The 275,911-nt window shown below is 42.1% G+C and overlaps 4 protein-coding genes across 11 annotated transcripts; 1 reads left to right on the forward strand and 3 right to left on the reverse strand.

The window, feature by feature from the left end:
• Nucleotides 1–83,124: 83,124 nt before the first annotated feature.
• Nucleotides 83,125–183,810, forward strand: LOC102946981 (SPHK1 interactor, AKAP domain containing). 5 transcript variants are annotated; one of them, XM_027817364.3, is made up of 13 exons: nucleotides 83,125–83,263; nucleotides 112,246–112,348; nucleotides 125,856–125,966; nucleotides 153,934–153,993; nucleotides 157,468–157,602; nucleotides 161,680–161,935; nucleotides 162,231–166,038; nucleotides 171,710–171,889; nucleotides 174,822–174,908; nucleotides 176,939–176,991; nucleotides 177,086–177,270; nucleotides 179,755–182,743; nucleotides 183,121–183,810. In XM_027817364.3, exons 1-12 carry the CDS (start codon nucleotides 83,232–83,234, stop codon nucleotides 179,896–179,898), a joined length of 5,154 nt encoding a protein of 1,717 aa, XP_027673165.2. In that variant the 5' UTR covers nucleotides 83,125–83,231; the 3' UTR covers nucleotides 179,899–182,743; nucleotides 183,121–183,810. The 5 variants fall into 5 exon arrangements, with proteins under 5 accessions (XP_027673165.2, XP_043378231.1, XP_043378229.1 ...); XM_043522294.1 differs by having other exon boundaries at nucleotides 83,130–83,263; nucleotides 177,071–177,270; XM_043522296.1 differs by lacking the exon at nucleotides 174,822–174,908.
• A 1,538-nt stretch (nucleotides 183,811–185,348) lies between these two features.
• Nucleotides 185,349–218,162, reverse strand: DAW1 (dynein assembly factor with WD repeats 1). 3 transcript variants are annotated; one of them, XM_037908230.2, is made up of 14 exons: nucleotides 217,887–218,092; nucleotides 215,582–215,654; nucleotides 212,337–212,481; nucleotides 205,941–205,999; nucleotides 204,860–204,982; nucleotides 202,750–202,849; nucleotides 198,532–198,639; nucleotides 197,222–197,328; nucleotides 191,835–191,937; nucleotides 190,050–190,164; nucleotides 188,489–188,565; nucleotides 186,435–186,597; nucleotides 185,724–185,769; nucleotides 185,349–185,621 (listed from the first exon to the last, which is right to left on the reverse strand). In XM_037908230.2, the coding sequence occupies exons 1-13, from the start codon at nucleotides 217,924–217,926 to the stop codon at nucleotides 185,735–185,737; spliced, it is 1,248 nt and encodes a 415-aa protein (XP_037764158.1). In that variant the 5' UTR covers nucleotides 217,927–218,092; the 3' UTR covers nucleotides 185,349–185,621; nucleotides 185,724–185,734. The 3 variants fall into 3 exon arrangements, with proteins under 3 accessions (XP_037764158.1, XP_007055049.2, XP_043378232.1); XM_007054987.4 differs by having other exon boundaries at nucleotides 185,349–185,769; nucleotides 217,887–218,162; XM_043522297.1 differs by having other exon boundaries at nucleotides 185,349–185,769; nucleotides 212,337–212,485; nucleotides 215,586–215,654; nucleotides 217,887–218,091.
• Nucleotides 218,163–228,464: 10,302 nt separating this feature from the next.
• Nucleotides 228,465–230,826, reverse strand: LOC102934459 (C-C motif chemokine 20). Its single transcript, XM_007054986.4, has 4 exons — nucleotides 230,566–230,826; nucleotides 229,911–230,025; nucleotides 229,286–229,363; nucleotides 228,465–228,835 (listed from the first exon to the last, which is right to left on the reverse strand). The coding sequence occupies exons 1-4, from the start codon at nucleotides 230,639–230,641 to the stop codon at nucleotides 228,808–228,810; spliced, it is 297 nt and encodes a 98-aa protein (XP_007055048.1). The 5' UTR covers nucleotides 230,642–230,826; the 3' UTR covers nucleotides 228,465–228,807.
• A 3,879-nt stretch (nucleotides 230,827–234,705) lies between these two features.
• Nucleotides 234,706–246,141, reverse strand: CCL20 (C-C motif chemokine ligand 20). 2 transcript variants are annotated; one of them, XM_027817363.3, is made up of 6 exons: nucleotides 246,046–246,141; nucleotides 242,207–242,314; nucleotides 236,900–236,961; nucleotides 236,509–236,623; nucleotides 235,562–235,639; nucleotides 234,706–235,204 (listed from the first exon to the last, which is right to left on the reverse strand). In XM_027817363.3, the coding sequence occupies exons 3-6, from the start codon at nucleotides 236,937–236,939 to the stop codon at nucleotides 235,177–235,179; spliced, it is 261 nt and encodes an 86-aa protein (XP_027673164.1). In that variant the 5' UTR covers nucleotides 236,940–236,961; nucleotides 242,207–242,314; nucleotides 246,046–246,141; the 3' UTR covers nucleotides 234,706–235,176. The 2 variants fall into 2 exon arrangements, with proteins under 2 accessions (XP_027673164.1, XP_007055047.1); XM_007054985.4 differs by lacking the exons at nucleotides 242,207–242,314; nucleotides 246,046–246,141 and having other exon boundaries at nucleotides 236,900–237,826.
• Between the last annotated feature and the right edge of the window lie 29,770 nt (nucleotides 246,142–275,911).

Below are 275,911 nucleotides of genomic sequence, written 5' to 3' on the forward strand. Positions count from 1 at the left end.
TGCCTGCATTTTCAAGTATCAAGCAAACTTACTCCAGGTTTATCATACACTTAAGTCTTGACCTCTCATTGGTTGAGCCTAACCAATGTTAACCATTATAATTAGCCATTGGAACAATTTATGAAGAGGATTGGTGGATTCTCCATCACTGGCATTTTTTTAACTCAAGCAGAGGATTCCTTTTAGCTAGAAAAACATGTCTGTTTTTATGTTGAATGACAAGTGATTAAAGTATTGCACATTCACACTGCAGGTAGCTTTGCAAATCCAAACAGTTTGAGTGACTTGCAGTATGCTGACTCAATGCAGCTTAATGAAACCATATAGTTCCCGTGAGAGGTAGGTTAGTATTACTCTTATCCCATTACCGATGGGGAAACTGAGACAGATTACACGACAAAGAACCCAGGAATTTCTCACTCACTCCTAGTCCTGTGATCTGCCTAATAGAGCGTACTGCCATTCTTCTGGTGATTGCAATATAAGAAATACGGTACTTTCATTTGTTAAGTCATGAAAATAGGCATTCCTATCTATGTATCTGTTTATTCCCACCAGGCACTCATCAGAAAGTCATACGTGAACTGAAAAAAACTTGTCAGATCATATTCTCCTGATTAGAATTTTCCTCTTGAGAGAATTTATTTTTCAAAAAGGAGTATGGACAAAGCAGAAGTTTCCCCCTCTATCTGTTTTTTTAAACATTGTTCTGAAACCATAATCCAATTTTCATGCTTATAACATCACAAAAATAGAGTTTCTGATGTACAAATGAGATTCAATTTGCATGTTGGGGGTGGGGGGCGGGAAGAGGCATTCTGAAGTAGTAGCTCTACTTTCTAACAAGTATAATCTAGGGATTATTTTGGGGGGAAATGCTATGGCCTGTGTCAGGATGCTGGAATGGGGGGAGCCAGGAGGCCATGCACTTTTTACCAGCCATACGGGTAAGCGAAGGCAGGGAGGGGGCAGAGAGGAGCAAGCAGGGGGCAGAGTCTTAGGGGGAAAAGGCAGTGCAAGGGCGGGGCCTCAGGGAGAAGGGGCAGCATGAGGGATGGGGCCATGGCTCTGGCGCTGGTGGCCCCCCCCCCCCCACTTTTAGGAAGCTTCCATCAATCCTGAAGTGTGACATACAGGGGGTCAGACTAGATGATCACTATGGTCCATTCTGGCCTAGAATCAATGAATGTGCTCAGGAGGCTCAACAGAAACCTTTGGGGACTCCTTCTCTCAGCGGGAGAACATTCTGTCTTTGCAGTATTCAGAGAAAAAACATGGAATTCATTTGCTGCCCTTATTTACTTGGGGATTGTGATTCCCATGCCACTTGCACCTTCATAAATGTGGGCACATTTGGGATTCTAGCATGTTATTTTCTCCATATTAGAGATACTAAATAAACTTCACACTTATCAGTAAACACCATTTAACTCGGGAGAAACTTCAGAGTACTCCAATGTTGCAGCTCGAAAGGTATTCCTCACAAGAAGAGTTCCCGGGGCACTGGGAGCAGGAGGTGCTGTTCTACATTCCCAAAAGAAAAGTGTATTGCTCTTAAAGAGGCCCCATTATCAAGTGGCCTTAACTAGTCATTAGGAAGAGGCGTGTGGGAAGCAGGCCTTGGAGTGACAGAATAGCTCTCTCATTTTTGACCTACCTCCCCAGACAATTCTTAGCAACTGGCTAACTACAACATTTAAGTCTGATATATCTGGGAGACGCAAGCAACTGACAAGGTACTTATCCAAATTAGGGCCAGGGAGGCAGACAGATTGCTGCTGATGTCAGTAAATTTGGAGAGAAGGAATCTTATGATGTGTCAATTCAAGTGGAGGTATAGCTGACAGGCTACCATGGAGCTTGAGTGATAATGGTGAGACAAGGAGCGGGAGAGTAAAGGTGAGGTGTGATAACACAGTGTGGCCAGGAGTTGTTTGTGTGCGCGAGGGGAACCCGCTATACCCCATTGTACGATGACAGGGCATTGGCAGGGACAGGTCAGATTCAGACTGATACAGTATGATTTTGTGTGGGAACAAAGGCTGGAGTCTGTGTGCGCAACTGCGCGTAGACATTCTCTTCTAAACTCTGCCTGCTCTTTGGGCACTGCTGCTAGTGGTGTTTGCTGCAGACTGTGCTGTTGATCTGTGTCCTGCCTGCCTGCCATGAATTCCAGCGTATCTAAGCTCACAACCCTCTTGGTTAATGCCACGTTGGCAAGAAAGGTGGCATACAATGGTCCCTTTGGACTTTTGGGAGGTTTGGGTGGGGATTTCTTGTAGTCATGGCAGACACAAGGACTAGTTAGACCGCTGACATTACGTGAGTGCCCACCCAGCAGATGGCAAATGTTTGTCAGGAATAGGGGAGGTGGCACCAAGCTGCAGAAGCAGCCTGCAGGCGGATGCCACATTCTACCTGGATAGTCTCAAAAATACATATATATTTTTACACATACTAAGAGAGGACAGTCAATAGATGAGTAGGTGACCAGCTTCCCCCTGGTCCCAGGTTAATGGCCAATGTAACATATACCACTAGCTTTCTTTAGCACAGCTAAATAAAGGCAGCCTGGGGGCCTCGGCACACTGTGACTCCCCCTCACCACCCTGCACTGTGACCCTGCTTCCATTTACAGTGAGGTCCACCCTCCACTCCCCAAGCAGCAGGGTAATGAAACAGGCCTCCTCCTCCATCTCAGGAGTGGTAGCGGGGCCCCCTTCCCCTTGCCTCCAGAGAGGCAGGGTGCAATACTTGGCAGAACCACTGTGCTCTTCCCTGCCTGCCACAGATGTCTGTTGGAATGGTATTCACAGGGCAAAGGGCTCTTGGAGTTAACTCCCATTGAGATGCAGAGGAGTTTACACCCCCAAAATCTATCGTTTCAGGCTCTCTTTAGACTTAGGCAGACACCACTGCACTGGGAACACTCTGGTCTCAAGCTTTTTCTGCAAGCCCAAGGTCTAGGAATTTTCATTTAGGGCTTGTCTACATGGAAAAGTCATACTGATATCAGCTGAGTGTGAATTTAAACTGTTATAGTTACAGCCTGTTTAGACAAGTCCTTGGGGTGTTGGGGGGATGGGACGAGTAAGCAGTTATTTGGATATAACCAAAATGGCTCCAGCAGCTGGGCTATGAGCATGGGCCTGCTGTATCTATACCTGAATCCAGCCCTGCAGCGTACTCAGTTTTGTACTGCGGTGAACTCAGTCACTCTTACCTCATCAGAAATTCCACTGAACAACAGAAATCACTCCCATGTGCAATGAGTTGAAGTGGCTTGTTACATTTTCCCACGTTTCAATGCACAAACAACCAGAGTTCCAAAATTAGGTTAAGTGAAAATCGGCCACATAAACATTACTTGGGACAAACAGCATGAGAGTTTGCATGAAAAAAATAATCACCAGCAGGATTTGGCTCTCTATGACGAGGGAACAGCCCCACAAGTTATCTGCCTTAGAGCTGGTAAGAGGGGAGGGGGCTGTTTACTTGGGAATAGTTTCAAGAGGATGGGGCAGCTGCAATGTAAAGTTGTGGATTGTTAGGCAGCTTGTGTAGTGAGTATGGAATAACTGTCAAACTAGAAGTGGGGAAGATCAGAGAATATTTGGAAACTAGGTGAGTTTGTTGACATATTTGTCTGCAGTACCACACAGTAGCAGTGTCCCAAACACAAATTCTGCCGCTGCTGAAGTCTGGTGGCTTTAGAGAAGACAGATGCTCAGTATTGGACTTGGAAGCTCACATTACAAAACCTGCAGTCCTAGGAAGAGCCTGTGTGCACCAGTCAACTTCCATTAAAACATGCACAGTTAAGGTAACTTGACCCACCAACCAAGTAAACAGCCTAGCCCTCTTCCAGCAGAGCCCATCACTGAAGCCTGAAGCTCAAATTCATGTGTACAAGATTTAGCGAAGAGGAAGATAAGTGTGTTAGACATTTCAGGAGGTGGGAACAGAGGCCCCAAGACTTCTCTGAATATTTCAGTTTATAAATACCTGAAGCAGACTCCAGAGTGTGTAATTTGCACTACTGATCCTAGGAATTACAAGAAAAGGTAGTGTGTATTGTAAGTAAATTACAAAATAGAACATAAAGGAGTGCCTGTTTTTAAATTTTTCATCTTGACCTGGTATGAGATTTACATCAGGGAAGAAGGGGCTGCTTCCCATCTTACACCACACTCTCCCCTCTCTTCTCCTCTCCTTGACTCAGTCTATTTTTAAAGTGCACTTTAAAGTGCACCTTCCAGAACTGAGCTGTCCTACTCCCAGTTCTTTTACCTCTCCTGCACGACCATGTACCATAACCTTCTGGGGGCAGCTATTCTTTTCAGTAACTAACAAGAAGTCATGCTTCTAACAAAACCACTTTAGCATGGTGAGGGATTAAAGCACTGTGACAGATAAGATGACCTGCTGGGACTGGAACACGAGACAGAACATTGGAAGAGAATCAGGAGAACTGGACATTTGCTGCTTAGTTAGAAATAGCAGACAGTTCACTAAAAAAATTGAATTGAAAAACAAAAACAGGTGGATGCCCTAGGAGCATATTAATTCATGTTGGCTTGAAAGATAACTGCATTTTCATTACAATCATGCCTGCCCAAATGGCTCCTTACTCCAATAATAAAGGGGTTTACAATGACTTTCAGCCCAAAGCCCCCTGACCATGTGCCTCTTACAACTCTTCCTCTTTGCTGATAAAATCCACAGTAACATTAAGGCTCTGAGAAGACTCAGGTATTGCAGTGATGGGGGGCATAAATTATGTAGTTCTGCAATACTCTCTACCTTAACATTCAGAGCTTAAGACAAACATGTAAACAAAATTATATTCTAAGTTATTTCCCACACTGAAGTCGTTGAGGCTGCATAATAGCTAGAATGTTTCTGAGTATATGCAGATATTACCTTTCCTTTTAAATAATAGATCTCCTGATGAAAGGGGTGTATGGATTTTTAATATAAGTTTATCTTTTGGACATTTTAAAACAAGCTGGTCATTTTGGGAGTCACTAGTTTCAACAAGAATATTTTGCCATTTGGTACGGCTATAGGTGCATAACAGATGTAGAGAATGAGGACAGTCTCCCCCACCCTACCCTCCAATAAATATGTGTACTTCAGTTTTCCTACTTGATGTTACCCAGCCTGACTGCCCAGAGTTAAGTGAAAGGAGGCTGTTGGGAGAAACCAACAGGAAACAAAACAATGGTAAAGATAAGAAAGTCAAGGGTCCCGTAAGGAAACAGGGAAGCTATTACATTGGGGAATGTCCCCTAGCCCCTGCCTAGCTCCAGGTAGGCTAGCAGTGTTTATTCTTCCCAGACCCAAATCCTAGGATCAAAAGTGAAAACTTTTGAGAGACTGGCTAAGGCAGGAAAGGTTTGTGAGGGCAGTAGTGGCTAGAGAGGAATCTCTGACCAAGAAACACAAAAGATATTGTAGGAGTCTGTCATTCTTAGCCCAGAGAAGGGACATCAGGGCTCAGTGGACTTACCCAACACTGGCAAGGAAAGAACAAAATAGAACAAAGGCATATAGGCCTTTATTGTCTTAAACACCTGCCTGATTACTATGTACCTTTGGTGACAGGTTTCAGAGTGGTAGTCGTGTAAGTCTGTATCAGCAAAAACAACTAGGAGTCCTTGTGGCACCTTAGAGACTAACAAATTTATTTGGGCAAAAGCTTTCGTGGGCTAGAACCCACTTCATCAGATGCATGGAGTGGAAAATACAGGAGCAGGTATAAATACATGAATACTCCCATCTTTTCATGGATTTATACCTGCTCCTGTAGATTTTTTTAAGGCCAGAATGAACCATTTTATCATCATCTGATCTGACCTCCTGTATATCACAGGCCTTAAAATTTTAATTAGAGCTGATTGGAGGACAACAATTCAATTTCACAGCAACTTTTGAGGTTTCTACATTTGTTTTCATTTTTCATGAGAGCAAAAACAAAACCTTTCAAATGTTTTTATTGAAACAGAGTTGTCAAAATATCCTTTTTCAGATCAAAAACTGAGCTTTGAGAGTGAGTGGAAATACATCCATGTTTAGTGGTTAGCGAACTCCCCTAGGATGTGGGAGATCCAGGTTCTAGTCCCTGCTCTACCTAATCAGAGCCAAGTTTATCATCCCAACACTAACAATACTTTTGACAAAATTTAAATTTCATGTAAAACATTCTGACCAGCTGTAATTTTAACTCATTCACCTTCTCTATAACACCACCCATTGAGGACAGATGCCCTCAGACCATGAAGCCAGGGTTCTTCTGGATTCCTCATTGTTCCTGACTGCCCAAACAGCTATGAGGGTGGAAAATATCCTCTTCAATAGGAATGCTCACACGCTTAGATTTAAGCAAGTGCGCAAGTCTTTGCAGGTTGGTGGCTTTAGCTTATTACAAGGCTACAGTCTCTGTTTGGAGTTTGTTTTTTCCATAAACCAGGATACCCAATATAATCTAGAAAAATGAGGGACCATCTCTAGTGCAGAAATGCAGGAAGCTGAATACTGAAGTGAAGTGATTATGACAATACCAACAGCACCTTAAATTCAACAGCTTTAATGCTACTTTGTAAATCACACTCCACAATGTTAACACAGCCCTTGACTTGACTATTGAGAAAGGACTTCTTATGCAAAAAGGAAAGTTGAGAATAGCTGACAGTGTCAATATGCAGCACAGTAATAATATTTAGCACTTTATATCTTCAGAGTGCGTTACAGACATTAATCCCCACAACATTTCTGTGTGGTCTTACAATATATGTTATTGCCATTCGTCAACTGGGAAACAGAGGGTTTAAGGGACTGTCCCACAGAAAGTCATTGACAGGGGGGTTCCTGGTACTCAATCTAATCAATCATGCTGATTCTGTTACAATAGAGGATACTAGTCTTTAATGCATCTCGTCAGAAAAAAGAACTTGCCCAAAGTATTTGCTGCATGTTATCTAATGGGGGTGTGGAAATTGTTGGAAAGTTTCCCACATATTGTAGCTTAAGCTGATGTGGCAATTAGAAATGGGTTAACATCAGAAGATCCTCAGATTCACATATCCTCCCACCCTTGTAACTTTTATCTCGTCTTGTGGGTTAAAACCATAAGTGCTGAGTCTGTTTGGATTTCCGGAACACCGAAATTCAGCAACCCTTAGATCAGGGGGATCACTTCAAGTATAGTATCAGAAGTAGATGAGTTTTATTGTCTTTACTCTGACTCTCTTTCCTCTATTCCTAAACCCTTAGGTCAGTTCTTGAAAACCCACCGAGCTGCCGTGCCCAAATTTAAATCTTTCTAGTAATAGTTACCTAGTTAATCTTCTTGCCACCCTTGTTGCTGCACTACTCCACTCTAAGATCTTTCCTCCCCCATACTTGGAGAGTCCAACAGTCATGTCTTATGATCCTTTTCCAGGAGAAATTTTTGAGGTGTTCTGGAAAGAAAAAGTATCAATACTATGATATGGTTAGATTTCAGCTCCAGGCTGTCACTATAGTATCTGCCTTTGTCCTCTGCATTGCTATCCACACTCTGGAGTCAGGTCCTGTGCCCACTGAAATCACTGGCAAAAATCCCATTGACTTCACTGGGAGCAGAATGTGCCTTTCTGACTCAGCAGTACCTAAAATGTATCGCATGATCTGGGGAAGCACTGCTGAGGGATATAAAACGTACTATAGGGGCACAGGGCAGGGAGCGACCGATTAAGAATGGAACAAATAGCACAAGGTAAGGATTCAGGAAAATAAGGGCTACTGTATCCTGTGCAATAGAAGGTTAGGACTCAAGTTTAAAGTTGCCATGCTTCCTGTTGCCTCACAGAGAAAGCGAGAGACCATCTGCAGAGGCAGAGAAAGACAGACTATCCAAGCCAGTCTAGACAGCAGCAGCACTGTGTTTACTTAATAAATTATTTATTTGTAACTTAAAATAGATTACTCTGAATCTTACCTCAGTCATCACTAGACTATGACAGATTCCCTCTGTACCACTGTTTAACAGAATATTTATTGTTGGTTTTTTGTTTTTTTTTTACTGAAATGAGTTTTGTTGCTTTCAACAGGTAACGTGTTCTGGATTGGATTTTAGTGTCCGATTCAGCCCTAAATGTACTCATGGGAACCATCAGGTGAGCACAAAAGTTGCAAGGAATCCACAGGAGAATCCATCTTCTAGTGAACCAGCAGCAGCATTAGACACTACCATACAGGAAACCCTGGTTTAAGGAAACGCTGGTAGTTCTGACCCTCAATTTCCCCCAGGGACAGACCTATGAAGACCCAGGCGCTCTTACACAGGCTAAATTCAAGAGAGTGCATCTGAATAAAGCATCAATCCCCAAGGTCTATACTCTGGCCAAATATTGACAGCTGTGGAAGAGTTGCTCTAGATGTCTGAATTAGTAAGAAAACAAAAATATTCCTTTCAGCGCTCTCTCCCACCCCCTCACTCGCACCCTTCCTCTGTATTTGGGGGTGGGGGGAAGTGTTTTTGAACCTGTTGTCTGTTTGTGTTTATTGCTCTTTTATTTTCCATCTCTGTTAGTAACTGTTCCAAAATACTGGCTTTTTTCCATATTAGATTGTTGATGGTTAGCTGGGTGCATTTGGGGCAAAATAAAAGAGCATGAAAGGAAGCCAAGGAGTTCTTGTCTCACCAAATACAGAATATACACAAAATGACATGAAAAGAGCCAGGGTTGTTTAAGACCCATTGCTTTACAATAGTTGGACTTTGTGTTGTCCATGGAATATATATTTAATCCCCTCTCATAGTAGCAATGGATTGATGCACTGGACATTCTTAGGATTCATTATTAGACTTTATTGAGCACTGATAGTATGCTCCATGGCGTTGTGCAAAGCAAAGAAAAGTTAGGGTGTCCGTAGCAATAGAGGTAGGCTATGCTGGGGAATAGATGCGGCTGTTAAACCAATTGAGAACCAAATGTTTTTTAGACCTATAGAAAGCAATTCTCAGAATTCATAAAGACTGTATGAATTACTTGTGTGGAAATGTGTGGTGTTTTATAACCCTTCTAAGGGAACCAAATGGGTCCTACTAAAATAAGTCTCTTTAGCATAGACAAGGCCAGAGAGGTCAAATCCTACACTCAGTTACATCCAGGCAAAGCCACTGACATCAGTAGTTCTACTGGTGTAAAAAGAAATTTTGAGCCTTGGGGTTTTTGTTTGTGGTTTCTTTTTTTAAATAATGGCAAAGTTTGTAGTGGGCTGTATTTTATTTTACTCTTAATTGGGACTGTAAATTCTGTAAATTGATCCAAAACGAGCATCACAATTATAATGACAGCTGGTGGTGCTGATAGAAGTATTTGTATGGTAGTTTCTCCCTGTAAAGTTTCCATCTGGTGTGACATCTCCACTTCGAGTTCATATAGTTAAAATACGCTGCTTTATAAAAACAGAAACTGAACATTAATTCCTTCATATATTTCTCTGGAGTATCCAAATATTTTCATATGAGAATAATTACACTAGCCAGCCTAACCTATTTCTGTTGAACACATCGGTTAGAATAGTTTGTCATGATCCACAGTCATTTTCCCAATATTTTATCGTTTTGAAACACAGTTTTCATTGGCAAAAACTGCAGTACATGTCACAGACTGGGGGGGGTGGGGTTGTGTGAAAGTGAACCTGTGAAAAGGGAGGTTTTAAAAATTGCTGTTCTGCAAACGCTAACAAAAAAAATCTGCTTCACAGGACAACGTTTTCACTCCGATATTGGTATGCAGCCGCAGTTGTGCTCTTACAGCAGGAACCACAATACCTGAGAAGTTAAATTGAGAGGAAGATGGTCCTTGGTTAAAACACAGGCCTGAGATTCAAAGATGTGGATTCCTTTCCCAGCTCTGTTCCACATTTCCTGCGTGACATCAGGAAAATTACTTAACCTTTGTGTTTGCATTCTCCTATCTGTAAAATGGGACTAGTAGTACTTCCTCTCCTCCACATTTTGTCTTGTTTATTTATTTTGTAAGTCTGTCAGGGCTTGAATTGTTTCTTATTAGATAGATGTACGGCTCCTAGCACAGTGGGTCTCCAATCTCGGTCGGGGACTCTAGGCACTATGGTAATACAAATATTATAGTGCTTAGTTATCTTCTTGATTTTGTACATTATCGAACAGAAACAGCGAAGAATCATCATCCTGCAGGGGGACAAAGGCCACCCTTTGATGGAAACAACGTAGATATCAATGAACCACTGGTACATGGAGCCAAAAACGGTTGCTGCAACCGCCTTGCCAGACGTGTGTCAGTGTCAGAAAGCAGCACTTTAAAATAAAGGTTGCATGAGAAGTGCGTACACCACATAAAAATACATCATACAGGTAAGAGAGGACAACGTAATGCACAGCTTGCGGAGTACAGCTATGTTTGTTGGTGTTCTATTCACATAAGCATCCTGAAGCTCATTCGCATTATCCAAACCTTATATAACACCCACCCCACCCGAAACAGACACCTCAGATTTCATAACATTCCTCCTCTTCCCAAATAATCCCACTCCCTTACAACAGGCTCCAGCTCCCTCGGCATTTAGAATATTTTTGTGGGTGTTATCCAACACATTACTACTCACATCCAGCTGTCAGAGTCTAGCAAACACACACAGAAAACACACACCTGGTAAAGGAGCGAGCTGAGCCCTGATTCTACAGCACTAAAATAGAGGATGTGGTAATTGTACCATTAAAGCTATAAAGAAAAACTTAGTTGAGCATCTTGCTTCAATTAACTAAAACCCTTGAAATTCATCAAAAAAAAAATCCAAAATAGTAATCCTCTTTAGCCATCCATGTGAAAACACAACCCAAGGGTCCCACAAGGTGGGAGTGCTTCCAACTCCTATTGATCTTCCATTGCTTAGCATCTCATAGGGTCAGGTTCTATGAAAGCAAACCAGGAGAGATTCTTTCCCGTGAGGCATTGACACACACAATCAACCTAGGAAACTCACTGCCATGTGGTGATTCACAGACAACAGTAGGATTCAAAAAATATTTAGAAATGTATATGAATAAGAATGTTTGCAGTTATACTAGCTAAGAGAAAGCTGTATGAAGCACATCAACCCTCATCAGATCAGAGACAATCACTGTTTGCCTGCCATTAGTAAGAAACTCACCAAATTTCCCATCTTGTGGGGTTTTAGTGTCTGGTAATGGCCACTGTCAGAGACAGGACACTTGACTAGATTAACTAATGGTCTATCTGATATGACAATCTTTTTATCAGTAGTAGTCTCAGAGTTCATTTTCTAATCTTGCCTATACCAGCTCAAATGAGATCAAAATGTGGCCTGAGCAGATATTAATAGTACCACAGAAGCTTTTATTTTTTGCACTTAGAGTTCCCGTGTCCCTTTAATATTTTTTGCCTGTTATATCACCTTTCATTGGTAAAAGTATTTTTAAAAACACAGATTGGCAGTTATGTTAATTTCAAATTTACAAATAACTACACAGCATAGGATAATCCAAGATTAAAAGCGGAATGAACCTTTAGTAACAGACTACAGAAGAATGGAATACCTATTTTTGTCATTCTGGCCTAGCAAATCTGTTACCCTCCCAATTATTTCAGCATCTGTGCAGCATTTCGCCCTTCAAGCCTTAGAATACATAAAGCGCCCCTCCTATTTCAGGGCCTTAAAATGATGGAATCAAATATGACAATGGAGGACAGTTCTGATGCAAGTGTGGAGGTGAATTTGTCATTCCAGTTTGTGCTCTGCAAGGAGGTTGGAGAACAGACTGTGACAGGTCATTGCGTAAGAAAAGCACCACCTGACCCTGGTTTAAAGGGACAGCAGTGTACACCACTGCTTTATAATTGCAGGTCCAGGTCTCCCAAACAGGCTCTGTGCTGACTGAGCAGACTGGCTCCAAGTCAACAAGGGGGAAACAAACAATTGAAAAGGCATTTCATCATCTGTGCTCCTCAAAATAGGAAGCATCTTTACACGCTAAAGAAAGGCTTAGTAGGTCTTTTCATCAGATGTCAAACTGAATTACTTTTTTACTGAATTACAATTACTGAATTACAAATAGCTTTGAAAAGTCTATGTTATTGACACTGCTGGAAACTACTCTGATCACAACAGATTTCTCATAGCAACTCAGAACCTTTCAGAACACAAGCATTTTAAACTAATTTTTGTCTGATTTTTTTTTAAAGGAACACATATCCATTGATGTATCTGAAGTCAGCACAGTCCTCTGCAGTAGAGATTACTTATGCTATTTATATTGCAGTAGTGTTTAGAGGCCTCAGTCAGGGCTTGGGGCATTATTGTGTGAGGCATGCATCATGAAAACACCAACAAAATTACAATCTAAGCATGTGACATGATACCCATATCTTGTATTTGTCATGACTTTTTCTACGTACTTCATGATTAAATGCAGAGAAGTCCACCTCCCTCTTGGCTGCAGGCAGCCGCTATTTTGTGTGCACTGCAGCCTAACAGAGGCGAGACGCATACTGTGTACTCCCTCATGGAGACTTTACTTTGGTTCTTTCTTGTTTTGTTGTTTACTTAAAGTAAAGGTCATTCTGACTGGAAGTATATAGTTGCTCTTTATGTATGGAAAAACAAAAGAGATTGATAACACTTGAAAAGACTCTGCCATGGCAAAAGGGACTATGTTCTCTATTATGATGTCCTGGTTTTATTGTGGAATTTGCCCGAGCTATGGTACCATGTAAGCTACCCAAGGCTGAGACTGGGTGGCTCAATTTAGAGGCCCACAGATACATTGGTTATTTTGCTAACCCAAGCTATCTTAAACTAAGTAAGACACATTGCCTTCTGAGTGAGTCGAGTATTGGCATAGAAAGTGCCATTCAGAGGAGGGTCAATGTTAAGGTTCTGATGCTATTTAGAGAGTAAATCTACTTCAAAACACTTCTTATTTGAATAGCCCAAAATCTATAGCTAGAAAGTCCTTAATCAAAGAATCTCATTCTAACTAGTTTTTTAAAAAGTCTCTAACCCAGAACACTGACCAACTTGACCTTTCTCAGGAACTAGAGGCCAGGTATTTGTAGCTTATCAGCAAGTATTGTTGTTCAGAATTTAAGACCTGTATTATGACCTCAGAAGGAAGACAAATGTTATCAATTTCCTGGGCCCATCCCCAAAGTTCACACAGAGTGCAAGTCACTTCACCTGCATAAAGTGTGCATAACCAGGCTTTCTGTGGGGGGAAAGGTAAGAAGGTGCCAGGGAAAAATCCATCCCCCAACTTATAGTTTAGATACTCTTATTACAGGTGGATTGTATATCAAACTTTTGCGTAGCCCAGTAGGCTAACTTACCTCTATTACATTCTGTGCTTTGCATTATATTCTGCCTTATTGTATTCAGCAGTAATGCAAGGAACCTACCGGCTTGTATCCTGTAAAACACTGGCTTCAGCAGTTAGCATGAGGCTTGAGGCCTACAAATTTTGGCATAGATAAACTTAGGTAACCCATAAGTTTTGAGGAACTGGAAGTAGAATGTAAGGGGGAATTTTGTCCATAATGACATCAGCCAACCACAGAAACATGAACACATGCCAGCTTCTGGAAGGTTTTGGATGGAACATCCAACCACAAGAGTACCATGGCAATGAATTGATATATATGATAATGGGGTAAAATCATAAATATACTAACCTAGCGAAAAAGGATATCTTAACATTAGTAAGGGGAGGAAATACAAATAAGGAAGAGGGGAGAAACCCTTACTGAATATGCATTAGACATGGTAACGTCAGCATAACATATTATAAAAGGGGCCTCCGAGCCTGTGGGCAGTAGGAGAGAGAGATGTAGCCCTTGGCAGGGACTAGAATGATGAGGCAGGTGACGGTGATGAGGAAGATAATGGCTAACATTTCAGGTTGTTCTGCAAGGGATGGTGAAAGTATGAATGTTCAGATATACTTTCTATATTATTTCTATCTACCTTACTGTGTTAGAGTGTGTGCGACATTGATAAATGTATTAATAAATTATTTATTTGTAAATATAAAAGAGTTCCCATAGTGTGAATGTGGGCACCTGTGCACATCGGGGTTCCCAACTATATAATAATTTTCATAAAACTGGGCCTGATTTTGGGACAAGAACCTGTCTACCCTCAAAGGGTTAACTGGGAATTCTTATTCATAAGCTATAGATCACATTACATTTGCTATGAGCAGCAGACGTGTGTAGGATAGAGGCTTCAACTGGAGATATAACCTCTCATTCTACAAGAGCATTTATTTATTGTGCTCCCTGTGATATGAGAAAAGTGACACACAGCTGAGACAATAGCAGAACATAAAACTTCCTTTTATATCTGATCGTATTTCAGGTTCAAGCCTCAGGTGTAAGAACACTGAAGATGCATATACTGTATGTCATGACTGAATGGGGATTTTTATGAAGCTTTCTCTAGGGGAGAGCTGGTTAAAAAATGTTGACAACATTTTTAATTTCAATAAAAGAAATGGATACATTTTGACCCATTTCTTGATCATTTCAGTGCTGGAAGGTTTTGAATATTTTGCTCCTGATCCAGTAAAGCATATAAGCATGTGTTCAACATTTAAAGCACATATCTAGTACCACTAAAGTCAGTATCAAAACCTAGTTGTGTAGGTTAGCAAGTGACTAGACAATTGAGTTCCACTAAAAGGTTCTCTTGTGGTCATATAGAATATTTAATTTGGGGAAAGGTCAGTTTCAGCACTGATTTGCAGACAGCTCCTTATTTCTGACCCGACTAATTCTTCTCCAGTAGATCTTATTTCCTGCATTAGAATAATTGCTAACAGAAAATCTCAATGAAAATTAGACCTAAACGAACACTGTAAAATATTTTATAAGTGTTTATACACATTTCTAGGAGTATTTGCTTTGTGTGCTCACACCTTGCATGTTTAAGTCCCACTAATATTCTGGCCCTTCAGGTGTTATTGGCAAAAAAAAATTGATGGGAAGTACATTTCAAAGTTGCATGCAAGAGACTGTGGAAATCCATTTTAAAAAATGTGCATTCACAAGTATCTGCACCAGAAGTGTTTAATGAGAGAGGAGAAACAATACCATGTGACTTGTCTGACCAGTCAAATATTAGTTAGTTCCTAGAGTAAAAGGGAGGCGTGGTGGGGGGGGGGGAAGAACTATTAATTGACTAAATTTGAATAATGACCAGTCCTTTTCAACATATTCATAAATGATCTGGAAAAAGGGGTAAACAGTGAGGTGGCAAAATCTGCAGATGATACAAAATTACTAAAGATAGTTAAGACCCAGGCAGACTGCAAAGAGCTACAAACGGATCTCTCAGAACTGGGTGACTGGGCAACAAAATGGCAAATGAAACTTAATGTGGATAAATGCAAAATAATGCACATTGGAAAGTATAATCCCAACAATGCATATAAAATGATAGGGTCTAAATTAGCTGTTACCACTCAAGAAAGAGATCTTGGAGTCATTGTGAATAGTTCTCTGAAAACACCCACTCAATGTGCAGTGGCAGTCAAAAAAGCTAACAAAATGCTGGGAATAATTAAGAAAAGGATAGATAATAGGACAGAAAATATCATGTTGCCTCTATATAAATCCATGGTATGCCCATATCTTGAATACTGTGTGCAGGGGTGGTCACCCCATCTCAAAAAAGATATATTGGAATTGGAAAAGGTTCAGAAAAGGGCAACAAAAATTATTAGGGGTATGGAACGGCTTCTGCATGCGGAGAGATTAATAAGACTGGGACTTTTCAGCTTGGAAAAGAGATGGCTAAGGGGAGATATGATTGAGGTCTATAAAATCATGACTGGTGTAGAGAAAGTAGATAAGGAAGTGTTATTTACTACTTCTCATAATACAAGAACTAGGGGTCACCAAATGAAATTAATAGGCAGCAGGTTTAAAAGAAATGAAAGGACGTATTTCTTCACACAACGCACAGTCGACCTGTGGAATTCCTTGCCAGAGGATGTTGTGAAGGCCAAGACTATAGCAGGGTTCAAAAAAGAACTAGATAAGTTCACAGATGGAGGATAGGTCCATGAATGGCTATTAGCCAGGATGGGCAGAGATAGTGTCCCTAGCCTCTGTTTGTCAGAAGCTGGGAATGAGCGACAGGGGGTGGATCTCTTGATGATTACCTGTTCTGTTTATTCCCTCTGGGGCACCTGGCACTGACCACTGTTGGAAGACAGGATACTGGGCTAGATGGATCTTTGGTCTGACCCAGTAGGGCCATTCTTATGTTATGTTCTTATGTAGCAAATACAATCTACTTGCAAATATCTGAGAGAAAAAGGGGCTTTAAACTAATGAATTATTTGCTGAGCTATAATTAAAAATATATTTATAGAAATAATAGCTATCAAAACGTGTGTGTGGTCCCTTTTTTCTGCTCTTTTTTACTCCCTGTGCAACTCAGTGCAGAATGGGTAGATGATAATTTGGGGAATCTATATACAAATAATGAATTCTGGCCCATGTTATGAAATTCTTATATCAAGAAATGCCTCTATGTGCCTGTGGAATCCACTATTTGCTGACAGGGCCTGAAGCATATACATACCATGTAAAAGACAGAGGAGAATTAAGCTTAACAACTGTAATCCGCCTGAAAAATGGATATAATAAGGAGGTTGGCTGCAGCTGGGAGAACCTACTTTCTCCAGCTTGTCTGCTGGGAGGGGGAAGCGAAGAGTAGAAAATTCCCAGACAGGAAACAGAACCAGGAGACAGAGGTGACAAAGCAGGGGTTTTAAAAGGACTCACAGGAGAAAGAAAGGGGAAGGGTTATGGAAGGACAGGAAGCTTTGGACAAGGGAGTGAAATAAACAAGTATGCTTCCATAGCCCAGAGGTGTGTGCCTGGTTTGATTGTAGGGTCATCCAAGGTCAGAGCAAGATAGCTCAGCTAGAAAGGCTCCATGATTCTGAAGCGTAATCATGAGCTGAAAGGGGAAGGATCCTTGATACCCTCCTACGGGCTCTTCCCAAGCCCAGAGAACTCTCCAGAGGCTTTAGGAACTGAGGCAGCAAAATGCATATAGGTGCATTTATTATTTTGTATCAATCTGTGCATTTTTCATGATACTAAGTAAAGCATAATGTTTTAAAATCCTGTGTAGTCTGTGTCTCTTTTGGCTCTCACTGTCATGTACCCCGAAGAGGTCAATCTAAGCCAGGAGACACTCGCTTTCAGTGGGATTCTGGGAATGTGTAAGAGCTGCTAGAGAGTCTTGGGGGAGATTGTAATAGTCTCAGGACCGGGGTGAGGAGGGGGAAGGTGTGTGTCATAGAATCATAGACATGTAGGGCTGGATGTGATCGAGAGCTCATCAACTCTGAGGCAGGACCAAGTAAATCTAGACCATCCCTGATAGATGTTTGTCCAACCTGTTCTAAAAAACCTCCAGTGATGGTGATTCGACTACTACCCTCAGAAGCCTATTCCAGGGCTTAAAGTATCCCTATCTTTAGAAAGTTCCTCATAATATCTTATCTAAATCACCCGTGTAGCAGACGTGAGGTCTGCATCTGAAATGCGTGCCTAGAGGCTTAGGCTTAGGAAGGTGCCTAAACTCTTTGCAGCTCCAGAAAGCTAAGGGCATGTGAGATTCAGCATTCAGATCTTCCTCATAGTAGTCTGGTGAGAGTCTGACAGGGGAAGCTAGACTACATCTATGACAGTCCATAGCTATGGCTGCCCCTGGGTAGCCAGCTGGTGCACAGGAAGTTGTGCACAAGCAAAGTGTTACAGAAGATACCCAAAGAATATCCCTAACTATACCCCCACAGGTTTGGATCCTTTACGTATACACTCTTATATCATAGTTCAGTCTACAATGGGAAGTAGATAATGTATGTGCTTTGAAGGTAAAAGGCACTATATGTAGTATACTTAAGACAAATAACTCCAAACAGCATAGACACCACCACCATACACCCAGGAACTAAATTCTAACAGTTCCCTATTCAGGAAGACACTTCAGCAGATGAATAGGCCCATTGCAATCAAAGCAACTACTCATGCACTTAAATTTATCTAGGTGCTTAACTATATTCCAGGAAAATCATTAATGGGAGTTTTCCTGAACAGACACTTCAGGACCAGGCTACAAATTTGCAAATAAGCAAACAGCATATTTTGAACAAAGTAGATAGAAAATTCTACTAGGGGATTTATACGGCCACATCTAAATAAGTTAAGTAAATTTTGGCAGAATGTAAACATGTGAACAAAGACTAACATTTATTTCGTTATTTTAAAATAATGGCTGTGTGACATGTTCATTCTCATCAGACTAGGTTCATTGAACAAAACTGTTAGCAATCACTTTGATGTCCACTCTCCGGAAACATGAATTTTGATTTGCATTCATTAAATAGTCTAATATTCTTTGGTTCAAAGTGAACTTTTGCCCACTTAAACACTGAAAGCCAGCTCAGCCAGGGACCTCTAAGCCACTTTATTTATACAAAACATTATAACAGCATTCTATCAGAACAGATTGTCAAATGTGCTCTTGAATATGTTTTAATCCACCAATTTGTTTCTTTACTGGTGGAAAAAATACCCTCCTCTTACAGGTTCTGAAATTTATTTAAATGCCAACATCCACATGCACTTTATTCATAAAATCTTGATAGTGAAAATTATTTCCTTGACAACGTATCCTGCTGTTCCACATAGAGCGTAGGTCAATTAATAGCATGGAAAAAAGATTTCATTTGAACAAGGCTCAGGTAACTCTCTCTCCCCTCCTCCCTCACCTCAAATACTTCATTAATTTGTCTCCTTTTTTAAAAAATGCACCTACTTCCCCATTGCAACAAGTGCAACATTTCTTCCAGCTTAAGATGAATGTTCACAGGTCAGTAACCAAAATTTATTTAGAAAAAAAAATCACAGCAATCACGTCACACCTGCGATAAATCATTCATTATAACAAGTTTAGCATGATTGGATTACTCACAGTAGAAACACAAACTACAGAGATGAGGTGGGTTGCCAAGGCCAGTGTTGAAAGTCTGAGTATTAAGAACATGGAGTATTCCTTATGGAGATGTCAATGCGGTATTCTCTTTGCATTTTTATTACGTTGATATGAATCATTCATAAGTAAAGGATACTTAAAATTGGTTGTATAGTACCACTCAATTCAGAAAGATGGGGTAAGTCTAGAGTCATAGATTTTACAAGCCTGCAAGTGTCTATGCGTGTAGGTGCTGGCACATTTTAAATTGTATGCTCACAAAGGGTATCTTGATGGCAGTTATCACAAGTCACTGAAATGGAAAAACCTAGTTTTAAATTATGCTTTCACATAAAAAGTTATAGAATAGGTTTTGTCTGTCTTCTTGTTGCTCCAGTTAACCTAATCCACTCTACATGCTATACAATTTAGAGTGCAATAACAAAAATCTTACTACCAGCTCAGTTACCTGTGAAAATCAATATAAAAAACAAGACTCAAACACGGTGAAGAAGAGTGCCACCCAAAAAAGGCAACACTAAAGAATGCACTGATGAGCCAAAGGGACGTTGCATAAACCCCTTATTAACAGAGCTGGCCAGGCCCCACAGAGGAGAATCTCAGCTTTCATTTGTTTTAAAATGAAGTTTCTGGTGCTTTTCATTGTGAAGATCAGCTTGAAAACAAACATGTGGGTAGGGCTGAAAAGAATAAGTAGCTGGGCTCCACTTGTGCAGCAGGAGGCTGAGGAATACCTAGGATCACCTCCCACATACACATTGTTCATCCAGTACCCAACAGCCATGGGGCAGCTATTTCACATCAACCCTCCACCAACCAAGGGATACCGTCTTACCCACAACTCCCCACACCAGCTGGGATAAGTCTTGAAGGGAGTGGTTTGGAACCAATACATTTTTGAAGGACATTAATAGTTTTTTGGAAGAGAGGGAAAGCATGGAATTCGGGTTTGAGGGGAAAGAAAGGAATAGCACTTTACCAAAGAATTGTTGCAAAATTGGAATTTTCCAAGTTGGAAAATTTGAGGTAACCCCTTGTTAAAATGTTAGAACACACTGTGGCACAATAGTGTAAGTTGTTCTCTCTGGGGACAGAATGTTTCATCCTCCGTGTTTCCTCCACCATCCCAGGACCTGACTCTAAAACTAGACCCACATATATTCTATAATGGCAACTTAACATACTCCCAACAGAATTTCTTTCAAACAGAATTTGGACTCCAACAGAATTTCTTTCAAAAGTCTTATTTTTCCTACAAGAAAAAGAGATAGACCTTAGGACTGTGGTGGATTAGAGTTAGTGGGGCCCTGTGCACAGCTTCATTTTCGAGCCCCCTCCTCTTGACCCAGCCAAGAAAAAGAACATTCTCTCTTATCTCCTCCCCATTTTTTATTCTTTTTTTTCTTCATCCTCCTCTTGTAAGTAATGGGAAGTAAGTGAAAATAAAGTGAGGTACCTTGATTCAGGCAGGGGTGCAAGAGGGGGTGCGGAGGGTGGACACTTGGAGGAAGTTTGGGTGCTGGGTGTGGGCTCTGGGCTGGGGCAGGAGGTTGGGGTGTGGGAGGAGGGGTGAGGGCTCTGGGAGGGAGTTTGGGTGCTGGTTCTGGGCTGGGGTAGGGGGTTGGGGTGTGGGAGGTGTGCGGGCTCTGGGAGGAAGTTTGGGTGCAGGGTGCAGGCTCTGGGCTGAGGCAAGAGGTTGGGGTGCAGGAGGGGAATAGGGGGGCGGGGCTTACCTCAGGCAGCGCAGCTCCCAAAGCACACACACCCCTCCGGCAGCGGCTCCTAGGTGGGGGGGGGGAAGGCATCTCTGAGCACCTCTGCCCACAGGCACCGCCCCTATAGCTCCCATTGGCCACAGTTTCCAGCCAATGGGAGCTGCAGAGTCAGCACTTGGGGCAGGAACAGTGTGCAGAGACACACACACACACACACCCAGGGGCGGCAGGGACATGCCAGCCGCTTCCGGGAGCGAAGCAAGGGAGGCAGAGCAGGCAGGGAGCTGCCTTAGCCCTGCTGCAGGCACATCTCTGCACACCCCTTGGGGAGAGGGGGGCAGTGAGTCTCTGTTCACTGCGGGGGCAGAGCACAGAGCTGCCTGCCCCCCCACAGAGATGTGCCAGCAGCCAGCTGCTTCCGGGAGCGGCGTGGGTCCACTGGCCATGGCATGCAGGTAGCCTGCCTGCCTGAGCCCTGCTGCGCCACCGGCCAGGACTCAGGGGCAGGTTGTCAGATATTTGTCCTGCATTTTGGGGGGCCCCCTGCTTTATGGTCCAAATTCTGCTGTCTGCTGCACTCTTCTCTGACAATCACTGTTCAGGAGCCAGAAGAGAGATTCGTAAATTTTGCTCGTGGATTTAAAGTTCTATTTGCCATTCTCTTGTTCGAATTTGAACAAACAATATCTGTTTTCTTTTCTATCAATCTGGGAGCAACTTGGGATGAATCAATTCTATATTGAGACTCAAGAGAATGAAAGGGCATTAAAGACAATACAAACTCTGGGAGCACAAACAATGTGGGTATGAAGCTGGAAGTACATTATTAAAATAAAGGTCAAGAATACTAGGTAAAGGAAAATCGACATGGACAAGACGTCTACATTGTAAAACATTAATTGGGGTGGGGAGATTAACACTTCAGCTCATACTTATCAGAATTTAGGGATTGTAGCAGGGTGGGCACCCACTCCAGCCCTGAAGGGCTGAAAAGCCAGCCCTTGGAGAGGGCTTGGGGCTGTGGGCTAGAAGCTGGGCTGATTGTGGAAGTAGCCACATCTGGGCCATGCCCCAGTCAGGGCCCAGCTGGCCTGTATAAGAAGGCCAGGGCAGCCAGGAGTACACTCTCTCTCTGCCTTTAGAGGGAGAAGGGCCTGGCTGCTGGGGAGCTTGAGAGAGTACCTGAGGTGAAGCAGGGCTGGGGGAAGGCCAGAGTGGCTGGGGAGCTCTGGCCTAGAAACCCCCCAGGCTGCAAGCCTAGAGTAAGGCCAAATAGGTCCTGGGGTTGCAGGGGGCAGCCCACGGGTAGGCAGAGGCAGCAGGTCCAAACCCCTTTGCCTGTGATGAGTGGCTGATACACTGCAGTCTGCCCAGGGAGCGGGGCTAAGCGAGGACTGACAGTAGCCAAGATTGAGATGAAGTGGGGATAGTGGGTGGGGGGTTCCCCTGGGTGGGGAGACCCTGAGACTGAGGGGTTACTGCCAGAGGGGCAGCACCCCAGACAAAGGGGCACCGGGTCCGGGAGGGACATGGGGGCCAGTGACAGGCGGATCACCAGAAGGCAGAGGGCGCTCTGGAAGCTGGTGAGCTAATTCCCAAGGACGACCAGCAGGAGGTGCCAGCAGATAAATCTGCACCCGGTTACAGGGATTTAAGTTCAATTACGATATTTATGAAGCAGTCTTATTTATTGGATATTAAAAGCCAGTGGTGCAAGTGGAATCCATTTCTTAACAGTATGAGGTTTTGATGGGAATATCTGAGGGCAGCATTTGGTCCTAAATCAAGATCTGCCCCCATTCTACTACCCATTTCAGTACAGTGTAAGAAAGCAGTACTGTACTATATCTAAAGATGGATTTGCTTGATTTATTTCTCCTGCCTAGTGTCTCTCAATGTAAATCTATGCTGTTGAAAACTGTCACATTAGTTTGCCCTTTCCCAAAGTCTTTCCATTTATGCTCGTCTCTTTCTTTTGTTCCTGCTAATGAAGTGCTCTATAGCTATTCCCTATTACAGACATACACTCTTTATTGCTTCTAATGTTGAGCAATGACTTAGTTCCACTCACACTATGCAGTCTCTCCAAGGTCTCATCTGTGTTATGATCAAACCTACCAGTACGTGTCTGGTTCTTAGCTCTGACTAAAAAGCCAGGAGTTTACAAATTTAAGGGGGGAAAAAATAGAAATATGGAAGACATTCAGACATGAAAACAACAAGGAGTCTGGTGCCACCTTAAAAACTAACAGATTTATTTGGGCATGAGCTTTTGTGGGTAAAAAATCCACTTCAGATGCGTGGAGTGAAAATTACAGACGCAGGCATAAATATACTGACACATGAAGAGAAGGGAGTTACCTTACAAGTGGAGAACCAGCGTTGACAGGACCAATTCAGTCAGGGTGGATGTGGTCTACTCCCAATAATTGATGAGGAGGTCTCAATACCAAGAGAGGGAAAATTGCTTTTGTAGTGAGCCAGCCACTCCCAGTCCCTATTCAAGTCCAAATTAACGGTGTTAAGTTTGCAAATGAATTGAAGTGCTACAGTTTCTCTTTGAAATCTGTTTTTGAAGTTGTTTTTTTTTTGTTATAGAATGTCCAGGGAGACTGAAGTGTTCTCCTACAAAAAGCCAGTATGTTACCATTCCTGATGTCTGATTTGTGTCCATTTATTCTTTTACGTAGAGACTTTCCGGTTTGGCCAATGTACATGGCAGAGCGGCGTTGCTGGCACATGATGGCATATATCACATTAGTAGATGTGCAGGTGAATGAGCCCCTGATGGTGTGGCTCATGTGGTTGGGTCCTTTGATGGTGTTGCTTGAGTAGATATGGGGACAGAGTAGGCAACGGGGTTTGATCTGGCTTGTAGGTAGGATCTTGTAGGTACCCAGAAGTCACCTACTACAGGACAGTGGTCCTTTACAGACAGCCCCCCAACCTGAAGGAAATACTCACCAGCAACTACACACCACACCACAGTCTGGGCACCTATAAGCTCTTACCTACAAGATCTAGGCACCTACAAGATCTTTATCAAGCATTCTTAAAACTACAATGCCCACCTGGGGAAGTGAGGAAACAGATTGACAGAGCAAGACGGGTACCCAGAAGTCACCTACTCCAGGACAGGCCCAAGGAGGAAAATAACAGAACACTACTGGCCATCACGTACAGCCCCCAACTAAAACCTCTCCAGCACATTATCAATGATCTACAACCTATCCTGGAAAACAATCCCTCACTCTCCCAGACCTTGGGAGAAAGGCCAGTCTTCACTTACAGACGGCTCCCCAACCTGAAGCAAATACTCACCAGCAACTACACACCATACCACAGAAACACTTACCCAGGAACCAATCCCTGTAACAAACCCCGTTGCCTACTCTGTCCCCATATCTACTCTAGCATCTCCATGCATCTGAAGAAGCTTATGCCCAAATAAATCTGTTAGTCTTCAAGATGCCACCGGACTCCTTATTGTTATTGTGGATACAGACTAACACGGCTACCCCTCTGATTCAGACATGACCCATTCTTACATACACTAAGTGGTGACAGAAAGGCCACCACCACTGTAGCCCATATTGGTGCAGCAGAGGGTGGGAGAACATAAAAGCCTGCTATGGATCACCATTCACATAGTAGATCTTAACCACTCGCAGCCCCAGCATAGGTTAGAGCAGTCTGGGAGTGACACTAATCTATACAAGTTGGCAACTGACCTAAAGGGACCGTTTGCCTATTCAGCCATGACCCCTTTCTCCCTTAGGGCTGGGTAGAAAAGGGGAAAGCGATACATGATGCAGCTATGTTGGCTCTGCACCAGCTGAGGGACCCCCCTTTTGCCAAGGAAAATCTGGAGAAGGACCCAACTATTTGCCAGCTTTGTTAGTGCCATCAGAGCAGTGCAGAGGGGCCAGAATGCAGGAGAGTATCTGGCACAATGAATATTTTCAAAGCAACCCACTTCTTTTAAATACAGAGACCCCAGGGAGGGGAAAAATCCACAATGGATGCTTACGCGTGGTATTATTATTGAAATGGCTGTCACTGGATTTCTCCCAAAGGAATATTTCAGAACAGGCTAGTAAGAGGTATATCTGTAGTGATGTTTCACTGCCATCATCTTCACTACTAGCTAATTGCCGACTTGGAGAAACACATTCTTCCACTGTCATTCCTAACGCTGGTGCCAGGGTCAGTGCAAAGCCACAGAGTTCTCCTTGTCAACCCAAGGTACAAAACACTGCAGAAGCTCAGAACTGCTGAACAATAAACAAATCTTTATAAGCTGCATCTGCAATTTTCCATTAAGAAAATTGTGACCACCTTGCTTAACAGTCCTTCAAAAGGTTATTTATTACATTAAGTAAAAGAATTTTTTAAAGGATTTCTGAGAGAGAAACCTACCTGCGGTGCTATAGGAGGGCAGCAGAGTTTCCATTGTAATTCCATTGTGCAGGAATGGTTGGAAGTTTTATATAAGGGTTCAGCCCAGACTGGGAGGTTCTCTGGCAAATGATAAGAATCAGATTAGCCATATTAAGTAGGAAAAGGGTTAAGGAATACAGTGGCATACCCACTCATCTCCTCCTTGATCTTTTGGCTCCCCTACCTCCTCCGAATGACTCCTCCTCACTGTGAGGGGACATTTTTGTCCAAGGCCCTTTGACGGGGACTGAGTTGGGGGGAGGGGGATGTGGACTGGAGAAACTTTACCCTTCAGCACCTCTCTTTAGAAGTTGTGATTCTGCTTTCTTTGGGCTTTCTGCCAAGAAAATACTAATCAGCAACAAATATTAAAAAGAGCAAATGGAATTTAAAAAAGAACTAGAAGGCTCTGCAGATCTAGAGTTACACTTCATGTAAGCTAAACTAGATAAGCCTTTTCAGCTTAGTTAGAGAGACAAAGCACCAAGATAACTTTAATAGCCTTGTGCAGATGCAATCCTTACTTCACAAATGCTGGTGAAAGCTGCTGTACTGACAGCACTTGATAACAGAGCAGGGCAAGATTCTTCACACAAAGATGGGGGAGGTTGGGTTGGGGAGGAGGGTTTGCTGAAAAATGCAGATGCAGGTCAACCAAAACGTATTGCAAATTTGCCTAATCATTTTCGCCCACCCCCGCCCAAAATTGTAGAAGTTGAAACAAAATATTTTGACTGATTTGAAATGACTCATTCAAATTTTACTTCTGTTTTATTAAATTTTAAGCAGGCAAAAAAACCAACACTTTGGGTTAAACATGATATTTTGTTTGACTCAAATTTGAAATTTTGTAGACGTTTGGTTAGGCCACTAAACTGAAAAAACCGGCTGTTCACGTGGCTCTACTAGAGAGCATCCTATTTGCCCATCCAGCAAACTTTCTGTGGATAATCTCCATCATTCACAAGTCTTTCAGCTGAGACTTCCAAAGAATGCCAAATGAAGAAACTACAAGATCTGTGTAGGAGGGGAGGGAGAAAGAGGGGACTATTTATCCTTCTCGTCTCCGATGCAAAGCATAGCCCACATGAGATCAGCACTCAACAATATGGGTTGGGGTGTAGCTGCAGTAGCTGTTCATTGGGCCTGATTCACCACTGTGTTACTCCAAACCAGTGTAAAATTGGAGTAAGTCTGAAGTAATGCAGAGCCCTGATTAGTTTTTCTTTAGGACTGTAACAATGGAGGAGCTCCATTGCACTAGGCACTAGAGAAATGCATAGTGAGAGACAGTCCCTTCTAAAGGGCCTGCCTTCTAAATAGAAAAGAGAGGGCAGGGAAACAGGGGCACAAAGATAAAGTGACGTCCCCAAGGTCACAGATCAGCAGCAGAGTAAGGTACAGAACCCAGGTCTCAAGTCCCACTTAGTGCCCTACCCACTGGGCCAGGATTCCTCTATCACGTTTTCTATCAGTGCTTCATCAGATCTTTGTTTAAATCTTTTCATTCGTTCTCTCTATTGACTAAATCTGGATTTATGCCAGTGTAAATGAACAGAATTTTCCTTCTTTCCCCAGCCTTCCTTTAAACGTCACTGAAGTCATAGGTTGCAGTGCAGGCAAGTGAGATGTTTCAGTGGCAGAGGCGGGTCATCTTTCAGTGATTTTTTTTAAAATAAATTAACAGGAGAAAATTTGCTCAGATTGAACTTTATGTAAAAACACCCCTTCCCCCACCTTTCTTCAGTGGTGGAGCAAGGGAGGAATGAGGGCAAAGCATTTTAAGTGATTTGACTAGGGTTATACTGCAGTATAGCACATACTGTAAAATCCTAAAGGACTAGAAGCTGAGAAACTAACACAGACTGTTGTGGCTTCTTTATTCAACTGGAAGTTATTTTTAAAACAAGAGTCAGCCAGGAGTCTCTACCCCAGTAATGTAAAACTGGAGTTTTACAGCTGACATAGCTTACCCAATCATTTGTAAGAATAATTTAGAGATCTTGCAGTTTCCAAAGATCCTCTGGTTTACCAGAAACAAAGAACCAGAACTTCAGCTGATGTGAATCTGTAACTCCACTGACTTCTGGTCCAAAATATGTATCGCAATGCAGTATTACAGTTTTCCCTCTTGGTTTAATTTAGACTAACAACATCAACTTCAGTGTGATGCTATTTTCTGGATTCCCATATACATGACTAGTCTGTGTTCAAGTCATCTGGCTAAGCAACATCACACGATGTCAGAATGAAAGGCAAAAGTGAGAGAAGTTTTCAAAGACTTGCTAGATAAAGTTCATTAGCTGGTAAGTTATTTTTTCCTTTTTATCATTTGATACTAGTACCCACTTACATTTCTGGCCAGTTTGTCTCTCTCCTGGTATAATGGTGCTTTCAATTAGCAGAGATGGAAAGTAGGTTATGAAATAAAATTCTATTTCAAATAGAAAACTCAATCAGCAGGAAGTTAACAGCTGCATGTGCCCCTTTATGCCCAACCTTTGGAATAGTACCACTGGCAATGTGTAAAGGAGACAAGCTCCCAAACATAAAAATACATCAGGAATGTAATGAGCAGGGCAATTTAGATGCAAGTTCAGAACAAATCTGTATTCAATAATTATCAGAGACTCAGGGAACCGAACCAACTTTAACTAAATAACTAATATTAACTAATATTAAGTTAATAACCAACTTAATAACTAAATAACTAGCATTTAGTTATTAAGGACCAGATCCTGAGCCCAATTTGCACAGCTGGTTGGGATACACTAACCCCAATTGACCACGTAAACTGGCTGAGCTAAGAGACAGTCAGCCTACTGCTTGGGATAGGGATGGAGGGAACACCACCTACTCTACAAGATAAGAGCAAGATAACTTCCCACACACTTTCTGCCCCAGCTGGAGGGAAAGGGGTGATGATTGCTCTAGAGATGGACAAAATTGAGCCTCTCCAGCATGGAGCTGTGGGGACAGAAATGGGCTGAGCCAAGTTCCCAAGAAACACAAATTCATTGCGAAGGCTTTGGGATTCATGGCGGGGGGGTCAACAGGCTTGCCTAAAAAAAAAAAAAGTAAGATGACCAGTTGTTATCAACAGAAAAGGTGGACGTGTTCTCCCCCTATAGTAACAAACACTACTTGATGTAATAAAATAAAAAATAATCTGCATATGCAAAGTCCTTTTGGCAGGCTTTTAAATGTACAAATGTTTCCACTGTAAAAAACACAATGTGCAGTACTTCTACCTCTCCTTTCCTATGAAAGATGCCTGTATGCCCCTCCCATAGGCTACCCTTGCCCACCTGTAGGCCCCTGCATTCCAAGGCATTTAGCACATTCTCAGCCTCCCTGTGCTCAAGTGGGGCATACACAAGTTACTCCTAAAGCTCTGTGTTATATTCTGTAATTAGACCAGAGCAACAGAACCATTGGCTTGTACCTAATCTAATGGTTAAGGCATAGGAATAGAGCCATTGTTTTTCTATGACTGACTCCTCCACTGGCTTCTGGTATTAATTTGAACAAAGTTTTCAAGCTTGGGTGCCTAACTCTACACCTGGGTGTCTAAGTGAAGCCAGTGGAAAGCAGTGGTTCCTCCACAACTGTGGAAAAAATCAGGTCATTTATTATTTATTTCCAGCAGCACTCACCCCTTGCTAGATGTTTCCCACATATAAAAGATGACTCTGCAGAGCTTAAAATTGTTAGTATATAGGCTTGTTTGTCAGCCTGAGAGAGAATTTTGGGTTTGACTTTTTGATACATATTAGTATAAGATATAAGAGTATGAACAAAGGACAAGGACACTGTGTGTTGCTTCTGCCTGGCAAGATGGGTTTGTTAGTATAATGGGAAGAGATAAGGAATAAAGCAGTTAAAGCATTACGGGAGTGTAATATATGAGCATACACTGAAAGGCTGCCTGAAGTCCTATCTCAAGGCAAGGTCAAGCAACCAGTCAGGAAAGGCAAGGAGGACTTGGGGGCAGGGAGGAAAGGTAAAACACTAAAAGGCCAGAGAAATGCCTGCCCCTGACCATAACACAACCTCACTTCTCACCCCTCCCATGGGGTACAAAAGAGGTGGGACGAAGACCCCAGATCCACGACACCCAAAAACGGAACATGACCATAAGTTAAGGCGTGGGCCTGTGAGTGTGCATTGCAGGTACAATTATGCCTGCTGAAGGGGTGGAGGGAGGGGATAGGACATTGGGAAACAAGGTTCTGCGGCATCTTAGTTACAGTATACATGCTTGCTGAAAACTAACCCCAATAAACATTGCTTTGCCTGCACTTCAGACTTCTGGTCTTCTGCTTTCTGTCTGCATAACAAGAACCAGGGGAGAGGGTGAAGGGAAAGGCCTCTAACAACAATCTAAATACAGATTTGGGTGCGTACATTTAAACACTTATGTTTAAAAATTGCAGACTTAATCTTTCTGATGCCTTGCTACAAGTGTTTTTTGAACAGTACAAGAGACATCAGTGAGAGACAGATAATGTGTGAACAGAGTCACTTCGGAATATCTGCTCCCTACTGCACATTTGAGGTTCAATAACAGTATTTCACAGATTCTAAGGCCAGAAGGGACCTCCCGTGGTCATTTAGTTTGACTGCCCCCTCCTCCCCGCTAGAACATAGGCCACAGAACTTCCCCAAAATATTTCCTACAGCATATCTCAGAAAAACATCCAATCTTGACTTAAAAATTGTCAGGGATGGAGAATCCACTACAACCGTTGGTAAATTGTTCCACAGTTAATTACTCCCACTACTGAAAATGTACACCTTCTTTCCAGCCTGGATTCATCTAGCTTCAACTTGCAGCAAACTGTGTTGTTTGAACTCAGTCAGGAGGAGTTTGATGCATCTAAACAAGATGAGAACTTGGGTCTTAACATTCGATAGAAAAGGAACTTTAAACAGTTGAGGAAGAGCCTTCTTGAAATGGAGGGAATATGTAATCTTTGAGTTGACCTTATGGAGCTGTACCTAAGTCCCCCTACAGCTGACAGAGGTAGATATAATATGTGTTGCATTTTGGCCTAACACAAGCCAATTATTCTAATTATTCTTGTTAGAAATTGTATAGTGCCATTCAGTAGAATTTGATAATATTAAAATGCCAGAGTAGTGATTTGATATTAAAGGTGTCACACATTACATTACTTGTTGCACTCTGGCAAAAATTAAACACCCTGTGGACTTGTTGCTTTACAAGGAAATATCTAAAGCTGACACACAAAGTCACATACAGACTAATTTCCAAGTAATAATCAGAAGAAACATGATTCATATTGAAAGCCAAGTATTATAATCTGAGAATTATTGGGTGTGCTGATTAGCTAAGAGAGTTTATCTGTGTTTAAAAAAAAATAAATCTAAGGAAGATTCTTGCCTGGCGTAACTATGCTGAAGACAGGGGAGTGACAACAGGGCCTAATTTGGCCCATTCTAATTTTTATTTGCAAAACCAGAACAAAACAATTTGAGACATTAAGGAAAATTTGTTTTCCTTATGATTCACCTAACAGCAGCTGTGGGCTGTAAATCAGATAATATTGAAGTGAAATCAGTAGTTCAGTCCTGATCCATGATTTTCACAGCTTCACTTGAGAAAGTGATTCTCAAAAATAAATAAATAGCAGGTACAGAAAGCTTAACGCTCCATGCTATATTATTGGAGAAGAAAGATGGAGAGAAGCTTAATAAAAATATAGTCATTCATCCTTAAACCATGGCCTGATTTCCACCTGAGGAGTTTACGTGCATCTTCCTCTAGTGAGAGGCACCAAGGACTTCTTTATGGTTTCCTCTGTTTGCAAGTTCTTTCCAAGCAAAGAGTGCAAGTCTGAGTGTACCCCTTACAAGACCGCCTGTCAAATCTCTTCAAAATACCATGCTGATTTAGCATCAAAAGCTGCTTTATGTGCTTGGGAAAATTACCTCCCCAGCAGTCCTCCCGTTGCTGCTAGAGAGTCTACAGTCCAAACTCATGCGAAAATTCAGGGGGTGCCAGACATTTTTGAGGGAGTGCCATTCTCACATGAATATTTCCTGTTGGATAACCAGAGACCTGATCACACCACTCACTAAAAGTTCATGCTGAAACCTTTTGCCCTACTCAGTTTTCTTTATGGGACAGATAATTTAACAATGTATCTCTACAGTGCATTCTTCAACCTGAATATTTCAGTCTGTTCATTCATACAGGATAAAGAAATGAAATTGCTGGGAAATACATTATGATCTTACCATGCATTTCATAAAGAGTGAAAATTATTAGTTTTTACTGAGGTCTAGCCTCTTCCTCCTCTGAATTAGCAGTTTCATCATCTTCCCTTCACGTATCAATTGTTGTTTAACTTCTAGTTTAAGAAGCATTCACAGTAGTTGCTCCACTTACTGAAAGAGCCTCACAACAGCACTTCAGCATTTTGGATACCAGTAAAAGTCCCTCTAAGCCACCTCCTTTCTAAATAAATATAGATGACCCAGGGCTTGGCCAGGCTTTGCAAATATGTTCAATCCCTCTTGTTTTGGTTGCATTAGGTTGCTGCTGTCTCTCCTTACCTAGCAAGTCTATTTTCTAGAAAGGTGACCAGAACTGCACACACAAGTCCAATAACATTTTCTGAGATATATCCTTAATACAATTTCTTCCAACATGCAGTTTGATTATTTCATTTAAGCATTCTGGAATACAATTAGCTTGTTTCATTCGCAGTGGGGCTCCAGCAGTAATACAGATACAGTGTCTATCTGTGGCAAGGAAAGAGATTTTCATCTCAGCAACGGGCTGGAAGCATTCTAGCTAGAATGCAATAGTACAGAGACAGATCTACAGTTTACAGTAAAGATAAGACATGAATGTTACTACTAAAGAGGGATCCATTCTGCAGTCAGAGGGGTTCACTGGACTTTCTAGCTGAACAGAATAATAGTAGTGAACAATATGATTTGAGTTATGCAGCATAACAGAAACTAAATAGGGATTTCAGATGCAACCTGCTACCTTATGCTAGTGCCCCAGAATAAGACTAAGAAGTGTCCTGGTCAACTGGTCTCCAATACACCTACTTTTTATAGAATAAGTTATTACTCACTGTGAGTAAGGGTATCCCATAAAAATCCTTAATTTTACATCCTATAAAAAGTCTTAATAAAACATTTAATATAATATGTCCATGCGCATCTGAGTGCAGTATTTCCAAAAAGTTGTTTGCAAAACAGAACACAACTATCAGAAGAAGAAGAAAAAACAAGTTTTATATTTTATTTTAAATCACATACAAAATACAGTCAGAATAAAATTGTAACGTTTCTATTTTAAAAGGGTTGTAGGGAAGGTAACATTTTAATGAGCTACTCCCCTCCTGTAAAGTAAGGAAGGTCTATGGAGTGAATCCACCTACAATTAATTGAGTGCTCAAGAGGTCATTCAATAGGTGGCATTGTTATTACAACTGTATTCTTAAAAGACAGGAAAAAACCTTCGGCATTTAAAAAAAAAAAAGAGCAAGTGCACTACCCTGAAAGAATAATGCTTCTCTGTTCATTGTTTTTTCGCCCCATAAAGAATTTGGTTTAAAATATTAAAGGAATTTAAAGAGTAGTGAGCAAATGGGGGTAGAAAATAACTAGGTATGAATTTGTCAGAAGAGGAAGGAGAGATTACTAAGAGATCTGGGTTGCTAATAAATGAGACGTTAGGCCAAGGAATTAAGTGACTTAAAAAAAAAAAGTATGAAAAGCCACAATAAAAAAGTTATTAAAATGGTTACTTTGTGAGAATTGAGAACAGATGGTGAATATCTGTGATAGATTGATGTTTATAGAATGGCTACATAAGCGTGGCAGTGATAAGCAGGCTCCAGGCTCCTGATCAGCACCCAGGTTTACTTGAACAGCTTGCATGGAGCACACGCAGAACCAAGGAGCTGGTGCAAGTGACCCTTGCTCGAATGCAGAAACCAAACTGGAAAATGAAGGTCTAGGAGTTCCTACTTGTCATTAGGGGAAGTGATCCTGCTTCTATACTCTACTAAATAACAGCACCTTCTACTGCATGGTATCAGTAAAGCCTGCAATAACAGAAAACGATTTTATCTTTAACGTTATTCTTGTATAGGCCTCTCCTGCCTTCAGAAATGCGGTCCTCATGCTAATAATAATTTACAAAAGTGTGTAAGCTTGAAATGTAGTCAACATTCCACACCTGCAAATATAACCATACGTTATGAGTAGCTCACCAGTTTACTGATGATTCTGCAGGTCACTGAACCTGTAAATACAACTCCATAGGGCCTAATCTTCAAGGTGAGAAATGCTTCCTACAATGCACCATGCACCCACAATTCCCATGGGGACTTAAGGATGCAAGTGACTTGGCAGGATCACATCCTTAGTCTCTGAGGCTGATTTATCAGCCAACTCAATTATTCCTGTGTTTCTGGACATGTGCTGCCCTGCTGTAAAGCTGGGTGGATAGTCAAGGGCCCCCCAGAGCCAGTTGAAAGGCATAAGATTCAATGTGGACAGCTCTTCCTACCTGTGATCATAAGGGCACAACTATGGCTCATTTTGGGAGATGGAGATCGAGCCCCCAACTCCTAGCAATGGTTTGAGAGAAATTCCACACTGATCTGCAGAGATTTCCTTCCCATAGGCACTCTCAGGTAGGTATTCCTGTGATACGGGATATGCTGGGCCATAGCTAATTGCTAAATGAATGTCTTCATTTTTCCTACTGTGTATTATCAGCTGCTGAGTAACCTACCATAGTTGTTTTCTTGCTATTACTTAATTATACTGCTATTTTCAAGTTCATTGTACCAGAGAAGAGTAGCATATTAAAATCTGCTTATTGACATCCATTTTAATGCATTTATTTTCATCTATGTTCCTTAAGATGGTAAAGCCCTACAGACTTTAAACCAGTCCTTATAATGCAGCGTTACACATAAGCAAAGACTATTTACAAAACACCCACATGGCTTTTAGCCTTGTAATTAACAGAGCTAATCATTATTTCTAAAAGCTCTTCTGTAAAGGAAGGCTTTCACCTACACACCGAACACATTTGTGACCCACTAGAGTGTGAGCAGATTTCATTCCAAGTTTCTAAGGGAAATTGGTAGGCAAGTCACACAGGTGACTTTAAAACCAAACACAGACATTTTCAAAGAAACAAAGCAAGGATACTCTTGAAATAAAAGAAGAGTTTGTAGATATTCTCAGAATCAAAAGCTATGAATAGTAAGATACTTTATAAATATAGCCCAGACTAGTATAAACAATACATTTTTTAAAGATAAAGAAAGAATATATCCCTTTTGTTATGTATTTATAAGTGTCTGATCTCATTTTTGTGAAATCAGAGAGTACAGAACTGCTCACTGTCCTACCAATCCACTTTTGTCTCCTGAACTATCTCAAAGCAACTGTAAGACCCACATGTAGGAGGACAATCAATTCTTAACTTTTAAAATGCACCCATGACCACGGAGTCCCTGGGTGCAGATACATAGGACAATATGAAAGTTAAATGGTAGGATCACCTACAAAACCATAAAGAAATGCAAATAAACCCTTCTCCATCCTCAAGACAAACCCGAGCTTAAGCAGATGGGCTTTGCATCATACCACGAACACTATCACTGTTCTGCTGAACTGGTGAAGGAAGTGAGCTCCAGAGTGAAGGACCCTCCACCAAGAATGCCCTGCGATAAGCACCAAGAATTTCAGTACCAGGCCCTGCTAAGGAGAGGTCACTAGCTGACCTCACGCTCTGTGGCTCTCGGTGGGAGAGGTAGTTGCTCCCATAGGCACAATTCAAGTTACATATACAGACAAGAATATAGCTGGTCAAAGATTATCATCATCTACGTGAAAACTTTTGAAAGTGAAATTTTGTTTTATTTGAAACTTCAGTAATTTTGTCATAGAAAACATTCATGATAAAATTAAGATTTGTTTTGTTTTGAATTTCAGGGGTTTTTCCCTCCCTGTTCTCTCTGTTTTTTGCTCTTCCCTCAAACCCCTTCCCCCTCCAGACACTGTATTCCAGTAGCAGTTGCACCAATGACAAATACATGGGTAATAGAACGTAGAGGGCTAATCTTAAAGCCCAATGGGACACAAGCCTGACCCCAGCACAGCTGACCTGAACCTGACCTGAGTCAACTTGTTTTCAGACCTGACCTAATACTCGACTCCTCTCCTCCCCTCCCTCCCCCCCCCCCCCCCCCCCCCCCCCCCCACAACTCAGCTGTCTCCACCTCACCCTTGAGTCTCAGCTTGGTGGGGGCTTCTCATTCCTCCATGCCTGCAAACCATCTCCAGCCACCTCCTGCCTGTGGGGTTGGCATAGCAGCAGCTACATGCCGCCCTCCTGCTGGCTGCCACCTCCTCATTCTACTGTGTGCACTATGAAATGCCATGACTCATTTGCACACTCACTCCTCATTAAACACACAGCGTCATGAGATGGCGGCAGCATGACAGCAGGCCACGCAGCCGCCACCGAGCCAACCCCACAGCAGGAGAAGGTGATCAGAGATGGCCCAACCCCAGGAGAGTCAGGTTATTTTCAGACCTGACCCAAAACCAACATTTGTAGTTGCATCCCAGCTGGTTGCAAGGCTCAAATAGAACCTCCTTTTCCATGGAGGAGGTTGGGGGGTGAGGGTTGGGCAAACATAAAAGAAAGGAGGAAAAACTACAACATTTTACCAAAAAAATGTAGAAAAAAAGGTTTTATTTTGTTTTTGTTAAAAAGATTTTCTTCATTGACTCTCAATCAGCTATATGCAAGATCCCATGCTGCTCATTGGCAAAACTCCCACTGAGTTCAATACGAGTAAGATCCAGCTTCTAAAGAATAATAAGACAGCCTTTAGTTTCACATGGGAGCATCACTACAGACTATGGGGCCCCTGTGTGATGTGGGTTTCAACAGCCAATCTCCCCAAGCAGCCAGGCTCCAGCTGAGGTTTCCATGTACTCTCTACAGGTAGCTGACTGCAGAGCACACCACAGTAATCCAATACAGAGGTTGGAGACCTCAACGAGGTAAGGCCAACAAGCAAAATAAGTGGTCGCAGTCAGGGTGGGAAGTGCAAATGAAAATGGCATTGGGGTGGAGAATCGGGAACTTTTGGCTTGTACCACACTACACAATTCAGCCACTGTAAAAACAAAACCTCCAAATAATCTTCTCTACCCAAATTTTAAATTGCTTTTGCCATTAGTGCCTAAATGGTTGTTAAAGAAGAGAACATATATGATAGTCGGTAAGAGGTACAGGTCAATGCTGTCATTTTTAGCTTAATTCTGTTCCAAATTTCTTAGTCCACTGCTTGACACATTTCTAAATCTCCAGTTGACGTGCTCTGTTTACCTTGATAATGAACAGAAAAGGCTATTTATTTTTCTTCCCTTCTACTGTGAATTCTCCATAGGAGGCTGCTGCCTAGATTATAATCACCTCTTGCAGTTGTTTAAGACTTGGTTTTTACTGGTATTCATACTTCCTATATTACCTCAGCAATTTTTTTCCAAATAATTTGATTATGATTAGAGGTATTGCATGATTTTGCTCCAAAAATATTGTAGTAAGGTACTGTGCTCCATATGCCAGGGTACCTCTACTCTGTGATATACTAGACAGAGACATACCCATAAACCATATCATACTGTGTAGCAGCATACTTAAATCCCATTGACTATATGGAAGAACAGCATTGGTATTTCTCCTTTTAAGATTTCTTAATCTTACCAGTACATATGAAATTCTAGAGGTCACAAAAAATAGCATCTCCATTTCTGTGACACCACTAATTAAATGATGAAGCTTGGATCTGTCTTCTTCAGTGAAAGTTAGAATTCAAGAGCAGATGCAGTTTATGGAGATGCCCAGATATGTATAAGTTAAAAAAAAAATTAGGCTAGATTCTCCTCTCACCTACCTTGGGCTAATTCCTTTCAAGTCAGTAAAGATACACTGGGTAAAGCCAATGTAAATGGGAATAGAATTTATGGCTAAATCCTGTCATTAAACCTTTGGAAATGTTATATAGAAGATCATTGCAAATCCCACAATCTGAGCATGCCAGCCAATACCACAGATGTAAGGCTACAAGATCTATCTGTGAATTTTGTTGATCTCCTCCGTGATGGAAGCACCAGGTATCTGTGCAAAAACCAAAATCTAGAGTACTAGAACTTCATGCACTGAAGTATTGAAGGTAGCCATGTGCAGCAATAACACAACAGAATCATGGGAACTACTGTGTAACTTCAGACGTTTTCTGCTGTCCGCTGCCAGTCTGGGGCTTTGCACCATGCCCATCACCATGGTATCTGATTGTCTTGCAAAAGATAAAGAGTAGTCTACGTAGATGTGTGATTTTTTACATCTCTTCACTTAATCCAAGAATAGGATATTTATGTCCCACATGTACTTTATTCTTGAAATATCTTTTTAAGTCTAATTTTTAAATAAATAAATTCTACTTTAGGGCCCAGTTTTGCTTCCAGTGAAATAAGTGATTAATAACCCCCATTGACATCAGTGAGAGCAGGACCAGCTCCCTCCATTGCTTTAGGATGCTGATGGGGAATACCTGTTCCTGCTTTAAGAAACTTCTGAGGAAAGAGTATGGAAAAAGGAACATGCTTTATGTAGAACACCCAGAACACGACTGCTGGGAGCATTAGTTTTATCCATTAGTGAACCAGTATATTCATTTATTTTAGCAAATATTATCTTTATCATATTGTAATACAGTACTACTCTTTACAGGTCCAGACTATAAGTAGGAACATATGATAAGTTCCCTGCATCAGATCTGGAAATTGTTGTAGTAATTATTTTGTCTTCAGCACCAGAGGGGTCCAACCAGCAGTAGGCCCTGAAATGATCATTTTAATTGAAATCTCTTTGAAAATACATTTCACAGTCCATACTTGCTAAGAAGCACATCTCAGCATGTGAACTGTCAGAGTGCTGGCTTGAGCACTATGTGGGCAGAATGCTTCAAAGACACCTCACTGATAATGGGACAAAGCTGTATTTTTTTTCTTTTTTTAAAAAGAGTATGCATGATGCACACAGCTGCAGCAGTAAAATGTTTCCAACCCCTTTTTCGCTTCTAATTTCTATCTAATCCTAAAGACTGGTCCCCCCTGCAAAGCACAAGTAAACAGGCCTAATTTAGGGGGAAAGCGTGGCTTGTAGTGGTGGAGTGGGAAAGGAAGAATCTTCCAGACCAGTGGTAGAGGTTCAGACATCTACAGCTATGGTCCTGGCACACATGTGGAGCTTTGGACTGATAATCCATATACATTTCACAGACTTCATTGACCACATCTTGATCACGCTGTATGACCATGGTACAAAGGGAAACAACTAGGCTGTTTCATATGTAGTTATACAAGTGCTCCAGTGAGCAGATAAGCAATACAAAGACATATGCCTCATTGTCAACAACAGTCTGTACAGCCTCTTCTAGGACAGTCCTCAGGGGCTAAATCCCCAAGACTTCTGTTTTCCTCCTTACATTGGTGCCTGTTGAATGACTAGGTTAAGTTGTTGCAGCTGAAACTTGCTCAGTTCCCAGGCTTTAGTAGCCCTTGGTAACCGACACCAATTTCCCAGGTGCATGTATTGGCTATGATCACACAGACCTTAAAATGGGCCCTGGGGAAGACGAAGAAGAAACCCAGGCAGCCTCTTAAAGCATTCAGGCAACTTGCCACCAGGATACAAGTTTCCCCAGCACATCCTGCCCCTCCCAGGGCAGACCCATGCTGGTTTCACGTCTTGCCCATCCAGAGGGTTTGGGAGAGTCACATTTGGCCCTAGGTAAATAGAATTGCTTAGTTAACAGACAAATGACAGTTTCTCGCATTCAGCTAAGGGCTGTTTTATCCCATTCTCAGCCCCATGTGGTTTTCAGGAAAGTTACAGCTCTTGCACATATGGACACTTCTAGGGCCTGATTTTGCAGAACTGAGGCTGGTCAATGAAACCTTTGCCATTAGCTTCAATGAGTACCGATATTAATCCTTACAATTCTCAGAAATATTTGCAATAAACGTAAGACCAGGTGAAAAGTTAGGTGGGATCAGGCTCAGCTGAAAGCTCAAGACTCAGACCAGGATCCTAGAAAGATTAACTAGAAATATTTATGGTCATGTGTTGAAATCACATGACATTTCCGGGTTCATGTTACAGACATAAAACTTGATGGTTTCCACTGAGCATCAAATAAGATTTTTCATGACGTTGGAGGATGCTCAAATTCAGCATGAAACTAGAAGAAAAATACTCACACAGATTGAAAATGCTCTGCAAGCCCCTGAAAAGCAGGAGCTCCCAGGTTTGCACTACACAGTCTCTACGCAGGTGGGAATGACTAACCATAAAACCAAGATTAAGTAGCTGAGAAAATACCAAGTACAGCTACTGAATAATATACAGTCTTAACGGGATGCCAATTTTCAAACCTAGAAAAAACATATTCTATTTAATAATAATTCTGCCTGTGTGTATGCATGCCTCGTCATCTCATTCTTCTTATTAAAGAGAGCCGGTGCATGAAAGCAGCATCTTTGTTTCTTAAAAGTTTCTCTATTTCTGCTGTTCCTTCCCCATCTGATTTTGTAATACTGTGTTTGTGGCAGAATTGTTTGAGGCAAATAAGATTTTTGTGACTCGGGGAGAAATATTATGAGCAGATGAACTCTTAAGAAACAAATATCCTGTTTCCATCCAAATGTTCCTAGTAATAAATAATGAGGAAAGGATAATACAACATTTTCCAGACTTTTTCTTGCATCATTAAAGTGTTATCAACTCTCGTGATTTTAATCACAAGTCTCATGATATTGGACATTTTTCTGAAGCTGCAGCTCCTGAAGTCAGGCGTCTTTTTGAGAATCTCAGCCATCATTTAAAAATAAAATAAAATAGAAAAAGAAGTTTCTAGCCCCCATAGTAGTGGAGAAAGCTTGAGTGTGTGAACCCTAAAGACTCTAAAATCAGAGGGCAAATATAAAGAGAACTCCAAATTTTAAAAGTCTCATGATTTTTAAGAGAGCCTCATGAGTTTTATGGGCTGAATCAGGCTTTTTAAACGTTTGGGACAATAATGAACTATGCACCTAAGAATTCTAATGCAGACCTGTTCCAACAAAACTGAAAATAATACAGTTACACATGCTTGGTATAGCTGATGACCATACCTTAGAAGATTCAGAGTTTCATTCAGTTTCAGAAGTTCTAATACTTCGATCATTGCAGATGTCAGACGGACGTCAGCAGTTCCCTCAAAGTGAGTTCATGAGGCAATTTCCTTAACTCGCCAAAAACAACAGCTTGTCATAAAAGACAAACAAAACAAGACTCCACACACAGTCACATATTGGTTATTTTTACCCTAATGTTCATGGGAACATTAAACAAATCTAATTTTCCCTTCACCAAATAAGCTGCCATACAGTGATATACACAAAGAAATTTAATTCCACAGAAATCTAAGATGGAACATGACGATATTCACTGTTACCAAAATTTGTGATTCTAAACACTTAAATCAGGAACAGTCCTCTTAGAAATAGTCTCTTGAGATCCCTATTGACAGTAAGCAAACAGTTCCTAATGAGCATGTATCTAAATAGGATCATATATTTAAATAGATCTTACCAAGCCATGATGAAGTACTGCCCTGCAACATTTATGTTCCAGCAGTGTTCAGCCCATCTCATATGCTGTATGTAAATGCTGACCTCTAGCCTTTCCACTCCAGTACAAGTAGCCTTGTCAATAAGGAACAATGCTGCCAAGTAAAGGATGAAATGGTGTATATTCACAGGGTGGGTTACTTGAGAAATATTCAGGCAAACTTGTAACAGAAATAGATTGGTGGTAAAAACATACACACACTCTATAGGCAGAGCTGTTAGTGCCACTTGCAGTTAAGGTTGCCTGATACTTCCCATTATGAGACCCAGTTTCAGTTGCTTATAACTTTGTTACACTTAAACCATTTGGGCTGCAATTTTCCATGCTAGGCGACTGCTTCAGGCGGATTTTTTTTTTCCATTTAGCAAGTTCAAGCAAAAACAGTTCAGCCATTTCTGGAAATGAGATTAGAGGAAAAATATGTTGCTCTGCCTGTAATCTCATTTTGACCTATATGCATCCCCCTTTTTTTCCAATAGGTTCATATTTTCCTGCTAGTATTCACCTTGTCAAATATGGCTGCCATTCATACTCTTCAGTGAGCACATTACCCATTCCAACTATAACCAAGCTTCACCTACAGAAAGAAACTTTCCTACCGACCATAGAAATATCTATCCTTCAGCAGGTTTTCCCCAAATACAGAGCTCTGTAATTATTGATCTTAAAATGGGTTTGGTGGAGTGCCTAACCTTGTTCTTCGCTAATCTACAAAGCCCTGCATAATTAGTAGCTTCCCTTTCTTCTCTGCTTTAGCCCCTTTTCAGTCCCCTGTCCAAGCAGCACAGAAACCAACTATTACAGAGCACCATACCTGGAATCACTCCGTTCATGCCCTTCACTCATCTCAGTGGGCTAGATTCACAAAGGAACTCAGGTGCGGTGACACTGAGCATTGCCACACCTAACTTTGCCTAGAAAATCACTGGGATTCATAAAGCCTGAGTTTAGTGCCTAAGATCTCTATACAATGAATAGGGAGAGATAGCTGCTTCAAAATGGGACTCACTAGCCATGCCCCACCTAAACTAGCCAATAGGAAATGCCAAGCCCAGAGGTGTGTGCTAATCCCTACCTCTCTTTGAGATAGGTACCTAAGTCTAGGCAGGAGAGAGGTGCCTCCCTCTGTTTGCAATTCTCACCTGCAAAATTCTCTCTTAGCATCAGGGTGCCTGTGCCATTTTGGCAAGATGGGGTGGGTTATAACTTTTAGCCTAGGGGATTAGGTACTCACCCTGCATGTGGGACAAACCCCAATTCAGGTCCCCCCTCTGCCAAAGGGGGAGAAGGGATTTGAACAGGCATCTACTAGCTGTCAAGTGAGAGCCCTAACCACTTGCCTATGGAATATTCTGACACAAGACTCCTTCAGTTTCTCCTGTTGAAGCTGTTCCACTGTGGATGAATAATTTTAAGAATTCATTTCCTTAGTCTCTCAGCTCCCAGGTGAGTGCTCTAACCACCAAGATACAGAGTCATTCTCATGCTTGTGTGCACTCTCTCTCATCCAACGATTCCTTCTTTTTTTTTAATTCAACAGCAGAAACTGAGGGAGCCTCACATTAGAATATCCTAGAGCCCAGTGGTTATGGCCCTCACCTGAGAGAAGACACAGCCCTGTTCAAATCCCTTCTCCCCTTTATGGAGGGGGGTGCATGGAATATCTTGAAGGAGGGGTCTCCCAAATGTTTCCTGAGCACCCTACCCTCTGAGCTAAAAGTTATAAGGGGCATCCTCCTCCCCCCCCCCCAGCAGTTTTGCATAAGCTCACCTATAGAAGGTTGATCCAGCGGGAGACCTCTGAACACGCTTACCAGATCACACTCGCTCAGTTCTGAGCACGCTTACCTGCAGGTGAGTTAGGAGGATGAATGCCTACCTTCCCCTGGTTTGTGCATCATTCTGGGGCTGGCATCAATCCGGATGCCTGATGTGGGGCACCGGAGCATGCATGCTCAGAGGCAGAAACACAGGGGCCTATGGAATTTTTATTGCAAACATTTATGCACCAAGCGAGCTTCGGCACCTAGAGGTTGCAGCTGAGCAGGGGTTTTGTGAATCCCAGTGGGGTCTGACTCTGGAAGGTGAACACCTAAATCCTTTTGTGAACCTAGCCCAATGCCTTTTCCCAACATGGCTTTGGAATTCCCTACCTGATCTTGTGTACTGTGCCTCTCTACCCAGGCCACCTTTAAGGCATCCCTCTTCCAAAATACTTATTAAACAGAGACCTACTGCAGTGGGAGGCATCAACTGTTTGAAGTCCAAAATACAAAGCATGACAAATTAAAAATACCTAAGTAAAGTGTAATCACCTCACCCACCAAGGAAAAAAGCAGCATGAAACTTCTTTTAAAAAATTGTGTGACTCACATTATTCATTCTCAGCTTTACTTGGTCACTGCTTGTCACCTTCTCCCATTCAACTTTGCCTTGTGGTTTTGTCAGGTTTTTGAATTGCTTTCGATAATGGGACAAAGACCATGGATGTAAAACCCGAGTACTTTCTTGGCAATATACAAATAATATGCAACCACTTCACTATGCACTCAGAATTCCTTTGGAAGCTCTCTGTTTACATTAGCAGCAGTACCTCTTGCTTTCTCTGAACTAGTAAATCATCCCCCCCGCAGCAGGCCAATTTAAACCCTTGGGAAATTTCTCTCTCTAATGACTAGCATGGTACAGCTACAAAACACCTACTGCTTTTAAGAAACAGCCTTTTTTCATTAACCCTTACTGCTCCTCTTTTCCTAAGGACAGAGGACATATTTACCTTCTTTAGTTTACATTGGTGTTTTCATTTTATTTTTGGCCCAGCTGACCCAATAAATCAACGTTTTAATTTGAGGGCAGCAACTTGGGTAGGTGGTGTGCTCCAGATATTAAAGTGGGAGACTGGGAATCAGGTCACCTGTTCTTTAACCACAAAGGCCCCAATACTTCAAAGACTTATGCACACACGAACTTTACACACTGTGACTTCAATGGGATTACTCATCATGCGTAAAATTAAGCACGCGTAAATCTTTGTGGGATCAGCGACTATGTCACCCCACCTTGCTAAGAGCAAGTCTAGATGACACAGTGGTTAAAGTACCAATAGCTGTTATCTTATATTAAAACCAGCCCAGAGAGCATAATAGCAGCTAAATACTTTTGCTGTACTTATCACAGTTAAAGCATCAGCTATTCAGCTGTCAACAACTGATATTTCTATCGGTCATTTTGCATACACAACCTCTGCAGGAAGATTTCTGGGCAAAACCCTGTGCGGGAAGCATGTACATTTCAATCACAATATGTAGTAAGATGTGAGTGTATCCATGTACATGAGTTGTACAATCATTGCATTCTGAGATGCGGATGGGAACATTGTTCCACTGAAAGAACTCCACTCTCCTGCAGGCACATCTCTTCATTTTCTGTGGAACACTGTTAGACAGCTTATCATTCTAGGTCATCTTAGCTGGATGAGATGTTAATACTTGCTATAAAAAGCCAATTAGTTGAACAGAGCCATCTTTTTGTCAGTTCCCTGCTCTGGCTTTTAAAAGCCTATAATAGGATTTACTGCTCTACAGCTGTTTCTATAGGACACGTGTAAACTCAGGCCAGTGGACTTTTCTACAGCAAAGTAAGCTCATGTAGGTAGATTGCCTCCTCCAGAAATGAAACCTACTACAGTGGGTTAAGAGAGAAAAGAAAACTCCCTAAGGATTCCCCCAGGGAATGGGGGCAAGGGGTGTCCTATGAAGAATGGGCTGGTCCCTGAGCCCCACAGGTTACATGGGAACCCTCCGTGTGAATAGGCCCCACTGCAGCAAATTTCAAATGTATCAAAAGAATCCAGGTTCAGCTCTAATTTGCATTAGGTCAGATGAGTCTGATATATCATTTAATATTAAAATACAAGTGTGGAATCAAATCCTGACCTGTGAGGCATGCATTTGCTGAAGAGAACTTTCCACCCCCTGCCCACCAAACAAGCCAGGAGCAGAGTGGCACAACCATGCAAGCATGGCCCCATGGAAAAATCGTTGAGCAGATCCTCAAGAAAACCATTTTGAAGCACTTGGAGGAGAGGAAGGTGATCAGGAACAATCAACATGGATTCACCAAGGGCAAGTCATGCCTAACCAACCTGATTGCCTTCTATGATGAGATAACTGGCTCTGTGGATATGGGGAAAGTACAGGACGTGATATATCTTGACTTAGCAAAGCTTTTGATACGGTCTCCCACAGTATTCTTGCCAGCAAGTTAGAAAAGTATGGATTGGATGAATGGACTATAAGGTGGACAGAAAGCTGGCTAGGTTGTTGGGCTCAATGGGTAGAGATCAACGACTCAATGTCTAGTTGGCAGCCGGTATCAAGCGGAGTATCCCAGGGGTCGGTTCTGGGGCCAGTTTTGTTCAACATCTTTATTAATGATCTGGATGATGGGATGGATTGCACCATCAGCAAGTTTGCAGATGACACTAAGCTGGGGGGAGAGGTAGATACACTGGAAGGTAGGGATAGGGTCCAGAATGACCTAGAAAAATTGGAGGATTGGGCCAAAAGAAATCTGGTGAGGTTCAACAACGACAAGTGCAGCATCCTGCACATAGGATGAAAGAATCCCATGCACCGCTACAGGCTGGAGACCGACTGGCTAAGCAGCAGTTCTGCAGAAAAGGACCTGGGGTTACAGTGCATGAGAAGCTGGATATAAGTCAACAGTGTGCTCTTGTTGCCAAGAAGACTAATGAAATATTGGGCTGCATTAGTAGGTGCATTGCCAACAGATTGAGGGAAGTGATTATTCCCCTCTATTCGGCACTGGTGAGGCCACATCTGGAGTACTACATCCAGTTTTGGTCCCCCCACTACAGAAAGGATGTGGACAAATTGGAGAGAGTCCAGCAGAGGGCAACGAAAATGATTAGGGGGCTGGGGCACATGACTTATGAGGAGAGGCTGAGGGAACTGGGCTTGTTTAGTCTACAGAAGAGAAGAGTGAGGGGGGATTTGATAGCAGCCTTCAGCTACCTGAAGGGGGGTTCCAAAGTGGATGGAGCTTGGCTGTTCTCAGTGGTTGCAGATGACAGAACAAGGAGCAATGGTCTCAAGTTGCATTTTGGGAGGTCTAGGTTGGATATTAGGAAACAGTATTTCACTAGGTGGGTGGTGAAGGACTGGAATGGGTTACCTAGGGAGGTGGTGGAATCTCCATCCTTAGAGGTTTTTAAGGCCCAGCTTGACAAAGCCCTGGCTGGGATGATGTAGTTGGGGATTGGTCCTGCTTTGAGCAGGGGGATGGACTAGATGACCTTCTGAGATCTCTTCCAACCCTAATCTTCTGTGATTCTATGACTGCTAGCACAAAAAGACTGCATTTGGTGGCACACATCATGACCTGCAGAGCACGCTGCTCTCTTTCAAGGTAGCAGTAAGGTGCTCCTGGCACTGTGTCTCATCCCGTTGTTGGCTGTGAGCCAGTGGGAAGCCCCTTGGGCCATACACCTAGCCAACAGTGCTGTTCTGGTTTCCACACTCACGTATGGCTCTTGCTAGTATGGAAAGGATTTTGCCCTCTGTTTATTCTGTACTCTAAAAATAAACGGGGTGATAAGGTGTCATAAATATAAAGGGAAGGGTAAACACCTTTAAATCCCTCCTGGCCAGAGGAAAAACCCTTTCACCTGTAAAGGGTTAAGAAGCTTGGATAACCTTGCTGGCACCTGACCAAAATGACCAATGAGGAGACAAGATACTTTCAAAGCTGGAGGTGGGGGGAGAAACAAAGGCTCTCTCTGTCTGTGTGTTGCTTTTGCTGGGACCAGAGCAGGAATGCAGGTTAGAACTCCTGTAAAGGGCTAATAAGCAATCTAGTTAGATATGCGTTAGATTCTGTTTTGTTTAAATGGCTGATAAAATAAGTTGTGCTGAATGGAATGTATATTCCTGTTTTTGTGTCTTTTTGTAACTTAAGGTTTTGCCTAGAGGGACTCTCTATGTTTTGAATCTGATTACCCTGTAAAATATTTACCATCCTGATTTTACAGAGGTGATTCTTTTACTTTTCCTTCAATTAAAATTCTTCTTTTAAGAACCTGATTGCTTTTTCATGGTTCTTAAGATCCAAGGGTTTTTGTCTGTGTTCACCTATGCAAATTGGTGAGGATTTTTATCAAGCCTTCCCCAGGAAAGGGGGTGTAGGGCTTGGAGGATTTTTTGGGGGGAAAGACGTTTCTAAGCGGGCTCTTTCCCTGTTATATATTTGTTAGATGCTTGGTGATGGCAGCAATAAAGTCCAAGGGAAAAAGGGAAAATAGTTTGTACCTTGGGGAAGTTTTAACCTAAGCTGGTAAAAATAATCTTAGGGGGTTTTTCATGCAGGTCCCCACATCTGTACCCTAGAGTTCAGAGTGGGGAAGGGACCTTGACATAAGGGTAAGGAGCTGATTAGAAGAAAAATGCAACAGATTATTCCTCCTTAATGGCTGCTCAGAATTTAAAGATTAGAGAATCCAGTATGATAAGGTATAGGCACAGCAAATAGCTCCACCTATTATTAAGGTTGCCCAACACTTCCCATTACAGGACTCTGTTCTTAGTTGCTTATAACTTTGCCAAACTTTAAACTGTTTGGACTGAAATTTTCCATGGGGTGTGTGTGTGTGTAAGAAAATTTTAGGCAAAACAGTTCTGTCATTTCTGAGAAGGAGGTGTGGGGAAAATACATTATTTTGCCAATATTAAAAGTTTTCTATTAAGAATTTTCTTTGAGGAGTTCTACTGTCACCATGCTCTGGGGCAAGGTCTGAGGGTGGCCTTCATGTCAGGGATGTGCCTTTTTCTGTTACTGTGAAAATCCACCCAAATTTTGCTAAGTTATAAACAGCTGAAAAATCTCATATAGATCATTTCTTCCAGCACTGAAACTTACTGGAGTGGGTTAAAAGAGGAAAACTCCACAAGGATCCCATGATGGAGTTTTGTCCACGTTGTCAGGAGTGGGGGCTGGGTGTGACCTCTGCAGAACGAGCTATAGGACAGGTCCCCAAGCCTCAGCGCTTGCATGGGAGCCCTACAGAAAAGATAATACAGCCCCAATCTGTATTATCTTTCTTTGAGAGAACAGCTAGGGCTGGGAGAAAGAATTGATGTACAACCCCTTGTTCCTGCTCCAAGCCTTCTGCCACCCAGTACTGGTCTGCCCACACCTTGTCACCCTCCCCACGCACAGATCCCACTCCTGTGGAGAGCTCTCATGAGGTTGGGGGAAGAAAGGGCAATAGTGCCATGGACTTAGCTGACCCCTCACTTTAAGGCAGGAGGGGTGATATCTGTGTGCAGAGGACATAGAATCATAGAATATCAGGGTTGGAAGGGACCTCAGGAGGACATCTAGTCCAACCCCCTGCTCAAAGCAGGACCAATCCCCAATTTTTGCCCCAGATCCCTAAACGGCCCCCTCAAGGATTGAACTCACAACCCTGAGTTTAGCAGGCCAATGCTCAAACCACTGAGTGATCCCTCCCCCCACATCTCCTGTGTGTGGATCAGGAGAAATGATCTGACCTAAATAGGAAGTCACGCAGTAAATTATTAGCACTTGCTTCAAGATTTTCCAGGAATGACACCATTTGACCATGTCTCTTCTTACAATAAAGGGACAACAATTGAGTTACAAGTCGCGGTACAAGATGAGCAATTGTTATTCCTTTTATACAGGTACAACGTCAACAGGTGCAAATAGGGGACTTGGTGGATGGGGGATAAGAAAACCCAGGAAAATAGGTGGGACTTGAGGGAAACAACATAACCCAGCAGTGCTGTAAGAAACATAGCAGTGTGTGTATTTTGCCAAGAGTCTCATGCCTGTATCAAGGTCATTACACAAATAATCTTCAGACCGAAGAGGAGTGCTTCTCATACAGTGTTTTGTGCACTGCCCACCTAACAGGGTTTCACTCCACTGTGGAAATGAGAAAGTTTGATTCATTATGATGAAAAATGCTATCCTCTTATAGAACATGCAGGACTTAGCACAGAGTGGAAATAAGGGCACACATTTCTAGGACTTTGCAAAGCTTGTTTGTGGAGGAGGTTAATGTTCTGAACCCTGCAGTTTTATTTGTGATGGTTGAATCAAACCATCTCTTAGCTGGTTCACTTGCAAATTTAAGCTAGACAAATTCAAACCTCCACAGGAATATTCTCCCAGCTTTCCTTCAGTCTAGCAACCCACAGCATAGTCATCTTCTTATCTTAAGTTAGATGCATGTCTGTGTGGAGTTTGCTGGATTCTCAGTTGTATAACTATCTCAGCTCACGGTTACGTAACTGTCACAAGAATGGACTGAGATTTGAACACCACACAGCTGAACCCAAGACTGGGCATTAGGGTGGATGCAAACATTCCATGCAACTCTACACAATTCCCTTTCCTAAAGCACTTGCTTTGATGTATACTTAGACAATTAGAGAAAGAGAATTCATCTAGTTGTTTATCACTCAAGCCTTGTCTATGTTTTTCATTATCCATCAATAAAACTTGATTTAGACAATTCCAGTTGAAACATTCCACCATCTAAATACCAGATCATGACTCATATACAGTATAATGAAAATAGTTCCAACCAAAGTATAAACAACAAAACCTACCTTAAGGTTTTTAGGGAACACAAACAGGATTATTTCTTGTACCTGATAATAAAAGCTATTAAGGATAATTACATTCTGCCTACCTAAATCTCCCCTGTAGTTGCAACTGGATAAACGTATTCTTCACTTAGTCTTGAACTGTTGAGTAGTGCCACTTTGTATTGTTAAACTGCCAATGCCTTTTACCCAAGGGTAACAGCTTTTCAGTGGCAGGTGAAGAGATCTCTCGCTCTCCACACTCAGCATGCACACACACACTTTATACAGTGCTTTGGTATGTTTGGATGTTCTATTAATGTAGTCATTATCAATTTTTTGTGTTATCAATTAATCACCAAGGAAAATCAAAGAATACAAATGACTTCAAATGAATCAGCAGACGATTTATTTCTCAAGACATAATATTGAATTTCATATAAGTAAACCAAAAAAGAAAGACATGTTGGGTCAGATTGACTTTTTGTTCCTCTATTCTCTATGGAAGGTAACTATGCAAAGGTCTGTTAGGATTCTAAACACTGATTTAGCCTATGGCTACAAAAAGATAGGCATACATTTAGTCACACAAACAGTACTTGTCATGTAAGTAGTCCTATTAAAGAAAAGGACTACTGAAGTTGTACTAAGGACTCTTAAAAAGACTACTGAAATTACTTGTTCTGTAGAAGTAACAGCTACCTGCATAAATGTAAGGGGTTGTAGGATCACAGCGTTTGTGACCATGATGGCTTTCCAAGGACCAACTAGAGGATGTTGTAGTTGATCACCAGATCAGCAAACAGGGAAGGATTAAGAATGAGCTCTCAAAACTGGATACTCTCATAAAAAACCAACCTTCCACACAAACTTCCTCATGGCTGGACTTTACTAAAACTAGACAAGCCATTTACAACACACACTTTGCTTCTCTACAAAAGAAAAAGGACACTAAATTATCTAAACTACTACATGCCACAAGGAGCCACAGCAATGGTTCCCTTAACCCACCCAGCAATATTGTTAATCTATCCAACTATATTCTTAATCCAGCAGAAGAATCTGTCCTATCTCGGGGCCTCTCCTTCTGCCCCTCAGCCCCCACGAACATGATACAGTTCTGTGGTGACCTAGAGTCCTATTTTCGACGTCTCCGACTCAAGGAATATTTCCAACACACCTCTGAACAACACTAATCCACAGAGACCTTCCTACCAACACTACAAAAGGAAGGATTCTAGGTGGACTCCTCCTGAAGGTCGAAACAGCAGACTGGACTTCTACATAGGGTGCTTCTGCCGACGTGCACAGGCTGAAATTGTGGAAAAGCAGCATCACTTGCCCCATAACCTCAGCCATGCAGAACACAATGCCATCCACAGCCTCAGAAACAACTCTGACATCATAATCAAAAAGGCTGACAAAGGACATGCTGTTGTCATCATGAATAGGTCGGAATATGAACAAGAGGCTGCTCAGCAGCTCTCCAACACCACTTTCTACAAGCCATTACCCTCTGATCCCACTGAGGGTTACCAAAAGAAACTACAGCATTTGCTCAAGAAAATCCCTGAAAAAGCACAAGAACAAATCCGCAGAGACACACCCTTGAAACCCCAACCTGGGGTATTCTATCTGCTACCCAAGATCCATAAACCTGGAAATCCTGGGCGCCCCATCATCTCAGGCATTGGCACCCTGACAGCAGGATTGTCTGGCTATGTAGACTCGCTCCTCAGGCCCTACACTACCAGCACTCCCAGCTATCTTCGAGACACCACTGACTTCCTGAGGAAACTACAATCCATCGGTGATCTTCCTGAAAACACCATCCTGGCCACTATGGATGTAGAAGCCCTCTACACCAACATTCCACACAAAGATGGACTACAAGCCGTCAGGAACACTATCCCTGATAATGTCACGGCAAACTTGGTGGCTGAACTTTGTGACTTTGTCCTCACCCATAACTATTTCACATTTGGGGACAATGTATACCTTCAAATCAGCGACACTGCTATGGGTACCCGCATGGCCCCACAGTATGCCAACATTTTTATGGCTGACTTAGAACAACGCTTCGTCAGCTCTTGTCCCCTAATGCCCCTACTCTACTTGCGCTATATTGATGACATCTTCATCATCTGGACCCATGGAAAAGAAGCCCTTGAGGAATGCCACCATGGTTTCAACAATTTCCATCCCACCATCAACCTCAGCCTGGACCAGTCCACACAAGAGATCCACTTCCTGGACACTACAGTGCTAAGAAGCGATGGTCACATCAACACCACCCTATACCGGAAACCTACTGACCGCTATTCCTACCTATGTGCCTCCAGCTTTCACCCAGACCACACCACACGATCCATTGTCTACAGCCAAGCTCTACGATACAACCACATTTGCTCCAACCCCTCAGACAGAGACAAACACCTACAAGATCTCTATCAAGCGTTCTTACAACTACAATACCCACCTGCTGAAGTGAAGAAACAGATTGACAGAGCCAGAAGAGTACCCAGAACTCACCTACTACAGGACAGGCCCAACAAAGAAAATAACAGAACGCCACTAGCCATCACCTTCAGCCCCCAACTAAAACTTCTCCAATGCATTATCAAGGATCTACAACCTACCCTGAAGGACGACCCATCACTCTCACAAATCTTGGGAGACAGGCCAGTCATTGCCTACAGACAGCCCCCCAACCTGAAGCAAATACTCACCAGCAACCACACACCACACAACAGAACCACTAACCCAGGAACCTATCCTTGCAACAAAGCCCGTTGCCAATTGTGTTTACATATCTGTTCTGGGGACACCATCATAGGGCCTAATCACATCAGCCACACTATCAGAGGCTCGTTCATCTGCACATCTACCAATGTTATATATGCCATCATGTGCCAGCAATGCCCCTCTGCCATGTGCATTGGGCAAACTGGACAGTCTCTACGTAAAAGAATAAATGGACACAAATCAGATGTCAAGAATTATAACATTCATAAACCAGTCGGAGAACACTTCAATCTCTCTGGTCACTCGATTTCTGATCTCAAAGTGACTATTCTTCAACAAAAAACTTTGAAAACAGACTCCAGCGAGAGACTGCTGAATTGGAATTAATTTGCAAATTGGATACAATTAACTTAGGCTTGAATAGAGACTGGGAGTGGTTGAGTCATTATACTAAGTAAAACTATTTCCCTTGTTTATTCCCCACCCCCACCCCCACCCCCGTTCCTCAGATGTTCTTGTTAACTCCTGGAAATGTGCTGGAAATGGCCCACCTTGATTATCACTTCAAAAGGTTTTCTCTCCCCCCACCCCACTCTCCTGCTGGTAAAGATCATCTTAAGTGATCACTCTCCTTACAATGTGTATTTTTTCATGGTCTGTGTGTATATAAATCTCCTCACTGTATTTTCCACTTTATGCATCCGATGAAGTGAGCTGTAGCTCACGAAAGCTTATGCTCAAATAAATTGGTTAGTCTCTAAGGTGCCACAAGTACTCCTTTTCTTATTAGTAAAACAAATGTTATAATCTGACTGGTATAAAGGAGTGTTTGATAAATGGTGTAATTTACATATACTTATGGTATGTTATAAGCCCACACAGTGTAATTTTTTTCTTGTTGTAGAATGTGCTTCTTAGTAAATGTTTTCTAATGAGAATAACAGCGTTCATGATGTCATAAGAAGCTGAACATTTAGAGTTTGCTTCTGATGACAGGCAAAATGACAATTATGCTAAGAATCCTATTGAAACTGTAATTCTGGTCCAATTTTCTTAAAAGTCTGGGATAAGCTATGTGATGTTTCCAGAGACAAAAGTTGGAGGAAGGCAGTTGCACGCTTCATTTCTGCTCCTTGCTATTATTTTTCCTTTTTAGCTCCTTATGGGTAGATGGGATTTGGAAATACTAAAGAAATTAGGCTGACATGGAAGTGATTAGGGCTGTGCAAACCCTACAAATCCCAGCTGGCTTTGAGCTTTGTTGCCAACCCAAAATTGGCCTAAGTTCAACAATAGGTTCAGAGAGTTTTGAGTGAACCTGACCTGTCTTCATGGATTCTAGGGAGGAAGACATGAGTTCATTCAAAATCATGTGAAACTTGGTAGCTTCTGTGGGTTTTTTGGTAATCTCTCTTTTTCCCAGCCTCCCAAACTCAGAATTGAAACTCAAAAACCGAAATACACCCCAGAGTATCAGATGCCTTTCAAATGGACATTTCAGTTTCCCACAATTCTAAGAAATGATTCTATGCCTAGCAATATACCTAGTTCTGAATCATATGCCATAGAAGAGCATAGGATGCCTGGAGTAAAATACATTTTAATTCCTGGAAGAACAAAATCATGTAAAATTAAAAAAAAATGCCACACATATATTGTGTATACAACATATGATATATATAAAATCTATTGACAGAAAGTTTTAGAGTTTAAAAAAATATTGGAGAAAGTAGCAAACACTTCTGTGGCTGATTAAAAAAAATCAATTAAGAGCAGCTGTTTGAAAGTGCTAAAATGAGTCCCAGTTAAATGGATTACTGGACAGAAATCAGATCCAATATCTCCCCTACCAGAAGTCTGCAAATAATCAAAGTGCTATTACTTCCATATATGAGGGATGTGTGTTAACACATGTCTGTGCATAGACGGAAACACACTTTATTTTATTTTTTTAAGAACCCAGAAATTAGATGCCTCATTGCTTAGCTGAGCATCTTGAACCTACAAAATTGTGCTGGAAAGAATATGAAATATGCTTTTGTGTGTGAGATATTTGACACTTCTGCTTCCAATCTCATTACGAACCAAGAAGTGTAGAAATTCACAAAGTGAAAGATAACTACAGTATTAAAAATATTTGGTTTCCGGTTCTAATTTGGGTTGCAGATTCAAATTTGTTCTTATGCAAACCATTTTCCCCTTCCTAGTTCAATGTACTTGCTTGCAGCCTCTGAAGTAAAAATGGTGTGCATGTCCTTGTCAATTAATAAAGCAGCTGCTTACTAGTTCTTGAATGTAGTGTCTTCTTTCAAAGGGTCTGGTCCTTCTTCCATTAAAGCTAATGGGAGTTCAACTATGACTTCAATCGGAACAGAACTGGGCCCTTACATCCAACAACAGGAAAATAATCCCTGCAAGATTTGCAATTATCCACAAGCAGAGTTCTGTCCTTATAATGTTACCTAGTAGACAGCAGTATAGAGGAATAATAGGAATGACTGCATGCAGGTTAGCTGGGGAGAGAGTTACTTTAACAGGTATTTGAACTGTGTGTATGTATCTCCATAGAGGTTTGTGTATAAATGTATATTTCGTACATTAAAAAAATCATTCAATTAGCTGTGGTAGTACTAAAAGTTTAGACATTCAAATAACCTAAATAAGACATAATTACAGCTAACTTGGCCCCTTCCTTAGTTTCATTAAATTACCCAAGGGAGCTCTGAAATGGGGAGAGAGGATCAGCTGAATCTAATTTTAACTTTGTTTAATTCGACCATTTAAACAGCTGACTGTTTTAACAAGGCTGTTTTTATATGGCTGAATTGGTGTTCCATCTTGGCTTTTTCTTTAAAAATGTGAAGTATTCTGAATATCTATTTTTGTTCTGAGAAGTACCAAATTCATCTAAAATGACATTGATGGAAAAAAGTTAACAGATTTTCATAATTGCTGCTGGTGGGGACCTTTGAAAACCTGCCTGCTTCATTTTAGCTGCCCACCTGGGAGCTCTTGGGTGCTGAGCTTGTTTGACTGGTTAAGTGAAAGCCATGAGTGCATAACTTGCTTTTCTAAACAAACCAATCTTTTTAGTGTTTTTTTTTTTTACTCTTTATCACCAAAAAAATCGGGAAGGGGTAGTTTTAAATTTGTGAACAAGTAGCCTTTACAACTATACTACAACTATGTTGTATATGTGAAGCAGTTTGGGAAGCTAGAAGAGCCTAAAATGGCATTCTAGAGCCATACAATCTCTAGGAGATCTTTCTCTCTCACTATTACTTACAAACAAAATTAACCACACTGGGGAAAAGTCTTCTGAAACTTTGATCAGTTCAGATTTACATTTTATAGATGAGTAATTATAGAGCACTAAAAATGGACTTGAAACACTGGCTGTTCCTTAACTACAGCAGAGGTGGTGGACGATTCTATAATTACAAGAAAATTGTACCTTGCCATTTTGAAAGGTAATCGTGTGTGATTTTTTTTTTTTATAACCCATGACCTAGTCCTTCCACGTTCATCCACTGTAACTGCTTTGAAAGATTTCTTCTTCTACATTTCGTAGTGTCAGACTACAGCATACAGGACAGTCATTTCAGAATGAGATGAAATGGTCTTTGGCGAAAGAATTCTCTGTTTTTGCATATTGTACATAATCAAGAATGCTCTTGGTACTAAACCAATAATAAATAACGATATTAAAAATTGTGGTTCTAGTTGGAAGAATGGGCTGTTTTGCTTTAAAAAAAGAGAGAGAATCAGAAACTCCTGTGCTGCAACTAAAGTTTACTGTCAAGATCACTGTAGCAAAAAAAACCCAAAAAAACAAAAAAAAAACCCAAACAATTATAAAGAAAACAAAAATTTCCCAAAGAAAATCTGTTGGATTTAGAACTGATGGATCAGATGCTCAGCTGTTGTACGTTTGTAACTACACTGAAATCAGTGGAGCTGTGCCAGTTTATACCAAGATCAGTCCCCATCTGCATAAAATTAACTAATAGAAAATAAAATAAAATGCTCATTTTCACTCTGATATGTCAGTATTGCCAAATGGAAACTTCTCTCTTAACTCTAGACCCTATTACTGAATTGTTTGCCTGAGGAACAAAGGCAGCTAACAGCATAGGTTCTGCAAAACCCTGGGAAATAGCAAAGTTGAGAGAGCTGTTTTAATGAAAATTTCTTTCTTTAAAGATAGTCCTAGAAACGTGTAAAATCAAGAATATAACCTCCCATCATCAGAAAGCAGAGGTGCAGTTGGGTTAACCTGCTGAGTACTGGAAAGGAAGTACTAGAATTAAAATTATCCTGCTGCTCAGGGAAAGTAAGACACTGTTGTAGTCAGCATCTCATCACTTGTAGAAGCAGCTGTGATTGGATTTGCAGGAAAATAAACAAAAAAAATCAATGTAAATATTTTCAAATTACTCTGTATTTAAGGCAGAGTAATAATGTTGTCAACATAAACCAGAGTCAGGACATATAAATCCAGGCTCCCCAGAATTCCATTCCATTGTAGCCTCTGTTTGCTTTTAAAAAATCAGATTTATTGCTTAATGCCAGCATGTTTTGAGTTGAGATCACCATGGCCACAGTCTGTCTGTCTCTCCTGGCCTAATCAAATTAGCTGAACAAATTGTGAAAGGGTTACCATATGTATGAGATTAAGCAACTAAGAAATCACTGCAAATGTTGAGGACAGGAGTCCATGAAAGTAATAAAGTCCCATCCCTCCACCCATTACTTGCCAGAAGATAAAAGGATGTGCCAGTCTTTGCTTAATCTGCTTGTCAGCTGAAATGACTTCAGAAATTAGCTTCTGTAGTGTTTGTATTTTAGCAGAGTAAAGAGAACCATTAAGAGGAGTAGGATCTTGATCCCACTTGGCTCTGGAATGAAATCCTTCAGTTTAAATGGAATAGATTCCATTCACCTGTAAGACTTCTTCTGAACAGTTGGAAGAAGAAAACATGGTGGTGGGAGAGCTGCTAAAACAATGATTCATATGAGGACTTACATAACATTTGTTTTATCACTAAGAGATGGTATCAACACACAAAATGCACAAACCCAAAGAAAGACAGCAATGTTGCTATTTGTATGAGTGTTGCAGGATTGGACCTAAATGTCACTTGGTCTGAAGGACAAGGGGCCTGATCCTCCTCTTGTTGAACTCAGCAGCAATACTCCCATTGACTTCAGCGGGTGCAGAAGCAAGCCACTGCGGCTAGTCTTCTGCACCCCAATGCTTGAAGCCAATCCCAAACCTATTTCCCCCTCTAAATGGATTAGAGGTCCCAATCGTGCAAGTCACTAATCCATGGCTTGTGCCCAGCTAAGATCACTTTTATATATCATTCAGGTAAGCTGGCTATTCTGCCATGTGGACATTGGTCAGTCCTCTCCAAATCCTGTTGCTACCATGCAGTGGAGTTATTTTAGTTTGCAAGGGTAAGTGAAATCTGAATCAGGCCCACATGTCTGTTTTAATAATTTAGAATTACCGGTTTAATTTTAAGTATGTGCTTAAATCCTTCCATATTCAGTTGAACACTTAAGCGTGTGCTTAGGTCCCATTGAAGTCAATGGGATACAAGCATATGATTAAAATTAAACACATGATTAAGTAACTTAATGAATTGGGGTCTTAATTCCTGGAAAGGTTTCTGTTAACAGCTCCCAGGTAGGCAGCTAAAATGAAGCAGGCAGATTTTCAAAGCAGCAGTTATGAAAGCACCAGCAGCAGTTATGAAAATCTGTTAACTTTTTTACATCAATGTGACCAATTAATTTAAGTGAATGAAAGGGAGTTGAGTTCTTCTGAAAATCTGGCCTAAATTCTGGGAGCTAAGCACTTTGGAAAATCTGGCCCAGAATTACCGCAAAGGTGCAGGTGCTACAAGATTTAAGAACGTTATTGTAATCTTCAGTACTTTGTCAATAATTCTGAAAGAATTCCAGATAGGCTTTTCCAGGATAAAGGTGAATAACAGAAGGCTTCATATGACACAGCCCATATCAGCCTATGCAAGACCATCAATGATTGTAAATCACATTTTGCTTCAGAAGGTCTCTTGGGATTTACAATTTCAAAATGAAGTTCCATAATTGTCTTTTTATGAATAATTTACATGCACAAAATCCACATTTAAAAAAAACTTTATTAACATTTTATTGCAACTTTGCCTTAACGTATGACATCATATATTACTTATTCAGAAACAGATTAATATTCAAAGAACCTGGCTAAAGATTCTGACTTGGCTGCTAGAGAGCCCTCCTCCGCTGAGAATGCTAAAAAGGGTGACCAATTTTATAAGTACCTATCCTCTTTTTGGCTCTCCTTTTGTGTACATACTTGGTGTGACAGCTTTTTCATTACCAGGGGAATCCATATGTTACTATACCACACTTCATTAGGAGAAGTCAGATTTTGCTAATAATGTGCAACAGAAAGTCTTGCTGCTAACAAAGAAATTAATTTATTGTCCTGTTGAAAAGGTCAGACCCCACATTTATGAGTGTAAATTGGGCCATCTTCCAGCTATTCCTTTGTCACTTTCAAACGCCATTTAAACACAAGCATTTGATTGCACAGGTGCTAATTTTGCAGACATAGAACTGAAGCCATATCTGCACTATGGGTGCTACAGTGGCATAGCTATGGTACTGTAACCCCATAGAGTAGACACATACCACTGTGATGGAAGGGGTTTTTCCATCACTGTAGGAACTCCACCTGAATGAAAGTAGCTAGGTGGACAGAAGCTTTCTTACATCCACCTAGCTGTGTCTACACTGGGTGTTATATATTCCATTTGTTATATATGTAATGGCTGCCTTCGCTTCCCCTCTAAACCAGTTTGGTGTTTTAATCAATACAGACTCCTTCCTCAAGTATGGCTTTTTGGGCATCTAGTAAAGCATTCTTAAACAATCCCCAATTATCATTCAATGTATTGTGACTTTGCCATCAGTAAGAATGAACACATAGGGGATCATCCAGTAGTTGACATTTTAAACGAGTACCTTTCAGAAGAGTTACAATTACTGTCTGAGCTCACTTTGGAACAGGCAGTTCGCAACTGGCATGGCGACTGAGCTAATGAAAAATGCAAGTCATTCAGTAAGCAAGTAGTGGAAGAAGTGGTACAGGAAATCACAAAGAAAAAAATTCCCATGGGGAAAAATTAAACATGTAAAAAAACCTTTTATTGAATTTTCTGGGCAGAAATGTGGCTGGCTGGTTACAAGGAAAACACAAGACTGACAGAGCAAACTTTAGAAAGTTGTTCAGCATTGGCTCAATTATGCCCCTATGGAAGTCAACAGGCTGATTGGTTTTGAAAACCCCCGTTTAGAAGGCCTACCCATCCAGTGCAAAGGCAAGCATATACTGGAAATGTAAGAAAAAGGACATTGGGAGCATGTCTGTCAAACAGAGGTATAAATTAAATAAATTGCCAAAGGAAAGGCAAGTAATGTCTATTTCATGGATCTGTGCCCAAAGACAACTTGAAAAAAAACAGGCTTGGACTGCTCTCAAATTTCAAACTGTTATTTTCTCAAAAGTTATGAGAATAACTTGTCTCAGCTTCAATATGCCAGTGCAGAGAAAACACACATCATTAATGTAATTTGACAGTTGTAAGAGAATAAGAGTTGCCAACTGTCATTTAAAACTAATTTGTATAGAAGCATCAAAAAACCTCTCCACTTTAGGATATTTTAAAATACATATATTTTATTGACAGAGTTAATACATGCAAATAGAATAATATTTACAATCTTGATTCCTGTTCTTGAACTAGAGTCCTGTCCACACACAATACTATTATCATTTCAAGAACAAAAAGGTGAACAGTTACACTTCACGGTTTATTAACAACATGGCAGAGCTATTGCTATTGTTCTTATTCCACAATAAGCAAGAATAAATAATTTGTTTCACCTATCTGGGAAAAAAAGACAAAACCTCACTGAATTTAGTAAAAGTAAATAATATCCTGTTATAGCCACTTTGAAATGTAATCTGTTTAAGAAGCTAATGTCAATACAATTAAGCAATACTTTATGTCAGGTCCAAACTACACAAAACTACATACTTTTAGAAATTAATACACCAGGATGTAACAAGATACTTCTTTAAAATAATCTCTGAATTATCTCTAGTTCTGCTAGCAGAGCTGGACTCCAGCTGTCCAGACTGAAAGCTTATTCCTGACCTCAATGTGCTCTTTTACTGTCACTAAATTATTGTGGGCTGATTAAAGTTTAATGACATGGTTACTCTGGTAGTGAGCCAAAGGCATTAGTTATCCCCAGGGGCTATCAATTACTGACAAACCCATCTAACTTTTAAAGACAACTTAACTGCTAAAGAAATACAGATGACCAGTAGCTGTATAGTTGGAAAGGCTTCTCCCTCCAAAATGAAAACATAGCAGTTTGAGTCTCTGCCAATGATGCTAAACATGCAAACTGCTTGTAAGTCTTCTGGGTCCCACACAGTGCTCTCAAGGAATCCACCACCCTCTGGCCTACTCAAGTCCAATAAAAATTACACTTGTTATATTTTCTTTAGCTTTCAAACCTGAAATTTCTTCAGAAGACTTCTACCATGTTTATATTATATGATCTGTTTCATGAATGCAAATGTCTTCTCTCAGTATCTTTTCCCACTATTCCTTATGAACTGTAGGTTTCCTTATTATTCACTGCAAGATTCTACCTGCTATTGAAATCAGAGTAACTAGTTAATGTTTTTCTTCCTCTCCATTCTGAAGACTTGAAATATTTGTCTTTCTCTAATCCATTTTTCCAAAATAGGAATGTGAAGAAAAACAAAAACAAAAACGATGAACCCAGTTGCGCACAATGCTAGTGCACAAGTGGTCCTCCAGACAGAGGCTGGACACAATGTCAATCCTTGCATTCAATGAGTGCACATGCAATCAGCACTCCCTGGTCCAAGTGTGGAGTCTGAACCCAGAACCTTCAGAGCTAAAAGCATGAGCCCACCTATACTGCTAAAAGACTATGGCTCAGATTCACAAAGGTATTTAGGCTCCAAACTTCCATTGAAATCAATCCTTTGTGCACCTGAGCCTGTATTCTACCTAGAAGCAATAGCAGATTCAAATATTTTAAAGAGACAGATTCACTTTCCTAATGTGGATTACACATGGACTGCTTCAGGATAAGGTACATTGAGGATATGTCTACACTGCAATTAGACACCCGAGGCTGGCCCATGGCAGCTGACTCAGGGTTGAGGGACTCAAGCTAAGGGCTGTTTAATTGCGGTTTCAACATTCGGGCTTGGACTGCAGTCCAAGCTCTGGGACCCTCCCATCTCGCAGTGTCCTAGAGCCTGGGCTCCATCCGGAGCCCAAGTGTCTACATCACAATTAAACAGCCCTTTAGCCCAACCCCGCGAGCCCAATTCAGTGGGCACAGGCTGGCCACTTGTTTTTAATTGCAGCATAGACAGCTCATCTCCAGGCACAGAAAGGAGCAGACAGCTTCCTGTTCCTACACTGCACAATGGCCATGATCTCTATACTTCCTGGAGCTTCTGCTTGGAGGCTGATGAATTCATTGGCACTACTTTGAATTTACATCAGTAAAAATAAAAAGCAGCTTCCTGAATTTGCATGTAAATTAGTCACTTAAACTGATGGCATATAAGTATAACCTCAAAAATTTCACTTACAGATTAGAAGTCATGACCTAGGGAATGATAAATTACAACTGTCTTCAAAGAATTAGCAGTTTTACTACTGACCAATAAGAGATGAATATTGATCTTGTGCAAAAATTTTATATCCTACATCTTCTTTAGAAAATTAACACATTACCGCTACCTCCTTTCAAATGTTTTATTTACCCTGACAGGTTTTTGAAAAGAAGTAACCATGTCAGCACATCTCCAGCAAAGAAAAGCTTTTGCTCTTCTGATTTCAGACAAAAATCATTCCTCCCTGCCCCAGGGTAATGATGCCATTTGTCAACATTGATTTAATTGACAGAAACAGATTAAAATTCTCCTCCCCTATATAGCTGGAGTAACTCCACTGATCAGGTACCAGCATAAGAGTCTACCCCATCATATTTAACAATTGGCTTAGCTAGACAGGGAGTCAGTGGACGGCAAGCTGAGATGTAAAGCTACAGTGCACTAGAGTGCCATGCACTAACCCTGCTGCCACACACTGAAAGCGCCTTAGTGGGCTTTGACCTCCTCCCATTTGAAATGGAAATGTTTAGTACAACAGGGTCCATATGGCCTGACTGCATACAGAATGCTAGTGAGCTGTAGATTTATGCCCCAGCTTGGCACATACTACCTCTCCATCTAGATGAGCATGACACAAACTTTAGAAGAGTTTCACAAATTTACCATAGTTCTCTTTCTCTGGGCAGTGGGTAGCTGGGATTCATGAGAAAGTGTTAGTCAGTGCCTCCTGTGACGCTATCACGTAACCTCTGATATGCAAATTGTTTCTGTGGGTTGTTGAGTAATGAACCAATAAATCTTTAAATCTTTATTTTGAAAAATTAGATAATTGTTTTGAATTTTACAAAAATGTCTTTAAAATTATAAGATATCAGCTAGACATTTTGGGGAGACACTGGAAAAATATCTTCAATTCCTTTGGGCAACAATTCAGAAAAGCATTTAAGCATGTAGAATAGTTTTGCTTTTCTTAATCAGGGCCTGGCTGATGATATTTTCGTAATTCACCATAAGGCTAGTAATGGTTTGCAATAGAAAAAAACTAAATTTATTCTTTAAGTCATAGAGGTTTACATCAGAATGTCATAATCTTAAATTTCAAATACTTGTGATATAATTGGTATAATTTTACAGTCAGTAGAATGCCATCTATTTAGGCAAGGTATGAGTTTCATGCCTTGCGTGCCTCACTGGCTGTGTGTTGTTCAGCTGGTAGCCTGCAAGCTGGATTCATCCGGCCCCCAGGAAGGATGCTGCTATTCTGTGCACAGCGTGAATGGCCTTGCACACACTATGTGTGAGGTCACACCACAGGGAGGATGTCATTTTGCATGATCAAGGCATGCAAGCGAGTTGTTGCGTGCCTTAATAGAACTCTCACGGCATGCCACTGCTTACAGTTTAGTACAGTGGTTTTCAACCTATTTACCATTGTGGGCCGCATATGTGGCCCACAGTGTGTTATGTGAGACGCATCCAATACTATCTGTATGGCCCTGAGGATGTCACCTGGGCCGCAGCTCTGTGCTGCTCGGGCCGCCGGTGGCCCACAGGCACAGCTTGAGAGCCACGGGTTTAGTGGCAGGGATCCTGTTGATTTAATGACACTGCACAGCTGGACCCATTTTTGAATGTCGTCACAGCTAGCACAGGCGCCCACTACTAGGGGGTGCTTGGCCCCTGGCTCTGCCCCAGGCCCCGCCCCCACTCCACCCCTTCCTCCAAGTCTCCACCCCCCCACCCCACCTCTTCCCACCCCCGCTCCACCTCTTCCCCCCACCAGTTCCTCCCCTGACCGCGCCGCATCCCGCTCCTGCCCCCTTCCTCCCAGCCCCCCTGAATGCCGCCAAACAGCTGTTCGTGGCAGGCAGGAGGCATGGGGAGGGAGGGGGAGGCGCTGATCCACGGGACTGCCGGAGGGCGGGAGGAGCAAGGGAGAATCAGTGGGAGCTGAGGGAGGCTGCAGCATTTTTCCCTCATGGGTGCTCCAGCCCCGGAGCACCCATGGAGTCGGTTCCTATGATAGCTAACAACCGAGGGCTGATTTCCCCCTACACCAGTTTTACAATCTCTTAACTCCATTGGCTTCAATGGCATTGCTCATGATTTACACCAGTGTGAGGGGAATCTCTTAAGACTGTTAGTTAAGAGAAGAAACCACATTTTAATAATCTATTATGTGCTATTCTTGGAGTTAACCATTATGCTAATATTTCAAACACGTACAAGATCTATTTATAGATTCTTTGACTTTCAGCCTTCACTGAGGGCCAGATACCATAAGGTGCTGAGCACCCAAAATCCCATTGTCCTCCATTTCAGTGGAAGTTGTGATGGACACAGCACTCCCATGGGAGCATTATCAACCCCCAAGAAGAAAGCCCTTGGGAAATTTTAAGGCTTTTTTTTAAAGAAAAAGCCACACAGACATCAGACTGTTCAAACTATTATGGAAGAATATTTACAATTTCTGGGAATGCCCAGAGGTGGGAGGAATCTTCCCAATAAAAAAGGTCTGATTCTGTCCTTTTTTTTCTGTTCACAAGTTGCCCAGGAACTGATCAAAGTTTTTGAATGTGTTAGTTAATCACCATCATAAGGATGATGGCAAATCCCCAAAGGACTTTTGAAGATCAAGCACCACCTGGCTTGGTCTCTGGGTAGGTCTTTCAGGTGATCTGGCTGGATATTCAGTCTGTGTCCATCTCTAACCATCTTATTGTGCCACCAAATCTTTTGGAGCCCATGTGATTGCTGGCCAGGCCGTGGCATTTCCTGGGAAACACGCGTTGGAATTTGTTGACCTTCCATTCTATGTCCATCCCAAGGAAGCTACTGAAGTTGAACCAGTGGTGATAGAGGCAATTGCTGGGTTCAGCTTCAAACATCCTTATTTCTGATCTTCTCCTGCCACTTATTATGGTGCAGCTGATTAAGAATACTTTTTGGCTCTCATCGTTTCGTCATTCATTAGTTGCAATTGTTTGACAAATTGCATTTTTAACATATCTGAGCCCAGTAGGTTCTGGTGACATACCAAGTGCCAATACAAACTTGAAAAAATCCAACCATGGCCTCCTATTTTTATCTGTGCTCCAGGTATGGTGCCTTACAGTTGGGCCATTCCATCCTCCTTCCTGCCATTTTGCTCTAGGAGTGAGATTCTGGAGTTCACATTTCTCTTGACCATCTATGGGAAAATGGCCAGCCCTGGGGATACTCTGGGGATTAGCTTCAAGAGTACAGACCTTGCCAAATCAAAACTTGCAAGGCTAGCTTCAGTTCAGCAGACTCATCTGAGGTGGGATTGAAAAAACATATAGCATGACTGTGTACCAATGTCATTAAATCTCTAGATCATCACACTATGAAGAAAATAAAAGTGATCATAAGTGCTGTAGCTTATAAGTTACAATAATGTGTCAATAATCATAAAATTCTTTTGAAACTGGCACTGTTATACTTCATGATCTTACTGTTAAGAAACAGTGACTTTCTTTTCCTGTGATGTTCTAGAGAGTAGGTTAATTATGTCCTATCACTCTTGTAATTTTTCTTGGAAGAATTAATTTGTTTTATAACTGTATGCTTTACACTATTCTTATTCACATGAAAAAGCTAACATTGAACTTATTTCCTGATGTATTCTGTCCATTCTCAATATAAAGACAGGCTCCAAAAACTTTTTTTTTTTTTGGTGCAAAACAACTACTATTCAATGTGAAAATTCTAAGAGGAGAATAGTAAAAAGGTAGAATAGATGACAGTGGATTAGGGCACTTGCCTTTCACCTGTTGCGATCTCAGTTCAATTCAGACCTTAGATCCCACTTGAAATGAGTTTATTAACAACAGCTTTAGTCCTTATTGATCTACATCACCATTTGACACAACTAGAGTCCCGTCTCAAAATAGCAGCCAAGCTTTAGAATTTCAGGAGGGATATAAAAGAGCAGAGTTTTTTAAAGAGAAGCTCCCACCTTGGTATTTCTGAAAAAAAGTATACAGTTATAAAGCAATCCCATTTTATGGGGAAAATTAGCTAGTTATCAGTGCCTCACTCTTGTGAACACTAAATTCTATGTATACAAACAGCCCCCGCCCCCAATATTGATACTATCTGAAGTCTACAATTCCATGATCCTCCAGTGCTATGCATAAGCTGTTTTCACATCAGTAAAAGAGCCTTACAGCTCTACTCTTGTTTTGACACTAATCCTGTCTTTGTCCCCTTGATACCTTCACAAGTGAGTCATGTTATTAAAACCATAAATCTGTTTTTGTTTTAAGTTTGCTGTACAGATTATAAACTTTCATTAAGTGTTTAGACTAAATATCTTTTACGATGTTGATTGGGCAAGAACATACAATAAATTCACAGCAACTACAAAATGAATACAGTTGCTTAAACAAAATCTAACTTGTACAGAAATAGATCTATCAGTGATTTATCTAGCTATCTGATTTAAGATTGTGGATGATATTACAGTCTTACAACAGAATAACAGCACTATGGACATTGGTTGCTAGATCCACTGAAGCCCATTATGAGCATCTTTGGAACGGATTCTCCTCTCACACTAGTGTAAATGAAAACTCACTCCACAGAGCTTCCTCACAATGACAGCAGCGTATCAGGCACTTGGTCAATTAACAATAATCACCTTTCTAGACTCCATGCAGTATGTAGTTCTGAGTGGCATGGCTCTTAAAAATGTCAAACTGGATTTTGAAAATGATTTTCTCTAGTGATAAATGTAGCCCCATTGTTCACTGGAATGTTTTAGTATATTCAATTATGATGCAAAAGAGAGAGAGGTGGTGAAAAATTTGAAATAATGTTAATATTAATGGCCTTAATCCTGCAAACTCCAACATGCATGAGTAGGACTTCTTAAGGGAATAAGAGTTTACAGAATTGGAGGCTTGCTTAAATAAATAATCATAATAACTAACAATAACACTTTAAAATATTTTAAAAAGAAAAGCATTTGGCCAATTCCAGCACCAAAATCCCAATGAATTCCTCTGAAACTAATGGAGTAGCACAGAGTGTAAGCAAGCACTGAATTCAGCTCATTGTGGCTTTTACCAAATGGAGTTGCTCAAAAGCAAAGCACCTTGTTTTGTTAAGAAGGCCTGTGGGCCAGAGCCTACCATGGAGTAAGTCAATATAATCTCATGGAAGTCAATGAACCTATGCCAATTTACACATCTATCAAGCCCAGAATTTTTCCAGGTGAAATATGTACAAGGAATACCCTCTTCAAGTGTGAGAAGAGAATATATTTCCAACTCCTTGCTCAGTTTAGTTTTAGGAAACATCTGAACGTTTGCACTGCGATATTGTCTCATGGTCTTCCATCTTTAGGGCCCAGTCTTGTAAGAGCTCCATGCTGTGGAATCCCATTAAAATCAATGGGACTTCCGCATATGAAGCAGTTGCAAGAGGGGGACGGTTGGTTGAATCCAAGCCTGAGTTGGTAGGCACCACAAGTGCTTACTGTCTGATGACTATTGGGTGATTTATTCAATGAATTGTCCTCAGTTTGTTCCCTGCTGGACTCAGTCCATCTCCAATGGACATCACAAAAAGGGATTTTCACAACTGACAACGTTATTGGCATCCTGAGCAGATATAAAGTTCAATATAAAGATACAGAGTTCAGCTACATTAGAGTAGCAGTGTGGCGAAGATTGCATGGCTGCAGACTGGGCTCTACCTGTTAGGTGGAAACATATTTCAATTTAAAAACTGGCTTTTATTATCACACACACACACACACACACACAGCTATGTCCCCATTTCCACAGGTTTCCATTTGTAATTTACCTGCAGAAGGCACCAAAAGTATGTATCAAAACTTCCCAGTTTGTGAAGAGCTTCCTACGGCTACCGAGTTGATGAACTCAGAACAAGAAAGGTAATTGCTTCCACATGCAGTTAAACCCTTTTGACTCGCATACATGTTGCTGGCTTTTCATTGTTTCCTTGACAGTTTAGCAAGATAAATCCAAAATTAGATCAAAGAGCAGGTAGCGTTGTACACTCAAGAAAAGAATTAAAAATGTGAGTAAGTCCTGCCCCTGATCTTTTCACACATCAGGAGTTGATTTTCAGTATATTCGATCATACAAACAGATTTCATTGACAACCCCTTGGTCATCTCATCTCATCTCATGAACACATAATGCACCTGGAAAATAAACACAAAAAATTAAATATGGGCTTGTAATAGTATAAAAAATTAAAGCAATTTCTTTTCAACTTTAATAGTATGTTCTATCTAGGTATTTATAATGTGTGACAAAGCTCTGTCCTTGTCTCTGTGGATCCCACATTTCCTGGCAGATTTCGCTAGCCTCAGAGGCTCACTGTGACCCTCCACATAACCCTTCTCTCTCTAGAGACAAGGGTCACAGTCTACTGAGCCATTTTCATCATAAGCCAGAGAGGGAGGTGAGGAGAAGCTATCCTCCCTTGCACAGTCTCTGTTGTCTCCCAGTCTCAGTGATTAATCAAGGGGGGGATCAAAAGGGGGAGCCCAGGCCCGCCCTCTACTCCAGGCTCCAGCCCAGGGATCCTAATAGTATCAGCTATGGTAGCTGACCTTTTAGAAACATGACACGTACAAATCCCTGGGCTACTTCCCCACAGCAACCCCCACTGCCTCAAGCTCCACTTCACCCTTACCTCAGGGCCTCCTTCTTTGTGTCTTATTTGGTGTGTACTGCTCAGTCTCTCCAACAGCACAACTTCCTCCCTCAGCTCCTGACATCCATGCCCACCTGACTAACCGGGAGGCTTTTAACGAGTTTCAGCCAGTCCCTGATTGGCTTCAGGTGTCCCAATCAACCTAGCGTTCTCCCTGCCTTCTGGAAAGTCCTTAATTGGCCCCAGGTGTCTTAATTGACCTGAAGCAGCTGCCATTTAACTTATCCTGGTACCAGGGATTTGTTTAGCCTATCTCCCATTACTTTTCTATAGCCATCTGACCTTTCCCAGTCACAAATGCCTCAATCACTATTTTAAGAAGGCACAGAATACATGTTTTTAGGACTGCAAAGAAATGGTCCAAACTGGATTCTCCTCTCTGAGCTTCAAATAGCCACTGTTCCTACATTTCCTCATCTACTTTTCGCTCTCCTCCTTCTCTTCTCTTCTTTCTATTTAGTTCTAGAAATGAGGAGGGCTGGGTAGTTGTTCAACTCAGTTAATGTTCACAAATTGATGTATTTTGATACATGCTCTGAACTTGTTAGTGGATGGATTCCATCTGAGCTTTTCTTCTAACAAGCTCCATAATTGAAGTCCTTCTACAGAGAATAATTTGCCTCCAGCATCTAGAGATTTCACCCCAGAGAACAGTCAAAATTACCATCCCTGATGAAGGCAGCTATTTTGGAGGATCATAGACAGATACTAAGGATAAAACTTTCAAGTGCTCCTAAGTAACTTAAGAGCCAAAAAGTCCCAATGTCTTTCAATGAGACTGAGGATTTCAAGTGCCTAAATCCCATTTTCAAAAATGATTGGAGACTACAGATAAAACTTTCCTAATATAGACAGACCAGATCCCCCTTATTGATAAGGCCCAACACTTGAACTAGTTCTAGGGTACATTTACACTGCAATCAGAGATGTGACTGTAACACATATGGACATACCTGAGCTAGATTTTATCTAGCTAGCTTGAACAAGAATAGCAGTGAAGCTCTGGGGGCATCAGTAAACACAAGCTAGCTGCTTGAGTACATAACCAGGGTCCTGGGCAGGCTTGCAGATCCTGCGCCACCACAGCTTCAATGCTATCATCATCTGTGCTAGCTAGATCAAACCTAGCTTAGCTACATCCCTAGAATCATACAGAAGGCAAATGGAGCTTGCAGAGCACCTGTGTGATGTGTTCTCATTGCTCATAAACAGGACCAGATTAAGGCCTAGACAAACTAGGTGTGATATATAGCAAGTTCATGTAATTTCCTTAAAAAACCTTATTGAATTAAGTTTAATTATCTTTGGAGTCCATTGTATTGAATGCAAAGTTTATGTAGTACTGTGAACCCTGAGAAGTGTTGTGAACGTCAAAGGACTATTTTGAACAATGGGCCAGACATGAATGGACTTTTGGAACAAACCATGTTAAGTGGTTTTTCTGGGAATCTCTACGTTCCCCACCTCTGGTTATGCAAAACCCCAGCCTTTTGAAGCTACACCTTGAATCATAGAATCATAGAATATCAGGGTTGGAAGGGACCTCAAGAGGTCATCTAGTCCAACCCCCTGCTCAAAGCAGGACCGATCCCCAATTAAATCATCCCAGCCAGGGCTTTGTCAAGCCTGACATTAAAAACTTCTAAGGAAGGAGATTCCACCACCTCCCTAGGTAACGCATTCCAGTGTTTCACCACCCTCCTAGTGAAAAAGTTTTTCCTAATATCCAACCTAAATCTCCCCCACTGCAACTTGAGACCATTACTCCTTGTTCTGTCATCTGCTACCACTGAGAACAGTCTAGAGCCATCCTCTTTGGAACCCCCTTTCAGGTAGTTGAAAGCAGCTATCAAATCCCCCCTCATTCTTCTCTTCCGTAGACTAAACATCCCCAGTTCCCTCAGCCTCTCCTCATAACTCATGTGTTCCAGTCCCCTAATCATTTTTGTTGCCCTCCGCTGGACTCTTTCCAATTTTTCCACATCCTTCTTGTAGTGTGAGGCCCAAAACTGGACACAGTACTCCAGATGAGGCCTCACCAGTGTCGAATAAAGGGGAACGATCACGTCCCTCGATCTGCTGGCAATGCCCCTACTTATACATCCCAAAATGCCATTGGCCTTCTTGGCAACAAGGGCATACTGTTGACTCATATCCAGCTTCTCGTCCACTGTAACCCCTAGGTCCTTTTCTGCAGAACTGCTGCCTAGCCATTCAGTCCCTAGTCTGTAGCGGTGCATTGGATTCTTCTGCCAACTAGACATGGAGCGATTGACCACTACCCATTGAGCCCGACAATCTAGCCAGCTTTCTATCCACCTTACAGTCCATTCATCCAGCCCATACTTCTTTAACTTGCTGGCAAGAATACTGTGGGAGACAGTGTCAAAAGCTTTGCTAAAGTCAAGGAACAACATGTCCACTGCTTTTCCTTCATCCACAGAGCCAGTTATCTCATCACAGAAAGCAATTAGATTAGTCAGGCATGACTTGCCCTTGGTGAATCCATGCTGACTGTTCCTGATCACTTTCCTCTCCTCTAAGTGCTTCAGAATTGATTCCTTGAGGACCTGCTCCATGATTTTTCCAGGGACTGAGGTGAGGCTGACTGGCCTGTAGTTCCCAGGATCCTCCTTCTTTCCTTTTTTCAAAGATGGGCACTACATTAGCCTTTTTCCAGTCGCCCGTTACCTCCCCCGATCTCCATGAGTTTTCAAAGATAATGGCCAATGGCTCTGCAATCACATCCGCCAACTCCTTTAGCACTCTCGGATGCAACGCATCCGGTCCCATGGACTTGTGCACGTCCAGCTTTTCTAAATAGTCCCAAACCACTTCTTTCTCCACAGAGGGCTGGTCACCTCCTCCCCATGCTGTGCTGCCCAGTGCAGTAGTCTGGGAGCTGACCTTGTTCGTGAAGACAGAGGCAAAAAAAGCATTGAGTACATTAGCTTTTTCCACATCTTCTGTCACTAGGTTGCCTCCCTCATTCAGTAAGGGGCCCACGCTTTCCTTGACTTTCTTCTTGTTGCTAACATACCTGAAGAAACCCTTCTTGTTACTCTTAACATCTCTTGCTAGCTGCAACTCCAGGTGTGATTTGGCCTTCCTAATTTCACTCCTGCATGCCCGAGCAATACTTTTATACTCATCCCTGGTCATTTGTCCAATCTTCCACTTCTTGTAAGCTTCTTTTTTGTATTTAAGATCAGCAAGGATTTCACTGTTAAGCCAAGCTGGTCGCCTGCCATATTTACTATTCTTTCTACACATCGGGATGGTTTGTCCCTGTAACCTCAATAAGGATTCTTTAAAATAGGGACCTTTTTTGAGGAAGGGACCTTTTTCTACTGCCTACCTGTTCTTGAAGTCTCAAGATCAAAGGCCCAAACTGCATAAAGGAAAGACTGAACTATTCATGGTTGTGCTAAGTATGAACTTATAACCACAGAAAAATACCAGTTGAAGGATTGATTCCTACCAGAGCCCTTGCTGGAGTTGGGGGCGATTTTTGGTAAGCTTATTATCATGCATGTAGGTTCTTTATTGTTTTTAATATGTTTTCTCTGTAATGCTTTCATCTTAAGAATAAATGTGCTTGCTTAGAAAGAGCTTTGTGGTAACTTGTTACTGCTGGCAATTATAGGTTTTAGGACTATGAGCAGTGTCCTGAGCAGCAGCAGGCTGAGAAGCTGGTTCAGAAGGATCCATAGCATGGCCATGATGAGTGTACCATACAGCTGTTTGTCATTATTCATAAGAAAGTAGGGGCCCATACATGTATTTTGCCTAGGGCCCTCTAATGCTTAATCTGGCTCTGCTTATAGGGCAAGCAAATACTTGTAAGCTTGGTGGCTCAGAGGACAGTGATAGCCAAAAATGCTTTTCAATCACATATGCTTTGCCGAGAGATTGCGAACTTTTCTTTAAGATGCAGAACTCACCACAACAAATTCATGCCTTTGTCACCTCCCGTCTGGATTACTGCCATATGCTCTACATGGCACCTTACGACCCCTTGGACATTTCAGGTACTGCAGCACGTGCAGCTAATGCAGCTCTTTTGCGTGGCAGCACATTACACCAGCACTGTCTGATCTGCACTGTCTTCCAGTTCAATTCTAGGTGCAATTTAATGTGTTGCTTTTGACCTATAAGATCCTAATAAATGGTTTAATTCTTGTTTACTGAAGAAATACGATCATTATTTGTATTACTCTATCAACTAGGAGCCCCAGTCATGGACCCGAACCGTGTTGTCCTAGGTGCTGTACAAACACAGAACAAAAAGAGAGTCTCTGCCCCAAAAAGCTTTCCATCTAAGAAGTTTTTGTCCCTGTGGAATACTACAGCAGTTGAGATCAGCTGAAAGATTCAATGTAACAGACCCCTATTTAGTCAGGAAGGCCGTGGAGGCAGAACATTTCCAGTGAAGAGTCCTTAACCCTGGAAATGGCTTGGTTGGTCTGCTGGAGTCCAAATATAAGGTCTAGCTGCAAAGTTCATCTTTTTCCCCAGGCCTCTTCTGGGGAATGTGGATAGGCTGAGGGTAGAGTACTAGTGTGGGAGGATTTTTTTCACTGGGCCTAATTTTAAATTGTATACATTCACCCAGAGATTTGGAAGATCTTATTTTAGGAGAAGTTGAAATATCTATCAATATGGGTACAGATGAGTGTAAGAGAGAACAACATATACACCAACACACCATGGACAGAGTAGTGATCCGTATGTATTAAATTATGGAACCATATGATGCATTGCAGACGGATGTGATAAATCATATGGATCTTTCTCCTTTGACTCTACCCATCTGTTTCAGATCACTTTCTTCTGAAGATGCCACTATCAGTGACAAGATACTAGACTAGATGGTTAACTTGTCTTTTCCCACAGGGATTGCCTTACGTAACACTTGCTTCCTTTAGTAATATGAATTTGATGGCACGGTGTAATTCCTATTAATGAATGTACAATGTATACACTATGGACAAAATCCACAACCAAATGAAGTCAAAAGAAAGGCTTCCAGTGATTTCAACTGAATTTTGAATCAGACACCAATAACTGTATGAAATGGGATAAGCACAATTATATATAGTGAGTGTGTGTCTGTCTGTCTGTCTATCTACATCTGGAGTATACTAAACATATCAAAACTAAAACTAACTCTTGCCCTATACACTTAACCTTAACCAGCAGAGTGTAACTTCACTAGTAACATACACTTAAAAGATTAGTAAAATATGCATATCTGTCTATACCATGTCAGAACTCAACAGGTGTAGCATCCAACTAAATAAAGGGAAATTACAAAACCTGATTAATAAATTCTGCAAACATCTGAAGTAATAAATTGTGCCTGGCAATCACTACATATGCAAACACGAAACTACAATATCTGCAGCAGTAATCAAACATTTAATGAATACTGAACAAGACCTGGATGAACTTTGTCCATTTAATTTAAAATAGTTAATTAAAATTAAGTGGGTAAGGTAATATCTTTTATTGGCCCAACTTCTGTTGGTGAAAGAGACAAGCTTTCGAGCTACATGGAACTCTTCTTCAGGTTCATTTTTTAAACGGACTTTTATATTTTAAATTTGTATAGCCCCTCTGGTGCATTTTTTTGCAATTTCATTTGGAAGTTGAATTATTGCTGTTGTGTGGAAATTGCTACATAAGCATCAAGTTAGTAATTTGCATGCACATTTATGGTAATTGCACAAGCAAAATGTAGGCAAAAAACTGCATCTGCAAAAGCGTACACAGATTGATTATTATTTAAATCATGGTAGTGGCCAAAGGCCCTGATCCGCATTGGTGTTTCATTGTGCTAGACACTGCATATTATGTATATAGTTCCTTACCCAAAGATTTTACAAAGTAAGGTCTGCTTCTGGAAACATTATGCACAACCTTGACTTTATACATAGACAGTACTATTAAATACAATGCTAAGCTCGAACTTGTCTAAGCTCTTCCTTTTTTAGCCCCAAGCTTGCAAACACTTACCATGTGCTTAACGTTACACCTTGCAGTAGTCTCATTTAGTAAAATGGTTCTGTAACAGAGCTGCTGTCATAAAAATAAAGGGAAGGGTAACCACCTTTCTGTACACAGTGCTATAAAATCCCTCCTGGCCAGAGGCAAAACCCTTTCACCTGTAAAGGGTTAAGAAGCTAAGATAACCTCACTGGCACCTGACCCAAAATGACCAATGAGGGGACAAGATGCTTTCAAATCTGGAGAGCGGGGAACAAAGGGTTTGTCTGTCTGTGTGATGCTTTTGCCAGGAACAGATCAGGAATGCAGCCTTACAACTCCTGTTAAGTTAGTAAGTAATGTAACTAGAAATGCATTAGATTTCCTTTTGTTTAATGGCTGGTAAAATAAGGTGTGCTGTTTTTGTAACTTAAGGTTTTGCCTAAAAGGATTCTCTGTGTTTTGAATCTGATAACCCTTTAAGGTATTTACCATTCTGATTTTACAGAGGTGATTCTTTTACTTTTTTTTTTAATTAAAATTCTTCTTTTAAGAACCTGATTGATTTTTCATTGTTCTTAAAATCCAAGGGTTTGGGTCTGTGTTCACCTGTACACATTGGTGAGGATTCTTATCAAGCCTTCCTCAGGAAAGTGGGTGTAGGGCTTGGGGGGATATTTTGGGGAAAGATGTCTCCAAGTGGTCTCTTTCCCTGTTCCTTGTTTAAAACGCTTGGTGATGGCAGCATACGGTTCAAGGACAAGGCAAAGTTTGTACCTTGGGGAAGTTTTTAACCTAAGCTGGTAAGAATAAGCTTGGGGGTCTTTCATGCAGGTCCCCACATCTGTACCCTAGAGTTCCGAGTGGGGAAGGAACCTTGACAGCTGCTCAGAAGACAAGCAAGAGGACCTCATTTTGAAAACACCATCCAGTATTGGGACCCACATGGACTAGTCCCCATCTAGATAGGCCTGCCAAGACATGTCTGATTGAACTGGAGTCAGGCTTAAGCACAGCTTTCAAAGATAGTTCTTTGCCTAGAGTGGGCAAGGCTTTGGTATCAAGTCAAGCTCTTGATGTAAGCCTTGCTCCCTCTGCCTTTTCAAGAATCATTGCCACATTTTCTGATATGGCAGCTACCGGGAAAGGGCCAACACATCTTTTGATGCTGTTGTTTCAGTCTTTCTTTGCCAGCTTGAACTGACAGCATTGCAGCAGCTTACTCTATCAAACCTATCTTTCCAACCAGAAGGGCTAGAATTTTTTTTTTAATGAAAGCTTAGATATTGTATAAACTGGCAAAATCCTCAGAATATGCATACATTCTATGTCCATGAATTTCCATTATCCCTAATGATGACTGTGTCCTAGACTGATGTGGTAAATGCAGATGGAGCTGGCTTTCCTGACATAACAATGTTTTTGCTGTTGCCTATTCAGATCTGGAAGCTATGGGGAAGATATGCTATGGATGACATACAGCTCTGAATGAAAAGGCAATGAGTGACAGTAATCAGTTTTGAGCTGTCATGTGGGGACCCGGGAAAGGAAGAGATTTTTAGCTTGCCTATTAACACTCTCAAACTACTGGACAGAAAAAGGCAAAGGGACAAGCCAGGCACTGCTACCTGCTTTAGAATACAGAGTTCAGAGAGTAGTTGATTTGGCTACCTGCACAATAAAAGAATGAGTCAAGAGTAGATTGTGAGGAAGTCAATAATAGATTGAGAGAGAGAGAGAAAAAATAAGTAAATGGTGCTCTAACGGAGGGAATGAGTGAGAGAGAGAGAGAAAGAAAGAGAGATGCTGTTAGGGATGGATGATGGGGAGATGGAACCAGTGATTGTGCCAGTCAGAATCTTGAAGCAGTGTTTTCACAGGGTGACAAAGCCAAATAATAAGAGAATGACAAACTGCTGTCTAATACAATAAGAAAAAGGAGAAGAAAATCAAATTATTGGTTAGGAATGAGAGGGTTTGAAATTGGTTCTTAGGATGTGTTAAAAATCAAATAGTGTAATCTCAAAGCAATCTACCGGAGTAAGAGAGGGATGAGCAGCAGTCTGTGTGATAGAAAGCAGCATTTGAGATAACATCTTCTGGAACAGAGGCTAAAATAGAGGGGAACCTGGGCACAGCAGAGGAAGAATTCTTCCCCCTCTCTCAGATTTAGGGGAGCTTTGCTGCTCCAGAGCTATCACTCCTCCCTGGCTCACCAATGATAACACACCAGGGCAGAGACTCTGAAATGAAAGAAGCAGGAGAAACTGGCTGAGGAACTGCTGGTGCCCCCAGCTTTCAGGTCAGCAGATGAAGCCACAGCAGGCCCACCTGACTGGCAGTAAAAAAGATGGTAATAGGAAGATTTGTCCCTCTGCTGAGTCTCCCTCCCCCTAGGGGGTTAGGCAAAACCTCCCTGCTGATCCATGAAGCCCAGACTCAGGAATGTAGAAGCTGTGGATAAAAATTCATGACTTTTGAGAGGTGAAAAAATGACAGTAGAAAAGGTGAAAGAGTGGGAATGACAGAGGGAGATGCAAGAAGAAGTAAAGAGAGAGGCAAACAAGCACGGTAGAGGTACAAGAACTGAGGAAAGCAATACACATTTATTTATGGAAAGGAGAGCATGATGGATGGACTTAAGGGGAAGACAGTCTGAAATAATCAAACAGATTGAGAATGGCCTTAGGCAAGTTTGAGTCTTATTTCTCACCCACCCCACATCTGTAAAAGGGGGGTGGGGAAGATGTATAAAATATAATTCATATCTCCCTGGGCTTTCAGGGTGCTAAGTGAATGTTTAAGGCATTATTTTAACAAACTCAGAGAGGCTTAAAAGTGATTATTGTACAGAATGTCAAGGAAGTGAATGAGGGACAAATAGAAGGAAGAATACAAGAGTCATAGAAGTATGCGTCTGAGGGAGTGTACCAGGAAGTTAATGCCACTGGAAGTTCAGGAGAGTATTAAGGAGGAGTTTTACAGATGATCACTGTTTGTAAGCAGAGGATTTTGGAAAATAAGAGACAGATGGGGATAATATCAGTGTATGGAAGAGTCAAAGAGTGGAGGACTCAAACTTTGGGATTACAAAGGCGGTCTTGGGGACAGAAGGAAAGCCAGAGTAGAGAGAGAAGGAAGGGAAAGAGTGAGAAAGTTGGAGAGACAGAGGAACAGGAGAGATGCTGAGTGCAGAAGAATGTAGGAAAGGTTAAGGAGTACAGCTGGTGACAGGAGAAGCACAGAGGCAGGGAAGACAGGATTAGGGGAAACTTAAAATACAGAGCAGGATCGCTGATGCAAAGTCAAAAACTAGGAGACTTAAAGAGGAGTTAGAGGGAGGGATGCAGTTGATGGGAGATATGAGATTTGGAGGCAGGGGTTATGGGGGAGATTTGAGGGGTGAGAGTGAATGTTGGAGAATTGAAAAAATACTCAGGCAAGGAGAGATACTAGGGCTGGGAGTCAGCACTGGAAGCAGGGAATGTGTGTGGAGAATCAGGAGGAACATATGAGGGAGGGGCTTGTTTGAAGTGATTTGGGGGAATGAAGTGAGAGAGTGCTGAAGGCGCTCAGAAGAAGAAGACCATGAGATGGTCTTGGGGAAGTGAGAAAGGACTTGTAGGAAAAGGCAGGAGGACATGAAGTGCTGAAGGCAATGGGAGTAAAAGCTGGATCTTGCCAAAAACTATTGGATCCTGCCAAATTTAATTCCAACCCTGCAAATTCCAGCACCTAACTAGAGAACACCAGCTGCACCCACTGCATCAAAGATCCAATGCACTCCAGAACATGAGCACTGCAAACACAGGGTTCCTGCACCTGGATCCTTCTGGGAAGATCAAATCCCTATCTTCTTAATGCCAAAGTACAGACCAAGTCTAGCCATTCCTACTGCACCAAAAAATTCTGGACCCTCATGCATGAGTGCAACAAAACCCTGGATTCAACACATTCAGTATTGTCAAAGCCAGGGCTTTGGAGCGGAGCCCAGAGCTGGAGCACGGAGCAGCTCCGGAGCAGTGGAGCTGCAGGTTTTTGCCTGGAGCTGGAGCAGAGCCAGAGCACAGCTCCAAAGCCCTGGTCAAAGCCAAGCATTCAAAAAAACCAAACAAACAAACAAAAAAACCAACCACTATATAAAAATAACCCCATACTATTGTCTTAAAAAACATGAGATTAAAAAAAGTTGGGTTCTTTTTAAACGTTTTGAATTTTGAGACTGTAGAGTTCACATTTGTAAAAATATCTCCTTATTTGTGAGGACTAGAAACCTTCTTTTTAAAAAAATTCTTATTTCAATCACATAATTCCAGGAGTTGGGACTTCAAGAAGACACACTAAAATATTGTGTGAGTCGCAATAAAATCATGAGCTGGCAACACTACATGGATCCTGTTGGAACCACATAGTGTTTAGTTTCCACCTCCAAATTCTATGGCATGAACACAGAACAAGTATTGCAGCACCTTGTGCACCAAAAATGTGGACCCTGATGTAGTGATCCTTTTACATCAGATAAATCTGCAACCAATACACTGTTTCAGGGAATCCACAGTAATTCTGATCTGATGTCTTGATTTTTTAAATACAGCTAAATTTCATATCATAACACTGAACTTTTGCTGTGGAAGTGGTTTAGTAGATGTGAATGATCACATCCTCCTAGCTGATCAGGAGGAATTGATGCATGATGCACAGAAACAATAACAGAAATATCAAAAACACAAGACATAGTATTAACGGGAGATGTTAACTATCCAGACATCTGTTGGAAAAATAATATGGCAAAACTCAATTTCCAATAAGTTCTTGGAATACATCGGGGACAACTTTTTTTTTTCAGAAATTAGAGGAGGTAACCATGGGGATATGGTTTTAGACTTGATTCTAACTAACAGGCAGGAATTGGTTGTGAATCTGAAGGCTGAAGCCAATTGGGGTGAAAGTGATCATGAAATTATACATTTTATTAGCCCAAGGAAAGGAAGGAGTGATTAATGAGAATGGACATTTAAAAAAGCAGACTTTAAGAAACTCAGAGAACTGGTAAATAAGGTTCCATGGAAAGAAAATCTAAGGGAAACAGAAGTTCAGGGGAGCTGGCAGTTTCTCAAAGAGGCAACACTAAAGGCACAACAGCAAACTATCCTGATGAGTTGCAAAGATAGAAAGAATAGTAAGAGGCCAATAGGGCTCCATCAGGAGCTCTTCAGTTAACTCAAAATCCAAAAGGAATCCTACTAAAAGTGGAAACATGGGCAAATTACTAAGGATGAGTCCAAAAGAATAGCACAGACATGTAGGGACAAAAATCAGAAAGGCTAAGACACAAAAATGAGTTCCACCCAGCTAGGAACATAAAAGAAAATAAAAGAGGGTCTATAAATATATTAGGAGCAAGGGAAAGACAAAGGAAAGTGTAAGTTCTCTGCTTAGCAGGGAAGGAAAGCTAACAACAGATGCCATCAAGAAGGTTAAGGTGTTAAATGTCTATTTTGCTTCAGCCTTCACTAAAAAGATACATTTGACCTGATACCCAAACACAACTAATATTAACAGGGGGAAGGACTGCAAGCCAAAATAGGGAAAGAACAGGTTAAAGAATATTTAGATGAGTTAGATGTACTCAAGTCAGCAGTGCCTAAAGGTATTCACCCTATTGTACTTAAGGAACTACCTGAAGCAATCCAAGAACCAGTAGTAATTGTCTTTGAGAACTCATGGAGGATGGATGAGAGCCCAGCAGACTGGAGATGGGCAAACATAGTACCTGTCTTTAAAATAAAGATAAATTAAGGAAATAAAGAAGACCTGGGGAATTATAGATCAGTCAGCCTAATTTCAATAGCTGAAAAGATAATGGAACAAATTATTAAACAATTGGTAAGCTCCAAGAAGATAACAGAGTTTTAAGGAATAGCAAGCACAGATTTGTTAAGAACAAATCATGCCAAACCAACTTAATTTCCTTCTTTTACAGGGTTACTAGCTTAGTGGATAGAGGTGAAAGAGTCGAGGTGATATATCTTGATTTTAGTAAGGCTTTTGATGAAGCCCCACATGAAATTCTCATAAGCAAACTAGAGAAATGGGGTCTAGATAGTACCATTAGGTGGGTGCACAACTGGTGGAAAGACTGTACTCAAAAAGTAGTCATGGATGGTTTGCTGTTAAACTGGGAGAACGTCCCTGGTCCAGTACTATTCAATATTTTCATTCATGACTTAGATAATGCAGTGGACAGTATGCTTATAACTTTTGCATATGACACCAAGCTCAGAGTGGTTGCTAGCACTTTGAAAGACAGAATTAGAATTCAAAATGACATTGACCAACTGGAGAATTGGTCTGAAATCAACCAGATGAAATTCAACAAAGACAAATACAAAATTCTGCACTTAGGAAGAAAAAAACAAATGCACAACTACAAAATGGGGAATAACTGGCTAGGCAGTAATATTATTGAAAGGGATTTGGGGATTACAGTGGATCACAAATTGAATGGAAGTCAACAACGTGATATGCAGTGCTGCTGTAGCTGTGTCGTTCCCAGGATATTAGAGAGTCAAGGTGGGTGAGGTAATATCTTTTATTGTACTAACTTCTGCTGATGGGAGAGAGAAGCTTTTGAGCTATACAGAGCTCTTCATCAGTTCAGACCTGATGAAGGTCAGGGCAAGTCAGACATGAGGAAGAGCTTTCCAGAGCTCGAAAGCTTGTTTCTCCCACCAACAGAAGTTGGTCCACTAAAAGATATTACCTCATCCACCTTGTCTCTCAAAAATGTGAGACAGTTGAAAAAAGGCTAATATTCTGGGGTGTATTAACAGGAATGTTTTATATGACACAGGAATTGTTCTGTTCCACTTCGCACTGGTGAGGCCTCAGCTGTATCCAGTTCTGGGCACCACACATTAGGAAAGAGGCCGACAAACTGGAATAATCCAGAGGAGAGCACCAAAAATGATAAAAGGTCAGGTTTTCTAAACCTATGAGGAAAGGTTAAAAAAACTGGGCATATTTAGTCCTGAGAAAAGAAGACTAAAGGAAGGATCTGATAGTCTTCAAATAAAAGGGCTGTTAGAAAGAGGACAGTGATCAATTGCTCTATATGTCCATTGAAGATAGGACAAGAAGTAATGAGCTTAATCTGCAGCAAGAGAGATTTAGGTTAGATAGTTGGGAAAACTTTTTAACCATAAGGACAATTAAGCACTGGAACTAGTTTTCAAGGGAGATTATAGAATCCCAGTCATTGGAGGCTTTTAAGAACAGGTTAGACAAACCTTTCAGGAAGGTTTATTTGGTCCCTTCCAGCCCTACATTTCTGATTGACCATCTTTGTCATGAGATCATAGAAAGCAATCTAAGGGATTTATACTTGTATTTGGATAGTGCTCTGTGCCAGGATGCACGAGTGTTCAGATTTTTATAACAGACTAAGAGCAGCCATATTTGGACTCTACACAGGAGAAGACAGGAGTCCCTGGCCCAAAGTTTACGCTGCCAAGATTCAAATGCTCTTGCACTGGACTTGTTGAAGCCTGGATTCTTCTGGTCATGTAGGAGTAGCAGCATCTGTTGTCTATTTTAATTGTACTATTTGAGAAGATAGGGGGCCAAAACGGGGTAGGATCCAGAAGGATCAGTGTTTTTATGGTGTTTACAAGAGGGATGCATTGATGTCCTAAAACTGCAGCATCTGCACTTCCCTTTTACCACGTTTGAGTTTGTGCTCAGAAAAATTAGCTGGATTGCAGAGGATCCTGGTACCAAATACCACTTTTTGCAGTGCCAGCTTACAACAGAGTTTGGATATTATGGTACATCAAGGGCTACTGTTTATTTAGTAGAATTGGGGGAGAACTAGAGTTAAAAATCGGCAAGCTTCAGATGTGTTTTTTCCAGTGCTACTGGCTTGGGATGTATCAGGGGCAGATTTATCCACAGGAGGAGGAACAGCTACTCCTATTTTCACACAGATTGTACAATTTGGGGCTTGGGGCAAGATACGCGTGTCAGAGCCCAGGTTTTGCGGCACTGGCATGCCAGGGTGCATGGAGGTCCGGAATCTTTTGGTGCAGTGAGAGCAACTCCAGGGACTCTCTGACCTTGCCGTGAAGTTGGGGCAGCAGCAGGGCCAAGGAGCAGCCGGGTGCAGGTGCCGGATTCCGGTTTCCGTGGCACCAGGGCTCGGGATTTAGGGGGCAGTCGGGGTGGGATTCAGGGGGCCGCCGGGGCCCGGACTCAGCGGGCGGCGACGGCTCCGGCCTGCGCCCTTCTGCCGGGGGCGGGAGCGGGGGGAGGAGCGAGGCAGAGGGCGGCGCGTAGCCGGGCTGGAGCAGTGCGATGGCAGCGGCGGAGCGCCCTGCGCCCTCGCTCTTCACCTGACACCGCCAGAGCCCGGGGCTCGTCTCCTCGCCATGGCCGGCCATTCTCTGCTGACCGTTCCCAGGTAGGAGCCGGGCTGCCCCCGGGTGGGACCGCGGGCCCCTGGCTCTGCTCGCCGGACACCTGCCAACGCCCCTGGGGCGAGGGGCGAGCCGGCTGCGGAGGGGGAGCTCTGGCCGGCGATTTGGGGCGCAGAGCGCCCCGGGGCAGGCTCCCCTCCTGCCTGCGGACTGTGGAGCGAAGCGCTCCGGGAGCGCCGCTGTAAACGGGCTGCCAGGGGCAAGGGGACCGGGAGCAGGCTAGTGAGACAGTGAACGAGGAGAAGGAGCAGGGAGCTCGGGGCTGCCAGCTGCCCAGTTAAGTACTGCCCAACACTCAGCCCCCTCGGCTTGTGGAGCTTCCTGACCCCTACCTAGCACGAAGGGGGCTAAGCTCATAGGAACCTGCAGCCACCCTCCCTCGGGTGACTTTCTCCAGAGAGCCCAGCGGAACGGCTGGCAGGTGCTTAGTGCCTCGCAAAAACTTTTGCTGTGAAGGGTCCTAGTTAACCTTAATAATAATTAACAGCAAAGCCATGAGGGAACTCTGATTCATGGGGGATTTAAAATCTCTCCCCTCTTTGCCAGAGCAACACTGTCTCTGTAAAAATAGTGATACAGATCTTGAAAATTAACAGCTCTAAAGCAAGGATAGGGTATCAGGATGGCTTTGTAGTAGAGAAAAATCTTGCTGGGCAGTAGAGAAAGTGGGATTTCTGATAAATGAAAAGCGGGACATTAGAAAATTACATTTCATCTCATCCTAAATGTTCAGTGAGATGTAGGATTGTTTAACTAGCAGTTGTTTACTTTTAATATCTGCATCCAGCAAATTCTCTCTCTTAGAACATGATGTTCAGCTCCTTGTAATATAGTGTTGATTTCGCTTTGGCACAATATCATTTCTGTAGCAGTAGTGTAAAACTAAGTGCTATAAAAATGAAATGGCAGATCTTATCATGGCTTTCATGCTGATTAAGAAAATAACAGGTTGGGGCAAAAACAGTAAATAAAAGGTGTAGCATATAGCACTGAATATGAATTGTGCATATGAATGTGCTAAGTGTAACTATGTGAAGCAGCAGTAGTTACATTTGGGGATTTGTTTTTTAAGCTAGTAATATTCTCTCAGATTTGGAGCGATCTGCATTTATTTTACTAGTACACATCAGTCAGAAAGGCACTGCAGAAGAGAAGTATGCTTTTTTGAACAAATAATCATTTCATATATTGTGAAAACTGTTGAAGTAAAACAATGGTGTCTAGAGTTTTAAAGAGGTAGACCGGATAATGCATAATTTAGGAAGAGCAGAATATGGGTAGAAATCACTTTATGCAAAACTGTTATTAAATTGTATTTTAACACTGTACTTAGTATGTGATGGAATGTACTTTTACATTTTTCTGAATACATTTGTGTATACACAAAAATAAAATCTAGAGATCAGCAAGATAAAGGGCTTTTAAAAAAAGCTGTGAATGTGGTAGTTTTGGATTTAAGTCAAAACATTAGAAATAAAAAAACATTTAGGGGGCTTAAACACTGAACAGAAAATAAACATTACAAACCAATCCGAATAAGGTTATTGGGTTTTCAGGAAAGGAATTAAAAAAAAAAAGATATCCTAGAGGCTTTTTCATCCCTTCTCACCGGACAGCCTGTGTGTGTCAACCACACTCATTTTATAGTAATAGAGCAAAATGCAAGTACACCACTTCTTGGCTGTCTCAGTTCTATAGGTTTCAGAGTAGCAGCCTTGTTAGTTGTAGATAAGGCATTTTTGAACAGCTGATCGTGTAAATGAGAGAATTTCCTTTTTAAGAGAAAATTGATGCCAAAAGGAAAATATTAAGGGTTGTTACAACAGGCTTCTCAGAGTAATCTTCAAAATGAAGTTTACTTTTGATTCTTGACAACGGACATTGTTTACTACTAGAGATCAAGACATCTTATGTTTTAGCAGTGGATACAATGGAGTTTTTTTTTTTTGCCTCTAGTAAGGCACTCTAAAGAGAACTAAAATTAATGCTGATGTTAAGCGTGCCTGCAGTTAAAAGAGGGAAAATACATGGTGATAACTGACATGTGGAAGGTGCAGAGTTATCTCAGCTTCCAGTGGCTTTAATGGGAACACTTAGTGAATAGGTTTCAGAGTAACAGCCGTGTTAGTCTGTATTCGCAAAAAGAAAAGGAGAACTTGTGGCACCTTAGAGACTAACTAATTTATTTGAGCATAAGCTTTCGTGAGCTACAGCTCACTTCATCGGACGCATACTGTGGAAAGTGTAGAAGATCTTATTATATACACATAAAGCATGAAAAAATACCTCCTCCCACCCCACTCTCCTGCTGGTAATAGCTTATCTAAAGTGATCACTCTCCTTACAATGTGTATGATAATCAAGGCGGGCCATTTCCAGCACAAATCCAGGGTTTAATAAGAACATCGGGGGGGTGGGGGGTAGGAAAAAACAAGCGGAAATAGGCTACCTTGCATAATGACTAAGCCACTCCCAGTCTCTATTCAAGCCTAAGTTAATTGTATCCAATTTGCAAATGAGTTCCAATTCAGCAGTTTCTCGCTGGAGTCTGGATTTGAAGTTTTTTTGTTGTAAAATAGCGACTTTCATGTCTGTAATCGCGTGACCAGAGAGATTGAAGTGTTCTCCGACTGGTTTATGAATGTTATAATTCTTGACATCTGATTTGTGTCCATTTACTCTTTTACGTAGAGACTGTCCAGTTTGACCAATGTACATGGCAGAGGGGCATTGCTGGCACATGATGGCATATATCACATTGGTGGATGTGCAGGTGAATGAGCCTCTGATAGTGTGGCTGATGTTATTAGGCCCTGTGATGGTGTCCCCTGAATAGATATGTGGGCACAGTTGGCAACGGGCTTTGTTGCAAGGATAGGTTCCTGGGTTAGTGGTTCTGTTGTGTGGTATGTGGTTGCTGGTGAGTATTTGCTTCAGGTTGGGGGGCTGTCTGTAGCCAAAGACTGGCTTGTCTCCCAGGATTTGTGAGAGTGTTGGGTCATCCTTCAGGATAGGTTGTAGATCCTTAATAATGCATTGGAGGGGTTTTAGTTGGAGGCTGAAGTTGACGGCTAGTGGCGTTCTGTTATTTTCTTTGTTAGGCCTGTCCTGTAGTAGGTGACTTCTGGGAACTCTTCTGGCTCTATCAATCTGTTTCTTCACTTCTGCAGGTGGGTATTGTAGTTGTAAGAATGCTTGATAGAGATCTTGTAGGTGTCTGTCTCTGTCTGAGGGGTTGGAGCAAATGCGGTTGTATTGCAGAGCTTGGCTGTAGACGATGGATCGTTTGGTGTGGTCAGGGTGAAAGCTGGAGGCATGTAGGTAGGAATAGTGGTCAGTAGGTTTCCGGTATAGGGTGGTGTTTGTGTGACCATCGTTTATTAGCACTGTAGTGTCCAGGAAGTGGATCTCTTGTGTGGACTGGACCAGGCTGAGGTTGATGGTGGGATGGAAATTGTTGAAATCATGGTGGAATTCCTCAAGGGCTTCTTTTCCATGGGTCCAGATGATGAAGAGGTCATCAATATAGCGCAAGTAGAGTAGGGGCGTTAGGGGGTGAGAGCTGAGGAAGCGTTGTTCTAAATCAGCCATAAAAATGTTGGCATACTGTGGGGCCATGCGGGTACCCATAGCAGTGCCGATGATCTGAACGTATACATTGTCCCCAAATGTAAAATAGTTATGGGTAAGGACAAAGTCACAAAGTTCAGCCACCAGATTAGCCATGACATTATCGGGGATAGTGTTCTTGACGGCTATTACCAGCTAGGAGAGTGAGTTTGGGGGGGGGGGGTGAGAAAACCTGGATTTTTGCTGGAAATGGCCCAACTTGGTTATCATACACATTGTAAGGAGAGTGATCACTTTAGATAAGCTATTACCAGCAGGAGAGTGGGGTTGGAGGAGGTATTTTTTCATGCTTTATGTTTATATAATAAGATCTTCTACACTTTCCACAGTATGCATCGGATGAAGTGAGCTGTAGCTCACTTATGCTCAAATAAATTGGTTAGTCTCTAAGGTGCCACAAGTACTCCTTTTCTTTTTACTTAGTGAATAGTAGTTGCAAGATAAGGGCTTTTGCCTTTATTTTAGTAGAGAAGACTGAAGAAAACTTGCTCATGTGTTTCTTATAAGAAACCCCAAAAGAAGGGTGCTGCTTTGCTTGGCAACATAACATTTCCTGGCAATTATTCAGTCTCCCCTCCCCCAACCTTGTGAGTAGCATCCCTACTGCATGTTTTTAAGCCTGTGACTTGGCTGCCCTGAAGATAGCCCTTCCTCTCCTCCATGAGGATGCAGTTGCAGGATCAGATCCTAAAATACACAAGTGAACTTAAAAAAAAATCTATACGTTTTCAAATATTGACTATGGAGCTGTTTTTACAGTCTACCCTCATAACCAAAATCTGTCTTAAATTGTAAGGGATTCATTCTAATGGCCAGAAGGGACCATTAGATCAGCTACTCTGGCCTCTTGCGTATCAGAGGCCATTACATTTCACCAGTTACCCCTGTATTGAGCCTATTAACTTATGTTTAACTAAAGCATATCTTCCAGAAAGGACTCCAGTTTTGATCTGAAGACTAAGATGTAGAATCTACCACTTACTTCCCTTGGTAGGTTGTTCTAAAGGTTAGTCACCCTCACTATTTAAAAAAAAAAAAAAAAAGTTGTGCTTAATTTCCAATTTGAATTTGTCTGGCTTCAGCTTCCAACCATTGGATCTTGTTATGCCTTTCAGTACCCATTATATTCTGCCTGTGAAGGTATTTATACACCATAAACGAGTCACCTCTTGACATCTTTTTGATGAAGCAGATTGAGCTTTAAGTCTCTCATGCTAAAGAGGTTTTCTCCAGCCCTGAAATCAGTTGTGACTCTTTTCTGCACCCTCTCCAGTTTTTCCAACAACCTTTTTAAAATTTTGACATTGATATTGTAATGCTGCATACAACTCCAGTATCACCAGTCCCATATGCAGAGGTGATTTTCACCACTCTACTCCAGCTCACTACTGCCCTGTTTATACGTACAAGGAGTGCATTATTAGACCTTTTAGCTACAGCCGGCACCACCCAGGGAGCTCATGTTCATTTCCTTTTCTACTATGATCGCTAGATTTTTTTTGAGAATCACTGCTTTCCAGGATGTAGTTCCCCATTCTGTAAGCATTGTGAGCACCCCTTGTTCCTAGAGGTATGACCTTGCATTTGGTTATATTAAAACTCATTGTTTGAATGGGCCCCCCCCATCTTACCAAGTGATCAAAATTGCTTTGTATGGCTGCCTTGTCATTATTTTGCCAAGTTTGTGTCATCCACAAATTTTATATTTACTATCAGGTAATTGATATAAGTGTTGATTAGTATTGGCTTTAGTACTGATCCTTTGGAGCCCTACTAGAAACACCCCCATTCAAAGAGGATTCCACATTAATAACTACTTGAAAACAGTTAGCCACTTCTTAAACCATTTAATGTGTGCTTTGATACTGTACGGTTCTAGCATTTTCAATCAGAACATCATTTGGTACTAAGTCAAAGACCTTACAAAAGTTTAAGTATATTACACCAATGCAGTTATTGTTATTAACCAAAAAGTCAAAATCATAATAATAAAATCATGTTGCCAAACATTAAAGAATGAAGGGGTATGAGATTTAAATTATACTCCTAACAGCTATTCCATTATTTTACCCAATGTTGAGATCAAGCTAGTAACTCTGTGGTTATCTGGGTCATCTCACCTTACCTATCTCAGAACACAACAAACAGTCTTCCAGAATTTCCCCAGTATTCCAAGATTTAATAAATATGAACATCACTATGCCAGCGATCTCCTACACCAGCTCTTTTTGAATTCTTGGATGTGCCTTATCCAGGGCTGCTGATTTAAAAATGCTTATCCCTGGTAGATACTGTTTAACATCATCCTTGTTTACTACTAGACTGGAAGGTACTTCATCATCCTAACGTGACACAAGTCTTTCATCTTGTTTCTTTCCAAATACAGAACAGAAATATGTTGAACACTAGGTCTTTTCTGTATCATTAACAGTTTTACCATCTCCATCTACTATTGGGCCTATACTGTGATAGAATCTCTTTTGTTCCCAACATGGGGGGGAATTCCTTAATTCCTCCCACCCCATAAGGTCTTTAGATTCTCTTATCAATTTCTCATTTCATTTCTAATTTAGATTGCTTACTGTCAGTTTCATTCCCCCCACCCCACCCCACCCCACCCCTTGCAGGTTGCTTCCTCCCCTCCACCCCCACTTACTGCCTTCATTTCACCACTGAACCTGGATGGGCTTTTAGCCAGATTTGTTCTCTTGCTTGATTATGGAATCATGGCTTTTTGGTCATCTAATAAACTCTTCTTAAAGGGATTCTAATTTTCATCCCCCTGTTTCTATCTAATGATTGAAAAAGAATAAAGATTCATCCTTTTAAATGCTTGATAAAACTTCATTTAGATTCAGGAGTTAAGAAATATACTTTAAAAAGAGAAAAACCACACACACACCTTGTGGTAAAGTCATTTAGAACCAGCTGCTGTAGTTCTTAAGCAAGCAAATTCCCAGCTGGTGAAATTCACTACTGTGCAGAGAGACAGCACAAGACCTGTGTATGCTTAAGCTGTCCCACAAGTCTTCAAAATAGGGGTTAAGTAAAGCTTGGGTGTGCCCAAGCCCACTCATTTACACTGGCTAGTAGGGGACTATTCCAACAGTTTTTGTTTAGAGTTATTTTCTACTAGTTTTTATTTATTTAAAAACTTGCAGGACAGTTGAGATCATTGAACTGAGCACACTTTATACTGCATGTACTTGGATGACCACATATCCATGGAGAACAGAAGCACTTAGGTTATAACATGCATCTGTCACAAGGGTGTTGTGGGGATTAGTTAGCTAGTGGGTTCAATCCTTTAACTGCTTCATCAGGGAAATTCTCCATGCAGAGAGTCAGCACAGGGCCTGTGTGCTCCACTTAAGTCTGGAAAATGCAAGTGTAACTGTGCTGGCCCTCTACAGAAGCATGACTTTCACCCCATTCATGGGACTCCCATTGAACTCAAAGAATGTTCCAGGCATTGAGCAGACCCAGAATGTGCACATGCTTTGAAGATGCACTTTTTGAAATTTTTAGTCATAATTATGACTTTAAATGTAAGCCAGCTTCTTTGTTTCATTGGTAGTGTAAAAATAATCTTCATAGGTTATGTACAGAGTAGTTGCACAGAAGATCAGAGGGAAATTTTATATTAGAAGAGACTAAACAGTTCTGCAGTGTATTCAGAATGGTCTTAATCTCTTTCAATTTTACATGGTCTGTGCTATTTCAGTTTCTAGTGGAAAGACATCAGATTAGTGGGGAAATGGTCTAACATGCCTAAAAATCAGCTTGTACATACACCGACAGTTTTATGCTACTATTGTCTTGTAGATGTGCCACCCTCTTAGTGCTAATGTAAGAAAGTTAATTGTACTATCGGTGTTGTTTACCTCTTCTGAATAAATTGTTCTAATGTTTATTAAAGGAAAAGACTGCTCTGCTAGTAACATCTGGATAGAAAGCTTGCAATCTGAAAAGAACTCTGAAATGCAACACAGCCCTCCCCCAGCCCATAAAAAGTGGTATCTTAGATTATCAGGAACTACAAAATTGTAACAATGTATTTGTTAAAGGAGTTAGATTAAAAGGTCATGTAGTCTTTACCTCACATTATATACTGTGGTAATTATGAGCTTTTACACACACAAACACACACACACACACACACACTAACTATAAATCAAGTGAAATTCAATGCAGTGTTGTTCATTTGTTTTCAAAAGCAAGTACCATGTTTGAACTATGCCAGCAGTTTGTGTGAAATTTCAATCTACTTGATGTGAAATTGATTAGCATTTTAGAGTAGTACAGCCATGGTTACAGAAATTAATCAAGCCATCCAGTGTGTTATGGGTTGTTAAATGTTAAACAATACTAAGGCATGGGTTTGCATTCTATCAGCAGCTTGTTTTGGTTTAAAGTAATGGAGATGGAGTCTACATATTATGTAGTCTAAAGATATTTATATTTGTAACTGAATAAAATGGCTGCTTTTCACTCTTGGGAGACATGACCTGTGAGCATCTTAGGATAGGGTGCTTAAAATACAGTATATTTTACATAGGGACTAATTGTAATCTGTACAAGAGTTTGACTATTAAAAAAAAAACAACTTTAAAAAATACATTCTTCTAATGACAAAGAGGCCAGATTCCAATACCCTCCCCCACTGAGTGCCAAGTTAGTCCACAGCTAAAGTCCCACTGAAGTTGGGGGGGTCAGGGAGTGAGGGTTATTCATGGAGTAAGGTAGTACTGGTTGTGAATAAGGATATTGGGATCTGGCGTGAGGAGGACCTTGATAACGGAGGCATTTCTCTCCCTCCCCCGTTCCATTTCATCTAGCTAAAAATTCAAAAAAGAAAGGAAGAAATGTGTTAGTCATTAAGGTCACATCTACATAGCATTTTGAGCCCACCAGAGCGAGCCTCCCAGGCTGGTGGCTAGACTTCTGCTAGCGGGGGCTCATGCTCGTGCTCTGACAATAGCTGTTTACACAAAACTTTGAAGTTGTGACTTAGGCTGGAGATCACCCACAGGCTTCACAGCCCAGGCTGCAACTTCAAAGCACTCGCTACACAGCTAATGTTAGAGCACTAGCACCAGCCCCACTAACCCAAGTCAGTCAACTCAGGCTGGGATGCCTGCTCCCAGGGGCTCCCAAATACTGCACAGAAACCCTAAAAAGGCTGTCAAAATGTTTCAGGCTGATACTCACTATTTGGTATATTAACAGGGCATTGCACAGGTAAGCAGTGAATTATAGTCAGGAGTTCTTGTTATTACTTGGCAATTGAAGAGTGCAATGGGACTACTTGTGTAAGTACCACAGAACAGAAGGAAGAAAGAAAAATTGGGCTCTAGGTTCTGACCCTGTAATTTTTGTGCAGACAAAACTCCCACTTGATTTCCCCATAACCTCTTACTACCTAAGAATTCTGGTTGACATTCGTCTTTTATATATACACAATTTCTCCCTTAGAATATAATAGTGTTCTTTTAATTCACTGAGTAGCTGAGTCATTCCTCTAAGGTATGAGAGCGATCCTTTGCCCAGCAATCAGCCTGAATAGCCAGGCTGGGCTCAGGTATGAGGGGTGACAAAAAGGGCAAATACCCACCAACCAAGCACAAAAAACAGTTTCACAGCTGCTCCATGAAATATACTGCAGCCTAGTGGCTGGAATAACTCTGCAGTTATCAGAACAAGCTCATGCTCTGGCATGAGGAGAGAAAGTGAGGATCTTTAGCTCACCCTTCACCTTGAGCTGCTCCCATTTCATGCTGTGCATACTACCCAGAAAGTTCACTTTCAGCTGGGTTCCATGAAGTAGAGCTCCATGCACACCTCTCATTATGCCACAGAAACGACTTGTTTCTACTGCTACTGGGCCTTTGAGGAGACACTGAATTTTACCCAAAATCTTTATTATGAAAGTCAGGATCTCAGTGATCTGACTATGTACTGTTGGGTTTAGTGATCTGTACAGTTAGGAACAGTGAATTTTAGTGTTTTTAGGAGAGAAACAGAGGATTGCTCTTACCAATGGTTTGTTGGCCCAGTTCCCTACTGCCTCCTGCCCTCTGTAGTCTTGTATATCTGTGCAAAATGAATGTAAGTCACCATCAAATCAGGCTGCTAGTGTTTTCACGCCAACTTTGCTCTGGTATGAAACAAACAGCAAGGCAATAGAGGATCAGTCATTAGAAAAAAAGGAGCCCTGATACAAGCAAAGCACTAGAGAAGGAAAGCCAGGATTGTTGGGCTCTTGCTCTGGATACGTGTGGTCTGGTGTAAACGAAGCTAAGATGATCACATGGCTGAATGATACTATGCTACCAAAGGGATTAATAATACTGAGCTGCCCTAACAGGGGGAATAAAAGTTTTTCAGAAGTGATTTTAGAGCCTTGTTTGCTTTAGAAAGCACCACAGATTTTGATCAATGAATAGTTAACTTCATATTGTCAACAATGAAAATGATTGAATTCGTGTTTCTCTGGGATATCGGAAGGGAAATAGAGCTTCATTCCTACAGAGGAACTGAAAGTACCAGTGTCATGTAAATTTTTAAGAGAGATTTTCTATGAGCAAGTGATGACAGAATATAGTCTTTAGCGTCAAAATGATCACAGATTGTTCCTATACAATTTAGCTAATAGCTTAGTATAGTTTAGGAGCAGATCTGCATGTGGTCATAGAAGCAGTCTCATTACAGCAGTTGGAACTTCTGAATGTAAATTAGATGCAAACGCTCAATTTAGACCATTTTACTTTATCATTCCCTTAGATCTGAAATCATATCAGCTCACGTCAGTTCGTAATCAAATACTATGGAAGGCATCCATCTACTGCTTGAGAGTCAGGTTGTCCTTCCTTAGGGCCAAATGTGCTGTTACCTGTTCAGTGGGAATTGCACCCATGGAATTTGGCTTTTTGTGGAATCAAGATTAGTGGCTATTGCTTAATTAAGTGTAACACAAACAAAATCTTACAGATAATCTTCCACCAGCCTTAGATTTGTAACAGAGTTAGATTCAGTGTGTGTTGGTTGCTGTATGTGCTCAACTTTTAAGGTTGTACCTGATCAGAATAGGTGGTTTTATTTACCATAAGTAACTTGACTTACTGTCTCTTTCCCCCCCTCAAATAGCATCTTCTGTTAAGGATTTGGATCTCTCACCAGTTTTATATTTGTGAGATTCCATTTACTTCAGTAAAGTTATTGCTGACTTTATGCCACTGTAAGAGAAAGGTGATCAAGCCTTGTGTACAGAAATTGGAATGTGTTATCAGTAACTTAATTGATGTAAAATTATTAGTGTATAGGATATTATCTTACCATATACATGCCCTAAAGTTGATTCCAGTGTAACTGGATATAGTGACTGGAGTAGAATTAAAGTGGTTTGCAATTTCAATCACGGTGAACCTCTCTACAGAGGTTACTGTCATTCTGTGACAATGAAGACTTCACTATAAGTGTACTGTGTAAATCAGCTTTTAAAATTTGAAAGCTAGTAAAATTGTGTGTTAAAACCATAGTCAATTCAGGCACTATTTCTGATAACTTAAGAGTCAAAAACATATTTTCTGTCTTTTAATAAAGGGACCAAGATCCAGAACTGGATGGAACAAAGAATAAATTTAGCAGATAACATTTTCTAGAAGAGTGGTTTTCAAACTGCGGGTCACATTGAATGTAAGGCACTGAGTCACGGCGGCTCTGGTCAGCACCACTAACCAGGCTGTAAAAAATCCCGGCGGTGGTGCTGCGTGGCTAAGGCAGACTAGTCCCTACCTGTTCTGACACTGTGCTGCACCCCAGAAGCAGCCAACAGCAGGTCTGGCTCCTAGGCACGGGGGGCTCTGCGTGCTGCCCCCGCGCCAAGCACTAGCTTGAGCTGGGGGGGGGCGGGGGGGGGTTGGGGCAGTGCCTGCAGGCGAGAGACACATGGAGCTGCTTGTGTACCTCCACCTGGGAGCCAGACCTGCTGCTGGCCACTTCTGCGGAGGACACAGCTTGGTCTGCGCTGCCAGGACAGGCAAAAAGCCTGCCTTAGCACCCCCACTGTGCTGCTGCCTGGGAGCCGCCTGGGGTAAGCCCGTGCCCCAATCCCCTGCCCCAGACCCCCCACCAAACCTGGAGTCCCTTCCTGCACCCCAAACCCGTCAACAATTTTCTTCAACTGGGTTGCTAGAAAAGAAGTTTGAAAACCACTGGTCTAGAACAGCCTTCTGTCCCACTGATAAATCACATTGATGCTCTGAGTGTAGCAAATTGCATTACATTATACAGAGAATTTATCAAAACAGGAACTGTGTCAACTTCCATTTTTAATATCAATCGAGTAGATTTGCTATGCAGGAGATCAGCATTAGGTCTTGTAATTAGATAGGAAGTTCAACCAATTGTTTTGTGAAGATTTAAGTGAATTGCCAAAACCAACCCACATAGTGACCTGTGATATAGAGAACTGAATGCTACCGAAGGTTATGAATGAAGTCTCAATAAGCTTGTGAGAGATGTTTTCACACTTAATTTTGCATTGGATAGTACTTATTTCTGGAAAGGAGGGGAAAAAAAGCTTGCTTAAAATCCAGCAGAATTAAAGCCTGATAGAATTCTAAACAACTGGTCATCCGAATTTGTTTTAGTAGCGTGCACCAATCTATGTCAGGAGAAGCCTGCTGATAAAGAGATCTTGGCACCCCAAGTATAAATTGTTGTAGGGATATAAGCCTAGACTATACATTGCAGGGAGATTGGGGTGGGGGAGGGGGAAGAGAGAAGACATGGTTGGGCCAGATCCTGAAGTCCGTATGCATCCATAATACAACAGGAATCTTGCTGACTCCAGATTCATTGAAGTCAAGCCGGGAGGGATTTTGGATGTTCAGCAACTCCAGGAGCAGGCCCAGACGTGTCAGCTACTATTAGCAGTCTAACTGAGGTCAGTGACAGATTGTTCCAGGCACTGTGCAAAGAAGGAAGCACTCTGAAGAGCCTAAAGTCTGCAAAGGCAAGAGAATGGGGAATTAGCTAGATGCATTATGGTTTTAAGTTGCCCCTCAGAATAGACCACTTCAAAAGTGTTAACAAAAAAGGGTTTATAATATGTGCCATTTACCATACGCTATGCCATGCCAGCCAGACACATTCAGGGGCATAAGATTTGATCAGTATTTAAGATGTCTGGGATAATGGGGAGGGACAGGTCAACAAATTATTACCAGGCATTGCTGTTTCATCTGCCTTTTTGTAGCTCTAGTAGCAGTATTAATAGAGTTTCATTTAGGATTTCTGTAAGCAACCTTTGCTCATCATTACATGATTATTTTCGATTCTACATTTTCCATATTTGCTTTTCTATGGTTATTTTATTTAATATTGAGCACAGATCCGCATTTTATATCAATTCCATGCTGTGTGTGAGGTTTTACTATATGAAGGAGGATTTAGGCCCCGATCCTGCAAACATTTGTGCATGTGCTTAACTTTAAGTGTGTGGGTAACCCCACTGATTTCAATTAAACTACTCATGTGAGTACAGTTAAACATGTAACTAAGTGTTTGCAGGATCAGGTCTTACATTTATAATAGAAGTCTGCATAGTCCATCCCTGGCACCATGCCCCCCTATTTTTAACTCTTCCCATCTCTCAGCGACAGCACTGGTGTTTTGTGAAGCCCACGGTTAGACAGGAAAGCTTAAAACAAAGTCACTTCCTGGTAGTGATTGCTCAAGCACTTATTGAATCTGGTCTCCCTTCAACCAGTTTTACACTGGTATAACCCCATTAGGCTCTTGACAGCTGCTTCTGATTTATATCAGAATCAGGCCCTATGTATGTAAACATGGTTATCCTTATTTTAGGAATCATCACCAAATAAAAGATATGAGATTTCCAAGGATACAGCATGTTTTTCAGTGTAACGTGCAGTTAAGTGGGGGTGTTCTCCAGTAATTTTTTTTTTAAATCCTGTTTACAAATAAGGTTGAACATCATTAATGCCCACAATAAAGGCTTCCTGATTTTGAATAGAATTATTGCATTTGAAGAAGTGATGGCATGTGAGATCTGAAAATAAAGCAGGTGCTTAGTGAACTTTGCTTTTTTTTTTTTAAGTGCATAAAACTAGCACTATATCTTTTACTCATTTACTTTATAGATCATATCAGCCTCCAGACCAGATTGAGGGGAGGTGGTCAGCACCCTCAATTCCCAGTGAAATCAATAGAAGTGGAGGGAGCTGCATAGCTTTTGAAGGCCCTTAGCACTGTACAGGTTCAGACCTAGATATTGTCCCATTACATTATGCATGGGTCCCACCTCCATAACCAAAAAACCCACACATTTGTTCAAGGTATTTATAGATTATCTGTTTGACTAGCCATCTGTGCTCTGATTGAAGTACACACGTCAAGACTGATCAAAACGAGTTGTGTTAGAATAGTAATTTCAACAGCATCTAATCTAAAGCTGTCACTGTACAGTGACTATATTGACCCTTTTACATGCAAAGTTAAATTTTAAAACAGGGTACAAAATTCAGCAGATACCAGCAGCATTGGAAGGACAGCAGGAATAGTCTGTTTGTTAAGTTCTGGTTCAGAAAAGATTGATTAAGTGAGGTAGGGCCTTACTTCCTTGGATGGTTGACAGCTGTGACTATCTACCCCTAAACTATGTTCCCGCCATTGAACAGACAGCTACAGGAACTTGAAAATTCCATGTAACTGTTTTTAACTATCCCAGGGATGTTAAAAGCTTTTTACAACTGACAAGTGATTCTTAAATACTGTTTATTGGGATTTTTTGCAAAGCTTAAAGTCTTTAAAAAGGCATTTATTTAATTACTCCTCTTTGTATACGTCGATACTAACATGTTTTAGATAATTTTGATAGTTCGCAACCTTTTGTCAGAGAGATAAAGCTTAAATGAAGCTCTGAGCACAAGATACCATAGTGTGTGGGTTCATTTAAAAAAAACAAAACACATAGATGGGGCCATTATGCATATTGAATGTAGTAGTAGCAATGGGATAGTAAAGGGTGAATGATTGCTCTTGATGATACATTTTGGCTGACTGATGGCAACAGCTCATTTATTCCTCTCTTGGTAGCCCCCATGGGGTACTATTCTCTTCTTGTACATTGCACTTTTATAATGAAACCCAGTAATTTAAGTATGAATATTCTAAAGTTGCAAATAAGCCACTGGCACAAAGCCAGTGGTCTCTGTTGCGATGTTACATTGTGGAGCTGCACCCTCCCACTGGAGGCAAAAGGAAATATTGCATCTCAGAGCTCCTAGGCATACCATGGGAATGCACCCACTGATGCATCTCTTCAGGTGTGTAGCATACACTCATTTGCATGTCCATCCAACTCCTTTGGAGTTTCTGCAAAGTGTCTGCAAAAACACTAGCACGCAGTCTCTGTCCTTAGGAGGATAAAAGAACAAAGACTATGGTCAGCCCCTGCTCTAGGGGTATAAAGTGGCTTAAATCCTTCTCTTGGGTACCTGTGCAGGGTCTAGTCACAGTCTGACCCAAAGAAAATAAAATTAGAATTACTACTAAAAGGATGCTGAAAAACTAAGAAGTGATGTATTATCACAGGAGGCCAAAGGAACTCAGGTCTCTCTGGGTATGTCTGCACTGCAATTAAAAGCCCATGGCTGGCCCATGTCAGCTGATTTGGGCTAACAGGCTGTTTAATTGTGGCGTAGATGTTCAGGTGTGGCTAGTGCCCAGCTCTAGGACCCTGCGAGGTAGTTTCCTTTATTCCCAAAATTTCCTATATTTATTAATGCAATAACTAATTTTTGGGAGGGGCTAAAACCCTCAGTTGTCTACACCCAGGAACATGAGATCTCTGAGAAACACTTAGATGCTGCAAAGGCAGGTTGGCAGTTTAGTAGCTGGCAGTCTTCCCTCTGAATCACTGCTGGCAAATAAATAAGTAAATAAATAAAAACAGTTCTGGGTTAGGGAGGATTGTGCTACTGTAAATGCCATCTTTTACCTGAGACGGGAAACTGAGGTGATAGAATCATAGAAATGACGACTTCTAGAGGTCCCTTCCAGTCCTACAAGTCTAGCCCCTTACGCTGTGGCAGGATCAAGTAAACTTGGACCATCCCTGACAGGTGTTTCTCCAACCTGTTTTTTAAAAACCTCTAGTGATGCAAATACCCCAGCCTCCCTTAGAAGCCTATTAATAAGGCTAACGACCCTTATCATTAGAAGGTTCTTCCTAAAATCTAGGCCATTACTTCTTATCCTATCTTCAGTGGACATGGAAGACAACTGTCCTCTTTATAACAGCACTTAACATAATTGAAGACTGTTATCAGGTCCACCCATCAGTCTTCTTTCCTCAAGATGAAACATGCCCAGTTTTTTTTAAAAAAAATGTTTTCTCCTAGGTCAAGGTAGTGGAGTTCTCTACTCACCCCTGGGGCATCTCCTTGTGGCTGTACCTGGGAAATAGTTCCACCCTGACACCCCCTTCTGTTGCCCATTCATTCTGTAGCCCCCTTCTTATGCTCCTGGAGTTGTAGTTCTTCCTCTTTGTTAGTTAGGATGCTCCTTCTTTGTACTTAGCCCTCTAGCCAGGTTACTATAGTTTTCCCCTTCCGGGGTATAAATCACATCACTGGACTAGTTTACCAGATATTCTGGTAGTCCCCCAGTTTAAAGCTATGCTCCTCTACTATGCCAGTGGCTAGTAGAGGAACCATTCCTTCTGAGCCAGGATCCCAGGTCTTCTACTCATCCTCTGGATCTTCCCTATGGTTTCTCTAAGCCTAGAGAGTAACTACAGGTTTTTATGCTACAAGCCCCTTCTTTTCTCGCTTCCTGGCTTTATACAAGCCCCCACCTATTCCAGCCCAGATGAGCTCCATCTTCAATTAGGGCTTGACAGTGAAGCCTAAATCTACCATGTGCACTCTACCAGGTTAATTATCCCCTTCTGAGCCACTTTAACCCTTTCAGGGGTGATGTGGGGTGAACACCCCATTACAGTCAGGTTTTCTAAATGTTTTGTTATTTTCGTTGCTCTCCTCTGGACTCCAGTTTGTCAACATCTTTCCTAAAGTGTTGGACAGAACTGGACACAGTACTCCAGCTGAAGCCTTACCATTGCCAAGTAAAGCAGGACAATTACCTCACATGTATTACTTATGACAGACTTGTTAATACACCTGAGAATATTAGTCTTTTTCACAGCTGCATCACATCGTTGAGTCATTCAATTTACGATCCACTATAACCTCCAGATCATTTTCAGCAGTACTAGCCCCTATCCAGTTACTCCCCATTTTGTGGTTGTGCATTTGTTTTTCCCCTTCCTTAGTGAAGTACTTCTTTGCACTTGTCTTTATTGAATTCATCTTGTTGAATTCAGACCAATTCTCCAATTGGTCAAGATCATTTTGAAGTCTAAGACTGTCCGTCAAAGCACTTACAACCCCTCTCAGTTTGTATCATATGCAAATTTTGTAAGCAAACTGTTTACTCCATATTGACTAGTACTTGACCTGGGATTGACCCATATGGAACCCCACTAGATACACCCTCCCAGTTTGATAGCAAGCCACTGATGACTCTGAGTACAGTCTTTCAACCACTTGTTCACCCACTTTATAGTTATTTTATCTACATCACATTTTCCTAGCTTGCTTATGAGACTATGGGACTATATCAAAAGCCTTACTAAAATCAAGATATATTACATCTACTCCTCCCCTCCCCCACTCCAGTTCCCAATTTACTAGGCCAGTAACCCTGTCAAAAAGGAAAGTAGGTTGGTCTGGTATGATTTGTTCTTGACAAATCCATCGGGGCTCTTCCTTATAATTCTATTATCTTCTAGGTGCTTACACCTATATTGTTTAAGAATTTGTTCAGTATCTTTTGAGGTATCAAAGTTAGACTTGTTGGTCTAGAATGCCCTAGGACCTTTTTGTTCCTCTTTTTAAAGGCAATTACTATGTTTGCCCTTCTCCATTCCTCTGAAATCTCACTTGTCCTCCATGAGGTTCTCAAAGATAATTGCTAATGGTTCTTAGATTGCTTCAGATAGTTCCTTAAGTAGCATAGGGTGAATTTCATTAGGCCCTACTGACTTGCATATATCTAACTTATCTAAATATTCTTTACCAGTTTTTTCCCTATTTTGGCTTGTGTTCCTTCCCCCTTGTTGTTCATGTTTATTGTGTTGAGTATTTGGTCACCCTTAACCCTTTTAGTGAAAACTGAAGCAAAATATGCCTTAAACTCCTCAGCTTTCAGTCATCAGTTCTTTGATTTTTTTTTTTTAGACCTACACTGGCCTTCTTTCTCTCAGTCCTTATATGTTTAAAGAACCTCTTCTTATTGCCTTTTATAGCCCTTCCTCAATGTAACTCATTTTGTGTCTTAGCCTTTCTTAGTTGATTCCTACACGCTGAGGCTAATTTTTCGTACTCCTCCCTAGCAATTTGTCCATGCTTCCACTTTTTGTAGGATTCAGGTAATTGAAGAGCTCCGTATGGAGCCATATTGGCCTCTTACTATTCTCTCAAGCTTTCCGGAATAGTTTGCAGTTGTGCCTTTAGTGTAGTCTTCTTGAGAAACTGTCGGCTCTCCATTTTCTCTTAGATTTGCTTCCCGTGGGACCTTAAACTCAGAGAGCTAGTAGGTAAAGTCTGCATATCTGAAGCCCCTGGTCTTTATTCTGCTGCTCTCACTCTTTCTTTCTCTTAGAATCTTAAAATCTATCATGTCATGATCACTTTCACCCAAATTGCCTTCCACCTTCAGATTCACTACCCATTACTCCCTGTTAGCCAGACTCAAGTCTAAAATGGCTGTCCCCCCATTACTTCCTCCACTTTCTGGTACAAAAAGTTGACCCAATAAATTCCAAGAACGTAATGGCAGTTTTGTGTTTTGCTGTGTTACTTTTCCAACAGACATCTAGGTAGTTAAAAAGTCCCCTATTAGTACAAGCTCTTGTGTGTTGGATATTTGTTATTTCTTCTGGAACTGCCTCATCTACCTCCTCTTCCTGATTTGGTGGTCTATAATAGATCACCTTCATGACATCAACCCTTTTTATCTTTACCCAGAGACTCACAACAGGTCTGCCGCTCACCTTCTACTGGAGCTCAGAACAAGTGTATATGTTGTGGATGCATAATGCAACACCTCATCCCTTTTTACCCTGTCTGTCCTTCCTGAACAAGCCATACTCCTTTATACCAATATTCCAGTCATGAGACTTAGCCCACCACATCTCTATGGCAATTGTCATAATTTAGCTTAGGTATGAATACTTCCAGCTCTTCCTGTTTTATCACCCCATACTCTTTACTTTTGTTTATAGATATTGAAAACGGTTATCAGATTACCCCACTGATTTCCCTCTTGTTGTTGTTGTGATCCTATTGTGATCCCTGATCTCAACATCTAACCCTCTGTTGAGGTCACCTTTTGTATACCTATCTGTGTGCTTTTGGTATCTGCCCCCTTTGAACCTAGTTTAAGCCCTCCTCACTAGGTTGGATGTTGGTGTGCATAGATGTTCTTTCCTTTCTTGGTCAGATGGTCCCCATCTCGTCCCCGCATCCCTTCTTCTCAGAACAGCCCCTGGGCAAGGAAGTCAAAACCCTCCTGCCCACCTCATTTGAGCAGGCAAGTATTCATCTCCATGATGTGTCTCCTTGCCTGGGTTCTTATGGCTACTTATGTTCATTATAGTTTCTATGGTATTCTTCATAAGTGTAGGTATATTATACAACATGGGTGTCATCGCTAAAGTCCAAGTTGTATTGTATTATGCTTCTCTAAGATCTCCCTGAAGTTTTGATAAGAAGAGATATCTTTCACTTCCTGTGCAAAACTGTTGGCTAGAGTTGCTATATACTACTGAACAGCTACTATATTGCACCCTCGAAGATGGTGGATGAAGTGATCCCTGTCTGTAAAGTGCTTTGGGATCCTTCTGGGTGCAAAGTGAAAGTAAGATCATGATCCTTTGACATCTGGAGCCCCAGAATGAAGTCAGAGGGACAAATTGAGCCAGGGCTTATGTTAACACTAACAGATTTAGTAATGGATTTAAGTTAAATAAACTTGAATCTGTTTGTATTGGGATATTTAAAGTTTTAAATTACTTTCAAAGTGACAAAGTTCCAGGTAGCAATAGGCACACATTGATTAGGGGCATGGGGGGGGGGGGGGAGGGGGTGGGGACAACTAGGTCAAACACTAAATTATGCTCAACTGTTGCTTGGATTTAGGGAAATACCACTCTGACTTCTAATAATGCCTCTCTCTCTGACTACTCTGCCAAATTCAAGAAAGGGTTTAATCAGGTCTGGAAGTCTCTTCTCAATTGCTGGTGGTCTCCATCTCTACCCTAGACTCAGAGGAAGACCATACAAGCTGAGGTTCCTCCTGCCTTGTGAAGGAAGAGCGGTGAGATTTTGAAGACTTACCCAACATGGACTAGAAAAAAAAGTTGAAACCACAGAACATATGCAGCAAATGTTGGCATCAGGAAGGAAAGAGACAGGCATAAGGAAGCATAAAAGGGTAATGGGAGTCATTGGGGTTGAGGGCAGGGGATTGTGTGTGGTTGGTTGGTGGGTGTCCGAGTATGAGAGTGAGAAATGAAGTCAGCCAGAGAGCTGATCAGGAGGCAGCGTTCAGGGGAAGTTTGGGTTAGGAGGAGAGGTGGGATAATGAGTAAAACAGTGGACAAAAAGCTTCTAATGTTTTGATCAATTTTGGATTAAGTGTAGAAATCAGAAATATACGATTGGGAGGGACCTCGATACATCATCTAGTCCAGTCCCCTGCACTAAGGCAGAGCTAAATATTATCTTGACCACATCGGACAGGTGTTTGTCTAACCTGTTCTTCAAACCCCCAATGACAGATTCCACAGCCTCCCTAGGTAATTTGTTCCAGTACTTAACTATCCTTACAATTAGAAAGTTTTTCCTAATATCCAACTTAAATCTCCCTTGCTGCAATTTGAACCAATTACTACTTCCCCTTAGCCACTGAGGACAGGAGAACAGTTATCACCCTCCTCTTTATAACAATCTTTTATGGTCTTCAAGTCTTCTCCAGACTAAACAAACCCAATTTAAAAAAAAAAAGTTCCTTGTAGGTCATGTTTCCTAGACCTTTCATCATTTTTGTTGCTCTCCTCTTGACTTTCTCCAATTTGTCCATGTTTTTTTCATGAAGTGTGGTGCCCAGAAGTGAACACAATACTCCACATGAGGTCTTATCAGTGCTTAATAGAGTGGAAGAATTACTTCTTGTGTCTTGCTTGCAACACTCCTGCTAATACATCCCTGGATGATGTTCACTTCTTTTGCAACAGTATTATATTGTTGACTCTAGTTTCTGATCCACTATAACCCCCAGATCCTTTTCTACAGTACTCCTTCCTATGCAGTTATTTCCTACTTTGTATTTGTGAAATTGATTATTCCTTCCTAAGTATAGTACTTTGCATCTGTCCATATTGAATTTCATCCTGTTTCAGACCATTTCTCCAGTTTGTCAAGATCATTTTGAATTCTAATCCTGACCTCCAAAGCACTTGCAAAACACTATCTAAACTTTGATAGGCATTTCTCAGAACCTTGAGGCTGCTGGCCCTCCAGTGTGGTACAGCTTGGAATTCTAATTCAAGATTCTTTTACTATCCATTTTTGCTAGTTTTCAGTTTCATCATCAACAGAACATTAGGAACATTGTATGCCATAGCTGGAATTTAATTGCACTAAAAAACTTCACTGCATTTATTCAATTCACTTACTTTAACAAAGATTATCTTCTTTCATGGATCAGCATTCTGTATGTTCAAAGTGTTGAGATTAAGGATCATAATGAAAAGATGAAAAGCAGTAGGCTTTTATTGAACTAATCCTATTAAGAACTGTAATGGGCACTTAGTATTTATTGAACATGTTCCTTAAATAGGAACAATTACTGATCATCAGTGAGTTTTTGGAAGCTCAAGATGGTAGAAAATTGAAGTTTGTTGATACTGTTTCACAAGATTAATTTTCTTTAGCGATAACCTGGGGAATTCTTTAAATTACCTCTACTTGTGTGATGTGTAGCACCATCTGCCAGATCTGCAAGGAAGACAATTATTTTTAGGAGCAGATGTGTTTTTTGATTAAGCCTTGAGTCATCAAGGTCACTATTTTTGACATATTCAGTACAGCAAAATAGAAGCAATCATTTCACATTTTGGCCCATTATTTAAAAAAGAATGTGTTTTATTACTGTTAGCACTTTGATTCCTTGCAATTGCTTCCTGTACTCTCATGGAGGTAGCTATAATTTCTGAGTAGTTGACTTGCCTTCTCAGTGGAAGCATTATGGGATTTAGAACAGTCTTTTCATAGTCAATAGGGCAAGGTTTTGTGGCAGACAAGCAGCTCCTGACAGACTCCTTGTGTCTTCCAGAGAGAGAAGTAGCGTATGACTTGCCTCTTCTCATCTCTAGTGTCTTCCGGTTAGTTCCCTAGCTTTATTTTTAAAGGTAGCTTGCAGGGAAGGCAGTTTCACGATCCTCAAAATCAAAGGAAGGTTCTTTCAGTGGGAAAGTGGTTGACACATCCTTCTCCTCCCCCATATTCTTCTACAACAGGACCCAAGATACCTGTTAGATTTTATGGTTGCACTGCAGCTTCAGTTCAGTAAGCAGTGAACATACTTCAATGCCAGCAGAATTCCTGGAAGAGGAATTCTAACGCTGCACAGTCTGGGGTGTGTCATGGTAGTTTGCTGGTAACATGGTCACCCAGCCAAAGCAAGAGAGTTTCCTATTGGAAGGAGGAGACAAGACACTGATGCCAACTTGTGATTTTAATCACAAAATTTCATGATAATTGGCATTTTCCCCTCAAACTCCAGTTTCTAGATTCTTGTAGTACCATGAGAATCTCAGCTTTCATTAAAAAAAAAGGTCTAGCCCTCATGCTTGCAGAGAAAAAAAGCTTGGAAAATGTGACAAGTGTACCCTACTGTGTCAAAGCGGAAGGCAAATAAAATGAATCCCAAAATTGTTTTTAGAATCTCATGACTTAAGCCAAACCTATGATTTTTTGAATGCTTGGGGATTGACAATATTGCAAGTGTCCAAACAAACCCAACCTTTTAGCCCTTTCGTGGGCTCAGAATTCTTTCTTCAGCCCTCCTGCACCACCTCTCTAGATGGCTCCATAGGATGGCCCATGCCCCCTTTCTGTGTAAAATCCCAGGATTGAAACCTTAAATTGTGGGCAACTATCTGCACTAAACCCACAACCATTCTGCTTTATAGCCTACAATGCCTGCTACTCTTACTCCTTTCCTGGCTTCTTCTTCACACAGACTTTCCTAGGTTCCTTCTCCAGCTCCCTCTTAACAGGGAACCACTTTTGATATTTCCACTGATCCCAGAAAGCTTCCCAGGACAGTACTGCTCCTACCAGCTAATCCCTTATGCTGAGACATGGTTGCCTCATATTTCACAGCAGGCTTGCTCTCAGGTACCTCCTCTTGGGTATATGAGTCCAGTGCAGGAGAGAAACCACGCACAGTTCAGAGCTAGGACTTGAACCTCTTAAAAACCCAGCTCATCCTGTGACCGAGTGCAAAAGGCCCTGGTTTAAATCCTGCACAGGATGTCATTGAGGCCTTGAAAATTATGGCACCTTTAAATTAAACTCTCAAGTGAATCATAGAATATCAGGGTTGAAAGGGACCTCAGGAGGTCATCTAGTCCAACCCCCTGCTCAAAGCAGGACCAATCCCCAACTAAATCATCCCAGCCAGGGCTTTGTCAAGCCTGACCTTAAGAACTTCTAAGGAAGGAGATTCCACCACCTCCCTAGGTAACGCATTCCAGTGCTTCACCACGCTCCTAGTGAAAAAGTTTTTCCTAATATATTGATATTGATGAGCACAGTATGAGCGTGGGAATGGAACAGAAAGGCCAACTGGGGTAATGCAACTGTGCTGCTGCAGGAGAACCCTTTTGGATCTCGCTGCTGAAGAGCTGAGAAGGGCAGACAAGCTACGCACGCCCCAGAAGATTTTTCCTGGAAAGACTGTCCAGCTGGCTTTGCCACAGAATGAAGGTGGGAGAGCTGAAGAGCCTGAGGAGGGTGTCAGCCATCTGCTTCCTGTGTTGGGATGTAAAGCTCAGAAGGGAACCCGTAAGATTAAAAGGAGAACCAAAAAAAAAAAAAAAAAAGCTCAGAATTTTGAGGGATGAGGAGATCTTACAGAGGAGGTGAGCTAGCCTCAATCTGACCCCATATTGAAAGAAAGATTTGTGAACCTCAGGAAACAGAGGCTGAGTTTCAGCAAAATCTGACCTCCTGGGAATTTTACTTTGATTTCGTTACTCTTTTAGGCTCTAGATCTTCTTTGACATGGGATGACCTACTTGAAGCAGCTTACTGGAAATGAGCCCGCACATGTGCATGTGCTAATGTGTACCTGCTTCACGTGCAGACTGCACTGAAGGTGTACACAATGGCTAAATGGGGACCCACATACTATAGCCAATATGGGGATGTGCCCTGTGTATCCAGTAGCGCATGGACAAAGTTAGTCATTGTCTTCCTTATACACAGGCACATCCACAAGCTTACTGAAAACTAGGCATTAGAATCCTGAAGTTTTTGCTAAACCTTCTTTGTTGTAGCTGCCGTGTTTGATCACCCTTTAAATAAGTCAACCAATCTGACCAATCCAGCAACTGACCAATCCAGATGAGTGATTCAGTACAGTTACTTATACCTAGGGCCATACCAAATTCAGGACCATGAAAAATGTGTGATGGACTGTGAAATCTGGTCTTTTGTGTACTTTTACCCTGCACTATACAGATTTCACCAGCATTTTTCAAACTGGGAGTCCCGACACAAAAAGATCACAGTGGGGAGGAGGGTAGCAAAGTTACTGTAAGGGGATCGTGGTATTGCCACCCTTACTTTTGTGCTGTCTTTAGACCTGGGCGGCCAGAGAGTGGCGGCTGCTGGGCCACAGAGGACCCAGCTCTGCAGTCAGCAGCGCAGAAGTAAGGGTGGCAATACCATACCAGGCCATCCTCACTTCTGCGCTGCTGCTGGCAGTGGTTCTGCCTTCAGAGCTAGGCTCTCCAGGCACCCAGCTCTGAAGGCAGCACCACTGCCAACAGTAGCACAGAAGTAAGGGTAGCAATACCAGGACCCCCACTACAATAGTCTTGCAACCCCTCCCCCCACAACTGCCTTTTGGGTCAGGACCCCTAGTTACATCATCATGAAATTTCATATTTAAATAGCTGAAATTATGAAATTTTCAGGGTCATAAGATTTTTTAAATTGTAATTGACCAAAATGGACTGTTAATTAGGTAGGGCCCTACTTACTTATGCCTAACACTTACTCCTATGTTGGTATGGCATGCAGCTCGATTTTAAAGTGTTCTGCTCCAAGACCTCTGGAGACGAAGAACATAGACACTTCAACACTTACAGCTTCATGTTCATTCTCAAATACTCCCAAGTATACTGTCAGATGTCTTCTAAAATCACTGCTATGCTGTCCCATGTGCACAAACTAGCCAGTCTTACAAGATTCACTTGCTATAAACTTCTGAGTGTCTGACACTAGAATTTAGCTCTTATCAGTCTCCAGTGACCTCAGTGACAAGTGCTCCAAGTCATTGAACTTCAGTCTGTGGTGTAGCCTGTTCTGTCTGATATAATTCATAACACACAGTGGCATTCTATTTCACTCAACACATCTCCAGCAAGCCTTTCCATATTTGTACATGAAGATATTTTCCCTTTCACTTTAACCCTGTTTTCTTCTGGAAAATGTTGGAGAACTTTTGCCTTATGTGGTTGAAAAGACTGGTGTTGTGTACTATATCGGACTATGACCTGATCATATATTCAAAGGGAACAGATTTGTTAGTGTGCCATAAATATAACTCCAGGACTAGTTTTCCACATATACATTTTACAAATGGAGAAGTAGAACATCAAGTCCAATAAGTTCTTTGGTTTGTGGTCACGTTTATTGTTTGTTGATTTTTAGACTCCTCACGTGAACCCACCACAATGTGTCTGATTACATGTAGAACATACTATAACAGATGATGATATTATCAGTGCATCAGCTTCCTCTAGTGTTAAACTGTACATAAGCCCCACAGTTATCTCCTCAGTTAAAAAGGTGAGCCTATAGATGCTCTTGCACTCATACCTGAAATTCAGACTTTGACTTGAACCTTAGTTCTAAATTGTGAAAATGCACATAGCCTATAATAAGGGGCAATACAGCTGCAAACAGACTAGATAAATCCTGATCTTAATCCTCAGTTTAAGAGTAGAAACCAATTTAGATGCACAAATATGCCCATATATACATGCAGAGAAAACCTGGTTTAGTAAAGTCTTTCATCCAAACTTCACCCCAAAATTCTTTACAGAACTAAAGAAAAAGGTTACACAGTTAAAATTAAGACTAGAGAAATTAAAATGGCATAAAATGCACATTTTCTATCCATTTGAAGAAGTGGTGAAAGTCATATCCACATGCATTATGTTTGCCATCAATATGACATGAGATGTAAAATGGAAAGTCAAAATGAACGCTATAGCTGGTACAAGTGTGGCTTTAATTTTTATTTTGGGGTGGGGGAGGCTGAGATAGAGATCAGAATCTCACTGATTTAACTAACACTGAGAAACCAGAGAGACTCCACTGACTTTCATGGGTATACTCCAGTTTTCCACCAGTGGACGATCAGAATCCATCCCATACTTTGTCTTGAGTTACATAGACATCCCCTATAATAATGCAATTTTTCCTTGCTGAATTGCAAGGAAATTGACCACAGATGTTCAAGTGTTTAAGGCTGTTGATCCTTTGCATAGATTAGACAGGTAAAGAAAAGGCTGAAGATTGAGAACATTAAATGGTGGTGTCACGAGGGAAAGGGGCATTCCAGCACACCCCAGCAGGAGCATTGTGCTCAGCACTTCCTCATGTTCTTCTCAATTTCCCAGACTACACTGGTTCAAAACGTGCATCCACTTCATGAGGTCTCATTTATTAAGTCTTGCTACAAAGTGAAACTCGCTTCATTAGTCGCCCTAGTTCACATCCACTGAGTCCATATAAAAGAGTCCTGGTCAACTTCCTTGTCCCTGTTCAGGATGCCACTCAGCCCCCTCCCTGGAGCTGGGATTTACGTTAAACAGTCACTCTGTTCCCTCCACCAGCTGGGAGTCCCCAGCACTCCTCCTTGGAGCAAGGACTGTAACTTATGCCAGCTGTAAGGCCTCAGCCAGCTTCTCTTTCAGGTAGTCCCTTCTCCCCAGTTAGTCCTCAGCGGGTTCAGCAGACAGCCTTCTCCTGCAGGTGGCTGCCCTGCTATGTGGGAGGAGGCAGCATACCCACTCGTTCCCTTCTCCCAGCTCATCCACGACTGCTCGGGTGAGGGGGAAGTCTTGTCCTGTCTACTATGCAAGGCTCCTGGTCCAGTCCCTTAAAGAAATAGTAACCGACTTTCTCCCAAACACTACTTATTCCCAGGACCACTTCCTCTCCAAAAGTACCTCTTACGTGTTTGTGTATATCAAAGCCTCCCACAATCTTAAAGGGTCATGCCATGTGATGCGGGGTGGGCTTAACCCTATACACCACTATGCTTAAGTAGTCAGTGTTCACATCACAGGTGTAGTGATCATGCATGTCAGGTGAACCCAACTATTTAAGGATATTTGTGTGTTTACTGCATCTGTATTAATGCACTGTACTTCTATGCAATAAATACATTTATTAAAAGTTACTTTAGCCTTAAATTTTCTTAATTAGCTATTTTAAATTCACTGTATTTAGACAATTTTTTTTTAACTAATTATGGATCAGCTTCTGATACCCTTACACTAACTGGGTGGGCCCAGACCTCACTCAACAAATAGTCCTACTAACTGCAAGTCCCTGTTTGCAGAATAGGTTCCCTGTTCTTACTCTCACTGAATAGCAGCAGCATCTGGTCCTAATATCAAGTAAAACATGTAAATATTCTGAGAAAACATGAACTCTTTAACCTATGAGATAGGGCAAATCCTATATTTGTGGCACACGATTTGACTGTACCTTGACTTAGTTCAGAGTTTTGGATGTGTAAGGAATGGAGGATCAAGTTCTCTGTTTTGAAGATTTTCTATATTTTAATATGGGATACGCTTTCAGCTTGCCTGTCAGGAAATTGGACGCACAGCTCTGAAAGGGTACTGAGAACTGTGCTGAATTCACTAGGCAATAACCTGAAAACACATGACACTTATAAACTTCATCTAGTTAATACTGAAGTAATGATAATTTAGGGCCTAGTTCTGCAAACAAACACTTAAAACCAGGTGTAATGGGACACTTAATACACGGTGTAATGTTTACTATGGTGAGTAATGTGTGCAGGAATGGGCCTTTAGGGCTGTATGATCTTTAGGAACTCTGAAATCATGCATAAAGAGAGATGCAGGCTTATTTAGCTGAATTTACCTTGCTATAATTTGATTATTAATTATTTAGTTAGCAGTCTTTCTTCTACGTAAGAAATAATTACGCTAATCCAAAAGCAATGCTTTAGGATCGGTATCAGCTGCACGTATAAATACTGTGACTGGAAGTCTGATTTGCATGACTTCATGAGAGGAAGATGCAGATGTGAAGGATAAATACAATTCAGCAGCACGCACACAACATGCAATATAGGGTGTGTGCGCAATTCTCATTTCTTAGTCTGCAATTATAAAGCTACACTGCCTGGGCTTTTGAGTTCAGTCACTCCCACTGTTTTCTTTGTGCTTTAATGACTGTTCAACTCACTTCCCAGATCCCAGGCAGGCAATAGTGAGGATGAAGTACAGTATGAATTTTCTTTTATACTAGTGTCTACCAAGCTCAATCAACGTAGTGAGGATGGCATTTACTGCTCAAGACTGCTTGCTTAAGAAAAGAAGCTAGCACCACATTTTAGTATATTATTAAAAGACAGGCAGACATAACTAAGTCCAGCTAAGTGCTATATTCTAGTCTTTAAAAGGCAGCAGTCTGCTATTTTGTATTCATTATAGGATAGTCCTCCAAAAATGGGGAAATTGGGGTAGTCAACAGAATGGTAACATCAGTCAGGGAAAGTGGAGAGAGGCTGGTGCAATTTGAGTTAAGATGCATTTCTTTAAATTGAGCTGTATTTTTGGCATCATTTCATGTATTTATGTAGATGAGTCATTGGAAGGATTTTTGTTGTTCTCTTTCTTCAGCAACTTTGAATCCCCACTGATGTATGAAGTCTCAGAGCACCAAGTCAGCGGCACAGACAGTTCAGAAAGCAGTTTGGGGAGCTCTGTCACAGCATGTAAGAAGGTAACTTCTCTCTAAGCTTATTTTTTTTTCCAAGGCAGCTCTAGCTCTGCTTTAACTCATGCCTTAATGGGGATTATAAAAATCAATACATACACAAAACAAAGTCAATGATATGGAAACAGTATTAAAAGCTGAATGATCTGGGTATTTTTCAGTTTTATTTGATTAGCCTATGTTTGCCAATGATTTGACACAACACATGTTAAGTGTAGCAGTGATCACTTTCATAGGCAGTTTTCCCACTTTTTCCTTCTTACCAAAGCAGTAGACAGTGTATGAACAGTCTCACGATTGTGTTATAATAAGTTGTCAGGTTCTAGCACCTTGCATAGAGGTCCAGAGCTCTTCTGCCTATTCTGGTGTCTGACTTAATTGGATTTTTAGTCCAAAATCATAAAAGTGAGCGTTATTTTGAGGCAAATGGGTCAAGGGAGACAACCCTAGGAACAGCTAAGGTCAGAGAAAAGCTTAGACTAAGGTTTATGTTTAATTAGATAAGTTAAGGGTAAGTTTTGACTAGAAGCAGTATGTGTATATACACACACGGTATTAGGAGCAGGACAAACGTTTATATATACACTTTTTTCACTGGTTTCAGAGTAACAGCCGTGTTAGTCTGTATTTGCAAAAAGAAAAGGAGTACTTGTGGCACCTTAGAGACTAACCAATTTATTTGAGCATAAGCTTTCGTGAGCTACAGAAGTGAGCTGTAGCTCACGAAAGCTTATGCTCAAATAAATTGGTTAGTCTCTAAGGTGCCACAAGTACTCCTTTTCTTTTTTCACTGTGACGTAGAATATACCACTAAAGAATTTCTAACCTTAGTAGCATACATTCCGTGTACTACAGGGCCAGGTTGTGGCTGTTTCTGTGTAGGAGCAGAAAAGGGGGAGAACTAGCAGAGCCTTTGAAGAGGTGTGGGAGAGGAAGGGTCACAGCTCTGCTCCCATTTTGTAACATACAGGAGTGCTCTGGGGAGCTTTAAGAAAAATTGTGCTAAGCAGAGGCACAATATTAGAGCCAGTCCAAAAAAAAGTTATTTTTCCATGGGAAATTTAGCAAAATTCTCAGATTACTTTTTTTTTTTAAATGAACCCCCACCTCAAAAAGGTCAGTTTTTCATAACATGTTTTTTTAAAAAAACGACTGAAATTTACTGAAAAAAATTTCATTCGTCAAATTCTGTTTTGGTCAAAGAGCTCAACTAGCCCTACCCCCAGCCAATGCTTTTGTTCTAGGGCAGTTCTAGCTCACTTCAGCTGGAGGCAGTAGCTAAAAGACACACTTAATAGTGAACTGAAGTGTTTTGTTTATTCAGGAGTGTGCTTATTTGCTTTTAAGAAAAGAAAGCCAACAAATGAAAAAGGACAAGTAACTGGAACCTGACGGGCACTCCCTGTGTTTCTCCTCATTATAATGAAAATATTAAGGGTAAAATGTTCCGTGACATTGGTTCCTCATGATTCTCTATTTACTCTTTGCTTCACATCAGCTTGTGGCACACTGGCAGATTCGCGAGGGGAAGATCATGTAACCAATTGTACCTAATACAGAAGGCTTCACCTTCGGGGTGGGTCAACCTTGCACCTTCACAAACACCAGGTTAATGTTAAGAAGTTTTAAAGGAGGACACCACACCAGTAACTCAGAGCTGTTCCAGCTGTCTGAACCCTTACAGTTAAGATTTTAATAGTAAAGTATGACAACTTCTAATACATCTGTACAATCAAAATTGAGCAATTCACTTCTGCCTTTTGCCAACAGCAAAACATTTTGGGCACATTTGAGGAATTGTTACAGGATGCTTTAACATTGCTTTTAGCCACACAAAACCATACAGAAAGATCAGGTCAGTCCACCACCTTCTTTTATATTACATCCTTGAAAAATAAGTTTAATTAAGATTTATAATTGCTGTTGGATTGGAGCCACCTTGGTCTCCCATTGGCAGGGAATGATTTAAGCATTCCAGCTGATTCACTTGCCAGTTTGAAGAGCTATTTTTATCATGGACAGCTACTGTCAGGCAGCCTCTCTCATGCTGCCTGTTACTTCACAGACCAATCTGAATGAATGAATGCAAGAGATATGCCCCTTGATATCTCATCTTATTCTGCATGTATCTCTTTCATATCTTTTTGAAAAGTGGTAATTAACCGAAACAATTAACATGATCAGTCATAAACATGCAGATGTCTTGTTTGTAGAGCAGAGCCTCAGTGTTGTATGTATTGTAGATACATTTACTATATATTAATGTCTCAGAGCAGGAAGCTGTTACACTGAACTTGTGTGAAGTTTTTTTTCCTCTGGGAAGGAGTGACTTTTCCACTCCACATTGTGCTAGAGGGTGATTTAGTTCATTGATTCACCACACACTGAGTAATGCTGACAGTTAAGTCTAGATGCAAGTGGAAAAACTTTTTTCAGAACCATGAATTACTGCTGATTTCACATTTAATGCATGATGCAGATTCATCGTGAATTATTTAAAGTATGATTTCCACTGAGTACCCAATATATATCGGATGCATTCGATGAAGTGAGCTGTAGCTCACGGAAGCTTATGCTCAAATAAATTTGTTAGTCTCTAAGGTGCCACAAGTCCTTTTCTTTTTACAGTTACACAATTGTAAGCCTGAAGTAACTTCATGGACCTCAGCAAAATATTATGGATGTACGTCAGAGGAACTTGAGCAAAATTTGGTTCAATACGTAATCATTCTGAGTATGAAGAAGTCTACAAGATTTTAGAGAAGGGAGAACCTATTTTGAAATGGACAGTATAGAACAGGGGTGGGCAAACTTTTTGGCCCGAGGGCCACATCAGGGAATAGAAATTGTATTGTGGGCCATGAATGCTCACAAAATTAGGGTTGGTGTGCGGGCTGGGATGAGGAGTTTGGGGTGTAGGAGGGTGCTCTGAGCTGGCATCAAAGGGTTCGGAGGGTGGGAGGGGGATTAGGGCTGGTGCAGGCTCTGGGTTGGGGCTGGGGATGAGAGATTTGGGATGCAGGAGAGTGCTCTGGGCTGGGATAAAGGGATTTGGAGAGCGGGAGGGGGAATCAGGGCTGGGAAAGAGGCTCGGGGTGCTCCAAGTGGCGCTTACCTCAAGCGTGGTGTGGCCCTGACCCTGTGCCCCAGCTGGAGTGCCAGAGCGGGGCCAAGCTGCATGGTCCAGCCCCTGACCCAGCTCCCCGGCTGGAGTGCCGCTGAGCCACTGGTGCTGCCCCCAACCTAGCGCCCCAGCCTTAGGTCCGGGGCAGGGCCGAGCCACGTCATGCGGCTTGCAGGCCAGCTTAAAACGGCTCAAGGCCGTAGTTTGCCCACCCCTGGTATAGAATGTACTGAATGACTGGTAACATTGTACACGTTCACATTACTCATTACAGGTGTGCGTTTGCTATATTGCAACTAAATGTACTTTGCAATGGATAATGACTTGGTGCTTCTTCACAAACATTCAAATACACTGCTGGAGCTACTAGTCTAAGAAGCAGGTGTGTCCAAATTACATTTGAGAAACTAACTAGTGCCATGTAGAACTTGATCCTGCAAATTTATACATGTGTGGCTGAGATTCCTTATCCTCACAGCCACATGTTTGCAGGGAGAAGATTATATCTCAAAAATTAAATAAGATTCTAGGAAATGTAAGAGTATTTTGACCGTATATTATCAGCATAGAGATAATTATCTTGGGACATTGACATCCTAGGACAAACCTGAAATATTCCTTGCAAATGAAGGGAAAGTGGCCTTTCAGATATCATGTGACCACCTTTAACTTCTAGTTATCAAGAAGTCCAGCTGTTCATGCATTTTCTGTCTCTACATTACAGCATATGTAGCTATATAGTAGTTACCTTTAGTCAACATTATCCTTAGATACCGCACAATGGTCCAGATTATCCCTTTCCATAGAAAAAATAATAGGAGGGGAGTTCTGAGCGAGAAGATAATATCCGCCAGGATTCTGTTGCAGAGATTCCCTCGTATTGTTCATACGTGGCATAGAGTTTGCCCCTACCCCAGGGAAGAGTCTTTAGCAACTTCCGTGCTCCCCCCACAGACTGGCATCTTCTCCTACCCCCACACCACTCAGATCCATGGGAGGCCCAGGGCATCTGCATGGAAGCCTCCCTATGCCGCCACATTAACTCTCTTTGCTACTAATTTCCACAGGTTTCAGAGGGGATGATGGGCCCACTCCTTCCCCTGGCCTGACCAGTTTCCACCCCTTTCCTCAGCATTGACTCTGGAAAAGCTTCTAGAATATCTGGACTGACCGAGGGATGCCATAAAAATGGCAGAGCTCCCTTCCATGTAGGGCAGGGGGAATCCAGGCATGGATTTGGAGTGGAGAAACAGGGTTAACTGAGCTAGTGGTACTTCAGACCACATGGTTATTTCTTATGGAGAAACGATTAACAATCACCACCACACACACACCTACCTATTCATTAAATGACAAAATCACAACACGGAGGTCATGCATTGCAGTGATGACAGAACTCAGTCATCATCTGCTGGGATCAAACCTGGGACTTCTGGAGCTTAATGTATAAGCCTCTATCACCTGAGGTAAAAGACATCTCTTAGCCAGGCTGTATCAGGCTCAACAATCTCTAGCTGGCCTAGCTGCCATTAAAGGGGAGCAGAGCACTACAGCAAGCGGGCATGGATTACACGTAAAATAGACAGACCTTTGTACTGCTTCAGGGTGACAACACATGGGCTGTATGCTGGCGGGATCCAAGCCATAGTAGCTATGTTGGGAGTGTGGCTAGAATGCTGCTGCACCTTAGCTGTACTCAGCTGCCAGAGCAGGCCTTTGAGACCACTAATGTCAAGAATAGCATAGAACAGCCATGAGGCTGCTCTCAACTGCACTGGGGGTTGAACTGGTCATCAGATGACTCAGGAATCCAGGAAGCAAAAAGGTAGCTTAAAGCCACCTTTGTCCCCTTCCCCAGGTGCAGTACCAAACAGTTTGGCTGCATCTGTGAATTGGAGGCATTGCATTAAGCATTATACAACAAAACAAGAGCAAACCATTGAAACCAAAGGGAACAGCAAATCATCTGACTCTTTCCTCCTTGCTTTTGTCTTAGATGAGAAGCATTTATGCTGAAAATGTCATTTGTAAGGGAGGCCAGCTAGCATCATGATCCGCAACAAGTGAGAAGCAACCTCGAGCTGTTTATCAGTATTTCACCCAAAATTTTATTCTGGTCAGCCTCTCTCCCTCATGCAATCCAAACTGCCTCACTAATAGCAGTGATCTCAGGCCTCCTTCTACAACAGGAAGGAGCGTTAATCTTTGAGACTAGTTCTAGAAGTGGGCACCTGCATGTTGTACCCTTCTCTGCACTTCCAAAGCCTGGGCTAAATTCTGCCCTCAGATACATGCATACAACTCCAGTGGGAACTATGCATATCAGAGAGCAGAATCTGGCTAAGTGAGATCATCCCACTGATGCAATTTGCTCATAGCCAGCCTGAGGAGGTAGAGTCCTGAGCTTGCTTCCAAACCAGCCTCTCATGTGATGGTGTCGGCTTTCTGCTTGGTCATAGAGTTCACTCACCATTGGGTGCCTCCTTGTGGTTATTTCTAGGGACTCTCCATTCAGGTCAGATACCTCCCTCCTCACTCTCCAGTAGTCATGAAGTTCCCTCCAGCCAGGTCACTATAGTTTTCTCCTTCTGGGGTATCAAAATCCCACTGGGTCAACTGTCTTTATGCTGTTCCAGTCTTCTACTCCCAGGCCAGGTCCTATGCCGCTATTCTGGGTTCCAGCTATTTTCCTAAACTCCTTCCTGCATCTCTCTGGGTTTACAAGCCAAAACACTCTCCTCCCAGGGAGTAGCTGTAGACTACTCTTTTCTTTGGTTTCTTACCAGGCTCTGTAACCAAGTACAAGTCCCTTCCCACAAAAAGCAACTACAGATTACTGTCCTTATAGCCCTCTTCTAGGCTCAGCTTGCTGGCTTTATACAAACTCAGCCTGCCCCTGCCCAGCTGGGCTTCGTTTGGCTCTCCCACAGATGCAGCCTATCATGTTAATTGTCCTAATAACCTGCTCTGCCTTGTGTGGAGGGACACGCATTACACAGCCTCATCCTCAAATTCTGTCATGAAAAGAATTATAAAAACAAACAAGTTGAATATACGTGAATAGACTCCTTGAATAGACAAGTTCATTAGACACCTGAACTATCCACTCATCCTGAGCCATCCTGTCCATGCCCTCAGGCCTAACGCATGTGACCTTTTCAAGCATTCATTCAGGAGCATTACCTATGATCATCATACACTTTCACTTAAAACAGGGTTCCCTAAAAGGGGATGGAAGAATCATGTGCTCATTCACTAGCAGAGGGTTGGGTATGAGTGGAGCTTTAGGTCCCTAGCTCACTTTTTTGGGTTACTAAATTCATAAATGTTGCTACAATCCACAACTATTTTGTCACTAAAGGTGGGAAGCTACCCCTGGGGAATTTGGGGTGGGGACAAGTGGGGGAAGAGGAGGAGTATATCCTGAAGCCCTAATTAGAACCTTGTTAGAAGGCAAGTCAGGGGTGCACTGGCTGTTGTTAAAGAATAAGAATAGCTCTTATCCAGGGCTTTTCATCCATAGATTACAGATTGCTTACGTATATACAGATAGCGCTACTGAATTATGGAAAGTTGAAATAACTTGCCCAAGATCACTTAGCAAGTCTGTGGCAGGGCAGGGTCAGGCCTTCTAATTCCGAGTTCCACACACTGTCCCCTAGGTTCTGAAAGAGGGGCTGAGTTATGGGGAAGAAAGATCCAAAGTGATCAAATCTGAAATAGCATTAGCCATGATTTTAAGGGAAATTCAAAAAGAAAGTATGTCAGTTTACCTCTTGCAGGGCTGTTTAAGCTCAAAGAGGCAATTTCAGATGCACAGGAGAATATCTCTGACAGGAGTTAGAGCTTTAGTTCTTGCGGACAAGAAGTTGTGGAAACGGAAGAATTCTACAACCTATTACATAAGATACAAAAAAATTAAAAATAATGTATCTTGAAGAAAGATTTAGAAAATAGGAATAGAAAGTCAGGAATGTGTACACTGCAATTAAACACTTGTGGCTGGCCCATGTCAGCTGAATTGGGCTTGTAGGGCTCAGGCTGTGGGGCTGTAAATTTGCAGTGTAGACAGTTGGGCTCATCTGGAGCTCCAGCTGACATGGGCCAGCCACGAGTGTTTAATTGCAGTGTACACATACTCATTAATTGCTGTAATTTCTGATGACTCTGCAAAGGTGAATATGATTGACTTTGCCTTGGATTTTACTGAGTAATTTATAGATAAAGATGGTGTCCTTTTCCCAGCTACGTCTAGCTTTGAGCAGGATCATAGCGTTCCCTTGGGTTACTCTGTATTGGCAACAGTCTAAGATCTAGAGTGGTGACCGTTTTAAAATAAAGAGGTTCCAGGGGGAAGAAACATTCTTTCAACAGCAATAAGATCTCTTTATTTCAAGATTTCAGCACAAATATATCAAAAAATGACTAACACTTCTAAAGGCAAGAGGAGATGTGCTTCTGTGGTGTGCATGATGTTTTAGTTTATGCATCTAGTCTGAGTTAATTATGGTAGCAGGACTCTGTTTTCACTGAGGCAGAAGGTATGGCATTTATCAAGTGCAGAGTCAATGAACTGATAAACAAGAGTAGGCAGCATTCCCCAAGGAAGGGATTGTTTTAAAATTCAAGGCTTTGCCATTCTCCGTACAAAGTCTTTGGTCACATTGGTGTATTTGTGATCGCTAAACACACTTGTTTGAAGGTATTTGGCATAGATCTGTATTCCAGGGTCTGGATAGTCTTCTAGAGATTAGCATATGGAAGACCCCCTCCACAAACTAGATATTCCCCCTTTCTGCATGGTAGAGAGAAGGACCAGTACTTCTAAGGTACCATTCCACTCTATCCGGCCTGACATGAATGCCCCTCCCATAGATGTCTGTAAACAAGAGGCCTTGCAGAAGGCACTATGACCTTCATGGCACTATGGTTTCTGTGTGAGGATTTAGGTGGGAGCTAATATAGGTAGGAGCTATATTATCCGGCTGCCTAGCTCAGTGTTATGATTGCTGGCTTATGGTAGTAAAGGTTACGGCCCCAGTCCCCGTAGGGTAATAATAAGTAGTCTTCTAACTTCCCTCTGCAGCTTCATTGGGACCTAGCCAGTAGCAGCTTGGTTCTGTGAAGGGATCCTTGAACAGTTTTCCCCTTAGCCACTTCTAATGGGTTGTCCCCTAGAAAGATGATCTGGGCTCATTTTGTGGTTTGCACAATTTGCTTTTCTCAGTAAATATTTCGATGTAGTGAATTCTCACTTCTGCCGTTGAATAGTAGTTCTGGGCTCTAGGCAGATTAACATGTTCCTTTTCTTTGCATCACTTAGTCCCACCATCCTCATTCTATTTCTAGTTATATCTTGTAATTGAACTGTGGTGCTTATTGCCACAGGAATTGTTGAGGCCAAGAATTTAAGATTCAGAAAAAGGATTGGACATTTATATGGCTAAAGACTATCCAAAGTTGTCATAATTAATTATATCACATTTTGGAAGGACATTTAGCCTTGTGCTTGAGGCTTTAAGCCAATCTCTCTTAGAAATCAGGATGAGACCTAATGTGGGAGAAAATTATTTCACATCTTCCTCTGAATAATCTGGTGTTGGCCACTGTCAGAGACAGGGTAGTGGACTAAATGAACCTTAGATCTGACCCATTATGGCCGTTCCTGTGTTCCTAGTTAATTACTGGACCATTCATAATTGCCCATAAATGTAGTTAAACTTTTTTTACCCTCTTATCTATTGTCTTGTCATGCCAATCAATTTTCTTCCCTTGTATTTTCCTAATCTCACCCATATTCTGCTGCTTGTGGCCATTATTCTTTTATCCAATTTATTTTCTTTGCTTTTCTGAAGAAATCTGTATTTTGGAAAAGCAGACCGACCACTTTTTGATATTAGGGAAGGATATCTGCTTTCTGTGACTCTATCCCAGAAAAAGTGGCCTTAGAGAGCACAAGGAAAGTTTCTCTATGGATTTAAGGTTCCTTATACTTCAGGTATAGGTATTTTGAAGGCCAGGATTTGTTGTGAAGTTTGGACACACTTCTTCATTCCCCTTTCCTGGACAGACCAAAGACTCCCAACTATTTGACCTCTTTTGCCATAGAGGTAGCTCTTACTTTACGCTCTTCTCTCTGCTAAAAACATGAGGAAGTGTTAGCTGTTGTATTCATAAACCAATATCAAATGGAAAGGGTGAAGTTAATATCCCTGTGTTTTGGTAGCCAGGAACCTTTTATGTAAATATATTTTTTCCTGAAGAACTAGAATGGATTGCTAAATATAGTGTCCAGTCTTCAGATGTAAAATCAGCATTTGCACCTTGAAGGAGCAGTCTATAAAGCCTGTACATACCCCCAACCCCAGTGCCTTACATCTAGTGTAATCATTTACAGCTGTGTGAAGGAGACAGACTGTTACCAAATTCAGAATGGGAGCATTTTACACCTGGTAAGCATGTGATATATGTATGCAAGTGACTATCCAGAGTGCAAGAAAAGCAATGGAGAATCAGGCTCAGAAGGTTTTAATTGTATCATCTAATTTAAAATGTAACATCCTTGAGATTGTGACCACATCATAGCCACAGTATACAGCACTGAGCACAAGGAAGACTAATACTCTCTTCAGTAAAATGGAGGTGAATAACAACAACCACTCAGTCTCTCAGTGGGGTTGCCCGGGCTCACATAAAGAACTGAATTTGGCTCTCAGAGTCTAGTTATCGGAGGCAGTTTTGTATTTATTCCTCCCCTCTATCTGCCCCTGAGTCAAACAAGTCAATGGAGCCTTCTCAGTGGACAGCAGCTACTATAGGCCAATATCAATTAAGAGCATGTGTCCTCTGTGCTGCCCCCATGCAGAGCCCCCCTGAAGTCACAGGGGCTCCATGTGGGTGCAACAGGCTGCCTGCTTGCTAACAAGTGCATGACATTGGCCACAGGTAGGAGTTCTGGTAGCGTGGTGTCATACTGCCCAAGAATACTTCAGTGAGGCTGTTGCAGACACATGGAAAGCATTCCAGGGACCATTCACAACATATGGAGGGGACATTTTACTTAAGCAAAGCATAGTCCTGAAAATCTCCCAGCCTACATGAAGACAACCCTCTAGTTGCCACTTAGTGAATGTTGTCAGTTGAGTATCATTTGGAATTGCTTGTTACCAAGTGATTTTTGTAATTGAATTATTGATGTATTTGCAATACAGATAAGCACAGTTCATCACAGAGACGAGTCTTGCTTTTGACTCTCTCCAGGGTGACTTTTTGTAAACAAATATACAGCATACTCACCATATCCAGTAGTACAGTACCTGCCTACGACCTTCTTTTTGTCTTTAGTGGGGCATCAATATAAAAGGCTACACAATAATGACAGAAGCTATTAGAGCTCAGAGATAGCTCTTGTTTCCCACTGAAAGTGTATTATTAGAGGAGAATTCACAAGGTTCATACACAATAAGATTGAAAGTCAAGCACGGTTTTATAATTTTATCCCAGCACAGTGATAAAGCAAGATATTTGCATTTTGATTACTTGAAACATGGTAGTAAATGTATGGTTTTAAAACATGGCACTTCATTGTTTCATAAACAAGAGTGAGGAGAAGTTAGTGCATAGTTCATGTTATGCAAGAATTGTAAGAAATCAGAATGAAACATAAATCCATTTCACAAATATGCTTTCTGATATCCCTACAGGGTGAAGATGATTAACCACACAAGGTGGTTTATAGCTAGTGTCACTGTTCTTGCTATTCTTATTCCTGCAATTGTCCAATCCTTGTTAAAATATTACGGCCAGATCATCCTTTTCCATGGAAAAATCTGCAGATGGGGAAGCGTACCAGGTTGATGGAGCAGGAAATTGCATGCATGCTCTAGTATAGGCATTTTCTATGTGAGGGATTCTTCCCACACTATGCCCCTGTATTCTGCTGCAGCAGCATATAAAGGATGAGGAAGGACCTCAGCCAGCTGGGGAGAACTCCTGGGTGCAAGCAGTGTGCAAAACTGCTGTAGACAGCTGTACTCAGGCCCCTCACAAGCACCATTGTAGGAGTGTAGCTAGGGATGAAAGGAGAGTTCCCACAGGTCATATCACCAGGATGATTGACAGCTCCATCTTGTGGAGCAGCACTAGTAGTGCAGGCACGAGCCCCGAATCCAGAGGGTGCAAATGTATCTACCTGGGTTGTGTATTGTGTGCTGCATCTCCAGGACTGAGAACAACAGAAATGTGGTGGTAGCCTAGAATAACAATTCAGCCCCATTTTTAAAGGTAATTGAAAAGTCTCCTGCCTTCTCATTATTATTTGCCAGGCTGGCCACATTTAAAGCATTGGCAAACGAATTAATCCATCCTGCTACTCAGAAATCCTAGCCTATTTTAAATAGTAATAACAGCGTTTACCCAGATAGAAGCCACCACCATCTTCCTGTGCTGTGGGAGAAATGGAGCTAGGCAACTTATGGTATAGTCTGTGCATAGATGACGAACATATGAAAAATTGTCATGAGATAATTCTCCAGTGCATGTGATATCTTTGTGTTCTTGCTAATGAATTTTATGTTGTTTTGTGTCTATTTCCTCCTATATTTCACCTATAAAATCCAGAGTATCCATGTAAAACAAATGCTCACAACAGTTATCCCAGTCCTTCCTGCTAAACAGAGTTTTATTATGTTGCCAGGAAGTTCTCATAGGTACTGTATGCATAAGGAGTGCAGTATCTCTAGCATGAGATCAATCTTCCCAAGGAAGTTTTATGTCTGCTATTACTGAAATATCTGAATGGGAGGTAGGAAAGTGCTATTATCCCCATTTTACAGATTGGGAACTGAGGCACAGAACAACTAATTGACTTGTCCAAGATAACATAGACTTGCTATGGCAGAGTGAGAAATAGGACTCAGTTCTCCTGCATCCCAGGCTACGACCCATGCTGCAGGACCGTTCTTTCTCCCTAGATGGAGCATGTATCATGTGGTTTGTTCTGTTCCCTTTCCATGGAAGGGTGACTGGAGATCGCGCACATTTTCAGCCACTCCCCCCAGTTTATGTTAGGATACTTTCTACAGCTGGCCAATAAGCTTACTGCAGTATCAGTCCACCTATTTTCAAATATAGCTATTTTGGCCCACAGAAAGTGTGAAGCAAATGAGAACATACTCCTAAACACATACTGGTACAATTCTTTGGCGCAATCAGCATGTGTAATGTGAGTCACAGTTTCAAAACAATTTCAGTCTTACAAATCTGAGGCATTTCAATAAATTATGTCATGCCACATTCAGAAAGAAAATACCCTTTTTTGTTATGCTAAGTGTAATTGCTTGCAAATCTGTTGTAGTAATGAAAATACATAATATAGCAGAGATTTCTTTATCAAAAAGATTATTTGGCTCTGTTGGACATTGTGTTCCATATTTGTCAAGGAATAGCAACATAAGGGATTAAATTAATTCTAGAGGCTGCACCACCCACCTTGTAAGATTGTAGACTAGAAAGAGTCAAAGCCAAACATTGGAAGTAGTCTTTAGTGACGGGGCAAAGATAGGAAGAAGAGGCACAGTAACTTGGTCTTTACTTTGCCAAAACTCCTAATGGGGACTATGGGTCTGAGTAAGGGCTGCAGTGTTGAACTCATAAGGGGAACTCTTAGGGTATGTCTTCACTACCCACCAGATTGGCGGGCGGGGATCGATTTATTGCATCTAGTTTAGACGCGATAAATCGATCCCTGAGCACTCTCCTGTTGACTCCTGTACTCTAGCACCGCGAGAGGCACAGGCAGAGTCCACGGGGGAGCGGCAGCAGTCGCCTCACTGCGGTGGAGACACCACGTTAGTCTTATTGGAGTCAATGGCAAAACCCTCACTGACTTCAACAAACACAGGAGTGAGCTCAATATTGACTAAAATGATACTTAACTACTTCCAGCTTCTCAAGTGAGCACTCAGATATGAAAATGACATGCATGGTACACTGGCAGCCTCCAGCCCTGAGACCGCCAGTAGAATTAAAATGGTATGTTACTTCCCTCTAAAGGCCTTTTTTTCAAATTCATTTTTTGCTATTCATGTCCACCAGTTTAAAGCCCCCGCATCTGTATTCCAATAAAAATGTGGGTGTTTGATAGTCAAAAAATATCTTCAAATATCTTCAAGGCCTTCACTTCCGAAGTAAACATGATACGACTTTGAGGGAGGTGTAAATTTCTGTAATCTCATTTTGATTAAGTATATATTTTTCCAAAAGGAACAAAAGTCTCAATATTGTCCCAAATGAAACTTACTAGCAAGACTCCCATTTACTTAAAAAGGTGAAAATCCAGGCCATTATTTCAAGCAAATTAGAACTAAGTAAATTCATCTATTTTAACAGGTTCTCTGCAGCAACAGTCTACTAGAGTCAACTGACTACTGGCTACAGAATCAGAGGACACCGTGCCGAATTGGCTTTGTGGAAGACAAATCAGAAAACAAATGTGCTTCAGTAAGTACACAGAAGTGTTACACCCATGTGGGGAAAGGTGAGGGAAGGGAGTTGTCTCAATGAAGGCACAAATTAATCAGCCATTAAAAAAATATCACTGCGTGGTAGCAGAAAAAATATGTAATCAGTTACTTAACCTAAAACTGGAAATCCTAAACTTCAATCTGGATTAAGACAGTTAAATAAACAGGCAAAGCTAGAATACAGGCATAGATTTGTATACAGTAGACACTGAAAAGATCACTTTGGAAGTTTGCCTACAGACTTAGGACCATCATATTGATCATCATATGGACCATCATAGTCCACAGCAGACAGATAAGGCTAAAAAATAAGCATACAGAGAATTCTTCCATGTTTTAAATGAAATTTCCATCTCAATATTCCATTCTCAACCATTCCATGCTAAGGGTCTGATCCTGCAAGGTACTGAGTTCCCTCAACTCCCATTTCAGTCAAGGGGAGCTGGGCTTTCAGCATCTCTCAGAACTGGCCACTAAGAAATATACCATTTTAGGGTAAGTCTACACTGCAAAAAAAGCCCTGCAGCAGCAAGTCACATAGTGTGGGGAAGCTGACTTGGGATCGCCCTAGAGGGCTAAAAATAGCAGTGTAGACTTTCCTGCTGGGGCTGGAGCCTGGGCTCTGAGAGCCTCCCCTTCACTGCACATGCCCAAGGCAGTTGACCCAGGCTCTGAGACTGTCTCCTGCATTTTTTGTTTTGTTTTTGCTGTGTAGCTGTCCCCTTTGAGTAATAGAAACTCATTGTAAGTCTGCTGTTCTGAGGCACACACCCCACCAAACTCTTGTGTAAACGTGCAATTGACCAAAGTTGCTACTGCAGCCTTGATGCTGCAAAACTCTGCAATGCCCCAACCCCTCCTTTCTTGGGAGGAGGCTATTAGGATCCTTCAGCCCTGCCCTGTTCTTCTTATGGCATACTCTTGCCCACCCTGCATGACAGGTCCCCTATAGAATAGAGGCATGACCCTTGCCCCCTTCCCTCCGATCCCTGCACAGAAGCTTTTGCAGCCTGCATAGTAGAATCTTGGTGCCTAGCTGATATTCATTGTACAAGAAAAACGGAGAAGGGGGGGAGGGAAGCAATTCCATTGAGTTGTGGCTTGATTGTTCAAAAAAAAAAAAAAAAGCTACCCTTTAAATAATCCTCACTATTATTAGACATGGAAACAACTTTATGCTCATGAGGGATAAATTGTGTATACCTAATTTTAGAAGCTCTTTCAAATACAATAGTTAATGCTAGAAAGCAAAAGCAAAAGCTTACTTTTGTGATGGCCCAGAATCTTAGGTCAGCTTAAATTTTAGAAGGTGGCATTAAATCTTGCTACTGAAATGTTTTAGTTATGATGCTGATATAAGCAGAATTGAAGTTTTGTTTCTATACCTGATTGACATACTCCTAAAAAAGCATAGGCCAGAGTTTCAAACGTTGTTGCCTAAAGTTAGGCAATTAATTTAGGTGCCCAAGAATGGGTACCTAACTTTAGGCAACCATTTTCCAAAGTTTTTGTCTTAGTATTCAAACTTTGAAGTGGGGCAGAGAATTTAAATTACCGGTAATTGTGTTTGTTTAAGGTGCCCTCCCCACTGAGTTACCTTGGCAAGATTGTGTTTGGTCCTACAGAGGTTCACCAGAGTGATAAGGGAACACAACAAAACTGCACTTGGATGCAAGGAATGAGCACGATCCCAGCACACATGCCAAAGGAGTGCAAAGAATCTCACCCTGTGCCACTGGCATGATAGACATTCCAAAAATAGTGGAGGACTTGGGGAGTGGGACAGAGACATGAGGATGCCCTCCTCCATGTCCTCCATTAACCAGTGGAGTAGATCCTACTTAGGAGAGAGTACGTACTACCCTCTTGCAAAGAGGGGAGGAGAAGCTGCTCTTCCCAGTGCTCTGAGCGGTACTGTGTCTCTTTTAAGCACACTGCCTTTGCCCTAGTGGGAGCTTCCAATGTCCCACTGAATGCAGCTTATGTCTGTAAAACCACTATGGTCTTTTGTATTTAATACACTCTTGTTATTGTTTGCTTTTACCAAAGGCAGACAGTAATATTTTTACCTATTGAGTATTCAATTTTCCTTTGAATGAATGAGTTTTCATTTTAGGTGTATGTGGTCTATGGTGTCTAGTTGTTAATACCCACAGCTCATCTCAAAATTGTCTTCCATGAATATTGGTTGCTGTCATCACATCCCATTATGGATTAGCACAGTTAGTACAAATAAAAATAGATGTGTGGCTGCCCTACATATGCTGGCAAGTACATTAACATTAATCTTTTTAACTAAACTGTGACAGGCTTCCTGCTCACAGAGAGACAACGAGAATGATTAAACAGAATTGGTCTTTCTGATATATGTGGGACCCCATTATTTTTTAAAGAGGGTTAAAAAAAAACTTTCACACAAAGGTTTTTCTTCCTTACTCTAAATGAGAGATTGTGAACTCTTGTGTGGACCAGTGTTATAAACGCTAGGAGGTCTGCTGATTCCTAGCATACCCTGTACCAGGTACCCTCATTTAAGCTTGTTTCCATCAAGCCATCATTTGCTTTGAAAATTTGGGTAGGAGGCTTGTGCAATTGCAAAATAAATGGAACCTGCAACATCCTGCAGGCTGCCTGTCTAAATCCAGGCTTGCCTTACTTGAACCTTGTATGAATGGTCGAACCATCTGAGAGCAAGCAAGGTGTGTAGATAGTCATTGGAGGATCTGTTCGCTATGATCATCTACAATAGTTGGTGTGTACAGGAATCACAGCTAGAAGTATATCACTGCTGTCCATTCTCTGGTTATATGGTGACTTTTCATTCAGCTGACAGGTAGACAACCAATGGACATAAATTACCTCACATAACTTCATGCTAAAGTCCATTGTTGTGGTCCTGTAGAATAGGATGTACTGGCAGTTCATATAAAACAGGGGAGGGTGAACTATGGATTGACAGCCGCATGGTGCAGTGGGGCTAAGGCAGGGTCCCTGCCTGCCCTGACCCTGCGCTGCTCCAGGAAGCAGCCGGCACCACGTCCATGTGGCTCCTGGGGGAGAGGAGGGAGAGGGCTCCGTGCGCTGTCCTTGCCTGCAGGCACTGCCCCCTGCAGCTCCCATTGGCCGGGAAGTTTGCCCACCCCTGATATAAAATCTTTCATCTTTAAAGAAAATGTGAACAATAGCACTGACACTAAATTAAACCTAGCTTGATCAATAGTGATTTGTTTTGTAGTGGTTTCCAAATGGATTAGAAATAAAGTAATATGTAGCTTTGCCATAATGTTGAATTTTAGCAGTGTAAATTAGAAAGTGTAGCTAATTACAGAAAGCCTTTTTTTTTTTGGCAAGGAATGAAGAACTAATCAAAAGCCATCATACAATAAAATATATGGATTCATTGGGTGCATCTTGTGAATGAGCAGCTCAAATTACTATAAAAATATACTGAACTTTAATGAGAATGTCTGTAATGTTGCTGACTTGAGAAGATTAATGAGCTCTGTTTAACCACACACCTCTTTCCCTCTGTGGGGTGGTGATAGCCATCTGATAAAGGGCATTTGTCAAAAAACCTTTGACCACTCTACCATCTTCCTCTGCAGGACTACATCTAATATTACCAACATTGGAACAGTTTCCAAACAAACCCTGTTTAGAAACAGAAACCTGAAGGGTTTCCTTCTGTCCCTCCACCACTTAAATTACACTGACTGCAGAGCTAGGATGGATAATTTTCAGTGTTGAATCTGCGATTGGTTTGTTATATCTTTAAGAAGGAAGCAAGCTGCCTCTAGCCCTGGAAGCTCCTGAAACATAGGACCTTAATATCATAACATTATGCAGAGGAAAGACATTTTAGGAAACTTTTTGGAGGTTTCTAAACCATTACTTGGAATTTTTCTCCTACCTTCAAGGCCTGTACAGTTAGATTCTTGAATCTAAGGGCTTTACTACCAAAGGGACACAAAAGAATCTCAACAGTATTTTTAAGAACTCTCCACATTATTTCTAAATATATTTTTTTAAAAAGAGGGAGGTGGAGGTGTAAAACAAGATATGTGATGCTATTGTGCAAAGGATTAATCTGCGCTCATTTATCATAAGCTGCATAAATCACACATGATTTTCCCACTTGAAGTAATGAGGCTTTCTACAGGTACCATTTATTTATTCATTAAATTGTCTTGCCTGAGAAATATTCCCCTTCTTTTTCCAAGCATAGGCCAATGTGTTTTTCCAATGGGGGGTGAGAGGATTCCAGTGTAGGTAAAATTAAGCCCTGGACCAGGGACTGCTTTTCTAGACATAAAACACTGTATATTTAAGGTCAGGTATTTTCTGGCCCTGCAGGACTAGAAACAGAAGCTGTATACCATTGAGAAAGGGGGTTGGAAGCATTTCCCAGCTTCCCTATACCACCCCCCCCCACCCCCGTACTCATTTCTAACTTTAAAGTCATGACACAATGTATAGAAAAGCTCTTTTTAAGGTCATTTAAAGTGTATTTATGGCTCCTTCAGAGACCTATACGGTCAGACAGGACATTCAGATACCTGGCTTTATAGGTAGTGGGTTATGGGAACAGTTTCAGTACAATGTTTAAAAATGTAACCATTCCTGAAACAGTTTTTCTGCAACATATACTGAATTCACAGACTACATGATGGTGTAGGCAGTTTAAATGGTTTAGCAGTACTCTTTTGGGAGTACATTTTCAATTCATCCAAGTTTTTGCCATTAGGGATGAAGTAATACACCCCTCCGATAGTGATGCTGAAAAAATGTTTATATATACTACATCATCATGTGCATATATAAGTTCAGGTGTGTACATAGACACATGTGAATGGTAAAAGATATTATGGATGCTTTTGAGCAGCAACATTCAGAAAAATCCATAAGTGTAATCTATATTGTTCATAGCTAAAGAAGCCATTTTGTTGTGGTATTTTTAAATGAAAATTAAAAGTCTGATCATGGTAAAATGGGAAAAATCCACTTTGTGTATTTGTAGAATTTGTAGCAGCTCTGTTTAGGCAGCCCTAAACGTTATGCACTTGTACAGCTTTACTCCTACAATTGGGCATCTAGACCGGGAATTAGGAGAGTGTGTTTATTTTACCTTTCAGTCCCATGGTTATTTGAGCATCTTACAGAACAGCATTATATCTTTCACAAATTGAAATCCAGCCTTCGTTTTCCAGACCTAAGCCATAATTAGCAGGGGTATTTTTAGTCCTAAGCCCTATCTTACTGTTCAGTTTGACAATACCTTAATTATATCTTGACAAGGAATAGGAATCAACAGCTGAGGGCTCAGTTGTGGCATAAAACCACAGTCCTGTCTTGGAGGATGTTGTCACACTGCCTCAGTAGGGAAGCAAAGGGCCTCCTAGACTGGCCAGGGATCATGCCACTCTTAAAGGGGTGCAAGGTGAGGCTTCACCCCTCCATGATGGGCGTGGGAAGATAGGACCACCAAACCCATTCCAGCTCATCTCCTCCTCCCTGATTCCTCTGATCTTTTTAAGGTAATTTTAAGTGTGTTTATGGCTCCCTCTGAGACCTATACAGTCAGACAGGTCACTCAGATACCTGGCTTTATAGGTAGCGGGTTGTGGGAACAGTTTCAGTACAATGTTTAAAAATGTAACCATTCCTGAAACAATTTTTCTGCAACATATACTGAATACACAGACTACATGATGGTGTAGGCAGTGTAGTTTAAATGGTTTAGCAGTACTCTTTTGGGAGTGAATTTTCAATTCATCCAAGTTTTTGCCATTAGGAACAGAAGAAATATACCCCTCTGATAGTGATGCTGAAAAAATGTTTATATATACTACATCATCATGTGTGTATATAATTTAAGGTGTGTAAAGAAACACCAGAGATTCCAGTGAATCACTTGCTCTATGTGGATTAAGTGATTCACTGAAATCTCTGGTGTTTCTTTATGCATGGTCCAGTTATACTTTATGCTGAAAGTATATGGAAAATCATCTGCAGCACAAAGGGAAGTGTTAATACCATTATACAAAGCACTGGTAAAGACCTCATCTGGAATACTGTGTGCAATTCTGGTCTCCCATGTTTAAGAAAGATTAATTCAAACTTGAACAGATGCAGAGAAGGGCTACTAGGAGAATTCGAGGAATGGGAAACCTACTTTATGAACGAAGACTCAAAGAGCTTGGCTTGTTTAGCCTAACCAAAAGAAGGCTGAGGGGAGAGATGATTGCTCTCTATAAATACTAGAAAGATAAACACCAGGGAGGAAAAGGAGTTATTTAAGTTAAGCAGCAGTGTGGACACAAGAACAAATGCATATAAACTGGCCATCAACAAGTTTAGGCTTGAAATTAGATGAAGGTTTCTAACCATTAGAGGAGTGACATTCTGGAACAGCCTTCCAAGGGAAGCAGTGGGGGCAAAAAACCTAACTGACTTCAAGGCTGAGCTTGATAAGTTTATGGAGGGGATGGTATGATGAGACCTCCTACAATGGCATGTAGCCTATCTGTGACTGCTAGCAGCAAATATCTCCAATTGCTGATGATGGGACACTAGATGGGGAGGGCTCTGAGTTACTACAGAGAATTCTTTCCCAGGTGTCTGGCTGGTGGGCCTTGCCCTTGCCCACATGCTCAGAGTCTAACTGATCACCATATTTGGGGTCAGGAATGAATTTTCCCCCTGGTCAGATTGACAGAGACCCTGGGGGTCTTCCTCTTCCTCTGCAGCATGGGGCACGGGTCGCTTACAGGTATACAATAGTGTAAATGGCAGATTCTCTGTAACTTGAAGTCTTCAGATCATGATTTGAGGACTTCAGTAACTCAGCCAGAGGTTACGGGTCTAATACAAGAGTGGGTAGGTGAGGTTCTGTGGCCTGCAATGTGCAGGAGGTCAGACTAGATGATCATGATCTGACCTTCTGACCTTAAAGTCTGTGAGTCAAGATCTTCCTTTATGTACTGATCTTGCATGCATTTGCTTTCAGAAGGAACTACCATCGTATTTAACTGCTGTCTTTATATTGGCTTTGTACACTTGCTAAACATTTGTTTGTCAGCACTTTCTAACCAGCGCTACACTCATTTTTATACAGAGCCCAGAATTCTTTTGGTAATCTTTTTTGTGGGGAAAGAAGAGACTGACACTAAACTTTGGGTTTTAACATCTGGTTTGGTTACCCTCTGGTCTTCAACCTGGAGCTGCCATCTTCTCTTATCCCCTGTGATCCACCCACCTAACTTACCACACAGTAAAAATAATAGCAGTTCTTGCATACCTATCAGTGGAAGAATTGGGCCTATCTCTGGCAATGCTATAAATACTGCTCCATAGAGCTGGGAGGTTTATGTGTAGCAGTGCAGCCAATGTCCCCCTCAGGATCTTAAGATGTCACTTTCATAAAGCACCAAGATCTAGTTCCTTAAGAAATGGGAACCCTGATGTTACTTCCAAAACAAACCTCTTGCCCAGGTCTATGATAATTTCCTGCTGTCATAACCACAGGGCTCACTATAACATAAATTACAGCGTGAGGTGAATAGAAATGTGTTAAACTAATTATTGACATATTTTATATACAGGACAGCAAAAGGGAGCAGATGGCACACATGGCATAAATATTTATTGGCATATTTTCTTTAAGTATAAATCATAAGTGACAATTAATTACATCAAAACCAAAAGGAATAACCCTTAATGAGAAGAAAACAGTCACAGCTGTCGCTGAAGCTGTGAAATATGGAGACAGGACTCTGGCTGACTCACAGATGCAGCCATGCCATTAAAATAAGGGCAGTCTTTAACTTATCAACCCATGGTTGGTATAAACCCACCAAGATATCTGAGTTATGGACCTTCTCAAATATAATTAGGACCAAATTTCAGATGTATTTTTTCATCAGCTCTTGCCAAAGTGCACTAAGGCCTCTTAGTACCATGAACACGTTTTGAAGGGATTTAAGTTTGAGGGGAAGAGAACAGCTATTGAAGGCCGTATCCTGGGCCCAGTTCACATGAACGGGAGGGAATCAGAAGACTCAGGAGGTCATGGAAGTGATCTGTACTGCGGGCTGACTGCTCCCAGGGACAGTCAGCTACAGTCAAGGGGAGCAGCTGAAACCTTCATCTGCTCCACTGGCAGCACTTGTGGAGCTACATGGGGTGGGGTGGGGGGATCGCACGTAAATGAGCTTCCTGAACACTGTATGCAGACGCTTCCCCATCTCCCTTCAGGGAGAGAGGTTATTCCACATTCCTATTGACTGATTGCAGAGAGCAAATATTTATACCGACAACCCTCTTGCCTCTGATTGGCTGAGAGTTTACAGTTATTAGGTGGGTGGGTTGTCATGGGCTATGTGGCCCATTCAGTCAACACATAACACAACACAAAAGTGGTAACTATGTAACATACTGGCCACCTGCGCCCAGCTGCCTTGTAGCTGGTGCAGAGGATGGCCATCAGCAGCTGCTCCTAACTGATGAGATACTCCTTGAATTCAAGTGGTAGAGATTTGTGCTTTCAGGTTCAGTCCCTACTGACAACCTGCACAGGGTTGTTAGAAGAGGTGGTTCATTTTGGAGATCTGAACTATTGAGAATCTAAGCTACTGAGATGTGCAAAAGCTGTACATGTTATAGGAAATTGGGGGAGGCCAGAGAATTTTTAAAAAGCCACTGAACTGAAAACCTTACTCAGACATTTTGCATTAAATTGAAAGGGGTTGTTAACAATAGAGAATCATGTCTCAGTGAGTTACTGAACTATAAGGGTAAATGGTTTGTACCGTACAGCACTCCGATGAAGCTCCATATAAGTGTCTGAAGAAGGGAGCTATTCGCTTCTTAGTGGGGATGTTTATTTTTCTATAGTTGCTACGTTTTAAGTGAAGTTAAAGTGAAAAGATTAATACAAAATGAAGAAAAGAGAATGCTCTTTACTGTTCCTTTGCTCCCTGTATCTATTGTCCTTACAACAGCCCTCTGCCACAAGAATGTAAGCACAGCACAGGATGCCAGGAAACCATTAGTTCTAATCCCACTGCTTAACCTCTGTTTCCCCATTTGTACAAAGGAGATAATACCTATCCCACAGGCGACTGTGAGGATTAGTTAGCTCACGTTTGTGTTTCACCCTGAAGATACACAGCACTAAGTATTGTTTTTACATCAGCAAAAAAACAAACAAAACCCCCTTTTCCACTCCTGCCCCAAACCAGAAGGATATTATTCAAGTAGTAATTGCCCATCTCAAGATGAATCTGACTGTATATCAGATGAGTGAGGCAGAGAAATAAGATAGGTCCATTGACATTAATGAGTTATACATGCACACTGAACAGAATGAGAGCCTGGGTATTTGAGAACCTGACAGGGCTAACAGATTATTTACATGGCCCCAAGCTAACAAAGATTGAGGTAGAGGAGAGGGAAAGCAAGTGTCTAATTTCCTTCCACTCTCACGCCCAGAAGAGGGCAGTTGTCACTTTCTCCAGTCCTGTGGATAGCTGAGGAGAAAGGGAAGGATCATGCTAGCTTTGAAGTTGCTGTGTCCCCACAGGGCTCTCCATCTTTGCTGATTTGCGTGGACTTTAAGGCCAATGCTGAATTCTGCTGTTGATAGTGGAGCCTTCATGCAAACTAGTGAACTCCATTGACTACAGAGGAGATGCTCACGATTTACATTAGTACAAGTGAGAGCTAAGTAAGGCCAGAGAAGTACCCACTGCAAGTATGTATTAGACATAGGGCTGGCCAAAAAGCAAGAATTCCACTGTGTGAAAAATTGAGGTTTCAGAATCATTTTTTTGTTCCACATTGAAATGAAACGAAGGCCTTTGCAAAATTGGTGAAAAATCAGGAGAGAAAGGCTAGTCAGTTGCACGGTGCTTAGGGTGCTCACGTGAGCAAGTCCATGATCTGAATCAGGCAGCGTAGGAACATGAACCTGGGTCTCTCACATCCCCAGTGAACACCCTGACCTCCAGACTATTGACACACATCTCTCTTCTCTCCCTCATGATTTCTTCCAATGGATAAGGCCAAAGCATTCTTCTTCATATTTCCACTTATCTCATCCTGCATCCACTTCTTTAGAAAATCAAACACCTTCCGCCCAGCGTTCTCATTTCTACATTTTACAGCTGGTTTCTCTGCCAAAGGCATGTTGGCAAGTATGGAATTTAAACACAAGCAGCACTACATTTAAATTTGTATGGATAATTAGTTCAAATACCTTCCAAAAGCAAGTCATTTTTATTCTGTGTAAATAACCTGCTATTCCAAATACTTCACTTGCTACACTCAGTTTCACATCTTCTTTAATCATTAACTATTAAGGAACAAGTTCTGCCATGTGTGGGGTGAGCAGGGGTGCTTAGTGGAGTTGGGCCCTACAATGCTACTGTCATCAATACATAGTCATAACTCTTAATGACATTAATGGGAGTGATGAGAATCAATGTCCGGAAAATCAGCCTAAATTCTGCCAAAATTAAGATTATGACAAAAGATGCTACATCTAAATGCAAATAATTTTTCCATTTCTGAGTTGCCTTCTTCCAAGAATCTCCAAGCGCTTTACAAAGATTACTGTGTTAATCCTCATAATACCCTGTGAAGTAAGAAAGGCGTTATCTCTAGATACAGATGGGAACACTGAGGCACATTGAGATTATGTGATTTACACACACGCCACAAGATGGCTTAGCAAATCAGTAGTAGAGCAGGGAACAGAACCGAGAGTTCCTGAATGCAAGCCTCATGCTTTGAATACTGTCCTGTGCTACTGCTGAGATGGAACCACATGGACATATCATAGAATCATAGAATATCAGGGTTGGAAGGGACCTCAGGTGGTCATCTAGTCCAACCCCCTGCTCAAAGCAGGACCAATCCCCCATTTTTGCCCCAGATCCCTAAATGGCCCCCTCAAGGATTGAACTCACAACCCTGGGTTTAGCAGGCCAATGCTCAAACCACTGAGCTATCCCTCCCCCCCCATGGGCAAAGCAAACATTATTAATCAAGAAAATCAGGTGAAAACTCCCCAAAAGATCTCCTCTTACACTGAATATATTTGAGTTGGCAATTTATGTTGGGTACAATCAAGGTCTGTCTCGAAACACCACCAGGAAACGTACTTTTTCTTTCTACCAGCCTGCTGAAATGTCACAAGCCTCACCTCCTCAGCATGAAGACATTCATAAGAAATTAAGTTAAAAAGATCATCCCTTGAAAAGGAAGAATTGAATGGGGGGTGGGGAAGCAATGTGTTAACTATTATCAAACTGTGGCGGGGGGGAGGGGGGAGCCAGACGTAATGACACAGACATCAGTTCTGTTACTCTGTTCTGGTTCTGTACTTCAGTGATCTATTGGCTGCAAAAATAAGCTTCTGTCTATCTAGTAACAGTCTGTAATCAAATATATATATACACACACACATGCCCGATAAGAGGTTTAGATGCACTATAAGTGGGACAATGGGAAAGAAAATGTTACTACTGAAACCTAGCCGCCTCTCTGCGGAAAAAGCCAGCAGCAGAACTTCTGCCCATGACTGTGCCTCAAATAAACCAATGCAGTATTTCAGGGGCGGTAGAAAACTGGGCTTTTCCTCTCTCTTTAAACTAGAGGTGCATATAACAATAGTACTCAGAACAAATATAGCACCCTTCAGTCAGGAATCGGCATACCCTACAAAGCTGGCTATTATCATTCCCATTTTACAGACATGGACGTGACGTCCAGAGGTCACTACAGAAGTCACTGGCAGAGTTAGGAACAGAAGCCACAACTCCTGGTTCTCCCAATCCATTCGCTAAATACTAGGGTAGGCTGCCCACTCCTGCCACCGCCCTTTCAATACTGTCAATTATAATCAGTCCTCTATCTACCAGATAGTGTCCAGCTAGCCATCACAGTTTGCATTGCTTTGGCTGGCTCATTACCCCAATCTAGTCTGACAGAGGTCTACAACAGAATAGTATATAGTGGCTCTGTCCAGTGGATAGGGCACTGGCTTAGGAGTTAGTAGACTCAAATTCTCTTCCTAGCTTTCATATTGACAACCTTTGGGACATTAGGCAAGTAATTTCACTTCTGTACTTCACTTCCCTCCTCTGTAAAATGGGATTGGTACCATCCTTTGTAAACCATCCTGAAATATGTGGATGAAAAAATATTTAAGGGCTAGGTATCATTAAATGTAAAGTCTTCAGATGGGGGAAATGAATGAAAAAATGCCAGGAAAACAGAGATGTAGACTGCTTTCCTGAAACCATAGGAGCTAGAATCATAAAGTACTTCCTGGAGAATCTAATCCCTCTAGCTATACTAGTGCAGGGCAGTCCTCTGCCCCAACCGCTAAAACATTTACAGTATGGATCCTGGCTTCAGATGTCAGCAACATAGCCTCTGCTTGAAGCTGGGCATGCATATCTTGATACAAAATCTTGCCCTGTTTGGTCTGGCAAGCTTTTAAATATCTACAGATCTTGCATATGCAAAGTACTGTTTTTGTCATTTTACACATGAGATTCATTACTACTGCTATCCACACGTTGTCTGCTTTACGGCTGTATTATTTGTATACAGTATCTTCTAGTTCAGCTACTTCTCGTGCTTATCTTATTAAGAAACTGTCACCCTCTACCAAGAGAGGTGCTTGAAAAGTGCTTTGTTTTGAAAACCTCAAAAAGAGATTACTAAGAAGATATGCTTCGTTCCAGATAAATATGAATTCAATTTATATATTACCTCATGTAAACACCATGGTCTTGGCCTAATAATTTCAGGCTTTTGCTAAAGCAGTGCAAAAATAAATCTAAGTAATGGGAACGGCAGATAAAGAAAAAAAAATAATTTCAAGGTGCAGCCATGCCTCCGTTCCTAATTATGCAGTGGCATTTAGGGTTTTGAGTGCATATATTTAAGATGTCAAATTGACTGAATTGATGAATCTTTCTAATGCAGCTGTACAACAAGTTCTATGAGCATTGGAGTGCTGGTGATTCATGATTTCATTTTCAAGCAAATGTATGGGATCAGAGAGGTGCCTTTTGCCATTCCTTTACAAATCCACTGAAATCTGGCCAAGCCTCTGGAAATAGTCACTGCTTGCACATGCTCAGCAGAAGTTTTTTACTACATTATCCAAAGAATCCATCTGTGCTCAGCAGGGTTGCAAAGCCTAGGGCAGAGCAGGACTTTTCCAGGCAATTGCATAGGGAGACATTTTCTCCTATACCCCCCTTCTTGTGCCCAGGAAGAAGCAGCCTGGCCCCAGCGCCCAGGGATGAGGAAGAGCCAGGGACAGGCTGGGGCGAGGGACCTTAATTCTGCTTTCCCAACTTTTGGGTGCTTGATTTTCACCCTTATTCTTGTTTGTATATAATAGTGAACATTTATCTTACAATGAGCCCAGACAAAGCCCTCAGACCTCCAGGTTTCCCAGGGTTTTTCCTTTTTAGGTTTCTGCCTCCATTCTCTCAGAGAAATGAACTTGCCCTTCAAGGCTTACACTCTAGCCAATCTCTTTTATTTTCTTTAAAAAGAGGACTTGTCCTAAACAAAGCATGCATAGGACCCAGTCCTGCAGCCCCTTTCCCCTGGAGTAGGAAGCGGAATAATTTGCCTCACAGTAGCCCCATAATAGTGTTGATGCTCCTTCCTCGTTTTTTCAGCTCTTCGCTCTTAACTGGAAATCCCAGCATATGACCCTGAAAAGCTGCAGCTGATAAATCTATTTATTTGTATTCTTGTATCAGTGAGTTGAAGAGCTAAATGTTGTAGTTTGGTTTTCCTGGAGGAAAAGATGTTGTGGTGCCACCTACACATTGTATTCTCTTATTCCAAATCCGTGTCACCCTAAAAATTAAGGAAGTATAATATAAACCATTCCTGTCATGGAAGCCATCAGTTGTCCCCATACTGCCACATTATACTCTGGAATATTGGTTCTCAACCGTTAGGGAACTTTACCAGTGTAGTCTACTGCAACTACCATTTCCCACTCATTTCTACATGTTGTAGCCCACAATGAAGATTTCTAAGTAGGGCTGTTGATTAATTGCAGTTAACTCACGCGATTAACTCAAAAAAATTAATGATTAAAAAAATTAATTGCAATTAATTGCACTGTTAAACAGTAAAATACCAATTGAAATTTATTAAATATTTTTGGATGTTTTTCTACATTTTCAAATATATCAATTTCAATTACAAAACAGAATACAAAGAGTACAGGGCTCACTTTATATTATTTTTTATTACAAATATTTGCACTGTAAAAATGATAAAAGAAATAGTATTTTTCAATTCACCTCATACAAGTATAGTAGTGCAATCTCTTTATCATGAAAGTGCAAGTTACAAATGTAGTTTTTTTGTTACATAACCGCACTCAAAAACAAAACAATATAAAACTTTAGAGCCTATATGTCCACTCAGTCCTACTTCTTGTTCAGCCAATTGCTCAGACAAACAAGTTTGTTTACATTTACAGAAGATAAGGATGCCTGCTTCTTGTTTACAAGTCACCTGAAAGCGAGAACAGGCGTTCACATGGTACTGTTGTAGCCGGCGTCACAAAATATTTACATGCCAGATGCGCTAAAGATTCATATGCCTCTTCATGCTTCGGCCATCATTCCAGAGGACATGCTTCCATGCTGATTATGCTCATTAAAAAAAATAATGTGTTAATTAAATTTGGGACTGAACTCCTTGGGGGAAAATTGTATGTCTCCGGCTCTATTTTACCAGCATTCTGCCATATATTTCATGTTATAGTAGTCTCAGATGATGACTCAGCACATGTTCAATGCTGCAGATTTGACAAAACACAAAGAAGGTACCAATGTGAGTTTTCTAAATATAGCTACAACACTTGACCCAAGGTTTAAGAATCTGAAGAGCCTTTCAAAATCTGAGAGGGATCAAGTGTGGAGCATGCTTTCAGAAGTATTAAAAGAGCGACACTCTGATGCGGAAACTACAGAACCCAAACCAACAAAAAAGAAAATCAACTTTCTGCTGGTGGCATCTGACTCAGATGATGAAAATGAACACGCGTCGGTCCTCACTGCTTTGGATCGTTATCAAGCAGAACCCATCATCAGCATGGATGCATGTCCCCTGGAATGGTGGTTGAAGCATGAAGGGACATATGAATCTTTAGCACATCTGGCACATAAATATCTTGCGACACCGGCTACAACAGTGCCATGTGAACGCCTGTTGTCACTTTCAGGTGACTTGTAAACAAGAAGCAGGCATCCTTTTCTTCTGTAAATGTAAACAAACTTGTTTGTCTGAGCAATTGGCTGAACAAGAAGTAGGACTGAGTGGACTTGTAGGCTCTAAAGTTTCACATTGTTTTATTTTTGAATTCAGGGTTTTTTTGTACATAATTCTACATTTGTAAGTTCAACTTTCATGATAAAGAGATTGCACTACTGTACTTGTATTAGGTGAATTGAAAATTACTATTTCTTTTGATTTTTACAGTCCAAATATTTGTAATAAAAAATAAATATAAAGTAAGCACTGTACAGTTTGTATTCTGTGTTGTAATTGAAATCAATATATTTGAAAAAGTAGAAAACATCCAAAAATATTTAAATAATGGTATTCTATTGTTTAATCGTGCGATTCATTTTTTTAATCGCTTGTCAGCCCTACTTCTAAGCTCAGTGGCCAGGGCTTCCGACCATCCCAACTCCACTGTGCGTGAGAGGATACAAAATTGAATAGGAGATGCATGCCAGTGTTATGTTAGGAAGGAGAAGCAGCTTGGCGTATCAGTTCTGGAAGTCTAAAGTGTACTTGTAATTGCATGACCACTGGTTGGGAGGTACTACTATATAGCAGAAGTGCGCTGGGAGAATGGCACTCTTGTAATCTTTCTGAGATAGTCACACTTTAACTTTGGATGCAAAGGCACAAGTATAATGCAGCACCTCGTGTTTCCATCCAGCTGAAGTATGTGCTTATGCTTTGTTACCACTTACTTATGCACGCTGGAGAACCAAAAGAGTTGGAGCTTGAGGTTATTCAACATCCCTGCCTGCCAGTGTGATGGAATGTTTTCCCTTGACATCTTTGTTTAGTGAAATCATTAGCATAAAATTAGGCTTAACATTTATTCCGTCATTCTTTTGAGTTCTAAAAATGCTGTTAGTGCACTGTAAAACTATTTAATATGCACAGATAAGGGGGACGGATTTAAATACTTATTTTTTAATTATCTTCCTTTGCCTCTCCATGACTGTTGCTAATGTTTTTTTATTTGTAGTAAATTATCATTTAATTTATTTATAATAGTTTAGAGCAGCACTTCATAATCTATGACAGGTGAGAATCTATGACATTTTCATAATATTTGAACCCAAAGAGGGAAATTTCAAAAATTTCCACAAAATCTTCCCTCTGTTTTTTCAGCCATATGGAAGCATTTTAAACTTTGGACACATTTGCATGAAGTCTCCTGGATGGTTAACTTATTGTAGATCAGATCTGCCAAGAGTCTTGATGTTTATGTTGTAGGATGAGGGAGGAACCATAGTGCCATAGAGATCAGGGGAGCCAAGAGGACCCTCAACGGATCTCAGATCTAAACTCATTCCTGCTCTTTCTGTTGAGAAGCCAGCTCCTCTGTGACCCCAACACACTATGAAACAATCAGAGGAAGACAAAAAAGTTTCCAGCACATGGGTTTTCCATGGCAACAGTCTGGCCCTTTTTTTAGTGTAAGCTTCTGTATAACTAGGAAGAGGAAGATGTTTGGAGATAAAATTAATGTTAAAGTTAAGTGGTCGCATCTTCTTTTGCGCCAGCATTGGTTTAGTTCAGCCAACATGATATTGAGAGTGGCCCAGGAATGAGATTTATTGGTTTTGTTAAACATCATAGATAAATTATATATATCTATATATAGATATATCATAGATAAATTATATCCAGAGACTGCACTTGACATTTAAATGGTTACAGAAGAAAGTCAGTAGGTAGAAGGGCCCACAATTGAGTCGTTTGAGCAGAAATGGGTAATATAGACATAAGCTTTTATAAAGAATTATATTAACATGATAACCAAGTTTCAGTAATAAGTCAGAAATAATAAAAGGAGAAACAAAATTAAATACTGAAAGTTTATCAGAAGCATTCCATGAAAGAGTGGACATAGGGAGATAGGTCAGTTGGTGCTACTCAAATGAATAGTACATTTGGTTTCAGTTGTTTTCTGTTATAATTTTCTTGTCTTCATTCCTGACTGCATTATTTTAATAAAAAACAGTGTTTGACTTTCAATGCCTGACCTAGATAGTGTTTTACTTCTATAATGCTAGCCAGATGTGCATAAAAAAAGTTGTTTCTTGCAGTTGGCATGGGTATGAGCCATCCAAAGCTCATTGAATTAGAAAGTCTCCCTTTGAAATAACTCCAATTTAAATCAATGGGCTTTGAGTCAAGCCTCAGGTTGCTAGGGCTCCAATCCTGCAACTTCTAGAACAGGAATGGACTGAGACACAGAGCCCCATTAACCCACAGTGGAGCCCTGATTGGTTTGTTGGGCACAGAAATAAGGAGTAACCAGTACTGCCAACTCTGATTATTTTATTATGACTTTTGGAGTATTTTTTACTTGTCTCATGAAAATGTGATGAAAGACTGATAAATCACCAGGTTTCCCTTATTCAAAATTGTCACCATCTCCTATTACTGTCAGTGGGTTTGAAGCCAGCAAGGCCACCATTCCCTTACTATCTATCTGCATGTGGAAGTGAGGCTGCCCTTGATAAAGTTGGCTGCTACATCCCACTGTTTTCACTGAGATTGAAGCCATGCCCACAGGCAAAATGGCTGCCACTCTATAATGGGGAGGAGGGCTAGTCAGGACCCAGGGACTGAGAGGAGTAACAGAGATGCTGTGAAAGGCAAATGGGGAGAATGAGGGAGAGCAGGAGGCAGATTTAGTATTTGCAAGGGAATGGGATGCAGAGGGCAGGAGGGAGGCTGAGGGGTGGGAGATGGAGGAGATAGAATGGCATCTCCCCGTGCCTGGGGGTAGTGGTAGGTACAGGAAGTCCTCTCTGAGCAGACAGCGAAAGGCAGTGTTGCCAACTCTCAGTAATTGATCATGAGTCATGGGATTTTGGCACCTGTAGGAGGAGCTCTAATGATAATGGAAGAAGCTCCTCCAGTCCCTTGGTTTTCAGTACATGGGCAGAGCTCTGCACAAGATCCTTGGGGATGAGGACACAGATCAGCCCTGACTTCATGTATGGCCCTAGAGTACAAAGAGGATCCTGGGGCAGTGGGAGGCTGAGACACGTTGCTGTTGGATCAAGACAGTAATAGGTAATAAATGACAGTTCCGCCTTTTCAGGGATAAGGGGCTGGGGGCAGACAGGAAGATTCATGCACTTTTATGTGCATTAAAGGTCAACTTTTTAACCTGAAATTATCACACCACACACACCCCTACAACAGTAGAGAGGAGTTGTAAAGTCAAAAGATTCAAATCATGTTTTTTAGTGTTTTTTTTAAATATTTGGGAAGGGGCAATATCATTATTTTTTCTCTCTTGAGTTTGGCAATACTGAGCAACTGTTTCAATCATATTCCTAGATTTATTTATGTGGTAATGTTGACATAAGGCATTAATTTTGAAAGCTTTGCTTTTGTTGGAGGTTGTGGTGAACAGAGCAAGGCCACAAATCCCCCAGTAAGATCCATATGGGTAGGCCCTTATGCCCATTCAGAAAAGGCATAGTCCAGGGATGGGAAAACTTTTTGGGCCGAGGGTCACATCTGGGTGGGAAAATTGAATGCAGGGGCAGGGCAGGGGGTTGGGGTACAGGAGGGAGTGTGGGAGTGGGGGTGGTGGGCAGGAATGGGCTCAGGGCAAGGGATTGGGGCAGAGGAGGGGTACGTGGTATATGAGGGGGCTCAGGGAAGGGGGTTGGGGTGCAGGAGGAGTGCGGGGTGCAGCAGGGGGCTCAGGGCAGGGGTTTGGGGTACAGGAGGGGTGCAGGGTGCCACAGGGGGCTTAGAGCAGGGAGTTGGGGGCAGGGTGCAGGAGGGGTTCGGGCTCCGGCCTGGCGCCACTTACCTAAAGTGGCTCCGGGGTGGCAGTGGCGTGCACCGGGGCCAGGTCAGGCTCCCTGCATGCCTGCCCTGGCCCCACGCTGCGCCGCTCCGGGAAGCGGCTGGCACCGCGTCCCTGCGTGGCCCCTGGGGGAGGGGTAGGCACAGGGCTCCTCGCGCTGCCCTTGCCACGCCTCCAGGTGCCTCCCCCAAAGCTCCCATTGGCTGCGGTTCCCCGTTCCCAGCCAATGGAAGCTGCAGGGGGCGGTGCCTGGAGGCAAGGGCAATGCATGGAGTCCTCTGCCCCCCACCCCAGGGACGTGGTGCCAGCTGCTTCTGAGAGCGCCTGCGGCACCACGGGGGGCAATCCCGCTGGCCGGATCCAAAGCCCTGAGGGGCCGGATCCGGGCCGTAATTTGCCCATCCTTGGTGTAGTCAGTATTGCCAGCCCCAAATGTTTAAAAAAAAAAATCAGGAGATTAACTTAAAAAAACATCATACCATTTAGGTTTGGAGTTCTTTGTATGTGTCTTTTTTTTTCCTCCTTTTAAGCCTTAAGAGTATACTCATCTTACATTTTAAAGCTCTTCTCCACAATCATGAAGGCTAAAATTTTGTTTTGTCATGAAAGCTGAAATTCTCATGTAATCACATGTCTCCAGAAGCTGGAGTTTTAAGAAGATATACCGAATTCAAGAATCACTCCAAAAATCACAAGAGTTAGCAGCACTGCCTAGGGGTCCATGCAGGAAGGCATATACTGCCTATTAGGTCCCTGAGTGTTTGGCATCTAAATTTTACTTTAAATTGGCAGAAATCTTTCAAGTAGAAACAAATGCAAGTTTCTATTTAGAAGCTTTGTGAATCAGCATTTTGATGACCATCAAAAACAAGTGATCCTGCCATAGAGACAGAAAAACCAGATGTCTGCATTGTTTGAATCAGCTGAAAAAGGCATTTTATTCTAGTCTAATAGAAGTCAGAAATATGTAGATGTAGTTGACCATTTTCAAAGAGACAAAGCTTAAAACAAAATTTCTGGGGAAAGTTTGCCATATTGCTTTTCCTTTAATATTTCCTATGGGTTACATTTTGCTCTGTCTCAAAGATATATAAAGTGATTTTTTTTCCTTTAGGCTTTATCTGACTTCAGCTCCCAAAGGAGACTGACATGCAGCTGTATATTTATATCATCCTACTGAGTGAAGGCTTTGAGTAGTTATATTTGGTTATTGTGCTATGCGGAAATTATGGTGATTTAAACCATCTTTCCTAAAGACAGATGGAGATTCTGATCTCACTTGCACCACTAAAAATTGGGAGTAACTCCATTGTTATTCCATATTTGCACTAACAAAACTAGATCAGAACGTGGCTCAATATTCTGAAAATTGCTATCACATGAGAATATTATTCCTGAGGGCAGAAATGAATGAGGAGACACACTATATGAGATTGTTTTAAAACATTTTTGACTCCATTAAAAATCTTTACAAGTGACTTTGCAAGTAATTAAAGTGATCATGGAATTATATATTGCCTACAACCGTAACTTTACAGTTTTGCTTTTACAAGTAGACAAAACCGTTAGTGGTTAGCACTAGAATACTTAACACATCAGAAATCATAATAAGCTTTCTAGAATCAGCAATTCTCCTTACAGTACAATATGAAAGAATATGGGGAGAATACACATGGGTAGTCTTCAGTATACTAATAATCTTAGCATGAAGTGCTTCCCTGAACAATTACAATATTATTAATGACAGGTTTCAGAGTAGCAGCCACGTTAGTCTGTATCCGCAAAAAGAAAAGGAGTACTTGTGGCACCTTAGAGACTAACAAATTTATTTGAGCATAAGCTTTCGTGAGCTACAGCTCACTTCATCGGATGCATGAAGCTCACAAAAGCTTATGCTCAAATAAATTTGTTAGTCTCTAAGGTGCCACAAATAATATTAATGCATACCACAAGGTCCATGCTTCATAGTGCACAATGAGCAAGAAAAGGTACAAACAATGTACTCATTGAACATTAAAAGGTGTCATAATTGCATCATCCTGGCTAGGGCACAGCTGAAATGGCCAACCCATACTTCTCTAATCCTGTCACCCATGTAGACTTCTTTCCCACTCCATATGCTGGACTTCTAGAAGAGTAAAGCATTAGTTGGAAGACCTTTAACACAATAATTGCTTACCAGCAGCACAAGAGATCTCCAGTAAAAGGGACAGCATAGTAGTAGCTGGCAACTCCACACCATGGAGATGCAGTCACAGGCTTAATTTTTCCCCTTCTCAAGGGCATTTCCAGGCTGGTAGACTGGTTTTGGGTTTAACTATTTGACCAAACACATTAAGAGACCTCGTCTTTCAGGGTAAGCAGAATTCCAAACACAAAACAACCTTCAGCCTTTCCCTAGGCTCAATAGTCCATCAGCCCCCCTAAGGCAAACAAACATGAGCCTACCCAGCTTGGGTAGCTTAACTAGCTTTTTCTCCCAGGGTCTGTGTTCTGTCTGCTCCCAGGTCTTTTCCACAGCTCCTCCTGGGTCTGGGGCTGAGTGCTTCTCTAACCACCCTGGGTGGAGAGCCTTACATCAGTTTGGGGGGCAGCAAGCAATTACTATCCCCCACATTTTCACGTAAGCTGATGAAAGGCTGGCCTTTATATGTCCAAGAAGGCCGGGCTCTTAGTTACCTGCTCTCTCAGTTATGTGATTGGAAGAGAGTGGGAGTGAACCAGGCATAGGCCAGAGCTGGGACTTGAACCCCTTAAAGGCCCAGCTTACTCTGTTAGAGACTGCATTTACATATTAGCAGTCAAGCATATTTATAAAAGCCCCCCTTTGTGGGTTGGTACTATGGGTGAAAATCACCTGCATAGAGAGGGCACACAGGTCGAATGCATCAATTAAGCCTAACTAAGGGCTTAATTGGAACTTAACAGGTTTCATGCTGACCCTCTACACAGGTGAATTTCAGATTTCATATGTTTTAAAAATTCTATACTGGCTCTGTTGCAATAAGTTACACATTGTGCACAGTGTCCTTAGAGGCAGTGAAAATGTAAATACACAGCTCCTGGAGAGAGACTAGCTTTGCTGGAAAGGTAATACATAGTTAAAGTCCAAGTTACATTCAACCTGGGTTTTTTTTAATTATTGTTTTTATTTCATAGGAAGCTCTACATCTTTTTGCCAAAGGTGACAAATAACTGAAAAGAACCTCACAGTAGCATTCATGTATGTCACCTCTCTGGCTTGTATATACAAAAAATATACAAAATATACAAAAAAAACTACATTACCATAAGAGAACATCAAGACTGCATAGTTAAGCTCCTAAAGCAGTGGAACAGCAAAGTTACGGTTTTCCATGCAACTGGAACTCTGTCCCACCTCCCCTTGTGCATTAACAAGCTTTAAAAATATGATCATAGGTTATTAAGTCTTACAGTCAGGGATCCCGTAGGGGGGAAAAACATGAATATAATTAAAAACTATATTTTAATGCATATCCACAAGAGGGCTGAATTAAGGTCGCACAAGCAACTGTATATCAAGCATTTCCTAATTTTCAGGTGCTTGCCTTTACAACCAAAATAACATTCTTGTATTAAAGATTTTATTCATGTATTTTTGTGGTGTTTTAGAAGGAAAAGACAAAACATACTCTTTGTGTGCAACTGTAACAGTTTCCATTATGAATCTTCAGCAGGTTTTGAATCCTGAATTTTCAGGATGGCAGCACGGCCTGCTACCACTTAAGCTACAGGTACTTTACAAGTACTTTAGCTAGCCGCAAGAGAAGGCTGTAATCCCAGAGAATGGTTGGGCTGGTGGGTGCAGTGTGCTGAAGATGGTTGGTGGGTGGGGTGAGGAGTTCAGCCTGTCTCAGTGCAACTCTTGCTCTTCCACTATAGGTTGGGAGAGCTCCAGCCCCATGTGTCACCCTGAAAAGGCCATTTAATGGGGGTGGGGAACCCAACCTCTCTCTCTTCCCCTTTCCCCCATAACTGCTCAGGCAGCTCCCAGGTTTTCCCAGAAAGGTGTCAACAGCAGCCAGAGCAGCTGCAATGTTGGTCAGCCTAAGCTTAGAATGATTGGGTTTAGTTATTATTTTGGCAGGCTGCCAGAATTGTCCTTAGGAATACAAGCAACAGAAGGGAAATGGTGAGTTTTAACAATTTTTATCTCAGCAAAAGCTGAACAGAATTTCATGGGACAAAGAAAAGGCAATTCCTTAGCCCAAGGGATTTCCCTTGCCAAATACCAAAGGTCTGCTGAAAACAATGGAGGTATGAGAGCTTCTCAAAGAAAAAGTCACAAGAATACCTTATAATGTAAAGTGCTAGGAAAGCTAAATATAGGGGTTGCTACTAGGTCACCCTGTCGTATATAATTAGGAAAAGGTTACATAATTTGAACAAGGGGAGAAAAGAATTAATGTACAAGGTAGAAGGATGAAGAGTGTCTGGTACAATATCTTTGTTAATATCAATCATTAAGCTTTTCTCTTTAGGGGGCATTAAGTACTGTCTATGTCAATTTTGGTTTACACACCCTGTAACAGAACAATGAAGCAAATGTAGGTACTAATATGATCCTTATTTACTAAGCTGTTTGCTAGTGTCAGCAGCATAAAGCACTCTGAAATTGTTTGACTGTTCCAAGGTGTGAAAATAAAAAGTGTTATGCTTACAGCAATTCCCTGAATTTAGCATTCCATCTGTTAATAAATAAAATAAGTAGAAATATGTATATAATGCATTATCTCTTCAAAGGACTTATAAGCATAAACAAATTATTGTCATAACATGTAAGTTTATCGTTATTCCTGTTTTACAGATGGCAGGCGGGGGGGAAGGGGGAGAGCATGCGAGATAAAGGCATTTGCCCAAGGGCTACAGTGTGAGAGCCAGGATTAGGTTCAGGAGTTTCTGGCTCCTTGACACTGTTTTCCTTGAAAATTTCCTTTACAGTGTTTTCCTTTCTTTCCCCCTTCCCCCAAGCAGTTCCAGTAATAAGCATTAGAGAGGATATGAAGTCTATCTCATTTCTTCTGCGAGCCATGGAGACTAAAAATCCTTCAATGTCAAGTTTAGCATGCTAGTGGGCCAGTTCTGTTTGATGATGCACACAGGGATCAGTCTGAAGAACCTGCCCCAACAAACATCATAAAAGGGTACCCTGAGGTAGGGCCTATGGGAGTAACTGGCAACGAGGCAGAAATAAGGATGGTGTGTCAGGGAGGTGCACACAGGAGCAGTTTGGTATCTAGAAGTATTGGGTTGCTCCCACATTGAGCTGAAGTTGGAGTTAGGCTATAAGGTCTTGCTAAATTATAGTTAAAGGTATTAACCTGCATCTACATTAGAGAAAAGTTCATGGTTAAATTGGGGTTAGCTAACACCAACCTAACCTCAATCTCTTTTCCTAATCTGTACAGTTAAAACATTTTTTTTCAAATTATCAATTATACCTCAGTGTCCGTTTACTATATTATGACAGAGGTCTCTCAGTGATAACACTCATATGCTTATCAACCAATATAAGTCAATGCACCTAATATATTTCATTAATATCAGGCAAGCCGAAAACCATGAGTGATTTTTAGATTCAGTTTTCTCCTTTCGTGTCCATTAAATTGGACAGATATACTCTTAATGGGTCTCCTAGAATCTGGCAGTACTTTGGGGCCAGTTAAAATAGCAAAAAATCAAGCAAATTCTGTAATACATTTCAATAACCACTGGGGCACAACATTTATCTTTGCAGTAGTTGCCTATAGCTTCACATCTGAAAAGTCCACTCAAGTGCAGAATTCCAGGAGATTTCAGTAATAAGGCAATGTAATAAATCAGTTTCTATGAAATTTGCACCTGTCAGTGTATTCAGATATATAGGATACAGTACTGCTTTAGGCATATATATAATAAATGCATTTGGATATCAAATTAAAAAAAAATCAAGGAAACAAGCTGTGACTTTAAATAATGCATATACCTGCACATGATTCTCCTTCTTCTACTGAGGCATAAAAGAGCTAAATATATACCATCCGTTCCACATGAAATGGAACTGACAATTTCACCGCGTGCTTGGAAGAGGCATATTTTAAGTTGGCAGCTGATGTCACTGTTACAAGAGACAATAGATATTTCAGGTCAATCATGTGCAGCACCACATCAGTATTCAGGCATGCAGTAAATTACAAAAACAAGGATTATTGGAAAATAGTGTGTTTGAGTAACGCTGTATGTATGTATGTGCATATATACATAGAGAGAGAGCAGAGCCAGACTTTTTTTTTTTTTTTTTGGCACACAAAAACTCCCATTGAATCCAGTTTTGGGATAGAGCCAAAATGGCGTTAAGAAATAAAGCACCTTTTCCTTAAGTCCCAGAGTAAAATTTTCAAAAGCACTTAAAGTGCAGGCACTTAAAAGCCCAAATCACATCTTATCTCTCAGAACAGGAGCTGAAGCATGCTTGAGAAGATAAAAAAATGGAGGTATACATTTTCACCAGGTTTTCAAAATGTCTCCTGACATCTATGCTGAATTCATTATGGCCATTCACCTATGTATTTGTATGTGTATATATATATATAAACATACCCATACACACACACATTTATATGGTTAGGAACATATTATCATTGTGGACACTTGCAAAATTCAAAGTTGTATTTGCTAAACAAAATCTGGCACCAATATTTTCTAATGGTTTGTTGTATACACCATCTGCCTCCGTAATATACAACTCCTAAGAATCAACTGAAAGAAAGGGAGATTTTGTTCCTCTGTACAATTAACTATAACAGGCTCAGGACATTATGTAACTATAGTATGTATTGCTAAAGGGTATTTTTATTACTTTATGGCTTTGACATGTCCATTTCCTAATAAGTACATCTTAAAAGTTAGCCATACATAAAACCCTGGTGACAGTGACACATTCTTCTGGCTGACATCCTCAAGCACAGAAATACTTTTCTTTAAAGTGTAATGGTGGAAAATATGTTTTTGTATTGGTGTAAAGAAGTTACATTATTAAAATAAAATAAACTCTTTTAAAGAGCAAAAAGTATTCTTCTTTGCACTTTTTTTGGTTCACACTGGGAGGGCTGAGTCTTTCCATCTGCTATGCTTGCTGTTACTACAGATGGTCATATTCTGTACATATGGTATGTACATATATAAGCTGAAATGAGTGCTACGTTAGGGTGGAACTGACATATAATATGCAGCAGAATGTCTAACTTCAGTATATTGGTGAAATGTACCATTTTCATTTTTTAAAAACTTTGTACCTTTCTAAGTGAGTTTTACAGCTTATGGAAGTGAAGTAATATTGTCTAAGCCTAATGATAATGTGAGCAGGTGCTGAGAAAGCATTTCCCAAAGAGTCCTTCATGAACTAGGATAATCAAGTCCTTTGACTTCTGTTGGAAAAAAGAAAATGTTTTGTCTGTTGTAATACATCCAGCCATGTTAGCATTCAAAAGATGTCAATGTTCAGCCAGTTACTGTATTTTTTTTGTCTAAGAAGCCAGTGCCATATGAGGTTTGAGCAGTCTTCCTGCGAGGTGTTACTCCCATTGACTGCAACAAAAGTTGAGGCACATAGGTCTTCAGTTGAATCAGACAGGGAATTTGTTCCTCCTCTGATTATTACAGAGCAATTGGCTGAGCAAATGAAGTTTGGCGCTAAACCTGATTAAAGGTTAGTGTAGGATTTGGACTCTACCCTGAATCTGGACTGGAGTTTAGGTCAAGATGTATCAGCATCTAAATCTCAGACTGTTCTTCTGAGATTTCTGCCACATCCAAAAATAGGAGCAAGTCCAATTTTGGGGGCTTTTGCCTTGAATGAAGCTTACCACCAAAGCGGAGGATTCAGAATTGGCTCTCTTCTCCCCCACAAAAAATCCCCAAATTAAAAAAGGGTTGGATTTGAGGTTCCTGTTTTGGCCAATCTCTAGTATTCTACAGTGTCAAGTATGCTGTTGTTGCTTAAACAGATGGTGATCAGAGCTGGTCAGACAATGGAAAAAAATACCCCTCTTTTCAGCGTGAAACTGGCACTTTCCACAGAACCACGTCTAAAATTACCAGATGTTTTACTAATTCTGGCAGCTGCAGTGCCTGGTTAAGGCTACAGAGAGCCCTTGAGTACCATTGGTTTATGAATCCTCTTCCCAAGATAAAAATATTCAGTTTCCATAAAGTTATTAGGTTCATCTGGACATGCTAGAATCCTTTTGAGCCACGTGATCTTAAACCCATACACCACAAACTTAACCTGTTCCCAGCTGGTTGATTACAAATGTTTAATTTCCATTAGTTTCCCTTTTCCAACCTTCCAGCTTTCTAGTAAATGAACTGAAGCTACATGCTGTAATAGGAAGAATTATATCTTACCTAATAGTAGTTGCTATGTAGTGGAAGGTGTCCTGTGTTGTGGCCGTGGGAGTCATGCGGCAGGCAATGTGGAGGAGCATCATCGCGCTAGCAGTTGCCAGATTTCCTCTCTGTTTTCCCATATCCATTACATTCTAGTGTAATGGCTACATTTGGCAATTTGACAAAGAGAATTTGTGTTGGAAAGATACGATTGCTCTTAATTCTCTTGCCTTTTCTTCTCCCATTTTAATGCCAGTACATTACTGCCATTTGACCTTATGACAGTTCTTCTTGTGTGATGAAAAGGTGCCATATCCAGCTGCAAGTGTAGGAAATGTATTTATGTTAATTACCTTTAAATTGTTTGCTAAATTTCTTAAGAAACCTTAGACTACCTTTTTTCTCTCTTTTTTTATTACAGGTTTGCTTTGTGAATGTAGATGCAAACAAAGATGACTGCAGTGATGAGCACTTAAAACAGGTATCAAATTAGGAAAGGCCTAATAATGTGCACAATACATATGTTCATGTTATTCACAGGACGGTTTGATGAGAACGAGAGAGAGAGGCCCAAACCATATTCCTCGGCCCTATTCTCTCTTGTCCCCTCTCAAACTTTCCCAGGACTTGAAACCTAAACATGGATCTAAATTTTACAAATGGACACTCATTTTAATATGGGCTGAATCAAAACTCTGGATTTGAAACCCCTCAAACAACAGTGTTTGAAATTCAGATTTGGATACAGTTCTACACGTGTGGCTTTATGCCCAACTCGGATGCCAGCTACTAGAATTTTGTGGTCTAAATTCACAATGCCTATTTTGTAAGTGGAGTTTCTCCTAAGTCTTGGTTTTATAAAAGAAGTGTTTGTACATGTGTTGTAGTTGTAGTAGTTTATCTTGACACTGCAGGACATAAAATAGTCTCATGACGTCTTTTCCTCCTATCATCAAGCAAATCTTGAGGCCCTTTTACTCAGTTATTTACGTTTTACTCAGCTGCTCAGTCTTATTCAGGCAAACTCCAGACTTTGGAGACTTTAGAGACTGGTTAAAAAAAATGTTTAAGGGCCTAAGGATTTGACTCATTGGATTTCTGCTTATTTACTGAGCAGAAAACCAGGACACTCTTTAGCAATTCATAAAACCAGCTGCACAGCTGGACATACAACCGAAAATGTGCATCCTCCTGAAATGCTCAAGTCATGTGGTTATGGGAAGAAGGGACATTTTAAAAGTGTGGCACAAAAATGAGCTTTTATATAGGGCCACAGAATGGAAGCTTAAACCTTCCCTTACTGCCTCCATCATCCCATGCTGGCATCAGAAATACATGACAAGTGAACACATCGAAGGAGGGGGGTTTATTGGCCATACTCAAAGTGTTCCGCAGTGAAATACTGAAATTTGTTTGCTGGGGCCATTCTCAGTTCAGTTGAGAACTGCCACATTATTTTTCTAATTGCCGTCTGCCAGTGATTCGCGAGAAGGAAGTCTTTCTACAAGCAGCTGTCGATAGCCTCAAGCTGTGGAAACTTAAACATCAAAAATATATACAGCTTCCATAGGCAAATGGATTTTTCTGATGAATCAGTTGGTTAAGTGTGGATACCAGATTGAAAGTTTAACTTCACTGAATCCACAGAAGTACTAAATTATTTTTTTATTTATTTACAACCTCAGTATTTTTTTTTAAAGAACTGATGCTATGTCAGGTCATGGGGATTGATTAATGAGCAAGAGAGCCTTGATAAAGGCCAGATCCTGACACCTGCACAAGTTAGAATCCTCTCCCACAAGCACAAATCACCATTGGAGACTCCTCACAGCAACATGGGGTTTGACCTATAGATCTACGTAGTGGTGCCTTTACTGGCCATGTCCCTAAGCTGTCCACAGGCCCCTCCAGTACAGTGGTACAGAGAGAGTGGAACCTTACTTTGCAACATTCCCTCTCTCCTTGCATGGCCCCTCCACATCTGGGATACCCCATGCACTGAAAAATGCCAGGTCTGTTACCTCAGAGGCCCTACATATGTGGCCTTACATATGTCGCCTTTCGACAGACCACAGGATTTAGCCTTCTAAAAATAGAGTAACCAGTACGTAGTCTGAATGTTTCTTAGGTATAAGTGGAAACTAGTGGTTTTTCCTCTGTGGTTAATGAACATTTTAAAATATGTGCCACCAAGATGAAAGTTTATATATTATCTAACAGCCTCTAAAAGGAAGATCGGTCTGTATGCCTTTCTTTGTATAATTTACAATGACTGTAAAATCTACTTTTGACACTATGGATTTAAACAACATGCTAGTGCAGTGAAAATATTTAATAGAAGTATATAAAAGATCTTGGCATAACTGTGAGGCACAAAAATGTTTATATAAGTTGTACAGTGCCATGTGTTACATATTGGTGCTGTCTGTTAGCATTTCAAGTCATCCTTTTGTCACCTATAAAATAGAGTCTATACTGTGCTATAGAATATGTTACAAGGGTTTCTTGGTTACAAATTTAAGAACATTCTTCCCAGACCTTTCCCTTTGATTCCAAGCAGGGGAAAAAAAAAAGATATTTAAAATGTCATGGTTTTCCAGCCTAAGTAATCTGATAAATATGGTAATTTAAGCAAGAGAAAATACAGAGAAAACACTACGATAACAGAAAAATTATCATGAAAAAAAGACAAGTACTTTTTTTGTACTAGACTAAAAATGTCAAAATGAATTGAAGCACCGAATTTAAGTTTTATATCAAATATTAATACTTAGTCATATCTGCAGATCAATGTACTGAGAAGTAGATTGTTCCCCGTAACTGAATTAGGTTTGCCAAGCCAGCCATTTGTATTAAGTCTAATTTAAATCAGTGTAAGGAGAAATGTCAGTACTGTAACCTTATCATTTTGAAGATAAAGGGGGGAAATGAAGTATCTTTGAACTGTATTGTAGTTAAAGTACAGGACTGGGTGTCAAGGTTCTGGATTCTTTTCATGGCTATGCCACTGATGTGCTGTACTTGGTCATGTATAAAGTGGAGATAATAATGGTTACGTGTCTCAGAGACACTGTGATGTTTAATTACTTATTGTTCATACAGCACGTTAAGAGCTTTGGGTAAGCTCTTTGGGGCAGGGAGTCTTATTTTGTTCTGCATTTGTACAGCACCTAGCACAACAGGGTCGTGATCCATGGCAGGGGCTCCCAGGCGCCACTGCTATACAAATATTATAACAACAGAGCAACGTATCATCATCATTAGTAGTTTATCTTTGTTCAAATGTACTGTGCATATATGGAAAACACATGCCATATAGGAAGTTACTCTGTTTTCACATCACAAATGATAGGTTATGAAACCAAAGTATCTACAGAGTATATTAAATCTAACAAATGGATGTTTAATTCAAATGGTGTATTGAATACATCATTGTAAATATAGATTTAAAACGGAATTAATTTCACAGGGCAAAATCCAGCAGATCTTTTTCCAGTAAAACTCCTTTTGATTTCTTGTTAATCATAAGCCTGAGTAGGAACTACAAGATTTAGCCCATACCAATAATTATTTAATCCTTTTGTATTTTACATATTAACACTGTGTACACAGTAGTCCCGTTCACTCAGGAGCTATTCATAGTACAAAGGCCAAGACTTTTTATGGGCATGGGGACTGAACTGACCTCTGATCCCTAATGCTGTCATATTTCTAAGGCAGTGTGGGGACATTTGCACTGCCACTGCTGTAATTGTTTGGTACATAAATAGAGGACCTGCATTTTCAGTGCTGCCAATTCTAGTTCCGGTATGTTCTGAGAACTGAGTTCATTTTTAAAATGCATTTAAAGGGAATGCCTACCAAGTGTCCTTTAAATGTTTACGGATGCAACAGGGTAACTCTGACCGGGGTGAAGCAGAGTGGTGTTATCTCAGCCATAATTTTCTTATTGCAGAGATTGATGAGTGTCTCTCCAAATCTCCCAAAACTTATCAGCTCTATGAATGTACAACCACCAAAAGAAAACGAAATAGTCCTGCTGAGTGGATTAACTTCAGGAAACCTTCAGGCTGATTTTGAAGTTTCTCAGGTAGGCACTATTCATTTTTCTTTAGGAACACATCGCAGCCATCAAGGATAGTGTATGCAATCTGAAAGAAAAGAAGCTGCAAGCACAGAGCCAAGTGCTGGCTTGAGAACTACACAGGTATGTACACATAAAAAGAACAAGCTTAGCTGTTTAAACACCATTTATGCAGCTACATAGTTAAAAGCCCAAATCAGGGGGGAATTGGGGGCTGAGCTGAGATAGGAAGGGGTGGAGCCAGGGATCAGCCTGTTCCCGTCCAGATCCTATGGCTATCTAGGTGAGAGTTAATACTGCCGTAAGCATATTCACTCAAACTCTCATTCAGGACCCCAATAGCTACTTCTGTGCAGCATCCTGAGAAAGCAGCCAATGGTGGCATAGCTCATTCAGGATCCTGCTTCCAGAGACAGTCGGGGCAGAAGGGCAGCATGGACAGGCAGGGGAGAGGATTTAATGCTTTGGATTCATGGGGGCGAGGGGGAGGGTGGGGCGTTAGGGCAGAGCTGCTGCAGATTCCCTTTTAAGTAAGGTCTTGCTCCTCCTTCCCACTGGCCAGCCTGCTCTAGCAATCCTCCCTGTCTCCATCCCCGGCCATACTGGCCTCATTAGGCACCTTTGAAAGGAATTCATGATGGTGCTTTAATATCCCTTGGGCTAAATTGTCTCGGGAATTCATTTACCTGGGGGTACATTTAATTGCAGAATGGAAGAGCCTGAGAGCTATTAACCCCGTCAACGCTCGTCCCTGCTTTATTCTGCAACAGTAAAACTAATTGATTACTTTCTCCAACTAAGATACAAAAGTAAAGATTAGCATCCAACCCCTTCACTCTGATGGCTCTGGAATGCTCCAATGGCAGCAATGAGTTGCATGCCAAGAATTCTCAACTTCCAGCACCACATATAGATAGGAAGCAAATGTTAAATGGTAAATTCAAACAATTTTTAAACATAGATTTTAAAAGTGTAGCTACTTATTAGAGTGACAATTTTTTTGTGGCTCTATGTTATTCTCATAAGACTTTGTGCCTTTACATTCATACCTGTGCCAAGGGGAAAGGATGAAAATAGCTCCGTTTATTGGGCCTGATTCTGATCTCATTTATCCATGTGTAAATCAGGAGCAACTTCCTTAAATCCATAGAGCTACACAGCAGGTGTAAAGCCTGTCTAAGTAAGATTAAAATCAGAACAGGTTATCTTCACTAGCAATGAGCAGCAGGGCCTGTGCATCCCTGTGAAATTAATTTGTGCACATAAATCTTTGTGAGAGTGCCCTGTAATCTCTGTTACGAAGATCATTGCATTTTATGTCCTACTAATGTGCTACTTTTTAAAGACAAAATTGGTTGTTTATTGAGTTTACTTGCTATTTATACCTAATGGCTGCATTTAAAAAACATAAATAATGGCATGGTGCATTTTAAGTACCAAAGAGCTCCATTGCACCAGTAAGGAGCAATGAACAGCCACACCACTTCATAGTTGCTCCGGAAGGCGCAGGAGATCTGATGTCTGTTTGATGGCCTGTGAGTTTGGTGATCTCAATCCATTCTTCAGGATCCCAGTAAACAAGTGTTCATATCACAAAAAAACACAGCTCCCTTGCTGGGAGGTCAGGACTGAAACAGAAATGGAAGGTGACCTAAACTTCTCACCTGAGAGGTGCTCTCTCCGTGTCAGGATGAGGTGAAATAGCATTGGCATCAGGAAGCATTGTGCTAATTCGGTCCTTGTCATATTTTTCTATCTAGAAAAAGAATTTCAGGGATGTCATTCTTTTCACATGCATCAAATTCACACACACACACCTACCTCATTTTCACTTTGGTTCTAGTCTGTTTCATTTCCTGACCCTTAAACACTAATAAAAAGAACGAGGAGTACTTGTGGCACCTTAGAGACCCACAAATTTATTTGGGCATAAGCTTTTGTGGGCTAAAACCCACTTCATCGGATGCATGCAGTGGAAAATACAGTAGGAAGATATATATGTATACACACACACACACACACACACAGAACATGAAAAAAAGGGGGGTGCCATACCAATTCTAATGAGTCTAATCAATCAAGGTGGGCTAGTCTCAGCAGGAGGAAAAAAAACTTTTGTAGTGATAATCAGGATGGCCCATTTCAAACAGTTGACAAGAAGGTGTGAGTAACAGTTGGAGAAAAATTAGCATGGGGAAATAGTTTTACTTTGTGTAATGACCCATCCACTCCCAGTCTTTATTCAAGCCTAATTTAATGGTGTCCAGTTTGCAAATTAATTCCAGTTCTGCAGTTTCTCGTTGGAGTCTATTTTTGAAGTTTTTTTTGTTGAAGAATTGTGACTTTTAGGTCTGTAATTGAGTGTCCAGGGAGGCTGAAGTGTTTTAGCCCATGAAAGCTTATGCCCAAATAAATTTGTTAGTCTCTAAGGTGCCACAAGTACTCCTCGTTCTTTTTGCTGATACAGACTAACATGGCTACCACTCTGAAACCTTAAACACTAATGTAACACTGCAAATTGTGTACTGGGACATTTGCAGAGGAATGTTTATATCTAAACATACACCTGGTTTTATTGATTTTTTTGCTGTGTAAATTTCAGGAAAACGTATTACATTTTCAATCTAAAACTTACATTTTCAATCAAAGCTGACAGCGTCCTAATGAACTAATACATACGTCTTTTCTTCATATTTTTATATTTTGAAGTAATACAAATTGACTCTCATTCACTGTTTCACATTACTTTATTATTTTGCATTTTTTCATAGTACTCTTTGTACTAAATCAGAATTCAATGGTAGCTTCTTAGCGACAAGTAATCTCAAAGCCTGTCAATCTTGTGCCCTCTCAGGTGCTAACAAATTTATTCATGCAGTTTTTCCACTCAAACATATTGTGTAGCTCGAAGGGGAAAACAGACCAGTTAAATGTGCTGTTACAGTATAACACTAATCCCAAGACTTTTGCACTTAGATACTTATCTTACAGTGGCCCCCAAAGGCGAGTCAGGACAGGGCTGTAATGTTCTGTACAAACCCATAGAAAGACACAGATACAGCTCTGAAGAGCTTTCAGTCTAAGGTCCCACTCCTGCAATCAGAGCTACACAGGCTGACTCCTTCACTCACATGAATAATTCACTCCAACTGAAGTCAAGAGAGAGGACGGAGGGTCTTTTCGTTAAGGCGTGTGGATGGGGACTTGAGAGCTGGCTTCACATTTTAGCTCTGCCACAAACTCTGTATATGACCTGGAGCAAGTTAGTTAGACCCAGGCCTCAACGTTATTTTGGCACTTAGCTCCCATTAGGCATCTAAATATCTATGAGGATCTGGGCCTTAGTTTCCCACTGTACTTTCTTTCTCCCATCCCTTGTCTTTGGCTTCCATGGTAAAGCTCTTCACTGTCTCTTACTATGTAGCACTTAACAAATCTTATTTGGGGTCCCTAGGTGCTAGTGTAATATAAATAATTAATAATGGTGCTTTGCACAGGCACAAAGCTAAAGGAAAGGAATACAGAGTATATACAGTTTTAAAATATTGTATTTTAATATTATAATAGGTAAATAGCCCCATCCCTAACTGCCTTGCAAACTAGTCATCCACAAGGCTGATTTGTTATACGCATCACAGTAGAAATGGTCTTGAAGAAGAATGTAGAACCTACGCAAACCATTCCTTAAATAGCTTAATAACGTTCAGAAACACGTATATGTTAATAATGGAGAGGGTTGCCAACTTCGACAGAGCCAAAGGCAAGTAGAACAATAGGTCATTAAAAGGACAAGAAACTGAATTAAGGGTAAGCGATTTGGTAACTTTAAAAAAAAAAAAAGTAGTCGGACTACAGCAGAGTGCTTTCTTACACCTGATTTACGTAAAACACTTTTGTAACTGAAAATGTCATGTCAAACAGTCTCATATTTGGCATAAATGTAACTGCACAGTATGTTGAAAACATCTAATTCACAAATTTTATTGCTTCTTTACAACAGACTGTTCCTGTATAATTATAAGGGGAAAAGGGAAAAAAATCATTTTCAATTAAATAACTGTTTGATATTATTTTCCCCTCTAGTGTCCTTGGCTGGCAGATGTATGTTTGGTTCAGTGTGCAAGGGGGAACAGAAAAAACAGCATAGGCTGCATCATCTTTGAAATAAACAAGTTTCTGATTGGACTGGAGCTTGTGCAGGAGAGACAGCTGCAGATAGAAACTAATATCTTAAAGCCTGAGGATGATACAAACTGTTCAGTGTCCTCAATAGAAGAAGATTTTCTCACAGCATCTGAGCACCTTGAAGATGAGAATGAGGCTGATGAATATAAAAATGGTAAAAGCAATGTAACTGACCATAAGTTTGTTATTGTTAAGTACTGCAAAATACTTCGGGTAATGCTCATATAAATTGCACTTGACATTAATTCATGCATACATTTAATTGCAGTATAGAAGAGGGATAATTGGAGAGATAAAAATCATTTTTTTTTTAAATCTTTGCTCAAGAGATAGGGAACATGGTATTTGTATGCTAATTGTACAGTACAACACATTACTTTAATACAATCACCTTTTAGAAAATGACAGCTGGTTATCTAAAGGCTAATGTGTCATTTTTATTTGTACAGGTCATGAAAATGTACATGTCACAGAACCTGCATTAGATATCAGAAAGCATAAAGGAAAGGGACTTGAGCACCTACATTATAGGAAGACCACGCTGCCATTTGCCCTTGATGACAACTGCTTTAATAAAGAAAACTTAGCTTCTGCTAAAAACTCTGCTGATTCAGAAGACGCACTGAATATTGTGGCTGAAGACAGTATCTTACAAACTGTGGATAAGTCCATCCAGCAACTACAGTGGAAGAATGATTTAGCTGGAAGAGTTAGGTCATCCCCTAATACTAATAGCCTGGAAAGATCCCTTACAGATAAGACTGAAAATTCCTATCCAGTATGCACTTCAGAAGGTGTATCTTTGACCAGAATGGCTAAGGAAGAACTAGCTTCTCAGTGTGTCACAATAGCAAAACAAAACAATAAGCTAGACACAGAGGAGCATACAGGTGAAAGGAAACCTCATCTTCCTTTGCAAAATGAGCAAGCAACGACAGGTCAATATGCTACAAATTTAGCAGAGTCTGTTCTGCAAGATGCATTTATTAGATTGTCCCAGTCTCAACCCACTTTTACCAGGGAGGCTGCTATTAGCATCTCTGTAGGAAACTCCTTAAGTTCAGCAACTTGTACAACAGAAGACATAACCTCCCAATCATGGAATGAACTTCCAAAAATTGTCATAGTTCAAAGTCCAGACAGCTGTGAAAATACATCAGAATGGCCTGGGTCTGGTTTCCCAAATCTGTGCCATTGGTCTGAATCAGAAAGTTCTGCTGAAATTTCAGATTACCTGCAGGAAGAGAATTCCAAAGGACACACCCAGAGTGCACTGGAAGTAGCTTTGGCTTGTGCAGCCACAGTTATTGGAACCATTTCAAGCCCCCACGCTGCAGAAAGACTCAAAAGAGAACAAGAAGCCACAGACTCTAAAACCAAAACAGTTGATAATGAAGAGGAACAGATAAAATCTTCACGAGTACTTGATAACTGTGCAGATACAGAATATTCATTTCCATCTGCTTTGTGTGGTATGACTCAAGTAGCAAGTGCTGTAGCAGTCTGTGGTCTTGGTGAAACAAAGGAAGATAAATACCCTGCAACTTCAAGTGGACTCTTATCGGCAGCTGAGACTTCTGCAGCTATTACCCTTCATTGTAGTATAGCCATAGGAAGCAGCATGGAGAAGTTGAACAAGAGCATTGCAGAGGCATTGCTCAAAGAGGCATCCATGATTTTGACAAAGCCCAATATATACAGAAATGTAGGGGACTTTATTGAGTCCATAAATGGAAGAATTATTGAAACAGCAACAAGGCCTCGGATTTCACCCTTAGATGAAGTAATTTGCGATGAACTCGCACAAAATGTATCAAATGTTATTCTGCGGCATTCTATGGAAGAAGTTAGGAAGAAAAGACAGCTACATCCTGGTTCAGGCAATAACTCAGACTTCAGTACACACGACATGTTTATGGAGACTGCCAATGAACTGCTTTTTAATGTGATATATTTCACTTGCAAGAAGATGAGAGAGATTGCACAGGTTGGTGAGTGTTCACTTCTCTTCTCTGAGGACAAAGACAGATGGAGGGTAACAGAAACAGAAAGCCACGCAACACAGACAACAGCTACTCAACCATCACAGCAAGCCCCAGATCACACCAGTGAACCACTTAGTACTTTTTACAGTGCTAATGCTGGCAAAGATCTTGTAAATTTGACAAATACAAAGAAAGATAAGGAGGAAGGTGTGCCAAATACCATGGAAAGTGCCACGCTGCATTCAGACCTGCTGTGTGGTGTCAGTGGGCATAACTCACTGGTTGCCAAAACATCCCCCAAGAAAAGATATCTGAAAAGAGCCACAAGAGATTGCTACAGATCCCCATATCAAAGCAAGACTGACCTCAGGTCTTTTTCAGACAGAGAAAACACACTTACAGTCAATGAATGCAGACATGGTTTTCAAGAGCAGTTATCTTCTGATGTCATTGTGAACACAGAAAACCAGAGCAAACATAAGTGTGATACTGTGCTAAATAATGAAGTCCAAGTTAGTGTGTCTTTATTAGGTAATCACATCTTGCTTCCTTCTCAGCCTGTGCTACAGGTAAAACATCCAAGGGATACATACTGTGTAACAGATTTTGCAGAAGAATTAGCAGAAACCGTGGTCTCCATGGCAACAGAAATAGCTGCCATTTGTCTTGAAAACTCAAATGGTAAGCAACCCTGGTTCTGTGCATGGAAAAGAGGAAATGAATATCTGGTGACCCAGAGTTTATCATGCAGAACTATTAAAAGGAAGAAGGAATCGCAGCCGAATGGCTCAGTTGTTAGGAAGCACAGGCCACCTAGACTGAGTGAGATCAAAAGGAAAACAGATGAGCATCCAGAACTAAAGGAAAGACTGATGAACAGAGTAGTGGATGAATCCATCAACCTTGAAGATACTCCAGAGTCTGTCAGTATCTTTGCAAATGAAGTGGCTGCTAAAATTATGAACCTAACCGAGCTATCCATGGTTGATAATGTCTGGCAGGGTCCAAACCATCCCAGAAACAGATTGCACTGTGAAAGATGGGGCCGTGCCAAGGGGTCCAGCTGTGAGAGCATACCAGAAGAGGATTCAGATTCCAAAAGGTCTATAAATACTTTGGGCCCAATTAATATTTTAAGTCAGCCGGGAAGCCAGACTAGTTCTGTCTCTAAGCAGTCTAGTTGTGAAAGTATTACAGATGAATTTTCAAGATTTATGGTGAACCAGATGGAAAATGAAGGGAGAGGGTTTGATTTATTACTGGACTACTATGCAGGAAAAAATGCAAGCAGCATTCTAACTTCTGCCTTGCAACAGGTATCCAGGAAAAGCGGCCACCTCAACGTGAGACCAAGCTGCCCATCCAAACAGTCTAGCACAGAAAGCATCACAGAAGAGTTTTATAGGTATATGCTAAGGGAAATAGAAAAGGAAAATAAAGATGACGCTTCTTCCATCAGGAGTTCAAAGGAGTGGAGTGGAAGCTTGTTACCACCTTCTCCACGATCACCGTTTTGTTTTAGACAATCCTCTATGCCTGACAGCAGATCATCAGGTTCCAGGCTAACAGTGAATGCACCAGTCAAAGCAAAATCTTTAGATGGCTTTGCTCACAACAGCCACCAGGATTCCTTAAGTGTACAGCAGGTCAGCACTGTGTCTTCTTCAGGTCTTTGCAAGTCAGACTCATGCCTATACCAAAGATGTAGGACTGACCAGGTGACAGACATGCTGATTCATGAGACATGGGCAAGCTCAATTGAATCTCTAATGCGTAAGAACAAGATTATAGGGGATGAGGCAGAGGTTACAGATGCTGATCAATTCCCCAGTGATTCCCCACTGCATGTAGAACAATATGCAAACAGACTGGCTGCAAATATTGTTGAAAGTGGGAAAACGTTAATTGTCATCCATCAAGATTCCTTTGACTATACAAACCGGGAACACGTAGCAGAAGGCAGATCTCTCCCAAGTGTGACCCAAAGTCAGTCTAAACCCACAAGGGACAGAATAAATTTAGATGGGAAAAAAGAACAACTCACAACCCATGGATCCCTCCAGGGAAGCCATGTAGGCTCTTCTGCTTTCCTGAGGGAAGTGCCTTTGATTCAGATAGAAACTGATCAAAGAGAAGAGCTGAATAAAGACTTAGAGCCCTTAACTTCTAGTATCATCCCCGCTGGGGAAACAAAGGAGCATCTGAATAAAGAAAAACCTCCAGCAGCATATTCTGGGAAGCACATGGTTCCAAGCTCGGTGATAAATACCAGGTAAGTGACAGAAAAAGACAAGTCAAGACACTGCTTTGTTTTTAAACTTTAACAGTATACAGTGGTTTCCGGGAGGGGTCTGGTGGGAGGAACTTAGCTTTTTCAAATATATTGGAGTTAATTTCCTATTACAGCCACCTAATGAGGGAAACAAATTGAAATACTATTAATTGCCAAAAAAGACCTGTGTGTACAAGGACAGTAATTATATTACTGAGGTGCGCTTCTAACACCACAGGACACATAGAGCTGAACTCTGACTGTGAAATGGTTTACGCCTGAAAACCGAAGGTGGGAGGGAGTAAAAGGCTTAAACTATTTCAGCCTGGTTTGCACTGCCCTCCAGACCCATAGAGTTGACATTGTCCATGTCCTCTGTGTTTTGAGTCACAGACAAGGCCAGATCTACGAATGTGTGTTTTAGTGTGGACCTTATTGGTTCACCTGATGCCACTCTGCCTTCTCTCCTGTACCGATTAATCCTGCCTTGGCAAAAATCATCTTCACAGGTAACCATGTGGGCATGCACAGCTGGCTAACACCTAGGCTTAAACTAATGCTGCTTTTGTAAAAACAAAGACAGCAGAATTTGGCCTTGAACTGTCTGTTCTGTTCATTCACATAACTAGTTACTTGTGTGCCTGGAAAGAAGAATTAGACCTCTTAAACTAGATAGTCAGCTCTGTGATTACATCTGTAGGGATGGGTATCTTGACAAACCTTGAGCAGGAAACAGGCCTCATTGAGCTGCAGCTCTTCTGTAGTGAAATGAAAAGCTTGGCTTCTTTGGTTCAAAGCATGGTTTTTCCTCTATTGAAGAATGCTAAATCTGCTTCTGTCTTGGTTTAGGAAAAATACAAGTCCTGCTATCTTGTAGCACAATCCAAAGGTAGAGAACCTAATTTTAGTGTGTGTTGATCCTAATTTCCACTGGCAATAAAGAAGCTGTATACTTTTACCAGTAACTGCCTACACAAACAAGTGATTCTGTGGCAGGAGTGGAGACAGTGTGCAAATGTGGGTTGCACTCACTCAGTTACCACTGCATAGTTTGCAAAAGCACAACTTGAAACCTGGTTTTTGCAAACTTGGCCCTAAATAAAGTCTTACAGTGGAAGACCTAATTATTTTCTTGCCTGTCCAGAAACAAAAGATAAGAGTTAGTCACTCCTATGAGTCAGTAGAATTTTGCAAGGCTGTCTTGATGTAACTTGACATAACAACTGAAGGATGAATTGGGTGCTCAAGAGTTGCTGAATAGAGGGGATTTTCATCCACTGAATTGGCTCTGGATTTCAGGAAACTCAGAATACCCAGAAGCCTATAGTTTTGGAGATTAACTTCAGAGGGAATAAATTCAGGGTCTGGTTGAATGTAGTTACATATTTATTGTTATAGAGTTTTAACACCCAGTTTTCTGCAATGGGTAATCCTATGTTTTGACCAACTCTATCTGAACTGCTCCTTCTGTACAGTATAGAGATTTAAAGCACTAGACACTGAACTATTATGAATATCTTGGTGGACAATCCACTCAGCAAATGTATGCCTGCTTCTGTTGTGGTTAAAGATACTGTTTGCTCTTTCCTCAGGACCAAACCTGAGTTTTGTAAGGTTCTCCATGAAGACAGATGTGGGAATTTTGTGACTTATGTAGCTCATCTGTGTTTGTAACAGGACTTGTTAATGGAGAAAGGAATAAGAGACCTTGACTGAAATCCTGGATCCATTGAAGTCGATGAAAAAATTCCCATTGACTTCAGTGAGGCCAGGATTTCACTCCTTGTCACTGTGGGCAGAGGAGATCAGTAAGCTTCCAAAGCATAGAGATGCAGGGGTCGGGCATGCCGAGCTCACCACACAGGCAGGTGAGCCCCATATTTTTCTTTCTTGGTATGTAGAGTGGGTGGGGAGAAGATACCACTGGAGCTGGGGAAAGGAAGATAACAGAGCAAAGCTGTATGCATCTGCACACTTTACATATGCATGGGGGTGAATTCTGTTTGTGTGCAGAAAGTTTACATGTAGATAGGTGAATTGAATGATGAGTTGACTTATCTGCTGTAGTCAGACAAATATGCCCTGGTTCATCTGTGCCTTTGGTGAACAATTCTTGATGTGGCCATGTGAAATGGACTGTTGTGGTACTGATGAAACAGTGTGGTTCAGTAACCGCTTGATACACACATTTCAGCCCAGATACCCCACCAGAACACTGAATAGCATGTTCTCGTTGCCAAGAAATGCAAGCTGTACAATACAGACCTTGAATGACCCTCTGCAAAAGGAAATGATAGAAAAGCTGAGGTTATATTACTGAAGTATTCCTCTTTCAAGTCTACTTCTGTTTTGTTTAAAAGCAGCTAAAAGAATGTCATTGTTTCGCTAACATTTAGCACTTGATATAACTCTTTAACAATATCTTGTTTCATTTTTGGTTAGTTAATACAGCAATGGAGAGAGAAAATAGTTGGAAGAGAAATGTAACATATGAGAAGCTGGGGGTGGTAGGGAGCTCCTATGTAGGGAATACATTGGTCCCAATGCTGATCCACACAGAAAACTCCTAGTGATTCTAATGGACTTTCTGTGTGTGAGGATCAGGACCACATGGAAAGACTGGTCAGGCTGGGAAATTGCACTTGCAGTATCTAATTGGTTAATAGCTCTAAAAGAAAATGAAACACTTTATAAACCCAGAAAGCTACTGTTTCACCTTGGGTTAATTGTAATTCAGTTCTTGTAGCCGTTTCATTAGCTCTTTCTTATCATGCATTCATTTGAGGTCTCTTTTATGGTCCTTATAAAACACAGTCTCCATGTAGAGTAGATACCACAGTGCCCAGGGCAATTCTCTTAAAGTTCAGTTCTGCTCAGAAAAGTGAGTCCCTAAAAATGTCATTGTGGGGGTCCACATTATTGTTCCTTAGGAACTCCACATCAAGTGTGCAGAGTTTTAAGTAAAAACATTTTTTTCTAATCACCAGTGCTCCAAGCTCAATTTAGGTTCAGAGAGTCAAGCTGCGTTCATTCCATCTCATGTACAATCACCAAAAAAAAAAAAAAGTCCTTCATGCCTAATTAGTCCTCCAGGGTATGTCTACACTGCCTCTGGGAGCAAGCCTCCTGGCCTAGGCCTACAGACTCGCCATAGTGGGGCTCGCACTAGAGCGCTAAAAATAACTACAGTAGAACCTCAGAGTTATGAACTGACCCCTCAACCACACACCTCACTTGGAACTGGACATACACAATCAGCAGCAGCTGAGACCAATAAAAAAAGTAAATACTATACAGTGCTGTGTTAAATGTAAACTATTTTTTAAAAAAAGGGAAAGTTTAAAAAACGATTTGACAAGGTAAAGAAACTTTCTCTGCTTGTTTCATTTAAATTAAGAGGGTTAAAAGCAACATTTTTCTTCTGCACAGTAAAGTTTCAAAGCTGTATTAAGTCATTGTTCAGTTGTAAACTTTTGAAAGAACCACCATAACGTTTTGTTCAGAGTTATGAACCATCTCCATTCCCGAGGTGTTCCTAACTCTGAGGTTCTACTGTAATTTTGCAGATGCTGGAGCTCGGGCTCTCAAGTCCACCCCCCTCAGCCAATTTTAAGAGCCCAAACTCCAACCGAGCTGCTATGTCTATGCAGCTATTTTTAGTGCACTAGCAGGAGCCCTGCTAGCACAGGTCTGTGGACCCAGACTGAGAGGCTTGATCCCAGATGCAGTGTGGACATATTCACAGTGGCTTGTGCAACCACATAGTCTTCAGTGGCATTATGCTTATGCAAGTGAGGGCCAAATCTTTGCCTTATAATTAATCTATTGATGCATAAACCAGAATACTACCCAGCTCACCCTTCCCACATTCTGTTGGCTCTGCAGAGCTAGCAGGAATACAAGGAGTAAAAGCATGTTTAAAGTATGGAGATATATGACTGGATATACACATGGAGCAGCTCTGTAAGGTGCAGCATTTCAAAGACATGTTTCAGAGTACAGCTGCACTTTGAGAATAAGGATCTGACACAGCATCCTTGGGAAAAATGTCCTCTTACTTTCTGTTGTGCCGTCACCCCATCTGTCCAACCAAAAGATAGCTGGATTTCAATGGTAGCGTGAATAAATAGTTAGGGAAGCACTTTGTAATCCTTCATGATGAAAGGTGATATTGTTTATTTTATTTCCTCTTTTCATTTCCTAGGAATAGATTTAATGTTGCCTTAAAGGTTGAATGTTAGATTTTTGCATGTCATTTTGAAATAGCTGTTGACCAAAATTTGGCTATTGAAAATTTGCTGGCTGCATTTTGAGTTTTTTAAGCAGGATGTTTGCATTGTAAATAATTCAGACACTTTTTCATTAAACATGAAAGAGAACTTTGGGGAGTAGCACAGTCAGTAGCTAGAATGCGTATGAGATGGCTTTGCACAAAGCACCTGTATTTTCAGTGGCAGAATGGACTAGGGAAAGAATGCGTGTATCACATACGAACATATGCCTTTTCCAATTAGAGGTCCTCCAGAGACATTTAAGATGAAATGGGACCCACATTTGAGCATAAATTCGGTATGTTTCACTTCTAAATATGTTAATAGTGTTTTTTTTTTATCATGCGTGCACTACACTTCTTTTCAGGGATTTTTATTTGACTCAGATATGTATCTTGCTTTTAATACTTTTTGATGTCTAACACAATTTATTTTTTACTGTTGCACTTTAAGAAATTTAACACCTCTGTTATGCAACTGGTGGTGCAAAGAGAATAAGCATCCTTAAAATACTTATTGATAACAGGATTAATTTGTTTATATTTTCAGACCACTGTACAAACATAAAGTGCCGTCCCATATAATTGCTAAGAATTATTGTATTCTAAGGGCATACAAAGAGATGAGTCCCTTTCCTCAGGTGATGCCTGGAGTGGATTTTATCTGAAACCTCTTTCCCAATCTCTACCCAGCCAAAGGTCATATTTTTACATGTGTGGGTTTAAACATCCAGTTGCAATTAAGTCATGATACAGGCCCATAATTTGGCAGTTTTAACATTTATGTGATGTGGCATTCCCAAAATAATGGAAAGCCTCATTTTTTTTGTTTTTATATAATAAAAGCCATTTTAAAGAGAATCTTAGACCAGATATTTAACTGGATTTTGTGTAACATGAAATGGTCTAGATTCTGATCCTGCACCATTTTTACTGCTGAACATTACAGTGATAAATTCATGGAGGAGGATAGGTCCATCAATGGCTATTAGCCAGGATGGTGTCCCTAACCTCTGTTTGCCAGAAGCTGGGAATGAGCAAGAAGCGATGGATCACTTGATGATTACCTGTTCTGTTGGTTCCCTCTGGGCACCTGGCATTGGCCACTGTCAGAAGACAGGATACTGGGTTAGATGTACCTTTGGTCTGACTCAGTATGGCCATTGTTGACTTCAGTGGATTTGCCCTAGATTTACAGTGAATGGGAAATGAATCAGTCCCCACAAGTATTCCCACTATAGCACAGCCAGAAATTGTAATACAAAACTTGAAGCTGACTAAAGTGTCCTGCTGCTATTTGGCTCTTTGGAAATCAAACTCTCCACTGCGTGAAGGTCAGAGACTCTAGTTTAAACTCCTACATTTTTTCACTTACCATATCAATAATGCCTTTTCTTGCAGTGTTGATACTAGAAGCAAACCAGATGCTGAAATCATGGTGGAAACAAAAACAGCTGAAGACTTTCCGAATCCTCTCAACAGCAGCGATGAAAGCACAGGCAGCTGGTCCCAGCTAGTTAACGATGAGGACAATCCTGATGATACAAGTAGCTACTTGCAACTCAGTGAGAGATCCATGAGGTATCTGCATTCTGTTTGTGTCTGATGTACAATAGGGACTAATCACCAAGCTAAAGGTTTGATGATTGTTTGTCAGGAACATGAGAGACACGCAAGGTGTAATCAGAATGTACAGAAACAGAACTAGCTACAAAACGTGTCTTTCGTTTTGCAATGCATGTTCTGGTTCTTAGCCAGGTCTTTGTATACATTAGTAGCTGGCATCCTACACAGAAAAGAACTACCCAACCCAAGCAACTGCATCATGCCCCTACAATGAAAGCACCACCTGACAAACTAATTACTGTAAACCATGAATTGTTTTATCTAGTGCTGCTTGCGAACATGGTTATTTGGGCATTTTCGTGGGTAATTTACATTTTAGGATGTTGTACAGAGCTCTCTGTTGATTGGGATGAACACAGAGTAAAAAATTAGAGCCCTTTTGTGTCTGGGCCTGTATGGAGGCACAGGAAGTTTCTCCTTTCCCTAGAGTCCCTAGATAGGGACAGCTTTGATGTAGCTACAGGGAGTAGAGGGTCTGGACTAGACCAGCACCACTGGTGGCATTAGAGTTCCTGGCCGCCTCTATACCCACACAGCTGACCAGTACAGTGGGAACAAATTCTTAAAGGATGACAGAGTTTCTGTTATAGTGTGCCGTTTTCTGAGTTAGCAGGTACAATTGTGGCAGACCTGGCATATTTTTTTCTTGGGATTGCCACTACAGTGCCCCACATTCTGCATCCCTCTCAAGGCCGGACTTGTCAAAGAAGTCATCTGGTCCTTAGAGCTTATATACAATGATGTTAGTCTGACTGACCTCAGCCCTTTAAAGATTTACTGTTTACTAAAAGCTTTTCTCGTGAACTCTTAGATAAAACTAACATTTTTGCCTGTTAACCACACCACTCTCCTCCGCATTGTGAAGACAAAAGGAAAAGTACTATATTGGGCCGGGGAAAAGCAGAGTCTATGAATGTCATATAGCACTGCTGGGTTAGTTGAAAGAATGTTGAGCTGGGCTACGTATATGAGTTTGAGTGAATGTGCATCTCATTATGTATAGGACCCAGCCTTTAACAAATTCTTAAATGTGAGAAAGCTAATATACTGTGCCTCATGGCTCTCCCCACTGAGGAATCATAGAATATCAGCGTTGGAAGGGACCTCAGGAGGTCATCTAGTCCAACCCCCGCTCAAAGCAGGACCGATCCCCAATTAAATCATCCCAGCCAGGGCTTTGTCAAGCCTGACCTTAAAAACGTCTAAGGAAGGAGATTCCACCACCTCCCTAGGTAACGCATTCCAGTGTTTCACCACCCTCCTAGTGAAAAAGTTTTTCCTAATATCCAACCTAAATCTCCCCCACTGCAACTTGAGACCATTACTCCTTGTTCTGTCATCTGCTACCACTGAGAACAGTCTAGAGCCATCCTCTTTGGAACCCCCTTTCAGGTAGTTGAAAGCAGCTATCAAATCCCCCCTCATTCTTCTCTTCCGTAGACTAAACATCCCCAGTTCCCTCAGCCTCTCCTCATAACTCATGTGTTCCAGTCCCCTAATCATTTTTGTTGCCCTCTGCTGGACTCTTTCCAATTTTTCCACATCCTTCTTGTAGTGTGGGGCCCAAAACTGGACACAATACTCCAGATGAGGCCTCACCAGTGTCAAATAAAGGGGAACGATCACGTCCCTCGATCTGCTGGCAATGCCCCTACTTATACATCCCAAAATGCCATTGGCCTTCTTGGCAACAAGGGCACACTGTTGACTCATATCCAGCTTCTCGTTCACTGTAACCCCTAGGTCCTTTTCTGCAGAACTGCTGCCGAGCCATTCGGTCCCTAGTCTGTAGCGGTGCATTGGATTCTTCCGTCCTAAGTGCAGGACTCTGCACTTGTCCTTGTTGAACCTCATCAGATTTCTTTTGGCCCAATGCAGTAAACTATAGTGCACCAATCATTAACACTCTAACTTCATAAAAGTTGATGGCAAGAGGTACTGTATAGTCACTACTTTGGTGTGAGAAAAATACTATAGGAGTTTTAATTGAAACAGACTGGTTCAATTTCACCCCTACTACATAGGATAAAAAATTCTCCATTGTTGGTGTTAATATGCACTGGGGTCAGTAAATACACAGCATCTTGGTTGTATAGGTATGTGGACAGACTGATAATCTAATTTATCATGGTGTCATACAGTGAACAGGCATTATCTTATCAAACATCCTGGGATGAAAAGATTCATTCTTGCAATGTAACTAAAGAGAATGCTTCCAAATATTATTGATTATTGATACTGAAAACACTGGGCCTGATTGAAATCTCAGTCTATATTTCATACTGGCCAGCAAGACAAGACAGGTTGCCATTATATCTGTAAGTTCCATCAGATTCCCTGCAGTGTTCAGCTAGTATGATTTACTGCACCAAAAGAGCTGCCTGTGTTATGGGTATGGCATTACCCAGAAAGTAAGTAGTGAGGCAGACAGACAGATACCTTGCCTTACCCCACCATGTTCAGAGGTATTTGAATCTCTGCAGGTGTACCCAGGACATCTCTAACTACTTGATAGTCATGCTGTATAAAAACTCATGCAGCTTGTTTTTCTGTCAAAGGTTAGATGTTATACTAAAATTCACATAGTACTGTGTAAGCCATGAACAAGATTGGGTCCGTTATTTTTTTTTTTTTTACAGTTCAGAGCATCACTGGATGCATGACTCATCTAGAATTATTTTTAACATGTCAGTATCCTTCTTCCTGGGAATCATTTATTGAGCAGGATTGGAGTAATATGCCCTGGTTTTGTGTAACCTGGGTTTAGAGCAGTAACTCTGTATACCAGAGGGACATCGCATTCACTTTTCTTTGCACATTAACTAGAAAATGTATGGATCTGTAGTAGTGCAGATTGGCACTAATATTTAAACTTTTGCTTTGTCAGCAATGGCAACAGCAGTACCACTAGCAGTCTTGGCATTATGGATCTGGAAATTTATCAGGAAAACATGCCCTCTTCTCCTATGATTAAGTAAGTAGCCACTAAAATGAAGTCTAATATTTAGAAGTGCTATTCCAATTTCAGCTGAAAATCATTTATATCATCCCAAACATGCTAAACGCCTGCTTATCAGTGCTTCTAAGATGCTGTTTAGGCTGTCATTAGGCTTAGATGAATGCACATGCAGGTATCCTTATGCAGAGTGACAGTACTAGCTTATGGTTAGGCTGTTCCTGGTGGACACCTTGAAGGATATATTTCCACCATGTACTCTGTTTAAAGATAGAATTAACTAAGTTATCCACTTCTCACTATGTGAACACTCCTCAAAGAATAACTTTCTCAAAGGCTTCTCCTACTAGCAATTAAAATCAGTATAGCAGAGTCAAGGAAAGAGAAATCATAACGTTCTTTACAAGATGTATAATTTGGCCCAAGACACTCCTTATCCACTGTCTCTGGGCATGATTCTACCAAGCTTGCTGAAGAGCAATAAAGTTATAAAGAGATGTGCAAGTACCTGCCTAAAGATTCTGGTACCCTGAAACATGGTATAACCTACTGATAAATGGTAGAATGCAGTGGTATAATTGTAGAAATGAGTATACTGTACATCATGCAGAGAAGATAGGCGCTTTGCAAAGTCACTGTGAGCCCCAGAAACTCCTCACAATCCACTAATGGATCACAACCCATTTTTAGATCACTGAGGATCTAGCTTCTCCTGCTCGCCAAAGGTTCTGACCTTTTTGATATACACATAGGCCAATCACCTTTCTGTAGAATCGCAAATACTCTGTTTCAACTGTGGACTGAGGATGATAGCCATAATAAAACATTTACACCTTGCTGCCAGCACCATAGAGTGCTGGCTGCTGCTCACAGACACTTCAAGCTGACAGCTTTCACTTAGTTCTACAGGCACTACATATGTAAGTGTTCTCAATCACTAGCCAGCTACTGATGAATTTACCAGATGCCGGCCAAGAAACTTGAGATACTATGAAGACTGAGGTCAGGAAAGGCAAGAAAAGGAAGGCAATCTGTAACTACAGAAAGCAAGGATCAGACAGAGAACAGTTTGATACTGAAATAGAAGATCTAAGAAGATTTTTAATTGTAGATTCATGAATGGTGTACATATGCCAAGAACTGCCTCACATTCATGATAAACCATGCAGTGAATGCTGCCATTTTAAACTTTCCCCCATATATAGCAGCAGCTACCAAAAAAAAAAAGTATATGATCTTGCTTCCATGTAACTTTCCATTTAAGACTGGGATTCTGCAGTCTTTTTGAGGGGGATAATAGAAGTTCTTCCAGCCAAATGCTACACATGCACAATTTCCCTTGATTAAGTACAGGATGGGATCTTATGTAAATCGAAACAGTGGATGCTATACCTCTGCAAATATCACGTGGCTGTAACTTTATTACCAGATGTACAGCCTTCTGCAATATGTAGATAGGTGGGGACCTACTCTTCCAAAAGGGAGGACGCGGAGGTTCTGACACACTGCATCTGGCGTTTCCCCCCTGCTGTCTATCAGGAAAGCACAGTGGTACATATGAAATGAGGACCTCTTGACATTTTTGGAAGTTATTGAAATAACCCAATTATCAAAACAGAGCTGATATGCTAAAAAAATGACAGTTTCTGAAGATACTTGTTCATTATAGTTACATACAGCTATGACAGGCATAAAAAAAAGGCGAGATTTAAAAAGATGCAGCATGGGTGGAACATTGTAGTATGTGGCCATGTCACAAGACTTGTAGTTTCTTATCCTGATTATACAATGGGAAACAGTAATGATACGTTGATTTTCATGAAGTGTAAGGTACAAGGCACTCTGCAAGCAGTATGTCATACTGGGGTGATAACATTGTGAAGCACGTACCCTGATTCACATCTCTCCCCATACTGTTTATCTTTTTTGCAACATTATAGATTAAAATTTTACATGATAAAACAAATTTGTCACCTCAACTCTAATGAAACAATGCTTTATACTGTCCCTAATATTACTGACAGGCTTTGTTGTTGTTTGTTTCTAAGTGAATTAGCAGAAGAAAAGGCTTTCCTTGAAGAACAGCCAGAGAACGTAGAGGGTAAGTTGAATGTATCAGTTGTGACATGGAAATTTGAGTTGATGTAGGGCTTCTAAGGTTAATACACATAATTGCATAGCGACTGCTCTTTCAGAAAGCACTTCTGGACTATCAGAGGAAACAGCCAATTGTCAAAAAGACCTACTGGTGATAAACTTTGACCTGGAGCCAGAGTGCCCGGATGCAGAGCTACGAACCACTCTTCAATGGATAGCTGCTTCTGAACTTGGAATACCAACCATCTATTTTCAGAAAACTCAGGAAAACAGAATTGAAAAGGTAGTATTTACAGTGTAGGGTGTAACATCAATGTACTTAAACCTCTGAACTGTAAATCCAAAATTTGTAATGACAACAAAAATTCTTCACAGCTGAGGTATATAGCTCAAAAGAATAATCACTTAAAATGAGACCTCCTCAAATAGAGTACAGTATACACCAGTGAAGCAGATTTCACCTATTCAGGTCAGCCATTCTATTGCATGAAAGTGACAGCTGCATAGATCAGGACAGAGTTAACAAAAAAAGATCCTTAATGAGGATGTTCTTGGACAGTGCCAAGTGGTTACATGGAGTTTAACAAGCGCCATGCACTGTCTTAGTCTCCACTTAGGTCCCACTTAAGCCAGTTGGGGAAAATCCTGTTCCCACTGATGTCAGTGGCAATAGGAGCAGAATTTGACATGGGACATAGAGTAGTGCATAAGACTCTGCATGGATCCCATACGTTGAGGTGCATTTCACTTCCAAAAACTGAAAGAGGGTCTTGTTTACCAGTGCTCCACTTGGCATTGGTCCCCTGATAGTGGCTCTACGCCAACTTTGAACCTCCCCTGTTCCAGGGCCACCCTGCTTCAGCCCCAGCACATGAGACCTACCTCAGACATGACTGAGCTCGTGACTAGTTGCCCAAAGACCCAAGGAGCAATTCCTGCAGATGGGAAGAGTTGGAGCACAGCTGTGTGCTGAGCCTACCTCCTTTTCCACAGCCACCCACACTCAGAGAACTTCCCCTGTGGGCAGATCCATTGACTTTATAGTGCTAGTGAAGCTGCAGCACAGTGAAGACCTGGACCCCCAGATTTCAAATATACAAGAAAATATACTTTAGTGACTAGAACTTCGATTTACTGTTTATTCTGCACAATGATTAGGTTTTTTTCAAGTCTTTTCAGACAGTTTTATAAAATCCATAACAGCCTCTCCTCTGAATATGAGTGTTTAATTGCAACAATCAGCTTTCCACAAGAGTACCTACCCCAGTTAAAACTGATAGTCCTGCAGGACTGGGGCTTTAGCTACTAATTAAACATCACTTTTGCCAGCCACATTTGTGAAGGCATAACTATCTTTAGATGGTGAAGTGAACAGATTTTAAACCCTTTCAAGTTTCATTACGGTGTTTTTCCAAAATATCAAAGCATGCAAGCTCAAAATGGCCTCCAGCACTGTGGACCCTCAGCTACATGGAGGATATTTCATATTCCAAGGGCTTGCTTACTCCCCCTTAATGATAACCACAGGATACCATTTCAGACAGTTTTTGACTGTCAAAACTGTCCGTTTCCCAGAGTCAGCTTTAAAGGTTGTATCCAGCCATCAGGTTTACAGAAATGTCAGGGTATTTAAATAAATCAATGAAAGAAAAAATATTACAGTCAATATTTTGGCATTTTAAAATAATATCTATGGGAAGATCATTTTATGTAGCAGAGCTGTAGTTTAGTATTTCTTGAGTACATGCATTTGGGAATCATCAACATAATTTAAAATGCATTCAGCAGCAACTGTCCAAATTGCATCTTATTTAAGAAGCAGCTGTCAGCTTTACTCATGTGCTTTTGCAAACAGTTAATTCAATTGCTAAAATGCACTAGAGAATAATGAAGTACATCCTGCCTACAAAGCTGCTCTTGGAAATCACATGCTTATTACATATAATTAAAATACATATTAAAGTTTAGGACTCAGTATGTAAATAGCAAACAGCTACACCAGCTACAGATACACAATATTTTCTTGTGTGGTTTAAAACTGGAAGATGTATAAAAAGGAGCCTAATTAGTTATTGATTGTGAAATTCAAGGAAATGAAAAGCTTTGATTTTCATTTCCAAGCCTGAAAAAAGATAGGCCAGATGCATGACATTATGAAGTCCATTATTAAAATAGGAAAACACAAAAGTGGATACAATGTAGGATTTTTTTCCAGCTGTTTAAGACTGTAAATGAAATGTAACCAAACAAGAATACTGACTATGATAATGAAAGAGAAACGTATTTTTCCTTCAAATCTAAGATCTTCAAGTTGGATCCCTGGGGTTGTACAAGATACAGTACCTATTATTTTGATAATGGGCTGTCGATATCATGGAAGGTTGTAATTATTTATCAGGGTTAAAGATCTCACATAGCTGTAAACAGGAATAACTTCACTAATTACAGCAGAGTTGCTCTTGATTTATCTGGTGTCATTAAGAACAGAATCTGGCTCTCACAGATTATAGACTTTCAGAAATGAAATGCAAAGATTCCAGATGTCCAAATCCATATTTTAGATGTTTCAGATCCATAGTTTATAGACAGAACCCTCGGCAGATTGCACTGCTATTGTGTATGCAGTGCCTGAAACAGTGGAGTTCTGATCCCTGGCAGCGCTCAGTAATGTCCTCATACTCTGAAGAGTTATTTGCATGTATTTATTTAACAAAAGCTGGTTAAGAATACACAATGAATGAAACCCTAAATGTGCCATTTTATCTAGTTTCTAGATGTTATGCGGTTAGTTCACCAGAAGTCCTGGAAAGTGGGTGATATCTTTCATGCGGTGGTACAATACTGCAAGCTACATGAGGAAAGCAGAGAGAGGACACCTAGCCTCTTTGACTGGCTTCTCGAATTGGGATAAGAAACCTCTTAAATGTTTGGCATTTTCATTTTAATCCAGCTTAAGTGGCAGTGGTTTGTGTAATGCTCTAATTTTCAAACATCAGTGCATAAAACAAGCAGAGATATAGAAACTCTGCAGACAGTGCACACAACTGTACACTGAGCAAAGTGAAATTAAGGTGCACCATATACTGTTATATCATGTGGGGGAACTTTGACATATTGTACTTTCGGATGTACTGTATTAGGAAAGGATGGGTTTTTGCCTTTAAAGTGAACGGATAATATGAAGGATAGATGAAAATAGGATATATTTCTATAATCAAATATTCTATTAATATCGTTTGATTATTTCAATCAACTAAAATAGAATTATACACTAACAACATTCAGTTTTTAAAACATGAAAATTTGTACAGGTTAACTATTAGAACACTAGTGTTTTCCAGATGGACAGCCAAATGAATGCTTAGGAGGATGTGCATCTTTAGATAAATAATATAGATATCTAAGTATTTTTTAAAATCCTCACCGTGTCTAAAGGGGTAGAAGACTTTGAGCTATTAGACCTTTACAGGTAGACGATACAACAACCTGCTGAAAATGCATTATAATTTCCGCATATGAGGCCATTTATTTCTTCTCCATAGCCTTTCACCATTCTTGTGTTTTTCTGGAGGAACTGAAATCCAGACTCTCAAATATTACTCTTTAAAAACATTCTGATTCCTTTCCATTTTAATCAGAGGCAGTTTGGACCAGTGGATAATCAGAAGATATGGGTTCAATCCCAGCTCTGACCTGCTATGTCACCTTGGGCAAGTCACATCACCTCTGTGCCTCAGTTTCCCTATCTGTGAAAAGGGGGTGATGACAGTTACTTTCTTATGAAAGTATCTAATGCTTTAAGATCTATGGATAAAGAAAGAGCATATTATATGATTTTAGTCTAATTAAATTGATTATTAAAAAGAAAAATCAACTGAACATAGTCCTACCTGAAAAACTGATTGTATTGTCATACATATGCCTAAACTTTAATTTTGTTTTTGTTACTTACAAGAATACAAAATGAGTCTCAGCACATATAAGCATATGTTTACCTTAAGGCTACCTGCTCATTTTGGATATATATGTTTGGAATACAAATGATAGTTCATGTTATTACAGTAACATTGATATAACTACGGTAGACTGCTGTTGAGAAGAACAGTTAGTATTATACACATAATTATAAATTCTCTTGACTCTGCCAAAGAGATTGGATTTTAATTTAAAGGGGAAAAAAAGTTTATTGCAGTAAAGCTCCTATTGTTTGAATTTCACATATACTGTGATTTGCTTCTTTGAAAACACAAACATTCATTTTTTGTTTTCCCCTACACTAAATGATGTAATTGAAATTCTACCTATATTTCCCTAAAAAAATGATTTGAAAGACCATTTATTTTCCTTATATCGGTATATGCTTCTGTAATTTTTCCTGAAATAATTATCCTTTTGCACTAGATATTTTTGAAAATTTTGAAATAGTTTTAAATAAATTATGAAAAAGAGCCATACTATCAGTGTTACCACCATTAAATCCATTTCCACACTGTCACACTCATTTGTTAGGGAAAAAATTTGTCAGTGAATCGACATCTATATCCATGTGATAAAGGTACATGGCTAACTCTACATTTACTCTACAGTATACACAAAACAGTAAAGATCCCTTTACTGCCAGTATAAAGGTTGATCTACTGTATACACTACATTTAACTGTACAGCTATTGGCCTGTTCCTGAGAAGTGCTGAAGCTCCACAGCTCCTATTGATGCCAGTGGAAGTTGTGGGTACTCAGCATCTCTGAGAGGCTGATTGTTAACAACGTAAGTATTGAGTGTTACAGATTGAAGGTACTTTGTTCTAATAAATGGGAAAAGGTATTTATTTTTAGACCAAATCCAGTTAGTTGTCAGTATACGAACTTTTGCTGTGCTAGAATAAATGTTTACTTACCCTACAAAGCACAACTATCATGACTGGGTTGTAACAGTGTGATGAAGTGACTTCTGTACAGTAGTTCTTTATGTTGCAAATCTAATCAGAAATAAATTTGTGTTACAGTATGTGTCCCCTTTGCCTTTCTAAAAGGTGTTGATGTGATTTTATTGCATATTGGAAATGGAAACTGTGTAATACATTTTATTTGACCAACTAAACAATATTCATGACAATCATTTAGCCTTCCCAAACCTGCTTTTGCTGAATGCAATGTCTCAGAACAGGTCCTTACACCAAAGGCAGCGATGGAAGTTGAGGTCACTCATCACCTGAAAGGCTCATGCCCTTAGTTTTATTTATTTATGGTCTAATTTTCAAAAGGGCTGCTCTTCTCTAGCGCCCACGGACTTCAGTGGGATTTGTAGCTGCTCAGCACCTCTGAAAATCAAGCCATGACTCACATCTCTACTTGTAGCTCTGTTTTTAAAAAACTATGGAGTGGGTAATTAGATCTTAACAGATATCAGAAGCTAAACAGGGTCAGACTTGGCATTATATTGATGTATAATTTTGTAAGAGGATCAGATGCAATAGGAAGTGAATATTAAGATTTTAATTTAAGGTTTAAATCGTTAACAGAGGGTGAACTTAAGTAACTGTCACTAACTTGTACATTGTTTCTAACATGCTTAGAGACCCGTGTCAATGAAATGTTATATTCATGTTATACCTTTAACTTCTCGTTTAAGAATGGGTTCATTTTCATTTCCATTCAGAGAGCTGTGGCTTTGCTGAGGTTCCAAGTTTTATTCAGATGACATGGGACCTGATCCTGAAATGCTGAGCACCTGCTCCTCCATTGAAATATATGGGAGGTAAGTGCTCAGTGGGTCTCAGGATTAGGCTCAGAATAACCACAGCTACACTCTCTTTTTTGCTCAGTGCAGGAAGGATGCAAGAGCTAAAGCAGGTTCCCTATTGTCATTGGTTAAGCAGTGCAGAAATGCCTGAGCTTATTTAATTGTCACAAATGCTGCACACTCCTAATGTCAGGTGTAAAAAAAAAAAAAAAAAAGCCTTTCCCACTACTGAACAGAAAAGGAAACCCAAGGTCAGGCTTAACTGGGTTGGGAAATCAGAATGATGGGTGTGGGGCGTCCATTATCAAAAAGTGTGCTACAAAATTACAGTGAATTTTAAATGTAGTGAGCAATGATGAAATTCACCAGAAATGACCACCATATTTTTTCAGTTTCAGATAATGTCAGCAGCCTACACTTTGACTGAGATCACTACAGCTCCTCAGCATGTGGCTCTGCCTAATAATTCTGCCTTACCCGTACAAAGGTTTGAGGGGGAGGATGCTGAGGAAGTCTCCTTATAGCTAACTCTTCCGTTCAGTCTACTGCACACCCACATAAAGAGGAGGCAGAATCTGGCCAGCACTAAGATTCAATGAAGTTTATAGTACTCTCTATAGTAGTAACTCCTCAACGTAAGTAAGGGTGGCAGAATTAAGCACTTAATTTCTTACATGCCAGATCTTGCTGCAGCAATGGTGGTCCTAACATTTGCATGGGAATTTAATTTTCACTACTATGTAGGGTCTGTTTTTTTATGTTTAGCATCATTAGTTTCTGATAACCCATAATCTTCCTAATACATTGTACTAACATCAAAGATTGTCTTCTCACAAATCTTTGCTAAATTAACCAAGGCTGAAAACATTTTACTGTGGTTCAAGGTATGAATGATTATGATCTGCCTACAGTCAGCCTGTTAAATTCAGGATTTATTTGTTTCTGGAGAGCTAGGTTTTGCTGCAGACACAGCCTGTTTATCTTGCATGGCCTTAGTACAGGGTTGTATAACTTGCATCCGATAAAGTGAGCTGTAGCTCACGAAAGCTTATGCTTAAATAAATTTGTTAGTCTCTCAGGTGCCACAAGTCCTCCTTTTCTTTTTGTGGATACAGACTAACACGGCTGCTACTCTGAAACCAGAGAATGACTGTTACCGTGAATCATGTATTCTAGTTTTCAGAATGTCAGGGAGACTGGTCAGGGATATGATCAGAGACCATGAGAGCTATTTAATAAATAAAAATTATCTCTAGCTTAGAAGGAAAGCAGCCAGTGTAGGAAGAGATTTAATTCCAGGCAGAGCCACTACTCTGAGGCTATACTAAGCCTTTGGCAACTACCAGTGAACTCATAATGCCACTGGTTTTAATGTTTCATATATCTAGTCCTGCAGCCATTTCGTAACTGGGAATAGGCCCTTAGAAAATAACTTGATTGCAGCTGTAAAGACGTTAGCATTTAGCAGGACAAATAGTTAAATGAGCCATCTGGTCTACCAAGCTAATTACAAATGATTAATAGGAAGATAGTGTCTGCTATTTGTGAGGCTCCTGCACACATACCCCCAATACACACAAACCAGCTGTGGAGGAAAGTGAGATAGTGGAGAAAGCCACAGGAAAGCAGCACAGAGAGAAAATATGGTTAAGTGGGTGCTCCTCCTATCCCGCCCCAAAGTGACAATAACCAAGGAGCGGCACAAGAAGTTGAAGAGGGGGCTCTCACTAAATAATAAACCCATCCTCTCTCCCCTTTCTGTTCCCCACAAACTGCTTACCTACCTAGTGAATGTGGAGGAGAGTTAAAGCTTTAATTCCTGCTGCATAATCCATCCACCCGCTCTGAGAGGTCAGAGCTCATCCATACAGGCTGGCAGCCAATGATAGCCCTGATACGGTTCAGCTGTGTGCTATGACTGGTTTGGGGTTCTGGAGGTTGAGGGGAGGCAGAGTCCGTGGTATAGCTGGATGGGACAGCAGGGCTGTGATGCTGCTGTCCCATGAATCTCTCTCTCTCTCACACACACGCATACACTTCTTTTGGACGGGGTGGGAACAAATGCATTGGCTCTGTAGTTGCTTTAAAACTGCAGAGTCCTTGTATTGCTGGATCCTGTTTCCTTAAATTACTGCCCAGTTGCGTTGGAGGGGAACACATGGACATGGCTCAGTGAGATGTTATATTGTTCGGAAAATACAAACTGCACACAGACACACACACATACCCTGATTTGATTCTGTCCCCCTCACACACAGACACACTAATGCCCTTCCCCCTTTCATGACTTTGATTCTGCCCTCCTTACCTCTTCACAGATTCGGTTACTGGTGACTGAACTGTCCAGTTAGGTCCTAGTCTCTGCTGTCTCTCCAGAGAAAGAGCAGCTCTTCTGGGCAGTTGAGGGAAGAAAGTGGCAGCCACCACCAGAGGTTCTTCACGCACCCCACCCCGACCCCCAGGTGAAGAGATGAATGGGGGGGGGAAAGCAGGGGGGTTTAAATGCAGCATGCTCCATATTTAGTAATAGCAATGTAACTTATAAACAATGACTAATACATGTTTTCCCCAAAAAATATGCTAATAAGAATATTGCACTACAATTAATACAACTTAGCACTTCAGTGAAACATTTTATTACATACAAAAAAGTACATGTAGTATAGAAACACACACAGGAGATGTGCGAATGATGCCCTTTACACATTTAATAGTACCATGATGCTATTTTTTTATTTCAAATGTTACATGTAAAAACAAATATGCCTATTAAAACATGCAGCTAACCTATTGTATTAGTGCTAATGATACAGATAACTAGCTGACTTCAGCAGTCCAAAGAGTCAAACCTGTCAAAGTCCAGGGAACTGCTCTACTTCAGCAAGACTGAAAACTGGCAAAGAGGGCAAAAGGAAAACAGAGTTCTGAAAGACTGCTGAAGACTTTTGACTACTCTTATGATGTTGATCAAAGCTTCTAGCAAATTGAGCCATACCTCATCTTCAGTCAGCGCCATATCCTACAGGTGTTATCCTTGCTTCCTAGTAATAAACACATATTATGGGCCATTACTTTTGCCCCTACCGTATATATTTTCCTTGTTAATTAATACTTAAATAACTAGCCTGTAGGCAGATCTGTGTAAATAGACTTCTCTTGCCTGTGTCTGTAAAAAGATACTAGAGCCATTCTGCAGCTGCAGTACTCTGTATGGCTGCTGCCCTCCTGCCCCCCATGTGTGGAGTTCAGAAAGTGGGTCCCAGCAGTTGTGGATCCACTGTTCGTGCTTTATCCTTTCACAAGACCCCCTCTGTTCTAAAGTGGATGGAGCTTGCACAGAAAACAGCTCCAGAGACACAGACAGTTCAATCCCATTGCAGAGGTTCTCTGCATCCTGCCCATCTCATATCCCCTCACAGTGCATGCAGTGTGTGAACTGGACTGGGTCAGCTGTTTTGTAGATAGTACATCCCATGGAAAAGGTAGCAGGGTTTAGCCTAAAGCTTTGTCCATGCCTACATTCAAATTTGATCATAGCAGTATGAAATTGAGCCACAGTTCTTAAGTGCATTTCTCTTTCTACCTTGGCTATGTGTTGGAAGTCACTTGGCTATGTGTTGGAAGCTCTCAACATGTGTGAGATGGTCCAAGTACATTTTTTAAGTTTCAAAATATAAAACTGTATAAAAAAATCCCAGAAAATTACCTGTAATGATTATATCGCCTTTGTAGTTGAAAGCACATGAGAATATTTCGTCAGTGTGTCCCTCTAATATTTGAATGCATTGTCCTGTATGAGGGTCCCAAAGTCGAGCTGTTTTGTCAGAGCTGGCTGTTAGGATACGACTACCTTGAGGATTGAAGCAGATCTTTAAAACAATGACAAGAAAAGTGACACCAGTTAGCATTCCAGCCTATATAATTGGAAGAGAAAGCATGAATCAGTGGTTAGCACTTACAACCAGGAGCCAGCAACTCCAGAGTTCAATTCCTAATATAAAATTAAGGCACAATCCAGCAACTGGATCCATACAGGCAGCCCCTTGCCTCTGGGACTGTGTGTGCAGTTGCAAGGTCCATCCACATAGAGACAATTACAGGATCAGGGACCCTGGATAATAACTCCCCAATTGCTCTGACATTATACTGTAGCTTTCACTGTATGTATATTTGAGAGTGTTTTATGTGAAATGAGATAATTCCCTATAATAGTTTAACTCCCATTAAAGGCCACTTACTTAAAAATGTATGCAAACCTGGCAATGTAAACTCCTCATATATAGTTTAAGGAGCATAACCTCACTATATTGGGTTTATTACACAATTTAAAATGTTATCACACAGATTTGTGAATTATTGACTGGTAACAGTGCCCAACATATCCTGCCTCTTCTCCCGCACCCTGAAAAAAATGAACCTGCAAAACAACAGACTCCCCAAATTATCACATCGTTCCATCTGATATATGTAAAGACAGAGCACCATTCAGTATGTCCAAAAGGCAAATTCTGGCTCCCAGGTAGGGAAGCTAGTTCCAGAATTAGGGCCCTTGATGGAGAATGCCCTGCCAATGGCCCCTTCTCTTTTAAACCTGAGAGAACGAAGTATTGCATAGAACATTGTAGGTGAGATAAGGCTATCCCTTCTGAATCTAACTTTCTCTCACTACAGAATTTTAACAATCAAATGAATGTAGGGAAACAGTGTAGCAGAGCAGTCTGCCCCTTTAAGGTTCTATAGAGCAAGGGAGCAGAAAACCCTGGCCTAAGGAGAAGCCCAGCAGCCAACTGATCCAACTAACGATTGGTTCTGATTCCCAGATGGAAGACATAAGTGAGGATCTAGATCTGTAAGAGGAGGAGGGCCAGGAGATACAAACAGGTAAGCCCTGTGGTCACTCGGAGAGTAAGAGAGAGCTGGGAACCTTGAAGTAGTAGATGGTAGAGGACTCTGCAATTGGTCCAGGTCAGGACTATTACTTGTTCATATTTTCGTTTTTGTGTAAGAGAAGAATAAAAGCACCTGTTCTGAAGGCTAAAAACAGAGTTGGGTGTGGCCGATTGTTTTGTCCCCAAGCTGCTGGACAGACCCACCAAACTACAAACAGCAAGGCTTCATTTTTTTGCCAAGAACTATCCTAGCTCCTAGAAAGTTACTATTTCAAGCTTGGAAATCACCAAACAATTAAAGCATCATGGGCCTGCACGCTGGGTGTTCACATAAATCATGAAATAATGATCCACTTGAATGACAAGCAGGAAGAATTGCAATAATTAAACAACAATATTTGCCTTTAGGGTAAAATTTCAAAAGTACCTAAGTCAATTAGGAGCCTTGGTTCTATTTTCAAAATTGACTTGGGCACCCGACTTTCAAAGAGGCACAGCCTCCTACGTGAATATGTTCTTTTGAAAATGGGACTAGGGCACTTGGAAAATTTTACCCTTAGTGTGTTTCACCTTAGAGACATGGGCCTCCACCCCAGCTGCACAGAGGAATAAAACAGAGTAAGAAGGGGTTCAAAGGCCCCTAATTTGGTAAAAGCAGGAAAGCAGCTTGTCTGAGCCATGCTCCCCATCCCAACAGGAGGCTGGAAAGTCTTGGAATACAGCATCCTAAGTAAGCACTCACCAATGGGCTATAAAAATCCATGCTTACATTTAATTTTGAAACTTATGCCAATGATATGTAATAATTGCTGGTAAGCATGATGTCACTTAGAAATAAAAAAGAGCAGGCAGAAACCACCACACAACTCACCTTAGAAATTTCACCTTCATGACCTTCCAGCTTTGCAATGCATTTTTTTGTTTCAGCATTGTAAACTCTTGCTGATCCTGTATTAGAACAAAAGCCATGTGTGACTGTTTTGCTTAAGTCTATATATAAAGTGTTCACATTCATTGGTAGTAAGGACCTCAGCCTGGACCCACGGAAGTCAATGGAAGTTTTGCCACTGACTTCAGTGGAAGCAGAAAAAAGTCCTGTATTAGGAATAACTAAGTTAAGGCCTGATTCTTCAAATACAAACATGAGTAACTTTTCTCACACAAGGAAACCCACAGACTCACATGCTTGTTTTCACGATTGGGTCCAGGCAGTGGTTGCCTGTAAAAAGTCATGATTTGCCAACATTTAAGTACGTGGTGATATTTGAAATCACCACAAGTTTCCCTTATACATAAAGTAGGTCAGGAAAGATCTGTGATATGGTAGGAAAATATGGACTTTTTAATGGCTTCCACTGTATAACCTCTGAATATACACTCACAATTTGTATAAAACCTTTGCACTTTTGTGTAATCAAATACTGCATGTTTGCTGGTGTTTTGTCCAATCTAGTAAGTGTCCCAAGTGATTGGGCTTCTGTAGGCCTACACTGTCAGTCAGAAATTACATTATTTTACTTCCTAACATAGGAACTACCCAAACCAGATCAGACCAGTGGTCTGATATCCTGCCCTGATGGTGGTTGGTACCAAACACTTCAAAGGAAGATGTAAAACACATACATAATGAATAAACATGCAATAACATATAGCATCATTAATATGTGCTAATATTGAAACAAAAAACAAAGGGGCTGGAATATAGAAAACTATTTATTTTGACTAATGAGAATTAAGAACTATGCAGAACACCTGAAATGCTATAATCTGCAGATGCAGCCTAAATGAGAGAGAGAAAAATCTGTGGCTATTTAAAGGTAATCAAGAGACAATTTTATTATCAAGGTAGCTAATGTGCAATCTGCTGAACACAATCATGAAACTTAATTGTTTATTTCACCCCCTCATTGTTATGTATTCTCATTACATATTAGGAAGCCATAGTAATAGTTTAATTTTTAAGCCTCTAACTAGTTTTCTGTTTAAGCCCAAATTTGAGCCACTCAGACCTAACTTCATCCAAAAGCTATTTTCTCCCTGCAGTCTCTCATGCACTTTCAACCACAAGAGAATTTATTTCCCCAGAAAGCTTGAGGTTAACTGGACAAGGCATCTTGAAGAAGATGAAAGTCTGAAAAATGAGAGAATTTTAACTTTGGGAGAAATCTTTTATATATATATATATATATATACACATACACACACACACATTCTCTCTCTCTCTCGATACCTTAAATACATCTTGATCTGGATATTCTAGCCCAGATTTTCTGGGTTTGGCCTAGCGGCACCCAGCACAAAAACAGAGCAGAAGGGAAAATACTGTTTATGCTACCACTGCATTCTTCTGCTCTTGGCGTAAGGGCTGCTCTAACATTCACTCAGCTGCCAGTACATGAAAACACAGTGCTAGCCCCGATCAATTCACCTACCATCAGCTGAGGAAGTTGCAATACGCTGGCCAGTATAATCAAAACACACATCTAATACTTCATCATCATGACCTGTTAAAGTTGCCACACGTATCCCGGTCACAGCATTCCACAGCTGCATGTGGATAAAAAGCAATAAATAAAACCCTATCCAAGTAATTACAGGCAATCATAAGCAATCTTACTATTTATTTTGACTTGAGTTGCTGGATGTGTATATAGTCAGTCAATCAGTATCGTGACTGACTACATACAAATCATATATGCACTGATTTAGTGCATAACAGAATGTAATACCTTAATAAATGTATTATTGCATGACTACCCTGGATTTAAACCAGTGGAGAGGAAATGTATTTGCTTAGCCAGTGTAATGCACAGGAAATGTTGCATGTCTGATACATTTTGTGCTTCATTTCTACTGGTTTAATGTGATATCACTTAAGCAGAATTCTCTATTGAAATCAATAGGGAGGTTCCTGCTTACAAATTGATAAAAGTGTCACTACCATAGTCAAATCTTTACTGAATGATATGTACTAATTAAATAATGTGTCATTTACAAAAAGTGCATTCTTACACCAAGGACCTGTGAGTAAGCTTCAGTGAAAGTTCACTGAATTCCAAAAACTGGTGGAAAAAAATGAGAGAGAGAATCCATGTGTGAGGAAATAACCAATTTTCATCTGAAATGCTATAATTTGCATTTGCAACCTTAAAGAGAGACAGAAAATATGTGGCTATTTACAGCTAATCAAGAGAATTTTATTATCAAGGTAGCTAATGTGCAATCTGCTGAACACAATGTGCAGGATCTGGTAGTGAATCTAACCAAATTAGTTCACTTCTGCACCTAGCGCATGTGCTCCTCTCAGTCAGGAAGTAAAAAGGCTCTCAACAGTCAGATAGAATGGCAGGCTTTTGATAATACTGCCCTAGCTATTTTTTGTATTCCTGTTTTAATACAGCCCGTACTAAAATCCCTGTTAATTTTAGTTCTGTGTTCAGTATGGGACAAACCATGAACCTACACAAAAAAATCCACATGGGACAAGAAAGCTCCAGGAAATTTTCCTGTGGAGTTTCCTTCAACTTCTGCCAGGGTGCAAGTTTTCCTATCACAAAAGAAGCAGGTGGGTTGGCACCCAGATCACATGGATTTTGAGGATCTATCAGAGGCCATATCTCTCCACCCTGCCTCTTATGCCTCCCTCTTAATTATCAGCATGACTTCCTCTTCTCCTGGTAGCAGCTGACCCTTAAGAAGTTATACAGTCTTATTCCCATATTACAGATGGGAGAACTATGGCACAGAAAGTTTAAGACCAACATGATGTTCAGAGTTGTGGTTACTCATCCCCTCCAAAAGTCAGGCCACTGATTTCTAAAATTTGGCACCGAAAATCACAGGCACTCATTACTAGAGGCCAGTTTTGAAAATCTGTCCCTTAGTGACTTGCCCAAGGTCATCAATGAAGTTGGAGCCCGAAGCAGAGAACAGCTCTCCTGAGTAATAGTCCAGGGCCTCAACCACAAGACAGTATTTTCTCTTTTTATCAAACAAATTAGAGGAAATTAGCTGTAATGGAGCATCAAGTCCTGCCTTCCAGTTTAGCTATACTGGGTGACTGCTACAAACCAGCCATCAGTTAAAAGGTTCGTTATACAAAATGGATTCTAAATAAGTTACAAAGATTGTGTCCTAAATGAAATCTTACAGTGAATTATTTGTTGTGTAACAGACAGACTATACAGGTGGTTTTTGTAGAGATCCAATGATCTTACCATGCATGTTTTGTCCATTGATCCAGTAACAATTAGAGAGCAGTCCCAGTTGAATTGTGCACTACTAATCTCTGCCCGATGACCTATTAAAGTATGCAACTTCCTACCAAAAGAAAATTAAAATTCATATTTGTGCATTTGCATCAAAACTGAGATAGGTATAAAGGTATATGTTTATAAGTACGCTAGAATGATAGTATAGTTAATGGGCCAAATCCTTTCTGCCTCATCCACTAGTCATCGAAGTTCCTGGTGTTAGGTGAGCAGGGTTTGGCTGACTTTGTCTAAAACAGAGTGAGGCTGGTTCAGCATTCTAGTGGCACATCAGCACTCATTTCTGTTCTTCTATACCAAAAGTGGCTAGGAGTACTGTAGAAAGAAGTCCCATTTGTACTACTTTCTCCTTTAAAAATATATTTGACATGAATTTAAATTGTAGCGGACTGGCAACACTAATGAAGTCTTCTATTCATTCACAGTGCAAATAGAGCCCAGACAGAAACAGAGCAAGTTTCTCCTCACTGCTCTGCCAACATGTCCCATCAATGACCTTGAACGAAGTAGCTCTGCAAGACTCCAAGTCAGCAAGGAACTTAAGCAGATGCTTAACTTTACGCATTTCTTTAAGTGCCATTGAAGTCAACAGGACTTAAGGGAGTGCATAAAAGTTAAGAATGTGTTTAAGTACTTGATGAATTGGGACCAAATTGATAGATTTCAAACTCTGAATAAATCTGAGCTGCTCTGTTGAGCCTACCAATAAGGGAAACATTTAGTGAAATGGATATGTCTGTTATAAATTCAAGTGTAACCCACTGGCTCATTTCACAATGGACACATCATAGTTACACTTTTTGATCACTTGTAACCAGGGCTGGATTCCAGCCGGTGACCTAATGGTAAAGGACTCCATGTCCCATCACCAGTCTTCTGAGTCATTAAGGTTCTCTGTTTATGTCATTCTCTAATATGCTCTGGTTCAATAAATGTGCTTCAGAAGAAAGGTCACATCAAGAGTTAAGGGATTCTTTGAGAATCCCCTGGACAAAAAAAATAGGGGTAGGTTTTTGTGTTTAAAAATGTTTGATAAAAATAGCTGTAATGTTCAGAATATACAGTACTGTGAAAGGAACACAATGTAATCATGTAAATACATTTTGTACGGTCGCCATCACTTTCATATCTCCAAAAATCATTTTTAAAATAATGTTTCAGATTCACCATAGTAAATAGCTGATTTATTAATATATATTTTAATTAACAAAATAAATATAAATCTCTGCAGATGACATTCCCAAAGAAGGAAACAAAAATCTACAAAAACGAAAAGCCATTCTAATACCAAAATGTGCACAACTATGGTCCCAATTGTAAACAAAACTCCTGTTTAAATCATTCTTAGTTTTGCCAGTGTTATTAGTGCAAGATCAGGTTCTATATAACACACTCCAAATACTAGTGGGGACTCCACTGTGTTTAGACCCTGTTTTGACTAAAAGGACAACCATTATAGTGATCCAGAATACGTTAAGTGCAGCATTCATTATTTAAGACAATGTATAAAACTGGCAACACCAGTTATCTGTTAAACTTCTTCAGACAGCTTTGATAAACTGAGCTGAGTAATTAGTCATCAATGCCCATTCTAGATTAATGGGGGGCTATAAAATACTGAGTGCTGGAAGAGATTTATTGATAAATATATTAGAGGGACTGTAAATTAGGGGATATATCACATTATTGTTAATAGAAAACAGCTACAGGTTTAACAATTAATCAAGTTAATGACCAGACAAGCAACCAAATGAAACTAAGTAATTCAGAATACTCATTTTTTTAAAAATGATTAGACAAGAAAGAGAGAGGCCTCTATTATTGTATACACTAAATGAAAGGTTCAAAAAAGCAAATCTTCTGAGTAACTGAATCCAATTTTGTTTACTGTAACAAAAGAAACCTATTACATTGGTGTCCCTTTAACAGATTACTCTATTTATTTCCTAATTATGTGTTTCCAGTTCTGTTGTGATGATGTTGACCTCTTTACAATAACTAAATTGTGGGGAGTACTTTGGTTTTGTGAACATATTATTTGGCCATTTGTACTATTGTCATTTTGTTATGCAGCACCCAAAATCCCCAATCAGGATCAAGGTCTCTCTTTACAAACACAGAGGAAGAATGGTCGTTGCTTCAAACTTTTGTATATGTAGCCAGATGGGATGGACATGTAATACATCAATATACTGGATGCTTAAATAGCAGAATATTTTAACATATTTCACATAAACTGTGATTTGTCAGCAATTCAATTAGGAAAAAATCTATATAATAATCAGAGTTGGGGAAATACCATGAAAAAATTTTCATTCAAATTTCATTTTTGCCCATTTTGTGCTCACCTTCCATGAACTTTAGAGCCACATTTACTGGCACAAATGCTCATGGACAGTTAATTTTAAGCTTGGATGCTCAAGTATTCACAACAGAAATGGTATCTTTTGTAATGACGGGACACTGACTATTAACATAGCAGTTGCACAATGATTTCATAGTCCTTCACCAAACTCAAATTATAGGCAGTTAAATGAGCCAGACAAGGTTGTAACTGCACCATTCTCAGCTACAGCTAGAGCTGGTGGAAATTTTTTTCATTGAAACTCTATGAAAAATGGGTTTACATTTTTTCCACAGAAAAATGAAAACAAAGATTTTTACTGAAAAAATTTGAAGTTTTGGTAAAAATTTTCATGACAGAAAAAAAATTGTCAGAAAACTGAAAATATTCATAGGAAAATTTAAAAAAAAACAAAAACAAAAACAAACCACACACACAAATTTTTGAAATTTCCCACAAAAAATATTTGGCATTTTTCAACTGACTAACTAGGACAATGCACACAAGTACATTTGTGTGACTATGATGAGAGAAAAATGTAATTAAATTAAAATTTTGATTTTTTTTTCTAGGAATCTGCCCATGGAAAAAGGTCTCTGGGGACCAAAGTTAAAGGTTTAACATTTTCTAAAACTCCCTAATCCTGTTTATCTGCTATGTCTCCTTTAGGGATTCAACATGCTAGTACCGTCTTCAAATTTTCCCCAGGATAATAAAGTATGCCCATCTAGTCAGATAGCAGAAACAATACCATGCAATATTGGGACCAATCACAACTAGCCAGAACAACTGAAATTTAGAAGTATCAAATACAGCATATCGTCATCATGATCCCTACAATAAAAACCAAACCCCACAAAAAATTTAGAGTATATTCAAATAAAATAGCCTTGAGGAAAATGTGATCTATTTATGAATATTCCTCAAGCACAAAGAAAGGCAAAATTAGTTGAGTTCATTATTCATAGTTAAATTATTAGCTCTGCTCTAACAATACTCTAAATGTGTGTGTCTGTCCTCCTTTAATAGCATACATATGCATCACTGCCCTCTAACAGATAAGATACCAGACCTAGACAGGAGGGCATGACTATATTGCCCTCTAGTGACTGCAGCCCACACAAAATAAACTAGATTACCACTGCTGCTCCTAATAATACTACATGCTCTACTGAACACTGCCAGCTACTGCGAACACCTCTAAAAAGACTAAAGCCTGTGTGATCATGCCACTCTCTGGTGCTTGCAGCATTCATAGGAGATAAGTCAAATCTACTACATACACTGGTGAATGTTTCACCAGTTATCACTAGCCTAATGACAAGTTATATATCAGTCACTTCTTAGCAGTTTTACTGAGCAGGTTCAACTCCACTTCTGTAGCTGCTTTTCGCTGTTGTTATTCCACTGAGATCAATAATTAATGTTAATAATTACTCTGATACATCCAGTGGGACTGCATGTGTTTCAGAGACATGAGAATAAGCTCACAAGTGACTTATATCCTGGGGAAATTTTTCAAGCATATCAGACTAAAAAAAAATCCATTTAACTTTCACATTTTTTAATTCTTTCCACACTAATTACCAAAACTACTGGTGTTTAAATAAGAGCTTCCTCCTTCACAGTCCATCTCCTGCTATTTGATCCTGAAGTGAAGTCACAATGCTGAATCTGTAACATCTCAATCATTTCTGCAGAAAAAGAATGCAACATTAAAAAACTAAGACTTTGACTTCACTGCAGGTTCAAACAAGAAGAAGCTGGAAGAAAGAGCTGTTCAAAAACAAATATCTGCAACAACAAACTGAATGCAATAACATTACTGTCAAAGGGCCCAATCTGGTGAGGTGCTAAGTACCTCTGAGCCTGAGGCACTGAGTCTCAACTCTTACTATTGGGAGCAGAGGGTGCTCAGGACTTTCCATGATCAGGCCTTAAATGATCTAGTATATGCATATTATTTTTTCTCACAGAAGAGATGATATGGCCTTCGTGGTCTTGATGTTACATCATCATGTTTCGCAAAAAGAAAAGGAGTACTTGTGGCACCTTAGAAACTAACCAATTTATTTGAGCATAAGCTTTCATGAGCAACAGCTCACTTCATCGGATGCATTGGTTAGGAATGCATCCGATGAAGTGAGCTGTAGCTCATGAAAGCTTATGCTCAAATAAATCGGTTAGTCTCTAAGGTGCCACAAGTACTCCTTTTCTTTTTGCGAATACAGACTAACATGGCTGCTACTCTGAAACCTATCATCATGTTTGTTGTTTCAACTGTATCCATGTGATGTATGCATTCACCCTTCATTTTAATAATTCCAAAGCATGCTAATTTTATAGATATTCCATCTAAACTTCATGGAGAGAGAAATCTCCCATGAAAATGGAATGGAATGTTTACCTTAACAAAAAGCCACCTTTATCAGTAATCTGGCCAAATTCTCCTCTCACTGAACTGACCTTGAAAGTCAATAGATTTACACTGATGTAAAACCAGAGTGAGAAGAAAATCACTCTCTATATTTATGAAGGAGAAACTGGCAAGATTGACTGCTCATAATTTAACATGCCCTAAAAACACCTTTCCTTTTTAAAACGGTCTCTTGCTTCTATAAAAATGTAGCAATTCCCCAAACCAAGTGCTTCAACACAGATTATATCTTTCTGGTTGGATGATTCATTAATAACAAAATATAGGGCCCTTTTACTCAGCCTGCATGGCTCAGTTCTTGTGAGCAGGTGGAGTTTTAAAAAATATAAGCCTCTTTTACACTAAAGCATTTGGAGAGCCAGGTTTTTTGCATATTTCAGTACCCTGGCTACTCAGAGAAAAGGTCACAGGAGAAACAAAGTAAAGATGAGGTCAGGTGTGCCCAAAACCAAAGCCCAATTGGAAAGTCTAGAATTTGTAGGCCTTGACAGTCCCCTTTAAGATATCATTAAAACACACAATACAAAAACAACCTTATGAATGCTTTAGTACCTGCCAGTGCCAACATCCCACACTGCAACTGTGTGGTCAAAGGAGCCAGTGATGATCCTATCTCCTGTGGTATTAAATGACAATGCAATAATTTCTGCTGAGTGCCCCTAAGAGAATATTAACAAAAAGGTACTTCAGAATATAAATGATATTTAGGTCCAATACCTAATTTGCATAGTAGGAATACAAAATCACAGAAGTGATTGTTTCCATTAGGCCATATAGTCCACCTCCCTGACAAAGTAGTAAATTTTCTTGTTTCTTGTCTAGTCTTGCATAACTTTGACTATTCCACAGTATAATCTCACTGCCCATATTACAACAGCATTTAATATCATATGCCACTTAAGTACTAGCAAATAGAACACTGGGAACAATCCTGCAACGACTGGGAGAATGAATTAGAATTGTGATCTAATAGGTCTTTTTCATATCAGATTTCTGCGGAACAGTAGTTATTCACCATTAAATGAGAGGATGCTTTTATTACAATAAACTAAGAGCCAAATTGTCACTGCCCCTTGTGTGTATGCATGAGAGAAAGGGCATACGGAGCCTCCTGCTCACAGGCCAAGGACAATTGCAGTCTCTTCTGCTCCCTCCCTGTGTTCCCCCACCCTGAGGCATGCGGAGGTAGAGAAGGGTGAGGAGGAGAATGTCCCTTGTCTACTCCATAGGCCAGGAACACCGAAGGAGACAACCTGTGCGCTGCCCCTTACTTAGTCTTTGTGAAAGGGATAAGGATGTGACTTTAAACATTTAGGCAGAAATATTTAAACAGTGGAATCCTAGCAAGCCAAATACAGAGAATAGAAATTGCACTCTAGATGCACTTGGTGACTTGACTGAATTCTCTATATACACACATCATGCAGAAAATGAATGATACAGCTAAAAGGAACATTTATAGCTATAATCCTAGGCATTAACATTTTTGAAGTTACTTTATATTAGCTCTCAGAGTTGTAATTATATTAGCACAGGAATTACAGTTCAGTACTTATAATGATAAACCATGTTAATGAGAGCAGCAATATTTTTGGGCCTAGAACAGTAGTGACATTGAATTGGGAAAGTCTGACATTTGATTAAAGTGGTTTTTATGATTTTAATAAAGTAGCATAGCTTTCTTACTCCCTTTATGTTTTCTTAATCGATTATTTAACTTCAGTCACTAAGTGACTCAGCTAGTAATAGAAATTCTTTGTCTGAAATGGATGATTAAGAAGTCTACTTATACCCACATCTAACTCAATTAGGAACTACAAAAGCACCAAACACCTTCAGAACAATAAAGAATGCAAACATACAGTTAACATGATCACTTCCTCTCCATTCTGGATATCCCATAGTTTGGCTGTCGTATCCATACTTCCAGTTGCTATCAGAGTGCTTTGAAGATTAAATGATAAACAAACCTGTAACACAAACATTGGGAAACAATAAGCTTCCTATGATTTTTTTAAAAACTAACTCGGGTCAGGGTTAGTATTTGAAAATACAGCAATAGTACAATTTAACAGTTTGTGACCTACAAATACAGTCATGGCGCTTGAATAATGTGACAGCTGCAGTGCCTTCTAGAGATTTTGTTAGAGAAGCAACAAATCCTTACCACACAAGCTTTGGAGGACAGCTTATTGGACTAATTAACTAGTTGCTTTAAAAACGATTGTGTGTGTTAAAAAAGGCTTATTGGAACATATGTTAACCCTATTATCAAACAGTCTTTTTTACATACAGCCATATATTTGAGCAAAAATGCAAGAAGGTCCCCAACTCAGTCCTCACATTTGACTGATGTAGCCAGCTTCCAGTCCTCAGTAACTATTTGATATGGTTGTTCTTCTAATGAGGAACACAAATGTCTTTGGGAAAAGGAAAACATTTGCTGGGAACTTAGTTGCATTTTCAATTATGATATTCCATTTTTCATTATTGAACAAATCTACATAGCATAGACATGTGTAATAAACATCTACTCTTTTAGAAATTATTGAAGGTTATGGGCCTGATGTTAAGAAACACCATCTGATTTTGCAGGTATAATTCCTACCAGTTATTTGCAGGTACAATTCATAGCACTCTGTGCCTGATCCAACTACCACTGAAGTCAGTAGAAACTGATCAAGCCCTAAGACCTCTGATTACCTGATTTGTAGGCACAAAACTGGTAGAGACAGAGTTGAGACCCTTTTAAAAATCAGGTAGTTCATGTTAAGAGAAATAATTTCAAAATGCTCAGAGAACAAACAAATCACTACAAGACATACCAATGCTACTGTACACTGATGCAAAGCAGCAACTTCTCAGGCCCAGTTTTCACTTTTGCAACTCACAAATTAAACTGCTGCACCTACAATGCACACACACAGTTTCTATAATTTTTTTACTCTATTGAATGACAAATCAAAAGGCAATTTTTATAGAAAAATATAATCTGAGTGTTTCAGTGGGGTGTTCTAGTACATATAATTTTACAAGCCAAATGTAAGAATCGAAAAGAAAAATCATGCTCCAGAAAAACAAGGGTATTGTTTCAAAAATGTAAACAAATTATAGGAGAAATCATAACTGAAATTTTCTAACATGCAATCAGGTAAAAATATCAAATTTTAAATAGTCAAAAATAATTCTTAACATTTGGAAAAGAGGGAAACTGTAACCAGTTAGAGACAGCAAATAAATTATTTTAATTATACTCTGCTAATTGGATATAAAGTGTTTTGTTCTATTCCTTGATGGTATGCCTTTTTGTATATGCTCAAATAGTTTGATCAATATGGGTCAGTGCAGGAGAAAATTAGCCTCTATTGTTGCTAGTTCTTGGAGGCTTTACAGACCTCTCAGAATACACAGCTATACTTGAAGGTTGCACTGAATTCAAAGGCGTAAGAAATGCTCTCCAGTGGGAGGCATAACAGACATCAATTAGTGCATTCATGATATGTGATACTTCAGTTCACTGAAATAATGGGACAAAAGAGGCAAACATTCATTCAGGCAGGAATGATGATAAAAGGCCATGTAGAACAAAGAGAGAACAGGTTCTTAGGCCAGGCAGGAGCTGATCTGTCTGTCCACTAGGATATTGATATAAGCTAGAGTCATTGGAGAGAGGGAGTGAAGAGCAACAGGACCAGAACAGACAACAGCAGAGTGCAAGAGAAGATGGAAAAAATGTACTGTACAGAAAATGAATGGTTTAGAGAATGTGGATCAGAAACTTCTGTTCTCCCTGTCTCATAAAGAAGAGGACATTCAATGAAACTGAAAAGAGCCAAATTCAAAACTGATATAAAGAAGTACTTTCACACAATTCATAATCAGACTGAAACTCATTGCCACAGGTTGTTGAAGCCAAGAATTTAGCGAGATTCCAAAAGCAATGGGCCATGTACATGGATATCGAGAATATCCCCCAAAATTATAGTAGTAACTATATGTAACCCCCAAGGAGATTACCTAGATTCCTGGGGCTTTCTGTCTGCTGGCAGCTCAGGGAAAGGCACACTGTCCCTGGTAGGGAGGGGGAGCCAAGGCAAACTCAGAGTCTGCCCGGCAACCAATAGGAAGTGAGATGCCCCTCCCAGGGAGTTCAGGAAAGGGGAGAAGCCATTTTTGAGTGAGTCTGGAGCTGGCAAGGGCAGGACTGGCTGTGTGGGGAGCTGGTGAGTCCGAGGCCTGCATACAGGGTTCCCCCTGAAAACTGGCCTTTAGGGACCTGAAAGCAAGATCCCTCAGCTGGGCTTTTCCTTCTCCACTGATGATTCCCAGTTTGTAAAGTTTTGCTGGGAAACTTCCCCAGCCAGGCTGAGTTAGCCCTCCAGCTCCCTAGGTGAGACCAGTCACCGCATGGTCAGCTCTGCTCTGTCTGGTAGTCCAGGGCTGCTGCCTGCTGTGTGTGTATCTGGACGCTGGGCTAGGAAACTACAGTCTGGATTTTGGTAGAGTTGTGTAATCTGCACCTTGAGCCCTGCACCCCTTTGTGGTGAGGGGAAATCCTGGGACCGAAGCAGCCCGATTCCTGCCTGAAGAGGATCCCGGCCAGCAGAGATCAGCCCCTCTGTAGTGACTGAGGAGTCCAGAGTCATCTCTGAACCTGAGGATCATACACGGAGTTTGTGAGGGCACTATCTTTTAGTTAGTCAGGGAATTTGTTTTGGGGGCCCCCGATTCCCTGAACCATGTCCTCAAGCCAAGGAATAAGGGTTTGGGGATTTTATAACCTGCTGCATATTAAACCTGTGAAGGGATTTACCACCTTCTCCCACTTGTGAGTCCTTTGGGCTGTACTGAACCCAATCAGCCACACTGCTAAACCACTGCAGAGAAGTTTGTTGGGGCCCTTGATGACCTATGACCACAAAGTACACGTACCAACGGGACACTAATCTTACATTTGCTACATTAGATCCTGTGACTGGGGAAAGGAACAGGTATTATCAGCGTGGGCACCGGTGACCCTAAAAATAGTGTTTTACCCTGTTACGTATATTTGTCTCCTGTTTAATATAATTATTGTGTTGAATATATTGTATGTGTTTGTGTTATTTCTTGGAAGTCTCCAATTATCTGGCAAGTAAGCGGGGATTACCCTGTTAGAGTTTTCCTCCCAAGCTGCCCTGGTGACGCTGCCAGGAAGGAGCGAGGGAGGTGCAGGCACCACCAAATAAATTCATAGAAAAAAATAAAGAAGATACACTGAGTGGGTGGCGGGATCTGGAAGAACCCAGACCTGTCCATCAAAACCTGTAAGCAGATTGGCATTAAAGAAGGTAACCGGGTAGAGAGGGGGCACTACATATATTTTAAAAAAGAGTTTCAGGTTGGCTTTAGCCAACTTTACATAATAGGCGTTAAGAGGAGATTCCCCTGGGAGCCAGATTATCCCACGACATATCGCTGGGTTTCCTGCATCTTCCTCTTAAGCATCTGGCACTGGCCACTGCTGGAGATAGGATACTGAACTAGATAAACCATAAACCTGATCCAGTATGGTAATTCCTAGTTCCTAAGAGATGGGCGCTCCTTTGGTTTAGCTCTGTACGCTGCAAGCTGTCCCATAAATCCCCAGCATACATAAGTGGATTCTCTTTGGATCCAGTTCTCCCATACAGTCAGTGCCTCAAGACACCCACAGCTTGCATAGAGAGAAAGGCTACTTACACACTGTGTTGAATAGGGAGAGAGTTAACATTGTTAATTACAAAGATCTAGATGCAGGTTTTTAAAATAGTAGAGTTTTAGCATCATGGGAGTTTGAATACAAGAGCAGAAGCTCTCCCACCTCACCCTAGTAAAGACACACCATTATGAGACAATCTTGATTATACCAAGGTCCTAGATGACACCGAAAACTTTTGGATAATCAAGGGTTTTTTTTCCAGTGTAATTAACAAACATCAGAGGAAATGACCCTCTTATGAAGTAGTAGTAGTTTGACTTACGAAGTTCTGGAAAATCTTGTACTGCATATGAAAATACAATTGGATGCAAAGGTTTAATATTGTAAGGCAGGAACTCACTATTTCTGCGGTGTGTCCCCTGAAGGTATGATAACATTTTCCTGTTTCTGCACTCCATAATTTGCAGGTTTTATCAAAAGATCCAGTGGCAATCTTGTCACTAAAATGGAAAAAGTCATTTTTATTTAGAAAAAAAAATAAATAATGTTAAAGGCAGTAGAAGGAGAAACTGAAGAATTCACAAAAATATATGATCCTTGATATGCCAAAGCAGTATATTTTCAAATCATCTCATGAACAAGCCTAGAGATTAGCGATATATTTATTTTATGACTAAATTGTGGCTGGCACTGTAGAGATTTGCATTCCTTGGGTCAGTTGTACTACACTCTACAAAGATATTCTGTCCCATTTCCACACCAGGTGTCAGACCAAAATCAATGTGAGAGGGAGGACATGATGTAGTTGCTGTGTTAGCGTAAATTCCCTCAATGCACACAGATGCATTCTGCCAGATTATTTGATCTTGCAACACACCTTTTAGAAACTGAAGTTTTATTAAGGGAAAAACAAACAATTTGCTGGTGTGCGATTCTTTCTTTGCAGCCTATTTAATTTATATTTTCAAATTAAAAAGACAGGGCCAAATTCCCTAGTACATTGGGGCAGGTTTGTGCCTGTCCACCAACGCAAAGTTGTCAAAGCTGGCCACTCTAATTTACACCACAGGCTAGACCATCTGATGAACATCCAAACAGACTTATTAAAAGTCACAAAATGTCTGCAACCTTACAAAGTTGTTTCATATACATTAGCATTGCACCTCAGTAACATCTCTTAGATTACTGGTATAGTAGGTATGTGTGTACATGGCATCTCCCTCTGGCTTTCTTGGGACTCATTCCATACCCAATTTGTATTTAAACCTAACAGAATGGAAGGTCAATAACATGGAACTCCCCATATATGTCTGTTTCTTTGATAAACCACTCAAAGTATCTAATTATCCTCCCAATGAAGGCAAAGGGAGTATTGTCATTGACCTCTATGGGTATGTCAACACTGCCATTAAAAACCTGCAGCTGGCCGTGCCAGCTGACTCAGGCTTGCAGGGCTCAAGATAAGAGGCTGTTTTACTGCAATGTAGATTTTTGGGCTCAGGTTGCAGCCCGAGCTCTGGGCCACTCCCACTGCACAGGATCCTAGAGCCCTGACTCCAGCCCTAGTATTTACACCACAATTAAAGAGCCCTTAGCTTAAGCCCCTTAGAACTGGCCAGCTGCAGGTTTTTAATTGCAGTGTAGACATACCTTATGAGATCAGATTTTAAATGTCTGTTCAACCTTCTTTTTCTCTTGCAATTATACAACCATTCATTTTGCCCAGCTGAAGCGACTGACCACAAATAATTGTTAAAACAGTCTCATAATGAGTCCTATTAGGTGCTCACATGCTATAGTGATGGACGTAGTATAGAAATCTAATGATTGGTGTTAAACTAGTTCTTTTTCTTTGGAAATAGATTTCTAGCTCAACTCTAGCTCAAGGTTGTCAACAGGTTCATTTTCTCTTATATATGAAAAAAATATCTGCCATTCACCACTTCTTCATTATCTGGTTTTGTACACACACATCTTAAATATGTACTTTTAACTGTAAGCATATTTGGATGATGGAAATAAGAATTCCCTTCTACCTTCTGTAGAGAGTGGACAAAAGCATAACAGAGAAGAGAACGGTTTACTTTTTGAAGCACAAAACTCTCTCATAAAGAAGGCGGCTCTTGACTAATGTAAAGTTGTGTACATGACATCATAGTCTCTCTACACTACTGCTGCTAGCTCTTATATAACCCAGACAACTTCTGTAGAAAATAAAAGATATGCAGATTCACATTGGACAGTGTAGCAGCACCCTCAGGATCTCCTATCAATTACTCACCAGTTCTGACCAGTTTCTAAGTCAGACCCTTGATAATAATGTATGTGTAGTACTAAATGGATTAACCCACTTAAAAAGGCGGTTATGCTGGAAAAGCTGATCATTCTAACTAAAGCAACACAAGCTGTCATTACTCTATTTTACTTTAAAGTTTATAGGATAACTATATTTGCAACATAGCAATGTTGGCAATTAGAAGGAGTCTCAAAGACTCTGAAAACCTATTTACCCATAAGGATTGTTGAAAGCTATTGCATAGACCACATTTCTGTGTCCCTCCAATGTACGTAGCTCCTCTCCTGATGCTGTGTCCCATATTTTGCATGTTCTGTCGTAGCTTCCAGTGATAAAGCTAAAATGAAGAAAGATAAATGAGTTACAGGACTGTAGAAACTTTCTCAGGGCCTGGGTCCACAACCTAGTGAAGTCAAGGGGAGTCTTTCCATTGATTTCAGTGGCCTTTGCATCAGGCCCTAAATGCTTTTCCCACATTCCATGGTATCCATGAGAATATCAATCATGGCAAAGATTCTAAAATCAAGCAATTTTCAAAACTTTACTAAATATTATATTTTTTAAAAGATAACATTACCAGTGCTCAATGCATTCTCTCCTACTAAAAAAACTAGGTTCTCCTTTAGAAGAGATTACAGAGAAAAAATAGTTACAGTCTAATAAACTAACAATTAAGTCAATTACAGCTCAACTTCACTTACAGTGAAAGTCCCAAAGTGCTTAAATGTATTTCAATGGACTTGCACTCCACCTATATTGAAGCCTCACCCCACTGTTGAGAATAGCCCACTTCCACCTTAATTGAATTGGCTCGTTAGCACTGACTCCCCACTTGGTAAGGCAACTCACATCTTTTCATAAGCTGTGTATTTATACCTCCCTACTGTATTTTCCACTCCTTGCATCTGATGAAGTGGGTTTTAGCCCACGAAAGCTTATGCCCAAATAAATTTGTTAGTCTCTAAGGTGCCATAAGGACTCCTCGTTGTTTTTACTATAATGTGTGTTTCTTTCTGCTGATCCTGCTGGAATACAGCAGCTATCATCAACATATGCGAGAGGGGAGAGTGCCATCAATTGAATCACATCCACCATTTTTTGCAGCCCCTTGGTTTTTCCTTAGAAGTCTGAAATCCAGGTATGGGAAATGCTTAAATCTGCTTAGATACAATCATAACACAAAGGGATTTTTGTGCAGGATAGATAGGAGCGCTGAAATTCACTATTTAATTTCCACATTAAAAATCTTTTTCCGTTAGTAATTATGCATTTTGAATTTAAAAATGAAAACTTACCAGGAACCAGATTTGTTAAATGCTACATTGGTCAGTGGCAATATATGTGCCCTAAGCACCTGAAATACAGGAAAATTAAGATTTGGTGCATTTTCAAATAAAAATCAAATTACTAGGAGTTTTTGAACTAGCCTAATATCTACTCTTCTGAATATTTTCTTCCCATTTTAGTCATGCTAACTGAGCAGTTATGACAGCAATACATTAACCCCCAGCCAGAAGAAAGCATGTGTGAGCAATTACCACTGTAGAATTCATGCAGAAAACTTCTGTCTTCACTAGGAATTGCAGTGGTGCAGCTATGCTACTGATTGCCTGGCCACAAATGGCTGTGACTGAAGCAGATCCTCAGTGTTTATAAGGCCTGAATGAGCTGTCCTCTCTCTGTATTTCATTCTGTGCTGCCTTCTCTGAGAACAGAGAAGGAACCCTGAGAGTTGCAGGAGGGGTGGGGGAAATAAATGGGCCCTTATGGACCATGAGTGAGGGCTTCCTTGGAAGGTGCTCCAACAACTGCTCTTCAGTGTTTGCTGTTAAGCCATATACTACAGACCACTCCATCCACTTGCAAGAAATAATTTTAACTTTTACATTGTGAGATGCTTTCAACAAGTATAAGATGTTTTAAAAAAATAGGGAGAGAGAGAGGTGATGTCAGAGTTCCACACCCAAAAGTTCACCACAATAAAAGTCTTATCATTGCTGATTTGAAATACACTGGTGGAATCTCTAAAAAGCAGATGTAAAAATGGAGAAACTCATCAAGATGAAATTCAGAGAGGAGATTTCAAATATAGCCACTGCCTGGATCATTTAGATCCAGGAACCAACTCTTTTCAAACACATATTGTAAGATCTTTTGGTCAGAGACCATTTGTCTTTATTCTTTCTATAAACTGTCAGACATACCTATGGCACTATATGCAAAGATTTATTAAATAAGTAATAATTATTAATAGGGCCCTACCAAATTTACGGTCCATTTTGATCAATTTCACGGTCATAGGATTTTAAAAATCATATATTTCATGATTTCAGCTCTTTAATTCTGAAATTTCACAGTGTAGTAATTGTAGGGGTCCTGACCCAATAAGGAGTTGTGCGGGGATCGTAAGATTATTGTAGAGGAGGTTGCAGAACTGCTACCATTACTTCTGCACTGCTTCTGGCAGCAGTGCTGCCTCCAGACCTGAGCACCTGGAGAGAGGCAGCTGCTGGCTGGGAGCGCAGCTCTGAAGGCAGAGCCACTGCCAGCAGCAGCACAGAAGTAAGGATGGCATGGTAAGGTATTGCCACCCTTACTTCTGCACTGCTGCCTGCAGAGCTGGGCCCTTAGTCAGCAGCCACCACTCTCTGGCCACCCAGCTCTGAAGGCAGCACAGAAGTAAGAATGGCAATCCCGCAATCCCCCTAAAATAACCTTGTGATCCCCTCCCGTACAACTCCCTTTTGGTTCAGGACCCCCAATTTGAGAAAGGCTGGTCTCCCCCATGAAATCTGTATAGTATATGATAAAAGCACACAAAAGACCAGATTTCACATTCCATGATGCATTTTTCATGGCCGTGAATTTGGTAGAGCCCTAATTATTAATAATACCAAATTAAAATCAATCTGCCACTATATTTAAGAATAAATTAGTTACATTGCCAACAACTTTCTGTATTTCTCTGGCTGTTTTTATACATGACTTGCCTTTCAATAAAACTTTTATCCTTTGCAAGCCAGCTTCTGCTTGATCCTATTATATAATGACAACATGACTAGGATCCTACCAAATTCACGGCCATGAAAAATGCATCACGGACTATGAAATCTGGCCTCCCCCCCATGAGATTAGGTCTTTTGTGTGCTTTTACCCTATACTATACAGATTTCACAGGGGAGACCAGCATTTCTCATACTGGGGGTCCTGACCCAAAAGGGAGTTGCAGGGGGGTCAGAAGGTTATTTTAAGGGGGTCACAGTATTACCACCCTTACTTCTGTGCTGCCATCGCATCTGGATGGCTGAAGAGCGGTGGCTGTTAGCCGGGTGCCCAGCTCTTAAGGCAGTCACCCGCCAGCAGCAGCACAGAAGTAAGGGTGGCAATACTATACCATCCACCCTTACTTCTGCATTACTTCAGAGCTGGGTGACCAGAGAGTGACAGCTGTTGACTGAGGGCCCAGCTCTGCAGGCAGCAGCATAGAAGTAAGGGTGGATGGTATGGTATTGCCACCCTTACTTCTGCAATGCTGCTGCTGGTGACTCTCCACTCTCCAGCTGCCCAGAAGTAAGGGTAGCAGTACCGCAACCCCCCCCACACACACACACACCTACAATAACCTTGCAACCCCCAATTCCTTTATGGGCCAGGACCCCTAAAATTACAACACTGTGAAATTCAGATTTAAATAGCTGAAATCATGAAATTTATGATTTTTAAAATCCTAAAACCATGAAATTGATCAAAATGGACCGTGAAATAGGTAGTACCCTACACATAACCGTACTTGTGAAAATCACACCATTTGTTAACACTGAAATGAAGGGATGTCACGAATGCACCAATTAGAACATCACTGCAGGATCAAGGAGGAGAAATGGGTAATGAGCAATGCTACTTAACCTCTGGCATATACACAGAGCCTCCAGCTTCCTGCTGTTATCTCTGGCTTCTTATGAATCTGTCTAACTCCTCTGTCTATCTCAACAGCCAGCCATAGGTTTCTTTGTTTTTTAATAGCTTTTCCTCCCAGTTGCCTCTAGTCTCTCTCTCTGCCGGTTTTCAGATTCCCTCTCACCCCTTCCATGTGTAAGGGGACTGTTGCCCCCTTACTAACATTCAGTGGGGGTGTTTTAGTTGCTAGCTCCCAGTACTAAAAGGGGGAAGGGTCGATGGGGAATCAGGGCCCTGAGACTGACAGCCCCCAGGAACAATGGGGAGAGGCCAATGCTCCAGGTCAGCCTGAATGACAGGGCAGGCAGGCTAATCAGGGAGTCAGGAGGCCAGGGAGGTCCCGTCCTCCGTGTGAGCTGGATTTGCCTGGGTCAGACCGAGTGGGGCCGAGCTAAGGAGAAAGCAGGGGCTCAAGCTGAGCTGGGGAGCAGAACTATGCCAGATCCAGAGGAACCAGAAAAGCAGCTCAGAGAGAGCAGACCCTGTCCTGGGAGCAGAGCTGCAGCCCCAAAGCCAAAGGCACAGCCCAGAGACAGCAGACTTGCCCTGGGAGGAGAGCTGCAGCAACCAGAGCCAGAGGGGCCAGAAAAGCAGACCACGAAGCAGGTCAGTGCTGGGAGCAGAGTCACAGAAGCAGCCTGCAGAGCAGACCTGTCCTGGGAGCAGAGCTGCAGCAGCCAGAGCCAGAGGGGCCAAAGAAGCAGCCCAGGGAGCTGGAGGCAGAGCAGCAGCAGCAGTGCAGAGACAGAGTGGTGCAGCTGGGGCTGGAGCGGTCCAGAGCTGGGTGCGGTGAGCAGCTGGGGACACCGAGGGGGACCCTGGGCAGCGGGCCCAGCACAGGGAGACGCCTCAGCCAAGAGGCTCTGCAGGCCAGGCTTGGATCGTAACCCCGGTGGGGGCGACACTGGGAAGAAGGGTCCTACCACTTAGAGCCTGAGAGCGTGTGGCCACCACCAGAGCAAGTGTCCAACCCACAGCAACCCTGCAGCAAAGCCAGGGCCTGAGAAGAAGGCCTGGGACTTACAAGGAACAGACTGTGCACTGCCCTGACATTCCAGAGACACTGTTTGTGATGTTCCCTGCCACAGAGTGGGGTGATGTGTTTCCTTTAACCTTTCCCATTTTTCCTTATTCTTTTTTAAATTAATTGTTGATTAAATAACTTGCATTTGCTTTAAGTTGTACGTAATGGGCAGTGGGTCAGAGAAGTGCCCAGTGCAGAGAGAGTACCCCGGAGTGGGGACACACTAGACCCTGTCCTAGGTGACCACAGCAGGGTTGGGGGTCGAGCCCCCCAGGAATCCTGGGCCCAGCCTTGTTGGGGTTACGAGGACTTTGCCAGACAGGAGAGTGGAAGGGGAGTCCTCAAGGGCAGGGAGGCCTCTGGGTAAAGGAAGTGGGACAAGGACTCAGATCCTTTTGCTAGCCCACTTCACCGGGGTAGTGCAGAAGCAAGGAAAGTTCCCCACAATAGCAGGACTATTCCGCTGCTTACACATGGCATAGACACTTGTAGGGAATGAATGGGCCATGTGAAGAAGGGAACACCCCCAAGAGAATCAATATAGAAAAGAAGATTAGGAAATTGTGGGCAGAGAATTGACTGCTAACAGCTAAGGAGAGAAAATGAAGAGGCAGAGATAAAAAGGGGCAAAAATGGAAGCAGTGTAAGATGGGGCAGAATATTGTCACAGAACAGAGAAGACAGAGGGATGCGGAAAATAAAGGGGGCTCAGAGATCTTAGAGGAGGAACTGACAGAAATGGAGGAGAAATAGTTGTGGAACAGCTCAAGGGGGGAGAGAGAGGCTACTTACCAGTTAGAGAGATTTTGCCCTTCAGGGAAAGTAGAGGGAGCTGCCCTTACAGTTGCTGCAGTGGAAATGGGCCATGAAGATGTGGAAATTACAATAATTTGGTTTTTTTTTTCCAAACACCCGCCAGCATATAAATATATGTACATTAGCATAAATAATTATGGAAATATATGGAGACTTGATCTCAAGCTTTTTTAAGGCCCCATGCAGGCAGCACTGATCGTGAGAAATAAACTCTTTGTGAGAGCATAAATGTATCTGATAATTAGCAACAGAGAGAGGATGCTAGATAGATTTATGTTCAAGTTCAGATCCTAACATTTTTCCCAGTACCAACACCCTTTGTAAAAGGCCCAGAGACATAACTGCTCCATCTGCAGAACCCATCTGAAGTCAATGAGAGTTGCCTGTGCAAAATGCCAGACCCTAAAGTGATATCAGGGAATGTGTGTTTCAGCACTGTAATTTAGGCTACAGCAGTCCATGTGATAAATCTCCAGAACAGTGCAGCCATCAAACAATCTCAAATGCCTAACCAGTTGCTACAGTAGCATGCCGCTCTGCTGGTTGTCTAACACAAAGTCATGATCACAATTATAGGAAATAACAAAGAAGACAGGGATGGGAAATGAGCCAGTGCTGATCAGATTTGCCTGGCTCTTGTATTTCCCTTATTTAGCAATCACTATCTGTCCCCAGCAAAGACGAAATTCATTCTTTCTGTGGATATTTGTGTCATATACTAGAAAGACAAAGTGTGTAAAGTAATAACTTTTATTGAACCAACTTCTATTGTTGAAAGAGACAAGCTTTCAAGCTCCACATAGCTCTTCTTCAGACCCAACATTGTCTCTCTAGTATATGACTGACCAACATCTTTTTGTAGTTGCACAGTGCCATCTGCTGATATGATGAAGACACAACAATAGCCTATTGCAAATGAAAAAATGTAACATTTGGGAAGTAAATTCTATTACTGACTCATTTACAACAAAGTACAGCTAAATCACTCCTCTTCTTGTGACTTGTGGAAAACATTGGGTTATTTAAAGCAAATTTAGCAAGGTGCTGTATGTAGCAAAAGCACAAAAGTTAGTTGTTCTAACCTTTTGTATTTAAAAGGTGACAAGTTATTCAATACAAAAAAAATCAAAATAATAAACTACTAATTCCAAATACTCAGAAGAAAGACCAAGTGGAGGTGAGGAAAATGAGAGATGTAGAAACTAAAGTTCTACAGCAGACCTATGCCTTAGCAACCATAATTCTTATACCTCACAATAGACCTGGCTGAAAGACCAGCTTAAGAACTGTTTACTGTCTAGCCTTAGGATTTCTGCACAGATAACATTTTTGCTAGGGCTGGGAGATACTGGTATTATTAAAAATTAATTATTAATGGGAAAGTTAACAGGCTAATCACAATTTTGAGATCATTTCTAAGAACCCACAGCAGGGAAGCCAGATCCAGATTCTGTCCTGTTTGCGCTGCCAGAGCAATGCAAAAGTTATGGAGCAGGGCAGAGAATTCTTTAGGGCCAAATTCTGTTCTCAGTTGATCCAATTACACCTGGTCTACATTTAAAGCTTAAGATGACATAGCTTAGTCCACACCTCTGAGTACCATAGCTACACCAGTCAAACCTCAGGCATTAATACAGCTAGACCAACAGAAGAATGTTTCTGTCAGGTAGCTGCCACCCATCACTACAGCGACAGAAAATCCCCTTCCATTACTAAGTCTACACATGCACCACCGGGTTACAGCAGCATAGCTACGGTGCATTAACTATGCTCTTGTAGAGGCTGCAGAGTAGACATGGTCTCACGCTAATGCTGACGCACAGCTATTCTGGATATATGACAGTGTAACTGCGATCAGAAAACACCCAGAAATTATTTTCAACATGCCTCGTACCTTAAAAAGGTAGAATTTGTGGTCCTCTTGTTGTCCAAGCTTCTCTTGTAACCTTAGTATTAAATGTATGACCTGCTCCTTGCGCGAAGCTGTGATGAGAGGTTCTGCTTTTCGGATTTCTTCTACTAAAGTGCCTACATCTGTACTAGAGTGCATGGAAAAAACATGCATCATCCACTGACAAACAGTTATGGTAAACACATTATTTACTTACAGAGAGTGAGAAAATAAGCAGCCAGATGCTACACTGCTATTTTATTCTGAATAAGTTTAAGCAAAGCCAAAATATAAATACTTTTAAATATGTTTTACTGGTTTCTAATATCTTCTTTACCTTTCAGAAAAAAAATTATATTTGACTTTTTAAAACTGTAGTTTTGCAGAGACCCTTCACTTTTCAGAGGATTCCACAGAGGGTGTAATACAGCTAATACCCAAATGACACTTTCAACCTTTAACACGAAGTTAGTCTTAAATCGAAGCTAGAACCCCTTGATAGATAAAAAGCCCAACTAACAGCAACAACATTGTTGTGAACAGGATTAAACCTTGTTATGGGCTGAATTAAATCCTCATTGAAACTGATGGGTATGAATGTGCCCTTCATTTAAGAGACAACTAAAGGGCTACACCTAAAATAAAGTCATGGAGTCTGCCCGGAAACTAGTACTATGTGGGTGGAGGGTTCCACTGGGTATTGTTTTCGTATTCACGGGTGGGTGTGGAAGAGACTAGCTGGGGTGCAACAAGAAACTGAGAGATTCAGAGGAACAGCGAGCAGTGGCGGATTAGCCACTGAGCCAATGGGGCCCATGCCCAGGAGCCTCGGCCAATTGGAGCGCCAGGTGGGCAGGGTAGGGCAAGCCCCCGCACCCCAACCCCATTTCCTCAGCAGAAGCATTAGAGGAATCCGAGGGGCAGGGGGCTGCAGGCAAAAGGGGTAGGAAGGGGCCCCGACTTTGCTCTGTCCCAGGGCCCCACAAAACTGTAATCCACCTCTGAGAGTAAGAAATGCCAAGCAGCAGTCTCTAAGCCCATTGAGGCCCTGGGAGAAGCCTGGAGAGATTCCGGTTTGGTGGTGGTGGCTGAAAGAAGCTTGGGCCTGTACACTAAGAACAACTTTAGGGTTTGGTTCCTCCTGTGTTCAGAGAAGGACTTTGTACGTTCTTTGTAAATAAACAAGATTGTATCAAAGAAAATACCAGACTCCATCATCAATTTCTTCTCTCATCTGGAGTAACCTACAAGGCCCCAAACATTGACTAGTCACTCAGGTCAAAAAGGGGCAACAAGATGAACAAAAAACTAAAGTTCACAAACAGAAATCATGTTTATAAAATGTAACTATTTTTACATGTTTTCTCAAATCTAAGGCCTAATTCTGCAGCTCTTACTGCTGTAAGTAATCCATATGTCCGTGGGTAGTCTTACTGGGTAGGCTTAACTTCTGTTGGTGTATAAACCATCAGGTTCTACAGGAGATTTTGCAGCTGGGTTCTTCTAAGACTACTGTCCTTTCAGTGTGTATGCTGATGTTGGCTCAAATAAGACAACTATATCTTTCTGTAAGCAATGTGACTTGTTGGATTTTATCCAGAGTATTGAGAAAAGCTCCCAGAGGTTCAGTCATACGCTCAGCCTTATCTTTGAATTTGGAGTGAAAATTATGAATGTGCAGGCCATCCTACCCATCAATTCATGTGTTTCAGTTGAGACACTATTCTACCAATATCAGCACTAGACCCGTCTTATTTCTGTGTGGACTAAATCTAATGAGTCTTGTGGATTTTGGTGTCCTCCTTACTGGTGCTGGGGCATATCTGACTTCTGTCTCTGTACCACTTCCAGATAGAGTCAGCAGATTTTAATTAGTTCACTGGCAGCTACCATCAGTAGTGTAATATGGCCCTTGGCTCTCATAATACATTATTTCTTGTGCCTGGCAGCCACCAGATTTAACAATGATCTGAGACACATGAAGCAACTGAAACAGATGGGAGAGGAAATGGCTGAAATCTGCATGAAGGCTGATTATCTTCTCTATAGGACTCAATGGCACACAGAGGTGCTAGCACTCAACCACAGATTGCACAAATCAACTGAAGATCAGTGGGCAAAACTACCACCCAGAACAGTGAATAGCCCCTTGTGCATGGGTTTGTGGAGCACCTTTCTACCTCCTCACAGTAGCATCCAGTAGAATTCTCTCAGTTAGCGTGAAGTCTAATGCAGACTGATACCTTGCCAGACTAGTATGTTCCTTCAATTGATCACTGTGGTGAATGTGTCACATTCTTCACAGAAGAGACAGATCTTCAGGCTGGTGTCTTCCACCCTTTGAGAACCAGAGCTGCAGGCTCCTGATGATCTGTCTACCTGTAGTTAGGTTCCATTTGGCCTCTGATAAGGATATCCATGTTCCCTGTGTTACCCAAGAGCCCCCCGCCTTCATTCTAAACTTGGCCGTGAAACAGACTTCCTTTGTAGTCATAGCAATGGCCCTATTTTCAGAGGTGCTGAGCACTGACAGCTCCTACTGACCTCTGTGGGAGTTGCGGGTGCTCAGCACTTCTGAAAATCAGGCCATACGCCTTTCTTCCATAGGACCCACTGCCACTGGCTAAACTCCTATTAACTTCAACAGGAGCAGGCACTCAGTTTACCCTTCTAGATAAATGGGGATTATTAATAGTATTTTACTTACCTATCTCACAGTATTGTTGTGAGGATTAATTAATTAGAGAGACTGAATCTGAACTCATTTATACCAGTGTAATTCAAATGTCTTCAGTACAGCTGATTTCAAGCAGTGTAACTGAGAGCAGAATCAGGCCCATTGATGGGAAACATTCTGAAGATAAAAGGTGCTACTGTAAAGAAGTGCTAAATATTATTAATTACAACATTACAATTTGTGCCACCAGAAAATTCTGCATTTTTGCTGGTTAGTAAACACAATTTGTGGATGTGCCTTGATGTGACAGGTCTTTAAACAAAAGAATTCCCACCTCCACCTCCTGACACTGCGCCAAGAATTGCAACGGCAGAATGATCAGTCAGAATGTAGGATTTCTTAATGCCCTCAAATTATCAGAAATATTGAGAGAACAAAAGTTAACCCATGAGAGAAAAAGTTTGTCCCAAATCACGTTTACAACAACTGAACAGAGTTGTACATAACCTACTATTAAGTTGTCCTGTAAAATAAGGTATACTTCTGCTGTCTAAAATAATATAATACTTACACAGGACTGAGATCAAGTAAATCTATGGATTTGGTCTTCAATTCACCACCTTGAACATATTCCAAAATAATGCCTTTGAAGAAACAACAAACAATTCTAAATTAGAAGCTCATCATGGCAGCTGGCTTTTTTTGGGGTGCACACTATCTGACATTTCCATTGGTATAACCACATTGACTTCAAGCAGAGATACTCCTGCTTTACACCACTCTTATCAAAATCAGAATCAAGATGACAGCATTTCTTTCTTTGGGATTGGCAGAGTGCATCTGCTATGTTAAATCCTCTATTTGCAAAAATCTGCATACAGAACTGCATATAAAATTGCATATCCAGGTCTGGGTAGGCTCTGGCACTTTTAAAAGATGTATTTTGAACTTTAGAATTAAGATGTTTGGCCACATTACTTCCTGTTTAAAGAAGATATTTAGAGCATTCTGCTGCTGTCTGGCATTCAGCAGGAAGGGCTATTCTAGATGAATTTTTATCTACTTGTGCATTTTGCAAGGTTTGTGAACAAATGTTTAATTTGGCAGAAGGATTTGTCCTTTCCTGACATTCTGAGCCTCCTCTCATCTCAATTTTTCACTTTTAACTATTTATCAGAAAAACCTGATCCCAGAAAAAGAAAGGAAAGAAGGCTCCTAAACAGACTTAGACCAAACTTTATACTATTGTCAAATTCCTGGCAAGCTTGTTTCCTACAGTAAACCGTATATTACCTCAATGCTTCTGTCATGACTACATTTGATAATACATACAAAAATTTGTAATTCTTGAATTTCCTACAATAGGTTTACATTTACTTTGCAGCTGTTTCCCTGGGGCCTGGTTCTTCTTTCACATCAGTTTGACACAGGTGTAATTCCACTGGGCTCAGTGGTATAAACCCCAGTTAATACTGGTATATTTACACCAGAATTAACAGGGGTTTGTATTTAGTCCACAACATCCCTTTAGTTATGTTATGACTCAAAACCTCCTGCAGCTAAGGTAATAAATCTCTTCAGGATTGTTATGCAATCATTGGAAATATTTAGGGAAGGGGGAAAACATATCCAAAACCACACATTATGAAAATTTGCAGAAATGCAAATATTTTTAATCGCAAAAGCAAAAAACAAACAGCACTGAGAATCATAGAATCATAGAATATCAGGGTTGGAAGGGACCTCAGGAGGTCATCTAGTCCAACCCCCTGCTCAAAGCAGGACCAATCCCCAATTAAATCATCCCAGCCAGGGCTTAAAGATTTTCCCCTTCAGACATTTTGCAATAGATGGTCACAGCAAAGCTGCTGAGAGTCAGGGTACGCAGGATAGGCTAAGCTCTTAGGACCAGGGACCATCTTTTGTTTCGTATGTACAGTGGGGTTCTAGTCCATGACTAAGGGTCCCAGTGCTACAGCAATACAAATGATACATAATAGTCCTATGAACAGGCACAGAAATGATTGCTCAGGAGATTCGGATAAAAGGTAGAGGGAATAGCTAAACCATCTTCATAGCAGGAGAGATGATAAGTACAAAGGTTTCTGAGAAGTACTGTGAAGGCAGCCTGGAGCGGGACAGCCCTACCACAGTCCTGTGCTCCTCCTCTGCTACCCATTCATTCCTGACTCCTTCTCGCATCTGCTTCCTCCTCCTCCTCTTCCTCCTCCTCCCATCCCAACAACACTGAGCCCTTCCTCTGTTCCCACCTACCCACCCCAGTCAGCCCCTCTCTACTCTCCCGCTCCCCATCCTGGGGCTCTTCCCCCCAGTAACCCCTCTTTCCCTCCTCCCCCATCCTGGGGCTCTTCTCCCCCACCACCCCTCTTTGTCTTCCCCCCATCAGCCCCTCTCTGCGTCCACTCCCCGCCCATCCTGGGGCTTTTCCCCCGTCAGCCCCTCTCTACCCTCCCCCCATCCTGGGGCTCTTGCCCCCCAAGTCAGCCCCTCTCTGCATCCACATCCTGGGGCTCTTCCCCCCTGTCAGCCCCTCTCTACCCCCCCCCAAGTCAGCCCCTCTCTGCATCCACACCCCCCCCACATCCTGGGGCTCTTCACCCCCCCTCCCCCATTCTGGGGCTCTTCCCCACAGTCACCCCTTTCTACCCTCCCCCCATCCTGGGGCTCCTCCCCCCACAAGTCAGCCCTTCTTTGCATCCACATCCTGGGGCTCTTCCCCCAAGTCAGCCCCTCTCTGCATCCACTCCACCCCCCCCCATCCTGGGGCTCTTCCCCACAGTCACCCCTCTCTCCCCTCTCCCCAGCCTGAAGCTCTGCTCCCCATAGCACCCTGTGCCCTCCGCCCCGCTCCGCACCCGGCGGGTAATATCGCAGCAGGAGTCGCTTCAGCTTCATCTTCTTCCCACACGCCGAAGCCCAAGCGCCGGCTTCGTTACCACAGAAACCAGCCAAACAGAATCGCCCGCAGTGCGCAGGCGCGGCGCGGCGGGGCGGCGAGTGCTTTGGGGACCAGACTAGGGCGGCACCTCCCAGCCCCGATCCGCGCCAGGGGACGTTAAAGAGCGGTTGTGCCTGGGACGCTGGGCTGCGCGCGGGGCACACACACATCCGGGAGGGGGCGGGGCCTGGGGAGCAGCGGGGTGAGGGCCGCGCTCTGCCACACAGGAGCGTCGGGGGCGGGGATCCAGCCCCAGCCGCCCTTACGGTGCTTACGCCCTCAGGCGGCACTGGCCAGGTGGCAGCTGATCCCTGCCTCCCCGTCGCACCGTGTCATCTCCCAGGCCGAGCCCGGAGTTGTCCTCCAGCGAGAGGAGCCGCGCAGCCCCCCCGCGTCACCCCGTTGTGTCCTAGGACACAAACGGTCCCAACCTGCCGCCCCGCCCCCAGCGCCATGGCTCCCGTAGCGTTAATACCCCGGGGTTTTAGGCAGACCTTTCAGGGCATTTTCTGTCCAGCTTTTAGTCTCTGGCTTTCTGCACCAAGACATTTGGGCACAAAAAATACTAAGGACAATAAAGCGGCCTGCTAAATTGAAAGCTCAGACAGGATACCTCGTCCAGGTACGAAAGTAACTGGGAAGGCTGATTGTAGAGGATCCTGCTCTTTCTTTGTCCCTAACGCGCGCGCAAAAAAAAAAAAAAAAAAAAAAAAAGCATATTACAGGTAAGAAAAACAAACAAAAAAAGCATAATAGAAATTAGTGTGACAGATTTTGTCATCTTTCATACCCACACGCACCTAACGGACTTCAGTGATGTCACTTGGGTAACCAAGGATAAGATTGGGCCCTGTATGTTTATACCATTTCTTCAAGGGTGAAAACATATTTAAAACTAATTTAAGGACAGAAGAGAACAACAGTGTAGAAAATAAAGATGAACTGATCATTTAAAAAGGATGCAGGACATTGTATTAATTAATTTCCCAGTTTTATTTTATAGTTGGCAATGTAACAAAGTAAACCTGCACAGAAGAGAGAAAATTACAGTTGCTTAAACCAGATACATTAGATAAGAACATAACATAATGACTATACTGGGTCAGACCAAAGGTCCATCTAACCCAGTATCCTGTCTTCCGACAGTGGTCAAGGCCAGCTGCCACAGAGGGAATTAACAGAGCAGGTAATCATCAAGTGATCCATCCCATCGCCCATTCCCAGCTTCTGGCAAACAGCTTAGGGACACCATCCCTGTCCATCCTGGCTAGCCACTGATGGACCTATCCTCCATGAACTTACCCAGTTCTTTTTTGAACCCTGTTATAGTCTTGGCCTTCACAACATCCTCTGGCAAGGCGTTCCACAGGTTGACACTGTTGTGTGAAATAATACTTAATTTTGTTTGTTTTAAATCTGCTGCCTATTAATTTCATTTGGTGACCCCCTAATTCTTGTGTTATGAGAAGGAGTAAATAACATTGCCTTATTACTTTCTCCACACCGCTCATGATCATATAAACCTGTATCATATCCCCCTTTAGTTGTCTCTTATTCAAGCTGAAAAAGCCCAGTCTTATTAATCTCTCCTCACTTCCATACCCCGAATCATGATGAGTACAGAGTGAGTGCTACTTACACTATTCCATCACCCAGATGGAGGGACAACAATGAATTTAAAAAGAAAGAGAAAAAGGAACTTAGGCTCACACCAGAACTAGGGCCCAGTCCCACACAGCTCATTCACTCACACAAGCATTGATTAAAGACAATTGGACTGTTCCCATAGTGACTGCTGGATTGGGCCGTGATGATGAAGAATTAGATACTTTTATCACTTTTCAGTTGCTCTGTGTTCTAAAGAGGCAGGAGCACCAAGCTAATAAATATTTATTACTTGCAAACCAAGCTACTTGCAAACCAAGAAGCTTTTAAATGCCTAAAGAAAATGCCAGTAATTTAAGAAAGCAAAAGAAGCTCAAAAGTCAAAACCCTGGTCAGAGACAGAAGAGGAAGACTTTAAAATATATAGTATGAACAGAGATAATCAGCAAGGAATCATGAAAGGATGATGATTTGTAGTAAATATGGTAAAAGTGTTATGTAGAAATAACTCAGAGCATCAACAGGGGGAAGCAGTGGACATGTTTTGCTTTAAAAAAAATATTTCATAGCACATGAAAGGCCAATCTAATATGTCAGCATAAGTATAGTATAGGTCAGAGTTCAATAACCCATGAATTTTTCAAAACATCCTTACAGCTCCCTGCAGTTTATCCTTTTAAGACAGTCCTTTGATGTATGAAAGTTAGGAAATATGATACAATAGCAAATTCCAGGTTTACGTGAGTGCCTGGGGTTTCTTTGCTTTTTGTTTGGATTTGTTTGTTTTTAATATTTTCCATTGTCTTATTTGTATTTAGAAAGCCATTTATTGTGGGGTGAATAAGAAGATAATTTCAATAAAAACAATAATTTTAGATTTATCGGAAGCAGAGTCTCCTTTCAATTAACTCTTGCCACATAACTGTATACAGTGAACTTTCTTTGAACAGCCTCTATGTCCCCCTAAGTTCTCAACATCCCTATTTACTTATCAGTTGCATTCTATCCAAGTTTGCATTTTTACATTTAAATGTTTTTGCTATCCTTTCAATAGAAATGTTGGTTCAATATTAAGTATAAGCAACACTGTCTCCCAGATTAACTCCTCCCACTCTGCTCTCTCCAACACACCCATTTATATATCCTTATTGATACCTACAGTATTTGTTAACACTGAGGATCTGATTCTTCTCCTCCAATGGTGTAAGTCAGGAGTACTTGGAACTCCATTGAAATCACATAATGCAAACATCTCGAGCCTTTTTTGAATCATCCTCATTCTGTTGTCACCTCATTACTGTGTTATTCTTGAGAAATATGCTTGTTTCAAGATGCTGTGTGTCATATCACCTCAGTCAGCCTCACCTCAGTCCCTGGAAAAATCATGGAGCAGGTCCTCAAGGAATCAATTCTGAAGCACTTAGAGGAGAGGAAAGTGATCAGGAACAGTCAGCATGGATTCACCAAGGGCAAGTCTTGCCTGACTAATCTAATTGCCTTCTATGACGAGATAACTGGCTCTGTGGATGAGGGGAAAGCGGTGGACGTGTTGTTCCTTGACTTTAGCAAAGCTTTTGACACAGTCTCCCACAGTATTCTTGCCAGCAAGTTAAAGAAGTATGGGCTGGATGAATGGACTATAAGGTGGATAGAAAGTTGGCTAGATTGTCAGGCTCAACGGGTAGTGATCAATGGCTCCATGTCTAGTTGGCAGCCGGTATCAAGTGGAGTGCCCCAAGGGTCGGTCCTTGGGCCGGTTTTGTTCAACATCTTCATAAATGATCTGGAGGATGGTGTGGATTGCACCCTCAGCAAGTTTTCAGATGACACTAAACTGGGAGGAGAGGTAGATACGCTGGAGGGTAGGGATAGGATACAAAGGGCCCTAGATAAATTAGAGGATTGGGCCAAAAGAAATCTGATGAGGTTCAACAAGGACAAGTGCAGAGTCCTGCACTTAGGACGGAAGAATCCCATGCACCACTACAGACTAGGGACCGAATGGCTCGGCAGCAGTTCTGCAGAAAAGGACCTAGGGGTTACAGTGGACGAGAAGCTGGATATGAGTCAACAGTGTGTTCTTGTTGCCAAGAAGGCCAATGGCATTTTGGGATGTATAAGTAGGGGCATTGCCAGCAGATCAAGGGATGTGATCGTTCCCCTCTATTCGACATTGGTGAGGACTCATCTGGAGTATTGTGTCCAGTTTTGGGCCCCACACTACAAGAAGGATGTGGAAAAATTGGAAAGAGTCCAGTGGAGGGCAACAAAAATGATTAGGGGACTGGAACACATGACTTATGAGGAGAGGCTGAGGGAACTGGGATTGTTTAGTCTGCGGAAGAGAAGAATGAGGGAGGATTTGATAGCTGCTTTCAACTACCTGAAAGGGGGTTCCAAAGAGGATGGATCTAGACTGTTCTCAGTGGTAGCTGATGACAGAACAAGGAGTATTGGTCTCAAGTTGCAGTGGGGGAGGTTTAGGTTGGATATTAGGAAAAACTTTTTCACTAGGAGGGTGGTGAAACACTGGAATGCGTTACCTAGGGAGGTGGTGGAATCTCCTTCCTTAGTTATTTTTAAGGTTAGGCTTGACAAAGCCCTGGCTGGGATGATTTAGTTGGGGATTGGTCCTGTTTTGACCAGGGGGTTGGACTAGATGACCTCCTGAGGTCCCTTCCAACCCTGATATTCTATGATTCTACGATATGTCTACGCAAAAGTTAGCAGAGGATTCAGTGCCATTGGTATTACAATCTTAAATCTTAGTCAGAATTGAGGGAGATTAGCTAGATGGGATAGCTGATTTGTCGCATTAGGGGCTAGATTGGCCTGAGAAAAATAACAAACAAAACAAACATTAGTAACTAGAAGAACCCTAACAAACCAGGAACATCTTCACTGCTATGCCACAGGCTGGATCTACCCAGCACACAGCTCAGCTAGCTGAAGTTTGTGTTGGGGGCAGTACTGTATGCATATAGCATCACAGAAATGCAGCCACCTGTGGGGTGGAGGCAGGGGTGAAAGTAACATTCAACACTTACTGGTACAGGGGCCGGCGTTGGGCCCCTTGAAGGGGCGGGGCCTCGGGCAGAAGGGGCAGGGCTGGAGGTCTGCATCCCCCAGCCAGCCCATCTGTGCTGCCTGACCCGTGCCACCTTGGGCTCCAGTGGCAATTTAAAGGACCCAGGGCTCCGGCTGCCACTACCGCAGCAGTGGTGGCTGGAGCCCTGGGCCCTTTTAAATCGCTGGTACCGGGCCAACTGCTCCTTCCCCATCCCCCATCAGCGGCCTGGGGGCGGGGGGGGCAAAAGGGGGCAACGAGGTTAAAATGCTGCCGCAGCAGCGCTTTAAGCAGGGACCTTTGCCGGGGCTTTAACTTTGCTTTAACATCGCTGCCCCTTTTGTGCCCCCCCACCCCGTCCCCGGTAGGGCCGCCAACAGGGGTGCAAAAGGGGTAGCGATGTTAAAGTGCTGCTGTGGCAGCGCTTTAACGTCAGCTGCGTACAGGCCGGTACCGGCAGCCACTTTTTACTGGCAAACCGTACCGGCCCATACCAGCTTATTTTCACCCCTGGGTGGAGGGCAATAGCTAGCTAATGCACAATATTAGGAGAAGAAATTTTAGCTAGAAACACTTGGCAAACTCAGTGCCATGGAGTTTTTAGTGTCTGCAGAGAGCCTCTTGGTATATAAAGCCAGTTTCAAAAGACCCACATACATTGCACGGAATTTAAAATACCTACACTGGAAGGAAGTATGCACTGCTGAGACAACCTTGAACTAGTTTTAATCTATGGATGAGGCGATCAGCTGTTATGCAGAGAGATCAAAAGTATTGACATTATCAGCATGCAAGATTAACTTCTTGTGCATGGCTTTTGCACGTTAGCCTGTGTTAGCAGTGCTTCAGAAAAGGCAAAAAGCTTGATAAGCCTTGTCATCTGTCAGTATTTAAAAACTTTTGAAAGGCTGCAATAAACACATCTAGAGCACTGGGAACCAACTGAATTTGACTGTATGAGGGGGAAATAATACAACTACAATGAGCAATACCCCCCGAGGCCCAGAACCTCTTTAACTCTCTGCCAGTTCAGTTCACATTACAAAAACAATCTCTCTGTACTTAAGCCAGGGTGTCACTCTAAGGGGAAAGAAGAAAGTGTTTCTTACTCAAACATAACGTTGCTTGTAGAGAAGGGTGGTTTTTAGGCTTCCTGATTTAAACTTGTATCATGACCCACTTGCTCTCAAGTAGGTCACTCTGTGGTATTCTGAACTAAATCATGAAATCCCTAGGGTAAATTGAGCAAGGGGAAGATTTAAAAAAGCCACTTCCTATTTCTGCTGTGTTAGTCATGGGCATAGTGAGCTTTTTCCAGGGCGGGGGGTGGGGGGTTAGTAGCCTGAGTGGAAGAACATAATGGGCCATCCCCTTCCTTCTTTATCTGTATGTTGTCCCCTCCCATATGAATTCAGAAAGATTGCATAATGACACTTCCATATTTCTGCCCGGTTAACTAAAATGGCCAAAGGGGGTTTTGTCCAAGGAAATGTATAGTGCTGTTTGTTTCGGAATGGAATTCCCCACTTCCAGTGCCCTCTAAACGCACACACACAAACACTTCCCTTGTGTCCCATCCAGAGATTCAGGAAGTATTCTTAGCCTGTTCACATTTCAGCTATGTTAATCATGGCTATAACCTGTATAATTAACAGTTGCATTTCTGTATAATGCACCTTACAATTTCTAGGCATCTGCTGTCTGCATAGGTAGTTGCCATTATGTGCATCAGAATAGATAGCATGTTAAACAGGAGACAAACTGTGCTCCATTCTGGACACTCAACTTCTGTTGTTTATGTGCTGTTGTTTCTTCTAATCTAAAATAAGTCAGTCTAAAAATATGTTCGCTCTTTGTGTACAAAAAACATAACCAACTTTTTCTGTGCGTGTAAACGCATACATGTGTGGTGCAATTAGCATGCGGTAGAGCTAGTCCTCTCAAAAGAACGTCATGCTATCCCCTTCTGCGCTTCCCACTTCCTCCAGTCCTGGACGCTTGTTCACCCTTCTCCACCCAGTCAGACTAGTTCAACAAATTCCTAGTTCCCCCCCTCTTTGCTTGGTTTCTCAGGCAGCTTCCCTTTCTAGATGCTTTTGTATAGGGCAGCTTCCTCCCTCTCTTAATCCCACCTGGCTGCTAAGCAGAGGGGCAAGGAGCAGAGAAGGCTTTGTGCCACCAATAAGATACACAACTTACCTCCTCCTATGACAATTTATAGCTTCCTTCCTTGTTCCTTCTATGGTCCAAATCAGAAAGGAATGGAGGCTCCTGCTCAAGGGGAGCTCTGTGCTACGCACTCAGGATAGCAAGGCTGGCACACTAGGCCCGGCTCCAGAGTGTCTGCTCAGGCATTCCATGGTTGGAGCCTGTGCGGGCCCACGACAGGGAAGATGATGGTCAATGAGCAATCCTGAGGCACTTTCTAAATAAGGAAAAGAGATGGTTGTTACGCACACTGGGTATTTTGCCTACGTATGCATTGGCGGTATGAGAACTGCAGACCCCTTGTGGGAGGCACCAGAGCTAACTGATTCATGAAAGGACAAAAAAGTTTCAACAAAATAGTTTTCTGTCAGAAAATGCAGTTTCATTAAAATCAAAATGGAAATGTGTCAATTGCGATTAAATTTTCAATAGTCAAAATTATTTGTTTTTACTTTTTCCTATCATTTTGATAAATTTCATTGAGACTTTTATAGTATATTAAAATATTAATTGTAATAGATTATACTAATCTATTTTTGTATAATTTTATAGTTTTTACATTATAAAAACAAAACATTCCAACCTTATCAAAGCAAAACAATTCAAATATTATTAAACACAAAATATTGTAATGTCTCAATCAAAATTATTCAGAATTTCTGTCCTGTGAGAAATTATGAAATTTTGACTTTTTGTTCTGTTTGGGAATTAAATCAATGTCAGAATTCCCCATAGAACAGAAATTGTTTTCTGACCAGCTCTAGTGTATGCATACTTTGGCTAAATCTGTTACAACCATAGCGTAGCATGCCAAAGCAGGCATTTCTGGAGCTATGCATGACCCCTTGATATCTATTTCTGACATCCTGGTCTATCAAAAAGATTCCTTCTGCAGCCAGTAACTGCCATGTTTGAGTGAGTAGTGAAGTTTACCAAGCTAATGTCTTCTGCTCTCCTGATGCAGGGCTGTGTCTTTTTATATCTTTCAGGCTCCCATTTCCCCACTTGGTAGGTGATTTCATTAGACTTGTATCAAGCCTACTGTGTTGCAAAGATATTGTTTCTGGCTAGACATTGACACATATATCTACTTTCACTTGAAAGGTTATTGTATGCATACTTGATGAACGATTTATCTACCGTTTCCAGCAGCAGACTTGAGCACAGTTCACAGCTACTCATTTTAGAGGAAACCTGGTAACCATAGGAATTAGCCACATTTTTACTTGTCTCTACCATCCAAAAGGGAATGAGGAGATAGACTTTGAAATAAGGTCAGATTGTGCACAATACCCAAGGACTTTCTTGTCCTATGGCTTTAGGGCAGGCATTCCTCCACTGTGGAAGAGATTATTATTTGTATTACATGAGTGCCTAAAGGCCCAAGGTAGCATCAAAGGATTCCAGGAGCTGGGGTTTTAAGAAACATACCAAATATTGAGAGACACAATACAATCATAAGAGTTGGCAACACTGACTTATCAGTCAAAGAAGCCATATGAACAGCCCACTGGGGGCTCTGAGGTGACCTGCACAGTCCCGAGGGCAATAACGTTTTGTATTGTTCTTCCACGTAGGAAAAGAAAGGATGGGCTCCTTACTGTACTAGTAACTTAGATTATAGAGGAAGCAGGAAAATGCTTAGTGGGGAACTAGTGGCAGCACCATAGGAAGTCCTCTTGCACTTCTCCATCTGACAGTTAGCCTTTAGCTTGATTAACAGCCCCTGGAATAGAAGTCTTCTATCAACAGAACAGGTACAACACACTTTCAGGGACCACCTCTTGTGATGGGTAGGTAACTATTTCGATGGCTAGTCACACCTTAGCCTCTCGGCTGATAGTGCATGTAAAGATCTGCTGTGCTTCCCATTCCTGAACTTTTGTGGCACAAACCAAATATAACAACAGATAAACTCCCTCTGTTTAACTGAGGCACAACTGTGCCCAGAACAATTTATTATGTGGAACAAATATACAGTAGACATCAGTTCTTCTGGAAGATTCCCCCCCACCCCCACCCATAATGCCCACTGCCTTCATGAGGCAAATAGAGTGGGTAAGAGGAGGAGGAGCCATTGTTTTTAATTTACAGTTATGGATGCACAGCAATGAGCAGTATAATTCCAGGAGCATAGGAACAGTGATCTGGATATTCATGAACAAAAAATGTTTTATTTCAGGAATATGAATTCATATCAGCAACTTTTGGGGAGGGGTTGCTAATGCAATGTTTTATTATCACATTCATGATCACCATGGTTTCCTTCTCAAACCTTTGCATTTTAATCATACAATACCTACTCCTGAGGGCATTCTGCACAAAAAAATTAAAAATTCTGCACACAATATTTTAAAATTCTACAAATTCTGCAAATTTTATTTGTCAAATAAATGTGGAAGCTCCAGCATGGCAGTGGGGAGCACAGGCCACTGGCTGCACAGAGGTGGGAGATCACTGTGCAGCTCCCCCCAGAGACACAGACTCAGCAGCGAGGCTGCACCCAACCCTGACACAGCACAAGGACCAGGCCTGCCCCAGAAACACCCCAGTGCCCTGCCCCTCCATGTCAAGTGCACCAGGTGTGGGCAGACAGGCAGGCTCAGCAAGGCAGGATCCAAGTATAGAGGGGCTTAGTATGGGGGGATCCAGCTGTGGGTCGAGAGGGTTCTGTGTGAGGCAATCTGGGTGCGGGCGGCTCAGTGGGGGATCTGGATGCACAGGGGCTTATTGGGGGGTTCTGGGTGCAACAGTAATGGGACTCTGCAGGGGGGGTCAAGTTGAAGGTGGTTGGAGCTTAGCGGGGGGGTAACTAGGTGTGGAGGATATAGAGCTCAACAGGAGGATCTGGATGTGGGGGGCTCAGTTGCAGGTCCAGATTCTGGGGGGGAACCAGGTGCAGCTGGTTGGGGCTCAGTGGAGTGGGGATCTGGGTGTGGGTGGATCATCACGGTGGTCCAAGTGCAGACCAGAAGGAGTGGGGCTCATCATGGGGGGTTCTGAGTGCAGTGGGGGGTGCTGAGTGCAGGGGGTGAGGCTTGGTGAGAGGGTCTGGATGCGCAGGGGTTGGTTGGATGGGGGAGCAGCTCCCCGTACAGTGATCCCTCCCCCTGCAGCTGAGGAGCGATGGGTGCAGAAAGCAGGAGCGGGAGAGTTTTCAAAGCTTCCTGCAGCCTGGGGGGGTGGGTCTGACTCAGTCCCATATGCCATGCAGGGAAAGAGGAAGTCCCATCTTCCCTACCCCAGCTGGATCTAGCAGCTGAGCCCGGCGCAGGGTACGAGCCAATAGCCGGGTCTTCCCCAGTCCTGCACTCCTGCCCCAGAGTGATTTACCTCTCTGCTGGCTGCCCTGGGCACCCAAAACCTACTGGCGGGGAGGGTCGCATGACTGCTTTTGTGGCTTCCCTTTGTTTCCCAGTCAGAAAGTCATTTTTCTGTGGGGAAGCAAAGAAAATCTGCAGGGGACATAAATTCTGTGCATGCGCAGTGGCGCAGAATTCCCCCCAGAGTAAATACTTAAGTTTTATCCATTGTCTTTATATTAAACATTCACTTTAGCCTATGTTATTTTTCAACCACACTAGAAATTAAGGGAAACTCTTTTAGACAAAAAAATGAAATGAACAGAATACCCTGTTTTATTTATGCTAATGTTCATGAATACACTGTACACTAAAACAAGTAGGGCACACAGTACCCAATACATGTGTATCATATTCTATTTTACACAGTAATCAAACATGTAATATATATGGTAGCAAAGAAAGAGAAACTTTTACACAGTGCTTAAGTCAAGCAAACAAGTGATGCAATATGAATCAACTTCAGTCGTTCAATGGTTCCAAAGAAGTGAGCAATAAGTAGATAGCAAGCACACAACAGTGTACAATGAGATGATTCTAACCTAGGTTAGGTTCTGCAGCCCACCCCTCTGTCTAGTTCCATTTCAGAAACTGTCTTACATTGACATCTTCTTGAGCTTTTTGCTGTAAAAATATAGAGAAAAAGCATGAATAAGCTTCAGGTTCTACTTTAGTCAGAGGGCCAAATGCATTGCTGGTGTAAACAGGTTCAGTTCCACAGCACTCACTAGTGTTGCATGAATTTACATCAGCAACTAATTTAGCTAAAGATTTGAAATTTGCATTTCTCTTCTCGATTCCAGTATTTGCAATCTATGGCATTATCCTATCTGGAGTTAGGGGCAAATGGAACACCTGTCTCCATCCTGACCCTATCAGTCCTAAAACAAATGTGCTCCCAACACCCCCTTCTCCTCTGCACAAGAAAAGCAAGAAGCGAAAGACACGTTTTCAAAATGTGCCCAGCCATGCTTGTACACCCCGTCCCCTGTAAGAGCTTAGATCTGCCACTGTGAGTGGATACTTAGTCACGCTCAGTTTTGGCCAGGCTAATAGATTTGAAAGTATTCCTACCTCAGCCAAAGAAGACGCTTCTTCACCCAGTTGTCTTCTGGATTTGCACATGCTTTCAACCCATTCTTTGTGTGGAAACTGGAAGGAAAAGTAGAGGGAATAATGACAATAAGGTTCTGCTACTGAGCCATAAAGAGCTGCATTCAACAGAACGCTAATTCAATAGAACAAAATTCATGATATGGGTGCTCCACTCAAAAGTAGAGGCAGAAGGGTTGAGTTTAACTGTGAAAGGACAATTTAGAATAATGATCACTATTTCACAGAAACTCATTTTCCAGTAATATGAAGTATGTCTTATATTGCCAACATGCAGGACCTTTGCCACTGTCTGTACCTTTGCCTAGCATTTCAAAACACTTGGGACTTAAACGTACAGCATACAGATACTGTGTGAGAATGTGAGTCAAGCACTTTCCTAATAATGTATGTCCTATAGGTATAAAAGTTCTTTCTACTTGAAATGAATTTTATAGGATTAGATTTCATAGATCCAAATAAGGAAATAAAGTTTATTTATGAATAAAGCCATTTCCCCTTTAGTCTAGGTTCAAAGACCAAGTCTTGTGACATAAGTACAGATAGTGGTCCATTGCAACTAAATCTCTTTCAGCTGGTAACTTACATGATAGCACCGATGTCACAGATTTCATTTGATAACTGTTCCGTGTAGCCATTGATGGCCCGACGAGGCAGCTCAGTTCTCATGTAGGAGAGGCAGCAGTCTTGGTTGCTTTGGGCTGGAATGGGGAAAAATGCATTAAAAATGAGTGGAACAGAATTAATTTTCATCCTGTAGGTGGGACAAAGACCTCAAATTAAGGATGTGTCATAATCCCCTTAGTGGAGGCTAAGCCAGATCTGTAGCGATAGGAAAGCTCATCATTAAAAAAAAAAGATTTAAAAGTAAAAATAGCAGCAAGTAAACCCCCAGTGGTCAGAACTGACACCTCATCTGGCATTGTCAGCAGTGGTGACTAAGATTAATTATGCACAGAGACTGAGCTACAGTACCTAAGAGGGGATACACAGAATAGGTTGAGTTTGGCTTTCATACTTCATACTTTCACAGCCACCTTTCATACTATATCTGTTCTCTGGCACTTTTCATTACAAAATAAAATTAAAGAAAGGAGGGAGGGGAGAGCCCTGCACAGTAGTGTAATGCCCTAGGAGACCCGCTGCTACCCTCACAGCTCAAATTACTCAACATAATTATCATACTCCCTACCAATATTTCTGCCTCTAGACACATGGCTCCAAAAGCAAACATTACTCACCCTCAGAAGTGCAGAAGAGGCACAGCAGCCCCACCAAAGAAGCCATGATAAAGCTTGTGCTGCCAAAGCCTGTCATTTTCAGCTCAACAGTTGCGTTTATTTAAAGCTTCACTTAAGGTATATCAGAAAATCAGCTGCTCTGAACTGATTGCTTTGGCCATGGACAACCTGCTTATATCATCTGCTCATGACCTCAGGAAATTCCTACAAGCGTGTGTTCCACTCCCCTTTCAGAGGGTATTTCCTTCAACCGTTCCTTTAGGCTGGTTAACCTGCTTCATGACGTCCTAGGCATCAACTCTCTGGGGACTTTTTTCTCCAATCAGGATGGAAAACAAATTCAGCCGAGAAGGAAATAAAAAACCCTGTGAGTTCATGGTTATTTGGGTGAAGCACCTGAGCACTTGTGGGTGTGGGACCGTGAGCGACAGCAGACGAGACAGAGAGCCCACACCGAAATGAGCTAGTGCTCCGTTTGCTAAATTTTCACAAACCTCTACTCAGCTCATGTCACCACTGCTTTGAATGCCTTTCCCTGGACTCCTCTTCCTCAGAAAGCTCACGCATTGTGCTCTCCCCACCAAGGCCCTGTGCAAATCTCCCCCACCAACATTGCTCCTCTTATTTCTCCTGTTCTCCCTCTGGCTGCCCATCCTTTCTCCCAAGCCTTCTTTCTAATTGCCCCACCTCCATGCTGGCCTCTGTGCCTTCATGCAGGTCACTCCTTATATTTGAAACTCTGTTCTCAAGCACCAAATATTCTCCCCCTCTTCATTTAAATACTCTCAAAATATACTTCTCCCATGAGCCCTCCCCAAACACATCTGTGTCACTTTGTTCTGGGTCCCTTCCTTGTATCTAAGCTGCTTGGGCCAGAAACTGTGTCTTCCTCTAAAGCTTCAGGTATCACTGTTGGCATGTTCCCCTTTTTGTCTTACCCCCACATTAGCAAGGGTTGAAATTCTGCAGGGAGTGTCCATCTTAACAGACCTCTAAGGGTAAATGTGGCTAGTTAGGGTACAACCTGAAACAGAGGGAGGTGGGATTAACCCACTGGGAGCTTTTAGCTCCAATGGAAAAAAACAGCCCTAAAACCAGTTTAAGCAACTCCTTGAGGATTACCCCCACATAGAGCTGCCAATCTCCAGCTACTTGGACCATAGGCAGCCAGCATAAATCAAAGCAACCCAACTTTACTTTATTCCAGAGATGGGGCCAGGATGATGACCACCACAATGGCCACCCATTGGGCTCCTTCCTCACCGCCACCAAGCAGCATTTGGCTGCAGCTGAGGTGCCTAAAGTTATGCACCTAAGTCCATATGTAGGCAACTAAATGGCTTGTTTTCTTAGAGGTGCTCAGCACCCACAGCTTCTGTTGTTTATTATTTGTACAGCTACCATAGCATTCAAAGACCCCGGTCAACAGTGAGGTCCCGTTGTACTAAAAGGTGCTATACACACACACAGGAAGATGCTGTCTCTGTCCTGAAACCAATGTAAAATAACTCACTCCTCATGATTCCTGAACCAGAGTTACCAAAATTACATTTAACTCCTACATTGGGATGGCCTCCAAAATGGTATTTAATGCAGCCTCTCTCTGTCTCTCAATTCTCCATCGGGGAGGAGATGAAAGAGAGAACAAAACTACCCATGACAGATGTTAGTTACAATGTTTAATACACTACTCTTGTGATGAGGGCACTATAAGAACCTCTATAGACTAAAATAAATAATAAAATCATCATGAGGATGTTCACTAAAAGCAGTAATAGCCCTTGTCTCAGTCATTGGTACCTTGCTGTGAAGGGAAAACCAAGGATCTCAGTTCCCTTTCTTGTATCCCATCTCCTTTAGAATCACAGACAATGAATTTTGGGGGTAAAAATGTATCCAGCCTATACTTGGGAGCCATTTAAAAACAGAGTAAAAGAAAATAGTAACAAGTACGTACAGTGACATATTCGGATTTTAGTAGAACTTTGAACATAGAACCCCATAAAATTATAGCTGAAAATGTCATTCAAATAGGCTTGGATAAAGCCATTGTAATGGGAACTGAAATCTGGGTAAAGAGCTTTAAACAAAGGGCAATGATCAGTAACAGACTTGGAGGAGAAGTGTCAAACTGCCACCAGCTGCTTTTGGTGGTTTAAATAAAGCAGTGGTTCTCAAACTTTTTTATTGGTGACCCCTTTCACATAGCAAGCCTCTGAGTGTGACCCCCACCCCCTTATAAATTAAAAACACTTTTTTATATATTTAACACCGTTATAAATGCTGGAGGCAAAGCGGGGTTGGGGTGGAGGTTGACAGCTCACGACTCCCCATGTAATAACCTCGTGACCCCCTGAAGGGTCCCAACCCCCAGTTTGAGAACCCCTGAAATAAAGGAATCAGGTGATATTTAGTCAGAAGACTGAAATTCAGGGAGCGGGAATGTGGTGCTATTTTGGTGGCCAAGAGCGAAGAGATGAGGCAGGACTGAGACATAAGATTAGCATTCAGGGGAGGAAGCAGAGGACATAAAGAGAGATGTGGAAATGAAATAATGGGTAAATTAACCAGAGGAAACTGTTAGAAAGGAAAAGTCTAGACAGAGAGACTTCAGATAAGACTTAATTAAAAATAGGAACTAGAAATATAATGAAGAAAAAAACAAAGTATCTTTAAGTAAATCAAAAATTCAAAGTCAACAGTGAAGATGGGTTTCTTAACAGAAGTAAGTTAGGACCAGATCATGGTCACAGAATCATTTATAGCCAGAAGGGACCATTGTGATAATCTTTTCTAGTTTCTAAGAAGACTGAAATACAGGAGATCTCTGAATAAAGCAGGCCAAACAATTCACCCAGCAACTCCTGCAACTGGCCCCAGTAACTTGTGATCCCACTGAGTTCAATGGGAATTTGCTACTGATATCAACAGGGTTTGCCCCTGAAAGCAAAGAGTTTCCACACCTTGGGAAGAATTATCCCACCACCACTGAAGTTTCAACTGAGGCTCCTGTCAAGGACTGTTACAGTCCTATAGGCTTTGTCTACATAACCATTCTTACTCAGCCTTTTAACAAGTTAGCGGCATGATGGGCTCTAACTAATGGCAACTATATTTTAATTATTCTGACTCTGCTCAGTGCCCAAGAAAGGTGCTTATAATTATTATATCTCAAAATAAATTAATAAATCATTGAACATGGCTTGTGTCAACATATAACAGGCTTAATACTCATTTAGTAACTGGTGCCCTTGCCCAAGCCCTAGAATGGTACATGGGTCTCGTCCTGTAAGCAGTTTATAGCACAGGGCCCGATAACCCACTGCAGCACGGCAAACCTGTGGAGTGAGCTAAACGAGAGGAAATATCTGCAAAGTGCTCTTTACAGGGACTGCTTCCTGATCAATCCACTGAGGGATAGGTCTTTCCACCCACCCCTAACCAGCAAACAAGCCATGAGACTGTCCTGTGAAGATATGTGCACTGCTTTTTTTAAAACTATAGCAGAAAGCCAGGCAGGAGGGAGCAGGCAGAGGTCAGTAGGACTGCTCCAGTGCATAAAGTTACACATGTGCTTATGTCTTTGGTGGATTGAAGCCTGGTACCTCCCAGAGAGCCAGCTCTGAAGAGCTGCTGCTTGGACTAAAAAGGCGACTAGTTACATATGCTTTTTGATGTTTGACTGGTTTGGTTTTCAAAGCCTCCTCAGGGGGCGTGGCAGCATCCCCATTACATTATCAAGAAGCAAAGATCAATGGTAGCCTCCATCCCTGAGGTGTTTTTTTTCCCTCCTAAATATATTTAGGGACTGGCAGAGGAACTCTCTCAGTTTGACAAAGGCAAGATCAGACCAAGAACAGCTTGTCACGTGGAACTAATATGCAGTAGATAGCTGCTTTTTTTTCCGCCAGGGGAAGGGGGGGAGGGTTCATATACACCGTGATGTCTACAACTTTCCTAATGCAAATGTAGAGTGAAACAAAAGAGGCATCCACTGTCATTTACAGATGTAGGACAGATAAAGAATGGTCTGGCCTGGATGTTCTGAAACACAAGGGCTTTTGATATCCATGGTATACAATAAATTGCCAATAAAACAAGTCTCATTTTGGATTTTTAATGTAATTTTTAAAGTTTCCACAGACTCCACTTTCTCTCAAGCACATGTTTTTACAATAGTCCAAAATATTTAATCCATTTGTTCTTGATCACGTTACTTAGAATTAAAAGGGAACAGCTTTTGGCACCAAAAATGCCTATGATGTAACAATAAATAGAATAAATTATCTATTTTACTTATGCTAAATAGCACAAATGACATCCAAATGCTCTAAACCCAATAGGGCACATATTTTCTATAATAGTTTAAAACAGTTTTCTTCTTTACACAGTAATCAAATATTGTATATAAGCAAAGAAAAAAAGCAACTTTAACAAAATGCTTAAGTCAAGCAAACAAATGATGCAATATGAATCAACTTCAGTAGTTCAGTGGTTCCAAAGAAGTCAGGAATAATGGTCAGTAAGCACACATCGTGTACAAAGAGATGATTCCAACCTAATTTAGGTTCTGCAGCCGCCTCTGTGTCTAGTTCCATTTCAAAAGCCACATTACAGTGACATCTTCTTGAGTTTATGACTATGAAAAACAACAAGAACACATGAATAAGCATTGGGGACCACTTCAGTCATGGTGTGAATTTTGGATTTCTCTTCCCCTGGTACAGCTCGTGCTATCAGTCAATAACAGGGTATCTCAGGTGGGAGAGGCCAGTATATGAAACTTCTATGCCTAGCACTAGGAGGGCTTAAAAGTTTTTCAACCAGGTCCAGCAGGAGAAGGGAGGGAAGTGAGATTCACACATTTTCAAAAATGTATTCTACTTGTGCATAGCTGGTCCCCTCAGTGCCAGCAAGAATATAGCTCTGTTACTGCCAGTGGATACTCAGACACATTCTGTTTTGACCAGGTTAATAGGTTTTAAACTATTCCTACCTCAGCCAAAGAAGATGCCTCTTCACCCAGCGGTCTTCTGGATTTGCACAAGCTTTCATTCCATTCTTTGTATGAAAACTAGAAGGGAAGGTATGGTAAACAATTATAGTAACTTCCTTCTATTAAATCCCTTAGGGCTACAGTGAGCAGAATAGAAACATATTCTATGGCTGCTCCATACAAAGCGGCAGCAGGCTTCATAGAGGAGGCCAATTAGGTGTTCCTTTTCATCCTCACTCATATGGGTACAAGGAGACATCCAATTAAATTAAAAGGAAATGATTAAAACTGATGAAAATTGATTTCTATATTTTTAAACATAGTGAACAATTATGTTGAACTTATTGGTACCAGATATTGAGGCAAACAACTTTGCTAAATACAAACAACAATTAGATATTTCTCAGAATTGTGGGAAGAGCTACAATTAAACTAGATGGTATAAAAAATATGAGGGATCTCAACCCTCATGTTTCAGGATGTAAGAGATCCACTAACTATTTTGAGTTGGGAAGAAACTTTTCCCACAAGAAGAGTATTGCTTAAGTGTCCCTTATGGGATGGGATGGAGAGGAGAGGTGTTAAATGTTCTTTTGAAGCCATTGTTGGAGGCTAAATCAATCTGGATTAAATGGACCACTAGTCTGATCCCATGTGGCATTTCTTAGATTCCTAAACAGGCAGGTTTATATTTATTTTGTACAGACAACCTGTAAGAATGTGAGTTAATGCTCCCTTCCTAATAGTTAGGTTTTATAATGTACTAACAGTGTTTGTATATTAAGTGAACTTTATAGAACAGTTTTCCTTTTGAAAAAGATAAAGACAGTTTATTTATGGTGATCAAACCATTTCTGCTTTCATCACACAAAAGTCCAAAGGCTAATTCTTGCCTGGCAGTGAAAGTACTGATCGTGTGACTGAATTTCTTCTGATTGGTAACTTACATGATAGCATTGATGTCACAGACTTCACTGGATAGCTGTTCTGTGTAGCCCTTTATGACCCCTCGAGGCAGCCGTATTGTGGAGTAAGAGAGGCAGCAATCTTGGTTGTTTTGTGCTGAAATGGAGGGGGGGAAGGGAATACTTATTTAGGAATGAGGAAAATAAAATTAGGACAATAATTTAATCCTGCCCAGGATACAACATTGACAAATCCCTGAACATTGAACTCCACTAGAATTGGAAGGAAAGTCCTGACCACCATATAGTTTAATTCTCTGGGAGACCTCCTACCACCCTACAGGCACACCTCAGTTTGCTTGACATGCTCCAGAGCAATATTCTGAGCCAATGAAATCAAATCAAATGAATGAAAAAATCAAAGAACACTCACCTTCAGAAGTGCCAGACAGGTACAACAGCAGCAGCCCCATCAAAGAAGCCAGGATCAAGCTTCTGCTGATAAAGTTGGTCATTTTCAGTTCAGTAAGGTTTTACTATAGTCTACACTTCAAAAGTATCAGAAAACCGGCTGCTCTGATCTGCTGACTTTGGCTTCAGACAACCTGCTTATAATGCCAGCTGGAGACCTCAGGGAATTCACCGTTGGGTGTGTTCCATTTTTCATCATGGGGTTTTCCCCTCAGCAGTTCCATTGTGGCAGCCACTTTTAAAAATTAACCTGACCCATGCTGTTGTCATAGGCAGTAGACCTCTTTGGGGTTTTTTTCTCTAACTAGGTTAGAAAGAAAATTCAGGCCAAAAAAAAAAAAATAAAGGAAATACATAGTTCTGTGGGTGAAGCACATGAGTACTTTGTGGGGGTGAGACTGGGTTGCAAGATGAGGAAAATGAGAAAGTCTGTTACAGATAGGAGCTGTGTCTTTGTTTGCCGAGTTCTAATTTAATAAACCTAATTTTTGAAAAGGCTAAGAAGGTCTGGCTCTGTTTAGAGTTCTGTTTTGCCTTACAGCACTGCCTTTATCTTCTGCCAGTTTATTGTCTGTCTAAACTGTTCTACCTGCATCAGATTTAAATTTAAAGCAACTTGTGCGTTATGTCTTCATTTATGTCTGGAGCTCAATAAATAATAATTGTATCCGACGACCTTTCCATATCTAGTCACACTATATATTTCAATGGCTCCTGAATATCTACATGGGACAAATAAAACCTGAACAGCATTTGGAGAGTGTCCTACAGAGTGTCTAGGTCAACAGTACAAAATAAATCCAGTACAGGTGAGTTATTACTGAAAGTTATTACGCAAAAAGAAAAGGAGTACTTGTGGCACCTTAGAGACTAACCAATTTATTTGAGCATAAGCTTTCGTGAGCTACAGCTCACTTCATCGGATGCATACTGTGGAAAGTGTAGAAGATCTTTTATACACATAAAGCATGAAAAAATACCTCCTCCCACCCCACTCTCCTGCTGGTAATAGCTTATCTAAAGTGATCACTCTCCTTACAATGTGTATGATAATCAAGTTGGGCCATTTCCAGCACAAATCCAGGTTTTCTCACCCGCCCCCCCACACAAACCCACTCTCCTGCTGGTAATAGCATAATAGCAATAATCACAGGGCCTAATAACATCAGCCACACTATCAGAGGCTCGTTCACCTGCACATCCACCAATGTGATATATGCCATCATGTGCCAGCAATGCCCCTCTGCCATTTACATTGGTCAGACTGGACAGTCTCTACGTAAAAGAATAAATGGACACAAATCAGATGTCAAGAATTATAACATTCATAAACCAGTCGGAGAACACTTCAATCTCTCTGGTCACACGATTACAGACATGAAAGTTGCTATATTACAACAAAAAAACTTCAAATCCAGACTCCAGCAAGAAAGTGTTGAATTGGAATTCATTTGCAAATTGGATACAATTAACTTAGGCTTGAATAGAGTCTGGGAGTGGCTAAGTCATTATGCAAGGTAACCTCTTTCCCCTTGTTTTTTCCTACCCCCCCCTCCCCTCCTCAGACGTTCTTGTTAAACCCTGGATTTGTGCTGGAAATGGCCCACCTTGATTATCATACACATTGTAAGGAGAGTGGTCACTTTAGATAAGCTATTACCAGCAGGAGAGTGGGTTTGTGTGGGGGGGGGAGGGGGTGTGAGAAAACCTGGATTTGTGCTGGAAATGGCCCAACTTGATTATCATACACATTGTAAGGAGAGTGATCTCTTTAGATAAGCTATTACCAGCAGGAGAGTGGGGTGGGAGGAGGTATTTTTTCATGCTTTATGTGTATAAAAAGATCTTCTACACTTTCCACAGTATGCATCCGATGAAGTGAGCTGTAGCTCACGAAAGCTTATGCTCAAATAAATTGGTTAGTCTCTAAGGTGCCACAAGTACTCCTTTTCTTTTTGTGAATACAGACTAACACGGCTGTTACTCTGAAACCTGAAAGTTATTACGTTGCCAAATGACATGTTACATTAATTTTGTGGTCTCCATCCATTTCCCAGTCACTAGGTGTTCACCTCAGTGGTATCCTACCATAGCTGAAATGTTCAGTAGCAGAGAACACAGTACTGGCATGCAGACTAGACTACAATGTTACCTGAAGAGATGCTCTCTCCAAGTTAAAGGTAAAGGATTTTGGCAGGCACAGAGTAACATTCGAGGAAACTTGCATGCTTATCCTGTTCATTCAATACAGTCCTTCCAGTCTCCAGGGCCATCAGTCTACCACCTTCCACGAGCATTAAATTAACATTATTTTTTTAAATCTGAAAAGCTGCACCCCCTCCAGAATATTTTTTAAATCTTCCATTTTTCTTTTTAAAATGCCTGCTCATTGCTAATGTGAATGCTTTCTCTTTCATTGGGCCAATACTATTACCATCCATAGCAGGAGCAGATCTTAGACTGCATTATGGTAGCTTTGCAATGTGCGTGGAGATCTTCGCATGTAGCAGTCAGCACAGCGGTATGCCAGGCAAAGGGATCACAGCTATGGTGATCTCTGAAACATAAGTGCTTTATGGGGCTCAGTCAAATGCGATGAAAATAAAACAGTATTACTGCTCCTGCTGAAAATGCTCCCTCCATGGGATGTTATATCAGAGTGACAGACAATCAGCACTAACCAACACTATGATGCAGTTTTACTAAAACTGCAATTTGGGCACTGCACTTGAGAGGATATAAATCCAGCTGGTAACACTGACCAAATCTTTAGGCAGATTGGATTGTTTAACATAAGAACAGCCATACCAGGTCAGACCAATGGTCCAACTAGCCCAGTATCCTGTCTTCCGACAGTGGCTTCGGAGGGAATGAACAGAACAGGCAATCGAGTAATCCATACCCTGTCATCCGCTCCCAGCTTATGGCAATCAGAGGCTAGGGACACCCAGAGCATGAGGTTGCATCCCTGACCACCTGGCTAATAACCATGGAGGGACCTAAATATGCCACCTATCTGTGAACCGCCAAACAGTCCTGTATTCAAGGTTAGGATAAAGGCAGGTATTGACAAAGAGCATGCATGTGCAGCAAAGTTTGCTGGGTTTCATACAGAAGTGAAAGTAAGCCGGTACGCCCCAGTACAGCGTACTGGCAAGAGCCGGTGCACCGTACCAGGACCAGCTTTCCCAGATGGCAATTTAAAGCCCTGGGGTAGCGGTGGCGGGGCTCCGGAGGGGATTTAAAGGACCAGGATGGTAGCGGTGGCTGGAGCCCCGGGGCCCTTTAAATCCCCAGCGGAGCCTGGCCGCTGCTACCCCAGGGCTTGGGCAGCGGGGCTCAGGCAGGGATTTAAAGGGCTCGGGGCTCCGGCAGCCGCTACCATAGCAGAGCCCCAGGCCCTTTAAAGCTCTGCCAGAGCCCAGAGCTCCAGGGTAGCGGTGGCAGCCGGGAGTCCCCAGGGCTCCTCAGTGATTTAAAGGGCCCGGGGCTCCGCTGCGGTAGCGGCAGCTGGAGCCCTGGGCCCTTTAAATTGCCCCCGAGTCCCAGGGCTCCCAGCAGCCTCTGCAGCTGGTAGCTCAGGGGCGATATATAGGGCTCGGGGCTCCCAGCCGCCACTACCGCAGCTGGAGCCCTGGGCTCTTTAAATCAAGATTTAAAGGGCCCGGGGATTTAAGGCCCTGTCTCTTCCATTTGAGGCCACGCATCTTCTGGTTGAGGCCACGCCCCCTGCTCAGGACTCTGGCGTACTGGTAGGTCCTCTAACTTACTTTCACCCCTGGTTTCATAGGATTCTGCAGATCTCTTTTTTTAATGGTAGTCACACAGGTTCCATAAAATTTGCACACACTTTCCTGTAAGAATCTGCTAGGGTTTTTATTTGTTTTTTGTTTGTTTTACTGTTAGTCACTAATCAGATCTCTCCCAAGCCACCTTTCTAGGGCCAATTAATCAAAGGAAAGGAAATTCTATTTGGAGCATTCCATGCAGCCTAAAGACTTAGAACACTAACACCCATGTGCTTCTGAATGAGCTTTGCACCTTCATTCTACTTTAGCACAAAAAACAAATGCACAAAACTTGTGAGTCTAGACTGACCACACAAAAAAGCACATATAACTATACCAAACAAGTGTTAGCAATATACAAACTGGGTGTGGAAGCAAATCATGTTTCAACCTTTAGTCCAAAATCTGCATCCTAAATGCAACTATTTATGCTGACGGGGATGGCTTAGTGGTCTAAAACTCAGGCTGAAAATATCTAGAGTGCCTGGAATAACAGGTTCATATCCTAGTAAGGCGGATTCAACATATCCTTTTGAAATAGAAATCTTGAGTTCCATTAAGTTAACTATTAGATATGGAAGGGCCTGCCCAACTTCAATAAGAACATACAGTAGTGGTTGCTCCAGCATCCTTGGCCAAAATTCCCCACTCTCCCAAATGTGGTGCATGGAAGCCCAGAGCTGGGTTTCAATAGCGCTGTATAGATGACAGCTGAAAATCAGGTTGATCATTTTTAAAGTACTTTGGGATTGATGGCATTATATAAATATCAGATGAAACAGAATAAGCCATTCTATCTTTGCTTTGTTCAAGAAGTTCACTACTATTAGAAAAGACTTTGAACATTAGGTATTGAACTAGCAATCCTCATCCCCTAACTCCATTTCATTCTAGTTTTCATTATAGAAAAGTGAAGTCTTCGGTTATTTTAGGCATTTCCTAAGCACCTTATTTTATAAGGAACCTTATCTTCTTACTCATCTATTAGTGCCATGCAAATCAACAGTACATAGTAAATAACAATTAAAACATTTCCTAACAAAGTCTACTAAGCAACCCATCAGATTTATCACTGGGGAATATTCTCTTTCCTGGTAATGTATTTTTTTTTCAATATGGCACTTGTTTAACCTAACACTTTAGATTAACGAAGTACAGCGACTCACAAATAGGATAAATGACCCTTTGAACGTGTACACTTGTGTGCAGGGTATTTATAATGACTTCAGTGACTTATTTGCAAAATGTCGGGGATGTTGGAAACAACACAAAAGGGAATTGAAGCTGCAGGCCAAGGTAAATAGCATGTCAAGGTACTGTTCTGTGACAGATCTGGCACTATCTGAGGTTTGCAAGTTCAACAATGCAAACAGAAATTTATCAAAAAGAGGAAGTGGTGTTGAACTGTGGAAGAAATACTTGTATGAAAAGACCCTCTTCTCCCCTTTTCAGCCCCTCACGCTTCCCACACATATCCTCACCTCAAACCCAAAGTTCTCCCTTATCTCCAACACCTTCGTCATGGTTCCGTCACAGGCCTAAACTGGATTCCGCCACCTCAACCTACCCTTGCTCCTTTTGTCTGTTTCCTAGCAGAAACATGAGAAAATATTAATAGAAGACATTTTACATCCTTCAAGTTGTGTGTGTTCTCGTACTCTTTATATTCCGCCCCTCCCCTTGCTTTCTTAATAATTTTCTTCTGTTCTCTTGTTTCTGCAATATTTTTTCCCTGTTATTCTGTCTTCTCTCTTTATAATTTTTTCTCTTTACCTTTTTGGTCTCCTTTTCTCTTTCTCTCCCCCTCATCTCATTCTCCCCTTTCCTTAATTCCTTCATCTGTCTCTCCCCACTTTCCCTCCCTAATAGTCTCTCCCCTTTCCTCGCTCCACATTTTCTCTCTTTTCCCACACAGACCCTACCAAACTCTGATTTTCCTTGCTATTGCCCCAAGGTATACCAGATTAACAGTCTGCAACTCTGCAGGGTCTTCTTCCCCCCCTTGAACTTTCCTCTCTCTTTTGTTCCAGTGACTAATAGGCGGGTTGGTGAATGGGACAGATCCCCAGACCCTCTGCAACAACACCTCTCCACCATGCAGAGTCAAAATGAAGAGCCAATACATGCAGGCAATAAGTGCTAATGTCCTATACCAACTCAGTTCGAACTCTAAGAAGAGGGAAAATGCATTAGAGAAAAGTAGTCATTTCCAGTTGGGTAAACAACTTTAAAGTAAATAGTGGGGTACAACAGAGGATGATTGTGGCAGTTGGGAGGTGAGCAAGTTTGGGACTCTTGCCCAGAACAATTCACAATCCCCTCCTGTCTTCCCAATGCTGGAAATATTCCTTGATTCCCAGAACACTATTCCCACGTGATCCACATCCCCTCTTTAATCATGGGCAAGAATTCAGTTTTTACTACAGAAAATGACATGGTAAAAGAAAACCCAACATCCCAAATGTCTAACTCTCACACATGCATGCTTGCTTTTGTGTAAGACAGGTAAAAACTGATCTATCAGAAACACCACCACTGATTCCTCCAATGTCTGTAAGACAAACTATATTTTTAAACACCAAACTTCCCAAAGCAGCTTCTGAAATTGTGGCTGTAATTTTTCATGTACAAATTTTTGCTCACATAGGCAAATTAGATAGACCTGTAACTACTCTATTTGCACACACAAATGCAGTTTCTGTAGGCAAATCCACATTTGGGCCCATGAAAAATGGCACTTGCAAAAACGTAAGTGCATAGGCCTGAACTTGTGATTTTAGAGAGCAGTTTGAGGTCCCTCTGAAAACATGGGCAGTATACTTGACTGCTTTGCCTTGTTATAGAATCCCCATCCAGATCTGAGGCTTCATGCATTACGTTAGCTTCTTAGGAGAGAGATGGAGGAGAGTATTAATGATGTCTATCAGTTTGTTTAACAGTGTGTAGCTATGTACCTCTACAAAGGCTCTTTGGAGTTACTATGCACTTGTAGTATCTATTAATGACCTCCCTTGATTATACACAGTTGTGATAACTTGATCTATATGCTAAATAAAGATTAAAAACCTGCTGACAAGCTGATTTGGCTGCAGCAGCTTGCCTGACCTCCTGTAGTATGCTTGTTTTTATTGCACACTTCCACACCCTGAGCTGCTGCAAATAAAACTCTTTTGCAAGGTGTATAGTAGACCAGGAAGAAGGGAAGCAGAAAGGGGAGTTCCCTACTGTAATTTCCAAGTGGCCTGTTTATGATTGCTTTATTGCACAAAGGCCAAATAAAGTGAGTTAATTATAAACATGATGACGATGAAATCTGGAGCAGGTTTCAGGTCTGAAATTCCCCAGCCCTTTTCTCAAGAACTCTCTCATGTCAGGTGTTGGATAATTTAGTTCTGGTGCTGTAATAGAATAATTATAGTAAATTAGTACCATAGGTACTAGGCTCTCGGTATTTACATAGCCCCATTTCAATAGGACCTAAGCACCTAATCATTAAACTTACCTTTCTAAAGGAGAATAAAGTGTTATCACATCAGAGAGGATTAAAATAGGATTTATATTAGAAATACTGTGAGACAACATGGGTTTGATGCAGTTTCGGGATAAACTCTGTTTGTTGGGAGGAATTCTCACTATGTCAAAAGAGAAGGTTATGAAATCAGTGACGTCCTAGAACTGAGCGGACATCCCAGAGCTCTCAGGAAGCACCACTCGACAATGATCTGCACATGTCAGGCACACGAACTTCCAGTGCTGAGTGTGAAACTTCTGGCAGCTTAGCCCCAGATTATGCAATATCCTGCTGGGGGATTTCAGAATCTCTGACACTCTGAGTCTGGTGAAAAACCCACCCAGGCCTGAAAAATATAACAGTATAGATGTTGCACTTTAGTCCAGAAGAGATTTTAATGAGTTTTGGATGATGCTGAGTAACGGCCTTTTTTGTATAGATGCAACTGCAGAGAAAAAGGTTTCCTTTCGGAGGAGGCTGAGTGGACACATGATGCACTGTTCTCAGGCCACAATAAAAGGTTTTACATTTACAATTAATGAAGGAATTTTAGGGGTTGATCATGCAATCTGTTCCACACTGGAGTAATCCTAATTCATTTTCGTATCTTCACTGAAGTCAATGAAACCACTCACAAAGTAATGACTATTTGCTTAAGGAAGAGTATACAGGACTGAACACTTATTGATTAATAATGGATGACAGGAAAAATAATTCTGAATGGAGTTTCACATAACTCCCATTTACTGCTTGGAAAACGTGTGCAACTGCCACCAGAAAAAGGAGAACCAAAGATGTGGTTTCTTATTAATAACCTTGTACCTTCAAAAGAAGAGTATAAACAATCTGTTTACGTTGCAGGCCCTGCACAACATATCTCAAATTTCTCTCTCTGACTTCACTCCTCTCCTTCCCCGCATATCAAGGCAGAGTCCCAGGCCTAAAAATCCTTCTCCCAACCCAAGAATTATCTCCTGTTTGCTCCATCCCACCTTTAAAGGTCTATCCCTGTGGCCAAAGAGTGTTGGGTGTGACTTCTTCTAGAGACAAATCAACACCAACCTGGCAACTAGAACAATTAAACCTGTGAGGCAAAAGGGGGGTGTTCCCACATTCCAGTGGCTGAGTTCACACTTCTGCCGCATTCCCAGCACAGGGCATTATGAAAGAAACATGAAGCCCAGAGATGGTCTTGGAAAGAAGATTCTCTAGAGACAAAGAGTTCATACTACTCTGCATGAAACCTAGACAGTCTGTGAAACTACTGGTACTATCTATTTTTAATAAATTAGAATCTGTATACTTGAAAATACTGGAGTCTCCATCCAGGAAGCCCAGCAAGATAATGCTGATAAAAGCCACAAAATGCTAATCACATGATGCAGATATTTAGCCAGAGAAAAAGGGCAAGGAGTTCACAAGAATTATAGCTTTTCTGCATTTTGAGGATTTTGTCAGCAAACACCCAGGAGCCATCATTTCAGGGGCATCTGCGGGCCAGAAGTGGCAGACTGCCAAAGATACCAGCCCAATGGTGTCCCTAGACAATGTGGCAAAGTCTGCTTTAACAGAGGCTTTTACCAGGATCACTATTAATTTCCATGTTCCTCTCTGAGTACAATGTTGAAATGTAGTGCACTTTCCCTTATGGAATGCTTAGTAAAGGGAGAAACAAGTTTGGATCTTTGGGTTATGTTACGCGAACCTCAATCTAACAATTTACAGAAAAAAATCTATTACGTTATTCAGTGAAACAATCATTTTGAGGTTGAAGCCTTCAATTAGGAGAAATTAAGAATCTTTACTCACCAGTGCTATTTAATGGAATTTAGCCAGGAAGATTGTCAAAAAGGAGCAAGAGCTCCACAGGTGCCAAATCCAATAGCCAGGTCCACCCAAGAGACAGACTGCCGTCCTGTAATGACAAGAAGTGGTCATTGTAACAAGTGGTCACTGTGGTTTTCCAGTAGTTAAGTGTGGCTTATGATCAGGGCTGCTTTCTGTGATACAGAAACATTGAACTGCAATTCTTCAAACAAACCAGATGAGATGATTTCTTCTGAGATTTCAGAAGGAGATTAACCTCAGATATTCGGATTTAAAACTCTGGGGCAGTGGCTCTCAACCTTTCCAAACAACCGTACGCCTTTCAGGAGTCTGATTTGTCTTGGGTACCCCCAAGTTTCACCTCCCTTAAAAGTTCCTTGCTTACAAAATCAGACAGGCACAGCACCCTATTACTGAAAAAGTGCTTATTTTCTCATTGCTACCATATAATTATAAAATAAATCAATTGGAATATAAATATTGTACTTACATTTCAGTGTATAGTATATAAAGCAGTATAAACAAGTCATTGTCTGTATGAAATTTTAGTTTTTACTGATTTTCCTGGTGCTTTTTATATAGCCTGTTGTAAAACTAGGCAAATATCTAGATGAGTTGATATACCCCCTGGAAGACCTCTGTGTACCTCCAGGTGTACACGTACCCCTGGTTGAGAACCACTTCTCTGGCGTACCACACTGTATAATTGGAAGCATGAATGAAGGGATATTTGAGGGAGGATGGAGGAGTTCCAAAGAATTTTCTTGGAACATTTGGGGAAATTCCATCATCCACAAAAGGACTTCGCACAGTGCTGTCTGTTTGAAAGTGGTGCTGCTTTGGGGTCTGGTCTCCAGGCCCTGGTAGTGAAGGGCATATTAAATCAGATCCTTCCACATAGCCAAATAATATTAGCATCAAAAGAACTGAGAGTGTCTTGAGGGGCACACACTGACTTTTAAACAAACATCCCAGCCAATCTGAAGAGGAATATAGTATGGTACAATACTACTCATGTCTCACCCTTCGTAGCCCTTGTAATATGGGACACTGGGAAAGAAGGTGTGATAGTAATAGATACATGTCCTCATTACAGCTCTGGCGGCTAGCCCACTACATGCACTGCATCAGCCAAAAGAACGGTCATCCTGCTGCCTTCTTCACTTCCTGAGTTCGTGCATGGTGAATCAAAGAAGCTATTTCCCTCCATGTGTTTAATATTGAAGATTCACCTTAAGGCCAAAAAAGACATACAAGAAGAGGTGCTAACCTCAAATTCCACCTACAAAGGTGTTTTGCGAATCCAGAGAGTTCCCCCACCTAATACTAAGTTGCCCTGGATTAAAAAACAGCACATTTTGCCAGGGTTGGTGGGTATGATGAACAGATGAATGAACACACCCACACACACAATCTGTCAGCAAGAAGCTTTACTTCGGAACTTTATCACATTTTTCCTACCACCTCACCCCTTTAGCACGCAGGCTTAACAGTCCACAAGTCACTATTTGTGACTGATCACAATGAACTACTTTAGGTACAATTTTCTTTTAACCTAGTTATCATTTCCTTTCATTGCCCTTGTTTAAAATTAGATCAAGACAGCACGTAGCCCAAACTAGTCTGCAAACAGATATAGTATTCCTGTAATAGATTCTCATAAGGTGGCATATGCCACCAGGCTCAGCTATAGAGCAGAGATCTCCAGCAGGAAGCATTTTGTTGCCTTTTCCCAAATCATAATCCACACCCTATTCTAGAGCTAGCAGGACTGCACAGGAGAAGTAGCTATTGCTGGTTCCCTACCCTCCTCTGCAGATAGCAAGTTTACAGTGGGAAAACCACTAACAACCCTCTTCTATCCATTGTGGCAAATTGCCGGCACTACTTTGATGGGTCTCGTGCTTTCTCTTCTTGGGGAGGGTTCAGGGCACCATTTCTCGCCCCTGATCTGGGGTATTAACTGCCCCACTAGTGTCCTAGAGGAGGGGAGTGGAGAGGGAGGGACCTGGGTCAGCCCTCTACTCCGGGTCCCAGCCCAGGGGCCCTAGGGATAGCGGTAAACCGCTTGAACTAGCGGTTCCTTCCCCTGGGCTACTTCCCTCTCCTGCCCTTCAGCTTGTGGGGCTTCCTGCCCTCCCTCTGCACAAACCAGGCGTCCTTTTACCTAGGGTCTTGGTCTTCCTAGTCCACCACAGCGTTTCTCCAAACTCTCCTCTGCTTCCCCCCAAACTGCTCTCTGCTCCAACACCAATCCACTCTGCTTCAACTCCTCCAACTCCTTCCCTTGTCTGATTGAAACGGGGGGGTTTATCAAGTGACTGGCTTCAGGTGCTTTAATTAAACTACAGGAAACTTTCTTCCCTCTGCAGGGAATAAGGCTCCCTTCTAACACTCTCCTGCTGCCCTCTGGCCATGCTGTATCACACCATCTATAGCTAGGAATTTTATACCATGCTCATCCTCATGATATCTTGAGTACCTGACAAATTCTAAAAGCAAACACAAGCAATTCCTCATTCCCTCTCTACCCTACCCAAAGAAACACATATTTTGTTTTCCTATTTTTTGTTGTGATGTTGTGGGAAGGCTGAGTTGAAGACAGAAATGATTTGGTATTTCTACCCAAAGTAGAGAGATTCGTGGTGATTCCTTAGAGCTGCTGTTCATAGGATTCTCTAGCAATTCGGAATAAAACATTTTCCAGCATCACGAAAGCCATATTTATCCTTTTATAGAAATTATACATTATGTGTATTAGCACATAAAGTGACCCACTATCATCAAATATGATAGCCATAGTCCTTACCCCACTTGCAGCTACTGAACACAAGCAAAACAAAGAAGCTAACCTAGCTGTATTCTCAGCTTCCCCCTGAGCGGGCTATTCTTCAGGAGCCCAAGGTTCTCCCGTCTTTCTGAAGAGTTAACTCAGACTCTTACTCAGGTGTTGCTGTAACTCTCCCCCACATCCATACACAGAATCCTCTCACTCAAATACGGTGGTGCTTTTAACCCAGGTTAGCTGACCCAACAGGGGTGAGAGTGGGTTAGAGCCCTCATTCTGCTTTTACCCACACTTTGCAGTGAGGATTCAGGTTAAATCACTCAAATGCTGGGAGGCTCCCAGCCCCAATGCCCACGTGCCCTGGACAGACAAGTTCTCCCACAATTCAATGGGAAAGGATCAGAGCACCTCCGCTTATTGCAGCACAAAGTACCATGGGTGTGCCCCTAGGAGTCCTGGCGACACACACACAGATGAGTGCAGTTCCAGTGAGGACACAGTAACGTGGGTATGGCTTTACAAGATAGCTGCTCAGACCCAGGTCCCAATCACCTAATTTAACTCTGCAGAGAAAACATACCCCGACAGAAGACCAGCCAACTAGCTGCTTATATTCCCAACTAGGTTACCAAGATACCAAAGTCTACCTGCTTTGGCCAACAAAGTCAGTCAGAAGCACAGCAGCTTTCCCTCAGTCCAGCCTGGCTCTGGAGGTGGGGTGCGGGAGAGGTGATAGTTCTCCCATAAGCCCATAGGACTGGCTAGGGATCAGATTAAAATGGCAACAGCAGTCTACACAGATCCCCTGGGGGCACTACTTAGCTTTATTGCTGGTGGTGTAGACACATCTCTGCACTGTTTAATGGGCTGATGAGATTTCTCTTCAGAAATCAAGATAAGGTGCTTTTGGCCTAAGATTGTTCCCCAAATGAGCCTGAAAAGTCCAATAGACCCTCATAGATGACTGACTCAAGTCTTGCCTTTCAGGTATAATGCGCCCGAAGGGCATAAAATTTTATTCTCATTTTTTTCTCATACTAAACTTAAAGACAACCATCACCATCCTCATCAGGGCAGTTTCCAAAACTTCAGAAATAATTGGCTGATTCTCTTAAGATATGTCTCCACTGCAATTAAAAACCTGCAGCTGGACTGTGCCTGCTGCTCGCAGGGCTCAGGCTAATGGGCTGTTTATTGTGGTATAGACATTAGAGCTTGGGCTGGAGCCCAGGATCTAGGACTCTGTGAGGTGGGAGAGTCATAGAGCTCAGGTTGCAGCCCAAGCCCAAATCCAAATGTCTACACCGCAACTATACAGCCCCTTAGCCCAAGCCCCGTTGAACCTGAGTTGCTAGCTCCCAGTACCCTGAGACTGCCAGTCCCTAGGAGCAATGGGGAGAGGCCAATGTTCCAGGTCAGCCTGAATGACAGGTCGGGCAGGCTAATCAGGGAGTCAGGAGGCCAGGGAGGTCCCGTCCTCCGTGTGAGCTGGAATTGCCTGAGTCAGACAGAGTGGGGCCAAGCTAAGGAGAAAGCAGGGGCCCAGGCTGAGCTGGGGAGCAGAGCTGGGCCAGATCCAGAGAGAGCAGACCCTGTCCTGGGAGCAGAGCTGCAGCCCCACAGCCCAGAGACAGCAGACTTGCCCTGGGAGGAGAGCTGCAGCAACCAGAGCCAGAGGGGCCAGAGAAGCAGCCCAGGAAGCAGGTCAGTGCTGGGAGCAGAGTCACAGAAGCAGCCTGCAGAGCAGACCTGTTCTGGGAGCAGAGCTGTAACAACCAGAGCCAGAGGGGCCAAAGCAGCAGCCCAGGGAGCTGGAGGCAGAGCAGCAGCAGCGCTGAGACAGAGTGGTGGAGCCGGAGCAGTCCAGAGCTGGGTGCGGTGAGCAGCTGGGGAGAGCGAGGGGGACCCTGGGCAGCAGGCCTAGCACAGGGAGACGCCTCAGCCAAGAGGCTCTGCAGGCCAGGCTTGGATCGTAACCCCGACAGGGCGGGGGCGACACTGGGAAGAAGGGTCCTACCACTTAGAGCCTGAGAGCGTGTGGCCACCACCAGAGCGAGTGTCCAACCCACAGCATCTCTGTAGCACAGCCAGGGCCTGAGAAGGTGGCCTGGGACTTACAAGGAGCAGACTGTGAACTGCCCTGACATTCCAGAGACACTGTTTGTGATGTTCCCTGCCACAGAGCAGGTTGTTGTGTTTCCTTTAACCTTTCCCATTTCCCCTTATTATTTTTAAAATTAATTGTTGATTAAATAACTTGCATTTCCTTTAACTTGTATGTAATGGGCAGTGGGTCAGAGAAGTGCCCAGTGCAGAGAGAGTACCCCAGAGTGGGGACACACTAGCCCCTGTCCTAGGTGACCACAGCAGGGTTGGGGGTCGAGCCGCCCAGGAATCCTGGGCCCAGCCTTGTTGGGGTTATGAGGACTTTGCCAGACAGGAGAGTGGAAGGGCAGTCCTCAAGGGCAGGGAGGCCTCTGGGTAAAGGAAGTGGAAGCGAGGACTCAGATCCTTTCGCTAGCCCACTTCACCGGGGTAGTGCAGAAGCCAGGAAAGTTCCCCACATTAGCGGGACTATTCCCCCACTTACATGAGTCAGCTGGCCCAGGCCAGCCATGGCTGTCTACTTGCAGTGTAGACATACCCTTAGAGATGTGTGAAAGTTCAGCTGGAGGGAGGGAGGAAGTCTTGTGAACTTTTTCTCTGGGATCCATGATTCAAACACACCAAATACAAGCAAAAATTCCATCAAAACTAAGAGTTCTCTTTAAAATGCTGCAAAACCTACATGGTCTCATTTCAAATCCACGTTGGCCCAAATTTACTCAATTTGGCTTGTTTATATTGAACTAACAGTGGCTGAATTTTGATTGTGTGACAGATCCTAGAAACCAGTCAGGTTTGCACAGTTTGGCACTGATTTACAGACCTGTCCTACTGTTCTGCTTACTATTGTTTAGCAGCTGTACTTTGTCCCCACAGAAATTCTTGGCTTGATGCTGCAATCCTTTCTCAAGCAAACAAGCCAGTCTCCAGCTCCCTTTACCTGGGGACTGTCTGAAAGAAAGTGAAGAAAAACCAAAGAAAACCCATAATAATAAATATAACTAAAAGTGCACTGTCAATAACAATACAGGTATTTGAAAGAACACCTTCTGCTGTGCAAGCTGCAGTACACCCCTTACTAGTTACAGAGATAACAGAATTGCTTAATTCAGTGTTTCAATCAGTTAAGGAAGAAGAATGGAAATTATTTTTTAAAAATACCACGCATTGAATTCAGAGTAGCAACTGAATGATAGGTGCAATATCTGGCCTTAATGGAAAACATTCACCTACTTATGTATCTTAAAATGCTAAATTTTGCACATAAATCTGAAAATTATTTCAGTTGAATTTATTCCCCATTTTACCTCTCAAAAACAAATGTGCCGAGACTGGCTGGCTGGATATTTTGAGGCTCAGTTAGCTACTTTGTATAAACCACTTTCCCAAGTTTCATCTGAGGTTCTTAAAGTGCAACGTATGATTATTTCCACATGTCTATATGTATCTTATGCAAAACACCTTGTGACTTTAAGGATACGTCTACACCTGGAACTGGAGTGTGAGTCCCAGCTTGCACAAACATAGTCATGCCAGCTCTCATCCAAGGCAGCACGCTACAAACAACAGCGCAGCCACAGTAGCACAAGCAGCAGCAGTCCAGTTGCCATCCTGAGTGTGCTCCGTCCCACCGCTCATTGCTACCCCTGCTACTGCCGCTACGCTACTATTTTTAGTGTGTTAGGTTCCTTCCCCACTCTGAACTCTAGGATACAGACGTGGGGACCTGCATGAAAACCTCCTAAGCTTACTTTTACCAGCTTAGGTTAAAACTTCCCCAAGGTACAAACTATTTTACCCTTTGCCCTTGGACTTCCACTGCCACCACCAAACTTTATCTGGGTTCCTGAGAAAACGTTGTTTGGAAACGTCTTTCCCCCCAAAATCCTCCCAACCCTTGCACCCCACTTCCTGGGGAAGGTTTGGTAAAAATCCTCACCAATTTGCATAGGTGACCACAGACCCAAACCCCTGGATCTTAGAATGATGAAAAAGCATTCAGTTTTCTTACAAGAAGACTTTTAATAGAAGTAAAAAAAGAATCACCTCTGTAAAATCAGGATGGTAAATACCTTACAGGGTAATTAGATTCAAAACACAGAAAATCCCTCTAGGCAAAACCTTAAGTTACAAAAAAGACACACAGACAGGAATATTCATTCTATTCAGCACAGCTATTTTCTCAGCCATTTAAAGAAATCATAATCTAACGCCTCTCTAGCTAGACTACTTACTAAGTTCTAAGACTCCATTCCTGTTCTGTCCCCGGCAAAAGCATCACACAGACAGACACAGACCCTTTGTTCTTCTCCCTCCTCCCAGCTTTTGGAAGTATCTTGTCTCCTCATTGGTCATTTTGGTCAGGGGCCAGCGAGGTTACCTTTAGCTTCTTAACCCTTTACAGGTGAAAGGATTTTTCCTCTGGCCAGGAGGGATTTTAAATGTGATTACCCTTCCCTTTATATTTATGACAGCTCAACAAGAGCTGTCATAACTGTTGTTCTTCGAGATGTGTTGCTCATATCTATTCCAGTTAGGTGTGTGCGCACACTGCGTGCACAACTGTCGGAAACCTTTCCCTAGCAGCAACCTCTTGGGCTGGCTGTGGAGCTCTCTCGAGTGGCGCCGATATGGCGCTCCATATACAACCCTACCGGCCCGACCCCCCCTTTAGTTCCTTCTTGCCGGCTACTCTGACAGTGGGGAAGGTGCGGGGTAATGGACTAGATATGAGCAACACATCTCAAAGAACAACAGTTACAAAAAGGGTGAGTAACCATTTTTTCTTCTCCGAGTGCTTGCTCATATCAATTCCAGTTAGGTGACTTCCAAGCCTTATCTCGGAGGTGGGATCAGAGTCAAGGTATTGCAGACTGAAGTACCGCTCTGCTGAAGGCCGCATCGTCCCTAGATTGGTGGACAATGGTGTAGTGCGACATGAAGGTGTGCACTGAAGACCACGTGGCAGCTCTGCAGATCTCCTGGAGCAGTAGGTGGGCCAGGAAGGCTGTCGACAAGGCCTGCGCCCTTGTGGAGTGAGCTGTGATGGCAGGCGGAGGAACCTTCACCAAGTCATAACAAGCGCGAATACACGCCGCGATCCAGGAGATCTGCTGAGAAGAGACTGGCAAACCTTTCATCCGCTCTGCTAAAGCAATGAACAACTGAGTTTCATAGATTCATAGATATTTAGGTCAGAAGGGACCATTATGATCATCTAGTCTGACCTCCTGCACAACGCAGGCCACAGAATTTCACCCACCACTCCTACAAAAAAAACCTCACACCTGTATCTGTGCTATTGAAGTCCTCAAATCGTAGTTTAAAGACTTCAAGGAGCAGAGAATACTCCAGCAAGTGACCCGTGCCCCATGCTACAGAGGAAGGCGAAAAACCTCCAGGGCCTCTTCCAATCTGCCCTGGAGGAAAATTCCTTCCCGACCCCAGATATGGAAATCAGCTAAACCCTGAGCATATGGGCAAGATTCATCAGCCAGATACTACAGAAAATTCTTTCCTGGGTAACTCAGATCTCACCCCATCTAATAGCCCATCACAGGCCATTGGGCCTATTTACCATGAATATTTAATTACCAAAACCATGTTATCCCATCATACCATCTCCTCCATAAACTTATTGAGTTTAATCTTAAAGCCAGATAGATCTTTTGCCCCCACTGCTTCCCTTGGAAGCCTATTCCAAAACTTCACTCCTCTGATGGTTAAAAACCTTCATCTAATTTCTAGTCTAAATTTCCTAGTGGCCAGTTTATATCCATTTGTTCTTGTGTCCACATTGGTACTGAGCTTAAATAATTCCTCTCCCTCTCTGGTATTTATCCCTCTGATATATTTATAGAGAGCAATCATATCTCCCCTCAACCTTCTTTTAGTTAGGCTAAACAAACCAAGCTCCCTGAGTCTCATTTCATAAGACAAATTTTCCATTCCTTGGATCATCCTAGTAGCCCTTCTCTGTACCTGTTCCAGTTTGAATTCATCCTTCTTAAACATGGGAGACCAGAACTGCACACAGTATTCCAAGTGAGGTCTCACCAGTGCCTTGTATAATGGTACTAAAACCTCCTTATCCCTACTGGAAATACCTCTCCTGATGCATCCCAAGACCGCATTAGCTTTTTTCACAGCCATATCACATTGGCGGCTCATAGTCATCCTATGATCAACCAATACTCCAAGGTCCTTTTCCTCCTCCGTTACTTCTATTTGATGCGTCCCTAGCTTATAACTAAAATTCTTATTAATCCCTAAATGCATGACCTTACACTTCTCACTATTAAATTTCATCCTATTACTATTACTCCAGTTTACAAGGTCATCCAGATCCTCCTGTAGGGTATCCCTGTCCTTCTCTAAATTGGCAATATCTCCCAGCTTTGTATCATCCGCAAACTTTATTAGCACACTCCCACTTTTTGTGCCAAGGTCAGTAATAAAAAGATTAAATAAGATTGGTCCCAAAACCGATCCTTGAGGAACTCCACTGGTAACCTCCCTCCAGCCTGACAGTTCACTTTTCAGTAGGACCCGTTGTAGTCTCCCCTTTAACCAATTCCTTATCGACCTTTCAATTTTCCTATTGATCCCCATCTTATCCAATTTAACTAATAATTCCCCATGTGGCATGGTATCAAATGCCTTACTAAAATCTAGGTAAATTAGATCCACTGCGTTTCCTTTGTCTAAAAAATCTGTTACTTTCTCAAAGAAGGAGATCAGGTTGGTTTGGCACGATCTACCTTTTGTAAAACCATGTTGTATTTTGTCCTATTTACCATCGACTTCAATGTCCTTAACTACCTTCTCCTTCAAAATTTTTTCCAAGACCTTGCATACTACAGATGTCAAACTAACAGGCCTATAATTACCCGGATCACTTTTTTTCCCTTTCTTAAAAATAGGAACTATGTTAGCAATTCTCCAGTCATACGGTACAACCCCTGAGTTTACAGATTCATTAAAAATTCTTGCTAATGGGCTTGCAATTTCTTGTGCCAATTCCTTTAATATTCTTGGATGAAGATTATCTGGGCCCCCCGATTTAGTCCCATTAAGCTGTTTGAGTTTCGCTTCTACCTCAAATATGGTAATGTCTACCTCCATATTCTCATTCCCATTTGTCATGCTACCATTATCCCTAAGATCCTCTTTAGTCTTATTAAAGACTGAGGCAAAGTATTTGTTTAGATATTGGGTCATGCCTAGATTATCCTTGACCTCCACTCCACGCCCAGTGTTTAGCGGTCCCACTTCTTCTTTCTTTGTTGTCTTGAGGAACGGCTTTGTGCGGTCGATATAGAAAGCAAGCACCCTCCTGACATCCAGCAAGTGCAGCTGCTGTTCACAAGGGCTGGCATGCAGTTTTGGGTAGAAAACTGGCAGAAAAATCTCCTGGCTAACATGGAAGCAGGACACGACTTTGGGACGGAAGGCCAGGTGAGGTGCTAAGCTGCACCTTGTCCTTATGAAAAATAGCGTACGGAGACTCAGACATGAGGGCCCACAGTTCAGACATGCATCGGGCCGAGGTGATGGCCGCCAAAAAAGCAACCTTCCAAGAAAGGTAGAGAAGCAAACAGGAGGCTAATGGTTCAAAGGGAGGACTCATGAGGCAAGAAAGGACTAGGTTGAGGTCCCAGGTTGGAACAGGGGGCTTCATCACGGGATGAATCTTCTCCAAACCTTTTAGGACGCATCCTACGATGGGGTGCGCAAACACCAAGCGCCCACAAATGCCCAGGTGGAATGCCGAAATTACCCCAAGATGGACCTTGAGAGAACCGAATGCCAGGTGCTGGTCCTTCAAGTGCAGGAGATAATCCAGGATCCATGGGATTGAAGCCTGGAGCAGGAGCACCTGCCTTTGGGCACACCAGATAGAGAATCTTTTCTATTTCGCTTTGTAAGTGGCCCTGGTAGATGGCTTGCAGCTTTCCAGAAGCACCTATCTCACCGGGTCTGAGCAGGCAAACTCTGCCTGGTTCAACCACAGATACTCCAGGCCATGAGATGGAGCGACTGAAGATCCGGGTGAAGGAGACGACTGTGGTTCTGCGAGATGAGGTCTGGAGAGAGAGGTAAATGTACCAGTGACTGGACCGACAGCTCCATGAGGGTGGGTTACCAGCACTGGCAAGGCCAAGCTGGGGCCACCAGTATGACATCTACCTTGTCCCTGCAGACCTTGAGAAGCACCTTGTGGATGAATGGTAATGGCGGGAAGGCATACAACAGTTGACTGAACCATGGAATCATGAACCCATCTGCGATCGAGCCTGGGCTGTGGTCCTGGAAGGAGCAGAAGGTTGGACACTGCCTGTTGGCCCTCATGACAAACAGGTTGATTCGGGGAAACCCCCAGCTACAGAAGATAGAGTGAATGATGTCCGGAAGAATCAGCCACTCGTGCGTGAGGAACCATCTGCTCAAACTGTCTGCCAGTATATTCTGAAACCCCAGCAGGTATAAAGCTTGGAGAAGGATGGAGTGGGCTAGACAGAAGTCCCACAGTAGGAGGGCTTCCTGACAGAGGGGAGACGATTGGGCTCCGCCTTGCCTGTTTATATAAAACATGGCAGTAATATTGTCCATCAGTACCACTATGCAATGGCTCTGCAGGCGGGACAGAAACACTTGACACACAAGGCAGATCGCCCTGAGTTCCTTGATGTTGATATGCAAGGCCAGTTCCTCTACCTGCCATAAGCCCTGAGTCGTCAGGCTTCCAAGATGTGCTCCCCAGCCCAGCGCAGACGTGTCCATTACCAGAGTCAAATTGGGCTGGGGAAGGTGGAAAGGAACCCCAGCGCCCCCATGCAGGGGTCCAGCCACCAACGTAGGGAGTCGAGGGTATGCCTCTGAATGGTCAGCACCATGTCCAGACTGTCGCGGCCCAGGCAGTACGCCTGAGTCATAACCTGGCATGCTGCACCATGTAAGTGCAGGACGCCATGTGACCCAGCAGCCTGAGACATTGCCTTGCCGTGGTGGTGGGGAAGCTGCAAAGGCTGCTGATTATCTGTGAGAGGGCCAGTTACCATGCCTCTGGGAGGAATGCTGTTGCTTGAATCACATTGAGCACTGCCCCAGTGAACTCAATTCTTTGAGTTGGAATAAGGACTGATTTGCTGACATTGAGAATGAGGCCCAAGCATTTGAATGTGTCCCTGACCATTTGCACCTACAATTCACCTGCTGGCAAGAGCGGCCTCGAAGGAGCCAGTCGTCCAGGTAAGGGTAGACATGCTCGTGGTGGTGGCAAAGAAAGGCTGCCATGACCGCCATGCATTTGGTGAAGATGCAAGGAGCTGTGCACAGCCCAAATGGGAGGGCCGCGAACTGATAATGCACCTTGTTCACCACAAAGCAGAGGAACTGTGTGTGAGATGGGGTGATAGATATGTGGAAATAGGCGTCCTTCATATCGAGGGCAGGGTACCAGTCTCCCGGATCCAGGGAAGGGATGATTGTGCTCAGGGAGACCATGCAGAACTTCAAGCTGACGATGAACTTGTTGAGTTCCCTCAGGTCCAGAATGAGCCTTAGGCCTCCCTTTGCTTTGGGGACAAGGAAGTAAAGGGAGTAGAAACGCTTGCCTTTGAGCTCCTGGGGAACCTCCTCCACCGCTCCTAGAGCGAGGAGGGTCTGAACCTCCTGGATGAGAAGTTGCTCATGAGAGGGGTCCTTGAAGAGGGATAGGTAAGGGGGATGGGAGGGTGGGAAGGATCAGAAGTGGATAGAATATCCCACCTCTACTATGAGGAACACCCACCGGTCTGACATAATAGGGGAACATGCATGGTAGAAGCGGGATAGACAGTTCAGGAAGGGAGGATAACTGGCTGGGTAGTGGACTGGTAATCCATCCTCATGCACACCTTCAAAAGGGGCACGCAGGGCCCGGAGGGGTCTTGGACTGTCCCTGTCCCTCCCCAGGAGGAGGGCGCAATGGACTTCACCAACTATATCTGTTCCTCCTGCAGGAGAAGCCTGCCTGGGCTTAGCAGGGAAAGACCACTGCTGGGTGGTCTGCGGTTTGAAAGGCTTCCTTTGGGTCACCAGAGTATGCATGCCAAGGGACTTAGTGGTGTTCCAGGAGTCCTTTAGGCTACGCAGTCTGGAGTTAATCTGTTCAGCAAACAGGCCCTGACCGTCGAACTGAAGGTGCTGAATCGTTTGCTGAACTTCCGAAGGGAGACCCGAGGATTGGAGCCAGGTGTTTCATCTCATGGAGATAACAGACGCCAAAGTACACGCTGCTGAGTCCACAGTGTCCAGAGAGCCCTGGAGGGAAGTCCGGACTGTGACTCTTCCCTCTTTGGCGATGGCTCCTAATTCTGCCCGTGACTCTGGTGGGAGAAGCTCTTCTTCTTCTTGAACTTCTGGACTGCAGACCATAAGCTGTAACTGTACCTGCTCACGATTGCGAGCTGATTAGCGAGCCAGAGAAAGAGGCCCCCTGTTGAATAAACCTTTCTCCCAAACAAATCAAGGCGTTTACCATCTCTTGATTTGGGTGCAGGCTCCTGTTGACCCTGCCTCTCTTTCTCATTCACCGCCTCCACCACAAAGGAACATGGAGGAGGGTGGGTGAAGAGATATTCATACCCTTTAGTGGGGACAAAGTACTTTCGTTCAGCCCCTTTGGTCGTAGGGTGAATGGAGCCAGGCATTTGCCAAATAGTCTTTGCGTTAGACTGGATGGTCTTTAGCATGGGTAAGATCACCCGAGAGGGCCCCTCTGGTGCCAGGATGTCCACCACGGGGTCCTTGTCCTCGACTGCCTCCTCCACCTGGAGGTTCATATTTAGGGCCACCCGTCGGAGGAGCTCCTGCAGGGCCCTGTAATTCATGGGTGGCGGCCCGGATGTGGAGGTACCTGCCACCGCCTCGTCAGGAGATGACAAGGAAGAAGCCACTGGCAGGACTGGTTCCGTGACGGCCTCTTGATCCTCTGGGACCAGTTCCTCCGGAACACTGGGTGTAGCCTCCACTGGGGGTGGGGTTGGATTTGGGTTCTGTGGTGGGTCCTGAGGCAGGCGGCTGAGGGTTGCCTCTGGGAGGTGAGACCCCAAACAGTATGGTGGGGGAACGCCAGGAGGGGTACCTTGGGCCTGATAGGATGCCCAAGGGGTCCAGAATTGCCACTGGGGCGCTGAAGCGTCCTATCTAAGACTTCCTGGCCCTGATCTGGGAGCTTCTGAAGCCCCAATGCCCTCCCCGACCTGAGGGAGGGCGACCTCAAGTGGGACGGCCAAGGGGGAGCGGTGCAAGACTGCACCACGGAGGCCTCCTCCTCGAACGGACGGGATGGGTGCTGTGAGGAATAGCGAGGACCAGACGGTGACCAGCGGTGCCACTGTGAGGAGGTCAATCGGCAGCGCAAAGTGGAGCCTCGCCTCAGTGGGGAGTGGCACCGCGATGTAGATTGGCGCCAGGATGCAGAGCGGCGTCTTGATCGAGGCCAGTGCTGAAGCAGGGACTGGTGCCTGGAGCGGGATCTGGAATGGTGGCGTGAACAGGACCAGTGCCACGTTGGGGAGCGGTGCCGAGATGGGGTGTGGTGCCATGACATAGAGCGGTACCGCTGTGTAGAGCGGTGCCAGTCCGTCGAGCGATGACTGGAAAGTGAAGTCTGAGGTCAATGCAAGTGGTGCCACGAGGTCACAGAGTGGGACCTGGACCTCGAGCGGGACCACGACCTATCAGCCGACGACCACCTCGAGAGGGAGTGGCTCAGAGGGTCGGGGCTGTGAGACCAGTGCTGCGAGTCAGACTGGTGTCGCGAGTCAGACAGGTGCAGGGCATAAGTGCAGTGCCGGGACTCAGAACAGCGCGGACATCCTGGTCAAGGGGCAGGCGGCCCGAACATAGCCAGTTTGCCTCTGGACGGTACCAGGCCTCGAGGTAGTGGGGGTCTCGAGACTGGAGACTTGGGTGCCGTCATTTCGATAAGCCCTCTAGTGGCCTCAGAAGTGTCCAGAGTGGAGGGTAACATGACCTCCTCCACCTGCAGCCTTGGGGAGTCCAAAGTGCGGGACTTCCTGGGGAGACGGGGGCCCGCGAAGGTTGAGCCCAACCGGAGGGTCTGTCGGCTGTAGGCCCATGTTCCCCACTGTACTGTGCCGGAGTTGCAGTGTCCGTGACAGGCTGTTGTAGAGGCTTGTCCTTAGCCTCTTTCTTGCGGGCAGCCGGCGAGTGAGAGCAGCGCCAAGGGGAATGCTTCTGCGGCCCGGGAGACCATCAGCCCCTGGGTAGGTGTGCCAAGTCCTTTTTCAGTGCCGCAGACAGCACAGCCGGAGGCGTGCTCCACACCAAGGTGCTCGGGGCCGGGTCCTGCTGTGGATGGAGGGCAGACTCCATGAGGAGTTGTTTCAATCAAATGTCCCTCTCTTTTCCGGTGCGAGGCTTGAAGGTCTTGCAGATCTTGCACTTATCCGCCTGTTGGGCTTCTCCCAGACACCAGAGACAGGAGTCGTCAGGGTTGTCCGTGGGCATGGGCTTGGCGCAGGAGCTACAGGGTTTGAAGCCCTGGGACAGCATGCCCCTGAGCCCCGTGGGGCACTCGGTGAAGGGGAAATCTCGCCAACCACTAAAGACTACAATTCACAACTAGAAGAGAACAATTAACTAACAATGAGTAACTATATACAAAGATAAGCAGAACAGCTAGGGATTAGTGGAGCACTTGTGAACAAGAGACCACTGTTCCAACAACTGTCACTGGAGATAAGAAGGAACTGAAGGGGGCGGGGGGTGAGGCCAGCAGGGTCGTATATAGAGCACCATATCGACACCACTCCAGGGGGCTCCACAGCCGGCCCGATGGGTAGCTGCTAGGGAAAAGTTTCCAACAGCCGTGCACACGCACACACCTAACTGGAATTGATATGAGCAAACACTCAAAGAAGAACTAGCAATAGCATGTCTGCATGAGCTGGGAATCTCTCTCTCTCTCACACACACACACACACACACACACACACACACACCAGTTCCAGGTGTAGATGTAGCCTAAGGTGCTATGTAACCAGACTTATCAGGGTACGTCTGCCCAGGGAGCGGAAAGCAAAAATAGCAGGCGGTTGTGAGCTAGACTAGAAAAAGAAAGGAGATGAGCCATCTAAGTATATCACCCAGAGACATAAAAGTAGCTTTCACATGAGTAAAAGCATGTGAATTTGTTTGGGTCTAGAAAACCTAGGGAAGGGGCAGTTGAATCCCCATAACCAGTAGTTTGAACCCTAGTTGCCTGGCAACTGCCTCTGTGTGGGCCCATACAATCTTCTGAGGCCTCTAGAACTACTGGGCCTTTGGTTTAAGTGTAGGGTTCCCAGGCATCCGGTTTTCAACCGGAACACCCGGTCAAAAAGGGACCCTGGTGGCTCTGGTCAGCACCGCAGGGCTAAGGCAAGCTGCCTGCTTGCCCTGGCTCTGCACAGCTCCCAGAAGCAGCGACCTGTTTCTCCAGCTGCTAGGCCAGTGGTGGGCAAACATTTTGGTGCAAAGGCCACATCGAGGTGGGGAAATTGCATGCAGGGCCATGAATGTAGGGCTGGGGCAGGAGATTGGGGTGTGGGAGAGGGCTCAGGGCAAGGGGTTGGGGCAGAGGAGGGGTGAGGGGTGTACAGCTCAGGGCAGGGGGTTGGGGTGCAAGAGGGGTGCGAGTGCAGCAGGGGGCTCAGGGCAGGGGGGGGTGCGGGAGAGGTGCGGGGTGCAGGTTCCGGCCCGGCACCACTTACCTGGAGCTGCTCCAGGGTGGCAGTGGTGCGTACCAGGGCAGGCTCCCTGCCTGCACTAGCCCCGCTCTCAGAAGCGGCCAGCAGCACGTCCCTGCAGCCCCTGGGGGAGGGGGAGCAGAGGGCTCCGCACGCTGTGGGTACCTCCCCCGAAGCTCCCATTGGCTGCAGTTCCCCATTCCTGGCTAATGGGACCTAGGGGTGGTGCCTGCAGGCGAGGGCAGAGCACGGAGCCCTCTTCCCCCACTCCAGCCCCCCACAGGAGCTGCAGGGATGTGGTGCCGGCTGCTTCTGGAAGTGGTATGGGGCAACCCTATTTAAGTGAGAAGGATTGGTGACTGGGCATTCTTTATAGGAGTGGCTTTTGGCTTTGGAATTCTGTCCCCCAACTCTTGGCCACTCAGATCCCACATTTATTAACCCCTTTCTTTTTCCCAGGATCTTCAGTAAGAGAAGGGGGCTTGAAGGATGTGGGTGGTTAGGTGGGGGGTTCTTGCTACTTTATTTATTTTGCGGGGGATGTGTTTCAGTGTGGATTGTTTTAAGTGGCCAATTCATTTGCATTTTGTGAAACTGTAAAGGTCAGGAATCTCCAGTTTATCAAGTGCACTTTGTGCTGTGTTAAAGCAGCCATAGTTTGCCTTTGGAGAATTCTCCCTGCCTAGGGGAAGTTTCTGCTAGCATAAAGTTCTGTTCTGGATCCCTCAACCTTGGAGTAAGGATATGGAGAGGGCAAAGGGGACAGAGAAGTGAGAGCAAAGAGTATAGCCGAGGGAGGCTCCACTCTACCCAATTCTCCACTGACACATCAATAGCATCAGCTGAAGCTAACCCTCTGCTTTAATTTACACTGGTCCTGTGGGGCTGAGAATCAAGGAGCTGTGACCAGTGTCCTTAACAGTCCCATCCTCCGCTTCCCCACCCCACTTGTTACTGTGCCCGATTGGAGCTTGGACAATGAAGCCCCAATAAAACCAATGGATAAATTCTTGTATGCTTTACTGCTGAACAGAACAGAAAGAGAAGTGCACAATTCAAATGGGAAAATGAGAAGAACGTCACCCGAATGGCAGCCTTCTAGGCCAAAATAAGTCATTGGTTTCGCTTCATTTTGATTTGGCCAGTAGATGTGCAAGAGCTGTCCACTGTATTAACTGATCACTATGTGTTCTGCTGGAAATGCTGTTACTGGTTCTAGAAGCAGTTTTCCTGCATGTAAAAGTTCAGTCTGATTAATTACATACAAGCAACATTTTCACATTTCACTCAATAATTAAACCCTGTAATGTATTGATTTTTTTTCTTGCCCTTTGCTTTCTCTGATCCTTTGTTGCACAACAAACATAATTAACATCCCTTCCTAGGTTCAGATTCCATTTTACATATGCACCATTGCACCTGAACCAAGTAGCTTCTCTGTTAACCCCATAGTTTACAACTACACCTGCTTCTGTTATAATTCATACTTCCATTATTCAATTCACTAGCTACTACTGTTCACCAGACTCCTTAGAAAACTTGAGGCAAAATTCAGCAGCAAGACACCTGGAGGTATACATTTTGCTGTGGGTAATGTGATAGACCCAGGCCAGTTGGGTATAGCAGAGTAGTCCTGTTGGGATCCAGGAAGTGGACCCCACAGTCACAGGAAACCTTGTCGGCCAACCTCCTCTCCCTGGTTTTGTAGATGGCCATTTTGGCCAGGGCTAGGAGGAGGTTGACAAGGAGGTCCTGCGACTTTGTGGGGCCACGGATAGGGAGTGCGTAGATGAACAGGTGAGGGAACCAAAAACGTAATAATATATCCAAGAGGAGCCAGAATAGGGGCTGCAATCTGGCGCACTCCAGGTACATGTGCACCAGGGTCTCCCTCATGCTGCAAAAGGGGCAGGTGTCTGGGAGGGGAATGAACCGCGCCAAGTACACGCCCGGGCTCACAGCTCCATGATGGATCCACCAACAGACATCCCCTGTGGGCCTCGGGACCAGGGTGGAATATAGGCTGGCCCACCGGGGCTCCTCACCCTCCAGAGGTGGCAAGAGGTCTCGCCAATTCGTGTCACGGGCAGGACATGAGGGTGAAGACAAAAAGAGTGTGGAGCACGAGCGTGTACAGATGTTTTCTTGGCATGGTCCAGAACTGAACCGGCTGCAAATCATGCAGCCAGCTCGCGGTAAAGGGGTGGGATAGCCTGGCAGGTCCACAGGGCAAGGGTCCGATGAAAAGGTCTGGAGGGCCTGGGGTGGAGGGTGGGCGGGGCGCGCCCTCTCGCAGGACCCGGTCGAGGTAAACCCGAGCAGCGGGCGGCAAAGCGGCCCTCACCTCGTGAAGTACGCGCAGGGCAGTACGAGGTCTGGAGAGCCCCATGCGCTGAGCGAGCATCAGGGGATCCAGCCAGTCTCCCCGGTCGTAGTCCAGGAGGTCTCCGACTTTGGTGACTTCTGCCAGGACCAACCTCTGGCGCACCGAGGGGGACTCCGCCGCCTGCACACGGAGGTAGGGGTTATGTAGCAGGGGCTCCGCGAGGAGATCTTCCCCCACGGAGGCCGCCACGGACCTGGTCGCTGCAAACAGTTTCCAGGTCCGGAGGAGGTCCTGGTAGAAGACCGGCAGCCCGGAGAGGTCTCGCGGAAGACCCCTCGGATGGAGATAAAGGAGCTGCCGGTCATATCGGAGCCCTCGGAGGCGGCGCAGGAAGGCGTGCGCCAATATGCTCCACGCCGGACTACCTGCACCATAAAGGAGCCTCTGCAGGGCTTGGAGGCGGAAGACATGGACCTGAGTGCGGAGACACTTCAGGCCCTGCCCTCCCTCCTCCAGGGGCAGATGGAGAACCCCTGCAGAGACCCAGTGCAGTCCTGACCAGAAGAACTCCAGAATCAATTTCCGGAGGTTGGCCAGGAAATCCGGGGCTGGGACCATGGTGTTGAACTGGTACCAGAGCATGGACAGGACTAGTTGATTAAGCACCAGTGCCCTCCCTTGAAGGGAGAGACACCGCAGTAGTCCTGTCCATCTCCGGAGCCGCTCTACCACCCTGCCCTCTAAACCGTGCCAGTTCTCCAGCGGAGACGGATGCGTGGCAGAAAGGTAAACGCCAAGATAGAGCAGCAGACCCGCGCTCCACCAGATGGCCTGAAGCGCGGGTGGGAGGTAGCTCGCCTGCCACCAGTCCCCTACCACCAAGCCAGAGCTCTTGACCCTGTTGACCCAGGCGGAGAAGGCTGCCGAGTAGATGGCCTGGCAAGCCTCCACCTGCACCAAGTTGCCCGGGTTCTGGACGATGAGAAGCATGTTGGTGGCGTATGCCAACAGGACCAGCTGCAGCTCTGGCTCCCGCAGCACCAACCCAGTCAGCCTCCATCGGAGGAGACAGAAGAAGGGCTCAATCACCAGAGCGTACAGCTGGCCTGAGAGGGGGCACCCCTGCCGTACTCCCTGCCCAAAGCTGACAGGCTCGATCAGGGTCCAGTTGAGCCCGACCAGACACTCACAGAGGTGTACAGCACCTGGAGAAAACCCACAAACTAGGGTCTGAAACTGAACGCTCACAGAGTGCCCAGGAGATACCCGTGGTCCTCCCTGTCGAACGCCTTCTCCTGATCCAGGGACAGAAGGGCGAACGACAGACCATCTCCACACCTGAGTTCCAAGAGATCCCGCCCAAATACAGATCATCAAACATGGTACGGCCCGGGACGGTGTAGGTCTGGTCGGGGTTGACCACGTCTGCCAGCACGGACCCCAGCCACAGCGAGATGGCCTTTGCTACGACTTTGTACAGCAGAGTAGTAGAAGGCAGATATACTGGCCACTGGATAAGCAGTTTTCTGTTCCCTGACTGACCAGAGCGGAGGCTAGGGTGAACACATGACTCCAATTAGCCTGCAAAGAGTCAATTGAGGCTGTTATGCTAATGAAAACACCCGACTCCAGTTAATCTGCAAAGAGTCAGGTGAGGTCGTTAAGCTAATGTGAACACCTGACTCTAATTAAGGCTCCTCTGATACCAATTCCTCTCACTTAAAAGAGCTCACTCCAGTCAGGCTGGGGGAAGGAAAAAGGGAGTGTGGCTAGGTAATGAAAACATTCTCAAGCCACTAGAAAGGGAGCCCTAAGGTAAGAGTGAGGAAGGCGTTAAGAGAGAGAGAAGCGGGAGAGCTGTGGGGAAGTGGCCCAGGGAAGTGTAGCAGCTCTGGCGATGAAAGGTTGGCTGCCAACAGCTGCTGCCATTAGGGTCCCTGGGCCAGAACCCAGAGTAGAGGGCGGGCCTGGGTTCCCCCCACCTGCCACTACAGAAACACCTCCTGGGACGGGAAGACAGGCCCCTGTCAGGACAGGAGGCTAAATTGTTTGGGAATAAGCCCATAGGGACAACAGAGACTGTGGGAGTTCTCTCACCAACCTCCTTGCTGGCTTATGATGAAAAGGCCTCAGTAGACTGTAACCCTGGCCCTAGAGAGAGAAGGGCTACGTGGAGGGTTGCAGTGAGCCTCTGAGGCTAGCATATACCGACTGAAAGTGCGGGAATCATGGGGACAAGGTTGGAGCTGTGCCACAGTAAGTAGATTACAACATGGATGATGTTGGGTAAATCAGTGTAACTCATCAATGAGTGTTTGAACAGAACCTGGCACAATGGGATCCTGGTCCACAACTGGTGCCTTTAGGGACCACGATAATACAAATAAAACAATAATAATAGTTCAGTAGGGATCTGAAATAAGTGTAATTTACACAGAAAGGGGGATAGCAGGAAAAAGTAGCTAACAGAAGGGTGTAAAACAAATCCTGCTTTTCTCTTAGTCTATGTACATAGGGCTGACTTCTATAGTGACACATGGTGTATAAAATGGTTGGCCCAGACCACCTTTCCTCTGAAGATCAGAGGCATTCTTTCAGGGCCTCTTCCTCTGGGACACCCTGCAAAGCAGCAGATCTATGTTAAAGATTCTCCTAGGATGGATAGAATGGGGTTATGTGCCTTATTTCCCATACCACCATTCCTGCCCCCTGCTGCTGAGGCATGGCAGGGGACAATGGGGGCATTTCATAGCTGTTGTAATAGACCCTTGGGGTCTTAGGCAGCTGGGAGTCAATTTAGAACTACCCCCTCCCCCAAGACACATTCTCCTGGGCTGTGCAAGCACAACTTTCAAGTTGAAGGCCTTAGCATTTACAGAGCCACACTGCAAAAAGAAGCCTGACTTCTCCCCTACCTCCAGTTTGCACACCTGGCAGGGAATGATGGATTAAGACTAAAATCTGCAAGGGGGCAGGTAGAACAGCTGCTCGGGAATGATCATAGACAGCAATCCCAACGGCCAAGGGCAGAAACTGCTCCAGAGAAATAAAACTCCTGCAGCCAGGTAACTGAAGTTCCCTGTAGCTACTCTTGTGGGTGGGGCAAGCTTGCCCCTGTGAAGCTCTCAAAATGGTTTACAAATGTTAATTCATAAAGATTCAAAGCACCTAAGTGTGCCAGGTCTCTGCACTAACCACTGCATGACACTGCTTCCCATAACTAACATCATAGCTGCTCAGTGGTATGAATGATTAGCCAATCCATCCATTCACAGGCAGCATAACGTTTTGCTATGAATCCATCCTTTGCATTGCAACAGATGAATACTGCAGCATGATATAATGGGCTAAACTCACAGCTTGTGTAAACAAGTGCAACTCCCATGAAAGTCTCTGGGCCAAACTGAGACGTGATCTATCTATTGCCTTAAGGTATGTGTGACATAGGGTTCAAGTTGGCCAGGTAATGGTGAAGTAGTGTAACTTGCACTGATTGGGCATGCAGTGGACATGTAAAACTAGGGTATCATACATGATGAGAGGACAGAATAAGATGTAGGCTGTACATCCTGCTGACAAATATTGTCTCATTGTTCATTTGTACTCCGCATCTGTCTGTATCAAGCTGTTGTTTCTTGTTTTATGCTTCGATTGTAAGCTCCATGAAGCACAGACAATCTTTTTGTTCTGTGTTCATACAGCACCTAGCAAAACAGGGTCCCTGTCCACGAGTAGGGTGGTTCAGTCCTATAGTAATAGGAACAACAGATTATAACCAAAAACAACTAGCAGGAAGGCAAAAGACAATGTATATGAAATCAGAATAAAAATGTAGATAACTGAAAATAAGTATGTATACAACATCTTCCAATTATTACATTAGAGGATGCTGTTTTTGCAGTATCAAAGACCTTGGGTTAGATTCTGATCTCAGTTAAATTAGTGCCAATCTGAAGTAGCTCCACTGAAATGAATGGAGATATTCTGCATTTACATTAGTACATCTCAACTGAGATGAGCATCTGGTCCTTGGGCCAGATCCTCAGATGGTATAGATCAGCATATCTCCATTGACTTCAGTGGAGCGACACCAATTTACCAGCTGATGATCTAGCCCTTTATCTTCCCCTCAGTTTAAAGTTTTTTACTGATCAAATTACAGGAAAATTGAAAGTCCCAACTGGGCTTACATCAACCTGGACTTATTACACAGACATATAGCCCAGAAAATCATGACACCCTTAACGATTTTGTCCAGCTTCTTGAATAGAATGAAAAGGTTAGCTCTTAAGTAGTAAGAACATATGTGCGCATTAGAAACACTTCACCAGGAACCTTTCAAAAGACTTATGGAACAGTGGATAAATGTGCATGATTGCTGTGTTGTGCATTTATGGACTTTCTGCTAAGATTAGACCAGATGGTTCATCTCTCAAACGCTTACTAATTGGATCCTATAAATATTCCAGTGTCACACAGATAACAAATGTATTTTTAAAATTGTAAATATTAATGATAGTTATGATTGTGAATGAGTTTGAAACACTTAGCATGCAGCCTATTTCCTCTGAATCAGCCAACAATCTACATAATGTAATTTCTTCCTGCAGATCACTGTTCCCTCTAAACTGTGTGCGTGTGCACGCACACAGATTCTAAACCCCGCGCACACAGATCCTAAACCCCGCGCACATGGCAAAACACCACGCACACAAAAATTTGCACAGATGAAAGTTTTTGTGCACACGGCCTGTCAAAAATTAGAGAACATTGCTCCAGACTTTAAAAATATTTACTATCCAAAAAAATCAAGAATTTAATATTTTCTGCTCAGTATGCTGTAGTTGAAAAATTAGAGTACTGAAATTCCTAAGTTATCGAAATAATTCCCAATACAATTATTTTATTACGCAAATGTAGTAAAAAAATTACTTTCAAATTTTTAATTTTTTTAAATGACCATTTTAATCAAGTAAGTATTTTCTTAAAAAGACACAGCCCAATACTGACAATAGTCATTTGTTTCCACTGAAGGTTTAAAGATTGGTGGATAAGGTCTAGAGTTCTCATTTCTGCAGATAACTTTTTATTCAGAAAAGGGGGAAGACCTTTCACAAACACAATACAAATGCAGGTACAGATCCTGTGTTGCGTCCATCTGAGATGCTTGACGCAGCTGGCAGGAGCTGGGGAAGGAGATGTGTAAAGGTGGCATTAAGCCACCTTTACACTTCGCCAGCCCCAGTTTTACAGCTTTCTGGCTGCTGGGTCAGATACAAGTGTAAAGTGGAGCAACCTCAGGACTGCTTTGTCTTGCTGCCTACATTCCCGAGGAATCATTGTGGCAACTAGGAATTGCTGAGGTGTATGGATGCTCCAGTAACCTCTGTACAACAGTGTGTAGGATTGGGGGTTATGCATGAGCTGTTATGGATGCCCTAGGTCACCAAAGGATTCCCCTGTGTGGGCAAAGTCCTTGAGTGACCAATTAGAATTACTTAAAGGCTGCAGTTACTGCATTTATGAGAGCAAAGAGACTAAGTGTGGTTAACAACTGCTGTATGCACCTTGTGTGTTCTACACCTGCAGAAGGGCTACCCATTATCTGAGAACTCAAGGATCAAGTAGCTGTGCCTTTTATGGAAATAATGTATTTGTTTTAAGAAATAATTTATTCCTGAACTACTCTCTGCCCTTAGAAATGTAACATTCAATTTGCTTTGAAATTTTCATTCTGTGGCAGCTCCTTATATCATGGCTGTCTCCCAGGCAAGCTTCCCTCTTCTCACCCAACCCAACTGGTAGCCGTCTCAGTTGCTTTCTCTAGTGCATGTATAATTCTTTTTCAGTGCTGGGGCTGCCTCTGCTGAGCAGGCTTGATACAGTCATTTTATATCCTTTGTAATTTAAAATCGCTATAAATACTTCCAGTATCCACCAATCTTTACTCTAAACCTTCCATTACAAAAAAATGAGGACATTCAAGGGCGCAGTTGAGAGTTTTCAGGCTCAACCCTGGCATGCTTTCTTATGGGTTAACTAGAACGTGAAAAATGCCAGTTCTTTCAAGACAGTGAATTACTTCTAACCCTTGAGGAGAATCTTAAATATTTGATTGATGGGATAAAAACCTGTGCAGCAACAGCATTGGTTACTTTTCGGAAATATTAGATACTGCAGAGAACAAAGTGATGGATGAATTTGACTGGAATTCTCTTTGGCTTTCATTTAACTACAAATCCCTTAGTTCTCATTTTAACCTCTCTGCAAATGCTAAGAAATGGAAAAACTGAGGAGAGCTTCTGAAAAAAAATATGTATGGCTAAATTCACAAGTCCCACACCTGTCCAACATGAGAACTGCAGGTGGCCAGCCTGTCTCACGTTGGGCACCCAACAATTTAAGCACTCAGATACCTGGCCACTTTTAAAAATGTCATCAGTCTAGACACACTGACAGTGATCAGTGGGGATGGGAAAATCTTGGGGAGTGTGAGGTATAGTGAACTAAAAGTGGTATGGAAGGGAATAAGCTCCCCTTCTATTAAAAGCAAAAAGGGTTTCTTGGTTTAGCAATACAGCGCTATTCTCCACAGCTCCCCCTTCTCCCTGGTTGGAGCACTGAGAACGGAATCTCCTGGGTCCATCTACTTTGCAGACACAAAAACAGCAGTGGCTAATGTTTTCAAACTGTAAATTGGCAGTTAGAGAACTTAACAGACCTATGCTAACCTAGCCCAGTTGCAGATCAGGTCACCTGGGAGGTCTCAGAACCTTCAAACTATACAGTGTACTTATATGTACACTTCATACATTTTTGTGGGCCGACTTAATTATTCTCCCATTCACTAACCTTCTTCAACTCCCTCCTCCAGACTCACATCTGTTGTGACCTCCTCAGGAAATTAGCCCAGTCAGTGACCACTGTGGGGCAGTTGGGAACAGATATTTTCTTTTGTAAACCATTGGAATGAGTTGGAACATCAAACTGTTCAGTAACTGACCCATGTCGCCTCATTACACTTGTCCTCCATCACTTTGTTAATCCACACACACTTTGTCAATTAGATAGCAGGATCTTCAGGGAAGGGATCGTATTTGTAACCTGCATATTTGCACTGAGACTAGCACAGTGTGTCCCAGTCTTGGCTGACCGGTGCCTTTTGGCCCAGCCACAATGCAAATAAATAATACGCCAGAATTAAACTACTATTCCTTTAAAACGTTTGAATTAATTCCAGTGAAGCCAACTGGGCGTATTTTCAGGAAGGTGCCTGGTAAAACAAGTTGAAAGACAAGTGCAGCAGGAAGGAGGCCAAAAACAAACAGGAGTACCATAGCTGGAATAAAAGGGGAACAAGGTTGAACTAAGAGGAACAAAAGAACATGGAATATTAAAAAGGGAACTCTACCAAGGTGGGGCAAAAGGAAATCAAGAACAAGCCACAACAGACAAGGTTTGATTGCATCTTAATTTAAGAAACCTACAATCCAATAAATGCAAAGGAAAAAGGGAGAAAAGAAAGGGAGGAAAATCAGTGCTATTAGAATATGAGGGACCTAACGAAATGAGGGGAAAGAGAAGCAGCTCTGGAAAAAGTGAACTGAGATTAGAATCTGGGTGGGTAAATGGGAAAACAAAGAGGTGTTGTTGCTGTTTGACAATCAATGGAGTTTAGCAACTTTCCAAAAGAAGTGCAGAGAGGTATTAGCATGAAAGAAGGGGTGGCAATAAAGAGAAAAGTAAAGAAGACTGGTAACCCCCCCCCCCAAGTAAAAAAGGTAAAAATCTTGTTAAGAATGATTGTGGGTCATATAAGTTACGTGCAAAAAAAATCACTTATACTCTTGGGTAGCAGACTTGAAGAAAGAGACTCCGGGGAAGAGAAAACAGGGACACAGTTGTAAGAAACCTGTGCCTGGATTGGGAATTAGCCTGCGTGTGTGCTACAGTGGCTCTGGGTGTAGTCACTGGGGTTGCTAAAGTATAAAACAAAAGGTTAGACTAAGATTTGCTGAAACCTGAAGAGGATGATGTTCATGTAGCTCAGAACAAAGATTACTGTGTTTGATTTGATGAAAAGAAAAGGAGTACTTGTGGCACCTTAGAGACTAACAAATTTATTTGAGCATAAGCTTTCGTGAGCTACAGCTCACTTCATCCTTTTCTTTTTGCGAATACAGACTAACACGGCTGCTACTCTGAAACCTGTGTTTGATAAGATACTAGCTGTCAAGCAAATACGCCTGGACACTTGACTTTGATATTAACTGTGGGTCACATTGTGCCCCGCTGCTCCATGGATCCACATGAGTGTGGGGTGTACAAAAAGCACCCATTTAATCCCCTGCTCATTGCTAGCACTCCTAGCAGTGTAAGAAAAACTCTCAAAGGGGATGGGGAGAACGCAGGGGTCCCCAACCCCTTGCGTTGGTCCACATAGCTGGCCAGGCACGCAGTGCGGAGTATTTCATAACTCTTGAAGGAGCGTAGTGGCAGATTAACTCTGAGAAGCAAACCCAATGAGGAGCAATTGCAGCCTGGGTTAACCACGCAGGTAACACGAGCTTTGTTAAAGACGTTCCTGGTATACTGTTAAGTGCACATTGAAATCCATTCTTCGCTGTTACTGTTCAGTCTCTCAGTATCATGTGAAGTATATTTGTTTATTTACAGGCTTATCCATGATGTTGTATCTTAGCAGCAATAGTGGTATAGCTTCTCTTCAAGAGAAAAGAAGGTGAGGAATAGGGTGACCATACGTCCCATTCTGGCTGGAACAGTCCCTTTTTTAAGCCCTGTCCCAGCTGTCCCGACTTCCCCCGCCCCCCAAAGGAGGCATTTGTCCCGTTTGCTCTTGCCAACTGATCAAGTCCGCCACAGCAAACAGGACAAATGCCTACTTTTGGGGGAAAAAGTGGGGTGCAGTGTGGAGGGGACAAACAGAGATGCCAACGCCCCCCCAGGGGGAAGGTAGGGCTGGGGGGCGGAGGGAAGCAGCATTCCAGCATGCGGCGCCCCCGCAGTGTTCCAGCTACCAGGCAACAGGGGGGCGCGGGGTTGTTTCCAACAACAGCGGGGAGGAGCGGAGGGGGGGCAGGCAGCTGGGGGGTTTCATGTTTTCTCTTTGGGAAATATCCTCACCCTAGAGAGGAAATGTTATTGTGACTACACGGGTAGGGTAGAAGACGTGGCAGGGTCAGAACATGCTGCTGCCACGGCTGCAACCTCAGCAGCGGAAGCAGGAATAATGGCTGCAATGACAGGGATAGAACGAAGCAGGAGCAGAAGTTCAATAGTAGCAATACAGCTCTCTTGTACCGTGGTGCAGGCATGTGCTCTTCTGCTCTCCACTTTCTCATCTGCTCAAGTGTTGAAGATGTTGAGATTATCTTGCCCCCTAGTGGCTACCCTACAAAATTCACACAGGACCAAATTAATCCCGGTGTAAATCTACTGAAGTCAATAGACTATGCCAGCGGTTCTCAAACTGTGGGTTGGGACCCCAAAGTGGGTCACGACCCTGTTCTAAGGGGGTTGCCAGGGCTGGCATTAGACTTGCTGGGGCCAGGGCTGAAGCCTGAGCCCTATCGCTCAGGGCCAAAACCGAAGCATGAGAGCCTCAGCCCTGGGTGGAGAGGCTCACGTTACAGGCCCCCTACTTGGGGCTGAAGCCCTTGGGCTTTATCACCACCCTGTACCTGGAGTAGTGGGGCTTGGGCTTCCCCCCCCCACACACACACACACACACCTGGGGTGGCAGGGCTTGGACGGGCTCAGGCTTCGGTCCTCCTTCTTGGGGTCACATAGTAATTTTTGTTGTCAGAAGGGGATTGCGGTGCAATGATGTTTGAGAACCCTTGGATTATGCATTGCCTCTGATTTTGAAAAGTGATCTAAATCAGAATCCCTACTTACTGCCCTGTCAGGGAGCCTAATCAGGTGATGGAAGAAGGTATAAATTAAAGTTGCCTTTAAATCCCTTACTTTAATTTATATATTTTACATACACACCCTGTAAATCACTTTGCTTCCTATAGTAACTCTTCTGGCCCATTAGTATGTGAGTTAAACAATCTGGACTCCCTTAGATTTAGTAGATGTAAGTAGAGCGATTTAGAAAATATTGTATCTGCACAGAAAAATGTAGATAATGGGATTTTTTTTGTTGTGGAAATTTCAATGGAAAATTTTGACTTTTCATCCCTAAATTGAAAATGTTGATACTTTCAGGTTTTCCAGTGAAAACTGAAATTTGACAAAAGCGTACATTCCACACAAAAATCTGCCTAGTTGAAAAAAAAATATTTTCCATCCAAAAAATTGATGGAAAATTTTCAAATCAGCCCTAGGTATAAGTTATACATTGGCAAGAGGGTGAAAGCTGAAATAAACCTATGGGGATCTAAAATGGTGTAACAGATGCATTGAGGTGACTGAAAACGGTACCAGCTTAGATTCCCAATAGACTTACCAGCTCAAATTTAGAGGTCATATTGAAGATGGTGTAAGCTACAGTCTGACTTCCTAAGGGAATTTAAGTTAGGGAATTTACTTCCATTGACACATCTCCTCTGAATTATGCCTGAGTTGGGGGCCAATGGATTTAAACTGGGTGTTAATTTGTTCCATAAACCCCAATACATGAGAGTGCAAAAACATCTGTTTTTCAGTTTCAATATGCCCTATTTAGGGATAACTAACAAATAACAACAACAACTGTCACTTACATTTTAAATAGTTGGACAGGATCCAAAGCTGACTTCTGTGGAACCCTGCCAATTTACACCCACAGAGGATCTGGTCCAATGTCCTTTCCACAGTTTACTACTATGATCCTTCTCCCCTCCCTTAGTAGCCTGACCTCCCCTGCGCTTTGGGAGATCTGAA

The sequence above is a fragment of the Chelonia mydas genome, chromosome 9, assembly GCF_015237465.2.
Source record: "Chelonia mydas isolate rCheMyd1 chromosome 9, rCheMyd1.pri.v2, whole genome shotgun sequence".
In the NCBI taxonomy this organism is placed as follows: domain Eukaryota; kingdom Metazoa; phylum Chordata; order Testudines; family Cheloniidae; genus Chelonia; species Chelonia mydas.

Bases quoted from the DNA above. Each gene is read 5' to 3' on its own strand.
- LOC102934459 (XM_007054986.4), bottom strand. From the start codon at position 230,641: ATGACAGGCTTTGGCAGCACAAGCTTTATCATGGCTTCTTTGGTGGGG. The intron at 230,026-230,565 runs GTGAGTAATGTT...TCCCCATTCCAG, and splicing joins CCTCTTCTGCACTTCTGAGG to CCCAAAGCAACCAAGACTGC. The intron at 229,364-229,910 runs GTAAGTTACCAG...TTTTCCTTCCAG, and splicing joins TGTGACATCGGTGCTATCAT to TTTCCACACAAAGAATGGGT.
- CCL20 (XM_007054985.4), bottom strand. From the start codon at position 236,981: ATGACCAACTTTATCAGCAGAAGCTTGATCCTGGCTTCTTTGATGGGG. The intron at 236,624-236,899 runs GTGAGTGTTCTT...CCTCCATTTCAG, and splicing joins CCTGTCTGGCACTTCTGAAG to CACAAAACAACCAAGATTGC. The intron at 235,640-236,508 runs GTAAGTTACCAA...CTTCCCTTCTAG, and splicing joins TGTGACATCAATGCTATCAT to TTTTCATACAAAGAATGGAA.
- LOC102946981 (XM_043522294.1), top strand. From the start codon at position 83,232: ATGGCCGGCCATTCTCTGCTGACCGTTCCCAG. The intron at 83,264-112,245 runs GTAGGAGCCGGG...CTCTTTCTTCAG, and splicing joins TCTCTGCTGACCGTTCCCAG to CAACTTTGAATCCCCACTGA. The intron at 161,936-162,230 runs GTAAAAGCAATG...TTATTTGTACAG, and splicing joins GGCTGATGAATATAAAAATG to GTCATGAAAATGTACATGTC.
- DAW1 (XM_007054987.4), bottom strand. From the start codon at position 218,139: ATGTGTGTGTGCCCCGCGCGCAGCCCAGCGTCCCAGGCACAACCGCTC. The intron at 202,850-204,859 runs GTAAATAGGTTT...TTTCCATTTTAG, and splicing joins GCTTTCAACAATCCTTATGG to TGACAAGATTGCCACTGGAT. The intron at 188,566-190,049 runs GTAGGTGAATTG...GTTCTAATACAG, and splicing joins TGCAACTTCCTCAGCTGATG to GATCAGCAAGAGTTTACAAT.